Raw genomic sequence first — 219,054 nt, forward strand, 5'->3', positions numbered from 1 at the left:
GAACGCACCGGAGGGAAAGCACCATTAAATTCCCTGTGAGCTCCGAGCCAGTTTGCTGCACCAAGGTCACCAGGTGAAGGGGATGGGGAAGGAGGAAAGGATGGACAAAGGATGAGATCAGCTTGAAAGGCTAAGTTAATGGGACCAGTGTGAAACAGTAGCCATGTAGCCATTCATTTCATAAATGTTTATCAAGGTTCTAACGTTCACTGGGGGCACTGAGGTAGGCACCTAGGACACAAACAAAAATTAAACTTGTCTTTATGCTGAAGGACCCCTCAGACTGGTGGGAAGTTGGCTGACAGCTGGGTTATGTCTGCCGTGGTCAGGGATGGTGTTAGGGAAGAATAACCTCAGGGTTGACTGTTGTGGGGCAATGAGTTTTCCAGGCAGACAGTGGAGTAGGTGTGAGGGTGGAAAGCAATGTGGAGGACAATGCATGTGCACAAGGCGGAGGTCCAGAAATGAGATGTTGTCGTTAGGGCGTGTGCAGGGAGTGTGGATTTGGGCTATGAAGAAGAGGCTGGGAATGTAGGCAGAGTCCCACTGCCTGGGGATGGGACAGGGGATGGCAGAGGCAGGGAGAGAGTGATGCCCCTGCTACGGTCCAGCCACGAAGTGGGGAGAGAGGAAACCGAGGCAGCAGAGAGGGGAAATTCTCGAGAGGCTTCTGAGGTCGAATGGATGGGATCTGCTGACAAACTGGTTAGGGAAACAGTCGAGGATAGTTCCCTTGGGTTGGGAGGCAGATGGTGGTGTCATTAATCCTGAAAATACAGGGGAGGGTTGGGGGGAAAGGACCGGGAATTCCGATCTGGCGGTGTTGAATCTGGGCTGCCTCGAATTCCCCCGTGTGGATGTGCGTGCTGCAGACTGGGAAATGCTGGTCGTCAGCCCAGGGAAGAGGCTTTGGCTGGACGTCCAGATTTTAGTGTGGCAGGATTGTCTTTTTGGACATATGTTAGGGGGAACTAGCCTCAGGAGAGGGGTTCTTCTACTAGAGAGAAAGGGAGGGGGCTGCTTATCTGATTGGTCAGTTTGAGGAAGGAACCGAGCATGTGCAGGCAGGGATGGGGGATGGGGGATGGGGGGCACTCACCCCCTACTGATCTGTCCCACATGGGTGAGTGGCTTTCCCGGATTGCAGTGGGTTTGGTCTGTAGAGTAAACTAGTTGGAGCAGACTCAAAGCCCTGGTTTTCAATCAGCTTTGTCTGTAATAAAGTTAATGTTTTGACCTCCTTCTGTCTTCTACAAAGTCACAAGGGAGAAAGAGTTCATTAATGAAACCACTGCCAAACTCCCAATAATAGTAATGCATGTTTTGATCTTGTAATTTTCCCTCCTCTGCATTCCAAGCAGATGGTCAGGCCTGGAGAGGTTCCTTTCCTGAGCTGATTTTGCAAGGTGAAAAAGCAGTCAGCGTTGTCTGTGCACAGTGCGGGCGCCAGGGCTTTGAGAGATGCAAGAGGAAGAGAGAAGAGATTCGGCCCTGGGACTGAGAAGAGGGAACAGATAGATCAGCATGTCCTGGAGGACTACTGTCTGGGTGCTGCTCTATGTCAGCTTGCTGGGAAGGTGACATGTCCTCAAAGTGGTCAATTGATCAGGATACTTAGGAAGGCTGGACCCCAGGCACAGGAGCACTAACTTTGCCAAAGTCCTTTGCTCCAAGCAGCAAGGCCATTGGACCTGAGGGAATCATGTGGTCAGACCAGGGAACATCTCAGCGATTATTAGCCAGAACCAAAGACCAATGGCTTTGCCTAGAGGGGCCCCCCAGGAGGCGCTGACTTTGGCACACTCCTGGGTGGAAGTGGGGACATTCAACAGTTCCTGAGATTAATTTTCTGTCAGCTCAGTAAAGTGGGACCTCCTTGTTAGAATGAAGTTGATTTAAACAAGGTCACAAGGTCAAGAAATGTGTTACTTTCTTCACCTCAGATTTGGTGCCGGGAGTACTGAATATGGGGTTTCAGAGGCTGTGAAGCTGGGGGTGTGAGCAAAGTCTGGACAATCTCAGATTTAGGGGTGAGAAAAGAAAGAAGGGGCTGAAAACGTGAAGTCAGCAAGGCAAGAGACATTAAAGAGGAGAGCTAGCAGCATTAAATACTGCAGAGGTCAACTAAGGTAAGGAGAGAAAGGTAGCCATGTGATCTGGCATTTAGGATGACCTTAGCAGAGAAGTGGAGGTGGAAGTGAATGCAAGGAATAAAGGTCACATTCTCAAGAAGAGTAGCAGGGGAAGGAGGGAAAGATCAGGGGTCACAGATCAAGGTGGAGGGAAGGTTTATTTTTAACTTAGGAGATTTCTGAACATGCCTCAGAGTTGAGGGGAAGAAGCCAATGGAACAATGGTAGATACTTTAGAGTGCTGGGTCCAGAGGACAGGAACATTGGCACATGGTGAAGAACTAGCCCGAGCAAGGGGTAGGAATACCAGAAGCGGGGAGAGGTGTTGGGAGGCAGCTTTGAAGACGGCCCCAGGGATCTCTGCCTCCTGGTATTCAGGCCCTTGTGTAATGCCCTCCCCTTAGTGGGGGCTGGAATTGTTGATTCACTTCAGAATGCTGTAGAAGTGATGGTACACCACTTCTGATACTTGGTTACAAAAACACTGTGGCTTCCGTCTTGGGCACCCTTGTCTCCGCTCTCCCTTGGCTCATCGGCTCATCCCCCCTGCAGGGAATCAGCTGCCATGTTGTAAGGCAACCCTGCGTAAAGGCGCCCGTGAGTGACCTCAGAAGGGCATCCTTCCGCTTCAGTCAAGCCTTGAGACTCCTGCTGCCCCAGCCAAAAGCTTGACTGCAGCGTCGTGAGAGACCACGAAGGAGAGGCGCCCGACGAAACCACAGCCAGAGTCCACCGACTGTAAGATAACAAATGTTTGTTCATTTAAGCCACTAAAATTGAATGCAGCAATAGATAAGTAGTAAGAAGTAGATAAGTTTGCATGTGTGGAAGACAAACATTTGAGGAAGCATGTGCCTAAAAGCCTTTCGTTTTTCTGTGCTGAGAACAAGTTGAAAAGAGGAGCAAAGTTTTGGCCACAGTGGAAGTTAGCTGGCTAAGGGGATGCAAGGAAGAATGGACCAGTACTCTTAAGGGCCCAACTGAGACTGGTGACAACAAAATTGAAGCCACTGTGATATGAAGTTAGGAAATTGTTGTCCACTACCTCGACATCCTGACATAGAAGAGAAAGAGGTTATTGAAATAATTATAATTGGGAGATTATAATATGGAGTAGAAAACCAGAGGCAAGATGCTAGCAAGAGATAGGTTACAGGAAGGGAACAAGAGACCAGCCGGTGTGGTGCAGTGGTTGAGCATTGACCCATGCACCAAGAGGTTGCGGGTTCAGTTCCCAGTCGAGGGCACATGCCCAGGTTGTGGGCCTAATCCCGAGTGGGGCATGTAGGAGGCAGCCGATCGATGTGTCTCTCTCACATCGATGTTTCTATCTCTCTCTCTCCCCTCCTCTCTCTCTCTCCAATATATATATATATATATATATATGAACTGACCCCTCTATTTTATGTGTTCATACCCAATGATCCTATCAGCACTTCCTGGCAGCTCCACCATCAGAGGGTGTCTAAATGCAACCACTTTCCCCTGCTCCCAGTGCCCACTGGGAACCACCAGCACCTGGATTGTCACAAGCCTCTCACCATCTTCCTGCTTCCACACCTGCCCATCCAGCCTGTTCTCTTCAGAGCCGCAGGGAGGGTCTTTCGGATATAACTCTGATCATTTCTCTCTTCTGCTTGAAACCTCCCAGCAGTGCCCCACCTCAGAGTAAAAGCACAAATCCTGACCAAGACCTACCAGGCCCTGTGCAAGTCTCCTGTCGGTCACTGCTCTGATTTTTAAAAGCTTTTTCGGATAAAATTCACATACTGTACAGTTTACCTAAAGTGTGTAACTGTGCGGCTTTCAGCATCGTCAGCGTTGGGCCGCCATCGTCTCAGCAAGTTTGAGAACACTTTCATCGCTTCAGAAAGAATCCTGCGCTCCGCAGCCGCCCCTCTCCCGGCCCGAGGCCTCCCGCTCTCCATTGACTTGCCTGCTGTGGATACTTCCTTTAAACCGCTCTGATTCTGTCTCCTACTCCTGAAGCCCCTCCTCCAGCCCCCCTCCAGCTTCCTCCCCCACCACACCTTGGCCTCCTGGTACCCACAACACTCCCAGCACACTCCTTTCTCAGAGCCCTCGCTCTGCAGTTCCTTCCACCTGAAGCCCACTCTCCCCAGGTCTCTGCACAGCCGCACTTTCCCCTCTTCGTCTCTGCTCAAAGGCCACCGTCTCAGGGAAGCCTTCCCTGACCTTCACGCGAAACAGCACTCCTACCGTGCCCTTACCCCACACCCTGCCTAATTGTTTCCATGTCACTAATCACTACACATAAATATATCGCTCTGGCATATGTATTACCTACGAAATTATATAATATCATTGTCAGTGTCCCCCTGCCACCCACGGAATATAAGCTCCAGAGACTGGGGTGTTACCACTTTGGTACCCTCAGTGCCTTAACAGCACCTGAAATATACTCTATAAATATTGATCAACGGATGGCAGAAATCGGATTTGAACACGAGTCCCGGAGACTCCCAAACCTATATCCTTAAATCATTATACTCTGCAGATCTCGGAGAGCAGGAAGGATTTGAGCAGATGGCAAAAGGCAGAAAGGTTAGTGCCCATGCTCAGTGGGGTGGATGCTGAGGTACGTGCCCAGCTCTCCCTCAGGATGGGGAGCTCCTCACCCCGCTGCCGGAGTGTTGGCAGCCAGGGGCCTAAACAGAGCCGCCTCACCCACAGCCACTGGCCCCCTGCAGAGCAGCCTGCATCCAGTGGTCTACTGTGGGTATAAAGCCTGCCCAGGCTCCAGTTCAAAGGGCCATTCCAGACCCCTGTGACACCAGCTAAAGCCTTTGTTGTGACAGCATTGAAGTTCAACGTTTCCCTCAGTCTGTCCTGCTTCCTTCTCACCCCCTTCAGGTGTTGAACTTGAGAACACTCCCCAGTAAATTTGTGTACACAAATCTCTATTGCAGAGCTTGCTACCTAGGAGCTCAACCTGGTGCTCAGAATACATTATCCAATGGCTTTTAGAAAGGTCGAAGGATCTTTGGGTATTGGACACATAATAAGTTGGGCCTCTGAAAGCCATGCCAACAACATGATGAACCAACCAAACCTGTGCTGGAATGAGCCTGGCTCATCATACCCCTTTAAATAAAATGGAAAGGAAGAGGATGTGGTGTACATGGCCCATGATCACCTCCATGGCTCTGGGGCATCCCTTGTGTCAAAGCAGCTTCATTTCTTGGCCCAGCAGCCCTGAGCTTGGGCTCCCAGTCTGTGTTGTGACCTCACCGTGCAGAGCCAAATGTATAATGACTCATGAGTCACTGGCTCGATCAAAATTTCCTCTTAGCTGTGTGTCCTGCCCCCACTCCAAGAACAGTGGTTGGCGACACCTCCCCCTCTGGAGCATGGCTGCTGAGTGGAAGAGAAGAGGGAAAGGGAAAGCGAGTCAGTCAAGAAATGACAACCCCAAGGGGGCAGCAATATCCCTGCCTGAAGTCTAGGGAGGAACAGGCAAAAACTATTCAACTTATAATTGCCGGTCCAGCTCTCAGTTGAGTAGGAAAATAGAAGGGACGTCCTTCCCGGTATGGGAGCAGCTTGAGGGCAGGTGTCAGTTATAAGTAAGAGTGAGGGCCTAGGCTCAGAGAGCTCTGTTCTGAGCATCTCTACTTATATTGACTAGTGTGAGATACATACCATTATCATCACCCCCGTGTTGCAGATGAGGAGCCTGAGGCACAGCACGCTTAAGAAAGGGTGTAAAACTTACGAATACCACGCAGGTTACAAGTGATTTTTGCTGCTGTATTACACTGCCAGTGTGCGATTCAGGGCTGACGTCAGTGCCTGGCTTCCTGGGATACACTAACCACATGCCAAACCCTGCAGGAGCAAGCAGAGAAGAACTGCCCACCAGAGACCTGGGTTACAGAGAACGTGGGTTAAGAAGAACTGCAGGACCCTCTCTGAGGGCCCTTCTTCTTCCTGCCTTGTGTTCTGAGGGTCCCGTGCATCTCCCCCTGGCTTGATTCATGGTGTCTGCTTCCTCTTTGATACATTCATTCTTTCCAGATTTTTTACTTTCTTTCCATTTGCTCACAAGGGAAGGCTTCGTGGGGCGGAAACATCACGCATGAGTTAAAGGAGAACAATGGGTGCCGAGGTGCCGAGGAAGCCTTGAGTGTGGTGACTGTATTGTGGTTCCTGAGCTTCCTCCATGCAAGATCTGATCTGACATGACGCCCAGCAGGGCCAGTGGAGACACTCATCACTTCCTCCCTCAACACAAGGTGCCAGTTGGCCGCTGGTTGGTTGGAACAGGATCTCTGTTGACTCTAGTAATTTACTTGTCCTTTCCGAGTATGGTTGTGCTGCAAGCTCCCAACACACACCAAGAACTTAGTTGTTTTCCCGTGGGCATCTCTGCATAGTGTTGCTTATTCCCAAGATAACTCCCTTGACCGAAAAGCAAGGTGATCATCGTAGGTTCCCAGTTTTGGAACATGAGAACATCTAGGTTTAGCTAGACCAATGTTTCTCAAGCTGTTTTCATTATTAGCCCCCTAAGGAGACTTGTCACATACTCTTTTCCGAATTGCCCTTCTCCCCATGACATTACTGTATATCAGCGTATCTCAGGGCCACAAACCATTGTAATAGCTGAAATGTTTTTCACACACCCAGTGTCACCTGTTGAGAACACACAAGCTAGAATCAGCAACTGAGTTCCCCAGCCTGGCACTTTCTTCCTTTAGATGGTGCTTGCTGACACTGCATTTCTTGCTCTTGGTTGTATATAAACTTCCATCTACCTCTCACAGTCCAACCTAAATCCTGGAGCAATTCCACACCTTAGGTAATTACCCAAGAGAAATGAGTGCCTATGTCCACCAAAAGACCAGTACAAAGAATGTGCATAGCTGCTTCATTCATAATAGCCAAAACCTGGAAACAATCTAAATGACCTTCAGTAAGGGAACAGATCCATAAATTGGGCTGTATTCCTACAATGGAACCTCACCAGCAACAAAAAGGAACAAACTACCGCTCCACATAACAACATGGATAAGCTGCAAAAGCATAATGTGAGTAAAAGCAAGCAGACACAAAAGAACATTTTCTGTATGATTCCATGTCCATGAGCTTCAAGAATAGGCAAAACTATTCGTGGTGAGAGAATAGTAGTCACCTCTGGGAAGACTTCTTCTCCATCCTGATCTGAGTGATGATTATGCAGCAGCTTAATATATGTGTAATTATATAAAAAGTCTAACTATACACTTAAGATGTGTGCATTTAACTCTGTAAATTACATCTTAAAATTTAAAGGTTCTTGAAAGCTTTAAAAAAAAATCAGCTGGGTTGCCTGGTTAAGATGCAGATTTTAGGGTCCTGTCCAGAGACCTCCATGGGGCGGAGCCGAGAAACAATCCTGTCCAACGCCCTACATAATTCTGATACAGGTCGTCCTGGAACTATATTCTAAGACACACTGGCCAAGAGTCTCAGCAGAAGGTATTTACGGCTCCACTAGCTTCTTGATACATGTTCCTCTTCCATAAATCTAAAGAACTTGGGCTGAATGGAATAGAGCAAAACGTCCCTGAAAATATATGAGGAGTGCAACAGAAGTAAACCCTGGTGTCCCATCAGCTTAGATGGAATCAATGTGCAGACAAGCTGGCCCCAGGATGAAGCTTGTGAGGTTGGAGTCAAGGAAAAAGGCAAAGTCAGGGACCCTTTGACTAAACAGTGTTTAACTCTGGTCCAGCACAGCCTAAATCCCTGTGTAGGGGAAGGCACAGGATCACGACTGGACCCGATACTCTCCTGCTGGAGCTGTGTGCCTCTAACAGCTCTGGCCTGCAGTTCCTCCTCTGTACAATGGGAGTCATACTGTTCACTTCATGGGACTGTCATCAGGATTAAAGGAGACAGAATATGGCCCTGGCCGGTTTGGCTCAGCGGTTAGAGCGTCGGCCTGCGGTCCCGAGAGACCCGGGTTCGGTTCCCGCTAAGGGCATGTACCTCGGTTGCAGTTTGTCCCCGGCTCTGGTCAGTCGTGCGGGTGGCAGCCACTCGATGTGTCCCTTCACGTCGATGTTTCTCTCTCTCTCTGTTCCTCTCTCCCCCTCCTACTCTACCTGAACAAAAAATGGAAAAATGTCCTCGGGTGAGGATAAAAAAAAAAAAAGGAGACAGAATATGTATGGACATTGTTCCATAAATAGGGGAGGGAAAAATATTTTTCCTTCTACCCTCTGAGGTCCTATAACTGGGGCCCTATAAATTAGACTAACACAAGACGAATTAACAAGAGAAAAACAAACAAAATGTTATTATCATGTGTATGTATATACGCATGGGAGTACCCAGTGATGAGTAATTCAACGGGGTGGTTAAAACTTGGGCTTTTATAGCATCTTAACAAAAGAACAACACAATGTTAGAGAAGTGACAAGAAAAGGACTTCAAGTTTCCAGGGCAGCACACTGTGGGAAGGCACACATCTGGGGGCGCTAATGGGAGACAGGGCTAGTTGGTGAAGTTTCTTACGTAGTTTCCTCTGGTGCTGGCTCTGGGCTTATAAAGGGTCTAGAGCTGTCTCCAGCGATGGACTTCTGTCCTTCCTGGTACAGAGGGCAGAGGAAAACCTTTAGGAATTTCTGTCCTGCTTTTAGGCAAATAGGGGGAGACAGAGAGCTTTTCTTGTATCTGCTTCTTCTCAATTGCTATCAGCTCAAAATAATCCTTATGCCGAAGAGGCATATTTTGGGGTATTCTGCTACCCTTCATCCATATGTCTGGCATGCAGAAGGAGCTTGTTAAGTGTGGCTTTCTCCAATCTTCCCTGAAATGTAAATTCCTGTTTCCTTCAGCCCTTCATTCACACACTGAATATTTACTGGGCACCTATTTGGGGCCAAACATTGCATCAGGGGCTGGGGCTGGAGGGATAATTGAGATATAGACCCTCCGAGTAGATGGGGTGGGTAAAATAACCTGGGACAGGTACTAGGGATACTCTGTAAGGTGCAGACATACCCCCAGTCTCCAGGGATTAGGGACAGCTTCTCAGAGTTCCCCCAAGCGGAATTTAGCAGAATAAATAAAAATTGCCAGAAAGGCAAATCATAAGGATGACCAAAGGCCTGGGGTGAGGAGAGGATCTAACTGTGTAAACTTTCTGGGTTCTCTTTCATGGGGCTCATTAATTCAAAATCCTGCATTGAGTGAGAGATTGTCTGTGTGTCAGGCTCCGGGTCAGAGATCAGGAGAAATACGGTAACTAAGATAGTCCATGTTTGCAGGAGGCTTGTAATCTTAATTAAGCCCTCCCAAACCACTAGGGTGGTAAGAAGCAGGGGACTGGAATTATATACATAATTTGTACTTGTCTGTGGTGCTAACCAACTGCTAGTTCTCAGAAGGGAGGAAGGAGATCTTGGGTGTCTTCAGTATTTGTCCCTAGGACCTGGTAATAGTCTCTGACCATGGTGGGGTCAGCAAGCAGTGCTGGCAGGCCAAGTCCAACCACCCCCATCACCCTCGAATTACATCATTTAGGAGGTTCTGCTTCTTGAAAGTCGGTTGCCAGGAAACATTCATGAGCGACAGAAATCACACTCCATCTCAGGCAAATCAGCATCTTTTCCCTGCTCCCTCAGGATCCAAAGGCCAACATGTCAAAAAAATGTGTGACTCTCTGTGAAACTGGTTAACTTCTCTAGGGCAATGAGAGTTGGTTTATGCTAAGTGGCATGCAAGTAAATGTTTAAAATGGCTCAGTGGATTGAGCATCAGCCCATGGACAGAGAGGTCCTGGTTTGATTCCTGGTCAGAGCACATGACCCGGTTATGGCTCGATCACCAGTAGGGAGCATGCAGGAGGCAGCCAATCTATGTTTCTGTCTCACATTGATTTTTCTATCTCTCTCTCCCTTCCTCTCTCTCTCTAAAAAAGCAATAAAAACATTTTTTTAAAATAAACAAATAAAATGGTTTCAGCATAGCCTAAATCACTGTGCAGTGGACAGCAAAGAATCATATTTGGACCTAATACTATCCCCTTTGTTGTGAGCTGTGTGACACTCGAAGAAAAAAAAGAAAGAAAGAAAAAAAGCCCTGATTTGTTTGCCAATTTCTCTGGTGTAAATACTCTGTCTATGACCAATTTCAAGCTGTCAATGTGCTGTCACTGAATGTGGAACTGGGAAGAGATGTGCACAGTCAGCTCTTGCAAGTGGAAAGGAGACTGCTTCAACACGCCACTGAGTCATGCTCTACGTGGACCCTGAAACATGACTTGCCAGAATGATCAGCAAATGTTACCTTCGTGATGAATGGCAGCATATTCTGAAAAGCCAAAAAGCAGTGTTTGAAACACCTTGGGCACTAGAGTGACACGCACTCAGAGCTGAGCCCAGGCCACAGGAACTGGAGCTCTATTCTTCTCTGGACCAGTCTACCTTCCACACCAGGTTCCAGCCTCAATGCCCAGTCATCACCCTTCCATTCTCAGCTTGACTTATTTCCTCAAGGAAGTCTCCTCAACACCCCACTCCCAACCTAGGTCAAATCCTCCCATGAACTCTCCAAGTGTCTCCCATCCCTCCTTCCTGGGCTTATTGCAGTGTAATGTAAACTGTTGTTGGTGTGATTGTTTGATTTGCATTCCTCTCCTTCTAGACTAATTTACCAAGGGGCAGACAGAGTCTGGTCGCCACCAGTCCCTCCTGAGCACATGATAGGAGCTCAGCATATACTTGTGGGACAAAGAAGTACATGATGTGAAGTGACTAAACCCAAAGAGCAGGGACGCAGGGCAGAGCCAGCAACCCAAATACGTGCCCTTGACTGGGAATTGAACTTGTGACCCCTCAGTGTGTGAGACGATGCTCTAATCACTGAGCAACACTGGCCCCTTATTATATACAAGTATGGGGACCAGGTCCTCTTCCAGGTCATGTAGGACCTGAGCCAAATTATATTGTGAACCCTCCTTCCTCCTCCTTCCCCCCCAGATAAAGTCAGGTTACAATAAACTTCAAGGATGGCCTCAAAGTGGTGGTCATTTGTTATAGGACTCTGTCTCCTTTCCCTTCTCTTGAGATTGTTTTTTCCCTAGTTCAGTCACGTGATTTGAATGGGGGCTGTTCTCATCGACCTTGTTCCTGGCCACAGTCCTGAGGTAGAAACCTGACCCCAAGTTGTGTGGATGAAAAAGAAGGGCCGAGGCCTATGGAAAGTAACGTCACAGGGTGAGCTCGTGGTAAATGCCTAACTGGGCAGGTCATGGTGGTTGGTCACACCCCAGGCGCAGAACTTTTTAGTAAAGGTTTATCTTTGCCTTGAGCAAAGGCCCTGTCCCTTGTTTCTGCATTTAGGTTAACACACCTCTGAAAATTTCTCTTTTCAGAGCCCTCCTAAGACGTAACCATCTCAAAAGAATGAATAATCCTTTTTTTTAATCCTCACCCAAGGACATTTTTCAATATTTTGTTCAGATAGAGTGGGAGGGAGAGAGAGAGAGAAACATCAACATGAAAGTGACACATTGAATGGCTGCCACCCGCACGACCAACCAGGGCCGGGGACAAACTGCAACCGAGGTACGTACGTGCCCTTAGTGGGAACCAAACCTGGGTCTCTCCAGACCACAGACCAACGCTCTAACCAGCCAGGGCAAAAATGAATAATCTTAACTATCCTGTAATCTGATCTTCCCGCTTGCCTTCTCCCACCTTTGTGTAATCTATCTTCACTTGATTTTAGCCAAAAGATGGAGAAGCAATCATGTGATCTAGGTCCCCTCCTTAATTCCAAATGCAGAAAAGAAACTGCAAAATTGTTATTCTCTAGAGCATTTGAGATCTTGCTTCCTGCCATATGTTGTCAGTTTGGCTCAAGTAAACTTATAAAGATTATTTACAGGTTTAGACTTTTTTTTAATCCTAACCCGAGGACATTTTTTTTTTTTTGCATTTATCTTCAGATATAGCTGGAGGGAGAGAGGGAGGAAGAGAGAGATGGAAACCTACATGACCCCAACCAGGGCCGGGGACAAACTGCAACTGAGGTACGTGCCCTTAGCGGGAACCGAACCCGGGTCTCTCTGGTCTGCAGGCTGACCCTCTAACCGCTGAGCCAAACCGGCCAGGGCTAGACTTTCTTTCCTTTTTCTTTTTTTTTAACGTCAAAAGCTTGAAGCTAAACCAGTCACAATGTTTTCCTAGGATTTAAAAAAAATTTTTTTTTCCTTTATTTATTTTAGAGAGAGAGAAAGTGAGAGGAAAGACAGAGAAACATCGATGAGAAAGAACATTGAATGGCCGCCTCCTGCATGCCCCCCACTGGGGATCAGGCCCACGATCTGGACATGTGCCCTGTCTGGGAATCGAACTGGCAACCTCTTGGTGCATGGGTCAACGCTCAACCACTGAGCCACACTGACCGGACTGTTTTCCTAGGATTTTAAAAATGCGGACCAGAGCCCTGGCCGGTTTGGCGCAGCGGTTGGAGCGTTGGCCTGCGGTACTTAGAGACCCGGGTTCGATTCCCCCTAAGGGCACGTACCTCGGTTGCAGTTTGTCCCCGGCCCTGGTTGGTTGTGAGGGTGGCAGCCACTCGATGTGTCCCTTCACATCGATGTTTCTCTCTCTCTCTTCCTCTCTCTCCCTCCCGCTCTATCTGAACAAAAAATGGAAAAATGTCCTCGAGTGAGGATAAAAAAAAAAAAAAAAAATGCGGACCAGAGAGGCCCGAGTAACTTCTTTCTGGTTTATTAATTTAGTCAACATTTTTCTTTTTAGGAGTGAGCACTTATTGCAAACCTGTGCTTAGATAAAAAGGATACAATGGTACTAAATAAAAGGGCAGGGTGCCTGCCTCCATGGAGCTTACCACCTGGTAGGAGGGGCAGACTATAAACTTCCAATGGGGACAGTTACTACACAGGAGAGGCTGGTGGTGCTTGGAGAAGCTGTGACCGGGAATAGACCTGGTGAAGTAGGTCAAGAATAGCTTCCCTGAGGACCTGATGGCTTAGCTGAGACATGACTGGCAACACGTGTGAGACAAATAAGAGGCAGGAGAAGCTGGTGAGTCCAGGGAAAGAGGACAGGGTGCTAGAGAAGAGGGAGAAGGGTGGAGTGGGGTCTGGTTTCAGATGAGGACGGCGGTGTAGGAAGAGGCCATTATATCTGCTAGGAATTGTGTTTGGTTCTAGTTACAGAGACCTGAAATAGGGCTGGCTTCAGTAAGACAGAAATTGATCATTTCTCACCTAAAAATTGTCCATAGGTAGAAAGTAGGCATCTTTATCTCAAGCTCCTTCCAACACTCCTCTGTCATTTCTAGTGCTAGTGTCCGTCTTCAAGCTGTCCTCGTACTCTCGAGAAGACCACTGCAGCACCCACTACCACATCCACCTCCCAGGCAGAAGAAGAAGAAAGGTATAGGGCAAAAAGAGCAAAACGGCCCTGGGCAGTGTTGCTCAATGGTTGGAGCGTCAGCCCACGTACCAAAGGGCCGTGGGTTCAATCCCTGGCCCAATCAGAGTGTGTGCAGGAGGCATCCAATCAATATGTCTCTTTCACATCATTTTTTTTTTTTAATCCTCACCTGAGGACAATTTTGCATTTATCTTCAGATAGGAAGAAAGAGAAACATTAACATGAGAGAGACACTTTGACTGGTTGCCACTCGCACAACCCCAGCCGGGTACAAACTGCAACCAAGGTACGTGCCCTCAGCGGGAACTGAACCCGGGTCTCTCCGGTCCACAGGCCGATGCTCTAACTGCTGAGCCAAACCGGCCAGGGCTCACATCAATGTTTCTTTCTCTCTCTCTCTTTCTCCCCCTCTTTCCCTAAAAATCAATGGAAAAAGATATCCTCTATTGAGGATTGACAAAAAAATACATAAATAAATATTTTTTTTTACATAAATGGCATAATTTTTTAATACATAAATGGCAAAACTTCTAGCTGAGTCTGCCTTTCATGAAGAATTTTCCATAGAAGCTCATCTTAATTACTTCTGCGAACATCTCATTGTCCATCCCTGGCTGCAAGGAAAGCTGGAAAATGTATAATCTCTTCAGCTGGGTACATTGCCACTTCCAACACGGGGATTCATTGAGCGAGACAGAAGGGGCACATTTCGGATACCTTTGAGATAGATACCCAAGAGCAGATGCAAGGTAGGCATTTGGACACACAGGCCTAGAGCTTTGGAGAAAGTTCTGTACTGGAGAATAAATTTGTGAATCCTCTAAGTAGAGACTGTGATTGAAGCTGGGAGCATGAATGCGACCCTGAGGAAAGGAGTAAGAGGTCCTAGGATAGAGCCTTAAGAAACTCCAACATTTGATGGTCAGCAAGGGGCTGAGCTCACTATAGAGAGAAACAAAGGGTGGGACAGAAAAGGAAATGTGAGGCTGTGGCACCACCATCGTGGGGAGGACCCCAACCTGCTGGGAGAGAGCAGAAAACCCCTTGCAGAGAGTTAGCAACAGAGGGTTATGGGATGGGGAGAAGAGATAAGAGAAATGGATTCACTGGCTCCCTCATATCTGATGCTCCGCTCTTCCCGTAACTGAGTTGTTGAACCTTCTTTCTGTTATATGAGACTTCCAATCAACACCCTCTTTTGTCTAAGTCATTTTGATTCTGTTCCTTTATAGTTTATTAATATAGGCAAATTGAGGCCTAAGACGTGTGAAAACTCATCCACTGTATCATGTGAAAAGAGGGAGCAACTGCTGATTGTAAATGAGCCTTAAGTCTCTTTGGCACCTCTGCTGGGCCCATTTGGGGTGAGTCCTAAATGTGGGTTCTCCAGGTCAGATCTTGTGTCTTCCTAACGTGTGGCTCATAAACGGCTCCCATTTGTTTGAATGAATAAATCTTTGTGGAATGAGAACCACCACGGCATGCTCATTGTTTTAGCACGTTTGAAGCCTTTGGCTTGGTCAGAATTGGGTTTTAGTTTGTTTAGTTTGTTTAGACTTCTTATCCTCCCTTCAGTCACTCTCTTAACAGCCCCAAGGCAGAAGCACCACATCAGACATTTTCTAGTTACTGTGAGATGTAGGCCCAATGGCAACAAAGAAAAAAGATAAAGGCTCATTGCTAATGGTTATGTTCTGATCACAATATATGTACCTTAGAACAGGGGCAGCCTATATCCCAAAGAAAAAAAATGTTAATCATTATAGAAATGACATTCCTGAATTTTCAAGGTGAGAATCAACAAATTATCTGTACAATAATTCAACAAACAGAAGTTGTTAACCAAGCTCTCTCTTCCTGTGCCTGAGAGGAATAGCAAAATCAGACCTAGCCAAATGGAAGAAGAATTTTTAAGTTGTAGGGAAAGAGCAAATAAATCTTTTGTCCATTTTTTCTTTTGGTGGGGGATTGAGGAATGGTTTGAGTAGAGAGGAATAATTGATAAATCATATCCAATTTCCCTAGGTACTTTATAAACAAGGATGTGAAACACACATCCTGTCCGGCTGGTGCAGCTCAGTGGTTGAGCGCTAACCTGTGCACCAAGAGATTGCCATTTTGATTCCGGTCAGGGCACATGCCCAGGTTGTGGGCCCGATCCCCAGTGGGGGACATGCAGGAGGTGGCCAGTTGATATTCTCTCTCATCGATGTTTCTATCTCTCTTTCCTTCTCACTTCCTCTCTGTAAAATCAATAAAGGAAATCCTTTCTGCATTCACATTGGCCATCACTGGCCATAAGCTCTCCAAAGTTCCTTCTCTAATCTAGTTATACACACAGAAACCATCAACTTTACCACTGTTGGAAGTAAACATGAAAAATACCCCAGTCCTTACCCATTCACTACAGGAGGTCTTAGAGGCTGTCATTTTATCTCTAGCCAGTCTCAGCAGCTAAAAATCACCCATCCCTATCTACTCTCTGGAGAAGGAGCCAGGCAACTGGGGTGAAACAGGAAAAGGGAGCATTTAATTCAGGAAGGGCGATATGCAGTACTTTTCAAACCGAAATAGTTTTATCTGGAAAGAATTGGTCACGAACAAATGTTAGATTTCTCATTGGCGCAAGGTTTAATCTAACTGGTAGGTAACTGTCCATGAGAGATTATCTGGTCTTGAGAAATCTTATCACTATGTACCATGTTGGGGTGAAATGTCTACACACTTCACCACTTTGAAGTCTTTGATTGCAAAGTTTTGGCATTCAACCCTTTTTTATTTCCCCCTTAAAGGAGATAAAACTGCTATTTGTTCTAGATCAGTCACTGAATCAAACAAAACTTATCTGACTCTGAATAATCCTTGAGTCAATTTGAGTAATTTTCATTCATGTCATTAGTAATGGGAGGAGGGGGGGGGGAACTTTCTAATGTGCAACTTTCAAGAGCCTGTCATTCCCTGATAGAAAATTAAGAGTTTAGTGATTCATACTAACTCTTCTAGTTCAAAAAGATGCTTCTGATTATATGACTAGGTAGTCCCTTATATTCTGCCTACTTATTCCCCAGGGGGAGAGGAGGGCACAGCGGGGCCTCTGCCCTACAATGTCTCCCTCCATTCCACTTAGCTCGGGTCTTCAAAACTTGTCCCCTTCTCAGAAGAGCAATACTTTACCTTAATCTGATTTACAGAGGGGAGCAGGTAGGGAAGGGTAGGCTTTCTTTGGTCAATATCTCCATTCAGGCTCCCTACGAAGTAGGAAATCACTGCCTAATGGACTCTTTTCTTCTGGGGCCTCCAAACCTGTGTGAGGAAGGAGCTCAGAAAATTATCTCAAAGGCAGGATGGAAGACAGTATTGTGTCAGTGAAGAGCACAAATACTAGCTGGGTGACCCTGGGCAAGTTACTTTAACCTCTCTGTGCCTCGGTTCCCATGTCTACAAGATGGGGGTAAAAATGGCACCCACTTTATGTACCTAAGGTATCAGCTATGCCGGTGATGATGATCTGTCTCTAGTCCTCTCGTCTTCTCTGATCAGTTCCCTAAAACTCTCTCCTCTCCGTCTCTGTGTCTTGCTCTCCCTTGACACGAGCCTTTTATACTGTTATTTTCTCTTGGGGCAACACTTTCTCCCAAGTTCACTTTTACATCTTCACCTAGCACAGTCAGGTTTTACCTTAGACATTACTTTCTCCTGGAAACTGTCTTTGACCAGCCACCCGCCCCCCCCCCCAGTCTGGGGTGAGTGTCTGCGTGAATATTTCAACCACACCCTACATTTCTCTTATCCAGCACCTATCCCATGGAATTGCAAGTACCAGGTTAAACAACCCTCCCTAAGGGCTGGCACTGTGTCTATTTTATTCCCGGATTTAGCACGTTTTTAATAAATATTTGTTGAATGGTAGAGAAGCAAAATATACCACTCCAAAATGTGTTTCTGTGGCATGAGGATTATTTTATTTTTAAGAAACAAAAGGCTCAGGAAGAAGCCTTGACCTCCCCCATTGCTGACTAAAAGAATGTAGAGGAGCTGCTCAGGAAGAGTGTAATCACTGGAGGTAACTGTAGCGCAGTATGAAGTAGGTGTGGTGGGGGAGACTCAGCAGGGCCTGGAGATCGCGTCCACTCTGATGGTCTCAGCATGGCCCAGCAAATATTTGCTTACTGAACATTCGCTTTTCCACCTGCAAGTCTCAGCTCACTACCCCATTCTCCTTAGCTCAAGAAGGCATATAAGCCTCACCTGCCTACTTGCCGGGAGGCCCCATATTCTTATGGGACCCCCAACATACTATGTGCATAATTAAACATGGTTATTTTCTCCTGTTAATCTGTCTCATGTCAATTTAATTCTTGATCAGCCACAGGAACATAGAAGGATGAAGGAAAATTCTTCCTCCCCAACAGGTGGCACCCAGTGAGGGGCAATCGTAGCTGGTTGGTTGCTGCTCAGTAAGGGGCATCTGACAAGTACCAGCAGAAGGTCGAATTCTTACCAAGTCAGTCTCCTGAATCTGCCTGCAGGGTCTGTTGGAATTGAGAGTGGTAATTCCTAGACCAGCCAGAAGAACCTAGATGGGTAGAAAAAAATTTCTTTCTCCCTGACAGAATTAAGGAACAAACCAATAGATAGATAGATGGAAGAATGTTAGACAAAAGCTTACTAATACCGCCTGGCCGGTTGCTCAGTGGTTAGAGCATTGGCCCATGGACCAGAGTCCCAGGTTTGATTCCAGCCAAGGGCACGTACCTTGGTTGCAATTTGTCCCCGGCCCCAGTAGGGGTCATGCAGGTGGCAACCAATCAATGTGTCTCTCTCACATCGATGTCTCTGTCTCTGTCTCTGTCTCTGTCTCTCTATCTCTCTCCCCCTCCCACTCTGTCTGAAGATAAATGTAAAAATATCCTTGGATGAGGATTAAAAAACAAATAAAAAAAAGCTTACTAATACCAAGTTATGGAAATTCCGACAGACATGTCAGTGGAGAGGGTATGAAAATGGAATTACACAGAGGAGGGACCTTTGCCATCAAATATAGAGTTAGTGCTCAGATGTTGTTTACTTTCCTTTAAAAAACTGATGGCATTTGATGCTAACATCTCAAACAGCATTTCTTGTTTCATTTAACTTTATCTCTACATATATAACAGCTAAATACTGCCAGGGTAACAATACCAAGAAGTTTCTTTTAGGTATTTTTTATTTTATTTTAACACAGGACAAACAGGAAGGAAAAACAGGAATTGAATCCCCTAGCATGTAGTCATGTGTTTCTGTTTCTCAGAGCCTTGGTTACAGTGAAGATGTGAATGACATTTAGATATGAAGCTAGTGACTTTGACTCTCAGTCTCTGGTGAAATAGGGTATTTCCATTTGGTAATCACTGCTCTGAAAATGGCACTAGTATGTCGTCATTCTGCTGAACAGAACTCCAGCCCAAGAGAATTTCCCTGGGAGCCCTGCTTTAGCCGGCTCCCTGGCCCCTGGGAACTCTGTTTTCTGCCCAGTTCTAAATGTGAAGTCATCACCATCACCCTTGCTATTCACAGCATTGTCCCAGACACTGAGAAACAAAAGGGGAGGAGGTGGACATGGTGCCCATCCAGGAGGGAGCAGAGGGGACTCAAGACACAGAGCTAAGGAAGGGAGCAAGGCTTTGCTCATGGAGTAGGTGACCGGAGAGGCCAGGAGTGTATGAGGCAGAAAAGGCCAAACTGAGACACTTCCTTTTGAGAAGTTGCTAGTGAAGCGGAGGCAGATGAGTCAGGAGTGTGTTGGGAAGCAGAGAGGACCAAATGCATTTGTAGGGGAAGGAGGCAGTTAAGGGGGCACAGCTGAGCTATGTGAGAGAGGGAGGGGAAAGTTAATGGAGTGCAGTGCAATGGGAGACCAGAGGAAACCAAGATTAAGATGAAGGGAAAAAACTGGGTTGAAATAACTTTTCTTCCTCTAAGACCTGGGGATCAAGACAGAGACAGATTTTCAGGGAAGAGAGAAGCGTAGGGAGTTCATACTGGAGATGGGCCGTTCCGGGACCAAATGCCTGCATTGTGAATTGCAAGAAGTTAAAGGCATCTTTAAGCTCTGGTTTTGTCATCTGCAAAACATGGTTATTGATAGTTGCATTGCAGATGAAGAATATATGTTGCACCAGCCTCGTGCTTATGGCTGCTGCATAACTGATAGCAGCTATGATTGTTTTGTTACTCATCTTAGGAAAGCAGGAGCCCAGGGCATTTACAGAAGAGAAATCGGGAGAGAATGGTTTGGATCCTTGGGGAAAGTGAGCCACCATGGGAATGAGACGGATACACAATTAGAAGGCGACTAGAAGGAGGGCCAAGAGGCAGTGAAGGACGAACTGAGGTCAGAGGGCAGAACTTGGGACAGTCTATTGGTAACTCTGGGACTTGAACTAGTAGGGTTCAGCAGCCTGGGAATGGGATCTACATTTTCAAGGTGTGGACATTTCCATCGACATTGCATTGATATGCCCATTGTTGCAGGAAGTGGCAGATTTAATTTTACCGAAGCTGGTCTTTTCATCAGGATTTGCACAACAAAGTGCCACTTCAGTGCCTTCCGTTCTCCTGTTGAGGCCATTTCCAGCCCCCTCTCTGCCACTATAGGAGGGACTCCCTGATGCTCAAACATTAGCTTTAGAATCTGTTTTTCACCATTGTTTAGTTAGAGCCACTCTCTTTGCATGGGTGGGGAGGTGGGAGGGGAAGTTACTGAGGAAGAAAGAGCCAGATATGTGCCAAACAATAGCTATGGGGGAGATCAAACTGCAAAATGTCTTTAAGAAGTTACCTTATACTGTTTGCTCATTATTTTATTTTGACCACCTGAGTACCCAAGAACAGGATTTCTCAGCATCAGCCCTATTGATATTTGGGGCCAGATAATTCTTTGTTGGCGTGGGGCTGTCCAGTATATTGTAGGATATTTAGTAACATTCCTGGCCTCTACCTACTAGATGTCAGGAGCAGCTCTCCCCAACCCCACCCACTCTCGACACCAAAAATGTCTCCAGACATTGCCAAATGTTTGGAGAGGGGCAGGAGGGAGAGGGGAGGGTTTACCTGTGGTTGAGAATCACTACCCTAGAAGGACAATGATAATCCTTAAAATAAAACATCCTAATACCTACATCGCATCGCTTTCAACTCAGCTGTGATGACTTAACTCCCCTCCTAGGTTCTTCAGCGACCTTCTTCCCGATGTCAAATCCCCCAGCTGTTGCTTCGCCTTATCTGGCAAAGGCAGAGCTAAATGATTGTAAAAAGTAAACCTGAAAAGCAAGAGCTACAGAAAGAGGCATTTCAGCAGGAGCAGTTCCTATTTTACAGAGCCTAAACACTTCTACAGTTTGGGCAGCCCATTTGGGAATGCTGATGCAAAATTATAAGCACAAAATTGCTAGGGTCCCTCTAGGGGCTTTGGAAGAGGCTGAGTCTAAGGGAGGGGCCCTGGATCCCAGGCTTCACTAGTTTCGCCACGAACCTGCTTCTACACACCAGCAAACCTGATTCTTTGCTCAGTTTTCTTCTCTTGACTGAACTATTTTTTTTTTCTGGAACACTATGTCAGATGACTCCACGTATGACATTCAACTTATTTTTCTCTTGTAAACAGATACATAAGACACTATCCCTTTTGCTTCTTTGTTTTCCAGAAGTGATTGAAGGTGAAACTATACTCTTTTCTTCCCCAAGAGATGCAAAGTTGACCAGAAGCCATCTAAATCTTAATTTCCTAGGCTAAATGGAAAATGAAATTGTTCTACTTATTAAAATAGCCTTTCTTCAAATTCTTGTGACTTACTAAAAATGACCATTAATGTTTCCAGTTGGTTCCATTTTGGTTTTGGTCAGAGTTTCTTCTGAACTGAGTTTCACTCACAATTTTGGTGACATTTATCCTTCACTTCCTTTTTTCTTTTCTGATACCTCTGGGGCTGAGGCTAAGGGATGTGATCGTCTGGGACCCGATGCTCCAATAATGTCAATAAGTCATGTTTTCCTTTTCAAACACTCTCATTAATGTTACATGTAAGAACCTCTTGCGAATGCAACATAAACCAGGCGTACTTGGGAATCCAACAATAAACAAGGCCCTCCCCTCACCCCAAAGAGGCTTATAGTCTAGTAGGAATGACACATAAGTGTATATAAACAATGACAATAATAATGGTAATAGTAATAATAATAATTTGAGCATGTACTATGTTCCTATACTGTTCAAGCACTTTACAAACATTAACTCATAAAATATTGGCAACCTGCGATAAAAGCCATAATGACAAACAACCAATAATGTTATCTGAGGCCATATTAATTATAGCAGTGGTGGGGAGCGGCCAGGGGAGTTTCAAGGAGCAGGAGCGATTTCAACCCAGCCCTTGAAATCACTGTGCTTTATACAGGCAGAGATACTCCGAAGCATCACAGACACTTATTTCTTATCAACCTCTTGTCTTCTCACACTATATTGGAGGCTACTTACAATAAAAAACACAGCCACAGAAGAATTGTTAAAACAATTAAAACACAAAGATCACTCTAAGGAGAAGAAGGGAGACCTGTGCGAGAGAATCTAGACTAAGAATATTTCTTAGAATTGAAGTAAAAATCTAAGTGTCCTGGTAACTTGGGTATAATGCATTTCATATCGTCAAATTCTTTTTAAAAAACACACGCACTTGCTCTGAACTCTAGGAATGAATCTTTACCCGAGGGGCTGATGGGTGGCAACAGAAATTGTTTTCCACAGACACAGAAAGGTCTTCTATGCACCTGTTTCTTATGTTAAATCATTGTCTTGTGATGGCATTTCTGTGGAGAGCTGAGAAGCTGAGATCTCAGAATACACCTTGCTGGTGTTCTAATTCTAAAGGGATCACGGGAGAGGACCTAGAGCAATACTTTTCAAACTCTCGTGTACATCCCAATGACCTGGGGATTCTCACTCAGTTGGCCTGGGTTGGGGCCTGAGGTTCTGCATTTCTTAAAATTGAGAGGCTAGGGCTCACTGCAATACTTTTCAACTGTGAGCAGCATCAGACACACACACACACACACACACACACACACACGGATGGCTGGCCCCACCTCCTGCGTTCTGATGCAGCCGTTCTGGGGTGGGACCAACCCTTGGCATTTCTTTCTTTTTAAAACCACTTCATGGAGGTATGATTGACATACAAAAAGCTGTAGATATTGAATAGAGACAACTTGATGAATTTGGAGATAAGTAATTATAGGTGGGCCTGTCACCACTCTCTGCAATAAACATACCCATCACCTCCAAAAGTTTCCTCCTGCCCTCTTTATTAACTACAATTTTTTTTTTCTAATAGGAGTTTGCATTTCTAAAAACTTTCCAGGTGATACGCACACTGCTGACACCCACCACCACATTTTAAGAGCCATTGGCTTAGAACATTTCTCATGAATGTGAGTGGTCTCTTCTGGACTTTGCAGAAGAATTGGGGGGCAGGGGTAGAGAATTCGAGATGAAACCACCAAGATGGGCCTCCCGAGCAGATACTGTGTGGGCTTAAATGAAAAGGGATCCATTTGCTTCAGATGATGAAGATAAGGACAGCTGGAGTTTGTCGACATTTTCTCTGAGCGCCACCAAACTAAGGGTTTAGCTCACATTTTCTCTCTGGGTATCCGGCATGGGCAGCAGAGCTGGTGTGTGATGTGTAGCTAAGGAGGTGGCCCTCGGGCTGTGTGTGTGCCAGGAGGCAGTGTCCCATATCTGTGCATTGCTGTGGTCTGCAAAGGTACCTGCAAGCGAGGCCAAGGCGGCCCTCAGGAAACACCTTTAGATCTGGACAAGCAATCACTACTGAGTTCTGCTTCACAGGCTTGCAGAAAACAGCCAGAGAATTTGGAGGCAGGTGTTAACAATCATGTTTCAACCACAAAGTACCTGAATATAGAACAGAGTTTATCAGCCCTGGTGCACATCAGTAGCACCTGGGTGCCTAGGACCCATCTGGAGAGAGACACTTTTAAAAGCTCCCCAGACAAGGTTGAGAGCTACTACTCTAGGTTTGAGTTGGAGCAAGCTGGGATGGGGGCAAACTTATCAAACCAAACACCTAGGCCCAGAATGCCTCTCTTGAGGCTTTGCCAAATCGGCCAGATTGGCTTCGGTGCTATTCTTTAGAGCAGCGGCTTTCCAATTTCAGGGTGCGTCAGAATCACCTGAAGGGTTTGTTAGAGCAGATTCCGGGCCCCAACCCGAGCTTCTAATTCAGCAAGTCTGAGGTCAGCCCAAGAATTTGCATTTCTAACTCATTTCCAGGTGATGCTGATTCTACTAGTTCCAGAATGTTAGTTGCTTTGCTATTAAGACCTTAACTCCCCGTAGAGAAGGATGCCTGTAGATCCTATTTTCTACTTTGCCCCAGCTTTTACTTCTTTCCCTTAAACTGGAGCAAAAACATGCAAACAAAAATGAAAATATTGAAATCACCCATGCTCTAATGATAAACCGCAATAAGCAGCAGCTTTTCCCCTACATGAGATAGGCATGTCACAGGGCTTCTTTCAGAAGTTATGACGGTCACATGCAGAGCATGTTGCGTCTAGAAAGATATGTATGCATTCTGTCCCTTAGGTCTAAACCTATACCATACATTTTGCTTTGAGTTTAGAAGAGCTACAACAAAGTTTATTTCTTTTGATAACACCTTGAATATTTTTAATAGAAGTAGTTTTAGGAAAGCTATATCCAGCTATTGAAATAACAGTGAAAGAAGGTATTGTCTGGTTAAAGTGCTGTTCAGGTTGAATTCTAGAGGTGTTATTTTGATAAAGCCTCTGAAGAAATGTTAGAAGTAGGCTCCCTATCAATCTGTTGATAAACCCAGAGTAATGATCAAGAGATACTAAAGGCTTTCACTGTTTAAAACCTTGTTCTCAACTGAGTAAAGAAAAGTAAACAGCTCTGGGCGGGGGGATGGAGGAATTGAGCAAAAAAGAAAAAAATTCATGGACACGGACAAGTGTGGTGATTGTGGGGGGTGGGAGTTGGAGGAGAATATAGGGGCGATAAATGGTGATGGACAGTATAATTTTGTTAACCAGTGCCACCCCAATAAATTTTTTAAAAAAAGAGTTAGAAAACCAGCCCAGACCTCCTGGCAGGTGATGGTGCAGCCACTGGATGTGATGGCATCATCTGAGATGGGAACTAGGCAGCAGTTCTATTTTGTTTGTTTTAAAAAATACATAGTTTTAAAGTTTTTCAATTAGAGTTGAAGTACAATATTATATTAGTTTCAGGTGGTATACAACACAATGATTAGACATGTGTACAACTTATGAAGTAATCACCTAGATAAATCTAGTACTGTACCCATCTGACACCACACATGGAGTATTACAATATAACTGACTATATTCCCTATGCTGTACTTCACATCCCGGTGTCTATTCTATTACTACTAACTTGTACTTCTGAGTCCCTACACCTTTTGTTTTTTTTTAATCTTAATTTGTTATAATCAATCAAAATTAAAATAACTTAACAAGACTATGGATCCACCAGAGAATATTCCACCCAACTTCCAATGCTACTTCTCCAGTCCATAAAACAAAGCCCAGAGGCCATGATGGATGTGGGGTCCAACCAAAGTTTGGAAATCTGCCAGCTTCTTCAGTTGGATCATCAGATACTACCGCCAAGTGTAACAGAACATGGGTCTTGTCCCGTGTGAAGTGGATGTCCCAAGCATCCTCAGCTTTAGGCAGGCATGGCCACGCTTGGAGTTACTGGCAGTAAAAGGTGAGCATGTTTTCCTGGTTTGCTCAGATCAGGATGATAGGAGGTCTGAGGTCCTGGGACAGTGTCTCCAGCCAGGCCATGTACAGTGAGCTCAGGCATTTCCCCTTCTTCCCTATGGGCAAGGTGCTTGGGCTCCGGCAGAGGGAGGGCAGACTGGTTTGGAACTGTGTGGAGAGACTTGGGAGCTGGGAGAGCTGGGAGAGTTGGAGTAGCAGTGGGAATTTGTTTTTTGTTTTGTTTGTTTTTTTTGCTGAATCACTCCCTCATGGGATAGTAGCTATCTTGCTCAAAGAGCCCCTTCCCAGAGCCCCAGGGAGAAGCAACAGCCTCTCCCTCAGGAATTTAACACTACCCAGCCAGCTCCTTTCACCTTTTCACCCATCTCCCCAACCCCGCTCTTATCTGGCTGAACTGTCAAAATGTTCTCTGTATCTTTGAGTCTGTTTCTATTCTGCTTGTTTGTTTATTTTGTCTTTTAGATTCCACATATAAGTGAAATCATCTGGCATTTATTTTTCTGTCTGACTTATTTCACTTAGCATAATACCCTCTGTATCTATCAATGTTGTTGCAGATGGCACGATTTCATTCTTTTTTATAGCTGAGTCATATTCCATTGTACATATGCTCTATTTTTTCTTTATCCATTCATTCATTGATGGACACTTAGGTTGCTTCTATATCTTGACTATTGTAAATAATGTTGCAATAAACATATGGATGTATGTCTTTTCAATTTAGTGTTTTGGGTTTCTTCAGATATATACCCAGAAGTGAAATTGCTGCGTCCTTCCTTGTCGCTTGGTATAGCCTCTTTTAAAGTCTATTTAGTCTGATAAAGTATTGCTACCCCAGCTGTTTGTTTGTTTGTTTCCATTTTCATGAAATACCTTTTTCCATCCCTTTATTTTCTGTCTGTGTGTGTCTTTAGATCTGAAATGACTCTCTTGTAGCCAGTATATATAAGGGTCTTATTTTGTTATCTATTCAGCTACCATACGCCTGTAGATTGGAGTATTTAATCTATTTGTATTTAAAGTATTATTGATAAATATGTATTTATTGTCATTTTATTATTAATATTTTTAAACTTTTGTTCTTATTCTTAAAAAAACCCTTTAACATTTTTTGTAATACTAGTTTGTGATGATTAACTTTTTAAGCTTTTCTTGTCTGGGAAGGTCTTTATCTGACCCTCAATTCTAAATGATAGCTTTGCTGGATTGAATAATCTTCGAATAAACAATCCCATGGGATTGAATAAACAATCCCATTTACCATAGTAGCAAAAAAATTAAGATACCTAGGAATAAATTTAATCAAAGAAATAAAGGACCTATTCGCAGAAAACTATAGGTCATTGAAAAAAGAAATAGAGGAAGATATATAAAAGTGGAAGCACATACCTTGTTCATGGATTGGAAGAATTAACATCATTAAAATGTCCATACTACCACAGCAATCTATAGATTTAATGCAATCCCCATAAAAATACCAATAACATACTTCACAGAACTAGAACAAATACTTCAAAAGTTCATATGGAACCAAAAAAGACCCAGAATAGCCACACCAATCTTAAAAAAGAATAAAATTGGAGGGATCACATCAGATTTAAGGTTATACTACAAAGCCACTATAATCAAAACAGCCTGGTACTGGCACAAAAACAGGCCGCTAGATCAATGGAACGGAATAGAGAGCCCAGAAATGGACCCAAGACAATATGCTCAATTAATATTTGAAAAAGGTGGCAAGAGCATACAGTGGAGTAAAGACAGCCTCTTTAATAAATGATGTTGGGAAAATTGGACAGCTACATGCAAAAAAAAACACAAAAAATGAAACTAGACTATCAAATTACACCATACACAAGAATAAACTCAAAATGGATAAAAGACTTAAATGTGACTCATGAATCCATAAAAATCCTAGAAGAAAATGTAGGCAACAAAATTTCAGACATCATACGCAGGAAAATCTTCACTGATACATCACCTAAGGCAACAGAAACACAGGAGAAAATGAACACATGGGACTACATCAAACTCAAAAGCTTCTGCACAGCAAAAGAAACAACCACCAAAATGGAAAGGCAACCCACTCTATGGGAGAACATCATTGCCAATGACACATCAGAAAAGGGGTTAATTTCCAATGGATATATATATATATTTGGAAATATATATATAAAGAGAGAGAGAGAGAGAGAGAGAGAGTGCTCATACAGCTCAACAAAAGGAAGACACAGAACCCAATTAAAAAATGGGCAGAGGAACTAAATAGACACCTCTCCAAACAGGACATACAAATGGCTAAGGGACATGTGAAGAAATGCTCAACATCACTAATCTTCAGAGAGATGCAAATTAAAACAACAATGAGGTATCACCTCACACCTGTCAGAATGGCCACCATCAACAAATCATCAAACAACAAGTGCTGGGGAGGGTGTGGAGAAAAGGGGACTCTAGTACACTGCTGGTGGGAATGCAGACTGGTGCAGCCACTACGGAAAACAATATAGTGTTACCTCAAAAAATTAAAAATTGAACTTCCATTTGACCCAGTGATCCCACTTCTAGGAATATACCCTAAGAAGCCTGAAACACCAATTGGAAAGAATATATGTACCCCCATGTTCATGGCAGCACTATTTACAATAGCTAAGATCTGGAAACAGCCCAAGTGAAACAAGCCAAGCAGAGAAAGACAAATATCACATGATCTCACTTATTTGTGGAATATAATGAACATAACAGTCTGAAGAATGGGGTAGTCCCAGAGACATGGAAGTGGGGTATAGACTGACAATCCCCAGAAGAGGGGGTGGTGGGGGAGAGATAAAACACAGAACTTATATGCATGTTTGCATGAACAATGGACATGGACAAAAAAGCTGGGGACAGGGTAGGGAGGGAGAGGGAGGGGGATATCAGTGGGGGGGGGGGAGAAACATCTGTAACAAAAATAAATTCATTAAATAAATTAATTAATTTTAAAAACAAGAATAATCTTTGTTGTAGTTTACCTTAGTTTTCATTCCTTTGAATATTTCCTGTCAATCCCTTGTGGCCTGAAATTTTTCTGTTGAGAAAATCAGCTGACAGTCTTATGGGAACTCCATTTTAAGAAACAACTGCTTTTCTCTTACTGCTTTTAAGATTCTCTCTTTGTCTTTAACCTTTGGCATTTCAATTATGATGTGTCTTGGTGTGGACCTCTTTGGGTTCATCTTGTGTGAGGCTCTCTGTGCTTCCTAGACTTTTATGTCTATTTCTTTCACCAGGTTAAGGAAGTTTTCTGTCATTTTTTCAAATAGATTTTCAATTCCTTGCTCTTCCCCTTCTCTTTCTGGCACCCCCATGATGTTGTCCCAGAGGCCCCTTAAACTATCCTCATTTTTTGGATTCTTTTTTTCTTTTGCTGTTCTGATTGGGTATTTTATGCTTCTTTATCTTCCAAATCGCTGATTTGATCCTATGCTTCATTTACTCTACTGTTGATTCCCTATCATGTATTCTTAATTTCTGACTGGCTCTTTTTTTTGGTTTCTATCTTCATTTTTATGTTTCCTATCTCTTTGTTGAAGTTCTCACTGAGATCATTGAGCATCCTTACAACCAGTATTTTAAACTCTGCATCTGGTTGATTGTCTCCATTTTATTTAGTTCTTTTTCTAGAGTTTTGTTCTGTTCCTTCATTTGGAACATGTCTCTGTGTTTGTTTCAATAAATTTGGTGAAGCTGCTATGTCTCCCAGACTTGCTAGAGTGGCCTTATGTACTAAGAGTCCTGTAGGGCCAAGTGGCACAGCCTCCTAGGCCATTCAATCTGGATATTCAGGTATAACCCCATGTGGGCTATGTGCAGCCTCCTGTTGTAGTTGAGCCTTGATTGCAGTTGGCACATCAATGGGAGGAATTTACCCATAGGCCATCTGCTTGGAGGACTGGCTGTGACCACAGCAGAGGAGTTGCTGTGCAGGAGCTGACCCCACAGAGCACTTCAGTGGGGCTTTGGTGGCCAATGCATCTTTCTCTTGAGTGTGTTGCTGGTGGAGGTGGTTGGGTGGTGCTCTGGTGTGGTCTGAAGCTGGCCACCAGATGCACTGGCTCTGGGGCCTCCCAGGAGGGGCAGGCTTAGATCAGCTGCTGCTTGTGCCCTGCCTGGGGCCACCTGGCATGGGCTACAAAGAAATCTGCATATGGCTGCTATTTGTGCTGGGCTTGGAGGTGCCCAGGAGAAGCCAAGCTGTGAACCAAGGTCAGCTGCTACTAATGCTGGGACCACTTAGCAGGAGGTATGAGGCACACTGAGACTAGATGCTGCTTTTTAGGGGGTTGTGAACCTTTGGAAATTTTTAGAAAAGTTTGCAGCATGAGCCAAGACAGACTGTTTGTATGGAAAGCCACTGAATAAGGCTTGGGTGGGCCCACAAATTGGGTGGGTGGGGTTTCAAGGAATCATCAGGGTGAAGCAAACAGTGTTAGCCAGGTTGATGGAGACTCAGATAAGGCGCTGGCTCTTATCTGAGTGAGGGGAGGGCTCAGCAAAGGAACAATGGTTTCTGCCAGTACTTCTGTCTGGGAGAAAGCTGGCCCTTCAGTCTTCACTCCAAAGCCAGACAGTTCAGTTCCTCCCTATATATCCCTGACTCATCTTTCTGGCTCCTACCCCAGCACTGGAGCTCAGAGCCAGTGATTCTGAGTAAGTCCACATGCAGGTCCTATAAGAGGAACATCTGGGACTCCAGAAGCTTCTATCTATCTTACTCAGCCACAATCCCAGCTGGTTTCCATAGACAGAAGTTATGAGGACTTCTCTTCCTGGCTCTGGAACCCTGGGCTGGGGGTCCTGGTGTGGGGCAGGGATGCCTTGCTCCTCAGGGAGAATCTCCACAGCTGAGATACCCCCTTCTAATTTTTATCTGCCACAGGGGGGTGTGGGACCAGCTCATTTCATGTTGCCTTTCCTCCTAATAGTTCATCATGGCTTCTTTTTATCCTTCATTATAGGACTTCTGTTCAGCTAGATCTCAGGCAATTCCCAAAAATGGTTGCTCTGATGTTTAGTTGTCATTTGATGTGGTTGTAAGAGGTTCTGAGTACCATGTTTACCTACTCTCCAACTTGACTTGAACCCCCAACAGTTTTGTTTTTTAATTGAAGTAAACTGCATAGAAAAAAAGTGTGCAGTTCAGTGAACTATCCAAAATGTATATCTATTTTTTATTTGTATAACCATCATTGAAGTAAGCACATGCACACACACACACACACACACACACACACACACAATCATTACCAATAACCCAGAAACCTTCTTGTCCCCTCCCTATATCTACCCATTCCCTCCACTCCAAAGATAATTCTTGTCCTGGCTTCTAACACCATAAAGATTTTCCTAATTTTCTCTTATCTCATGTTTTGAGGAAAATTTTTTATATTTTCCTTTTACTGAACACTATATTTGTGAGATTCATTCATGTGGGTGAAGTCATAGTTTGCAAACTTTCAATCCTGTTCGGTATTCCATTATATGATAATACCACACTTTACTAATCTATTCTACTGTTGATGGGCATTTGAATTGTTGGTAGTTTGAGCCACGGCAAATAATACTAATGTAAGCATTCTTGTACTTGTCTCTTGGTGTACCAGTGCACACATTTCTCTTGGGTATAAACCCAGGAGTAGAATTGCTTGGTCACAGGGAGGTGTTGGTTCCACTTCAACAGATATTGCCAAACTACCTTCCAAGATGGATGCACCAATCTACTCCCCTGTTAGCAGTGTTTGTGAATTTTAGTTGCTCAACATCCTGGCAGGAAAGACGTATTTGAAAGGCTCCCTGTGGGATGGGGGCTCTACTGAGCATCAGGTTGAGAGCCACTGGTGCCATTGTATGTCACACACTTTGGAAATGGTTTATGGTTTCCCATATGGTTGTAGTACTGGGGGCCTGGGGATATAGTGAGATGTTTTCACAACCACTGAAGAAGCAGATGGGAGAGAGATTTTTATTCCCATTTTACTAATAAGGCCACTAACACTCAAAGGACTTGCCAGAAGTAATAGAACTATATAGTAACCATAAGGACTAAAAGCCAGCCTGTTGTATGTTCCAACATACAACACATTATTCATTAGGTGTCCAATGTATAGAGGTTTGGGGCAAACCAGATGCCAAGGCCCCCTTCTCCATTGCTCCTATTCCAGGGTTTAAGAAAGAAAAGACAGCAGAATGACTCTGAATGACTCAGACTTGGCTCACAACTGAAGTCTCTGGTCACGGTTGTGAAAAGCAAACACACTCTCTTCAGGCAGGGATGATGTAAAAAAGTAAGTGTACCCCTTCAGGAAGCTCTGCAACTAGAAGAGTGGTTGGTGTCACCTGGAGCAGTATGGCCTGAGCATCCCTCAAACAGACTGGGCTCTGACTCTCAGCTCTTCTTTATCCTCAGTGGATGACCTTGAACAGAACTCAATCTCTCTGAGTCTCAATTTCCTCATGGGTAAAATGAAAACAATACAAGTCTCCCTTGCATTTCCAAAGTAGAGCATTTCTATGAAACCTTTCCTAAACTGAAATGGTGTCAAGTGAAGAAGCAATTACCACTAATTTACACAGAAACATTTTTGAGCGTTCCCAGACCCAAAATTTGACGCACACCCAAGGTCTTTATTTTCTTCACCATGATTAAAACACTTAATCACATCCAGTTTTACACGGGGCTCTCTTAGGCTTTGCTGATACCTTAGGACACATCTTGGAAATGGATGCACAAAATAAATCAGGACAAAGCTCAGACGCTCACAGACACAGGTCAGAGCCATGGCAGCTGGATGCTGAGATGTGGAGTATGATTCCTGAAGAAGGAGGTTGGTGCTGCACCTCTTGCTGCTTGCAGTGCAGTCTTTCTCATAAAAGCGAAATGCTCTTCAGGTTTCTTTTGGTTAGGGGAAACAGGTACAGTACCAATACAGGTCTTTTGAAAAATCAAAATGGCAGAATGCAAACTTTAGAAAAAGGAGGGGATACTTATAATATACATTCATGTTTTAAACACTAAATAACATATATAAAAACACATAAGCATTCAATACTATGTAGATATTCTTGATGTTACCAGATAGAGCTCATTTGAATCTTCAACTTTTCTCTCTCTACTGGATCTTTTCCATCAGTGGACAAATGCGGTTTTCTCCTGTCTTTAAAAACTCTCTTAACCCTCTTTCCTCCTGTAGCTGGCTTGAGCCCTATTTCTCTCTTCCATATAAAACTAATGGCCTTCACAACCCAATTCTCCTCAACAGACGAGTGGATAAAAAAGCTGTGTACATACATACAATGGAATATTGCTCAGCCATAAAAAAGAATGAAAACTTACCATTTGTGACAACATGGATGGACCTAGAGGGTATTATACTCAGTGAAATAAGTTAGTCAGAGAAAGACAAATACCACATGATTTCACTTACACGTGGAATCTCAAAGACAAAATAAACAGCCCTGGCTGGATTGGGTCAGCGGTTAGAGCGTTGCCCCACGGACCAAAGAGCGGCGGGTTCGATTCCAGTCAAGGACACTTACCTCGGTTGTGGTTCGTCCCCAATCGGGTCGTGCAAGAGGCAACCACTCGATTTGTCTCTCTCACATCGATTTTTCTCTCTCTCCCTTTCTCTCCCTCCCATTCTATCTGATGATAAATGTAAAAATATCCTCGGGTGAGGATTAAAATAAATAAATAAATAAATGACAAAATAAACAGATAAAATTAAAACAGACTCATAGATACAGAGAGAAGACTGATGGTTGCCAGAGGGAAGGGGGGCTGAGAGATGGGTGAAAAAGGTGAAGGAATTAAGTATTAATTGGTAGTTACAGAAGAGTCATAGGCATGTAAAGTTCAGATAGAGAATATAGTCAATGATAGTGTAATAACTATGTACGATACCAGGTGTGTAACTGAAAATATCAAAAGGAACAATTTGTAAAGTATATAATAGTAACCACTATGCTGTACAACTAAAACTAATAATAATAGTGACAAAATAATAATATGAATTAACAAAATAATGTTGAATGTAAACTGTAATTGAGAATTTTAATTTTTTGTTAATCCTCACCCACAGATATTTTCCCACTGATTTTTAGATAGAGTGGAAGGGAGGGGAAAGATGGAGAGAGAGTAAAACATCAATGTGAGAGAGACACATCAATTGATTGCCTCCCACACAACCCCAACTGGAGCCGGGGATCAAACCTGCAACCCAGGTATGCTCCCTTGACCAGGAATCGAACCTGCAACCCTTCAGTCCTCGGGCCAGCACTCTAACTCTCCCAGACAGGGCAAAAATATTTTTTTAATTACAAAAAAAAAAAGGCCTTCAAAGCATTGTTTGTACTCACTCACTGTAATTCTTCTTCTTCATTTGTTCTTGAACCTTTCCAAGAAGACTTTCTTGCCCCCTCCACTGACATGACTCTTTTCAAGGTTACCAATGACTTTGACTTTGGAGGGTTCTCAGTTGCACCTTACTTGCTCTATCAGCAACTATGGGCACAGTCACTTTCTCCCACCTCTTTGACATATCTTTGTCACTTGCCTTCCTAGATAGGCACCACCCTCCTTTAGTCTCCTCCTATCTCATTGGCTGGCCCTTCTGTCTTTTTTGCTTATTTTCCCTATTACCCCCAGTCATAAACACTAGACTGTTCTAAGACTCATGTCTTAGGTTTCTCTTTTCTATCTACTATCAGTTCCTCAAAAATCTCTTCATCTCTTGGCTTTAAATGCCATCTATTCATTGATAATTCCCCAACGTTTATCTCCAGCCCTGACCTTTGCCTTGAATTCCAGACTCATCTATCTAAACTGTCTAACTGGACTCTCCACGTGGATGTCCAAAAGGAATATGGCCCTGGCCGGTTTGGCTCAGCGGTTAGAGCGTCTGCCTGCGGTCCGGAGAGACTCGGGTTCGGTTCCCGCTAAGGGCGTGTACCTGGGTTGCAGTTTGTCCCCGGCCCTGGTTGGTCGTGCAGGTGGCAGCCACTCGATGTGTCCCTTTCACATCGATGTTTTCCTCTCTCTCTCTTCCTCCCACTCTATCTGAACAAAACATGGAAAAATGTCCTCGGGTAAGGATAAAAAAAAAAAAAAGGAATCTGGAATGTAAATTGCCACAACCAAACTCCTGATTTTCTCCCCAACCTGCACCCCTGATGGCTTCGCTCTCAGTTCATAGTAATTCCCTTTTTCTAGTTGCTGAAGTAAAAAAAACCCTGCTTTTCTGCTTGGCTGCTTTCTTTCTCACATCCCACAAACAGTCCATTAGCAAATCTTTTTTACTCTATTTTATTTTATTTTTTATTCCTCACCTGAGGATATTTTTCCATTTATCATCAGACAGAGAGAGAGAGACAGAGAGAAACATTGATGTGCTAGAGCCACATCGACTAGTTTCCTCCTGCATGACCCAACCAGGGCCGGGGATGAACTGCAACCGAGGTACGTGCCCTTGAACCGGAATTGAACCCGCAACTCATTGGTCCACAGGCTGACGCTCTAACCGCTGAGCCAAACCAGCCAGGGTGTTTACCCTATTTTAAAAATATATCCAGGCCCTGGCTGGTTAGGTCAGCGGTTAGAGCGTTGGCCTGCGGTCCGGAGAGACCCGGATTCAGTTCCCGCTAAGGGCACGTACCTCGGTTGCAGTTTGTCCCTGGCCCTGGTTGGTCGTGCGGGTGGCAACTACTCGATGTGTCCCTTTCACTTCGATGTTTCTCTCTCTCTCTTCCTCTCTCTCCCTCCCACTCTATCTGAACAAAAAATGAAAAATGTCCTCGGGTGAGGATTAAAAAAAAAAAAAAAAAATTAAAAATATATCCAGAATCTCACCACTCCTCACTATCTCTAGTATTACTACTCTGATTTATGATACTTTCTTCTTTTCCTTAGATTATTTCAGTAGCTTCCTAATTGGTTTCACCTTTGTCCTTCACAGCTTATTTTCAACACAGCAAGTCAGATCATGTCTCTCCTAGGCTTAAACCAAACAGTGGTTTCTCATCTTGTTTGGAGAAAATCAAAGTGCTTGCAAAGGCCCTCCATGATCCCTCGCCCACACACCCATACCTTTATGACCTCATCTTCTTCTATTCTTCATGTGCTCACCCTGTTCTTGATTCAGACACACTGGCCTGCTTGTCGATCCCTAAACTTGCCAGTCATGCTCCTGCCTCCGGCCTTTGCATTTGCTCTTCTCTATGCCAAGAATGCGTCTACTTCAGACATCCTGTGCCTCTTCCCCACCTCCTTCCAGACTTTATTTACGTGTACCTTCTCAGTGAGGACTTCCCCAACAACCTTATACTGCACCCCTCTTTATTTTCTCCCTTGTACTTCTCACTACCAAACACAACACACACACACACACACACACACACACACCCATTGTTGTTATTGATCTTGTGTAATGCTTGGTTTCCCAGGTAGAGTGTACAGGGCACAAGGCAGGGTTTTTGACATTTCAGTTCACTCCACTTTCTCCAGCACCTGGAGTGGTGCTTGCTTATAATACAGTTTAGTAAATATTGGTTGAATGAATGAATTAGTCCCTACTCACAAAGACAAAACAAACAGCCTTGCTAAAAGAAATCCCAGTGGAAATCCCCATGAGTTGGTTGGCATGAAAGAAATACAACTTATTTGAAGGGGAAAATAGTTTTGGCTTTACCTTTTATTTCAAAAAGTTCTATTTAACAAAGACTAGCCATTGCTTGTCCCAGTAATCCCTATCTAATTTTTAATATGCCCCAATGAAAATGAGAACAGAGAAAAGAATAGAGAATGGGAGCCTGGGGGAGTGGGGAGGAAAGGGGGTGAGAGCAGAGGAAGACAAATGCAGGATAGAGGGCTCCATGGAATGCATGACCCGGATGACTGGACTTGCCCTGGGTCTTTTCTCCTCAAGCAGGTTCTAAAGCAGGTTTCCTGCCTGCCTCTCTGCTCTCTAGGCTCTCCCAGGTTCATCACTCCTCCTAACCAAAGAGTCCTTCTAGCTGCTTACATCACTAATGAAGCTTCTTGTAGGTTGTATCACAGCCTTCCCATTTAAAATTTCTATCATACAATGGCATGTGTGAAAAAAGAATGCAGAACTACTTACAGCCAGTGTAAATACCATTTCTCCCACTAGAGGTGGAGAGGGTGGTAGGGATGTTGTCTGCCTAATGCCTGATAAGGAGGGGGCGGTACATTTTCCTTCATTGCACACTTCATTGCAGCCCAAGAATGAGGGAAAGGAAAGTTAGGAAGGAATAAATGGGAAAGGAGGTGAGTGAAAATTGAAAAGACACTGAAAACAAACCTTTATAATTAACCTTGAGTTTATTTATGTAAGTTTGATGTATTTTTTATTGAACTATTAATCTTACTCTCAGTTCATGGTACATTATCATCATTATTATTATATTATTGGGTGATAAAAGATCACTCTTGTTTTATTCATGTATTTATTTCCTTTCCTTTCCATTTCCTACTGTCTTCCCAACACCAATGGCAATCATTCTAATATATTAAAGAATATTTTGTATGTAGAAAAGACCATCCTGGTCCATCTCTCTTCACCTCTGGGTGCAAATAGCCCTTTGTCTCAGCCAGGCCTGAACCAGGGGATCATTCTTCTTCATCTTCCTGTTATGTGTCTTTGAAGTGGCCACTGTCTTCTGTGTCTAGTACAAGACATAGCCAGCTCCCTCCAAGGCCTCAGAGGAAGAATAGAACCACATTAAAACTGCCAGGAGACTCTGTAACCCTAGAATAGATTTTTACAAAGGTCACTCCACTTTGCTCCTGGCCGGCTTGGCTCAGCGGGTAGAGCAGTGGACCAAGGAATCGCGGGTTCAGTTCCGGTCAAGGGCACGTACCTTGAGTGCGGTTCCTCCCCGGCTCTGGTCAGGGTTGTGTGGGAGGCAACCAGTGACGTGAACCAGCCCAAGTTCACCAGGGACCAGTGGGAGGACCGGATACAGGTGTGGCACGCAGAGCACTGCAGGATGTTCGAAGACTCTGCTATGTTGGAGCATCTGAAGATTACCCAAGACCTGGAAATGTGTGGAATCAACTATTTTGAGATAAAAAATAAGAAAGGAAAAGATCTTTGGCTTGGAATGGATGCCCTTGGATTTAATATTTACGAGAAAGATGAAAAGTTGATCCCAACGATTGGCTTCCCGTGGAGTGAAACCAGGAACATCTCTTTCAATGACAAAAAGTTTTTCATTAAACCCATCGGCAAGAAGGCACCTGACTTCGTGTTCTACACGCCCCCCGCCTGCGCATCAACACGCAGATCCCGCAGCTCTGCGTGGGGAACCATGAGCTGCACATGCACCGCAGGAAGCCCCACACCAGGCCTGGGAGGAGAAGCGCCAGGAGCAGCTGGAGCGGCAGCAGCTGGAAATCGAGAAGAAGAGGAGAGAAACCGCGGAGAAAGAGAAAGAGCAGATGTTATGGGAGAAGGAGCTGATGCTCGGGCTCAAGGACTACGAGCAGAAAACCAAGAAGGCTGAAAAGGAGCTCTCGGACCAGATTCAGAGGGCCCTGCAACTGGAGGAGGAGAGGAAGCGGGCGCAGGGGGAGGCTCAGCGCCTGGAGGCTGACCTCGTGGTGCAAAGGAGGAGCTGGAGAGGCCTACGGTGGATCAGACAAAGAGCCAGGAGCAAGCAGCTGGCTGCGGAGCTCGCTGAGTACACCGCCAAGATCCGCAGCTGGAGGAGGCACGCAGGCGCCAGGAGGACGAGGTCGAGGAGCGGCAGCACAGGGCCAAGGAAGCCCAGGATGACCTGGTGAAGACCCAGGAGGAGCTGCACCTAGTGATGACAGCCCCCGCCCCCACCGTTCCCGTGTATGAGCCAGTGAGCTACCGCGTCTGGGAGAACCTGCAGGAGGAGGGCACGGGGTACACGGGCTGCAGCGCGGAGGGACCCAGCGAGGGTGTCCTGGACCACCACGAGGAGAAGCGGGTCACTGAGGCCGAGAAGAACCTGCGCGTGCAGCAGCAGCTGATGACTCTGTCCAGTGAGCTGTCCCAGGCCAGAGACGAGAACAAGAGGACCCACAATGACATCATCCACGGTGAGAACATGAGGCAAGGCCAGGACAAGTACAAGACGCTGCGGCAGATCCCGCAGGACACCACCAAGCAGCGCATCAACGAGTTCGAGGCCATGTGAGGGCCTGGCCCGACTGGGCAAGGCAGGGTCTCAGGCCTAGGCTCCCCAGATGGTCACATGCAGACTCTGAAACCTGTATTTGTAGTTCTCTAAATCTAGACCCTTCCTGTACTCCAGTTCCTTTAAAAAGAGAGTAGCTATTTCATGGGACTATTCTGGGGCTGGGATCAGTGGAAACTTCCCTGGTTTATTCTTCCCACTTGTATCATAGTGCCAAACGGGCCTGATTTATTATTATTATTATTATTATTATTATTATATCACTTACTGCCTTGTGCTTTAAGCAGGAATGATTAAATTAAGAAAAGAGATGCCTGTAATGTCTGAGTAACAAACTCCATGCTGGCATGTGTGATAAGAGATTCAGTATAACAAAGAAAACCACATCGTGAAAAAAAATATTTGTTTGATAGGATTGGTGTGTATGTGTGTGTTTAAGAAAACAACTTACATATCTATATTATCTGGAGGCGAATTTAAAATACATTTTTAGCATCTGGCCAGTGTGGCTCAGTGGTTGAGCATTGACCCATGCACCAAGAGGTCGCTGGTTAGATTCCCCATCAGGGGACATGCCCAGGTTGTGGGCCTGATCCCCAGTGGGGGGCATGCAGAAGGCAGCCAATCGATGTTCTATCTCATCGATGTTTCTATCTCTCTCTCCCTCTCCCTTCCTCTCTCTCTAAAATCAATAAAGAAAAAATATATTTTTTTTAAATTTAAAATACATTTTTAGCATTAATCCTAATTTTTTCCTTCAATAACAGATTTAATTCTTAATATAAAGTAAACATACCTTTGTAGTAATCGGTTTCTATTTATGGAATTTGATTACTATTACATGAAAACACATTAAGGAGGAAAACTTGGGGAGGAGGGTGTAAATAGGGTAAAAAAGGAGAAACATCTGTAACAAAAATAAAATTAAAAAATAAAAATAAATAAAAATAAAAAAGAAGGAAAACAGGCCCTGGCCAGGTAGCTCAGTTGGTTTGAGCATCATTCCAATATGACAAAGTTGCAGGTTCGATCCCCAGTTGGGGCACATACAGGAATCAACCAATGAATGAACAAATAAGTGGAACAACAAATTGATCTCTCTCTCTCTTTCTCTTCCTCTCTCTCTAAAATCAATATAAAAAAAATTTTTTTTTTAAATAAAGAAGGAAGCCCAGCTGGTATGGCTCAGTGGTTAAGCATCGACCCATGCACCAAGAAGTCACCAGTTCAATTCCCAGTCAGGGTACATGCCCAGGTTGTGGGCCCAGTCCCCAGTGGGAGGCATGCAGGAGGCAGCCGGTCAATGTTCTTTCTTATCGATGTTTCTATCTCTTTCTCCCTCTCCCTTCCTCTCTCTCTAAAAACCAATAAGAAAAAAAAATTTTTTTTAATAAATAAAGAAGGGAAACAAATACTGAGAGACCTATAAGATCCTGAGAAAAATTACCAAACACACTCTTCCAAGTCCACTTATTTTGGTTTTCCAGATATAAGATCATATGATAAGTGGTTTAGGAAATTGAAAGACTGTGGTACTAGCAGGGGGAAGCTTAGTATTAAGAAGTCTCTGATGGTAATAGTTCTATGGTATCAGAGTTGGAAATGATTTAATCAAAAAAAGTAAGATACTGTGAATAAGGATTAAATCCATGGTTATAAACCCTGTGTCTAAAGATCAGCACTTATAAAACATGAGCTCTGAGACTAGTGATAGATGGTAGGGAGAGACCACCAGCTGGTCCCAGGAGACACTCACCCACCCTCAGAATCAGAGGCTGGTCTGTTTGTAGGCCTCCTCACCCTAAAGTGTGGGTCTCTAGGGAACTAAGGTGTTGTCACTAGGGGAGGGTTAGGACGATAATTTTTGGCAGGAACTGCCAGAAATATAGGCCAACTCTCAGTGAAGAGCCTTTGTCATTTCTGCCTTAAAGGGGATTTGAGGCTACCTCTGAACTTGAACCCAGAGCAGTCAGCCTTGGGTCCTGGCTTTGCAGGTGACTATATTACCTACTATCCTTCATTCCTCTTTTGGGTACCAGCATCCTCCCAAGCCGGGCTGCTGTTAGCTCACATTGTATCTTTGTGCAAATTGGGAAAAGGTGAGACAGACAGAGCCCTGCACCCAAGGCGTCTGGCCTGGACGGTGGGACACTGCCTCCTTGCCCTGCCACAATCTTGACAGACACATGCACCTGTCTTTCCCCATCAGTTTTCAGACAAGCTTTGTCCTCTTAAAAAACTTCCCCCCTGGGCCCTGGCCAGTTTGGCTCAGCGGTTAGAGCGTCGGCTTTCGGTCCGGAGAGACCCGGGTTCGGTTCCCGCTAAGGGCACGTACTTCGGTTGCAGTTTGTCCCTGGCCCTGGTTGGTCGTGTGGGTGGCAGCCACTCGATGTGTCCCTTCACGTCGATATTTCTCACTCTCTCTCCCTTCCTCTCTCTCCCTCCCACTCTATCTGTACAAAAAATGGAAAAATATCCTCGGGTGAGGATAAAAAAAAAAAAAAACTTCCCCCCTGGACACCCTCCAGTGACTACCCCAAACCTTGGTTTCCTTTCCCACCCTTCAGTAAGGTCACCAGAAGGTTCCAAGTGGCTAAATCTAGGGAACAGTTTTTGTTCCTTATTTTGCTGTTACCTTGGGGAAACTTTGACCCTGCTGATCACTCTCTCTATAAAATCTCTTTCCCTGGCCTGTGAGGCAACATACACTCCTGGTCCTCCTCCTCCTCTCTTTGGCCTCTCCTCTCAGTTTCTTTGGTTGGGGCTTCCCCCTTGAAACCACATTTAGATGTGAACCTGCCTCCAGCATCAGTCCTGACCTTCCGCTCTTCCCATTCTAGGTTCTTTTCAGCATGGTGCCAATGCCCATAGTCGTGGAAAACCTTACTCCTCCATCCTCACATCCACTCCAGGAAGAAAGGGTGCTGGAGCCCCTCTCCTGGCCATCTTGCCACAACTTACCACTCTTCACCAAAGACCAAGTAAATGAACTGAGTGGGAAGGTTGGAGAAAGACTGCCCTTAGCTGTGACAACTCGGCTAAGCCTGGCTCTGTCCCCAGCAGACCAGGAGGCCCGGCAGCTGGAGTGGGGAGGTTTAATTCAGGGAGAAGGTGTGAGGACACCCAATAATGGCAGCAGACTCCCAGCTGCATTTTCCAATTCAACTTTATCAGAATGAAGTTGATATATTGACCCCTCGCAGTGGCCTGACCCTACAGCTCAGTTGATTCTGGATTCAGAATAGTGGGGTTGATTTGTTTTCTCCCTACCCCCAACTCCATACATGGCCCACAAACCAGAAAAGTTTAAGAATCAGGCACAGAGATAGGGCTTTGGAGATTTAAGACGTATCCCAAGAGAAGGATGTTTCAGGTGTGGCTAGGACAGGAGGTGTCAGTACTTTAGTAAACACAGGACTTATGGGTCCTTTACTGCTTTAAGACAAAGCAGTTTAATGAGATTGGTGTCACAGGGCCTCGGCAAACCCAGGCCTTTGCAACCTCAGTGACCACAGGCTGTGCAGGTTTTTGCAACTTAAAGATCTAAGCAGGTGTGCCCAACATGGGGATTAGCTGTGTCTTTCCATCACTTAAAACATGCAGAGTCTCAGTGAACAAATTCTTTAGGCATTAGTGGTTGGGAAAATTTCTTGGTGCTCCTATCATATTTCTCAGGCAGGAACAACCCAAAGGAAGCTACGTTTCACATAAAACTTCCTGTAAAGGAAGCTGAGCTCCACCTGCGTGACAGCTGTGGTTCTCAAACTTGAACATTCATAAGAATCACCTCATGAGCTTATCATAATTTCCTGGGCTCCCACCCCCAGATTCAGTGGGTTTGGGTTAAGTCTACATTTTTAACAAGTTCCCAGGTGAAGACAAGGCTGATGGTCTGAGAACCACTCCAGCACCACTGGGTTACACTAGATTGGCTGTTGCAGTTCTAGCTTTAGGTGCATTAAATCAACTGCCTCCAACTCTCTTCCTCTTTATGTTATGTTGAACTGGATCCAGTTTTAGAGCCAAGGAGTGAACTGCGGTGGAATTACCCTCTTGATTTCTCATGACTTATCTACAGACTCCTACAGAATCACCTTCTAACCCTGCCACATGGATCAAAGTCCTCTCTGGATGTTACTTAAGCTTGGCCATGGCTTTGGTCAGAGTCTCATATTTGGAAGTTAAGCCACAGAGGGTGGCGGTTTTTCATCAATAGACAAAGAGAGGAAAGGAGGCTCTTATTTTGTAGGTGGCAGGCCATCCTTTTGGACAACAATGAAAATGTTAGTAAGCCAAAGGTTAGAAAGGAATAGTAAAAGGCCTGTGCCAGGAATGTACTGTCTCTGAGAATCAAAGAGGAGCTGGACTGGTTTAGAAACTAACAAAGGTGTTTTTGTTTTGTTTTTTTCCTTGACTCAATTCTAGTCAGATTCCTCTGAACTCTGTTCTCAACTAGGCCTGCTTTTGGGCTTCCATGTTCATCTCTGTCATTGTTTAGTTTTAGCAAGAATCCAGTTGTCATTTTAGCCAGAATCCCTCACGCTCGATATCCAATCACCTTTGATATCTGATCAGGTTCCTCATCCTCCACCCCCAGATGATGTCTGATCACCCTAGCCTACCTTCAGCAAGAATCTTGTTAGGAAGGTTTTTAGCCAGAATCCCTCCTTACCCCTGATGTTTCAATATATTCCATTCACTGACCCCACAGCCTGCTCCTTGGTTATAAACTCCCACTTTTTCCTGTTGTGTGTGGAGTTGAGCCCAATCTCTCCCTACTGTAAAACCCACCGCACCGGTCCCTACTGCTACCGCCATGGTCCTGAATAAAGTCTGCTTTACTGTGCTTTCGCAAGAGCTATGAATAATTTTTTTCTTTAACCAAACATTGATCTTAAAGTTGGGGAGACAGAAAGAGAAGTAGAGCAGTCAGGCAGATCCTGGAGGGCGGAGGCCAGCAGGGGAAGCCTGGGGTTCAGCCAGAGACACACCTTGATTGTTTGCAGCTGGTGTCCATCCTGACGCACCAGCACTGGGCCTACCTCCACCGCCATGTAGAGAGAAGGAGTTATTTAAGAGACAGGTTTTGATTGTGGAGACCAGGTCAGTTCAATATGAACGGAGAATGGAGATATGCTTGGACCTAACTGCTGTCAAGGGAGGTCTTAGAAACCCTTTTTGTTTGTTTTGGTTATTACTAACCAAAAAGGGTGACTGGGATCCAGAGAATTCAATAGAGGGAGATGATATTTCAGAGAACAGACTGAAATAATCTACACCCCACCACCTCCAGCTGGGGAGGGCAGTTCCAGGAAGCTTTTGAGAAGTGCCCTCTTAAAAGGTCAGATAAGGAGTCAACAATAAGTTTAATTGGGGAATCACCCTTTAGAGCCTGTGACTGTTATACCAGGCAGTCATGCAACTGTGGCCAGATTTGAGGGGAGAGGTCTGAGATGGTGACTATAAAATGCTTCTGGCATTACCAGTGATATTCAAGTGGCTCCACTATTATAGGACAGAATGCAGCCATGGGGTGTGCCCTGAGGGAACATACCTAGGAAACTTTTAGAAGGGGACTTTCAAGGAAGGCACAGGAAGATGAAATAAGCTGCTCACGAACTAGGCAGGATAGTGGTAGACAGAGTCCAGGCCTGGGTTAGGTATTGGTCCAGTAGGACAACAACATCCATGAAAGATCACCCACCGAGGAAGACAGACAAAAATCCAAAGACAGTCTCTGCTGCCATTAACACAGCTTTACTACCCAAGAGAAAGGCAGTGTTCTGTGGGCTAGCACATGGCAGAGGTGATTATCCTCCCCAGCTCCAGGAAAGAGACTCAGAACCACCACCACAAACAAATATGTACCGAGGACCTTCTATGTGCCAGGTACTGTTCTAGACACTTGGAGTACAGCAGTGAACAAAGACCTCTGCCCTCATGGAACATGCACTCAATAATAGCTTGAGTGATTCTCCAGGTTAAAGAAGAGAGAAAACTGCTTTAGGAGGAAGGTCTTACAGGCCCAAGAAATTCCAGGCAAGAGGTAATGGCTCTCGGGGTGGGAGGGAGAGGTTCAGAAACGCTGATAGTTAAATATTCAGGGATTTTCAGCCATAACTTTGGTTGCTTGAAATTTTCCACGGTGGGAATATTTACACCAAGGAAATTGGCAAATTCTTTAAATCGGGGCTTTTTGTTTGTTTGTTTGTTTTTGTTTTTTCCCAGAGAGACAGCACACTATTGCAATGACTACTCAGCAGAGGAAATGTGGGTGTACCCTTGGTTTGACAGGGACACTGGGGAAATAGAATTTAACGGGTTTTAAATATAAGAATGGGGAAGAAAGGAGCCTCCAGTAAATCTGGGAGAAACATTAAACATTTCTAAATTTTGCAAGAGGCTGGGAAGGTTTCAATTTCCAGATATAATATGGTAAACTTAAGCCATAATTAATCTCTGATGAAAGTCTTTTCCTAACACTGTAAAGTTCACAGGCCAAAAACTATAGAAAACTGACAAGATTGATATTGATAAGATTTTCTCTCTCATGTTTTCTTTTTTTTTTTTTATCTTCACCTGAGGACATTTTTTGTTCAGATAGAGCGGGAAGGAGAGAGAGAGAGAGAGAGAAACATTGACGTGAAAGGGGCACATCGAGTGGTTGCCAACCCCACAACCCAACCAGGGCCGGGGACAAACTGCAACCGAGTACATGCCCTTAGCGGGAACCGAACCCGGGTCTCTCTGGACCACAGGTCAAAGCTCTAACCGCTGAGCCAAACCAGCCAGGGCTCTTTCATATTTTCTTTGTCTTCCCTTCTTGCTCAGATACTGCTATGTCTCTGCCAAGGTCTTCAGCTGGTACCAAAACGATGTGTGTGTTCTCAAACTCTGAGAACTTTACTTTGATTGAAGTAGACATTTGTCACGACTTTTGGCTGTCCTTCATCTGAACCTCTTCCCCTCCTTTTATAAAAGCAGAAAATGTCACTTACTTCCCCAGCTTTCCTCAAAGCCTATGACAAGGGTGCCACCACGTGACCAAGGCTCAGTCTGTGAGACACACCCACCCTGAACTTTGAATCAGGAGCCAGAGATGCACAGACACAAGCACAGCAGAAAATTCCCCAAGACAATGGGTCCACAGCTCAGCTGCTAATGACAGTGTATTCACGGGGCCATTTTATAGGCCAGATTACTCAAAGTCATCTTTCCCAAACTTCCCTGCAATTCCCCCAACTGCCCAAAGGACTATCAATGCATTCCTTCTCTTCTTAAATTAGGCTGAGTTGGTTTCTACAGCTCACAAACTATAATTAGGACTGATACAACTGGTCTAAATGCCCAAGGGGCCAGCAGATTTGCTCTAGTTTTCTAAATTTTTTTAGGCATGGGGCAGGTGCTGGGTAATCTTCAATGTCCCATTAACTCTTTGGAGTCTTTTTTTTTTCCTCCTATGGCTGGTGATGGAAGTAATGGAAAAAATGAAGAAATGGAAGGAAATTGAGGGCTCTTACCAAAAGAAAACACTTTTTGAAATAACTTTAATCTTGCTCTCGTAGAATTATAAAGGGTGTGTTTTAAATTTTTTAATGATTTAATGAGGTGACATTGATTAATAAAATTACATAGGTTTCAGGTGTACAAGGCTATAACATATCATCTGTATATTGTATTGTGTATTCACCATCCCAAGTCAAATTTCCTTCCATCACCACGTATCCCTCTTTTACCCTTTTCTACCTCCTCCCACCTCCTTTCCCGCTGTTAATCCCCATACTGTTGTCTGTTCCTGTGAGTTGTTTTTCTTTGTTTAATCCCTTCACCTTAATCACCCAGCCACCCAACCCTCCTCCTCTCTGACAGCTTAGTCTGTTCTCTGTATCTATGAGTCTGTTTCTGTTAGTTTATCTTGTTCATTAGATTCCACATATAAGTGAAATCATATGGTACTTGTCTTTCTCTGATTGGCTTATTTCACTTAGCATAATAATCTTTAGGGCCATTCATGCTGTCACAAAAAGTAATATTTCCTTTTTTATAACCAAGTAGTATTCCATTGTGTAATTGTACCATAGCTTTTTTTTAACCATTCACCTACTACTGATGGGCACTTGAATATCTTCCAAATCTTGGCTGTTGTAAATAATGTTGCAATGAACATAGGGATGCATATATTCTTTAAAATTTCGGGTTTCTTTGGATATATTCCCAGAAGTGGAATCGCTGGGTCATATGGCAGTTCCATTTTTAATTTTTTGAGGAAACTCCATACTGTTTTCCACAGCATCAAAATACACTCTCACCAACTGTGCAGGAGGGTTCCCTTTTCTCCACGTCTTTGCCAACATTTATTGTTTGTTGATTTATTGATGATAGACATTCTGATAGGTGTGAGGTAGTATCTAATTGTGGTTTTAATTTGCATTTCTCTGATGATTAATGATGTTGAGCATCTTTTCATAAGTCTATTTACCATCTGTATGTCCTCTTTGGAGAAGTGTCAGTTCAAGTCCTTTATCCATTTTTAATTGGAGTGTTTGTTTTTTTGGTGTTGAATTTTATAAGTTCTTTATAAATTTTGAACATTAAGCCCTTATCAGATGTATCTTTGGTAAATATGTTAGTGGGTTGTCTTTTCATTTTGTTGATGGCTTCCTTTGCTGTGCAAAAACTTTTTAGTTTAATGTAGTCCCATTTGTTTATTTTTCCATTTATCTTCAGACAGAGTGGGAGGGAGGGAGGGAAGAAAGGAGAGAGAGAGAGAGAGAGAGAGAGAGAGAGAGAGAGAGAGAGAGAGAGAGAGAGAGAGAGAGAAACACTGATATGAGAGAGACACATCAATTGGTTGCTTCCTGCATGATCCTGACCAGGGCCAGGGACCAAACCGCAACCAAGGGCCAATGCTCTAATCACTAAGCCAAACCGGCCAGGGTGAGTTTATTCTTGAGTATGGTATAAGAAAATAGTTTCATTTTCTTGTATGTACCTGTACAATTTTCCCAACACCCAACATTTATTTAACAGACCATCTTTAGCCCATTTTATGTTCTTGCCTCCTTTGTCAAATATTAATTGACCATAAAAGTGTGAGTTTATTTCTGGGTGCTCTATTGTGTACCATTTATCTATACATCTATTTTTATGCCAGTACCATGTTGTTTTGATTACTATGGCCTTGTAGTATTTTGCTATCAAGTAGCATGTTTCCTCCAATTTTGTTCTTCTTTTTCAAGATTGCTGTGGCTATTCAGGGCCTTTTGTGGTTCCATATAAATTTTTGGAATATCTGTTCTAGTTTCATAAAATATACCATTGGTATCTTGATAGGAACTGCATTGTGTCTATAGATTGCTTTGGGTAGTACGGACATTTTAACCCTTTGGACTCTTAAGAGTGGAATATACAAGAGACTGTCACTGTACCTGCTGAGGTCCCACTCTTCCCAGGCACTGAGTAAGGCCCCTGGGATGAGCTGAACAGGATGAGAATGTATGTAGGAGATAACTGTAGACTTTAATGTTTGTGGTCTTCACCTTACAAGTGCAAGGAGATTGGTTTGGGAGCTTTTATTCTTCCTTTTCAGTGTAATGCTGTATTTCATAACATCTAACACATACCAAGAAAGAAGAAGAAACTGCCAACTAAACTCAGATAACAATGCTTGCCACTTCAAATGTTTATATTGTACTTAATTAACAAGTTCTGTTAGATTTAGACATAAATTTATATCGTATGTAGTTCTTGTGCATACAAAAAAAGGAAAACATGAGCAAAATAACTTCAAGTATTCTTAGAAGTTCTTTATATCCAGAATCTAAATATTCGAAATCATGTTTGTTTTCAAAGTTGGGAAAGAGTTTTTATTGAATATCATTTTACTTTTTTCCCCTGAGAGATAGTTCACAGAAGTCTATAACATAATCTGAATACAGATTTTTAAATATAAGACCTCAATTTTGGATGGTTAATCCAAAAGGTGTTTTTTTATTTTGAAATAATTTTGGACTCACAGTAACTTGTAAAAAAATAGTACAAAAAGTTCCCATACATCTATAACCTAACTTTCCTCAGTGTTCTGAACCACTTTTTAAAAATTGACATATCATTCACATACCATAAAACTCATTCTTTTAAAATATGCAAGTCAGCCTGGCTGGTGTGGCTCAGTGGTTGAGTGTCAACCCATGCACCCAGAAGTTGCCAGTTTGATTCCCGGTTGGGGCCCATGTCCAGGTTATGGGCCAAATCCTCAGTGGGGAGGCATGCAGGAGGCGGCCAATTGATGTTCTCTCTCATTGATGTTTCTCTCTCTCTCCCTTTCCTATCCTCTCTCTCTGAAATCAATAAAGAAAAAAATTTTTTAAATATACAAGTCAATGGTTTTCAGTATACAGTCGTCCCTCGTTTATCACAGTTAATCTGTTCTACACTCTAGCGGTTGCACCTGGTGTTGAAGGATTCCTGGGGTGCTCGAATACATAGGCCTACAGTCCATACGTACAGTAATTTTAATTTTGATTATAATACAGGGCTATATAATTGACTCAGACAACCGAGCACGCACTGTATCATTTTCACTGTTTCGATCAACTTTTTAATGAATATATTTGAAAAAACCACGATAGAGTAAAGCCGTGAATGTCGAAGCACGAAGTGCTGAGGGATGACTGTATTCACAAAATTGTGCAACCATCACCCCCACCTAATCCAGAATACTTGCATCATCACCCCCCACCCCCACACACACCAGATGAAAAACCCTGTATCCATTAGCAATCATTCCCCATTCTATTTCTTTCACTCTCCCAGCTCTTGCAACCAGGAATCTACCTTCTGTCTTGATGGCTAAACCACCTCTAACCTCAGAGTGGCCTGTGTGATAGCAGATGGTATCACTCTCTGGGTCATCAGGAGCATTGGTGATGGAATGTTTTATCACAGCACTCTCCTCTGGCTGCTGGGTTTTTGTCCAAGCTGCAGACACCCATTCTGCCAGTTTTTATGCACATATGACAGCCAATGACATCTCCATCCTAACAGCTGCCTGGCTGATGAGATTGTAATATCTTTCCCGATTTTAGAGAGGTTAAAATGTGGGGGGGAAATTCGCATCTGTGTGTGTGTGTGTGTGTGTGTGTGTGTGTGTGTGTGTGTGTTTAATCCTCACCCAAGGACATTTTTCTATTTATCTTCAGATAGAGTGGAAGAGAGAGAGAAACATCGATGTGAGAGAGACACATTGACTGGTTGCCTCTTGCACAACCCCAACCAGGGCCAGGGATGAACCGAAACCAAAATACTGTGCCCTTGGCCAGAATCGAACCTGCAACTCTTTGGTCCTTGGGAAGACACTCTAACCGCTGAGCCAAACAGGCCAGGGCAGAAAATTCACATCTTAAAACCAATGAAATACTGTAACAGAAGAAGGTTATTGGGGACATTTCAATTTTATTAACCTTGCATCATTGCCAAACATCATACTGTCATGTGTTTATATTGTCATTTGATCCATTGCATATCTTCTGGTAAACCAGTTGGACAATACAGCTGAGCAAATATGAGATAGGAAAAGGATAGTGATGTTTTCATCTTAGGATACAATGGGCATTGATAATTTAAAGAGCTGTTCTGCTCCCATTTTTGAACCTTCTTGGAGTAAAGGGACTCCAAGGAGCAGTGGATGGTGGGCACTGGGGTGTAGAAGTTAGCCTCATAAAGGTCGGAGGGGGACAGCAGACAGCTCCCCTCAGGGAAGTTCACTGCCAGGACAGGAAGGAGAGTGACCTCTTCCCCTCTCTCAGCCCTCACTAACCATGTGCTGGTCATTTTCTGATTGCCCATTCCCCACCCTCTTCTGCCCTGCTCTGTGCCCGAGCAGGCTACTGCTTCAGTCTGCATTCTCGGGTCATTCGAGTCCTCTGGGTTCCTGTGAGTTTGGTCCATGGGAAGGAGTTCAGAAGGTGGGAAGAGCAAATAAGCAGGATATCGCCCCACCTCCACAGACTCCCCCCACCTCTGGGGAGTGAAGGCCACAGTTTTGGCACTGGCTCCTTCCCTCAGCCACATTCCTGTTGGGCAGTCCCTCTGCCTGGAGCATCCTTCCCTTCTCCCTATTAGAACTTTGCTGTCTACAGTTCCTGGATGTTTGTACATCCCTTGCTGGTACCCTTAACCCTGCCCACGTCTCTGCAAATAATCTCTTTGCCATATTCCCTTTGATTACCTCTTTGAGTACACCATCTATACTCAATCTTTCTCCCAAGGGACTGACTTATGAATAGCTTGGGTGCCTCTCTCTCTCATCTCTTTCTTTCTGGAGCCATGCCTCTGTAGCAGTCTCCCAGTTCTCTCTCCTATGTGATGCAATCCTCCCAGGCCAGCTTCAGTTTCTGCAATAGGGAGGTTTGCGGTTGGAGGCCCAAAGATTGAATTCAGGGGGAAGATATTAAAGAACCCAGTTCTGTCTACAGATCAAAGCTGTATTCTTCAATCCAGTTTAACCAATAAAAAAAAGTTGAGATTTTGAGCCCTAAGATCTATTTCTCAGTTGTTTCTGAATTCAGAAGAAAGGGGGCATTATTCATTGGTCCCCTTAAATCCCAACACCACTCTCAAATTTATATCTTCAGTTGCAGACCTATATAGAAACTGTCTTATTGTCTCTCAAGTTGCTCAGATAAAACATTATCCACTCTAAACCTCTTCCAAAGTGCCCTATTTTGCTCTACTGTACCATTCTCCATCCAGTAACTCATGCCAGAAACCTGAAAGTTATTCTTTTTTTTTTTTAACAAAAAAAAAATGTTTTTAGAAAGAGAGAGTGAGGGAAACATTGATATGACAGAGAAACACTGATTGGTTGCTTCCCATACACACCCCAATCAGAGATCGAACTTGCAACCAGGCATGTGCCCTGATCAGGACTCGAACCAGCAACCTTTTCTGTGCACAGGACGATGCTCCAACCAACTGAGCCACACCTGCCAGGGCCTGAAAGTTATTCTTGATACTTCCTTCTTCAACCTTATACATGTACATGAATTTTCAAATATTGTAGAGCCTGTCTATGAACAAATCATTAATCCATTCATCAATTTCCACCGTCACTGCTACAACCTTGGTACAAGCCACCATCAATGCTTGCCTGGACCACAGTAACAGCTTTCTAAAAAGTTTTAAGGTGGAAACAAATGAAAGAAACAAAAATTAGCTAATTTTTTATAGTCTCAGATGTATCATGAAACTTCCGGTAAGTCCAAAATAGGTAAGAAGCATTCATTCTAGTTTAGAAGAGCTAGATTCTAGCTCTTTGTCTGAGAGAAAGTAACATTTTTAAATGAAAGCACCTAACTAAAATCTATGGGCCTTAAAACAAAACAAAACAAAACAAAATAAGTGTCCAAGTGTTTGGAGCCGTGGGAACCATACAGGGTGATGCTCTCTATTCCAGGTTTGCAAGTGCTCCCTAGGATGAAGACTGAGCTAAATCTGGGGGCCGTCAATAGCATCACTGCCCTAGCTTACTGTTGACCAGAAGCCTTACTGATAACATAATAAGGAGAATACTTTTGGCCCAAGGATCCTCCATGGCTCTCTGCCCAAGTTCATCATTGCTACAGTTTGAATTGTGTACCCCAAAAAGATGTGTTCAAGTCCCAACCCCCCAGATACCAATGAATATGATCTTATTTAGAAATAGGCTCATTACAAATGTATTTAGTTAAGACAAAGTCACACTAAATTAGGGTATGACTGGTGTCCTTATTAGAAGAGAAGAAGAAAAACAGACACACACTGAGGGAAGATAGCCATATGAAGACAGGCAGAGATCAGAGTTATACTGCCCCAAGTCAAGGAACACCTAGGGCTACCAAAAGTTATCCTTCCCGAGAGTCTTTAGAGGGAGCATGGCCTCTAGATTTCTGGCCCCTCGAACTGGGAGATAATAAATTTCTGTTTTAAGCTACCCAGTTTGTGGTACTTTGTTATGGAAGCCCTAGGACACTAATAAACCAACACTTAGGAATTTAGTCCTCTATAGCAGGGGTTGGAAAATTGGCCCATAGACCACATTCAGCCTGTTTTTATATGGCCCACAAACTAAGAACTTTTTTTTTTTTTTTTTTTCAGAAGAACATTTGAAATCAGTGTGAGGATACAGTACATTATCTTTGAAATTCAATTAAGTGAAATGTTGTCTCCCAAAAAAGAATTGCATTCTTCTCATTAGTAGACCTGTATTACAAAGAAATTATATTCCACTATTACTATATTTTAAATTTCATCATTTTAAAATGTGTAGAAATTTGTTCTTTCTTGTTATATGAGTACCTGTATAATATTGACAATTTCGCTGCTTTGCTTGCATAGCCTAAAATATTTTCTATCTGGCCTTTTACAGAAAAAGTTTGTTAAACTGTGCTATAGAGGCATCTCAGCATCATCTTCTCCTTTAGTCATGGGAACATCTAAGCATCAGTGAAAACATTTTAATTATGATAAACAGGCTTGATTTTATGTTTTCATTTTATATAAACTTCTTTCCCAAGTTACTTTTTTAAAATAACAGCTTTCTTATGATATAGTTCACGCACCACACAGTTTTCCCACCTAAAATGTATAACTCAATGGTTTTTTAGTATATTAAGAAGTTTACAATTATCACCACGATCAATTTTAGAACATTTTTAGCATCTCATAAAGAAATTTCATACTCACTCTACTCATTAGCAACCAGTGCCCATCTCCCTCCAGGCCCACAGCCTCCAGCCCCAGGCAACCATTAATCTACTTTCTCATTATAAAATTGTCTATTCTGGACATTTTCATATACAGTTTACCCTTGAACAACACGGGTTTTAGGGATGCAGTTGAAAATCCACGTATAACTTTTAATTCCCCCAAAACGTAACCACTAATAGCTTACTGTTGACCAGAAGCCTTACAGATAACATAAACCATCAATTAATATGTATTTTGTATATTGTATGTATTATACACTGTATCCTTCAATAAAGTAAGCTAAAGAACAGAAAATGTTAGAAAACCATAGGAGCTCTGGCTGAGGGTCTCAGTTGGTTGAAGCATCAGCCCTTACTCCAAAAGGTTGTGGGTTCAATTCCCGGTCTGGGCACATACCTAGGTTGTGGGTTTGATCCCTGATCGAGGCACTTAAGGAAGGCAATTAATCAATGTTTCTCTCTCACATTGATGTTTCTCTCTCTCACACTCTCTCCCTTCCTCTCTATCTAAAATTGATAAACACATACTTAGGTGAGGATAAAAAAGAAAATCATAAGGAAGGAAAAATACATGTATAGTTTCTATTGAAAAAAATCTACATATACGTGAACCTGTGCAGTTCAAACCCATGTTGTTCCAGGGTCAACTGTACATGTTCCATGTTATTTTTCTACATTTGGTTTCATTGATCTTCGTTTTTATTCATTTTCTTTCGATATTTTACAACAACAACAACAAAAATACCAGAAGTATGAGCCATAGGAGGCTTAGACTTCTCTGATATCCCTTTTCCCATCATGAAATTTAGCCTACAGATATGGCCTCACTAGTAATGTCTTACATCAACTAAAAATGTCCTGAACTCTCCCTTACAGAAATGTTACATCACCGACTGTTCTGAGTCCAAGAAACAGTCACCCAGTGCATAGGGACCCTAAACCTCCCAGCTTGTAGCTTTTTGAATTGTGACATGTCAGGAATCAGCCCAAATATCTATCATAGTTTGTTGGTAATCTGAATATCTGAAATAGGAAAAAAAAAAAAAGTGGTAAAATAAAAATTACTTATACAAATTGCCCTTGAGAAATATGGCATAATCATTAAATATTTCGTATTGACTAATGTGAAGTTCTTTCATAATCAAAACTTCTCAAAAATCTTGGGGGTGAAGGGAGGAACCCACTATATGGGAGACCATAATTGCCAATGATACATCAGATAAGGGGTTAATTTCCAAAATATATAGAGTGCTCATACAGCTCAACAAAAGTAAGACAACGAATCCAATTAAAAAATGGGCAGAGGACCTAAAGAGACACCTCTCCAAACAGGACATACAAATGGCCAAGAGACATAAAAAAATGCTCAATGTCACTAATCATCAGAGAGATGCAAATTAAAACAATGATGAGGTATCACCTCACACCTGTCAGAATGGCCACCATCAACAAATCATCAAACAACAAGTGCTGGGGAGAGTGTGGAGAAAAGGGGACTCTAGTACACTGCTGGTGGGAATGCAGACTGGTGCAGCCACTGTGGAAAACAATGTGGTGTTACCTTAAATACTGAAATGCCATTTGACCCAGTGATCCCACTTCTAGGAATATACCCTAAGAAGCCCGAAACACCAATCAGAAAGAATATATGTACCCCCATGTTCATAGCAGCACTATTTACAATAGCTAAGATCTGGAAACAGCCCAAGTGTCCATCGATAGATGAGTGGATAAAAAAAGCTGTGGTACATATACACAATGGAATACTATGCAGCTATAAGAAAGAAAGATCTCTTATCCTTTGAGACTACATGGAGGGATCTGGAGAGTATTATCCTAAGCGAAACAAGCCAGTCAGAGAAAGACAAATATCACATGATCTCACTTATTTGTGAAATATAATGAACTAAGCAAACTGATGAACAAAATAGACCCAGAGACATAGAAGTAGGGTACAGACTGACAAACCTCACAAGAGGGAGTCGGGGAGGGGAGGGAAGAAATAAACCACCGAACTTACATGCATTGTATGCATAACCATGGACATAGACAACAATGCTGGTGATGGGGTGGGGGTGGGGGACTGGGAGGAGGGTGTCAATGAGGGAAAACGGAGAAACAACTGTAACAAAAATAAATTAATAAAAAAATTAAAAATTAAAAAAATAGGACCATGACAAAATGTTTGTTTAGCATATAAAAATAGGATGTTACTGTATCATAATGCTTATAAAACTAACATAATGCTTACTGTCATAAAGATTAATCAAGTTCTTAATTAAAAATAGTTTACTTGTCTTCCTTGATTTTAGTGGAATTTTTATGCAACAACTTAAAGATTTCTGGTATCTTTAAAAGGCAAGCTGTCTAGAGAAGTTTGAACAGATGTCTTCTTCTTCTTTTTTTTTTTGGTACATGCCCCTAGTGGGAACCGAACCCAGGATTGTCTGGTCCGCAGGCCAATGCTCCAACCACTGAGCCAAACTGGCCAGGGCCAGATGTCCTCTTTTTTAAAAAATAAAAATCTTGGGGGTGAAGGGGATCTAATATATGATGATGGAAGGTGATCTGACTTTGGATGGTGGACACACAGTGCAATAACCAAATCTTGTAACATAGAAATCTATACCTGAAACCTATATGATCCTATTAACCAATGTCACCCCAATAAATTTAATTTAAAAAAAATCTTACTTGGCCTCACTAATTATTTGCTTTTATTATTGGTAATTGGTCCTCTGACTGGAAACCACCACTTCACCTTGTTTGTTGTAATAATTACACTTGTAATAGTAATTAACTATAATGACTTCTAATGGGTCTTTGGGCTTTTACCTTACTCATCAAAGAACCATAGCATTTAAATCACCTCATCTATTGTTCTCATTATCTATTACTTCATAACAAACCACACCCAAGCTCACTGGCTTAAAACAACAACAATCAATTTATTATCTTTTGTGATTTCTGTGGGTCAGGAATTCAGGAGGAGCTCCACTGGGTGGTTCTGCCTTAGCATTCCTCAAGCAGTTGCAATCAGTGGCAGGAGCTGGAAGAGTGAGCATTAGGAGAGCCTGAGGTGGATGGACATCAATCTTTCTCCAAGTCAGGGGGCCTTTCCATGTCGTCTGTCTCCATGCGTTAGCTTGTGCTTCCGCATAGCATGGTGGTCTCAAGGTGGTAATGCTTCTTACACAGTGGCCCGAGGCTCTAATTCAGGATCCAGCAAACCAGGTAGAATCTGTACCACCTTTTATGACCTAGCCCGGAAAGTCTCATAATGTCCCTTCTGTCATACCTTACTGGTCAACCAGTCACTAAGGTTTGGCCCGGCTTCAAAGAGAGGGGCCACAGAATTCACCTCTTGATAGAAAGTGGGTCAAGGAATTTGCAGAAAGGTTTTAAAACTGCCATTGTCTATGCAGAAGACATTCTTTGGTTTATGCAATAATTACTTCCTTGAGAGACATTATTTTTCTCTTCCTTTTACTTCCTCGCATTTTTTCCCTTTTTCCCGATCCCCTTAAAATGTTTACAAATTAAAGGTTTCAGCTCTAAATATTTTGCTTTGTACTTATGTGTTCTGTAAATAGATTAATTCTTGCGCCAAGCCCAAATATTTCTGGCTGTTCTGTTCTACTGTGCCTGCTTCCTGTTTGGTTGACTTTTATTTCCTGTACTCTTGTCAAAGGGTTTGTCAAAGTAGTAAACTTCCATTTTGGTTTAAGCACTGTGTTCTATTTCTGAATCTGCCAGAGGTCTTGAGCAACAGTATATGTAGAGTAACTGTAAGTATAATACAGGAAGTGAAAATTAAAATACTATGTCTTAACCCAATATTAATAGAACTAAATGCCTACTTTAAGGAAATACATTTTTTAAATATGTTTTTATTGATTTTTTTTAGACAAAGAGGAAAAGAGAGAGAGATAGAAACACTGATGTGAGAGAAGAGCAATTGATCGGCTGCCTCCTGCATGCCCCCCATGGGGGACCAAGCCTGAAACCCAGGCATGTGCCCCAGCCAGGAATTGAACCAGGACCTCTCAGTCCATAGGATGATGCTCAATCCTCTGAGCCACACCAGCTGGGCAAGAAATACATATTTTTAGTAGAGACCATTTTCCAGGAGCTCAGAGCTCAAAAAGTCAGTTCACCTTCTCAGTGGTGAACTGCTTTGGACCACTGGTTGTATCATTGAGGATATAGCCCCAAAGATCTTATTTCCACGTGATTACAAGACTAGCTAGAATTCTCTCTTTTAGGGACAGTCCTATATCTCTTAAATTGTTTTGGGCTGCAAACAACAGGAACCTCAACTCAACTGGCTTAAACTATAAGGGAATATTTATTATTTCTAATAACAAGAAGTCTGAGGTGAGATGGTTTCAACTCAGCAGCTAACTATGTCATCCCTGGTTGGTGTGGCTCAGTTGGTTGAAGCATCATCCTGGTACACCAAGAGGTCATGGGTTCAATTCCCGGTCAGGGCACATACCTAGGTTGTGGTTTTGATCCCCGGTCAGGGTGCATATGGTAGGCAACAGATTGATGTTTGATGTTTCTCTCTCTCCCTTCCCCTCTCTATAAAATTAATAAACATATCCTTGGGTGAGGATTAAATTAAAACAAAAACCCTCAGATTCCTTCTAAATCTTTTTGTGCTAATATCTTCAGCATGTTGTTTTTATTTTTAACCTATGATCTTAAAATGGCTTCTGTAGTTCTCTTGTCACATGCAGACACAGTAAAGTCTAGCGAATTCCTGGGTGTCTCTTTTTAAGAACAAATCAAAAAATGTATTCCAGAATTTCCCAAGCAAATTTCCACGCCTGTTACATTGGTGAGAAGTATATCATTTGCTCATTCCTAAACCACTTTCTGGCTCAAGAATGGGATTTCCATGATGACTTAAAGATACACTTGGTGCCCTGGCTGGTTTGGTTCAGCGGTTAGAGCGTCGGCCTGCAGTCCAGAGAGACCCGGGTTCAGTTCCCACTAAGGGCACGTACCTCGGTTGCAGTTTGTCCCTGGCCCTGGTTGTGCCCTGCGGGAGGCAGCCACTCGATGTGTCCCTTTCACATCGATGTTTCTCTCTTTCTCTTCCTCTCTCTTTCCCACTCTATCTGAACAAAAAATGGAAATGTCCTCGGGTGAGGATAAAAAAAAAAAAAGATACACTTGGCATTTGTATCAGGGTAGACTACCTAAACAAAACCAACATTTTATTGAAAAGGGGGAAGAGGAGGAAGAATGAGGGACAGGGGCCTTTTAATATTTGGATTTACTGTACTACAAGGGGATAATTTCCCCTCCCCTGGAATTTCTAGATCATTGATTAATATAGTTGCTCAAAGCAGAAACCTGGCAGTTCTCTTTACCTGTGTCTCCCAAATATCAATCCCTCCAACCCACTGTCTTAATTCAAGCACTTACCTTCTCTCCTCTCCATTATTACTTCCCTACTCATCACTGCCTCTAGCCTGGCACTTCCAGACCATCTTCCACATGGTGGAGAGAGTAAGCTTTCTCTCATGAGTTAACAGAGTGTTCTCACTGGAGCTCAAATGCTAAAAATGGAATTAGATGCCACTTTCACTGTCCACTTCCTCCAACATGTGAAATTTGTTTTGTGACTGCAGAACTATGAAAGAGTTCAGGTGCGAGGGGGTTCAAGAGACAGATGTGAAAGCAAGGACAGCTGCGGAGATGGCCAGGCCATCTATTGCTGTCATCAGCCTGACGACAGTAGAAAAAGAGGTTAGAGCCAAAAGATAAAGGAACCGTGTTCATAACAGATTCTGTGAGACTTTGGGCACAAGCAGTCGTTTTTGAAGCCTCGGTGACAAGGTGTGATACAGTGTTGTACAGAAGGGGAGGTGTTCTGGGCTCAGCAAAGGTCCTTGATGCTGGGACATAATTTCTCCTTTGTGTTGCTAGTACCTAACACAGTACTTGGCATGTGGCAAGTACTTAATCACTGACTAATTCAACATTTCTTAAGTTTAACTTTTATTTATAACTACTTAGAGAAGTGGTGTGGGTATGATGATATCAAAAGTCTAAGGCAAAAAAAGTATTAAAAATATAACCCAGGATTATGAAAGTATAATTTTATGATTTATAATATTGATCTATCATATGTTTACTATGAAAATGAAAAAGTTCCATCTGGAATATCCAAAATTAGGTTTAATGTATTTTGAACTTAGAGTTTTCCATAGTTTGCTGTAAATATTGGATGAAATATTTAGATTGGATTATTAGATAATGCTTGTCCTCAATCTCAGTTGATAAATAAAACAAGCCTTTCCTTCTTATGCAGTAATTTATAAAACACACCTTCTGCTCATAATTCCCTATTTTTCCAACTTTCTCATACCATGTTTACACAAAATCTGTTTTTTAACCTCATTAAGACCTACAAACCTTGGAACTATTCCCAGTTTCCTAGGACATCCATTTTCTAGTTAACTTCCTTCCTTAAAGAGCTTAGTATAAAAACTAAGTGGCAACATGGGAAAATGTGGACAGTATAAATACCAAGTGAAAAAAACAGGCTACCAAATATTATGTAAGTATAGTATTCATGCTTGTAGCTATATACAATATTCAATAAAAGTGATGAGAAGATAGACTCCAAACCAATACTCTTGGATCTCTTTTTTTTAATCCTCACCTGAGGATATTTTTCTATTTATCTTCTGATGGAATGGGAGGGAGAGAGAGAGAAATATCAGTGTGAGAGTGACACACCAACTGGCTGCCTCCGTACGACCCCAACCAGAGCCAGGGACGAACCGCAACAGAGGTATGTGCCCTCAGCTGAAATCGAACCCAAGACTCTTTAGTCCATGGACAGACGATCTACCACAGAGCCTAACCGGCCAGGGCACTCTTAAATATTTTTTACACAGGGTTGGGGATAATGTCATTTTAATTGACTCCCATTTTCTCTGCTTTAATTTTTTTTACCATGATCAAGTAATAGCTGAATGAATCAAAACCTACATATGAAAAAACTCTGGAAGGGAACATACACACACACACATGCACATAAGTGATATGTATATTAGTGAAGCAGAATTACAGGTCATTTTTCTATTTTTCTCCAATCTTTCTTTATATGTATGTTTTTTTTGTTTTTTTTTTTATCCTCACCCGAGGACATTTTTCCATTTTTTGTTCAGGTAGAGTGAAGAAGAGAGAGAGAGAGAGAGAAACATCGACGTGAAAGGAACACATCGAATGGCTGCCACCCGCACGACTGACCAGAGCCGGGGACAAACTGCAACCGAGGTACACGCCCTTAGCGGGAACCGAACCCGGGTCTCTCAGGACCGCAGGCCGACGCTCTAACCACTGGGCCAAACCGGCCAGGGCTATATGTATGTTTTTGATGTTGTGATTTTAAAATAAAAACTTTAACAAAAAAATTGAGGATTTTGAATATTATTATGGAACTGGTTAACTGGTTGGCTCAGCTTGCTTTTATGCTATAAAATTCATGACTTTGGTATTATGTCTCAACATAATCATATTATGTCTCTCTCCCAGCAGTTACTTACCTCTTTGAACGGGGGGGGGGGGGGTCTTAAACCTTGTGCCTCTTTCTATCTCTCTTTTTTTTATTTTAGTAGTAGTAGCATCTAATGGCCAGTGGTAATATATTGTCACTCATATCAATACTGGAGTGATTCAGTGTATAACAATTTATACATATGCGTTTTTTTAAAACATGCTTAGAGAGAGGAAGGGGGAGAGAGACAGAAAGAGAGAGAAACATTGATGTGAGAGAGAAACACGGATCTGTTGCCTTCCATATGCCCCCCTACTGGGAATCAAACCCACAATCCAGGCATGTGCCCTCACTGGGAATCGAACTGGCAACCTTTCAGTGCACAGGACAACACTCAACCAACTGAGCTACTCCAGCCGGGCAACAATTTACATTTCATTAGATACTTTCTAAGCATCCAGAATACTCAGGGCAGTGTACTAACCACTATAGGGAATAAATGATGAATAAGACATGGTCAATGCCTTTCATAAAGACATTTAATATTGCTATGAATGACAACATATTACCACTTTTTAATTTTAAAAAAGTTGAAGAACTGATCTTTACTTTTTCCAGAGATGTTGAATTGAGGATTTTGGAGAAAAGAGCTTAAGAGACACAGAGCCTGTGAATGCTAATCACTCCAGATGTTAGCATTTTTATTAGTAAGATTATGGCTGTTAGTTAGCTAACAAATATTTTTATATTGTTTTATGCCTTGGGTCACATTTGGAAATGCGTTGTGGTATAGAGGAAAAGAGATCTAAGAGTTTGGAGGTCTAGTTTCAAGTCCCAGCTCAGCAACTAGCCAGAGGCATGAATGTGGGCTATGTACTTACATTTTCTGTGCCTCCATTTCTTCATGTGTAAAATGCAGGCATGAACTAAATGATCTATGGGGTTCCTTCCAACCTTAAAAGTGACTAACCTCTGTTGAGTGAGACATATCAGAAACATCATATGACCTTAAGGTGATGAGTACTTTATTACCAGTTCTGAAAAATGCTAGTTCTAAACCTATACTAGTAATTATTGGATCTCATGTTTGTGAAACACCATGTATTACTGTTATAGAAACCAAGTTAGCACACTGTGTTATAGTTCCAAGCAGTGCTACATAGGCAAAGCTAGCTTATATAATACTATAGAACTTACACAATATAAACAAACATAAAGGTCCAAAAGAGGCATTTTAAAAATGAATGTATTAATGACTGTATTTTAGTTTTCACGTACTAAAAGATGTCATTTCTCTGGGTAGTCACACACATAATGTTTCAGTTCCTTAAATGAAAATAGGCGAGTAGGGCAGGTTTCCTCACAGCTACAGTTCTAACGTTAGGGACTGTCCCTTTCCCCTAAAGTTTGCTTTAAGAATGGGGGAACATGGACTGCTGTTAGATAGGAAGGAGAACAGACAAAACTGATGATGGCAAGACCTGGATCTGCTGCCACGCTCCAAACTCTTTATGCATTTTTATTTTTATTTTTAATCCTCACCTGAGGATATTTTTCCATTTTTGTTCAGAGAGGAAGAGAGGGAGGGAGGGAGGGAGGGAGACACATCGACATGAGAGGGACACATGGAATGGCTGCCTCTCGCACGACCCCAATCAGGGCCAGGGATGAATCACAACCAAGGTATGTGCCCTTGACCAGAATAGAACCTGAGATTCATTGGTCCATGGGCCAACGCTCTAACTGCTGAGCCAAACCGGCCAGAGCTATTTATGAATTTTTGAAGTTAATCTATGTATTTCCATTTTCCTGACAGCAATTCCTGCTGTATCAGCAGTTTTCCAAATTAAGAACCTGGGACTTTTCTTTGGCTCCTGGTTCTCCTTAATTCTCTATATCCAATTGCTCCCCAAGACCTTTAACTTCTCTTTGTAATGTCTCTTGATTGTTTCCCTTCTTCCTTTCCAGGCGTTTCAGGCTCCCATCTGTGTCCCTGCAATCCTCTCTTCATGCTTCCAGTCTGCTTGTCCTGAAACATGTGCCTCCGTCACAGCACTCTAACAACCTGCAGTGTTTCTCCACTGCCTATGAGGTGAATAAACGACTCCTCCCACCCATTACCAGGTTTTAACCTTATTTCTATTTCCTAGTATATACTCATACTAGTTCACACAATGCTACAACAAAGAGAATTAAAATGTGGTTTAATTCAACATCTTAGTTCCCTGCTGCTTCTGTCTTGTTTCTCAATCACAACCTCTAAGACACTCTTTTCAAAACTTGAGAGGAATACAGCCTCACAGGACTTTTTTTTTTTTTTTTTTTTAGCCCTAGGGAAGGTAAAAAAAGAAGCAGGCTCACTGTCTGAAAGTCTCTGCTTAGGATGGGTGGGCACTCAAGGGAAGCTGGGAGATACAGTGCAGTTGAACTACAATTAACACAGCAAAAGAAGTCAGCTAGCGCTGTCTGCCTGCCGCACATCCTCTGCTTCGATTGTCCTGGTCTCTCCACACTCAGTTTTTCTTTCTTTCTCTCCACTTAACCAAATGACATGCACCCTGCTTAAGTATCACTTCCTTCTGAGTCAATATTGCAGCCATTTTCTTTCCTTTTTTGTAAATCCTCACTCGAGGATATTTTTCCATTGATTTGCAGATAGAGTGGGAGGAAGAGAGAGAGAGTGAAACATCAATGTGAGAGAGCCACACCAATTGGTTGCCTTCGCACGACCCCAACTAGGGCCAGGGATCGAACCGAAACCCAGGTATGTGCCCTTGACTGGAATCGAACAAGAGACTCTTTGGTCTGTGGGCCAACGCTCCAACTGCTGAGCCAAACCCACCAAAGCGAATGCAGCCATTTTTAAAAAATGCTTCAGTATGCTATTTGAGTTGTCTTTCCCCTTATTTTAGTCTTTGATAGCCTCTCAGATCCATGGAAGCGGATTTCAGAGATCTCAAACAATACTCAGACAGTAAGTACATACCCAGTTTTATTGTGCTTCATTTTATTGCGCTTCACAGATACTGAGTTTAATTAAAGGTAAGATCCTCCACCAGCAAAAAGATTACAACTCACTGAAGGTCCAGATGATGATTAACATTTTTTAGCAACAAAGAATTTTTAACTAACGTATGTACTTTTTCTCTAGACATAATGCTATTGAGCACTTAATAGACTAGAGGATAGGAAAAACATAACTTTTATATGCACTGGGAAACCAAAAAACTGTGACTCACTTTATTGCAATATTTACTTTATTGTGAGGGTCTGGAATTGAACCCACAGTTATTTCCCAGGTGCCTATAAACGGGAGAGCAGCAGTGAGGGTGCAGATAAAATCCACTCCTAATGGTTAAGTCCAGCAATTGCAACTACTTGTCCTGCCTTGCAGCACTCTATTGGGTCTAGGCTATGGTCTCAATTATGCTTAATTTCTTGTAAAATAGCCTTGTGGCCTAAACTGGTGTAAAATATATGCATAAACTGTGTAATAGAGGGAAGGGGACGTAGATAAAAAGGTATACCAAAGAGAAGCAATTTGGCAATATTCATCTAGAATTCTCTGAGGGAGATAAACGGTGATTCTGATAAATGGGATTGTTCTGGGATAGAGAAGTGTAAAAATAATTGCTTATACATGTTGAGGTATTTAGGGACAAGTGTACCAGTGTCTGCAATTTATTTTGAAATACATTAAAAAATAAGAAATTAATGGATGGACAGAGGGATAAAAAATATGAGACAGGTGATAAGGCAAATGTAGTAAAATATATATATATATTTTTTAATCCTCACCCGAGGACATTTTTGCATTTATCTTCAGATAGAGCAGGACGGAGAGAGGGAGAAAGAGAGAGAGAGAGACAGCGATGTGAGAGAGACACATCGAGTGGTTGCCATCCACATGACCCAACCAGGGCAGGGACAAACTGCAACCAAGGTACGTGCCCTTAGCAGGAACTGAACCTGGGACTCTCCGGTCCACAGGTCAACGCTCTAACCACTGAGCCAAACTGGCCAGGGCAAATGTAATAAAATATTAATGGTAGACTCTAATTGGTGGATATATAAATGTTCCCTGCAAAATTCTTTCAACATTGCTGCATGTTTGAAAATTTTTTATAATAAAGGGGAGGGAACCTGCTAACATTTTTAATGCTGTCCATGTGTGAGACACTTTTTATTAATGACTTCATTTAGTCCTCACAGCAAGACTATGAGATAGTTACTATATTTTTATCCCCATTTTACAGATAAGCAAACAAGCACAGAGAAGTCAAGTGACTTGATAAGCAAACAAGCACAGAGAAGTCAAGTGACTTGCCTAATATCCCATGTGTATTTATTATTATTATTTAAATATGTTTTTATTGATTTTTTTTTTTTTAGTGAGAAGAGGGGAGAGATAGAAACATTGATTGGCTGCCTCCTGCACACCCCCTACTGGGGATCGAACCTGCAACTCGGGCATGTGCCATTACCAGGAATCAAACCGGGACCTCTCAGTCCATGGGCCCAAGCTCAATCCACTGAGCCACACTGGCTGTGCTCAATATCCTATGTTTAAAAAGTGGTTGACCTAACAGTCGAATCCAGGTTTGTGCTATTTGCAAAGCCAGATCTCTTAGTATGGCACAGGGACAATTCAACATACTTTCACAGCCTCCATTGAGGATTACTCAAGACTCTCTCACTGATGTTGCCTGATTCCTTACCCACAAAGCAGTCTTTCTAGTTCTTCCCAAAAACTGTACATGGGAAAGGAGTGCCCTGGACCTAGTGGAAGAACTACAAACTTTGCTTACAAGAATAACTTCTGATCAAGCTCCAGAGATGTACTGGCTTCTCAATTGGTGATGAAAAACAGATGCCATCTAGGCAAAATGTCAGGTTTTCATATTAATCACCAAATTGAACTCCACTCAGTTCTGATGTTCATCTAGAAGGGTAGGACGCCATTTCCTTTTGACCCTGTTGTTCATTTGGACTCCTGGGTAGGCTACCACTAACCTACAGCTCCCCCTACTCTGTCTAAGTGTCTTCCCTAACCTCACCTAACACTAGGCATTGTTTTTCTGGCCCTCCCCATCACGAGTTGAGTTTTCAAATATTTTTCTGTGTTAAATAATTAATAGAGTAGTAAGAATATACTCAACAGTATTATTACAATTTTTCACTGCTAACGGAATTTTTACTTTTGTTGGTGTCATAAAGTGAGAGCAATAAAATTTATTGTCAACAACACTACCATAATTTCTGTGCCCTTAAAACACAAATATACCAAATGTGTAGCTCTAAATAGAAAGGTTCTTGTGGGGTAAATTGGTCCCCTGCTGTGACTTAGATTCTTTAGTTGAACATGGTAAATTGAGTGTCATCCCTCTAGTCTAGAGCAAAGTTTGTCAAAGTGAGTTCTAAGTGACAGAAGTCTTGGGGTAGTCAATAAGAAATGTAGATTCCTTGCTTGGCCAGTGTGACTCAGTGGTTAAGCATCAACCCATGCACCAAGAGGTTCCCGGTAAGGGCACATGCCTTGGTTGTGGGCCAAATCTCCAGTGGGGGGCATGCAGGAGGTGGCCAATCGATGTTTTCTCTCATCGATATTTCTCCCTCTCCCTGCCCTTCTCTCTAAAAATCAATCATAAAAAGAAAAAAAAAATTTTTTAATTAAAAAAAAAAAAAGTAGATTCCAGGGCCCTCCCCTATCTATGGAATCACAGTTTCTGAGTGTGGAACCAAGGAATGTGAATTCCAAACAAGTTTCCCTGAATTCTGTTCTAGCAAATATTCAAATCCAAGGGGGAGGAGTTGATTCTTATGGCCACCAACTGGAGATATTTTGGAAATCTATGACCAAATTGTTGGTTGTCACAATGATTTAAGGTCACCACTGGCATTTACTGCAGGGTGGTTAGGGCTGCCAGATGCCCTGCAAAGGAGAGTCCCCAATCCTCATGACTTTCCAATGTCTCACCAGACATTCACATTCATGTACATGGAAAGTCTATTGTAATAATATAAGCCTAAACACAACTCCATAAACATGTTTTTTCCTGTGGTTTTAATATACACTGACTTTTCCAACTACAGTGTAGGGGAGATAGTCTTATTAGAAAACTTTTGAACTCACCACTCTGACAGCTCACTGATACAACACACCAGGATTGGGATCAGGCTGTACTTGGAGAGCTTGCAGTCTGTGGTTCTGTGGAGAGGCACAAACATCTGAAAACTTCATTATGCCTTTTAATGTAGCCATGCTCAAGTGTGTAAGGAAAAACTCAGTTCTCTTCCTGTGTTCCTCCTTTACTCTCACACTAACACTTCTGATACCAAATGTGTGGGTATTTGTTTGTTTTTTTGCACACCAAGCAATTCTTTGTGACATCAGCTGGGTCTTACAATTTAGCTCAATTCTGACATTATCCACCTGGAGACAGGATCAGTTCCCACAGATTAAAGGTTCAGTCCCACAAGACTGCCCCCCACACTTCAGGTGCCAGTCACAAGTGGTAGGTGCCCAGGTTACTCACAACTTCTGTCCAACTTGGCTACAGAGGTTCCCATGATCTCCTTCCCCTTGGATTTGAATATTTGCTAGAACAGAATTCAGGGAAACACTTACGTGTGCCCATTTATTATGTGATAAAGGACACAGATGGACAGCCAGATGAAGAGATATATAGGGCAAGGTATATGGGATGGGACCCAGAGATTCCATGCCCATTCCAGACAAGCCACTTCCCAGCACCGCCAGGTGTTTGCCAACCTATAAGCTCTTCAAGCCCCATAATAGTAAGATTTTTATGGAGGCTTCATTACATAGTCATGATGAATTAGCTCCATTTACAGCCTCTTTTCCCCTCTCTGGAGAATGGAAGGGAGAAAGAGAAACATTATTGGTTGCCTCCCATATGTGCCCCAATCAGGGATCAAACCAGCAACCTAGGTATAAGCAACTGAACTACCCCGTCAGGGCTACAGTCTTTTTTTGAAATTGAATTTATTGGGGTAACATTACTTAATAATATTATATAGGTTTCAGGTATACAATTCTACAATACATTATCTGTATATTGTATTGTGTGTTCACCCCAAGTCAAGTGCTTTCCACCACCATTTGTCCTCCTTTATCCTCTTCTATTTCCCCCAACCCCCTTCCCTCTAGCAATCACCATACTGTTTTTAATGATGCAGCAATGAGCAAGTTACAGCCTTCAAGAAACAAACAAATCTGGTTAGTAAATGGATGTGTGTTGGGTCTAAGACCCTAGAAGCATACAAAAGTGAGAGTGAGAGATAAAAAGTGACATTGCTCTGTAAGAGATTTGTTGCTGTTCTTGAATTAGACATCTGTCATCAAATTGAACAGACGTAGTTATAATAATGTTTCAGAATAAAATCATTGTGGTCCCCTACAGGCTTAGAAGAGCTATCCAAATGCAAGGTGTACAATATACCACACATTAAGACCAGACATGGTGGGACTACGTTCAATAACCCAACCAGGCCCAAGGAACAAAGTTCCTGATCTCTAGTCGGGATAATTCATTCAGCAAATACTAAACATTTGTTATGTGCCAGCCACAGGAATAAGAGAGTCCCAGTTTTCAAGGATTTTACAGTTTAGTAAGGGAGCCAGGCCATGACTAGTGTAATATAGTGTGGTAAACAGGATATTAGATAATATGCAGGTTTTTATGTTGCACTGATGTTGGAAGAGGTCACTGAGAGGATGTGACCACTGGTGGTCCTTCTAGCTGGGCAATAGGGAGCTTCTTGCCCCTTCCCTTGTCCTTGGAATATGTGATCAGCCCACCATTCCCACAACAGGAGCCATTTCAAGAATGGAGTCTTGAGAAAGTAAGGTGTTATTGAGACCATCTGGGCTGTATCTGTGACTGAACCCTGCTAAGGCCTCTATATATATACTTAAGATTCTGATGGTGGGTGCAGAGATCTACTCGTCTTGTAGCTACCCAAGACAAGCCTTGTAAGTAAATTCTCTTGCTTGTTAAATCTGCCATCTACCAATCTGGAGTGGTCTTTCTTGGTGAATGGGTCGACACCCATCCACTGAGCCACACCGGCAGAACGAGCTGCTTCTTTCTTAGGTCTCTCCTTGTGCTCTGTATACAGGGGCCAGTTGTGAATTTCACCCAGGACTCTGGATGTTGCTAACCAACAACAGAGAAGCAACAGCCTATCTGGCTAGGGGGAATCCATAAAGCCTTCCAGTAAGTTGAGTCTTGGAGAATGATGAGTAGGAATGAACCAAGTGAAGAAATGTGTTAGACTTTGGGGAGGAGGAAGCTGGTAAGGCTGTGCAGATTGTGTGGCCCTCATGGAGAAAGTTATTAAAAAATCTTTTCAAATATTTTTTTAAATTGAATTATACATGAAGAGCACGCGTCTTTATACACCAGTATAGCTCTATTTTAAAATATATGTAAGACATGTTGAAGATAAAGTCAGACATTAGTTAAAGTAGTAAAGACAGATTCTACTCAGTTATTATTGAAATAGGTAATAACCGTGGCTCAGCGGTTAGAGCATCAGCCTGCGGACCAGAGTCACGGGTTCAATTCCAGTCAAGGGCAAATAACTCAGGTTACAGTTTGGTTTCTGGCCCTGGTCGGGGTCATGTGGGGGCAACCAATTGATGTGTCTCTCTCACATCGATGTTTCTCTCTCTCTCCCACTCTGTCTGAAGAAAAATGGAAAAATATCCTCGGGTGAGGATTAAAAAAAGAAGAAGAACTACGGAAGAGAGCACAGTGTGAACTAAACTCAACTTCATTTTGTGCAAGGTGACTGAGTGTTCAAGGGAGAAGGAGGGAATAGAGAATGAGCAGTCGGGTAAGTGGAAATTTACAAAAAGTGGAAAGGGACACTCAAGTCAATGTAATTAGGCCTTCTGCATTTGTTAACTGGCATTTACTGAAGTTAGTCTCCTACCCTCCCACAGACACTGGGAGACAGGGGTCTGGTCTTTAGGTGTTGGCTACAACAAACAGTAAATTCTTTTGGCAGCCTGGAGCGTCCCCAAGCAACAGCCTCAAGAGGTTTGTTCACATCATCACCTTATAGATGTGACCTTCAGCTGTTAGGAACTTTGCCAGTGTTTGTTGTCTTTTGGGAGGTGGGGGGCAAAAATAATTTGTGCTGAGTCTGCAGTTGTTATATGCCAAGGTTGAAGAGCCTAATTAGAGTTTGGTCAAGGAGAAAGTTTTTGTTACCCACCACCCAGATCAAGATATAAAATGTTTTTAGCAACTCAGAAGGCTCTTTTGGGCCACTTCTCATCAATATCCATCCCCAAAGTTACCCAATATTCTGCCCTCCATCACAATTAGTTTTATCTGTTTTTTTAACTTGCTACAAATGGATTCATATAGTATGTACTCTTTTCTGTATGGCTTGTTTCACTTATGCTTATAAAATTTATTCATATTGTTGTGTGGCAACAGCACATTCTTTTCCATAGTTGGGGAGAAATCTATGGTATGAATGTAAAGCAGCTTATTTACCATTCTACTGTTGATGAACATTTGAGTTGTTTTCTTATTGTACCTTAAACAATCTTGTCCATCTTTGGGGGGATATAAGCATGTATTTCTGTTCAGTATATACCTAAGAGTACAGGCAGTCCCTGACTTATAATGATTCAACCTCTAATTTTTCAGTGTTACAATGGTTCAAAAGTGACACGAATTGAGTAGAAACTGTTCTTGGAATTCATGCTGCTAGTGATATGCAGTATGATATTCTTTTATCATATTCTTTTATCAATGCTGGGCGGCAGCAGCGAGATGATTTTGCCCAACTATAGGCTAATATAAGTGTTCCAACAACATTCAAGGTAAATTAGGCTGTTGTGATGTTCAGTAGGTTAGATGTAGTTTTTTTTTATCTTTCACACTTTACATTTTTTTATTTGAGTCCACAGTCTGCTAAATAAGAGCAGTAACAAGATAGTTCACAAACTATTATACAATTTAAATCTTAAGGATTTAATTTCATAAAAAAATTAGGTGCATATTCATACTGGGTAACCTAAAAATGCTATTTCATCTATGGTCTAAAATATTTTTCATAAGAGATTTAGTTCCAGCACTAATAATCCCATCACTGCTTTTTCTTTTTTACATGTTTTACAATAAAGTTTGAGTTCTTTTTTTTAATACTCACCTGAAGATATTTTCCTGTTTATCTTCAGATAGAGTGAGAGGGAGGGAGAGAGAGAGAAACATTGACTGGTTGCCTCCCACACAACCCCAACTAGGGCCGGGGTGTACTGCAACCAAGATACGTGCCCTTGACCGGAACTGAACCTGCGACTCTTTGGTCAAACCGGCCAGGGCAACAGTTTGTGTTCTTAATCAAAAAGATCCACAGACTAATTTAGCATTTAAAAAATAACTACAAAAAAAACCAAGACAACCTTTTAAATTCATTTTTAGTTTCTTCGTCTTCACCTACAGAACTTCTCCACATACCACATTTTTTGCACCTGTAAAGTCACTCCATGTCGGTCGGGTACCATTTTATCCCTAAAACTTTGCTGGCATCAAAATATGACAGTTGCACATCTGGGTGGCTCAGTGGCTTGGAGTGTTGTCCTGTACAGCAAAAGGATGCAGGTTCAATTGCCAGTCAGGGCACATACCTAGTTGTGAGTCCAATCCTGTCAGGGTCCATGTAGGTGGCAACCGATCAATGTTTCTCTCTTATATCAATGTTTCTCCCTCTCTCTCTCCCTTCCTCTCTCTCCCAAATCAATGAACATATCATTGGGTGAGTATTAATAACTATATATATATATATATATATATATATTTATAAAACCATCCACCAGTGTTAAATCTATAAAATATTTACATAGCACATTAAGCTGTAGACATTTGGCAAAATAGGATAAGACCCCCAAGCAGGTGTTCACAGTCCCCACCTAGTGACTGGACAATGGTTCCAAAGGCACAGAGGCAACAGGCAGTTACTTCAGAGGACAGTGAACACTATGATCGGGAAGTACATCACAATGTTACCCAGTGTTATGTACCACCCCACTTTTCTTTCAGGTGGTCTGGTAATTCGAGATGTCAGGTCCAGCTGATACAAAGCAAATACACAACATTTACTCTGTGGACATATTCTAACTCCTACTATGCACACATTGTGATTCTGAAGAAAACTCATCCTAAAAACTTGTCACAATCATCATAGTTTTTCAGGTTGGGTGATCCAACAATTTTGCACTTGACTTGTTACTTCTTTGGAGATATTGCTAGCACCAAAGCTGAGCTGGATAGCAACTAACAGCTATTGATAGATCACATGCAGTTTTTTCCCATAATATGGAAAATATTTTAAATCTGTATTTTCCTTGGGAGGATAAGCTGATTGAGTAGTTGTGTTTTCACCCTTAGGAATACTAGAGCATTCTATCCTTGGTTCTTCTTGAGGCCTTATTCCAATTTTTCTGATCATTTTCATAAGATTTACAAGGGTGTCCACTGGAGTAGCCAATGTCAGGATCATCCACCCCACTGCATGCTTGAAGTAAGGCAACGGGAAATTAACATGCATAAACTGAACCCTTCAATTCAAAGAATACTCCATCAGGACAGACGGAGATTATTCTAAAGCATATGACTTTAGAAACTTTTTAAGGTCTTCAATATTCCCTTTATAGGAGTCTGTATCAGACATACTAAATAAAAAATGCCAATACTGGTTTTGGAAAAATAGTAAGTCCTGGACTAGAAATCTGGTCACGATATTTTTGGAACCCCACTGTTCAGAGTCTGAAGCACAGCCCACATTGTGAATGTGAAGAATGCAGCTAGGAACCCATAAAACCCTTGGCAGAAAAGCAAGATCAAACCCCAGCTCTTGGAGGTGCACCCCAGGAACTCTTCAATGGTAGGGTTGTAGATCAAGAGCTTCCACTTGGCCAGGCTCTGGTTGCCCACTTAAAAAGTTGGGTTGTCTATCTTTTTCTTATTTATTTATAGAATACATATAACTGTACCCATTGAGTCCTCTGGGAAGCAGATGCCAATAAAAAATAAGCAATGTAAGAGATTTACTGGGGATAATACCTACAAAAGATAAAAGGGAGAGAAGCAAGGAATAGGCAGGGAAAGTCTTCAGATGCAGGTCTGACAGTTGTGAAATGAGAGGAGGTAAGAAGGAGAACTGAGTAGGAACAGGGTCAGATTGGGGTGCATCTCTGAGAAAGTATCAACCAGTCCCAGTGGGGAGCTCTGACACAAATATTGCCCATAGAGAAGTCCTGCACTGGCCACTGTGCTCATAATTGGCTAGGTGTTTCCAAGTCAACATGTGGCCTTGTCTCAAAAGCCAAGGTAGATCCTCTCTGAAACAGATCTGAGCAGAATACCTTCATGGGTGCCATAAACTTCTTTATCAGATGTATGTATTGCAAGTATCTTCTTCTAGTCTGTGGCTTGCCTTCTCATTCTCTTAGTGGCATTTTGTAGTTAATTGTAATTAAGTCCAACTTACCTTTTCTTTTCATTGCTTTTTATGTAATGTTGAAGAAGTCTTTGCCTATCCCAAGGTTATAAAGGTTTCTCCTAGGAGTTTTATTTTACTTTTAACATGTTTATCTATGATCTATTTTAAATAATATTTTGGGTATGGTGTAAGGTTATGTCAGGTTTCATGATTTGCCATTTAGATGACAAATTAATCACAGCACCAGTTAATGAAAAGACCCCCCCCCCCCCAGAGAATAGCAGTGGAGACTGTTATAGACAAATGACTGCTATAAAAAAGGATCTATTTCTGCAGTTTCTCATTCAGCCCATTGTTCTATTTGTCTAAATTTGTGCTAATATCACATTAACTTAATTTCTGTACTTTTATAATAAATTTGGATATCTGGTAATGTACATTCTCCAGCTTTGTTCTCCAATATTGGCTTGGCTATTCTAGGACCTTGGCATTTCTATATACATTTAAGAATCACCTCGTCAATTCCAACAACAAAAAATATGTTGGGTGTTTCAATTGGGATTCACTAAACATATAGATTAATCTGGGGAGAACTGATATTTTAACAATACTGAGTCTTGCAATCCAGGAACATGGCACGTCTCTGGGGAGAAGCATTCTACGCAAATGGGACAGTATGAACGAGGGCAGACAAGAAACAGAATGGCTTCTGGAATATGAGAAGATACAAAGCAGTTCAATGAGGTGTAAAATTCAAGGGATGGAGTGCAGAAGATGAGGCTGAAGAAAGAGGCAGGAACTTGTCTAAGAGCTTGGATTTAAGGCTGATGGATGGTTTTAAAGCATAAGAGTGTTATGTCTGATATGAATTTATACAGAGGACTCCGTCAGCAAAGGGTCTGAATAGGTCTGTATGGCTTCCAAAGGGGACAGAAGTGTAGAGAGGCATAATAGCAGACCATTCCAGTAGTTAAAGTGAAATATGATGATGATTTGAACAAGGACAGTGGCAGTCAAGATGGAAAAGAAATGGATTGATATTTAACAGGTAAAACCAGTAGGATTTGGTGATTGGATGTTGTGGGGTGGTGATGGTAAGAGAGAGTCAAAGATGGCTCCTAATTTTCTAACCTGTTTATGCGTAGATGGTGGCATAAGGGGTATGGGAGTAAGAGTACACTTGGGAGAGATGTTGAGTAGATTGAGTTTGGGATGCCTATGAGTTTCCCCACGGAGATGTCTCAAAGATAATGAGATATACAGGTCTGAAGCCCAGGGAAAGCTCGGGGCTGGACATATGGTCCTGTGACCATGGGCAAAATCATGAGAACAAATGAAATTACTCAAGGAGTGTGTGTGGGTTGAGAGGCATTATGCATTCTTCCTTCATATTCCCATTCAGATTTAAATTTTCCTAGTTCTTCGTCTTTTTTTCATAATATTAACCATTGATATCCCCTGGGTTAAAAACCATATAAGAAATACTGTTTAGTGGCCTAACATTACATTTATGACCACCGATTTCAAGTGGCTATTCAGTACAACCAGATATACCTTATAAAGTTCCACTCTCACAAACCACATTTTCAGCTTCTCTTCTTCCTCGAACCGTCCATTCCCTCGCCGCCCTCCCCTCAGATGAACCTTACATCATCATACTTCACTATATATAAAAAAAAGGCAATTTGACTGATTACCTCATTTTCATACCATCAAGTCTACCAGGTTCTCTGCATCTGTTCTGTCTTCCTTCTTGTTATGGTAGAAGTGTCCCCATTCCAATCTATAGCCAGCCCCATAACCTGTGTTCTAGATTTAATCTTTTCTCCCTTCCCTGCACATTACCCCCTGTGCTCTATCATCATCCATTTCTCCTTCACTACTGAGTCAGTCTCATTTTTATACAAATATGCCTTAACATCACTCTCTATAAACAAAACAAAACTTCAGTGCCAGGGACTGCTAATGCACACTGATATACACTTTCTTCTCTTCTACTTGGGCACACAGCTAAATTACATTTCTCAAATTATATTTTTCAGCTCCCTTGTGGATGCCATATGGAAAGTAGACTGTGACCGGAAGTAATGATTTCCACTTTCAGCTCTGGCCCATAAAAATCTCCCGTTTGTGATTCTCTACTCTCTTTCCTTTTTCAAGGTGACTTTGACGACTACATGTTGGCACTACAAGCTTGAAGGCGCCTGGGTCCCCGGGTTACTCCAGGAAGAAAGCCACTCAATTCACATTGGACTGTGACTCAGATGATAAATAAACTTTAATTATGTTAACCTGTTGCAAATGCAGTTGTCAGTGACAACCCTTAGCCTAACATAACTCCACATCCCCCTCCACCTATTTTCCCATTTCTGTTTCCTTTAACGCTCTTTGACGAGTTGTCTACACTCATGGTTTCCATCATTCTCTTCTCAGCCTCCTTTAATTCAGCTTTCATCCCTACCATTCCACTGATAATGGTTCTTATCAAGGTCATTAACGACCTTCATCTTGCCAAATCCAAGGTCATTTCTTTATTTTCATCTTTTCCCATTTCTCAGCATCATTTAACATAGCTGACCACTTCCACTCTTTTTGAAACACTCTCTGGGACACCACAGTCTATTGGTTTTCCTCCTACTTCATCAGAAGCTCCTTCTTCTCTACCATTTCCCTAAGACTTGGAGGATCCTAGGGCTCTTTTAAGTTTTTTTCTCTATCTGAACTCTTTCTTTAGGTGAAATGCTGCCTACTCCCAGATCTTTATTTCTAGCCCTGCCCTCTCCCATTAGCTTTAGTTCTGCGTATTCAACTGTCTACTGGGATAGCTAATAGGCATCTGTAATATAATATGTCCAAAAACACAACTCCTTATTTTCCCTCTCAAACCTTTTGTTCACCTTTCTTCTCCCTTTTTACTTGGTTGCTCAGATAAAAAAATAAGGGAGTTTCCAATTCCTTTTTTTCTCCTACCTACATCCAATCCAATGAGTCTGGGGTTTGATTCTGGTCAAGGGCATGTACCTCAGTTGCAGTTCATCTAGGCCCTGGTTGGGGTCCTTCAGGAGGCAACCAGTCTATGTGTCCTTCTCACATTGATGTTTCTCTCTCTCCCTCCCTCCCTCCCTCCTTCCCACTCTATCTGAAGATAAACAGAAAAACATCCTCAGGTGAGGATTTAAAAACAAAACACTTTTACTTCCCAAACTACTCCAACACCTCTTAACTGCTTTGCCTTCATCCTTGCCCCTAGTGTATGCTAACAGTTTAACACATCAGTTAGAGTAAACATCTCCAAATATAATCATAAGTATATCACACACTTTAAAACTCTCAATAGCTTTCTGTGTAAAGTTGGAATAAAATCTAACATCCTTACCAAGTGAGATTTCTTTTTTGTCTCCACAATCTCTTTAGTGCATCACAGTATGGTTTAATGCTTATTCAACAGTTGCATTCTTTTTTACATTGTGTGGAAAGGATATTTTGGGGTTGGTAGGAGATTGGAGATTTTGACACCCTCCCCCCAAACTGGGTCCTCCAGTTCCCGCACTTGTATGGCAGACTGATTATTCCCTCTTCCCCCTCCTTATTTTAGACAGAAAGGGACAGTGGAAAGAGCATGGAGCTTTGGAATCAGACAGCCCTGTGCTGAAACTGTACTTTCCTTTTTACCAGCATTCTGAAGTAGGAACTTAACTTCTCTTAAGTATTACTTAATTTCTCTGAACCTTGATTACCTAATCTATAAAATGAGGATAACAGTATGTTATAAATGGGGTAAATGAACGGACACATACAGGTTCTTAATACACAAAGGAAACAAAGTTAAAACATATAATACCTGACTAGTCAGGGGCACTGACCTCTCTTCCCTTAAATAGTCAAATAAAAAAAAAATGACAACAGACAATACAACACACAACAGCCGTCCAGTGTGAATGAATAAAAATTATACCTATTTTTTTGTAAGATGGGCAAAAACTCTATATTTGTGGGTGCCACAGAATTTTAGTAATTAGTTTCTATGCACCAGGAGATGGAAAAGGTTGAAAATCACTGCTCTAACACATTAAACGTTCTTTCCATTCACCCTGTCCTCATGGCATCTCTGTCAAATCCCAGGCTAATCTGGAGCACACTGCACAATGATGCAACCCACTCACAGAGTGATGAACCTTAAGAGTTTAAGAGTCTTTACTAGGTAAAGTAGTAAAGTTTACTGACGCTTCGCAATTTAGATATAAAGAGGGAAAATCAGACAGCGGAGGTCCCCATATGCAAATACATGAATTACAAGTGAATACTGGAGACAGCGCCTTCCGCACTTCCCCTCCACAGCACAGCTACGGTGGCGTGGCGCTGCGCTGCCCGCCGGCGCGGGGGCGGAGATTTGCATGTGCGAAATCGGGAAGAGGGGGGAACCACCCATCGAAAACCCCGGGCCTTAGTCCCCTCCCCCACCCCCGGCGACGAAGGCCGGTCCCCCCCGCGCCACCCGCCCCGCCCCCAAGTGCTCCCGGGGGCCGCCCTCTCGCCGTCACTGCGCCCTCCTACTCGCTGCTGAACTTTAAACCACGCTGCGTAGAACAACCTGGAGGAGGGGGATTTCTCAGGAGCCGGCGGCTTTCCTGTGGGGACCGTCACCCCCCAGCTCCCAGTGTTCCTGCACTCCCGGAGACCCAGTGCACCAGCTCCTCACACCTGGCCCTGAGCCCCCTGCAGCTCCAGGGGTGGGAGCGTGGGCGGGGCTCGGGCGGGGCGGAGCGTGGGCCGTGGAGCGCGGATGCGCGCGCGCTCGCCGCGAGGACGACCGGCTCTTCGCCCCCGGGAAGGCGGCGGCGAGGAGCCTACGTCAGCCGTGGGAAATCCCCCTACTGCCCGGTGCCTCTCACTTCGGCGGCCGGCGCTCGGCCCTTCTCGCCGCGCTCCGCCCCCTGGCTCCCGCACCCTGGACGGGCGACGCCGGGCGATCTGGAGCGCGAGAATTAAGGGGGTGGGAAGGTGTGAGCCGCAAACCAGAGGAGGGCGGGAAGGAGGAAGAAGCCCCAGAGGCGGTCTGGGGGACAGGGGGTCCCGCCGGCAGAGGACCGAGTGGCGGGCTGACTGACGGCGGCAGCCTCTGGTCGGGACGCGCGGAACAGAGAGGAGCCATGGCCTCCGGTAAGTGCTCCGCGGGCGGATCCGGGACGGGGGTGAAGGAGCTGGTCCGGGGCCTTGCTGCCGAGTCTCGGGGACTCGGTTCTGACTGTGGCGCATTCTGTCTTCAAAATCGCCTCATCTGGCAAATTGTCAACCTTGTTAAAAGGTGGTTCACGGTTTGCGTGCGAAATCAAAGCCTCGCTGTGTAATTTGATGCCCCATTATAATAGCCGGAACTTTAGAAATTCCCAGCGACTTGGTTTTAGTTAGGAAAGTAATCATCTAAATAAAAGGAGACGAAGAGTTCTATTGAAAAATTGATGTTGCCCTGGCCAGTTTGGCTCAGCGATTAGAGTGTCGGCCTGCGGTCCAGAGAGACCCGGTTCGGTTCCCGCTAAGGGCACGTACCGCGGTTGCAGTTTGTCCCCGGCCCTGGATGGTCGTGCGGGTGGCAGCCACTCGATGTGTCCCTTTCACGTCGATGTTTCTCTCTCTCTTCCTCCCACTCTATCTGAACAAAAAATGGAAGCATGTCCTCGGGTGAGGATAAAAAAAAAATTGATGTTTATTGAAATGGTGTTTTTATGTTTTAGACCAGAAATGAGGAACCTCAGACCTCAGGAGAGCTCTGCGTTTTTCTAGTTTAATTTCATCAAGTGCTAAGAGGTGATCGCTGTTGTGCTGACAGTTGTACAAAATGTGTGCCTTTAAAAGTCACCAATGGTCTTTTAACGGGGCTTAAGTGGAAATGTTGCTGCAACAAAATGGACAGTTTTTATGGTACAGTGCGCACATTCTAGTTTAGGGAGAGGTCGAGTTTTGTTTTTTTGTCTGTTTTTTCCTTTGTTGGAAAGAGGATTTTTAGAATACTCATACTTTAAAATACGGGTAGGAATGAAAACAGCTTTGTATCAATTATGTAAATACTCATTTTCAGGTAGTAAATGCGTGAATCTCTTTGCTTTTGCGGGGAAACGAGTTTACTAAGAAACAGCCTAGTGAGCAAGGGAGTCTCGTATTTATACCCGTGGTTTAGGTCAGCCGGTAACCAAAGGGAAGTACATCTAGACAGAGTTCTAGTCGGACCTTTTCAGGATCCTGGTGTGGTTCATTGGGGCACTTTCCCGGCAGAGCGGCTTAAAAGTTACTGGTCAACGCTTTACTAATGAAGAGGGGCGCTTGTTTATGCCTGACCCGCATCCTCCCAAGTCCCCGAGACAGTAACCCCCGGGAGAAGGCTGATGTCTAGCAGAGAAGAGGAAGTTGAAAGCTTAGAGGACTTTTTAAAGGGGTTGAGCAGAACAATGCCATAGGTACTGCTGTAGGCTGAAAAGGAAATTGGGGTAGTTCACATGACATTTGATTTCAGTTTGTGTGTGGTTTTCGTATGAGAACAAGTGGAGTTTAAAATATTTCAACTTTCTCTTTACTCACTTCACTGACCCCCAGACTTTCAGATAATCTTGTAAATTCATAAATTCAAAGCACGTTTAGATTAAAAGTGCAAAGATGACTTGAAATATTAGGTTAGTTTATTGGTTATGAGATCTTGTATGCAAGTAGTTGAGAATGGTGAGCAGTATAGTAAGTTAAAAAACAGGTCAGCCTGCTGGTAATTAAACCAGACTTGATTAATATTTGGCATAAATGTAATATTTCAAAAGAGAGAGAAAATAGTTAACACAGTATTGTAAAACCCACATCACTTAAAATGTGATACAATTTAAACTTGATTAATGCCATTATATTTTGTGCTATTGTGAGGGCTGATTCCCTAAATTGAAGGGGAAATGTTTTTAAGGAATGGAAAGTTTTAGAGTATCACAAGCTATTTAAATCATAACTCAGTTGTTTGAAAACTGCCAAACAAATTTTTAAAAAGAAGTCTGAGAGTACTTTCTTTCCTTAACCAGTTGTAAAGACCTTAAAAAGAGTCACTAAATTATAAATTTTCATTCTATTTTGAAACAGTAATTTAACCAAGTCACACAAAAAAGTGTGCTAAATTAGTTTATCATTGTTTAGTTTAGATTGTGTTTGTTGTAAGGTAGTATTAAACCTCAAAAGGTATTTTTATTGATTACCAAGTCTTTAAGACCATGTCTTCATATCTCCCCGGATGTCATATGTAAATTGGTATGTGTAGTTGAATATGTGATCCCTATAACGTAAAAAGTAACATCATAATCTTATAAGCAAATTACGTAAGTACCATGAGTAACTGGGGCTTTGATATATAGATATAGATAAGATAGACAGATAGATTTCTAAATTTGGTTCAGGTAAATTATCAGATTATTTAGAATTTCACAGTTTACATTCTGTTAAGTTGCCTTTTTAAATTACACCTTGATTCCAGTCTTTTGGCATGATTCATTACAATCGTCATAGTGAAGAAAAATATTCCCATACCCATTAGGCCATCATTATTGTATATTTAAATAAAATTAGCTATTTTAGGTCTGAATTTAAAGCTTCTCATTGTTCCAATAAAAAGTAAAATGTTCTTGTGTGCACATAGCAGCTCTGTTTACTAAAATAGTACTGCCTTTGGTAAAATAATGGTTTAAAATTTAGATTACTTTTATTACTTGTTTTCTTTAATATAGTTCTGCTGTGTCACATAGGAAGTACAGGAAGACATTATTTTTGTAAATCACACACTACTTCTCAACTTTGTCTGTAGAGTGAATTTCAAGAAAACGATTTCTCTTGAGTAAGGGGCGGAGAGATGTAAGTGTGGTGCAACTTAAATTTTTAATGGTAGAGCTGCAAGCTGGAATTGATAGCTAAAGCAGATGACCTCTTTTTTAAAATAAAAGATTACACATAATATGTAGGCTGTTTCAGAAATGCAACACATGAAAATATAGAGATAACAGTGGTATAAAGGAATAAAGGTGATGTATGGTAGACATAGAGGAAAGGGAATGAGTGAATGAAATGACTAGTGAGGAATCAGATCATGAATCAGTTGGGGGAACCTGTGGGTTGTGTGTTTGTGGTATCTCAAATACAATTTAAGGAATTTGGCATTCCTTTTGTTCCATCTTTTTCTCATCTGTTCTCTAGAGACAAATGGTTGGGATTGTAGGCATATGAATGGCATATACTTTTTTTTTTAATATACCAGAGGAAATGATTGTAAACAAGATAGAAAGTACAACAAAAGAAATATTGTGCAAATTGTAAACCACAAGGATTTTTTTATTATTAAAAGAAAGCTCTTTTTATTTTCCAAGGGTCCGAGTTTAGATGTTGGAAATCTAGACATGTTGTAGAGAAAAATGTTAAATGGGAAGATATAGGGACATTTTCTTAGTATATATTTTAAACAGTTTTTCTTTTGTTTTACCACTGTGTATATCATTCATTATACAACAGAACATAACAAATACTTTTAACAAAGTGAATGTTCTAATAATTTTTCTATCTACTTCATTCCCCAAAACCTCCTAAAAATTAGCAGGACAATATTTTTTCATTTGTGAATAATGATCATTAACATGGCATGGGGCCCAGGCCGGTGTGGTTCAGTGGTTGAGGGTTGACCCATGCACCAAGTGGTTGTCAGTTTGATTCCTGGCCAGGGCACATGCCCAGATTGTGGGCCTAAGTTACCCAGTGGGGGGCATGCAGGAGGTGGCCAATCGGTGTTTCTCTCTCTCTCTCTCCTCCTCTCCCTTTCACTCTCTAAAATCAATAAAGAAAAAAAAAACTAAAAAAAAAAAAAAATGCATGAGATATACCAAAATAAAATGTATTTGTTTAATTCCTATTTAAATGAGCATACTGTAATTTTTATTTTTAAATCACAATCTTAATTAAGACAGAAGTTTTGGCCCTGCCATCTAGTTTTAGTTTAGTTAAATACCTGAAAAATCTAGGACAGATTTTAAATATTTCTCTACTTTTTCACCCTGGAAGTTAAAATTTTTTTCAACATATTTTTTACCCCTTGGCAATGGAATCTCTAGCAGTAGACTCTCTGTTGCTAGAATCTTTTACATCTTTTATTTACCTAGTGATGCGTACATCAGTCAAAAACTCATCTGAAAATTCCCTTACTTATTCTTAAGATGCAATTGAGAATCAGCCTGGTATATTGGAATAAACCTGGACTTTAGCCCACGATGGACCTGAATTGGTTTTTATTCCACTTCTACCACTCTGTGATATAAAAATGGTAATAACTACTGCAGAGTCTTTTGAGGAATAAATGTGATCATGCATGCCCATAATGTTTGTTAGTTTTCTTCTGTACAGGAACAGTTTTGGGACTTAAACCTGTAGAAAACAGAAACTACTAAAAACCCTTGGCACTTACTATTTAAGTATCCCGGTGATCCTAGAATTTTGTGAAACTATAGAACCAATATTAATACACTAGATCAGATGCTAGTTAGAAAATATGTCTTTCAAGAATATATAAGGAAAGAATACTCATTTACTTTTTAAAAATTTGTAATGGTTTTGTGTATATTTAAACTAGGGGAGTAGAATTTGACAGTGATGTTTGGACTCAATTTTTTTCTCCTTTGTCCACTTAAATGACAGCGTTCTGGGGAATAAAAGTAAATCAGACATTGCTTAGTAGATAAACCATGTGTCCTTTTGCCAAGTTCACTGATAACATATCCTCTATTTGATTTCTTTTGCACCTTCCCTGTTAGTCTTTTTCCTTCCTAAGGGAATAGGCTTAAGTTTTCGTTGCCCCTTTGTTAATTGCGTGCAATTCTAGCTATATAAGAAGTGGTAACTAAATTTTGAACATAATAGGAAGAAACAAAAACTCACCTGTGTCTTAAGGTAAAGAAGATCATCACCATGATTCAGTTGGGTTGCTAGGTTGAAGGAAAGAATCGATGTTATTTTCTTTTTCTCCAAAGTGAGTTGAGGTGATATTTGGAAAAGTATATGTTAGCTCCATTTGCCCCTTTGGGTCTGTTATCCATTACTTCTGTGAGGGAGATGCAATCTGTAGTCCTCAATGGTGGTGTTGACACATTGTCTTGTTATGATAATTTATATGCTGTGTTTTAAGAAATGTTTTTGATGATAGTTAAACTACTAATTTTGTAAATGACTTACTTTTTAAATAAATCAGCATGATTAAAGGCTGTCTCTTTAACAATGCTTTCCCCCCTTGCTTGCATTTGGATAAGCTTTTTAGAGTGGGAAGGAGAGAAATCAGGGTTATAAGTAGTCAGAATTCCTCTGCCTACTTTATCTATCACCCAGCCCATACTTGTATGTGAATTTCTGGATTATTTTTCTAGATATGTGCATCATTATTTCCACTTCTTTATGTTTTAGGGCAATGATTCTTAATCAGGAATGTGTTAGAATTGCTTGGAAGGCTTTTTCAGAAACATGTCTGGGCTTTAGATGGATCTCTGTTTGTATTCAGCAGATCTCAGGTGAGGTCAGGGCATGTATGTTTTGAAATGCTACCTAGGTGATTCTGATATACAACCCCAGTATGAACTCTGTTCCAGGAATTTCATTGGATCTAAATACTCACTTGCCTATACCAAGATTTGTATCTTCTTAAACTAAGTTGCATTTACTTTAGGTTATTTACTGTATCAGTTATTGTGAATTTACCCCCAGCTGCTTTTATGCTTGTTGGATCTCATCTGTCATATTTGCTGCTAATGTCATTCATAGTTTCCTATAATTTTGAGCTTTAGTTTTATCATCTATAAAATGGGATGATAATTTCTATTCTGTTTTTATGAAGAATAAAGTTAAAAGGATCATATGAGAAATGATGAAGTGCTTTAAGACAGTGTTATAATTACTATAATTAATATTTTTTTCACTGTATAATTAATGCTGGTTGCCAATTCTAACTATGAGTTTTAGTTTATAATGCGTCTGTTTCTGACAATTGATGATCCATTTACAAATTTTATTTCCGTGTAATTTTTTTATCTTACAAGCTCATACTTGATTAGGTAGGCACTATGTTTTAAAATAGCACTGTTTTTGCATAAGTGCAGATAAAACCATAAATCTTATAAACATTTTGGCTATATTTCAAGTGTTATTCAGGTCTCCTTTGGCTTTTTACAATATTGTTCAAAATATAGGGGTCAATCCCAGCTTATTTGTTAAAGAAAAGTACAGTAATCAATTTATTTGGAACCAATTTTGAAGACTTTTCAGTGCTTTTCAAAACTTTAGTGATTTGAGATAGTATTAGTTAAGAATACTCATTTTCCCTACAATTCCCTGATTTATATTTTACCTTCTTCCACTCCACAGACGTCTACATTTCAGCACTTTTTATCTTCAGGAAGAATTGCATTTCAAAACATGGTATTGGGGAAGGAAGTAACTGGTACATTGTACTGATACATGATATAAATGATTTATAGCTGGAAAATTAAAAAAACAGATACATATAAAGAAATCAGAATATGAATATGTGTATGAGGAGTATGACAATGTAGCCATTCTAGTGCATACAAAGCACTATTTTTTTCCTTAGTTGTGAAATCTGTTGAAGCAAATCTGATTAATCATGAGTGCATTAACTTACACAAAAAGAGCTTTAGATTTATTCATTCATTCAACAGATATTTACTGAATATCTGTGTGCAAAGGACTGATGAGTAAGACACAATTCCTGCCTTCAAGTAGTGTGAAGAAATAAAACAAGTAGCTTTTTTTCAAGTAGAAATAGTAAGTCCTAAATTATAGTTATTTGGACTAAGTGCCCTAAGCAAAATACTATAGTAGTTTAGAGGAGGGGAACATTATTTCCAGCTGGAGGAATGTAGAATATTACAATCGGTAAGACTTTTTAGCAATAAAGAGCTTCTACAATAGGAAGAAGAGATTTCAAGGTGTTTTTTTTAAGTACTTGATGTTATATAACTAATATGTCATTTTTATAATTTAAAAATCTTTTTTTAAATGTATTTAATCTTTTAACAACTCTTTTTCTGTTCTCTCGTGTATTGACTTTTTCATAAACACTTTCTAGTTTAAGGAAGTATTGTGTGACCAGTGCAATTATTGGGATTCTCACTAGGAGCCTAGCACGTTTCTTCACACTCCTCTCCCAAAAGTTAGCCACTTACCCATAATGATGTCATTTTATATCAACTTCCTATCAAGACACCTTTAAATAAGTAGTGGACAGGGATTTAGTTCACCACCACAGAAATGATTTAAGATATCACTTAAAAAATGCGGTTGAGTATTTTGAGTTATTGCAAGGAAAATGTACTTTCTTTTCAATGTTCCTACAAGGATATATAAACGTGAAATATTTGAAACTGAAGCATGAATTTAAATTACTTGAAATGTACAAAAATATATAAGGGTGTGAAGTTATGAAATACTCATCTGCATGCCTTTTTTTTTTTTTCAGTAAAGTTGAAATAAGTGTTATGAACTTGATTAGGTTAAAGTCAGTTTTTTCTGGTGCTTTGTCTTTTGAATAAACAAATAGGTAGTACAAACACAAAGAGTCTGAACAAAGCAGAATACAATAAAAGGTAACAGAGTAGTACTTTACTCAGTAACTCAAAGTAGAAACTGTGGAGCCACCAGTGATTCTTTTTCTTAACCCTAATGCTCAGTCATTAAGTACTGTCAATTTTATCTTTTAAATAATCCTCCATTCCTATTATTACTACCATATTTCAGACACACCCTCATCATTGCTCATATTATTGTAACATCCCCTAAAACTGATTACCTTGCTTTTTCTTTTCAATTCATTGCCACCAGAATTCTTACTTGAAAATTCCAATCTGATCATGTGATTCCCCTGCGTAAGACCATTCACGGATTCTCTGATACTCATAGAATGAAGTCCAAATTCCCAAATGTACTCTGGCTTTTGATTCTCTTTCTAAGCATGGAAAATACAGCCCACTTCCATTGGGGCTATATTGGTGATTCTTAAAATCTTCTACACTGGTACAGCTTTGGACACACTGTTCCCTTTCTCTACATTACCTATCTGCTCCCCTTCACCTTCCTTCCTCTCCACCTTTTCGCTTCATTAACTTCTCCTTTATATTTATATAGATAGGCTTTCCTGACTCTTTTGCTCTTATTATCATTTTATACAGAATTTTGTTAGCATAAAGAAAATTTTGCTTTGTTCAACCTTTCTGTAGTCTAATAATTTGTGTTGTTTGCCTCACTGTTCTGTAAAATCCTTAAAAGTAGCAGTTGTGATACCATCATGGTATCTCTCTAAATAATCTGAAATAATCAACACTATTATTTGATATGTGTGAGAGACTTGGTAGGAACTTAACACATGATTTCTAATCCTCACAACAACCCAATGAGTTAGTACTGTTATTGTTATCTCCATTTTATAGAGTGGAAGATTTAAGAAGTTTAATAACATTTACAGGGTTTTCATTGTCAAGATTTGGCGGGGTAGGATTCAAAGACCTTTTCCCCATAATGCAGTGATAAGACCTACTGTGTTACCCTTCCTGCCTATTTGTCTGCATTCCAACACAGGATAAGCCTATAGTAAAAAAAAAAAAAAAAAAAAAAAGATACCCAATTTAGTATACAACTAAAGTTGTTTCATACTTTAGTATGTAGGCTGCTGAAGCAAGCACAAAAATAAATATCTAATTGTGGCAATTTAGAAATCACTAAACTGATTGAAGGAGGTTTTTTCCTGATGAAAGTTCCTTTCATGTTCCTGAAATAAAGGCACATCACTACATACTCTATTTGTAAGCACATTTGACTGTCTTTATTGAGCTTTTGTTTCCATGATTTGGATAAGAGGGGATAAAGTTATATATGTTTTAGCTTTGTTGACATACAATAAATTGCACATGTTTGAAGTGTGCATTTTGGTAAGTTTTGACATGTATACAACCTTGAAATCTGCTATAATCAGATACCCCTCATCCCCCAGTTTGCCCATCCACTCCAACCCCTGATCTGCTTTCTTACGTTATAGATTAGTTTACATATTCTAGGGTAGTATGTGTATGAAGTCAAACAGTATGTGCTCTTTTGGTCTGGGCTCCTTTTACTCAGCATAATTATTTTGAGATTCATCTCTTTGGTATTTATCAGCAGTTCATTCTAAAGTTGCGTATTTTGAATAGGATTTGTTATAGAAAGTAAATAAATTTTTTCTTTTCTTTTGTTGTATCATACTTTAGAAAAAGTTTAGATGAGACTGACTGAAAATTATATTGAGCCTAAGGTCCCTTTTGGAACTTGTTTTGATATACTGTGTATAAGTCCCCAGTGGGGATATAAACATTTTGCATATCCTTCCACAAGGATTTAAATTCATTTTCATTTTTAATGAGTAGTCTTTTAATCCACTATTAAGAATCTGATGGAAAATCAAGCTGTTAAACTCACTTGTGGAGTATAACACTGCTTCTGAAGATTTTCTTCTTGACTCTTCTGGGGGAATCTTGGAGGAAACCCTTCTGCTTGGTCTCATGTGAGAAGTGGGTTTCCTTGAAATTGCTGTGTCAGAACTTCACATTAGCATTAGCTATGAATATTAAACGATGAGGTGCCAATCAATGAATATGATTTGAATGACTTGTGTTAACACTATATAGAAACTCAATTTGAATGGAAGAAAAAGGTGTTGTTTTTAACCACCTAATCTTAAATAATTGCATTTTAACCTTGTAATTGAAAGGCTAATATTGGGAGGGAAAATATTTGTCTGCTGTTTAAAAAAAAAGAAATGATTAATATCTATGATTATTGCTATCCTAATCTCACCCCCCCCCCTTTTTTTTTTAATTTTAGGTGGGTATAACCCATATATAGAGATAATTGAACAACCGAGGCAGAGGGGAATGCGTTTTAGATACAAATGTGAAGGGCGATCAGCAGGCAGCATTCCAGGGGAGCACAGCACAGAGAACAACCGAACATACCCATCTATCCAGGTAATAGACCATTCTCCTGTATGTGTCTCACTCTTACTTGCTTCATATTTTAGCTACAGCAATGACATTAAAGGCTCCGTTTCTTTACAGTTATCTCTGTGGGCTTTTATTTCTTTTTATTATTCTACTTATTTTTTTCTTTCTTTTTTTGGTTAATCTTTACTGGAGGATATTTTTCCATTGATTTTTTAGAGAGAGGGGAGGGGAGGGAGGGAGAAAGAGAGAGAAACATCAGTGTGAGAGAGACACATCAATTGGTTGCCTCCCGCACCCGGACCAGAGCCGGGGATCAAATCTGAAACCCAGGTACATGCCCTTGACTGGAATTGAACCTGAAACCTTTTGGTCCGAGGGCCGGCTCTCTAACCGCTGAGCCAGGGCTTTTTTTTCCTTCTTTTTAATTGATTTGTACTAAATAGCCGTCTAGGATCATTTCTTAAATATAATATAGATTTTTCATTCCTGCAGATACTTATTCAATATTTGTGTGGTAATCTAAGTAGAGTGATTCACAGTGTCCATTGGCAGCTTTTGGGTGATGGTTTCTTTCATGAAACACAGAGCTAATGAGGAAAAAACATTCTCTCCTTCCAACAGTGAGCAGAATTATTCTGTAGATTAAAAACATAGATTTGGGGATTCAATTCGAATTCTTCCTACAATCACTTTGCCAAACTAGTGGCTGTGGAAAAGGAGAATGGACATTTCGCCTCCTTTTCCTTGCCTTTATTTTACCACCTATCTCTGATACTCTGGGTTTTATTGACTGATTTGAAATATGGTCATTTTTAAGATTTTTTTTGATGTTAGCATAAGTTTTGAAAGTAACCTTTTTTTTCTTTATCCTCACCCAAGGATATTTCTCCATTTTTTGTTCAGATAGAGTGGGAGGGAGAGAGAGAGAAATATTGACGTGAAAGGGACACATCGAGTGGTTGCCACCCACACGACCAATCCAGGGCCAGGGACTAACTGCAACCGAGGTACATACCCTTAGCAGGAACCGAACCCGGGTCTCTCTGGACCGCAGGCTGACGCTCTAACCGCTGAGCCAAACCGGCCAGGGCAAAAGTAACTTTTGATCCAAAATGACTTTGATAACATACTATATTTATAAAATATACTATATTTATGTACTATATTTTGTTTGAATTTTAATGAATTTTTATCCTTTATTTTTTATTTATTTATTTTTTTTTTTTTTATCCTTACCCGAGGACATTTTTCCATTTTTTGTACAGATAGAGTGGGAGGGAGAGAGAGGAACAGAGAGAGAGAGAAACATCGATGTGAAAGGAACACATCGAGTGGCTGCCACCCGCACAACCAACCAGGGCCGGGGACAAACTGCAACCGAGGTACGCGCCCTTAGCGGGAACCGAACCCGGGTCTCTCTGGACCGCAGGCCGACGCTCTAACCGCTGAACCAAACCGGTCAGGGCGAATTTTTATCCTTTAAATGCCACTTAAAAACTTAAGTGGCAGAGTGGATTTTGAAAGGTATTATTTAGTCTTTCATCAACAGATCTTTATTTCACTGTTTTATAACTAGATTATTTCCAAAGTTTATTCTGTTGAACTTGAAGGGAATGCTAAATTGTAGAATAAGGCAAAGGCAAAATTATTGAATCCTAAGTTTCTAATTTTTGTCACATTTTTTGGTAGCAATATAGATTTGAGTCATCTAAGTCCTTTTATTATGTTAAAATGAGAGAAATGCTAATAAAAAGGTAAATAAGTAAACACTGTCCTAATCTTTTAAGAGCAGTTGTTAACTCTTCTCCATAATTCAGCTTATTCTGTAAGTTCTCTAAAATATTTCTAAGATCTGTATCCTTACCATTCCAGTAGGTCCTAAACACTTTACATCTTGAGTTCTACATCAGCCTATATTACAGTTTTTTTGTTTTGTTTTGTTTTTTGATATGTGCCCCTAGCGGGAACCGAACCCGGGACTCTCTGGTCTGCAGGTCGATGCTCAATTGCTGAGCCAAACTGGCCAGGGCTATATTACAGTTTTAAGTGGTTACTCTCTCTTTTATTCGGAAAAGCAGTAAATACTTCTTATGTCCTCTTACCTGTAAAGCTACCCATTGTTACTTAACTGCCTTGCTTCCTTGTTGTGAGCTGGTTTTTGTGTTTGTTTTTTTTTCTTTTTTATCTTCACCCAAGGATATTTTTTCGTTTTTTTTTTTTGTTGTTGTTGTTATTGTTCAACTAGAGTAGGAGGGAGAGAGAGAGGGAAACATCAATATGAAAGGGACACATTGAGTGGTCGCCACCCGCATGACCCAACCAGGGCCGGGGACAAACTGCAACCGAAGTACATGCCTTTAGCAGGAACCAAACCCGGGTCTCTCTGGACTGCAGGCCGACACTCTAACCGCTGAGCCAAACCGGCCAGGCGTAAGCTGGTTTTTATATTCTCCGCTTTGTGTTTGCAAATTTGTTAGCTTCCAAACTAAATCTTATTTCCTCCCCATTCAGAACGTCCTCTTTCCATGCTTTACTCTCCTTTTTATTCTCAGTGTTCTAGATGTACTTACTGTGTGAAAACAATTTTGTGAAACTCAGTATGACACTTGGGATATGCTTACTGATGAACAAATATTTTTATGAGATGAAATGTCACATGTTAAGTAAAATGGCCCTATGTATTGGTGTGCTGTCATATCCATTGTGCCTTAAAAGTATACTTTAAAGGGATGTTTGTGATATGACAGTGAATCTAAGAGCATAGCATTCAGTGACTTAACAATTAAGTGTTTTCTCATGCTCTGTGATAATATTTTGGTATAATTTTACTTGTTTTTAAAAGGAAGATAAGCAAAACCAGATGATGTGACCAATTGAAATTAATATGCCAAGGAACTGAGAGGTAAATTCTTCCCTGCTGCTATTCTCTGGAAAGTTTCATCTGAACTGCAGTTGCCAGCCAGCTGGACTTTGTTTATCCAGTGCTAACTACACTGTATGAATTGAACTCTCATTGAGTAGATCACTTCTTAATGAGAAATATTTATGGATCATCTATTTCATTTCCCCCTTTTTCAGATTATGAACTATTACGGAAAAGGGAAAGTGAGAATTACATTAGTAACAAAGAATGAACCATTTAAACCTCATCCTCATGATTTAGTAGGAAAAGACTGCCGAGATGGCTACTATGAAGCAGAATTTGGACAAGAACGCAGGCCTTTATTGTAAGTATACAATCACAGACATCTGTAGGAATCAGATAAGCATAGGATACTCTGTTTCCTATCCACGTACATCTGATATTTTTTAGTAGAATAAACTAATTCCTCATTCTACTTCTACTTGCTGTAGTGTACATTTAAATTGTGTTACCATTTGCATTAGAAGCACCCTTTTCTGTATTAGTAGACATAGTTCATGATGGTAGCAGGAATTTATTGTCACCTAAAGTAAACATAGATTAGTTTATGCTGTAAACTAATTATTTTCTTAGTTTGAACAATTTAGTGAAAAGTTTTTGTCTCTTACCTTTTTACTCTTATCTTTTCATTAATAGTTAATATTAAAATTGCCAGATGTGAGAAAATCAGCTGGAAAACAGGAATTATTATTTAGAAAAGGGAAGGTTCTAAAATTAACATACAACAATAGTTCTAAGATTAAAAATTATGAATCACTGTGTTGGTGAGGCTGCCAGAATATGGGTCCATTCATTATGATGTTGAGAGAGTAAATTAATAAAACCTTTCTGGTAGGCAGTTTAACAACTGCAAAGCAAAAGTCTGAAAAATATGAATGTCTCTTGAACTAGCAATTCTACTTCTAGGAATTTATCCTCAGTAAACAATTAATTAAGCTTGTTCAAACACTTAGCTATGATGATGATCATTGCAACTCTGTTTGTAATGGCAAAAATTTAAAAACAATCCAAATAATAAACAAAGGTGGGTAAGTTAAATAAACAGGTACATCCATGGATTGTATCCCTGTGTAGCCTTAAAAATAACCTTGCAAAAATGTTTTTGTATAAGAAAGATATGCACAGTGTGCTAGGTAAATAAAATAGGTTTAAAACAATATGTAATTTTTAAAAATCTTCTTGTTTAAAATAAATGTGTGCATATCCATGGTAGTATATACATTAAAGTATTAATAGTACTTGTCTCTGGGTGGGTAGAATTGTGGGGTTTCATGTTTTTCTTTTTCTTTTGAAATATGTTTTTATTGATTTTTTAGAGAGAGAGGAAGGGGGAGAGAGATAGAAACATTGATCAGCTGCCTCCTGCACTTCTGCTATTGGGGATTGAGCCTGCAACCAGGGCATGTGCCCCGACTAGGAATGGAACCAGTCCACTCAGTCTATGGGACAACACTCAGTGCATTGAGCCACACTGTCTGGGTTCATGTTTTTCTTTTAACTTGTTTTTTTTTTTAATCCTCACCTGAGGACATTTTTGCATTTATCTTCAGATAGAGCAGACGGAGAGAGGGGGAGGAGAGAGAGAGAGAGAAACATCAATGTGAGAGAGAGACATCGACTGGTTGCCACCCACACAACCCCAGCCAGGGTGGGAACAAACTACAGCCAAAGTAGATGCCCTTAGAGGGAACTGAACCCAGGACCCTGGTCCGCAGACCAATGCTCTAACCACTGAGCCAAACTTGCCAGGGCATTTTTTTTTTTTTTTTAATAATTCGTTTTTTATAATGAACATGTATTGAGTTTGGGGAAAATGAAACTAATTACAACAGGAAAAAAATTAGTAGCCTCCTTATAATATTAGTAGTACATTTAGAAAATATACTTTACTATATTTTTCTTACAATAAGAATACAAAACATGAAATATCTAGTAATGCAAACTTGGCAAGAAATATTTCCTATTTTTATTATTTGACCTCCCAACAGCATTTATCCTATAGATCATTCCTTCCTAAATACTGTGATTCCTTGATTTCTGCGAGTACAAATTCTCCTGTTTTTCTACTTTTATGGCTGTTCCTCCTCAGTCTTACAGTTAGATTTTTGGACTACCTTAATTATATCCAATAATGTCCCAATAGTTCCCTTTATGTATGTCCTGCCTCTCCCCTCAATCCAGGATTCCTTTAAAGATCACACATGTTTAGTTGTCGTGCTTAGTCTCCTTTAATTAGGGCAATTTCTCAGCCTTTTTTTTGGTCTTTTATGACGTTAACATTCTTCAAGAGTCTAGGCTGTTTATTTTGAAGATTGTTGTTTAATATGGATTAGTCTGAATGATTGCTTATGATTATATCCATGTTACCATGAATAGCATGAATAATATTTTCATGTTAACATGAAACATTTTGGACAAGGAATCTACAGAGGTACTGCTGTATTGTTCTCAAAATATCTCTTCAGGAGATGTGATACTAGTTTTTTCCATTTGTGATTATTAATTGGCATTCTATTATAAAGAAAAACTTTCCCTTTTTACCCTTCCCCGTGTAAAAAAAATACCATTATAGACACGTGGATTTTTATATTCAGTGCACTGACATTATTATTTTGATTTTCAAATTGACCCAAATTTGACTAGTACAAGCCCCTGCAAATGTTTTCTGTTTCCTTTTTGACATGGCCCCATCTTTCTTTGAGCACTTCTTTACCTGCTCACACAACAAAGTGTTCAAGACTGACTTGTCCTTTTCTAGCCCCCGCCCCAAAATGAACACTTTTCTAAGTTGTTTCAGTGGGGAATGTACTTAGTCTGATTGTAGTTTTGACATACTCTCTTAAGTATCTCAAAAGAACCTCAAATAGAATATGTTCCAGACCGTGATCTTATATAATCATACCGCTTTCCTCTCAAAATTGGTCTTCTAATGTACCTTATCTTAGTGGTTGGTATAAAAGCCCCAAACTTAGATGCCACCCTTGACACCTCTCAGACAGATAATACACATTAAATTCACTAACAGGTCCCTCCTAAATAGTTCTTGAATCTATCCACTTATCTCAGTGACCTCTGTTACGACCACACTACTGTCGTTATAGTCTAAATGTGGACTACAAAGAACAGCCTTCTGACTGGTCTTCTCACATCAGCTCTTTTTGTGTCCTCCACTTTAGCCAAAGTGATCTTTTTTTAAACTTAAATTTGTTCAGTGTGATCTTTTCAGATATACATCTGATTGTCACATCTCTGCTTAAAACATGTTAATAGCTTTATGTGACCTTTGAAATTGGGACAACATTCCTTATAAAGTCCCCATGACCCACTTGTATTTCTCTAGCCTTCTATTATACTGTGTTCTCCTTGAACTCTCTACTCTAGTCACAAAGGACTTCCTTTAGTGTCCTGGGCCCACAGTGCTGTTCTGTAGGGTCCCTTGCATGTTCTTTTCCTTTCGCCTAATGTCTCTTGACTCTCCTTTTCCCCTAATTCATTTCTGTTCATAATAATTTTCACTTCCTACAAGAAGCCTGTCTGCCCTCCCTGAATTGATCAATTCTTTCCCATAATACGCTCTCATGACATTATGTACATCTCCTTTATAAAAATTTTCAGGGTTCCATTTTAGCTTTTTTTTTTTATCCTCACCCAAGGACTTTTTTTTTTTGCATTTATCTTTAGGTTGAGTGGGGGAGGGCGAGAGGGAGGAAGGAAGAGAGAGAGAGAAACATCAACGTGAGAGAGACACATTGACTGGTCGCCACCCGCACAACCCCAACAGGGGCCAGGGACGAACAGTAACCGAGGTACGTGCCCTTAGCAGGGACTGAACCCAGGACTCTGGTCCGTGGGCCAATGCTCTAACCGCTGAGCCAAACCGGCCAGGACCCATTTTAGCATTTTTGTATGTGATTAATTAATGTCTGTCTGCTTCACTAGACGAAAGGTGAGCACATTTTTCTGTAAAGGGCCAGAGAGTAAATATTTCAGGCTTTGCAGGCTGTGTGATCTCTGTTGCAGCTTCTCAGCTCTAATGGTGCAGCAGGAAAGCACCTGTAGATGGCACACAAACACATCTGTTGAGCTGTTTCAATAAAATTTTACTTAAAAAACAGCTGGTGGGCCAGATTTAGTTCATGGACTGTAGTTGGCCATCCCCTGCACTAGACGTGAACTCCATGAGGGGAAGGATTATATATCATCACTTTCCAGAGTTTTTGGCACATTGGTAGGAACCCCAAAACTTGTTGAATGACTATGATTGAATAATTGATTCAAGTAAAATCTCTTATGATCCGTGATTTCCTCATGTCAGAATTTCAGGAATCTCGACTACTTCTAATATTCTGTCAAATATGATGATTCAGATGAAATTAAATCAAGTAGTGTGTAAATGTATTAAAATGGAGGATTCTTTAAAATCTTTTATCAAAGAAAAAGAACCAAGCTAAGAATCTCTCAAAGAAGTGGAATACTTTTGAGGAAGAGGATTGTGGTTTTGGGGTTTCAAGGAAGGATCATGAATTCAAGATTCATTGTTTTAATAATTGGAGGCAGAGGAAGGCAATGTCAGGGATATTGTAGGTGCTAACGGGATCACAAGTGTGAGGCATGTGAAGGGCCTGGGCAGCATGAGCACAGTGAGGGCACACAAGCAGGCAGCCTCCTGTTGCAGTGCCATGTGAAATTTGAACAGATAGTAATGTTATTATAATCAGTTTTGCTTCCTTATTCACACCCACCCAACTTGAATGATGTCATGGTTTTTCCATGTGGGAACAAATATGACTAGTGGTGGTAGGGGAGTTCCCCCAACCATCATCTGTAGTACACATGCAAATTAGTAATATTTGTAGCTATTGAGAAGTTTTCCATAAATGACATTTTGAAACTTTTGTTAAATATTATTGTTAGTATCAAACATCTTTCTAATTAAAAAACACATTTCAGAATTTTCTTGTGATGACTGATATTATTATAAGTGCTTATAATATAGCATAAAGTATATTCCATTGCTACTAGCAGTGTAGTCAGGGCTCAATTTCAAATGTCTGTGGAATGGAGTGAGTCAAGTGTGAGAGGACTAGCAGGCACCATAGTAAACTGGAGAGCCCTGCATCAGCTCCAGCTAGGTGTTTCTGTACCAACCTACCATTGCCAGACCTTTAAAATGGTCAAGAAGCCCTGGCCGGCCAGTTTGGCTCAGTGGTTAGAGCATTGGCCTGCAGACCAGAGAGTCCTGGGTTCAGTTTCTACTAAGGGCACGAACCTCGGTTGCATTTTGTCCCCGGCCCCGGTTGATGTCATGTGGGTGGCAACCACTCGATGTGTCTCTCTCACATCGATGTTTCTCTCCGCTCTATCTGAAGATATGTGCAAAAATGTCCTCGGATGAAGATAAAAAAAATCAATGGAAAAATATCCTTGGGTGAGGATTAACAAAAAATAAAAATAAAATAAGCCGGGCCAGTGTGGCCCAATGGTTGAGCATCAAACCGTGCACCAGGAGGTCGCCAGTTCAATTCCTGGTCAGGGCACATGCCTAGGTTGTGGACCCGATCCCCCGTGGAGGGCTTGTAGTAGGCGGCCAGTCAGCGTTTTCTCCATCAATGCTTCTATCTCTCGCTCTCCTTTCCTTTCTCTCTAAAATAAATAGAGAGAAAAATAATATTTTAAAAAATAATAATAAAATAAAATTATCAAGAAGTCAGAAATGCAGACATTTATATGCAATTACCTAATTTTTAAATGTTGGTAGTCAATGAACAATTTTTTTTTATTTTTATCCTCACCCGAGGACATTTTTGCGTTTATCTTCAGATAGAGTGGGGTGAGGGAGGAAGAGGAAGAAAGAGAGAAACATTGATGTGAGAGAGACACATCGAGTAGTTGCCACCCACATGACCCCAAGACCCCAACTAGGGCTGAGGACAAACTGCAACCCAGGTACAGGCCCTTAGCAGGAACTGAACCCAGACCTCTCTGGTCTACGGGCCAACGCTCTAACAGCTGAGCCAAACTGGCCAGGGCTGAACTTTTTTTTTTAATGTCTTTTGTATTGATTTTTTTTTAGAGAGAGAGAGAGAGAGAAACATCAATGTCAGAGAGAAACATCAGTCGTCTGCCTCCTGCACGACCCCCCAGCGGGGATTGAGCCTGCAACCTTGGCATGTGCCCTGACCAGGAAATCAATCTGGGATCTCTCACTGCATGAGACCACACTCAATCCACTGAGCCAAATCTACCAGGCCCCCCCCCCCCTTTTTTTTTAGTGCAGACAACACTTTTATGGGCTCAGCAAAATATACCTGTGGGCTTCAGCCTGTGGGCATCTTTTTTTTCTTTATTGATTTTTTTTTTTTAAGAGAGAAAGGGAGGGAGAGGGAGGGAGAGAGAGACATTGATGAGAGAGAACATTGATTGGCTGCCTCCTGCATACCCCCCACTGGGGATTTGGTCCACAACCTGGGTATGTGCCCTGGCCAGGAATCCAACCAGCGACCTCTTGGTGCATACATGGGTTGACGCTCAACCACTGAGCCACACCGGCCGAGCTGTGGGCATCTTTTTTTTTTTCTTATCCTCACCCGAGGACATTTTTCCATTTTTTGTTCAGGTAGAGTGGGAGGGAGGGAGGGATGGAGAGAGAGAGAGAGAGAGAGATATCGATGCGAAAGGGACACATTGAGTGGCTGCCACCCGCATAGCCAACCAGGGCTGGGGACAAACTGCAACCAAGGTACGCGCCCTTAGCGGGAACCAAACCCAGGTCCCTCTGGACTGCAGGCTGATGTTCTAACTGCTGAGCAAAACCAGCCAGGGCTGTGGACATCTTTTTACAGGTTTTGCTTTACATTATCAAATATACAGATTTTATTGATTTGATAATGAATTTGTTTAGGGGGTGAATTTTAGCTTTTTGGTGTTACTTTCCTGTTAACATCTTTATCTACTTTGGTATATTTGACATAGGCATATTAGTAAGGTGTAATTGTAAAATACTATATGCAAAACTATATGGTATATATTATTTTTCTTTTAGCAGTTCTCTTAGGAATATAACCCCACATTTTTTTAACTTCACATCTTGGTCATAGCGATTGGAAACTTATAACATGCTTTACTGACTCCATCTGACATTATGATGACTCTTCAGTGTTGGATATAAGCTTGATACTTGCGGTGTTTTTTAGTACTTATGTGTTTAACTATAATGAAGTTTGAAATTTCTGTGTTTTCCTTCTAGCTTTCAAAATTTGGGTATTCGATGTGTAAAGAAAAAAGAAGTAAAAGAAGCTATTATTTCAAGAATAAGGGCGGGAATCAATCCTTTCAAAGGTAAGTATGTTTGATATAATCATTTCTATTATTTGGATATTGACTTATTTGAGTAAGTGATTTCTATTTGTATTTTAAACCTATGTTTTAAAAGCTATCTTAAGTTCTGTGTTCATTTTTCTACTTGTTGACTTATACCTGTGTCTGAGTAAAGAAGTATATTTAAAAGAAATGCCATTCTTCTATAAGAAAACTTCAGACATGTGCTTTTTTATTCTGGAATGTAAAGCTTTTTTTTTTTTTATCCTCACCCGAGGACATTTTTCCATTTTTTATTTAGATAGAGCGGGAAGGAGAGAGAGAAAGAGAGAGAAACATCGATGTGAAAGGGACACATTGAGTGGCCGCCACCCACACGACCCAACCAGGGCCAGGGTCAAACTGCAACCGAGGTACATGCCCTTAGCGGAAACCGAACCCGGGTCTCTGTGGACCGCAGGCCAACACTCTAACCGCTGAGCCAAACCGGCCAGGGCTAAAGCTCTTTTTAATTAAAGTATCATTGACATACATATTATATTAGTTTCGGGTGTACAGCATAATGATTTGACATAAATACCTTATGAAGTGATCACCACAAGAAGTCTAGTAACCGTCTGTCAACTGTACAAAGTCATTAAAATATTATTGACTATATTTTCTGTGCTGTACTTTACATCCACTTATATAATGACTGTAAGTTAGTACCTCTTAATCCCCTTCACCTTTTTGCCCATCCTCACACTGCCTAACCCTCTGTTAACCATCAGTTTGTTCTGTGTATCTACAAGTCTATTTGTTTTGTTTGTTCATTTAGTTTTTTTCATCCCACAGATAAGTGAAATGATGCCATATTTATCATTCTCTGACTTATTTTCCTTAGCATACCTCCTAGATCCATTTATTTGTCACAAATAACAAGATTTTATTCTTTTTTATGGCTGAGTAATAAGTCCATTGTATATGTATACCACATCTTCATTATCTATTCATCTATCAGTAGACACCTAGGCGGCTTCTATTATGTAAATAATGCTTCAGTGAACATAGGGGTGCATATATTTTTTTGAATTAGTGTTTTCATTTTCTTTGGATAAATTCCCAGAAGTAGAATTGCTCAGTCCTTCTTTGTCTCTTGTTATAATCTTTGTTTTAAAATCTATTTTGTCTCATATAATAACTATTGATACCCCAGCCTTTTTTGTTTGCTTGTTTCCATTTTCATGAAATACTTTTTCCATCCTTTAACTTTCATTCTGTGTGTGTCTTTTGATCTGAAGTGAGTCTCTTGTAGACAACATATGTAAGGGTCTTACTTTTTTATTCATTCAGACACCCTGTGTCTTTTGAATGAAACACTTAGTCCATTTACATTTAAAGTAATTATTAATAGGTATGTACTTATTGCCATTTTAGTTGTTTTCATACTAGCTTTATAAGTGGTTGGTCTAGTATCTTTACTATATGTTTGCCTTTACTAGTGAGATTTTTTTTTTCTTTCAGGTAGTTTCTTATTTCTAGTTTTGGCCTTTTCTTTTCCACTTAAAGAATTCCCTATAATCCCCTGGCCGGTTCGGCTAAGCGGTTAGAGTTCCCGCTAAGGGCACGTACCTCAGTTGCAGTTTGTCCCCAGCCCTGGTTGGGTTGTGCGGGAGGCAGCCACTCAATGTGTCCCTTTCACATCAGTGTTTCTCTCTCTTTCTCTCTTCCTCTCTCTCCCTCCCACTCTATCTGAACAAAAAATGGAAAAATGTCCTCGGGTGAGGATAAAAAAAAATAATTCCCTTTAACATTTCTTATAATGCTGGTTTAGTGGTGATGAACTCCTTTAGTTTTTGTTTGTCTGGGAACCTCTTTATATCTCCTTCAGTTGTGAATGATAACCTTGCTGGGTATTCTTGGTTGTAGGTTTTCCCTTTAATCATATGTATTCCTCTGGATATATCTTGCCATTCCTTATATGTATCTAGTTGTTTTTCTCTTGCTGCCTTTAAGATTTTTTTCTTTATATTTAACTTTTAACATTTTAAATATGATGTGTTTTGATGTGGGCGTCTTTAGGTTCATCTTGTTTGAGACTCTCTGTGCTTTCCTAGATTTGGATGTTTTCTTCTCTAGGTTAGGGAAGTTTTCAGCTATTATTTCTTCAAATAGGTTTCTTATCCTTTTCTCTTTCTCTTCTCCTTCTGGGACCCCTGTGATGTGAATGTTAGTATGCTTGATGTTGTCTCAGAGGTCCCTTATGCTATTCTCATTATTTTAAGTTTTTTTTTCTTTTTTCTTTTCCAGCTGGGTGATTTTCACTATCCTGTATTCCTGATCACTGATCCATTCTTCTGCGTCATGTGATCTGCTGTTGATTCCCTCTTGTATATTTTTTTTCATTTCAATTGTTATAGTCTTCAGTTCTGATAGGTTCTTTTTTTTTTTTTTTATCATTTTTATCTCTTTGTTGAAGTTCTCATCGAGTTTATCCACTAGTCTGCAGGATTTGATGAGCATCTTCACAACTATTCCTTTGAACTCTTTATCTAATAGACAGCTTACCTTCGTTTTATTTAGTTCTTTTTCTGGGGTTTTGTCTTGTTTTATTTTGTTTGTTTGTTTGGAACATATTCTTTTGTCTCCTCATTTTTCTTGTTTGTTTCTACATATTAGAGGTCAGCTTCGTCTCCTGGTCTTGAAAAAGTGGCCTTATTTAGAGGGTGTCCTGTAGGCCCAGTGGTGGAATTTCCCCTGGCCACCAGAGCCAGGTGTTCCAGAGGTGTTCCTTGTGTGAAATAGTGTGGCCTTCTGTTGTGGTTGGACCACAACTACTAAGGACACACTGGCAGGCGAGGCTAGTTCCTGGCCACCCTGGCTGTGAGGCTTCGCTACAGCTATTGTGGGCAGATTGGTGTGCAGGACAGGCCTTCGGTGTAGCTGCCTGCCAGGTCTAGCCTTGACTGTTACAGACACACTACTTTGTGCTGGTGACAACTGAGGCTGCCCAGCATGTGTAGCAGGAAAGGAGCTACTTTAGAGGGGTGCTAGCCTGGGTGGAAATTATAGGGTATGATGAATAATGTTAGCAAGTCCTGGCTGGTATGGACCAGTTGGTAGGGTGTCATCCTGTGAATCAAATGCTGGTTCGATCCCCAAACAGGGCACATGCCTGGGTTGTGAACTTGATCCCTGGTGGGGAGTGTGCAGGAGGCAGCTAACTGATGTTTCACTATCATCAATGTTTTTCTCTCCCTCACCCTCTCCCTCTCTCTAAAAATCAATAAAAATATATTTTTTAAATAGTGTTAGTGCTCTGGCAGTTTTGACTCAGCTGTTAAGAGCATCAGCCTGCAGACTGAAGAGTCATGGGTTCGATTCCCAGTCAAGGGCATGTACCTCAGTTGCAGGTTTGATCTCTGGTCCCTGTTGGAGTCGTGTGTGAGGCAACCAATCAATGTGTCTCTCTCACAACAATGTCTCTCTCTCTCACTCTCTCTCTCTTTCTCTCTCCCCCTCCCTCCCACTCTATCTAAAGATCAATGTAAAAATATCCTCTGGTGAGAATTAAAAAGAAATTACATTAGCAAGGTTAATGGAGAGTGTCAGAAACAGTACCTGCCAGTGTCAGACCAGCTAGGTAGAAGAGTAAAGAAAGGGAAAAACAGTTGGTGCCCACTAGCACTCTGACTCAGGAGAAAGTTCCAACAGATACCTGCCCCACCAACACACACCCTATAATTAGTCAATGTATCACTTTCATATATGACCCAGGTGCTTTTCAAACTGCTGCCTCTGCACTGAGACTCAGAAAGAACACAACCTTAGTTTCCTATAGCCCTCTGGCTCCCAGATGTAAGCCCTGTTGGTTTTCAAAGACACATGTTATGGGGGCTCCTCTTCCTCTTGCAGGTTCCCTAGGCAGGGGCTTGAACCCCTCACTCTTCAGGGGGGACCTCTGCTGTTGTGATATCCCTCTCACTTGTGGGTTACTGCATGGGAGTGGGAGTGGGGTAGGTCCTGACTAGACTGAGTCTCTACCCCTCCTACCTATCCCAGCGCTTTGTCTTTATATCTGTAGTTGTAGAAAATATGTTCTGCTAGTCTTTAGGTCGTTCTAAGAGACAGTTCTTCTCTGTGTAGTTGTAGTTTTGGTGTCAGTGAGAGGAGGTGAGCTTAGGATCTACCTTCTCCACCATCTTTAACCATAAGCCAGGAGCCTGGCTCCTGCGTGCCAGTTTAGCTTGTCCCTGAAATGACATTCCTTGCCGTTGGTGCACTGTCCACATATCAAGCATGTCTCCGGATCCTCTCAGAAATGTGTTGATTCTCTTTGGATGTGGCCTTTCTTTTGCTACTTTAGCAAACAGTATGCACTTCCCTTTTTGAATGTTGAACAGGCACTGTGAGAAGGTATCGGAGTGTATTTAACTAAAAGGTATATTTAACAGTGCAACTTAAATCTCAGTGTGGAAGAAGTATAGAAATAGTAGAAACTATACAAAATATTTTCACAGTGTTATTTGTGTATATGGCTAGATATTTACTGCTTAGTGGGTTTTAATCACTGTATATTATTTGAATAGATAAGTGATACCAAGTTAAATGCTAGCATCCTACTCTGTAGTAGTCTCCTTATAAACCCTCTGTGGCTACTTAAATATGTATAATTAAGAAATTGAGCATTTCAAAGTGTAAATTTCTTTGTCATATTTAAGACATCCTTACTTTGTTGGTTTGTGTTTTTCCTGGATGGATTAAAAAAAACTTAAGGGGATATAATAATAATTAAGAAATATGCTTGTAGACAAATATTACTTTTTTTTTTTTTTTTATCCTCACCCGAGGACATTTTTCCATTTTTTTGTTCAGATAGAGTGGGAGGGAGAGAGAGGAAGAGAGAGAGAGAGAAACATCGACGCGAAAGAGACACATCGAGCGGCTGCCACCCGCACGACCCATCCAGGGCCGGGGACAAACTGCAACCGAGGTACGTGCCCTTAGCGGGAACTGAACCCGGGTCTCTCCGGACCGCAGGCCGACGCTCTAACCGCTGAGCCAAACCGGCCAGGGCAACAAATATTACATTTTTATGAACCATAAGGTCTGTATCTGTTTTCTCTAGGTCTCTGTTTTTCATACACATTTTCTTTCAGTAAATTGTGAGACTCTGAGGAGCAGGGACTGTCTTTTATGCATCTCTGATACCTACCCTATGTCAGGCAAATGGTAGAGGCTTAATTAAATTTTTTTGTCCCTGGCTGGTTTGGCTCAGTGGTTAGAGCGTCAGCTGGTGTACCAGAGTCTCGGGTTCGATTCCTGGTCAAGGGCACGTATTTAGGTTGCAGTTCAATCACTGGCCCCGGTTGGGGTTGTGCTGGAGGCAACCAGTCATTGTGTCTCTGTTACATCAATGTTTCTCTTTTCCTCCCTCCCACTCTAAGAAAAAAATCAATGGAAAACTATCCTCTGGTGAGGTTTAAAAAAAATTTTTTGAGAGAATAAATGAACAAGTGAATGAATGAACATGCCTTGTCTACCAAAAATATTCAAGTTGTTTCCCTTACCTGAAATGTTCTAAAAACGTTTTTAGTACATTCAGCCCAGGATAATATTCTCCTAATTATATCATTCACTTGGCAATTAACATGAAAAGCTTCATGACATCTGTTGGATCATTTAATTCTGAAGCAGTTGTCTTCTGAGATTAATTTTATATTCATTGTCGACAGGGTCTGTGATGGAACTTGTTTATATTTCACTTTGGCATCTAAACAAGGCAGTTGTATTACTGTTATTGTAAATATCTGTCTTCACAACTAAGTGCCCTGTGATGAGTTTCCTGCCTATATATACAAATAGGTTACCCATCATAACTATTTACGTGTTCATTCATCACACTGTAGTGGAGATTGTAGCCAGTGCAGTGTGACCTGACTGAAAATGTGGAGACAAAGCTGTATTTATTGGAAGCTATTATTTACAGTAAAAATGCAAAAGGATATACAAAGAAATTATTAAAGTAATAAGTGTAAAAGAGTGAATGGATGTAAAATTAATATATAAAAGTCAGTTTTATGTTTATGCATTGGCAGCAAGTAAAGGGAATATTGCTAGAAAATATAAACTACATAGTAACAAATCTAAGAAATGATGATCAAGATATCTTTAGGGAAAATTATATTATGAGATAGTGGAGAACATCTAAGGAGATGGATAGGTATATCATATTTTCTATCAATATTATAAAGGTGGCATTTCCCCCAAAATAGATATATAGACTCAATGCAATTCCAAACAAACTCCTAACAAGATTTTTCATTAAATATGATAAAATGATTCTGAACAGGGAAAGGAGGATACTTTATAGATAAAGAGGAATACCGATGAGGAACTGACCTTAACAGATGGTAGGGTTTATTATGAAGAAAGTACTAATTACAGCAATGTAGCAGAGGTACCAACAGACAGATTGACCAGTGGAGTAGAATTGAGAGCCTCAAACTGATCTAAGAAAATATGAGACTTTAGTACATGACAGAGGTAGCATATCAGATGAAGTAAAAAAGAGGAAATGTTTGATTAATGAAACTGGAAAAATTTATTTATTTAGGTTGGATTCCCTACCTCTTGCCATGTGCAAAAATCCATTGAAAATGGATTGAAGACTTTAATGTAAATCATCACTTTTAATGTAGAAAATATTGGAAAGATAAGACACAACTGGGTTTTTTAAATTGATTTTAGAGAGAGAGGGAAGGAGAAAGAAAGAAACATTGATATGAGAGAGAAACATTGTTCAGTTGCCTCCCATATGCACCCCAACTGGGGGATCAAACCCACAGCCTAGATATGTGCCTTGACCGGGAATTGAACCTGCAATCTTTCAGTGCACAACAACACTCCAAGCAACTGAGCCATACCAGCCAGGGCAGACACACTGTTTTTTATAAAACAGTTGATAAATTTGATATTTTAAATTTCAGTTTATTGCATTTTTCAGTTCTAGAATTTGTTTGGTTCCTTTGCTAATAATTTCAAGTTCTTTATTAAACTCTTAATCTTATTATTTTAACTCCTTGCATATGTTAAGTATAGTTATTTTAAATTGTGACTAAAACTTCATTATTTGGATTCTTGGTAGTCTGTTGTTTTTCTTTTCTTTTAATTTTTTTTTTTAATTTTTCAATCACAGTTGACAGGTTTATACAGTACAATATTATATCAGTTTCAGGTGTACAACCCCATGATTAGACATTATAATATTTGTTTGGTGGTGAACTCCTTTAGCTTTTTCTTGTCTGGAAAACTCTTTATCTGTCCTTCAATTCTAAATTATAGCCTTTCTGGGTAGGGCAATCTTGGTTGTAGGTACTTGCCTTTTTTTTGATATTTTGTTCAGATGGAGTGGGAGAGAGAGAGAAACATCGACGTGAAAGGGACACATCGAGTGGTTGCCACCCTCACGACCCAACCAGGGCCGGGGACAAACTGCAACCGAGGTACGTGCCCTTAGCAGGAACCGAACCCAGGTCTCTCTGGACCGCAGGCCAATGCTCTAACCGCTGAGCCAAACCGGCCAGGGCAGGTCCTTGCCTTTTATCACTATTTCTTGTCAGTCTCTTCTGGCCTGCAAAGTTTCTGTTGAGAAATTAGCTGACAGTCTATGGGAGCTCCCTTGTGGGCATCTAACTACCTTTCTCTTGCTACTTTTAAGATTCTCTCTTTGTCTTTAACCTTTGGCATTTCAATTATGTGTCTTGGTGTGGACCTCTTTGGGTTCATCTTTTTTTTTTTTGCCTTTGGGTTCATCTTGATTGGGACTCCCTCTGCTTCCTGGGCCTGTATGTCTGTTTCCTTCACCAAGTTAGGAAACTTTTCCATCATTATTTCTTCAAATAGTTCTCAATCCCCTCCTCTCCTGGTATCCCAGTGATGCAGATATTGGTTTGTTTGATGTTCTCCCAGAAAGCCCTTAAATTTTTAAAAAATTTTTAAATTAAAAAAATTCATTTTTAAAATTCATTTTTCCTTTTTGCTGTTATGATTTCCTTTCTGCTTCTTTATCTCTGATTTGTTTTATCTTCCAAATCTCTAATTTAATCCTCTGCTTCATCTACTCTACTGTTGATTCCCTGTAATGTATTCTTCATTTCCGTTCATGTATTTGTTATTTCTGACTTGTTCTTTTTTGTTTTCTAGTTCCATTTTTTATGTTTCCTATCTCTTTGTTAATGTTCTCACTAAGTTTATCTACTGTTCCCCTAAGTTCATTGAGCATCCTTATAATCAGTGTTTTGAACTCTACATCTGGTAGATTGCTTATTTCCATTTTGTTTAGTTCTTTTTCCAGAGTTTTGTTCTCTTATTTTATTTGGGATATGTTTCTTTGTCTCCCCATTTTGGCAGCCTCCCTGTGTTTGTTTTTATATATTAGGTAGAGCTGCTACATCTCCTAGGCCTAATGTAGTAGGTATTCTGTAGGGTCCAGTGGCACAGCCTCCCTAATCTCCCAAACTGGGTATTCCAGGTGTGCCCCCTCATGTGGGCGGTGTACACACTCTTGTTGTAGTTGAGCCTTGATTGCTGTTGTCACTTCAATAGGAGGGATTTACCCCCAGGCCAAATAGCTGCAAGGACTGGCTATGGAGGATCAGCTCTGCAGGGGCCCACTCAACAGAGCAGGACTTATTTCAGTGGGGCTCTGGAACCACAAGTCTGCCCCTTTGAGTGTGTTGCTGTAGAGATAGTTGAGTGGTGCTTTGATGTGGTCCAGAATTATCCACATGGTGCATGGGCTCTGGGAGGTGCAGGTTAAGGTTAGCCACCACCTATACCCTGCCCAGGGCCACCGGCATGAGCTACAAAGTGATCTGCAAATAGCTGCTACTTGTGCTCGGCTTGAAGGTGCCCAGCAGAGGCCAATAGCGAACCAAGGCCAGCTGCCACTAGTACTGGGCCTGGGGCCACTTAGTGAGAGGTACCGGCACACCAAGGTCATATTCTGCTTGTTTAAGAGATTTTAGGAAAGTTGGAAGCATGAGCCAAGACAGAGCCTCAGGTAATCACCCAGGTGGGTCCAACAGTGTTAGCCAGGTTGATGGAGACTTAGGTCTGTTTCCCACCTGTCAGCTCTGTGGGGGGAGGGCCAAGAAAAGAAACAATAGCTTCTATTGGTGCTTCAGTCTGGGAGAAAGCTGCCCCTCCAGCTCTCGCCCTGTTGCCCAACAATTCAGGTCCTCCCCAGATGTCCCTAGTGTCTTTTGAGCTGCTGCCTCAGCGCTGGAGCTTAGAGCAAGTCTGAGTAAGTTCATGCATTGGCCCTTTAAGAGGAAACATCTGGGCCCTGGCCGGTTTGGCTCAGCAGTTAGAACGTCGGCCCGCACACCAATGAGTCGTGGGTTCAATTCTGGTCAAAGGTACATGCCTCGGCTGTGGTTTGTTCCTGGTCCTGTTTGGGTCGTACAGGACGCAACCAGTCAATGTGGCTTTATCACATTAATGTTTCTCTCTGTCTCTCTCTCTCCCCCTCCCTCCCACTCTATGTAATGATAAATGGAAAAATATCCTTGGGTGAGGAATAAAAAAAAAGAGGAAACATCTTGGACTTCAGCAGCTCTTCATTTCACTCAGAATTTATGGGGACTTCTCTTCCTGGCACTGGAACCCCTTGCTCCTCAGTGGGGACTTCCACAGCCAAGATATCCTCCTGGTTTTTATTCATTACACTTGGATGTGGGACCAGCCTATTCCGCGTCTCTGCCCCTCCAGTCTTAATATGGCTTCTTCTTTATATCCTTAGTTGTAGGACTTCTGTTCAGGTAGATTTCAGGTGGTTCTGAATGATGGTTGTTTTGTAGCTTACGTGTAATTTTGATATGCTTGTGGGAGGATGTGAGTACCACATTTACCTGCGCCACCATCTTGATCAGAACACTTTTTTAAAAATCACTTTATTTTGTCTCCTCATGTGCCTGATTATTTAAAATAGAATATCAGTAATTGTATATGGAAAATTATAGAGATTTTAGCCTAGGACATTTTTATCTCCTTTCACAAGCTTTTCTTGTGGTAGGTGGTGGTCATATCCGGAATCCTAGATCTCCTGTAGTCAGTGAATGAATTAGGATATTTGAAGCTAGGCTTTCATCCTGTGAGTCTCTGACATCTTTTCAGTTCACCCTTACTTCTAGGGTGTAGCTTCTCCATGGGCCCCAATCAAAGCATTGGATGTTTATCAGATTCTCCATCCTTGGCAGAGCCTTATCTCCTTTATTTTTTCCTTATTTTATTGAGAGTTTATCTCAACTTCTCATCCTCTTACCACCTCTTATAAAATCGGTAAGCTATATCTGAAAATAAGAGCTCTCTTGTTTTTTTTTTTATTATTGTGAAAGCATTCCTTCATTCATATATAAGTAGTTTCTCTTTTTTTTTGCTTTTTTATCTTTGTTGTTGGAAGTATTACAGATGCACCCCCTTTATGCCCATTGACCCTCTCCTCCCCAATCCACCCCCCTCCTGCCTTCCCCACACTATTGTCTGTGTCCATTGGTTAAGCTCTTTGGTTTATCTCTTCCTACCCTCACCCACCAACCCCCTTCCCTCTGAGGTTTGTCAGTCTGTTCCCTACTTCCATGTCTTTGGATCTATTTTGATCATTCTGAACTTACCTTTATGGACTTACCTTTATGGTAAGTTCAGAATACTGTGATTTTATGGTATTTATCCCCATTCCTGGCACAGAGCTCCTGAAATCCTTATACTTTGCTAAATAAGAGTAAAAAAGGTAAAAAAGAGTGTCTTGTTTTCATAACAAGCCCCTTTCAACGACTTCTGAGCTTATGTTAATCAGGTGATATGGAAACCACACACCCCCGGGGGGGGGGGGGCTCTGGTTGCCAGAGGAACCAATCGATCATGTTATTAAAGTTGGACCATTCATCCTCATTCCTTTACCCCCCGGAAGGGGAGGGGCTGGAAGTTGAATTAATCACCAGTGTCCAGTGATTTAATCAGTCATTTGTTCAAAATGAAACCTCCATGAAATTCCTGACTGAAGGGGCTCAGAGAACTTCTGGGCTAGTGAGCATGCAGAGGAGCTGGGAGGTGGCTCCCCAGGGAGGACATGTCACTTCTACACACCTTTCCTTATGCATCTTTTCTGCCTGGCTGTTCCTGAGTTGTTTTCTATTATAATAAACCGATAATCTAGTGTGTAATTTGTTTCCTGAGTTCTGTGAGCAATTCTAGCAAATTATCAAACCCAAGGAATGAGTTGTGGAACTCCCAGTTTGTAGCCAGTCAGAAGGATAGGTAACAAACTGGACTTGTGATTGGTGTCTTATGTGTGTGGGGAGGAGCAGTCCTGTGGGATTGAGCCCTTGCCTGTGGGATCTGTGCTAACCTCAGGTGGTTAGTATCAAAATTGAGTTAAATTGTAGGACACCCAGTTGGTGAGAGTTGGAAAATTGCTGTGTGTGAAAAAACACAGACTTCAGAAGTGTTGGTGAGTAGTGAGTAGAGAGAAACGAATGTTTTCCTTACAGTTCTTCCTGATCTTAGCCCCATGATTCTTCATGATCTTGTTCGCTTTTTTATGCCTTTAGCGAATTTTTTTTTCTTTATTGATTTTAGAGAGACATAGAAACATCTATGAGAGAGAACATCGATTGGCTGCCTCCTGCATGCCCCCACCAGGGATCTGGCCCACAACCTGGCCATGTACCCTGACTGGGAATTGAACCGGCAACCTCTTGGTGCATGGGTCGATGCTCAAACACTGAGCTATACTGGCTGGGCAATGCCTTTAGAGGATTTTTATTTCATATTTTGTCCACCTTTTTTAGTTCTCACAATAGACTTGGTCCCAGTTACATGTCACCTGCCATTACCAAAAGTTGAACCTCCCTTTGTTGATTTTTACTTTATAGTTTTCTTCAGCAACTTATAAAAATGTCTAAATGTTTGGTCATTTCACAGGCCTGTCTTTAATTTTTCAGTCACTCACTAAGAAAATGTTTACTGTTTATTATGTGTAAGCCACTGTGTTCGTGTTTAATGAAGATGCAGAGATGCATTGGACCCATTTTGCCTTAAGGGAACTTAGCCTAACTGAGTAGAAAAGTATAGAGGAGAATCATGCAAGATATAAAACAAAAAACAAAAAAAAACCCAAGTGTGTAAGAGAGGTTTATAGGTCAAGTGCTGCACCAACTTAGAGAGGGAGATACATTCCTTTCATTTCAAAGGTTGAAGTTAGGTATTGTAGAAAATAAAAAGCTTTGTACTGGGTTATCCCTTTTTTTTTTTTTTAAATAATGTGTTTTTATTGGTTTATTTTGGAGAGAGATGAAGGGAGAGAGAGAAAAACAGAAATGTCACTGTGAGAGAGAAACATCGATCAGCTGCCTCCTGCACTCCCTCAACTGGGGATCAAGCCCGCAACCCGGGCATGTGCCCTGTCTGGGAATCTAACCAGGACCTCTCAGTCCATGGGATGACCCTCAATCCACTGAGACAACCTGGCCAGCTGAGTTGTTATGTTTAAACTAAATCTTGTATTGGGTAAAAACAGATATTAGTCATGATTCCTGGTGGTCAGTGATTTTTAACCATGCTGTGGAGAGGTGAAGATAATTCTGATGCAGTGCTAACTATATTCCTACACATTGAGAAAATTTGAAATAAAATCCCATAAAAATTGATTTTTGGAGAACCAGGTAGAATTTTTTCTCTTTGATGGAACAATTTTATGACCAAGTATTTTTGAACTTTGGTTTGTTAACCAAACCAGTTCATTTTTCTTTTATGTGCCATTTTGAGGGATTTTAAGTAAATGTTTATTGAGATCTAATTTATATACAGTTAGATGTACCCAAATATATACTCCCATGGAACACCACCACAGTCAAGATAAGGATCATTGCCACTTCCACTACCACCACCCCAGAATTTCCTTGGTCTCCTTCCCATCAGTTCTCTCTCCCTGCTCTGGCCCCAGTCAGCTATTAATTTCCAGCCAACTATTACTTTGCATTTTGTCACCATCAATTAATGTTTTCTAGAATTTCATATAAATAGAAGCATAATGCCCTGACCGGTTTGACTCAGCAGTTAGAGTGTCGGCCTGAGGACTGGAGAATCCCGGGTTCCGTGTCCACTAAGGGCATGTACCTCGGTTGCAGTTTGTCCTCAGCCCTGGTTGGGGTCGTGTGGGTAGCAGCCACTCAATGTGTCTCTTTCACATCGATGTTTCTCTCTCTCTCTTCCTCCCTCTCTCCTTCCCACTCTCTCTGAAGATAAATGCAAAAGTATCCTCAGGTGAGGATTAAAAAATGAATGAATGGCCCTGGCCGGTTTGGTTCAGCGGTTAGAGCGTCGGCCTGCGGTCCTGAGAGACCGGGGTTCGGTTCCCGCTAAGGGCACGTACTTCGGTTGCAGTTTGTCCCCGGCCCTGGTCGGTTGTGCGGGTGGCAGCCACTCGATGTGTTCCTTTCACATCGATGTTTCTCTCTCTCTCTCTCTGTTCCTCTCTCTCCCTCCCTCCCACTCTACCTGAACAAAAAATGGAAAAATGTCCTCGGGTGAGGATAAAAAAAAAAAAAAAAAAAAAATGAATGAATGAATGAATGAATGGAAGCATAATATATATTTTATATCTGGTTTCTTTTGCTCCAAATGGTGTTGAGATACATTCGTGTTGGGGTCTGTATCCATAGTCGGTCCTTTTTTATATGTGTGGCTGTCACGGCTTGTTTAGATCATTCACGTAGGTTTGTTTTTAAACTTGTCAGGGTCACTTAGCTAATAATTTATATTTTTGTGTATTGATTACTCATCTTTGAAATTGAGAAACATGAATGTCTTGAATTCTAAATTTATAAAGCTATAAAAAATTTATTTTGAAGAGGCAGACCTCTCATTGCCTACACAATTGTGCCAGTACAGTACGCTGCTGTGATATAGGTGTTCCTTTTATATTCCACACTTTGACCTTTTAGTTGTGCGGATAGACTCCTTCACATGCAAGGCTTAAGAATGGTGATAATTGGATAATTTTAAGTCTTGTAATAACTACTGAGACTATGAATGTAGTTTAAATAAAAGTAGTAAAAATTATATTGTAGTTTTTATTGTCTGTAAGACTAAAGAATTTAGATTTTAACATTTTTAAATTTAATGTTTTAAATTTTAATACCTTTTAAAAAGAAACATTTTCATAAAATTTAATATGTATATTTCATGCTTTCTAAAAATATGACTTATGATTTATTGCTATAGTTTATGGTATACTTTGAAAAGGCAATAATATGTTTATTTGGAACTGGATTTCTTTTCCAATACCAATTTAACAAACTCATTGTCTTTCAGATAGAATGTGGGTTTTTTTTATGTTGTTTTTATTCCTCACCCGAGGACATTTTTGCATGTATCTTCAGATGGAGCAGGAGGGAGAGAGGGTGCAAGAGAGAGAGAGAATCATCAATGTGAAAAAGACACATCGAGTGGTTGCCACCCACACTACCCCATCCGGACCAGGGACAAACTACAGCCGAGATACATGTCCTTAGCAGGAACCGAAACCGGGATTCTCCGGTCCAGGGCCAATGCTCTAACCACTGAGCCAAACTGGCCAGGGCAAGAATGTGTTTTTATGTATTTTTTTAAACTATAACATGTTTCTGCTTTAAGGTTTGTTTGCCGTTTTTTAAAACAAACCAAATTTGCATGTAAAATTTCTTGTGCAAAACTAAGCTAGTATTTAATTCCTAAAATATTGATCTAAATTTTCTTATTGTCATTTAATGCAACACATATGTAAAATATTCTAATAGAGTTCAGTTTTTAAGAGCCTAGGCTCTGGATTCAGTTACTGAGTTTGAATTCCTATTCTTTCACTTCTTAGCTATGGGACTTGGAACAAGTAATTTCATTTCTTTAACATCAGTTCCTTATCTGTAAATGGGGATGATAGTCATTCTTGTCCAGGTTTAAAAGATAATTTATAGCCCTGGCCGGTTTTGCTCAGCGGTTGGCGCGTCGGCCTGCGGTACAGAGAGACCCGGGTTCGGTTCCCGCTGGGGGCATGTACCTTGGTTGCAGTTTGTCCCCGGCCCTGGTTGGTCGTGCGGATGGCAGCCACTCGATGTGTCCCTTCACATCGATGTTTCTCTCTCTCTCTCTTCCTCTCTCTCCCGCTCTATCTGAACAAAAAAAAATGGAAAAATGTCCTAGGGTGAGGATAAAAAAAAAAGATAATTTATAGAGTTCTTAACACAGTGACTGGACTAAATACATGCTTGTTGAATTAATGAATGCCTATTATTTTTTTATATTAATGTCCATTTGGGATTCTGCTATAAATTCCCAATGACTGGGATAGCTACTTCCTCACCATAGTCATAACTTCATGAATACTGTTAGATAGTGACTAATGATAAAAGGTATTCTTGAGATTGCGTACCATTCTATTTTAGTTAGTGCAGATTTGGATGCTATTCAAGATTATTGGATTTACTGGACAGGGAGGAGGACCTAGCAGGATTTTAGTTCTATGTGAATATTTCCTTTTTTTTAATGTTCCATTCAGTACCTGAACCACAGCTGCTTGATACTGAAGATTGCGACCTCAATGTGGTGAGATTATGTTTTCAAGTTTTCCTCTATGATGAACATGGTAATTTGACGACTACTCTACCTCCTGTTGTCTCTAATCCAATTTATGACAACCGTAAGTACTTTATATTCTTGTGTTTGTAGCCTTAGCTTGTTTTTTTATAGTTTAATTTTTGAAAGTATTTTGGTAAATTTTGTATTTTAGAAAAACAGTACACTTATTATAGGAAAAATTTAAACATTCCTGAAATAAATAACAAGTTATTCTCCTATGGTAAATCTCCTCTAATTTCATTCTCCAAAGATGATCACTGTCCTCAGGTACATAATTCACCAGTTTCTTCTTCATATATATACAGATACATCACCCATCATTCACACAATATATCTTTGGCAACTCTTTTTTAAAAATCATCACTGATCTTTTTTTAAATTTTTTTTTCTCTCAGCAATGTATCGTGAATCTCTTTTCCTTTCGGGTACTTTATTCTTTTTATTTTTTAATATGTTTTCATTGGTATTTTGAGAGAGAGAGAGACAGAAACATGGATGTGAGAGAGAAACACTGATGTGCTGCTTCCTGCACATCCCCCACTGGGGATCGAGCCCGAAACCTGGGCACATGCCCTGACTGGGAATTAAGCCAAGACCTGTCAGTCCGTGGGACGACTCTTAATCCACTGAGCCACACCAACCGGGCGTTAGGCACAGTATTCTTTTCAGTAGCTGCATATTGCTTTATATGGCTCTTTCATTATTTTATTAAATTATTACCTTATTACAAGACATTTGGTTTTGTTTTTTTCTCAATTTTTTCATTTTGCTCCAGCACTTTGTACTCCTGTATGTGCATATCTTGGGTAAATAGGTCTTCATTATAAATTTGCTGAAGTAGAATGTTGGTAAATGCTAGATCAAAGGATACAGATATTTATAGTTTCAAGAGATTATGGCCCAGCCGGTGTGGCTCACTGGTTGAGCATCGACCCATGCACTAAGAGGTCACCAGTTCAATTCCTGGTCAGGGCACATGCCCAGGTTGTGAGCCAAATCCTCAGTTGGGGGCATGCAGGAGGTGGCCAGTCCATGTTCTCTTTCATCTCTCTCTCTCTCTCTCTCTCTCTCTCTCTCTCTCTCCCTCCCTCCCTCCCTCTCTCCCCCTTCCTCTCTAAAAACAAAAAGAAAAAATATTTTTAAAAAAGATTATGAAGTTGCTCTCATATTGTGTGTGCGCTCTTATAAAAAATGATCACCAGTGGTATATGGCTGTGCCTGTTTTACATGTAGAAGGATAGTGGAACATAGGGCTGTAATGGCAGATCAGAGTATTCTTATCATGGAGAGCTTTGGCTGCCAGGGAGAGTACTAGAATATTGCCCAGGTAATAGGAAGAATTAAAATTATATTGCATTAGGGTTTTATGGTTATGATTTAAGAAGATTAATTTGGTGACAGTGTGTAGGATGGATCAAAAGAATCAGAGTTTAGAAACAGGAAGTTTTAGAGGACTGTCATTGCCTAGAAATGAATTCACTCTAAACCAGGTTAGACCATGTAAGTTAGAAACAAAAGAGACAGTTGTGGATGATTAATATACTTAGTGTTCTTAATTTATTTATAAAGTTGTTTATCTATTCTATAAATTGTTTTCCTAAAATTCTCTCCATCAAAAAGGAATAAAATATTAAGGTAACAACCCACTGAAAAAATCCTTTATATTTAGGTGCTCCTAATACTGCAGAATTAAGGATTTGTCGTGTAAACAAGAACTGTGGAAGTGTCAGAGGAGGAGATGAAATATTTCTACTCTGTGACAAAGTTCAGAAAGGTATTTATTTGTTTTTTGTATGTTTGTCCTTCATGGAATTCAGAATATATTTTAAATTAATAGATACATTTTACTTTGTTTTCTCATTGTTAGTTCTTTGTTTTCATATTCACTAGATGACATAGAAGTTCGGTTTGTATTGAATGATTGGGAAGCAAAAGGCATCTTTTCACAAGCTGATGTACACCGTCAAGTAGCCATTGTTTTCAAGACTCCACCATATTGCAAAGCTATAACGGACCCAGTAACAGTGAAAATGCAGTTGCGGAGACCTTCTGACCAGGAAGTTAGTGAATCTATGGATTTTAGATATCTGCCAGATGAAAAAGGTGTGATTTCTTGGTGGTAATGTTTTATATATTTCATAAAATTAGTCCTACTAATAACATTTTTTGTAAGATACGTTAAGATATAGTTTTGTTTTTTTTTCATAATTTGTATTTCTTTTCTTGGTAGTTTTCAGTTTATTTTTCAACTGATTAATCTGCATGCCCTTTGCAGCTCTTTCTTAGGAAAAGAATCTGGAATAGTTTCAAAGTATATAAACTGTTCATCAAAATTTATTGTATAGTTCAGGGGCTTTTTTGGTCCTTACTGTAGATTGCAAATTGATTGTGCCAATCAGAAAGTAGCCTCCTTTTTGGTCCTTTTCTGCCCTTATTGCATTAGTTGACATTGTTGACTTACAGGTGTTAGAAGAAAAGATGAACATTAAACTATTTTTTACTAAGAGAAAAATTGGCCTTTACCACTGGTTTAGGACACACTGTGCAACACTTACTAAATCCATATTACATACATTTATTTAAAGCATTTTCTCTATGGGAATAAAACACTATTTATTTATTTATTAAAGGAGAAGCATGATGATTTATTCACATGCTTTCCTGGTTTCTTTCTAACCAGATACTTATGGCAATAAAGCAAAGAAACAAAAAACAACTCTACTTTTCCAGAAACTATTGGAGAATTGTGGTAAGAATGTTTTCGATTGATTCATATTTAAATAGATTTTGTGGGGTTTTTTTTTTTTTGCTTTATTCAGTTTTGCCCATTTTAACTGATAAGTGTTATTATTCAAGTTACATTTAATAATGGAAAAACTTTATCACAGCAGTTAATTTTCCTGAAAGACCGATACCTGTTCCCCTAGGACCAACTGGAGAAGGAAGATTCATTAAAAAAGGTATTTTATTTCCTATAGAATATTCTTTGTGATCAGAAAGACCACTGCTTTTCACAATATAGAAGAATTTTGTTCTTTGATATTTTCCACTCCTACAAATTTTTTCATGCTTTGAATATTGAATGAATTGATCTTGGCCAAAGATCCTACTGGAAACTGTGGTTTGGGAGTTATTGTTTGAGAAATTACATTTTGTTCACATGGTGATAATTTTACTGGTTTACAATATGTCATGCAAGAAATGGTTTAGATCTGGCCAGTAGCCTGTCTTTATAAATAGAGTTTTGCTGGAACGTAGCCATGCTCATTTGATCACATGCTATCTGTGGCTGCTGTCTGTGGCAGTCAGGTAGTTCTAATAGAGGCTGCAAGGCCTAAAATATTTACTCTCTGGCCCTTTATAGAAGAAAAGTTGCCAAATTCTGGTTTAGACCATTCAACCAGAGTTAATTAGAAGTCTTTTTACCTTTACATTCTTAAACCAGTGCTTTTTCCATAGCTAGTATCTGTAACAGTTACTTAATGTGTAAATAAACACAGAATCCTTTATTTTTTTCTGACTGGGATTTTGTAGTACCTTAGTGTTATATCTTAATACATCTTAGAAAGTTATGTGGATTTTCAGTCATCCCTAATGTGTGTTTTGAACATCACTCCATTTTTTTTTTCTTAAAAGTGGAGAATATGAAATAATTTTTGGCTATTTAGAGTCCCATTAACTGAAATTCTAATATTCATCTTTCAGTTTTCAAAAATAATTTTATAGGGCCTCAGAAGCTAGATTTTCAGATTTGACTGCAGTGAAATTATCTATGCCAAAATAACAGCAAATTTTTTTATAGGTATTTGTAAAACAGTAAGTGTCACAGAATTCAGTTTTGGGTTCATGTAATAATTTTAGTGCTATTTAAAATTTTAATATGAAATGCTACATCAGTGTCCTTGAAATTTTTCTTTATTAGTGTGTTTGTGTAATTTTTAGAAATAGTACTTCTTATAATTTTGTTCATTTCAGTTTTGTAAAAATGTATTTCCCTCTCCCACTCCCATCCCCAACAGAATCAAACTTGTTTTCTCATGGTGCAGTTTTGACAGAAATGACCGGGCCTTCAGGAGTTTCGAGTCAAGCAGAACCCTACTATTCCCCACCTGTGTCCATCTCGAGAGCATTGTCACATCATGTTTCAGCCGTGCCCTCAATGGTGCCTTCGCCTTCTTCAAGCTGGTCCTCACTCAGTACAAATCTGAGTAATTTTTCCACAGGGACACTTCCCTCTAATTCACAGGGTATCTCATCATTCCTGGACATGTCTGCTGGGAGTGAAGTGAATGATTCTCCTGCTTGCATGTATAACAGTACTAATGACATAGGCAGAATGGAAACATCATCCATGTCACAAGCTGATTTATATGGCATTTCTGATGCCAACATGCTGCAGAATTGTTCTGTGACTATGATAACGCCCAGTAATGACAGCATGAGGGAGTGTGATAATTCAAGACTTGTGAGAATGAATATTGAAAGCCCCTCATGTAACTCATTGTTAGACCCAGGAGACTTGAGACAGCTCCATCAGAGGTCCTCTCCCAGCATGTCAGCAGGCAACAGTTCCAGCACTACTGCTTTTTGTTCACAATCAGATGCATTTGAGGGATCTGACTTCAGGTGTGCAGATAACAGCATGATAAATGAGTCAGGGCCTTCAAATGGTACTAATCCAAACAGTCATGGTTTTGTTCAAAGTCAGTATTCAGGTATTGGCACTATGCAGAATGAGCAATTGAGCGACTCATATGCATTTGAATTTTTTCAAGTTAACTAGTAAGATTTAAATAATGGTTCAAGCTTTAAATCCTTTTAAATGTTTGCAACCGTTTTGATATTTCCTACATAGATGCAGCCTTTTCTGTTTCCCTGACCATATGTTGGGGACTTCTTTAACCGGCCATTTTGGCTCTGGAGCTCCTCAGAGAATTGAAAGAGAGGGATGAACTCATTTCCCAACTTCAGGAAGAGCTTGGAAAAGTCCAGAAAACTTGTCCTGGCCAGTGTTGTTCAGTGTTTAGAGCATCAGCCTGAGCACCAAAGGGTCATGAGTTCAATACCCAGTCAGGGGCACGTACCTGGGTTGCAAGTTTGATCCCTGGCCCATTTGGAGCGTGTGTGGGAGACAACTAATCCATGTGTCTCCCTCACATCAATGTTTCTCTCTCTCTCTCTCCCCCCTTCCCCCTCCACTTCTCTAAAAGTCAATGGAAAGGCCCAGCCGGTGTGGCTCAGTGGTTGAGCGTTGCCCCATGCATCAAGAGGTCGTCAGTTCAGTACCTAGTCAGGGCACATGCCCAGGTTGTGGGCCTGATCCCCATTGGGGGGCATGCAGGAGGCAACCAATCGATATTCTCTCTCATCGATGTTTTTCTCTCTCTCTCTCTCTCTCCCTCTCTCTAAAAATCAATAAAGGGAAAAGAAAAACAATGGAAAAAATATTCTTAGTGAGGATTAACAAAACAAAAAAAATGTCCAGAAGACTTTTGCCTCAAGAGTAGACAAATCCACACAAAGTGAACTAGTGGAATCCTATGTGCACTGAAGGTTTGTTTAAACTAGTAACATATTTTAGCCCAGGTTCAATCATTATTTGACCATTAGAAATATATAGTGAATCCGTGACATGTTAAATATTAAATAAAATCAGTTTTTCCATATTAAAAAAAAACTTTGGATATGTAGAATACAAAGTTGGAAACTGCCAGAAAAGGAATGTTTCATAATAGAAATGTAAAAGGACTTTAGTGTGTCTTCTTTTGAAACATGTGACCTGATACTGTGTATGACGGTAATTTGGGCTTTAGAGTTCCACCACGTCTCCCCAGAACAAAGAGAACATGAGGACAAAGCTCTAGATTTTCCAAATATACTTTTTTATATATTTTTTGTAATATATTAATGTATTCTTAGTTAAATGAATTAACTGATATTTGCTTTTAAGCAAATTTAAGGTAAAAACTGTAATGGCTATGTCATTGAAAAAATAAATTCCTTATTATTTTTGAGGCGCATGGGCCAAGGTGACCCCTAAGGGGTTTTTCTGAGGCTTTTTGGAGTTTCTTAGATTTGTATGTAAATAATTTTTTTTTTAATGCTAAGCTGAACAGAGGGGCACTTTCAAGGTATGGGAGGTTCTCTACTTTTTGGACTATTTAAATCCATACCTTTAAAATTGCTAATGATTTTAGGTTTACACCCATGTTGTTAAGGGGAAGAAATTTCTTCAACCTCCTCTCTTTCTTATGTGTCCTTACTCACCGATTTCATCCGTTTTCATGCTGTCAACTCTGAAATTTTACCCCTAGCTTAGACCTGTCCCCTGAACTCCAGATTTGGAGTTCACCCATGTGTACAAAACTGCTTATTTGATACCTGTACCTAGAAATCTAATTAAAGATCAAAATCAACACATCCTTGATCTTTTCTCCCAAACTTGCTGTTCTTTCCGTCTTCCCCCAACTCAGTAAATGGCAATGCCATGCTTCTGGTTACTCAGGTCCAGACCCATGAATTCATCCTTTATTCTTTTTTTTTTTTTTGTCTCCCATATCCACATCTATCAACAAATCTGTTACGTCCTACCTTCAAAATATATCCAAAGCTGACCACCTCTTCTGACCTATTAACATCCTGTTCCAAGCCGCCATCTCTTGCCTGGATTAAAGCTATATCCTCCAAAACCCTCTTTATGTCCTTTTGCCCCTACGGTCTGTTCTACCTAACAGAGCCAGAATGATTATTTTTAAGCCAAGTCAAATCATATCATTTAACTGCCCAAAATTATCCAGTGGCTGCCCATCTCAGAGGAGACACCGAAGTGCTTGAGAGTAGCAGGCTCTCCTACCTCATCTACTGTTGTCCCCTCACCCTTTCGCTCCAGGTACTCTGGCCTCAGCCCTCCTCTTAGAAGCACCAAGTACACTCCTGCCTTCGAGTCTTTGTACTTGGTGTTCTGTCTGCCTGGGATAGTTTTCTCTCACGCATATGCCAAACTAAACTCTACTTTCTTTAGTCTGACTCACCTGTTACCTAATCAAGGCTTTGCTTGACATTCTAAATAGTTATGAGCACTCTACATTTCCCTTCCTTTGTATTTGTCCATTATACTTATCTAAGCATTTATTTGTTTACTGTTTGTTTTCTTAAACTGGAATACAAGCTCCTTGATGATAGAAATACTTGTTTTGTTGAATAAAGTTTGTAGAACAGTGTCTGTCTCATGTAAGCCATCAGTAAATATTTATTGACCACTCAAAGTACTACTGATACAACTTTGTGGGTTTTTTTTAAAAATAAAGAGTAGCTTTAATTATTAGATGTTCATGATTTCTATTTAATGTGACATTGGGTTTATATCAGAATCATGTACATTTAAGCCAAGGAGTAGTCATAGTAATCCAAATGGTGGAATAATGGTAGAATTTGGGCAAAATCTTAATTGTGATGCTAAGTAACTAACTTATTAAAGACCTAGTTTATTTTATAACTAGAACCTACCATAAATGTTGAGCATATTCCTAGCTAGAAGTATGTCATTTCATTAACAGTAGCATTAAACCAAACCATAAATTTACTGGAACAATTAAAACTAGTCAATTTGGTCAAAATAGAGAATGTGTGAATATCATATAAATAAAAATTCTGAGTTGAAAGGTACTGGGAAATGGGAAGGAGACCAAGATAAGACTTGGGGTCAGAATATTAAGTAAAAGCAAAAGATTAATGATTTAAAAAGATTAAAGCTAAGTACCATTAATGTTTCTTGAAATTATGATTTCAAAATGAAACATTTTTGTTATATACTTTTAAAAATCATAAGCACATAGTATACATCAGTAGGACTTACCAGGAAAAAGAAAAAAACCTGAAGCCATAATTTATCTGTCCAAAATATGAACCCAAGATATTTCCAGATAGTGGTTGATAGGTAGTGCACTTTTTAGAAAATACAGAATCCTATAATTTTGTATTAATGAGCATTGATCAGCTTCAACACTTAGAAAATCTAAATGGATTTTAAAAAATTAAGTAATTGACTTGCAGTTTTTCTGTGTAAGCCTAAGCCAAAGTAAGGTACTGCTATATCTGTGTTGAGATATATTTTTCATTTTTCATGTGCTACTTACTGATCATAGAATTTATTTTTTAATTTAAAAATCATTTTTATCTCTAAAAGTGTTTATACTTTCGCGTGTTCTTATAACATTCCATTCTTAGTTTCTGAGGAAAAGGTGACCGACCATATGCCTTTCTGAACTTTACTTATACACTGGATATCATGCCTTTTTTTTTTTTTTTTTTTTTTTTTTATAAACATGGTAAAAGCTATCCTGCTACCCTCATACTCCTTCCCTTCACATCCAGACGTACACCAGGCTTATACAATACTTCCAGTCTCCATTTCCTTGCTTCCCAGTCGTTTTTTTACCCTATCATCTCTCTTTACTTTCTACTATTTTCTTATGATATTCTGGGTAAAGTGACCTGAGACACTCTCCCTCGTTTGTTTTGTTTTTAATATATTACATGCTAATGATTAATATTTTTTAATTGATTTTAGAGAGAGGAACAGAGAGAGAGAGGGAGAGAGAGAAACATTAATCTGTTTTCCTCCTGAATGCACTCCGACTGGGAATCGAACCCACCACCTGGGTATGGGTCCTGACTGGCAGTCAGATCTGCCACCTTTTGGTGTATGGGACGATGCTCCATCCAACTGAGCCACACTGGCCAGGGTAAGACACCCTCCCTTGTTAAATCTAGTATCTTTTTATGCTTAAACTATCTGTAACCTTCAATCCCATTAACCCACTCCTTCCTTGGATACTCCAGGGTTTCTGTGATAGACAAGATTCTTCTTCGAGGTCGATTTTTTCCCCAGAGTCTCAACTCTGGCCCTCAGTTGGTGCTATGTTTTCCCCAGGGTGACCCTATCAGTGCCCACAATTTCAGCTTTCTCTCATGTGATGTAAATGCCTTTATAACTGGTTTGTACTTTCATTAATGGCATTACCATTTACTCTGCCACCTAAGCCATTTAAAAGAAACTTCACATTCATACCTAGTCATCAAGTCCTTTTGAGTCCGCCTCTCAAAAATCTCTTCCATTTGTCCCTCCATTGCTGCCTGGTCCTTAGTGTAGGCCATTATTATTTTCTCCCAACAAGAATCTCTTTTCCACATGCTCCCGTTAAAAATAACACCTCATTCCCCCTTATCCCCTATTATTACATAGTGGTCATTCCTTGAGAAAACCTTCTCAGGCCACTGGGCCTGCATGCCTTTCACATGTTACCTACCTGTGTTCTTCAACCACAACATGTAGCTTTCAGTCTGGGCTTCTCCTGTGAAACTTGGTCCTGCCTCCCGAGCTGAGGTGCGGCTTTGCACACGCCCCTATTGGAGGACTCCTTCCTGAACTGTGGTCATTTCAGGTTTGTGTCATTCATCTTTGTCTTGTTCATCCTTAGCGTAATCCCTGGCATAGTCGGTGCTGAATAAATGGTGGCTGTTATTAGAGAGTCAAGGGGGAAATTGACATGAGTGGTGATAAAAACAGGGACAAAGATCTGGTTTTTAAAGGGGAAGGTACTTAACCTGGCAGGAAAATCGGTGATGGCAAGACTATCAAGCTTGTAAAATACTTTACCCTATCTCCTGGGTTGTTAACTGAATTAGGTAGAAATTGTACCGTTATTAAGATTGTATCTTATGTCTGATTTTGCTGCTTCTCTCTGCTGTATGTAGCAGGTTGAACCTCACTTCTCCCTCCGTGCACTTCCTTGGCACCTTACCCTTGCAGACACTGGAGTATTCATGTAATTGAATCTCTCATATTTTTTAATGTCTAATGTGTAAAGCACCGTGTTTGGTGATGGAAATGATATAGAGATGAATTAGACAAAATTTTTTCTCAAGGAGGTCAGTCTTTTTCTTTTGAGGGATAACATATCTATGGCACAGTGCATAAAATGGATCAAGTGTACAGCTAAACAATCATTTCCAGCACCCCAGAAGTGTCTCATGCCCATTGCCAGTCTACCTACTCTTCAAAAGTACTCTTCTATCATCAGCACCTATCCTAATAGCCTTTAAAAGTGGTAACTGGGCTTCTCTACTCAAAACCTTACTGAACAGAAACAGCTGGATTATCCATTTTTAACCTAATACTTCAGGAAAACTATACTGTCCATGTTAAAGACTTGGAATTGCTGACCTAGGCTGCCTAGTAGCACCAAATAAAGTGTTATATCGTAAACTGATTTGTTGAGGAATTAAATTGTCATGGGTGTTTAAATAGCATGGAGAAATGGAAAGGGAAGGGAGTTTTTAGTCAGACATCTGATCCCTGTTTTAAAAGAATGTACTTAAAGTACTTCTGACCATGATGAATTCAAATCTCCCCGGAACGGCACTATTGTATTTTTTACTGTTCTAAGTATTTTTATATGCTTTTTAGTAACTAATCTATAGACACTGAAGAGATTTTTTAAAGTTCTCAGGTACTGTTCAGTTATTTAATTTTTTTGTAATTTATCTTTATTGTTGAAAGTATTATAGATGTTCCCACTTTTTTCCCCCATTGACCCCCTCCACCCTTGCTCCCCCCCCAAGGACTTCACAGCACTCTTGACAGTTTACACAGGTTATACACGTATGCAAATAAGTTTTTGGTTTATCTCTTCCCACCTCCCCCTTCCTCCCTTCCCTCTGAGATTGATCAGTCTGTTCCCTGCTTCCATGACTGGATCTATTTTGTTCATCAGTTTATTTTGCTCGTTAGTTTTCACATGTAAGTGAGATCATGTGATATTTGTCTTTCTCTTACTGGCTTATTTCACTTAGCATAATACTCAGCCCCTCATGCTATGTGGCATCAAAATACAATTATTTTAAAATTGGAAAAATGTCTTTTATTGTACAGAATATTGTCTTTGTAATACCTTTGTAAACAGTGATTTTTTTTTCTTGGTAATATAATAAATGGAAAAAATTCTAAAACCCTTACTGAAATTATTTTTTGGCTATTTGACTTTAAAAATATCAGTGAGATGTTCTTTGTATTTATAGTATCTTCCTCACAGAGAAAGCTAATTTTGGTTGCTTAGAAACACTAGGCATTTTAATGGAATGCTACAGCTGAATATACTTGCATATATAACTGTCCTTTGAAATGACAGATAATTTTATAGAGTACTGCAATGCCTCTTTAAAAAATTTTTTTATTGATTTCTTAGAGAGAGAGGAAGGGAGAGATAGAAACATCAATGTGAAAGAGAAACATCAATCGGCTGCCTCCCGCATGCCCTCCCAATGGGGATCGAGCCCGCAACCCAGGCATGTGCCCTGACTGGGAATCGAACCAGGACCTCTCAGTTCATGGGACAACGCTCAATCCACTGAGCCACTCCAGCTGGACTGAAATGCCTTTTTTTTTTATTTTAATTTTTAAATTTTGTGTGCCTCAAGCCTGAAACAACTCTGGCCACCAATACAGGCATCAAGCCAGGATGAACTAAGGACTGTGCATCTGCTTTGCCTCCGATATGAGAGCAACACCACCAATCAGGAGTCTCCTTGCCCAATGCCAGGGGGTTGAAATGCCTTTTAAAAGATTTTTATTTTCTGCCTTCCTGACTTACTCCTGCCTGTTTTTCTTCCTTCCTGAATAACAGGACAAAAGTTGTTTGCGTATTCTGAGCAAGGCACCAGGTAGGCATTATTACAACAGTGGGTGATAGTGTGGGATTACAGTGTGCAGGCCGGAGGAGAACTTGTGAGGGTGGTCGGGAGGGGAGTCTCAGTGATCTGAAGTAAGGATGCAGCGATAGGAGATTATTTATGAGGGGACTGATCTAATAAGTTAATAACACTAATGGGAGTCAGATTTCTCACTCAGAGAAAGAAATGACAAACATGGAAAGGGAGAGAAAACTAGAATGAGGTCTGCATCCCTAGTGCCTGGATTTTGGTTTCTAAATATCACTTTCTACTAAATGGAACCAGTTCCTCTGAGTGAAATAGCCCACTCCAGGTCTGGTGCAGGTGAAGTTACAAGATGAGCCTGGAGTGTCTTTTTGTATTAAAAAGTAATAACATTCTCCAAGAATGGTGGGGACATTTCAAAAGGATACAGGGTGGGAGCGGGAAGGAGGGGGTCAATGGGGGAAAAGTGGGAGACATCTGTAATATTTTCAACAATAAAATGAAATAATTGCTTTATAGTTTGAATTTTACATGCCTGCAATGTTTACAAGATTTGCTGTGTTAATGTATAAAACAAGTTAGAGTTGTGATTCTAATTTGAAATGTACAACATGTAATTGATTTAGAGCTACAATTTTGAATTAAATTTTACTATTATGATTACTCAGGTATATTTTTAACAACCTTAAGAATCACTGTATTTAAGCCTATTTGTTATAACTATAAGAAATAAAATCTATATTTTATTAATCCTCAAATAAATAAATTGGGGTTTTATTTGTAAAAAAAAAAAAAAAGAAGACTCAGCTTGGCAGGGCATCCACTGGCCAAATCGATACTTTCAAATAAAAATAAACATCAGTAGCAAATCACAACCCATCAAATAAAACAGGAAGCCATGAATTAACAAGAAAGAAAAGTTCTACCTAATACAGAACTTACCCAATGCCAACCAATAAATGTAAAAGGAATTAGAAAATGAGTATTTGACAATCATTGTAATAATAATTCAGTTGAAAATCTTCAATGATTGCTAATACTAGTAAATGAAAATTTGATGGTCTCTAGGAGATACTTATTTTTAATATATTTTTATTGATTTTTAGAGAGAGGGAGGAAGGGAGAAAGATAGAAACATCAAGGAGAGAGAAACGAATCAGCTATCTCCTAAACACCTTCCAGGGATCAAGTCCACAACCCAGGCATGTGCCCTGATCAGGAATCAAACTGGTGACCTCTTGGTGCATGGGACGACACCCAGCCTACTGAGCCACACCAGCTGGGCTGTAAGATATTTATTAAACAAAGGAAAAAAAAGAGTGGAAGAGCTTGGCAGACACTACCTTCATAAATTGGTCAAAGTGCCGTCATTGGAACAGCACAAGTCAAAATTGTATGACACTTGATAAGATGCAAGAAGATACTATCTCCTCTGTGGTAGTCTTGCTAGAAAGGTACATCCTGAATCTACTCATGAAACACCAGGCAAGCCTAAGTTAGGGAACAATCTACAAAATAACTGGCCTGAAATCTTCAGTGTTAAAGTAATGAAAGTCAAAGATGAACTGTTTCAGATTGGTGGAGACCAAAGAGACAACTAATGCAAAGTGTGATCCCCTGACTATGCAGTATCAGGTTAATGCCTGGTTTTGATAGTTACATTATAGTGAATGAAGCAGAACAATGTCCTTGTTTGGGAATTACACACCAATGGATTTGGGGTTGATAGGGCATCGCCGGCTCAACGGTTCAAGGAAAAAGTTTCTTTGCACTCTTCTTGCAACTTCCTTGTAAATTTGAAATTTTATTTCAAAATGAAAAAAAAGGGGTACCATTTTTAAAAATCAACTCAGAAAAGCTTACCCCAAAGCTTGTTCTCTTATGTGGACTTAAAAATCAAGGAATGAAGCTCCAAAAGAAAATACCCACCTTCAATGTTTTTCTCTTTGGAAATGGAAATTTAACTTCTAAGTTCATTTCACATAATTTACAAATGTAACTAGTTATCTTAGGAAATTTTGCATTTTACCAACTTTATTTACTTTTGCTTTTCCAGATATTTAGAGTTGATGCTTTTCCTAAACTAAACCACAGACTATGTTTGGGCAAAGAGATGCTAATAAGTACAACGGGCCCCTTCTCTGCATGTCATTTAAAATGACTTAATTTAGCTCAGCTGGTGTAGCTCACGGGTTGAGCATCAACCCATGCACCCCAAGAGGTCGCCTGTTCGATTCCAGTCAGGGCACATGCCCAGGTTGTAGGCCAAATCCTCAGTGGGGGGCATGCAGGAGGCAGCCAATTGATGTTCTCGCTCAGCGATGTTTCCATCTCTCTCTTCCTCTCCCTTCCTCTCTCTAGAATCAATAAAGAAAAAAAAATTTTTAATAAAATAAAATGACAATTTAAACAAAGCTATAAGAGATCATAAAACTAATTTAAAGATATTCTTACATAGGCAAAAGTAAAACTAAAATATTCTCATTACTTAATGTTTCCCGTTCTGCATAAACAAAAACCTACATTAATTTAACCTGTCTCATACTTATATGAACATTTGGAATAAGTATTTACAACTAAAGTTTACTCTTTGCTTGAAATTTTGTATAACCTCAGGAATAGACATTTAATAAATAGACGTCTTCTAATGCATGCTGGCTAAGAAGGTTCTTAATTCTTCCATTTTGCAGATCCACTGATTTCAAAGCCAAGCCAAAAAGAAACCTGCAAAAGACTAGCTTCCCAAATTATTTAAATCTCTTTTGTAGCAAAATTTCCCTCAGAAACAGAAACATTCACACAAAAGTTCTTACCTTTTTATCAAAAGTTTATTATCCAATTCTTATTTTCCGGCATTTAATAGTGAAAAAAATAATTTGCTATTATTCACATAATGAAATTTCATGTCAAACCATTTTCCTGATTGCTGAAGTGAATAATACATCTCACTCTCTATGAATTATGTTTACTGTGGAGACGGGAATCTGGGCAATCCAAGTCACACGTGCTCTGAAGCTCAGAGAGTTGAATCAGGGTGATGGAAATTACATTTCAGTGTGAAATTTTAACAAGACTACTTTCGGAAAGTTTCTTAATAATTCAGCTATTTTCTTTAGGTTTTGTTTGTTTAATTTTTTTTTTTTTCCTTTTCATAGTACCATAGTAACAAATGGTAATCATAGGAGATCCTATGAAATATAATTGGGCTATTTGGGGGTAAGCTCCTTGATTTGGCATCTAAATTCCAAAAGTCAATTCTCATGGTTATGTGCATTGAAATGACATCCTCAACTGCCTCCTTCACACAGTAGGTGCTCAGTAATAAGGCTTATTAGAAAAAACTTACAGACCAGGAGACTTAGGTTCTGGTCTTAGATATGGAAGTAACTAACAATTTTAGATGAATCATTTAACTTCTATTCTTTGGTTTTCATATTTATAAAACAAAGATAATAATATCCTATTTGCCTGATGAGGATGTTTGAGGTTAGATAATATATTGAAGCACTCTGGAATAATACCAGCCCACCTTTGTTTGGCAATCTCAATTTTTCAAAATCTTAATCCCTGGCATTGAAGTTATTGAAGGCACTCGTGTCTCTGTATGTAAAAGATGTATTCAAGTCTCTTACCATGGTATGCCTCGACTCCTACGGTTTTACTTTCCCTCCCCAGGAAAGGTATTGACAATTTTAGACTGTCAAAATAGTAACTTGGAGCTCATTAGCATTTGTGACAAATCACACCAAAAGTACTTCTATTGGTAATAGCTTGCTAGAAGCTTACTGGGAAAAACGTAAATGGTGTTAGATTTGCATTTGATATCTTATAAGATATATTTATGTGCTGCATAAATATAGGTATAACTTATCAACATCATTTTAAAATTGAGAACATGATTTTAAAGATGGTATTTCTCTTGTGAAAGGAAGTTTTGCTTGTGAAAGGAAGTACAGCTTCTTAAGATTATCAGAGAATGTATCTTGTTTGTGTACCTCTCTAAATGAAAGAATCAAGATAGGGAATGGTTTCATTATTCAGTTTGGCTTGTTGGGCTGGCGAGGCAACAAGAAAAATCATAAGACATCCTTAGAATAATATAACAACACACATGAGACACATACTGTATATGGATCCTGAGATGTTACAAGTTTAAAAACAAATAGATCAACATGATCCAAATAGTTTCCAAGACACCGTTATGGTGGGTAAACAGCCATTTTACAGTGTATGCTGAATGGACGTCCACATCGGGCCACGAAAACCCTACTCTGTTTCCAAATTTGAAAGTTAGTCATCCAGAGCAGGAGGCCAGTCAACATCTACAGACTAGAAGGAAGAAACGGAGTCATTAAAACATATTACTGTTCTAGGATGCATTTGCTGGCAATGCTGTGTAAAGTTAATACTTCTAATATACTACAACAAAAGAAACTGTATTTGAAAAAAGAGCCAATGAATATACTCTAAAACTCATTCTGCGACTTGGGATTCTTGGACCTGTGGTCTGTTGCTGAATTTATTGAGTATTCAGTTACTCAGCTGGTTATTAATTGTGCCTTTTGACTGAAAAGAGACTAGAATACATTTAAAATTGTTTAATGTTAATTACGGGTAAATTCAGGTGGCAACACCAACTTTCCCTCAGAAGTCTCAGCAACTTTTATTCTTCGGATTATTTTCATTTTCCCATATTACGACTTGCTCTGGTCTGGCTCTTCTAAAACAAGACCTTGAGCTTCAAGTCATAATGCAATTACAGTGCCAGACTGTTTTGTGCCACGCTCCAAGCCATGACCTCACCTTAACCACCCTGGAGGGCCTCATTTACAGGAAAGTTGTTTTGGTCTTGTTTTCAATCCACTGTACTCGTGTTGTTTGAGAGTTAAAGTTTAAAACTTGTACTGATTTGCTAAAAATGATTTTTTAATTAATCTATGAGTCACTTCACATACCAGATTCAGAAAAATTTTATTAGAAAAACCCAAATAACTATTGCGTATGTGTGTCTGTATCTTTTATAAATCTCAAGGAAATTTTTTGGTTCTGTTTCAGAACATAGTCATATCCCCAACACCCATATATGAGTTAATGGTTGGTTTCTCAAGCCTGAAAACTAAACATCACTGATCACAATCTTGTATGTGTTGAGGGTAGGCGTGGGTAGGCATGTTGTAATGTTAAAAAGCTCTACAGGTGATTCTAGTGGACAATCAGGGCTGAGAAACACTGGCCTGTGGCTGTTTGACACTCCTAAGCTGTTCTGAGAAGGTAAAGAAGACAATACAACTGGGATTTTATTTAACAGAAGGTTGTCTTCATTAAAATGACAGTGTCTCACTGAGGAGGCTACCTGCAACCTTGAAGATGCTGTCACTGGCTGAGCTGTATAAGATCTGACCTGAACTCACTCAAGAGAACTCTGGTAAGGCAATAATGTCCCAGTGATCGCTTGATTGCCGTAGCTGCTTTTACGCTAGGCAACTATACCCACTTCTTTTTATAACAGGTATAATTCCCAGGTACAAAATGTTAGGCTCTCCTAAAATTTTGTTGTGGGTGTGGGGAGGAACTCTGTTCCTAATGGGATATTTTTCAAGAAGCACAACTTGTGACTCACTACCGACTGATGCTCAAATTAGAAAAATACTAATGGAAAACTTCTTGAAGGCTCTGTTCCATCCATTCTTCTAATTACTTACAATTTCAGATCGTACAAGTGGAGAACTTGGACCACATCATAGGTGCCCCTTATAGAACTGCTTTTATTAATAACCATTGGCTCATCCCATTGTCTACCCCTGTCCTAAATACACATTTCTGAGTAGACTGTCTCAAATTCTTTATAAAGCAAATTGGTATGGGAATGAATTATAGAGTCCAAAGGGCACTTACAACTTTATTTCTTTGTATGGTTTAAGGGTTTACATCTCATGCCATATGTAAAGGACTTATAATAAATAAATTAGCTATATATTTGCAAGGGTCATGAGACTTTGTATTTTTTTTTAAAGATATAAAAATTCCAAGATAGACCCTCTCTACATATAATGCTACTGCGTGATTTTGGCCATTTTCAAACACCTCTTAAGGTATGTAGTACTATTTCCCTTAATGCCAAAAAAACATAACTTTGAATCCAAGGTGCATATGGGCATTTCCACAATAAAATGGTTTACCTCAACGTCCAGCTCAAGGATGTCTGCAGTCACATTCATCAGAGTGCCAATGTTCGGCTTGGTTCTCCCAAAGTCTCCATGTACAAACTCTTTAATGTAGCTGGGGTTTGTTTAAGGAAAAAATTTGGTAGCTATGCAGTACCAATTGTTTGGTGAGATTTGATAGGTGAAAGAGATATAACAAAAGTAGAAATGTTACAAAAGAGAGGTTATTTCTGAGCTGTGATTTGCAATGTTTGTCTTAGAAAAGAAGCTATGCAAATTAATTCCTATCAGCCTGGCGGCCAACATTAGGACCTAGTTCTTGTGTTTACATCAAACTCATCAAGAGTCAATATTTTCTTTTTTCTTTAGCTCATCTCCAAGTGCCAACATTTGGGTATGGGTTTTCAAAATCAGCTGTAGCTAAATGCTATATTTACTTTTAAATCTCGCTTATATTTTCTTTGCCACAACTTCTGTTTTGATATCTCTCTTATTTCACTTTTCAATAATGGCAGTCAGTATCTGCCACATGATAAGTTTCCACAGTCTAAAGAGTGACTTCAGTGAGGGCTCTCCTTGTAACGTGACCCAGTGACATACAGCAGTAGGATGGAGGGACAATAAAACACTCGAGTCTTGATGAAGGCCCTTCAAAAGGATGATCAGAGGACCTACATCCTAGTTGTTTTGCAAACATGGTTAGCAAGATAATTAAGTAAATTCTCTTTTTTTAAAGGGGCAACTTTGTGTTTCACTCATAGGTCTTCAAATTTTGAAGTCAATGACTAATCTAAGAATCCATTATTAATAAGATTATATTAACGTTCCTTACTCAGGACTCTACTACAACCTTGACAATCTTTATCTGAAAGATAGGTTTTTGACAGCATTCAGTGAAAATTCATCTGCCATTATGTTGTGGTCTATAAACCAGCACTTAGTATACGGATTTAATATAATTTGAATAGGGAAAATAAGTTTGTTCTCGGATGATGAACAGAAAAAACCCACCATAATATGCTGATATATCCTCCCAACTTTCTGAAAGTTTATTCATTCAACTTTCACCATATGTTCTAACTCAAGCATAAGACAAGTAACTGTCTTCTTTGCTAAACTCATAATTACTTAACAACTGTCATTCTTTTTCTCTCACTTTCTTTAGAGAATGTCACTTCTGAGTAGCAATGATGAGGGGAGAAATTCCAAAAGCCCCAGAATATTCAATTATACGGTCCAGAATGGTTCTTAATCACACCCAGAGGGACAAGGTTTAAGTCAAATGAACTAGTTCAGTGCACTGAGCAATATAGTTGGCCCTCGTTTATTGCAGTTAATCAGTTTCAGATTCTACCGCGATAAATGAATTTCCGCAAAGAAGGATTCTTTATTTATATGCAGTCGTCCCTCTCCACTTCGCGCTTCGACTTTTCGGGCTTCACTCTGTCGTGGTTATTTGAAAAAACCACGATAGAGTGAAGCCTGAAAAGTCAAAGCGCGAAGTGGAGAGGAATGACTGTATATGTGAAAAATTCACATACTTCTGTGTACAACCACATGGTAACTGAGGCTTTACCAGTCTGTCCTGGCTAATGCCTTAAGTTACATGCACATGGCTGGTTCTAAAAATATTTAATGAGATTGAAAAGATATTAGTTTCCCCAAAATACCATTGCATTTCTTCCTAACACATCAAAACTAAAGCTGGGATTCAGTAAAAATGATTTTTTTAAAAAAAGAATGTGTGATTTCTTTGAAATCCCATCCACATTCCATCTATAATAAGCAGATGTGCTCCAAACAACAAAGACACAAAGATCTGCCCACGAAATAGACCATCCCTTGCTCCAAATGGTAAAAACTTAGATTTTAGAAGTAACCTATACCTGAGTGCAAGGGGGAAATCCTGGTCACTCCTGGAGCAGGAGAGGGGAGACAGAGAAGCAAGGAGGTTGGTGGGGAAGGAGAGGCAGACTAATTATAGCAGTATAGTGGGAATGCTATTTGGTGATTTCCCCCCCTTATATCCATAAGTATATCATTAGTTTTATGCTAGTTAGAAGGCATTTTGTCACTCATGCTATTGGATCACAAAATAATATAAAACCAAGAAACAAACAAAAACTAGGAGCACCTTTGAAAAGTAAACTAAAACTAAGACTTCAGCAGCTCCCTAATAGTTTAACCAGCAACTCAGCTCTGAAACAAAAGCATGCCAGGCAAGGTCAGTTATGAACAAGTGATTCGCCTCGGACTATTCTCTTGTTCTGGGCCAGAGGCCAAATATAGTAAAAGATCATTAAGTAAAGTGGGGCCACTCCCATCTGCTCTCAGTGTTTAATCATCTGGGGCAAATACTCAGAAGTGCTGCAAGAACCCAATGTGGTCTTGAATATGTGACTGGTGAAATGTGTCAAGACAGCAAAGGAATCCATCCAAAGTGTTTCCTGAGTACTTACTATGTGCTCAGCATTGTGTAAGACACTAAATATTTTAACGATCACACTGAACTGGCTGCTGCCTCATGGTTTAAAATGTCATTTTGACAAATACGAATTTAATGGAAAAACAAACAAACATCTTCTCCAACCTACTCCTCTCCCTACCCTACTAGATCAAGTTGAACCTCTTTCCTGGGGCAGCATGACCTCTTCCACTGGGGTTCGGGTCAGGTTACCGCTGTGCAGAGGGTGAAAGGATACGTCCCAGCTTGAGTCCTCAGACAGAGGCGGAAATGATGCTCATCCACGTAGCATGTCTCCATGGAGTGAATGGTCCGAGTTCTTACAGCCAGGGGCCTCCGGTGAAGGACCCGCAGAGGTGTTTTCTGGTCGATTGTCAAGTCCTGAGGAGAACATGATACACAACTCCGGAGTGAGCTTTGCTGCTCACTAACGCTCACCTCAGACCTTCTCTGTCGTCCATGGCTCACCACAGATGTTTTCTTTAGAGGACCCCATCTATCACTGTCGGGGTAGAAACTAATACTGTAATAAATTGTGTAGCCTAAGGTTCACACTCTGTGGGATTCTCATCACCTAGTCCATAATTACTCATTTTCTGGGCCCTTGGGCGCCATTTTAAAAAAAGGCTTTGAAGTAAATGTTCCCCAAAGTCTCTTTTGCTCTAGTATTTAACAAATTGATTAGGACCCTGGAGTTCTGTCCTGCCCTTTACTTTAACAGCTCTTCTAGAAGACATAAACTTACTGTTTTTTGTTTTTTGTTTTTCCTAACCCAATAAAATAACCTTATAGTGGGGATTTCAAACTGAGGTGAGAAATGGCTGTTTTAGAAGGTGGGGCATCAGCATCCCTTGTGTGTACAGACAGTGTGCATGTTTTAGGGAGAACCATATACCTACTCACAGTGTTATTCTTTAGTTGCATGAAGGGATATATCTGGAAAATTAGCAGTTGCATCACTGTTTTTAGGGTGGTGTTTCAGTATGATAATTACATGTAAGTATATGCAATAAACCAGGACCTCTCAGCCCTGGCCAGTTTGGATCAGCAGTTAGAGTGTCGGCCCGCGGACCAGAGAGACCCGGGTTCAGTTCCCGCTAAGGGCATGTACCTCGGTTGCAGTTTGTCCCCGCCCCAGTTGGGGTTGTGCTGGTGGCAACCAGTGGATGTGTGTCTCTCACATCGATCTTTGCTTCTCTCTTCCTCCCTCTCTCCCTCCTGCTCTATCTGAAGATGAATGCAAAAATGTCCTCAGGTGAGGATAAAAAAAAAAAAAAGTTAAAAAAACCAGGACCTCTCAATATGAGTTAGCCCAGTTCAAGTTACGTGAGGATAATACTGCATATCTTTTTTACAATTCAGATTTTTTTTAAGGACACGGGTTTGTTTTTCTCACAATTAAAGATTTTCTTTTGTGTCACAAGATATAAATTAAGAAACACGTTAGTAGGACTTCCGGTCAAGAAGGCGGCATAGGTAAATGCAGAATCACGTCCTCCCACAACCACTTCAAAGTTACACTTAAACTATAGAACAACCATCAAGCAAAATCACCTGAAATCCAGCTGAATGGAAGTCCTACAACTACAGAATTAAAGAAGAAGCCACATGGAGACTGTTAGGAGGGGCGGAGGCGTGACAGGCGGGTCCTACACCCACGTGTGGCGGATAAAAATCAGGAGGACACCTCGGCTAGGAAGGTCCTCCCTGAGGGCTGAGGGGTCCCTGTACCATACCAGGCACCCAGCTCAGGGTTCCAGTGCCAGGAAGAGAAGTCCCCATAACTTCTGGCTGGAAAAACCAGCAGGAACTGAGGCTCAGGGAGGCTGAGGCGGCTGGAGCCCCAGGCAGCTCCTCTTAAAGGGCCCGCACATGGACTTACTCAGACTCACACCCACCAGGCTCCAGCGTGGGGGAAGCAGCTTGAAAGGCACCAGAGTCATTTGGGGAAGAACTGAGTTTGGCACTGGAGCGAGGGCTGGAGAGGCAGCTTTCTCTTGGACAGATGTGCTGTCAGAGGCCTTTGTTCCTTTGGTGAGCCCTTCCCTGGGGCAGCAGACACTGGCCATATCTGGGACTCCAGCAACCTGGCTCACACTGGTAGCCCCGCCCTGGTGATTCCCTGAGGCCCCACCCCACCCAAATTTGAGGCCCACCCAAGTGGTTGCCAGTTGCTTTACCATAGGATTGGCCTGTCTTGGATCCTGCTTCAGGTTTTCCTAAATTCTTTCAAACAAGAATCTGGTCTCAGCGAGCCCCATACCTCTCGTTAAGTTAAACATAGAAACAAACACAGGGAGGCAGCCAAAATGAGGAGACAAAGAAACAGGTCCCAAATGAAAGAACAGAACAAAACCCTATGAAAAGAACTAAGCGAAATGGAGATAAGTAACCTAACAGATACTGAGTTTAAAACACTGCTTATAAGGATGCTCAATGGACTTAGTGAGAACCTCAGTGAACTTAGTGAGGGCCTCAAGAGCATAAAAAAGAAGCAGACAGAAATGATGGATGTACAGTCAGAAATGAAAGAGGCACTAACTGAAATAAAGAATAATTTACACAGATTCAATAGTAGAGTAGGTAAAGCCAAGAAGCAAACCATCAATTTGGAATATAAGGAGGCAAAAAACACCTAATCAGAATAGCAAAAAGAAAAAAGAATCCAAAAAAATGAGGATAGTGTAAGGAGCCTCTGGGACAACTTCAAGCGTGTCAACATTCGCATCTTGGGGATGCCAGAAGGAGAAGAGAGAGAACAAGAAATTGAAAACCTATTTGAAACAATAACGACAGAAAACTTTCCTAACTTGGTAAAGGAAACAGACATACAAGTCCAGGAAGCACAGAGAGTCCCAAACAAGATGAACCCCAAGAGGCCCACACCAAGACACATCATCATCAAAATGCAAAAGTTTCAAGACAAAGAGAGAACTTTAAAAGCAGCAAGAGAAAAGCAGTTAGTTACCTACAAGGGAGTTCCCATAAGACTGTCAGCTGATTTCTTTTTTTTTTTTATCCTCACCTGAGGACATTTTTTTTGTTTTTTGTTCAGATAGAGTGAGAGAGAGACAGAGGAAGAGAGAGAAAGAGAAACATCGATGTGAAAGGGACACATTGAGTGGTTGCCACACGCACAACCCAACCAGGGCTGGGGACAAACCGCAACCGTGGTACATGCCGTTAACGGGAACCAAACCCGGGTCTCTCTGGACTGTGGGCCAACACTCTAACCGCTGAGCCAAACGGGCCAGGGCTCAGCTGATTTCTTAAAAGAAACTTTGCAGGCCAGAAAGGAGTGGCAAGAAATATTCAGAATGATGAAAAGCAAGAACCTACAACCAAGATTACTCTATCCTGCAAAGCTGTCATTTAGAATTGATGGCCATATAAAGAGTTTCCCAGACAAGGAAAAGCTAAAGGAGTTCATCACCACCAAACCATTATTATATGAAATGTTGAAGGGTCTTTTTGAAGACAAAGATAAAAAATATGAACAAACAAAATGGCAATGAATACATATCTATCGACAATTGAATCTACAAACAAAATGAACAAGCAAAACAGAAACATTCTCATAGATATAGAGAAATTTTGTTGGTTGCCAGATGGGAGGGGGATTGGGGGAACGGGTGAAAAATGTGAAGGGATTAAGAAGTACAAATTGGTTGTTAGACTGACAAACCTCAAAGGGAAGGAATTTTGAGGGGTGGGAAGAAATAAACCAAAGAACTTTTATGTATATATGCATAACCAATGGACACAGACAACAGTGTGGGGAAAGGTAGGAGGGGGGTGGAAATGGGGAGGAGGGGGGTCAATGGGGAAAAATAAGGAAAATCAGTAATACATTCAACAATAAAGATAAGTTAAAAAATAAAAATAAAATTATAAGACTAAAAAAAAAAAAGAAACAAGTTAGTACTGTAAAAGGCAAACTAATTCCAAGTTTTAAAAATAGATGTTGAGCATAACCAGAAATGTAGGTTCATAAGAACTTTGAATCCTCTGCCAGTTCTTGTTGAAACAACTCCTTTCTAATTTACATGATTGGTGAGCACCTGAAGCCATACTAAAAAATATTTCTGTCTGGTCTCCCCATATCAAGTCTTCCACCAAGAGAGAAAGAACAAGTTTTGACAACAGCTATACTTGAAATGGGATGACTGCTTTTATCAGATCAGTGAGTCAGCGACCCCTCCTAATTCATAGGGGTTTTTCCATTTTAATTTTTTCAATTACAGTTGACATTCAATCTTATATTAGTGTCAGCTGTACAGCCTAGTGGTTAGACATTTATATAACATATGATGTGATTCTAGTACCCACCTGGCACTACACATAGTTATTACAATATTACTGACTCTATTCCCTATGCTGTACTTGACATCCCCGTGACTAGCTCATGGGCTTTATGATTCTATAATTCTTTGATTTTAATTGCACTTTGTTGTGACAAGATAAGCCATCTTCATGAGACTTGATATTTCTCTGGCCAGTAAGATCAAAAGAAGAACAAGGCTGAACTTCTGAGGAATCTGTAAAGATGTGACCTCTACAGTACAGAAACATTCTGCTGGCCTTTAAATGAGCGACTAACTAAGGAACACTTGTCTCCCTGTTTCCCTTGCCTCTCAGGACTTCCCCTTACTCTCAGTCACTCCCAGGACTTTGACCCATGAGCCAGTCAATGGAAATACTGAGCTAGCAGACCCACCACTGCTTCTATAATAATACTCAGATCAACACACACTCGTGTGTCTTTTTTGGTCTGACTGTTTTTTGCAGCAATCTGGCCACATCAGAGTGCAATGTTAGAGTAGATGATGTGTTTCCTTTGGCCTGCAAAAAACACATAAATAATGCCTCCCCACCCCCCGCTCCTTGGAAGTAGGTTGCCCTTAAAAAAAGAGTAATAAATCTGAAGTGACCTTTTCTCAGAATGGGGCAGTGCCTCAGTTTTTATATCCTTTACACCAATAGGAATATTTGAAAACTATTTTAACACTAACACTTAAAAAATGATCAGAAGTCGCCCTGGCCAGTTTGGCTCAGGGGTTAAAGCGTCGGCCCACGTACCAGAGAGACCCAGGTTTGGTTCCTGCTAAGGGCATGTACCTCGGTTGCAGTTTGTCCCCCACCCTGGTTGGGGTCATGTGGGTGGCAAACAGTCGATGTGTCTCTCTCACATCGATGTTTATCTCTCTCTCCTCCTCCCCCTCTCCCTCCAGCTCTATCTGAAGATAAATGCAAAAATATCCTCAGGTGAGGATAAGAAATATGATCAGAAGTCAAGGAGTCTCTAGTCTCAACAGTCACCTTGGGCTGTGGACCATTCACACAGACCCTTTTACTACTTAGGCTGCACCTATAAAAACCATCTTGCAGCACTATTTCTGAATTAGCTCTATAGCTACCCCTAAACTCTGAATCTATTTTTCAAATGAGCTTATTTTCCCCACTGCATTCTGAATGACTTGTACATGTGATTCAATTAAGGTTTAAAATTTTGTTCTGCGATCTTAAGGATATCAATCAATAGTCTAACTATCATCCTAAAGTCCCTAGATAATAGGGCCCAAAGTCAAAAGGCCTTAGATACAAATCACAGAACCTGAGAACTGCAGGGCCACTGGGGATGATCTAGTCCACCCTCACGGTACAGATGAGCTTCTGTAGGCAGCTGTATGTTTTCACCGAAACACTCTGCACTTCACTATTTTTTTCATGTCCTGGGTATTCCTGCAAGCCATAGATGTAGAACTACCTTCATATTTTTTCTATTTTAGTTTTTTAAAAATAGTTGTATCATATTCCAACTCGTTCTACCTTTCCTTATTAAAGGGAATTCATTTTGTTTCCAGGTTTGTTATTGTTGATTTTGCCACTTTGAACAAAGTCAATAAACATCCTTGTGCACATATCCCTACGCACTGGGTTTATTTCTTCAGGACAGACTTCCAGTAGGAGAAGTGTGGGTAGGAGACTAGTGTATTTTTTAATTTTTATGGTTGTTGCCACATTGTTTTCCCAAAAGGCTGAAATACTTTACATTTCTGCTGAATGTATGCAACTAGCCTTCTCCTCTGCTCCAACCAATAGGTGGTATTAGTCTCAGAGGAATAAAGTGATGGCCTTATTGTTACTTCAGTCTGGAGGTGGAACATCTTTTCGAATGATTCTTAGCCATCTGGAGTTGTTCTTTTTTTAGCTGCTTGTTCAAATCCTTTGTCTATTTTTCTCTATTGGGTGTTTGTATTCTTCATAAGTATAAATCCTATTTATGGTATCTTTTACCAATTTGTTTTCTACATAGTCATACATGTGTGTTTAAATCACAATGTATCATCCTCTATGTACGCTTACAGCTTGCTCTTTTCTGGAACATTTTTCAACTTTGTCAACAAATATGCATATACCACATCATTTCTAACAGCTGGCTAGTAATAGTCTGACATACAAATAAGCCATAAGATTAAACCAATCCCCTCTAGCAGGTCATCTAAATTATTACAAACTATAGCCCATTCAAACAATGTTCTGATAACTGTATATGAACAACTTTGTGTTCATTTATGCTCATTCCTTTCATTTGAAAGTAAAGTATATGGGAAGAGGTGGGAGCAGATGGAAAGAAACATTCAAACGAACAGGCAGACCCTCTATAATGACATGCTCATGTGAAGGAAAACCGAGCATGTGTCAAAACAACTGTGCTCTACACATTACCTTGTTTTATTTATATATAATATGTTTTATGTATAGACTTAATCTTGGCATCAATTCTATTGTGTAGGTCCTATTTTATATTTCTTTTGTACAATAGTAGCATTGCTGAATGTTATCTATGTGTCAGATATGTTCTAGTGATTTCTGTAACTAAACTCATTGAATTCTTCTAATTTTATAGATGGAGAAATTGAAGAGGCAAAGTAACTTGTCCAAGTCACACAATTAAGAAATACAGATACAGGATGTATGCCCAGGCAATCTGTCCTCAGACGCAGGCTCTTCATCACTAGTAAGACTTCCTCTCAGATGGGTTACATGAATGCCCAGTCATTCAACTAGAAAATGGCAGAGCCAGGATTTGACTCCAGGTCTCACAGTCCCCCATACCCCTGCTTGATGATTTGCTGATAATAAACTAGGAGACATGGACTCTTTTACAGATGGTAGAAATACAAAATAAAAATAATTAGGGCACTTAACTACCTTTATGTCATTTAGGAATTCAATGTCTTCCTTCTGTATTGCTTTATTTGTCCATATTAAGGCACTATAGGTCTTGGTCTTTTCTTCTTCACCTTCTTTCATATGTCCTATTGCCTCTCTAAACGAAAACAATAAAGCAAAGTTTGTCTGAATATATACAATACACACAAGCTTTGCCCCAAACTTTCCTTTCTTTAAAATAGCTTTATTGAGATACAGTTCACATACAAGGCCCCTCCCCGTTTTAACTGTACAATTCAGTGACTTTCAGTATATTTACCGAATTGTGCAGCTGTCACCACAATCTAACTGCAGAACTCTTTCATCACCCCCAAAAGAAACTCCATATCTGTGCAGTCATTTCCCACTGCCCATTTCCCCAGGCTTCAGCAACCATTTACTTACTTTCTAGTTCTATAGATTTCCCTACTCTGAGCATTTCCTATAAAATGAATCATACAATATGTGCTGTTTGGTGTATGGCTTCTTTCACTTCATAATGTATTCGAGGTTCACCACCATGAACACTCATGCAGATTACTTTTGTGGCTGTACATTTTCATTTCTCTAGAGTATATATCTACAAGTAGAATTTCTGAGTCTTATATTAACCTTTGGAGAAACTGCCAAACTGTTTTCCCAACTGGCTGCACTTACAATCCCATAGCAATGAATGAGAGCTCCAATTTCTCCACATTCTTGCCAACACTTGTTATCTTCCATCTTTTTTCTTATAGCCATCCTAGTGAGTGTGAAGTTGGATCACGTGGTTTTGATTTGCTTTCCCTAACGATTAATGATATTGAGCATTTAGTGTGTTCATTGGTTTATTCATATATCTTCTTTGGAGAAATGTCCACTTAATCATCTTCCTATCATTAATTGGGTTGTTTTCTTATTATTGAGTTGTAAGAGTTCTTTATATATTCTGGACATAATTCCCTTATCAGATGTATGATCTACCACTGAAACTTCCCTTTTAAAACTATCTCCAGTGAGCCTACCCTTACCTTGTGACAAGCTGCAAGTCACGTACTTGAATTTTGTCAGACGAGCTATTAATTTTCTGTAGTAGCAGAAAAAGAAAAACAATTAGCAACTCTAGGTCAGTTGCAGAGGGGCAGAAACATGGCGATTTCATGTCATGAAGTGGTTTACCTGCTGAAGTTCCTTAATTTCTTGTGAAGTGAAATGTACTCTATGAGGATTCACCAGCTCAATTGCAAAGGGCCTTCCTGGCAGCACACACCCCGCCATGAAACAGAAACGTGTTGATGGAGTTAACATTCAGGCTAATGCAAGAGGGTTAGGAGGTGTGAAACGACGAGCTGAGCTCTAGAGGACTGAAAGTTTAGCTATACCGGGGGGAGGGAAGAATGTGTGAAAAGAAATCAAGGGGCTTTTGGGGGCTGCTAAACCCCAGCACAGGCCATATGTGAGAGTGACTGCTTTCCCGAAGGTCTGCGGACAAGCCTGTGCTCGTTATGAAATGACATCTAAACTGCTAATTGACTCGGTTACACTACTGCCATGTTGTCACATGCAGGGATGTGCAGGTAATCCAAGCTGAAATCCATCCTCCTGGCCTAATCCTGTAGTGAAACAGGAAGGCTGTGATTCTATGAGAAGAAGGGACTATACATCTCAAACAGCGCAGGATTAACTCTCTCATTTACCTTGTAGTAAATGCAACAATATAAAATGAGAAGTGAAGGCTAAGAGAGCAGAAATCACTTTTTCAATGAAGATGTGCATTTTAAAAACTGTACTTGTCCTGCTGAAATGTTATTAAATGGAACAATTAATATTCAAACTTTTGGGGGGGGGGATCCAGCACCTCCTTGTTAATGTACACAAAAGTCCCTTGTAACCTAGAGATATGCAATAGAAACGGCCTCTGAAGAAAGGATTCCTCTTAAAACATAACAGTCATATAACTTAAAAAGGTAGCTAGCTCCATTATCCACAAAGCTTTCTCACTTGGAGAGAAGCTCTGGGCTCTGCCCACTTTGGTTCTGAATAAGTGACTACAGTAAACCTGCTGCTGAAAAGGGTGATAATCTGAAAATTAGTTCTAGTCGACTGATGCTGTTGCAGTCTTACCATTTCCTAATGTTCGCACATCCACATCTTCTCTTCCAGAGGATGAAAAATTAAAACCTGTGGAAAGCAGATAGGAAAACAAATCAGAGAAATAATAGTCCTAAGACTTTTATCCCCACCCTTTAGTAGAAAACCATTTTGTCTTGAACAATTTACAGGAGAATCCCAAAGGATAGTCATCATCCCACCTCTGATTCTAATCTCTCCTAAAAATACCAATAATAATAATAAACACCATTTATTGAGCACTTACTATATGCCAAGCACAGAGCTAAAATTTTTGCTTACATTATTTCATTTAATTCTACCTGGTAAGGTAGGTATTGAAAAAGCAAACAAACAAAAAAAACAACAACAAGCTTCTGAAAGGTTAAATACGTTTCTCAAAGTCACAAGATTAAATGGCAGAGCTACGTGTTTCTAATGTCAAGGCCAGACCTTAACCGTCATCCCACACCACCATCCCACAGGAAGGCCAAAAGCAAAACCATTTGGAGGAAGGCCCTACCACCACCCTGGCTACAAGCTTATGGTGAAAAATCTACCATCTACTTTCTTCTTTTCCTTACATCAAAACAAAAACATTTATTTGGGAATTAAACTTTATGAAATGAAAAGGAGGGGGTAAATGTCTGACTCTAAAAGCAAATTCATTATATAAGCAAACCTAAGCTGGAACCATGACAAAACTAGTGTTCATCCTAAGATAGATGGGTCATCACAGACTAAAAGCTGCAAATATCGGAATAGAAAGTGATTAAAAGGGGGGGGGGTCAGGGGTCACATGACAACTTTTTAGATACAGAACTGACTGGTGATTCCATCATCATGACCACAGCCCACATTAACATGAGAGACATTATTCTCAATGCTTCATATATGTGAACACTATGAGATAGGTACTATCATCATCTCCACTTTACTTATAAGGAAGTGAGACAGAGACAGGCTAAGTAACTTATCTAAGATCACACTGCACTGCCATGAAGACAGCCAAAAACACTCAGACTTGTGCCCACAGGGAAAGCAAGACCAGCTTTCTTGGACAATTGGGAAAGGCTGGGATGCTGTGGAAAGCCTGCTCAGTCATTAGAGTGGTAGAGTTTAAGGTCTCTGAACATAGAGCTTGAGGGCTAGAACTCAGGCTCATACCGATTTTTCATTCAGGAACAGATCTGTCCAGGATGTGTGTGCAAGGCCCTGTGCTAGATGATAGGAGGACACAGGCAAACTAGATGGACATGGTTCATATCCACACAGCACTTACTACTTATGCAGGGATGTGGACCATACATGGTGGGGAGGGCTGGGCAGGAAAAGCACAGGAACACCCTGCTCTTGGAGCACAGCTGCAACATGAGCCAGGGGGTGTGTTTACTCACTAGTCCAGCCACTTTGGAAAGCACGAAAGAAGGACGAACAAGACTGCTGGGAAGATCAGACGGGAAAAGTAGAAGCAGGGTGAATTCCATTTTGACAGCCATTTTTCTCCCAGCAAAGTTCTCGTGGAGATTTTAGAAAAAAGGAAGGCTAAAAAGCTTTCAAATCCTGTGAAAACTACACTCAAGATTAGCCCTCCTTTCAACCTTCCTTCATCTTTAGAAATCACTCTATCGAGCCGGGGCCAACACTGGCTGAGCTGCAGTGTGTCGCACACTGCCATGGCGAAGTGGGCTCCTCTCTGCCCCACGGGGCCCAAAGCTATTGGTCTCACAGAGAGAAGCAATCCAGGACTGGCTAGGTAAGAGCTAGATATCCAAGGCAGGTCTAGAATTCAAGCTGCTAGTTAGGCTCGTGAGTCTGGGTAACCTGTGCTGCTTTATTCTGAAGGACTAGCCAAGTGGGCAGCCATGGGAGGCACAAGGGCAGGTTCTTCTCCAGGTGAAGAACCTAGGCCAGGCAGGGAGTAAGACTCTACAGACCAGTAAGTCCCAAAGAACCCTCCATCCCATGTTTACACTCTACTGTCAAGCTGTTACTAAACCCACAGCAACATTAGTAGCTTTCCGTCAGCAGTCCACACACTCAAGAGTCGCAATAATTAGGGATGGAGAGCTAAATGGAGAGTTCAAAATGGCATCTGGGAAGCGGAAAAATACTGACTCCCTGTCTTATACTGTGAAGGGGGTGATCAGGTCTACCAGAGACTGCTAAATCTGACTAGAAACCTCAAATTCATGCATTAGCACATATATTGTCCCACAAATTCCAACCCATCAACAAGAAAAAGAGGCAGAAAGCTAGGCTCTTGAGAAGTCCAGAAAAACATTATAGTCAATCCAGACAAAGGGAAAGGGGGTATTTACTCTATCTTTGAGGGGAAAAAAATATTTCAGATTTGGACCCTACATTGAGAAACACTTTTGAGGGCAAATTTCAAAACTTGATTCCTATGCAATTATGAATAGCAGCCGACAAAAAGAGGAAAAGGAGCCATTGCCATTTTAGGAAACACATGTTTAAAACTTAGTTGCATTTTCTTAAGTCCTGTGAGTTCTTTGAACCTTCTGCTCAAAGGAACAGATGTTTCAAAAACAAGGATAAGGAGGATCAGGAACTATATGCGTGGTTCAGCTAGTCTCCAGTGGCCCTCACACCCAGGGGCAAACAACGGGGATGAAAGCTAGGCAGAGGCCAGATGATGGCCTCAGGATGTCAAGTTAAATTGTTGGGGCTTTTTTCTGTAGCGAGTCACTGACCAGTTTTCAGCAGGGAACTGACATGACAAATACCTATTTACTTGAGTGATGTAATAAATGTATTAGGGGAAAATTTTCTTAGACACATTGATTCTGAGAGTGTGTCAAGTTAATTACTCATTAACTAGGGAAGTAGCGAGTACATACCATGATGTGCCAGTATGAAGTGACTGAGAAACAAGTCTGTATCTCCCATTTAGGGGAAGGAACCTTTCTGTAAATAGCTAGGCTGCTTTGTGCAATACCAGTTCATTTTCATAGAGCTGTAAAACTTAGAGGTTCACTAGTCAGAACCATCTTCCCTGAGTTGTCAGATGTGAACCACAGAAATAACAAGCAATTTATCTGAGAAGCATGGGTATAGCAAATGTACTACTAATCAGGCATTTCAAACAACAAGGTTTTATCCTTACAAGAAGCCAAGGAGCACAGAGGCCCAAAGGTCTGCTTTCTCTCAAGAGCTCTCAATAAACTTCCTCAGCACACAACTACATATGCTAAACACACCGTTTTATTTATTTTCCGCTTGAGGAAAATAATGTTCCCCCTCACATGGAAGATGACAATGAACATGAAAGACTGAAGTGTGAAACATGCCGCTGTCGCAGAGCCCCCAGCAGCCCTGTTCATAGTGGGGGCTCTGGGACCCAAAAATCAGAACTGAACATTTCTTTAATCTTCTTACAGAAAGGGAGTAAGGTGGCCCCAAATTGAGTCTGAAAGAGATTTTTTGTGTGTGTGCCAAAGCTTTATTTTCACTTCTTCATAACCTGGATAGTCTTATAAGATAACCAGTGTGTAAATATCAGATCAAGTAGATAAAAGCTCCGGGCCATACCCCAGAGGCTTTCCTGCTAAGGTTTTGGAAAATACTAGGTTGCTAGGTTACTTTCTTCTTCATTCAGTCAAGAACACTTAAAGACCCTTAAAAAGAGGGCCGCTCTGCCCTGGCCGGTTTGGCTCAGCGGTTAGAGCTTCGGCCTGCGGTCCGGAGAGACCCGGGTTCGGTTCCGCTAAGGGCAAGTACTTCGGTTGCAGTTTGTCCCCAGCCCTGGTTGGTCGTGCGGGTGGCAGCCACTCGATGTGTCCCTTCAAGTCTATGTTTCTCTCTCTCTCTCCCTTCCTCTCTCTCCCTCCCACTCTATCTGTACAAAAAATGGAAAAAAAAAATCCTCGGGTGAGGATAAAAAAAAAAGAGGGCCGCTCTACCTGATAACAACTTATAAGAGGGATGTGGCTTGAAGCACTTTCCTTTCCCCTTGAGAAGTCAGGGAGCTGGGAGGGACAGCCATGTCTCCGCACGGTCATTTGCTTGCCATTCCTAAAGCAAATGTGTCTTAAGGAGGTTCAAGGAGAAGGATGGATGTCTAACTTACCCCTCAAAAAAGATGTTCTAATTATTTTAGGGAACCCACTTCAAGAGTGCTTTACTTACTGCCTACAGCTTTTCCTGATGTACATGATTTTCTGTGGTTGAAATCTCAGCCTCTTTTCTCTAGACTGCTCCTAGGTGAAATTGAGGCTTTGTGCTGCCTTTGGCCTAACAGGCTATTGAGACAAAGAAAACATAAACCTGATGGGATCTGACTCATCCCACAAACCTGAGCTCATTAATACTTATGAAATTAAAACACAACACAACTCCCATTAAGTCTTTGTAAAATGGTTGTTGGTTCGTTTGCTCTGGGCTTCGGCTTTATCTCAGGACATTCCAGCGGTTAGAATGCAAGTGGTATTGTAACTTCCTCATATTCCCCAAACAAGGTCAAGGCTGAGGCATCCCAAGGTCAGAGCTTAGGTACATTCATTTAAAGTAGTTTCCATTGCTTTGAATTTCCCCAGGAAAGAGCAATCATTTTTAAAAAAGTAAAGAAATCCTTGGGCACTTTGGCTCACATTCAGCCCAAGTCAGAGAAGCTAAGGACATAGCAATCCCTGTTCGCGGGAGGCTGCCAGGCAAGGGGCCCAGACCTGGTGGTAATAGACAAAACACAGAAATCTTCCCTGCCACCTCCAAGGAGTCTGTTCATGAATGACAATGAATTTAAAATAGGAATAATTTAACACTTACTCTCTGCTTTGAACACTGTCAAAAGAGGATCTGAAATCAATTCTTCCACTGAAGATTCCAACTTCCTTTCTCCATCAATTATCCAAGGAGTCTGTGGTAGACTCCTGGAGTATTTATTATATCTCCCTGACAGAGAAATATAAGGTAGGAGAGATGGAATGGTGTGATTAATACAATCAGATAAAAAGAAAAGCAACAACTATATACTGAGTGCCAATCCTAAGATACAAAACAAGGCTTAGCCTTCAATTAATTTACAATATAATTTGGGAAGCCAACACACAGACAGATAAGTAAGTGATAATATTTAAGGTAACAATAGAAGAGATGGCTAAAGGCATAATATGAATCATTAAATGAGTTCTAAAAGGATGCTCAATATATTTATTAATATGACTGTCTGACTGAACAAGTTACATTACAGAACACACCAAGGATCTTTTTTTTTTTTTTAGCAACTACTGCTTTTACAAATGATTAATAATACTTTTGATGTAAGAGTCATTGGTGATGATATATTCCAAAGAGCTCAAATACAGAAAATTTTGAAGTTTTTATAATTTTCTAAAAAACCCTAACAGAATACGACTCATTGCTTTATGAATAAAGCTACCCTAAGGCAAGTAGCTTTCGTTATTACCCTATTTCATTCAATAGTCAAAACTAAAAGTGAATTTCATTTCAGCTATTACTACAAAACAGTTGTAGCTTTGAAAACAAAAACTGTCTGCTAGATTACCCCTTGGGAAAGTCAGTGCAACAAATTTATTTTCAGGCAGAAGCCAAGAGCTTAGTCATTTTGCAGATACTAACATTATTTTTCAAGTTTTTTTTCATAAACAAAAAAATCCTCTCCACAGCTGTATTTCTCCTAACCAGTTTTGGGTCTCGATATCTACCCATATTTCCACTTGGCCTTCTCTGATTTCAAAACCTGGGGAGTGTCATTTCCCTTTGGTATGACATTTTAAATAACAGATGTCTCGAGTGACCTTAAGAATGCTTATACAACCTAAAATGAGGTTGGCTATCAGTTCTAGTTCTCAAAGGGTTAACTAATCAGAACCTAATAACAAAAAGAAGAAGGAAAGAGAAGAGGAATCAGTTGAGTTTTTCAGAAAGGAGAGTAAGTTGATAATGTAAGTATATTCTAGACTAAAAATGTTACCAGCCACAAAGACAGCACCATGAGTACATTCGGTTTCAAGAACAGTGCACAGAGCCTTCGGTGAGTTTGGAGGACAAGGAAACTGCCTGCAAAACAAAACACATTTTACAGCTACTATATCCCAGACATGATATCGAACCACATAGCTACAATGAATCAGCACTGTCCCAGACACACACAGCCTGAGTCTCTCAAGGACTCAGCCTCTCCCTAACTTTAAGTTCAGGAACCGTATGGGTCTGCTAGGCCTCTGGAGTACCACTTTTAATACAGGAGAATGGCACTAAGTAAGTCAGGGCTCTGGTTTACTGCTACGTTCATGCCCAGGAGGCCTCATGTTCCCAGATGATAATGTCCAATGGCCTTGAGGTTTGGGAGAAAAGTCCATATATATGAAGTAGACGCCTTTCCGGTTCTTTAGCCATTTTGCTCTCCATGAATACTTGCTGCTTGCTGCTGGCTTACAAACCCCCGATCCTTTGGGTACAGCTGGTGTGCAGTGAGATCGCCCACATATGTCCCACCTGTGGGGAGAGTCCTCCGCCATTTCTCTCTTTTTTTCCTTCTCATTCTAGCTATGACCTTGGGAATCAGACCAGAGCCAGAAAGGGTGGAATGTGGCAGACTCTGCCCTTTCAGCTGGGAAAACTCCACTGAGGACAGGCAGGGAAGAGCAATGTGCGGCTTTATTCACTGTCCACCTGCTGGGAACTTCCACAGCCACGGACTAATGACCAGATGTGGACTCAACGCAAAAGGCTTGGCTTGAAAATGTCATAGTTTCCCACGATGTCTCAACAAAGAAATCACTTAGGAACTCAAGAACTATTGCTTATAGGACGTAACTGCTTTTACTTTCTAAAATGTAATAACTGGGGAAAGCAGGAGGGGGGTGGGAGCGGGAAGGAGGGGGTCAATGGGGAAAAGAGAGGGACATCTGTAATACTTTCAACAATAAAGAAAAATAAAATAAAATTTAATAAAATATTGCCATTCTGAGACACTTTTAGTCAGTAAAATATACAAAACCTTCCCCATAACTTCACTGTTTGAAATTTATTCAAGAATATTCTAGAAGGATAACTATGATAATCTTGTATTAAATAAAACAAACACTGTGAAAAAAATAGAAGGCTTATTGTATTTCAGCATATTTTAACAAGTGAGGAAACTGCTGAACATTTTCTCCCGCTTCTGGAGATGGCTAATACTACAAAGTTCAGGGTTTGGACTGGAGAGACAGGAAACCTGGCTCTAAATTCACTCCTGCTACCCAGCTGAAATCGTAAGCAAGTCAACTCCCTCTCTGAACCGCAATATCCTCTTCCATAAGATCAAGAAGTTGGTCTTGATTCATAAATTCAAATTTACTTGACAACCATTTATTGAACACCACTGCATGCCAGGTACTGAGCCAGGGAGTGGGGATATAATGAGGATGAAGGCACAGTCCTGGTCCCTGAAATACATCCAATCTTAACTTAGAGAGAGATAATTCAGACTTCTGCTACCATCCCCTTTCTTCTAAAATTCCATGACGCTTCCTCGTTTCTATACTTCTACTTACTTGCGGAAATCCTCTTCTTTTATCTTATTCAAAGCTTTCATAACTGCCATTCTAGTGAATACTGACTATATAGGGTAAAATGAAAAGAAAAGACATTTTAGCGGCTAGACGAGAAAACATCAGAGGTGAAATTATACCATTTTAAACAATACTTAAAAGGGAGAAATACTTAATAGCTTCAAAAAAAACAAGCGAAACAAAAGTGTTCATATTGTCTGTTCTACAATCGGTATACTCCTCCAACCCTTCCCTTCAATCTAGTCTATGTCTCTAATACCCGGCAGGCCCAGCAGAGCACGTCCTCCTCACTGCACTGTGCATCCCCTCGAAATGTGGCATCCTTCAAATAAAAAAATGGTGACATTGCAGGAAGTGTGCTTTGAATATCTTTTCCCAGACCTCAAGAGGAATTTAAATCAATTCATCTACCTTTTCTTCCCTACATCCGCTCCGGGGCCACAGTATATAATTTAAGAGTTAGCTGCCCGGGTAAGGGGCAAAACAGAGCCTACCAGCCTGCCCTGATAGCTAGCAACTCAACCTCTCTCACCAGCCACAAAGTAAAGAAATCCACTATACCAAATAGAAGGGCATCTACAACAAATGTCCCACTTAGGGGTTTTCAAAATAAGAAAAGCCAACTCACATGGTAGACATACTAGAACTAATTACTTCATTTATGATTTACTATGATAAATCACAATTCTGTTTTTTGTTATGAGAAATTACACTTGACTGAAAAGGGGCACAGCGTAGACATCTCAACAATTTATCATCAAGGCAATGATTTTCTAAAACACATCCTGGGGAATCTCAAGGTATTGTAGGGTTAGAACTGAAAATTAAGTGCCTATTTGTTCAGATAGGAAATTTAGGCCTGAAAGAATCTCAGAAGGTCATTCAATTTACTCCCAGCCAAAAGGAAGGAAAACTACAATTAAGACGATCCAATAGTCACTGGGCAAATGGTGTGGTGTCTATGATGCTTTGACAAAAATTTCCTGATCCTATTATCTGATACTGGTACTTGTATATTTCCTCAAAGATAAAAAAAATAAACCTAGATCTTCAATATAAATATGGCTTAAAGGTCTTTAGGACAGTTTCCCAATTGGTATAGCAAAGCAGTGAGCTACAATTATGCCAAGATATCAATCCCTGTAGTTCATAGGAGCTGAGGAACAGGGCCTGGAACAGTGGGAACCCCCAGGCCTATTGCTTCCAACTTAAAGTAACTTTACCTATTAACTTCAGGGTGCTGCACACACATGGTAATGTTCTAGGTGGACCATGAGGTGAGAAAAGCAGGAAGGCACTGCTTCAGGCTTGGTCTGCGTTTTCAATTACTTCTGCACAGGGCGTTCAGCAAATGTTACTACCCTTCCCCCACAACCTGTTCTAAAAGGCCCAGCAATTAGTCAAAGCAAGAGGAAGACCAAATTAAGTATCTTTGACAATAAACTCACATTCTTTTTAACAACCAGATCAGCAAAGTGGATGTCTGTAATTTAGGAATGCCTGGGTCTGCACAAAACCAGCTAAGTAACTGGGATGTGAAAGCTTGCCAATATCATGCCATGCCATTCTATCCTGGCATAATAGAAACGAAAAGTAAATGCCAACTAAGTTGCTCATTAACATGAACACCAGCTCACATCAGACAGTAAAGGGGAGTTTGAATAATATGCCCTTTTTGCAAGTGTAGCTTGAAATAGGCTTTATTAATTCAGGACAAAAAAATAATTTACTTTGAATTACATTTTTAAAACGCCAGTTGCTTGAAAATGGATCTTAGGCAAAAGTTTGGAATGCTGTTGAATTCACCACAGATTTTCCCAGACAATGTAATTCTGGGAATTAATATCTGTAAGTCAAATTTTCCCAAATGGGTAACAGAAATATCATTGAAACTCCGGTTCTAGATTCAACATCAGGGAACAGCCCAGACAGTGACACAAGCACATGAGAATGATTGCGTTAAGACTTTCTAGCCAGAGGCAAAGGTGTTGAGAGTTGGAAAAAAATAAAAATAAGCATAGCAAGTGAAAAGATTTAAAGACTGATTCTTAGGAAACTAGATTGCCACATTACTAATGCATACCTTTTCTGTTGTTAATTTGAATATTCAGCTCAGACAAAACTCACTAAAGAATAAGAACCAGGAATCCTTACCTGTTTGTTTTTGGCTGGCTTGAAACAATCTGGACATGTTGCACGTCTAAGTAAAATTCAAGTTAATATAAAAGGTTAATGAGTTTATTTTGGGGTGGATATAATGCAAACAGATTTTATACAACATGGTTGCTAAACTCAGGGTATCAGGAGCAGACAAAATAAATCCCTATATGAGCTGCATTGGTTTGCCTAAACCCTTATGTTAGAGAGCACATTTTAAACCTACTAAGACAGGACAAGTTCTGATATACTCATTAGAAAGAGGAGCAATACTATTTTCATGAAAACCAAAAAGCATTAACAATGTTACACCACTGACGTTGTTTATGTAGCAACTTACAGGAAGTGACAATCCTCAACTGTTTCTGGGTGAGCAAAGACCACACTCACTTCAAACAAGCTCTAAAAATTATAAAAGACAGTTTTAAAATGAGCAAAAGGAAACCAACATCTAACAACTTATGAATGAAAATAGAAATTAACTCTCAAAGATTGGCTCAGAAAAAGAATGACAAGGAAAATGGGAACTACTACTATTTTCAAAGTGGCTTGTTCACAGAGCAGCTGAACTTTCTTTAACTTCTAAAGTTCAATTACTGGTGATCCTACCAAAAAACAAGTTTGAAACAAATTTTTTAATAAATTTGTATCATTTTGTACATGTTTATAAATTAGGTGTGAAGATGAATGAGAATTCAGGGAGTTGGAAAGAGATTAAGTGAAAGAAATGAAGAATTGTTCCAGTCAATACTATGATTAGAATTATCAGCAACAGCCCAGCTGGTATCGCTCAGTGGTTGAGCATTAACCCATGTACCAAGAGGTTGCTGGTTTGATTCCCAGTCAGGGCATGTGCCCAGGTTGTGGGCCAAATCCCCAGTGTGGGGCATGCAGTAGGTGGCCAACTGATGTTCGCTCTCATGGATGTTTCTCTCTCTCTCTCTCTCTCCCTAAAAACCAATAAAGAAAAAAAAATTTTTTAATTATTTTTATTTACATGCTTAACTCTGTATGAGGCTTTTAAAGTGCTCAACTTTCTTAATAAATTTGAATTTTAAAAGAGATCTTAATTTTTTGTCTTATAAAAGTGATACATATAATTTGTAAAATAATCAAATTGTGTTTCCTTCAAGCCATGTTTATGAATAGAAACATAAATGTACAGTATATACTTCTTGGGATAGTAAACATACTTTTGGATAATTGCTTTATTCAATGAATATTAGATCATGGACATCTTTTGAATTCTAGGGACTATTGAACATTTTAGTTGTAGTTTTTTTATTGTTAAAAAATGCTCAAATAAACATCCTACTACACAAACAAGCATAATCTCATACTCTGTGTACATTGACCTCCATGAAGAAGATATAAAGTTCCACATTCTGAAAAAGACACGAATGGTATGCAATGTAAGAATCTTACCTTTTTTATTGAGCACTAACACTTAAGATTGCATTGGGTTGTCAGCAGGTCTATTAGCTACTCTAGAATCACAGTAAAGAAAAGTGGGTTTTTTGTTCTCTAGTCTAATCTACAAAATAAAGATTGCAACACATTCTTTTTACTCAAGAAGACTTCAGTCCTTCTGAATCTGTTAGAACACCACTACATCTTTTGTTTTCTAGTTTCTGTTCTGGTTCAACGGGCAAGAAATCGTCTGTGTTTCAAAAGTAAAACTTGAGGTAAAAACATTTTGCGTCAATGACTTCTCTAATTTCCAAAGTACTTTCATTACCTCATTTCCTCTTCCTACTATCTGTGGTGGTTTTATTTTCTGTTCTCTCAGTATTCAGTGTAAAGGACAGTCACAGTTTATTTGAACAGAGAGAAACTGAGCTACAGTTGTCCCCCGCCACTTCGCGCTTCGACTTTCGCGGCTTCACTCTATTGCGTTTTTTTCAAATACGTTCATTAAAAAGTTGATCGAGACACTGAAAATGATACAGAGCACGCTCGGTTGTCTGAGTCAATTATACACCCCTGTATTACAATTAAAATTAAAATTACTGTACGTATAGACTGTAGGCCTATGTATTCGAGCACCCCAGGACTCCTTCAACGCCAGGTGCAACCGCTAGCATCTGGAACTGATTAACCACGATAAACGAGGGACGACTGTATGTAATTCAGAAGAGTGAAAATATTTTGAACTATTTAGCTTTGAAAAATGGTTTTATGATTTTACTTGCATAGGGGTGTGTCTGATATTCAGAGAATTTCCTTCAAGCAAAATGACAAAACAATGAGGCCATACTATTAAAATCTAACTTGAGCTGGAAATATGTCCTGTTTCCACATCTGGAAACTTGTTCGGCTCTTTCCTAAAATTCAACCCAGTCCAGATTTGCTCTGGAATAGAGGGGGTGGCTCAAAGACAGTCTGGCTTCAAAGACAGTCTCTGCATAAAATCAGAGAGGCTTGAAATACCAACAAGGTGAGATAGACTGAGCCCCTGATCAGTATAGTTGAGTAGATTCTGTCTGCATATTTGAAAACAAGATTAGCCACAGATAACAAAATTTAAATAGTTTAGAGTTGACTCTACACTTGCTCAGTTATTTATGTATTGCTTTGTGTATCAGTAAATCAGGCTCTACAATTAAAATGTAAATATATTACATTTCTAACCTCTGAAGGTCAATTAGGGTACACTGCACCTGTTACACTCATAAGTGTCTTGGATCCCAAAGAAGTCTTTAAAAATAAAAAAAAGAAAGAAAAACTTTAACCTCAATTTAAGAGTGTTAGAAATTGACATTTTAAAAGCTTAACAATCTTTCATTGGATTATTTAAAGAGAAGATTTTTTTGGGTAACCAAAACTGTACCATATAATGAATTAAAACTGGTAAAACTAGAGAACAAAATTAACAATGCTGATGACCCAATACCTTTCCATCAATGGGAACACCCAGTTCCTCTGAAAACAGGGGGTGAGTTATCCATTTGTAGGCTTCTTTTAGCTGAACTATGTCATTTCTTCCCAGTGACAGACTCTGTTTTCTGAATAACATAAAAATTAATTCACTGACATAAAAAATTTCACTTTTTCTACTAAAGGCAAGAGTTTATGCAATTATTTTAAAAATACGTATTAAGTGCCTATGTCCTAGGCACTATTGTACACATTAGATAAAAAGTAGAGAACAAAGCAGACAAAAATTCATAAGCTCATGGACCTTATATTCCAGTAAAATCAAGAAACTGCTTTTTTTAATGGCATACAGTTTATAAAGTTTCAAAGACAAAGGAGTACTAATGCATTTTTCTGAGCTAGAATTGCCAGATTCCAGAATGTATATATCAGAAGACAGAACAGTGGAACAGAGAGGATTGTTTATTGCTCAGAAACTACAAAACTGCACATTACAATCATTTTATCCAGACTCAAAATGTTTGCAACTCCTCTCCTCCTAATAATGGGGTTTACTTTTGGAACACTGATGTAAAAGCTATATTTTACTGCTGAAGAAGAAATATTAAATCCTAAAGTATCAATGTCTGAAATGCTCATCAACTTAATATCAGATAAATGTCTGAATAAAATAAATATCTGACATTCCCCCAAAATCTACTCATGAGCCAACAAATAGGTTTGGGGAAGTCCCTATTATGATTTCTAGCTTTTAGTTTGTAACCTAAAATTGTGATAGAAAGGAACCTAGGTAAGAGGAAAGGAAAAACATGGTATGATATTATTAAAACTGCTCTACTCTGCTGAGAACACTGCGGTATCACTAATAAACTAACAAGTCCACACCATTCATATAATTAAAACTTCAAATCAGACTGATGGCTATTCACAGGGCAACTTTTAACCAAAGAGATATTAAGGGCCAATTTGTGACTTATTTATTTAAATGTCTAATTTTTACTGATATAACCTGCCTCAGTAGCTCAGTTGGGTAGAGTGTCGTCCCGATACACCAAGGTTGTGGGTTCAATCCCCAGTCAGTACACATATAAGAATCAACCAATAAATGCATAAGTGGAAAAACAAATCAAATCAATGTTTCCCTCTCTCTCTCTCTCTCGAAAAATCAATTAAAAATTTTTTTATATCCTCACCCGAGGACATTTTTCTATTTTTTGTTCAGATAGAGGGGTAGAGAGAGAGAGGGAGGAAGAGAGAGAGAGAGACAGACAGACAGACAGAGAGACAGACAGAGAGAGAGAGAAACATCAATGTGAAAGGGACACATCAAGTGGTTGCCACCCACACGACCCAAGCAGGGCAGAAACAAACTGCAACCGAGGTACGTGCCCTGAGCAGGAATTGACCCTGGATCTCTCCGGACTGCAGGCCGATGCTCTAACCACTGAGCAAAACCGGCCAGGGCCAATTTAAAATATTTTTAATTAAAAAAATTAATTTTCACTAATAGAAATGACTACTTATAGTCAATATTTATTATAATTTAATTTTTCAAGACCAAAAGACACTACTAACCGAACGAAGGTAGAAAACAAGAAAGTAATTTAGCTAATGGCTAAATTTAATTGATTGTTAAAAAACAAATATACATTCAAGAACTTATTAAAATACTAAGTGTTTGAGCTTCATAAACTGTTTCTAATTTTCAGAAACATTTTTGGTATTTTAAAAGACTATCTTGATATTGTATCAATAGTTTAATGATATTTGCATTAAAAAGCATTACAGTTCAAAGGTAAATAATAAATGAGAATATATTTTAAAGGATAAAAAGTTGAAACAGAGAACACAAGAATGAAAAATTACTTAAAAATTGTACAAAGGGGGGCAGCAAAAGTCAATATTAAAAATGGGTTAAAACATTACTTAATATGTAGTTTAAAAAACTGGTATTTAATTTTTTTTATTAGAAAACTGGTATTTTAAATCCTTCATAGTCTTTAGAGCTTCTCAGTCCAGTTAGAAAATTTCAACTACATGCATTTTTTTCCCTTCAAGATTAAAGAGCTAGGGGAAAGGGTTAACAGATATCTTGGAAATCTTAAACTTATATATAAGGCAAAAATACAATACTTAAAATGCCAGGTTTTCAATCCTGTAACTTGAATGTGGCTAATAACTTTTCTAATATAATTTAGGGCAAATGTTTTCACAGAGGTCCCTAGCATATCCCTGATGGTTCTTCAGAGGAATTGGTATAAATACTAAATTCAGTCCCAATTTAGTACTTAGTAACTGCATTTCCCTCCTGTCATTTAACTACTGATGAGGAGGTCAATTTCAATCACTTTTGCTATAGATATAACATGACAACCAACTAGATCAAAGAGTCCAACACAATTAATTTTTTTCTAAATTCCCTGAATCAATTCTTTAATAGCAATTCTTCTATAATCTTTTGAACATAAAATGACCTAGGAACACTGAGGATAAAGATTAGGAATATTTCGCCCTGGCCGGTTTGGCTCAGCGGTTAGAGCGTGGGCCTGCGGTCCCGAGAGACCCGGGTTTGGTTCCCTCTAAGGGCATGTACCTCGGTTGCAGTTTGTCCCCGGCCCTGGTCGGTTGTGCGGGCGGCAGCCACTCGATGTGTCCCTTTCACATGGATGTTTCTCTCTCTCTCTCTCTGTTCCTCTCTCTCCCTCCCACTCTACCTGAACAGAAAGTGGAAAATGTCCTTGGGTGAGGATAGAAAAAAAAAAAAAAAAAAGATTAGGAATATTTCTATATTTTTTCTGTTCCAGTATCCCTACACTGAACGAGATCTTTTGGAAGAACTAATAAACTTAGTTTAAAATCCTTCAATAAGGAGTAACAACAGCAACTAATAAGCAATATGGATGGAAATTGAAAAATTTAGAAAATAGCATGCTCTGACTACATTAAAAACTTTCTCGCCTTGGCCAGTTTGGCTCAGCAGTTAGAGCTTTGGCCTACAGTCTGGAGAGGCCCCGGTTCGGTTCCCGCTAAGGGCATGTACTTCAGTTGCAGTTTGTCCCCGGCCCTGGTTGGTCATGTGGGTGGCAACCACTTGATGTGTCCCTTTCATGTCGATGTCTCTCTCTCTCTCTCCCTCCCACTCTATCTGAACAAAATATCAAAAAATGTCCTTGGCCCTGGCCAGTTTTGCTCAGTGGTTATAACGTCGGCCTGCAGTCCAGAGAGACCCAGGTTCGGCTCCCGCTGGGGGCATGTACCTCGGCTGCAGTTTGTCCCCGGCCCTGGTTGGGTCCTGTGGGTGGCAGCCATTCGATGTGTCCCTTTAGTGTCGATATTTCTCTCTCTCTCTCCCCCGCTCTATCTGAATTTAAAAAAAAAAAAAAAAAGTCCTTGGGTGAGGATAAAAAAAAAAGAAAAAACTTTCTCAAATATAGTATCAAATTTTATTATGCCAGAATCACAAGCATTTGAGACTAATCTAACATAACCTAGCTAAACTCCAAAACCTTTGATAAATATTTGTTTATTGCCCACTGAAAAGTGTAGATGTGAAATATAAAACAAACAAAGACAAATCAATTACTTCTTAAATAAATCACTTAATCAAATATAAGATTTTAACACAGAAATCTATACTTCTGTCTGAACTTTTCTCTCCGGAGTACACAGGAACCTCCAGCAGTTACATGGCCCTTTTTATTAAAAATTTTAGTTTTAAAATCCAAAAAGCTCCAAAAAATTTAAAAAATTTTTTTCTTAGCTCAGTTGGCAATCAAACCCTGACTTGAACATGTGAGAATGTTTAGAGATTTTGTTCATCAAACTTAGTATGAATATTCACACATTTCACTGTAGAAATATTAATGTGTTTAATTATATAGTAGCACCCCAGACCCTGGAGGGGAAGGGTATGCTATATATGGTATTTAACACCATATTACATTTCCAAAATCTAAAAATTTCTCAATTCCACAACACATTGGCCTTGAAGAGTTTCAGATAGAGGGCTGTGGACTTCTGTTTTCTGTCTTATCTATATATAAACTCATTACTGTTCTGCCTTAACTAAAATTTTACTTTGTATCTTTTGTAGCATAATTTGTTTCATAAATTAGTTTATAAAATTTATTATTTTAAAATAACTTGCCAAACTACATTATATAAGTGACCAATGAATATAAAGTATGTATTTACATTCATGTTAAATCTACAAAAAAGGCGAATCTGCTTTCATAGACTACTAATACGCTATGCAAATAAACCAATTAAATAAGGTTGACACCTAAATTTATAAAATAAAAATTTTCTTTGTGCCAATTTCCCTAGCAGCTAGTGAACTTGCTCTAAAAAAAGAGATAGTTGTAGTAAAAGTACTTTAAGAATCAGGTAGCTTATGTTTAAATAGCGGTGAAAATTCCCTACCTAAATTACTTACCCCATTTCCTGTTTTACCAGCAACCATGCAGCATGCTGTAGGCAATTTAGTCACACCCAGAAAGAAAAGGGAAAAAATGTTTATTGAAATTAAGTTCCAATATCATTACTAAAGGCTTAACTAATTTGCTAATCAAACTCCCCTTTTTGGGAGAGAAGCTGATGTTCAGAAATGTGACAATGACCTCAATCTCATTTAAAATCACAAATGAGGTTAAGATGCCACTTTGTAACACTGGCTTGCTGTGGCCTAGGAATTCAACAGGGGTATCCCCCACCCCCTACAGATTTCTATTTCTCATTAATGAGGTACAAGTGTTTTTTGTTTTTTTTAACATGGCTTAAAATATCTTACTATTGCAAAGGGAAAGGCCCAAAGTGACTGAGTACATACTATGTCCCTAAAACATAGAATTGAAAGCTCAGTTTTGTTTTTGTTTTTTAATAGGGCTAACACAGTTTTAATTCTATCTGATTAATGATATAAGTGTTTAGGAGTAAAAGGAACTAATGTCTGTAACTCACTCCAGAATACAACAAAACTAGGTGGTAGATAAATTGATGGCTAGATATATAATAAAGTAAATATAGAAAAATAGTACAATTGTAGGATCTAGGTGGGTATATATGGGTGTTCATTCTTTCAACTTTACTACATGTTTGAACATTCTCATAATAAAATGTTTGAGAGAATGTTCTGAGAAGGATTAATAGAAAACTGAAAAAATTGCTAAAATGAGGAAATAACATTCACAATCATGGTCATTATAAAGATTAAATGAAATTTATGTAAAATGCTTTGCACAGTAAGTGTGTGACACTAAGATTTCACAGTTTGTCATTCGACTACCATAGCTCTCACCTTAAAGAAAAGTAATTACATGTGCTGCCTCAGTGTACAGCATTTTGTGAAGATGACAGAAGCATGTAAGTCGATAAAATACAATACATAGTCTCTATCACTGGCCAGTGATTCACTCACATCACTTCAAGACCTAGTCATATCTATAGATCTATCTATCTATCTATCCACATACACCACTCACACACATACACACACTGTGGTTCATATGTAGAACCCCATTCTTTTAAACTTCAAATGGCCAGTGCCCTAGCCAGTTTAGCTCAGCAGTTAGAGCATCAGCCCGTGGACTAAAGAGTCAGGGGTTCGATTTGGTCAAGGGCACATACCTCGCTTATGGTTCAGTTCTTGGCCCTGGTCGGGGTTGTGTGGGAGGCAACCAATTGATGTGTCTCTTTCACATCGATGTTTCTCTCTCGTCCTCTCCCCCTCCCACTCTATCTGAAAATCAATAGAAAAATACCCTCAGGTGAAGATTAAAAAATAAACAAACAAACTTCAAATAGCCAGCAGGGCACCAGATACTTCTAAATACTTATGATCATTTGGAAACATCAGGTGCATTGCATTACTGCCTTTCAGACATAAATCAGAGTAAAATAATCACTGTCAAGGTAAGAACTAGAACAGTTTCCAATGCCTAACTCTCTCATCAGCACCTTCTGATTTATTTGTTTACTTTGTTAGCTCAACCTTTGAGAGTACTACAGAACCCTTCCATCTCTCTGTCCACTTACTCAAGCCCTCTTTGAAAGCATATGAGCATGGTATAATATACAAATTATTAGCAGTCAGAAGACTCTCAGATCCCAAACTGCTCTACTATAGGTAGTTCTGGAATCTCCCTCATCAGTGGAATCCTCTTGGGTTTCTGAACTATAGAAAACTATTTTATCTGTCCCCTCTTTAAGGGGGCTCAGACTCATCTGTTCTTTTTCAATAACGTTTTTCTCTCCTCTTTTGAGGCAAACTCTGTTCCCAACAGTCACTTCCAGGTGATGCCATCAAGTCTGCAATGTTTCCTGTTATCCATCCTCTGATTATAAAGTAGGTTGCCAAGGGAAACCAGATGACCAGGTTTTGAGTAGCATGTAAAATTAAATCAAATCTCTTCAGTACGTGAGATCTGCTAAAAAGATTTTCCCTTCCTAATCATCTGTGGGCTCCCTGCTCAAGCACGCTAGCAGGTTGTGCAAAACTAATCGCACAGCAGGGGCTAGAAAGCTGAATCTCAAAGTCCATGGTGCTCAATTCTACAATTCTTACCAAGGGCTAATCATGCCCTGAACCTGCTTCTGCTGAGGAAAAAGAAGTACATTTCCCCCTTTTAGGTCACCGAGATCACTTTACATTTCCGTAGTCAATGGGAAAAATTCATTCGCTAGAGCAAGCAATTTAGTTCTTCTTTCCCAAAAGAATCGAAAGGCATTCGAGTTTAATCAGATTTGATGCCAAAGACAGTATATTGTCTCCTGAAAATTCGGGAACCATACAATTTAATCCTGGACTCTACTTTAACTTTATTAGAGAATTCTACGCAAGTTCTAAATGAGGCAGTGGAATAACATGCTTGCTGAAGTGCTATGTACTCTGGACATATATACACACACACCATGGGAAGTCTGTGCCTTTTGAACTTAGAGTTCTGAGGTGGGGTTTATCTAGCACCTAACAATGAGAGTGGGTGATGTAGGGCCAGGGACTGAGGCTGAGTCAAGCAGAGGTGGCAGGAAGGAAAGACAGAGAGTAAGAGGAACATTATAAAAGTGGCACGTTGAAAAATTACAATGTAGTAAAGTAGTAGCTTAGGGTATGTATATATGTACATAAATGTGAGTAGGGAGGTCAACAACTAGAAATGAAACTGGAAAGGTCAGCAGGTTTTTAGTGCAAAGCTAGGGCATGAATCCAAAGTCTGAAACTACAACATGAGAAATGCCACATTTATGTATCTACAAAGACCCATAGCAGCACAAAGAAGAAACAACATTGATCTGTAATTCATCAAGTCACAATGTAACCTCACAATCATCTTCACACTATTGCTTTTCTTATGAGGTAGCTTAAGAGGAAAATAAAATATTTCTTGTACCAAAATATTTCTTTGTCATGAAAATGTAGTGTAAAAAACAGGCATATGTTCCAGAAAAATGACAGAATGATTATTGAAAAAGACAGGCCACTTTTCTCAGATATGTTGCCTATCTGGCCCTTACAGAACCTGAGTCTGTAATTCCTGAGAGAGGAAAACAAACACTAGACTAAAAGGCAGGCTCTGCCTCTAAATATTGTGTGATCACTGTCAAGGTGGCTGGCTTATCCTCTGCATGTTGGTTTCTCAACAATAACATGAAAGGGCTCTACACTGCATTATTTTGGGGGTACCACCTATGTGGTGAGATCTTTACTAAGAATACAGAGATGAAAGACCAGTCTCTGCCCATATGGAACCCATGATCTAGAAGAGAATAAAGGGAGTAAAATGATAATAAAATGTAATAATAATAATAATAAATAATATTGATAAAAATACAGAATGGTGGTGGCTATGACAGGGACATATTTAGGGGGAACATGTGAGGCATTCTCAGCTCAGTCTTGTAGGAGAAGTGACACCTAATCTGAACTGTGAAGGATCAATTACTTAGAATTAACTGGGCAAAGAATGGGGAAAGTATGTTCCAAACATAGAAACTCTATGGTGCAAAAACCAGACAGCATCAGGAAAGTTCTGGGAACTGTAAGTCAGTGGTCCCTGGAGAGCTGAGGACATGTGGCTGGAGAGTGCAAAGGAGGAAGCATGCCTTAGATCACAGAACTATTGTACTTATGCTAAGGGGTTTAGGTTTTACTCTTAAAGCAACATGGTACCACAGCAGGATTTTAAGCAATGGAATGGCATGACCATATCTGTCTTCAGGAACGCTCACTCTGGTTGCACTGTGAATTAGCAGAGGAAGATGGGAACTAAGGGAAATGAAGACATGTAGTAAACTAAAGCAGTGATTCAAGCAAGAAAGAGTATATTATGGCAGTGCTGGTGCAGATGGAGAAGAGTAGGCAGCTGTAAGAGGTAGAAAGACACAAATCAAGAAAACTTGATTAGCAGGGATGTTGGGGTTTCAAATGACCACGAATGCCCTTAAACTCTTTGAATCCTATACATCTGTTGGACTCATTTAAAATAACAAAGATGTGCCCTGGCCGGTTTGGCTCAGCGGTTAGAGCATCGGCCTGCGGTCCGGAGAGACCTGGGTTCGGTTCCTGCTAAGGGCATGTACCTCGGTTGCAGTTTGTCCCCGGCCCTGGTTGGTCGTGCGGGTGGCAGCCACTCGATGTGTCCCTTTCACATCGATGTTTCCCTCTCTCTCTCCCTCCCACTCTATCTGTGCAAAAAATGGAAAAATGTCCTCGGGTGAGGATAAAAAAAATAAATAAATAAAATAAAATAAAATAACAAAGATGCCCCGCCCGGTTTGGCTCAGCAGTTGGAGCGACAACGGCCTGAGGTCCAGAGAGACCCGGGTTCGGTTCCCGCTAAGGGCACATACCCCGGTTGCAGTTTGTCCCCAGCCCTGGTTGGTCGTGCAGTTGGCAGCCACTCGATGTGTCCCTTCACGTCGATGTTTCTCTCTCTCTCTCTCTTCCTCTCTCTCCCTCCCACTCTATCGGAACAAAAAAAAAGATAATACAAATATAGACTTGTACCAACAGGGAAATGACAATAGTTGTTTGGGCAGCTAGCGGTATTACCCTCTGCTCCCACTTCTTCTTCCAATACATACACATGCATATGTATACACATTTATGTATTTTTATTGCACACAAATAGCCAGTGGGAACTAGGCTCAATGATGAGTTTAGTAACAATAGAAACCCTTCTTCCCTCTTCTCACCCAGCACAACTGCCTAAAATTTCCTCCTCCTTTTCTTCTTTCCCCTCCTCCCCCTTCCTCTCCCCCACCCCCCACCTTCCTCTCCCCATCCTCCTCCTCCCTACTCTCCAGTCTGCTACAACCCAAACCTCACAAAGGCCCCACTCCTGACCTTGTGGCAGGTGTGGTGTCAAGTGTGGGGGCAGAAAGAGGAAGGTAAGGAAGAAGGGAGAACATGCTTCTATGACCCTGCTGGACTACCACACAGCTGAGGTAAAGGCCCCTCCCCCACGTCTCCTCACCCCTAGTCTCCTCACCCCACATCTCCTCACATCCACCATCTCCCTGCCTCAGTCTCACTCTTCTTTTCCCCAGATATCAGACCTGTAATATAATGACCAACAGTCTGAATCTGGGTATCCATTTTGATGGATAAAACTTATGTCAGCTTTGTATAAAAACTTCTACAAATCCTCGATATTATCTTACCCAGTGTTGAGAAAAAAAGAAAATAAAATGAACATAAGACCTTCTCACTCCAGCTTTTCTTACTACTGTTGGCAGTAAAATCCTCTAGATAGCATTAAAAAGGTTGAACGTTTTATTTTTGACAGGCAAGAGGGGAGAAGCAAGGACAAATCAGCCAAGATGGAACAACTCTGCAGGTCCAAATTAGGTTGTACAGCTCTACTGACCCAATTTCAGGAGAATTACTCTTCTATGTGGTGAGTTTTAAGGAGAACTTCTGTCGCACTATCCAATACTCTAGGTGCTGATGTTTGCCTACCTCTGAAGGATGTGATTGGAAATAATCACAAGAAAATTCTATAGGGGTGGGAAGGAAGGGTTGGAGTGGAGACGGGGGGGGGGAAAAAACCAACAGAACAGCTACAATGAACGAAAGGCTCTGAGATAGACATAAAGATAGCTATGGTTCAGTCTTGTCCGTTAGTGTCCTGTGCTAATGAGGGGATAACTTGGCAACTGAATTTCATGTAACTCTAGAGTTAATAACATCAGTAAAGCAAAGACATCTCAACAAAAACTGCTAGCAACTGGGTGTGGCTGAGAGGGTGCAGACGTATCCTCCTAGAATTTGACTTTTGAGAACTAGCATCTTCGGTAAAATACCAGTAAAGGGAACATGCCGATTCAAGAGACATCAATGTATCAACTGGCTCAATTTCAATAGTCATAAATACAAGTTCACTTCAAAATTACTACCAAGAAAAACAGCTCTTAAAAGTAAATTTTAAGTTTTGAAATACCGAGACAAATTAATTGTTAATTGCTGAGAATCAATTCATTGTTGAAAAAATTCTCTTCAATAAATAACTCAAGAACTATATGAAAAGAACTATTCAAAAATTATTCCAAGTTATCACAGGAAAATTACAAGACTGGAAACATTCTATATGTTGAACTTGATTTACACGGACTATATCTTAGGGAAAAGGATTTATTTATTGAATTGATTGGAGTGACATTGATTTATTAAATTTAAAAAAAATTTTAGATATTACTTTTAATATATTAAAGGAATTTATTATTATAAAATCATCAGACTTCTAGCTTCGAGATGGTCAAAAAAAGACCTTTCTGCCCATCTCTCCTCTGGAAAATCATCTCAAAATAAGATGGAGAATGAGAAACAGAAAAGAGAAACTCTATCTAACAATGAAACAAGAAAACAATTCATCACCCCAACTCTCAATATGAAGACAGAAAGGGGATGTGGGAGCACAAAGCAGAGCCCAGAAAGCTGATCCCTAAGTGTTGGCAAAGGGAGGTACCTGCTCCTCCAAACCCCAGCAAAGTTGAGGACTAGAGGCATAAAACAACAGAAGGTGAAACGTGGGTTTAAATAAAGAGAGGGGTTGAAGGCCTGCAGAAGAAATGAACTAACCCCAAGGCCCCCTCCCTGACACCAAGCAAGAACAGACTTATACTCTGGGAAACTGAACTAGTGGCATCTACACTCAGGAGCCCCTGACAAGAGGATGGCTGGAGTGAAGCCCTTCCTACAAGGAAAACAGTAGGGTTCAGTGAAAATATGAAAGCGTATTATAATTCGTAGTTGGGCAAGGGTACAAGGTTGCAATACACTGTTGCAAACTGGTACCATCTTTTAGGAGGGCAATTTGTAAAAACATATCAAAATTTTAATCAGTTCAAAAAGAACAGTTGTCTGTATCTTTGGATGCAAATCTCATTCCCTATAAACACAATAGCTAGCTTTAGAGGTGTTGTGATAATAGAATGTTTAGTAAACTGTAAAATGTACACCCACACACCCCCCAAAGATCATGATCTTGTTTTGTTGTTGTTGTTTTTAACATTTTTTTCCCCTTCTTTATTGATTTTTAGAGAGAGAGGAAGGGACAGGGAGAGAGAGATAGAAACATTGATGAGAGAGAAGATCGATTGGCCCTGACCGGGAATCAAATCGGCGACCTTTTGGTGCATAGGTCGACGCTCAACCACTGAGCCACACCGGCCAGGCCATGATCTTGTTTTTAAAGAAAATTTTTTCTCCAACTTAAGAAATTGTATTATACTTTGAGAAACAGGTTATGTATCAAGCTATTTATATTTGAGGCTTTCTAAATTTATCAAAACCATGCACTGAAAACTTCTAACAAAATCTTTCCAAATAAACAATAAACTCCTCTGATCTGTGAAGGTGTAATGTGCCTGCCACCTCCTTTTCATTCCAGGAACTTGCAATAAGTAGTCAGAACCAGGATGGCAAGGAGATCATAAAGTATCCTAGAGAAAACATGAAATTTTGAGCTAAAAAGAACTGAGTTCAAGTTCTCTTCCTACTTAGCAGCAAGTGATTTGGGGCAATTAAGTGCCTTTTGGTGCTCAATTCCTCATCTGTAAAACAGGAAAAATGCTGTTTCTTATGTAATTAAAAGTTTCAATGAAATAGTCTACAAAAAAAATATTAACTGTTGTCTTTATAATGCTAACTCATTGTATAATTCAAAAGATATACTAAACTTCTTCTTGAAGCACATTTGTAAACAGGGGGCTTTCCTCAAGTCTTACCCCTTCCAAACTTTCAGTTCTAGTTTTAATCTACAAGTTTAAGGAAGGTGATAAGTTAAAATTTTTGTTGTGAATCTGAGTATGGAACAGCATCTGCATTGGGCCGGTTTCTAGCTATGAATGCTGGTTAACAGGTATGCAAAACATAAAGGCAAATGATCAAGACAGGTCAGACCCACACGCCCAACAACAAAATGCAGTAAGACACTGGGGAAAGGAGAAAGGCAGGGGTCCTGGACCTTAAATCCTGTCCAGTTTAAATCCTGCCAATATCTTTACTAAAATACCATGATATAGTATTAGGAAGGAAAGGAGGGAGGCAGAGAGGGAGAGGAAAATGGGGGAAGGGGGAGGTGAAAGAGAAAGAGGCAGACAGCAATAGGGTAGAGATAGTGAGAGAGAAAGAAGAAAAAAGAAACCACAGATTCCTAAGAATACTTTGGTGAAGGCCTGTCTAAAGGGAAAGCTCTGATGTGTGGGGAATTTCAAGCACATTTCTAGAGAATGGCAGTGTAGTGAGTTATTCATATTCTACCACTAATTTGTACAATATGATATAAAAATAACTAAACAAATTTAAAAAGGCCTAAGTTCATGAGATGTCAAAAGTGATTATTAAATGCCTCATGAATCTTCCCTTCTCTTCCATCTACCACTCCTCTATTCCATAACCTTAAAATCTGCAAACACTGTAAGGATCGTAAGTCAGTGGTCCCTAAAGAGCTGAGAACATGTGGCTGGGGATTATAAAGGAGAAAGCAGGCTTTCTGAGTGTAAATCCTATTAAATGCCAAAAAAAATATAAACCCTACCGTACATTTTTCTTCACATATTGCCTCTTCATATTCTTCTGTATAACTAATTTATAAAATAAAAACTAAATTGGTAGATTTCCATTAGGGTTGTTATTGTATAAAAAAGTATTTCTAACCTCACAGATAAAAACAAAAACAAACAAACAAAAAACAAGACAGTATAGCTTGTTTTTGGTACTTTGTTTAATGTAGTAAATGAAAATAATGTAACTATAATAAAAATTTGAGACAAATGCACAAATTATATCTTATAAGTAAACAAATATATTTGGACTTCTGGGTAAAGAAAGAAGATCAAATGCAGGGATGAATTTTTGCTAATCTTCTAAACCAATAGTAAAGAGATTTGTTAAAAGTGCATAAAATCTACCAGGATGGAGGCAGGGAGAAGGTAGGACATAACAACTTGGAAGATGGAAAGCCAATAAAAGAGTGGTAAAGGACTTAACAGACCCCCCAAAAAAGCTGAATCCTAAGCTGGCAGCAGGGCAAACTGATACACAATCAGCAAAAGTATAAGGAATAAATAGCACGAAAGAATCTGGAAATAGAGGTAGGAGGAGCAAAAAAAGGAAAATTGATTGAAATGTTTGAAAAAGAGGTAGATCCTTAAACTCCCCTCCCCCACTCCATGCAGCCAGTGAATGCCCCTCCCTAACTCCTATAAAAGCCTTTTTCCTGGAGATGGTAAAATGGGGTCTTTAGATTGGGAATCATGAGTCACATTTACTTCACTGAGTAAACACAGGCACTAAGATCACGACATACACTCACTACTACTGCCCCCACCTCAGTCCCTAGACCTTGGCAGTTCTCTAGATAGGAGACTGCATCTTCTGTGAGGAACGTGCCCTGCTCAAGAGGAAAGACTCAAAGATAATGACAATGGAGACAATAAAACACTCAGTCAACCATCCCTCCTTCCTCATGACTCAACTTACAATTGCTTCTCATTCTGTACTTCATTTTTTTAAAATAGGTTTTTATTGATTTTTTTAGAGAGAGAGAGGGAAAGGAAGAGAGAGATGGAAACATCAATGTGAGAGAGAGACAGCTGCCTCCCGCAGGACCCAACCAGTGCCAGGAATCCAACCTGCAACCCAAGTACTTGCCCTTGACCAGGAATCGAACCTGAGACTCTTTTATCTTAGGGCCGCCATTCTAACCACTGAGTCAAATCGGCCAGGGCTGAATAGCTTTTAAATTAATATATAACAAGAATAATATGACCCTTTAATTTGTCACATAGATATATATACAGGAGTGGACAAAAGTAGGTTTACAGTTGTTTTTATAGAAAATACAGTCATTAATAAAGGGCGGATAAATGGGGATAGAAAGAGACTTTGCTTTGGGCAATGGGGGCATGGTGCTGTGTACAGATGATGTTTTATTGAATTGTACACTTAAACTTGTATGGGTTTTGTGAACCAATGTCACCCCAATAAATTTAATTAAAAAACTTTTTTTTAGAAAAGACATTCCATCACACACAAAAAGTTTGTGGTTAGAGCGTCAGCCCATGGACCTAAGAGTTGCAGGTTCGATTCCGGTCAAGGCTGCATACTTCGGTTGTGGTTCGATCCCTGGCCCTGGGTAAAGGTTGTGTGGGAGTCAACCAATCGATGTTTCTCTGTTTCTCTCCCTTCCTCTCCCAACTCTGTCTGAAAGAGATGGAAAAATATCCTTGGGTGAGAATTTAAAAAAAAAAGTTTTGTTACCATGTGTAGTTGATGGGTGTTAACTAGACTTATTGTGGTGATCATTTTGCAGTATAGACATATATTGAATCATTATGTTATATATCTAAAATTAATATGTTATAATCAATTGTATCTAATTTTTAAAATAATTAAATATATAACTATGTAATAAGATATTGAAAAAAAGATGTGAAGAGTGAAAGAGATTTAGAACAACTATTTCACAGAAATACTTAAACTCAATAAACATTTAAATAAATGAATGAATGTAACATTGATACCTGATTAAATTCAATAAACAGTAAAACTCTAAATAAATAAATAAATAAATAAATAAATAAATAAATAAAGTGTTTTATACAACCAAAGTAACATTTAAGAGACATATATAAAGTCAATAGAGTAAGCAAACTCCTCACTACCCCTGAGGAGGGACCAATAAGCCAAACTAATAGTACCATATTGCCCTCTACTGGACTCCACCAGTAAAGATAAACCTAAAAGAATTAAAAGGACTTTAAAATGTTTACTTTTTAAAGGACTTAATGAAATTCTCCTTAATCTTAATTACACCCACAAAATCCCTTTTTAGAACAGAAACAAACTCATAGATACAGAGAACTTTATGTTGCTTGCCAGATGAGAGGGGGTTTGGGGAATTGGACGAAAAAGGTGAAGGGATTAAGAAGTATAATTTGGTTGTTAGATTTAGGAACCTCGAAGGGAAGGAGGAGGGGGCAAGAAGAGATAAACCAAAGAATTTACATGCATATATGCGTAACCAATGAACACAGACAATAGTGTGGGGGTGGGAGGGAGGAGGGGGATCAATGGGGGAAAAATAGGGGGACATCTGTAATGCATTTAACACTAAAGATAAGTTTAAAACTAAAGAAAGAAAGAAATCCCTTTTTATTTTTCACATACAACAACATTTACAAATTTGGGGGATTAGAATGTGGGCTACCACAAAATGCCTTCCCATTTGTCCTTGTTCCTCTGACAGTAGAATGTTCCATCTGAATATGGCATTCCGGGAACAGCCAGCACTGAGCCAAACAGGACTGCCACCTTCATCTTTCCAGATATTACACTTCTAATATCTGGACTAAAATCACACCTCTAATTCTTTATTTTTTAAATCCTCACCCGAGGATATTTTTTTGTTTATCATCAGATAGAGTGGGAGGGAGGGAGAGAGAGGGAGAAAGAAACATCATGTGAGAGAGACACATAGACTGGTTGCCTTCTGGATTAACCACACCCGAGATACATGCCCTTGACTGGAATCAAACCTATGACTCATTGGTCCACAGCCTACACTCTAACAGCTGAACCAAACAGGCCAGGGCACACTTCTAATTCTTTTTTTTTATTTTTATCCTCACCGGAGGACATTTTTCGATATTTTGTTCAGATAGAGTGGGAGGGAGGGAGAGAGAAACATCGACGTGAAAGGGACACATCAAGTGGAACCAGGGCCGGAGACAAACTGCAACCGAGGTACATGCCCTTAGCGGGAACCAAACCCAGGTCTCTTCAGACTGCCAGCCAACGCTCTAACCGCTGAGCCTAACTGGCCAGGGCGCACCTCTAATTCTTATCAGGCCATTCACTAAAACCCCTCAACCTTGTCTATAAACAGTTTCTAAACCACTCCTGCCCATCCTTTAATTGGCAGTTTTCTAAACCCAAGTGGAAGAACTTATGTTTATTTCTGTTAAATTTCATTTTGTTAGATTTTCCCTATTATTATTATTATTTTTTTTTATCCTCACCCAAGGACATTTTTGCATTTATCTTCAGATAGAGTGGGAGGGAGAGAGGAAGGAAGAGAGCGAGAGAAACATCAACGTGAGAGAGACATGTCGACTAGTTGCCACCCACATGACCCCAACCAGGGCCGGGGACAAACTGCAACTGAGGTACATGCCCTTAGTGGGAACCGAACCTGGGTCTCTCTGGTCCATGGGCTGATGCTCTAACCGCTGAGCCACACCGGCCAGGGCCAATTTTCCCTATTCTTGAGATCTTTTTGGATCTCAGTTCTAACACTCAACCTATTTGCTATACACTCAACTCTTGTCATGCACACTTGAAGTGAGTGTTTCCATTATATCATCAATGATAGAAATCATGAACAGGACAAGGTATGAAAAGAGTCCTGCAGCACTTCAGAAATCTGTCCAAAGTTCCACGATTCTTAAATATCAATGTGTACGTGAACTGTCAAGGGGCTTTCTATGCCCCATCTCTGGAGATTCCAATTTAGGAGGTCTGAGACAAGGCTCAGAAATCAAAACCTTTCCCCAGGTTTCAGGTGGTTGATCTTCAGACCACATCTGGAGAAACACTGTCCAGTTCCATATCCATCAGCTGCTTCTGGGTACAGCCAGTCAGGCACAGTCCACCCACCTATCTTCACACCCTGCTCATGTTCCTGTCCCTTTCAGGAAGTTATCATAAGAAACCTAGTCGATGACTAGCTGAATTCCAATCACACCAGTGCTACTGTATTCCCCTGCTCTACCAGTCCTGCTACTTGTGAAAGGAAGAAATGTTGCAGACATGATTTGTTCTTAGCAAACCAAGTGTGTTGACAACCAAGTTTGCCTTATTTTCAGTGCTCACAGTTTATTCTTTAGTTCCTGATCTAGAATCTTTCCTGGGTTTTAGTGTCAAGCTCACCAGCTGGTATTTAATAGAACCAACTGTCTTCACCTTTGGAAAATAGGAACTGACCTTATCTGTCTCCAGTCATTTGGAAAATCTGCTACCTTTTTTTAGGGAGAGAGGAAGAAAGAGGCAGAGAGAGAGAAACATTGATGAGAGAGAACATTGATTGGCTGCCTCCTGCATGCTGCATGCCCCCCAACCCCCGACTGGGGATTTGGCCCACAACCTGGGTATGTGTCCTGACCAGGAATCAAACCGACAACCTCTTGCTGCATGGGTGACTGCTCAACCACTGAACCATACCAGCTGGGCGAAAATCTGTTATCTTTTACAAGCTCTCAAAGATCATGGACAGCTTCAAGTTCTTTCTGAATCTACCTTGGAATATAATTCATCCAGTCCCAACCACCTGAACCCATTTAGAGAAGCTTCACCATGTGGAGTTTTCATTCTTCCCTACCAATGATTATTCTACCCTTTTCAGATGAAGATGATTTTTCCTGACAGAAAGAACAGAAGCAAAATAGGATTTTCTGAGTTCTGCTTTCTCTGTATCGTCCATCAGCAAGATACTATCAGTTCCAAATAGCAGATCAATCCCCCTTTTCATCTTTTTCTTGCTCTAAACATAACTTCAAGTACCCCAAGTCTTCCTTAGCAATTCTTGCAAGTCTCTACTTATGGAAATTGTCTCTGCTAGTTGCAACTCTTACAGATCTAAACCTCCTTACATTTGCATTAATTTGACTTCAGCTTTCCTCTCTTTTTTTTTTTTGAAAATGATCTCAGGTAGGGGTTCATTAGACTAGTCTTACTATTTTTGAAATTTTCCAAAATAAAAAGTCAAATAAATATATCTAAATATATAAATACAAATGTTTATGTAACTAAGGAAGGAAGAGGAGGAGGAGAGAGAGAGGAAATTATTCCCCATTTCTTCCTCATTGGGATATATTTTTATCCCTAAACTTTCTTTTATTGGTTGGGATAATTTTGTTTTAATTAAAGTCTCAATTGCACTTTCTCTGTACCTCCAAATCCTTTTCATTTATCTTCCATCCCAGATTCCTATGCTATTTTTCTTCAACCGTTTTTCCTTTGGACTGCTTGAAATCCATCTACCAAAAGTCTAGGACAAGGACTTCCAGTGAAGATGGCAGCGTAGGTAAACGTGGTCTTGCCTCCTCCCACAGGCACAACAAAATTACAACTAAACCACAGATTCCGGTCAAGGGCATGTACCTCGGTTGCAGTTCAGTCACCAGCCCTGGTCAGGGTCATGTAGGAGGCAACCAGTGGATGTTTCTTTCTCTCTCTCTCTCTCTCCCTCCCTCCCTCCCTCCCTCTCTATCTGAAAATAAATAGAAAAATATCCTCAGGTGAGAATTAAAAAAAAAGAGAGAGAGAGAAAACCTAATGAAATGTAATGGACACAAAACTAGAGAAATTTGGCAATTTAAGTGGCATAGCTTTAGTCAAGGTACACAGCTGGCAATGCCAGAATAAAGTCTGTAAATACCTGCTGCAGCCATCCCCTCATTTTAAATGCTACCCTAATAATCAATGCAGTTAACAAGTATACTGGCTAAGAGTCGTGACATTTCTCTTGTCCAGATGGGAATTTTAGTTTACTATATGGTTTGTGAGGATTAATAGAAAAATGAATGCCCCAAATAAACAAGTCTTAGGAATCTTTCATTTTTATGGTAAATAATAGTATCACTAGGTCATTTTAGTACAACTGGGTCATTTTATTTGAGATTTAAGAGTCAAATGGAAAAATCCCCTAATATATCTATCTCACTAACTTGTCTTTCTATTAACTGGGTTTTGATTTTTTTTTTTTTAAGTCAGGTTATTTAATGTTGAGGTAATATTCAAATTTGTTAAGTGCAAGATGTAGCAAACCAAGAAACAAAAAAGTCTTTTGCTGTTACCTCAGTTCTTACTATAGTGGCCTCTTTGGTGCAACCATAGGTAAGAATCATGGTTCCTCCCTCCATTTTCAGGTGTTCATGACTTGCAATATTTAAAAAATAATAATAATTTTAAAAAACATAATGATAAAAGAAAGTCACAAAGTGAAACATAAACAAAATTTGCTGAAGAAATCTGGGTTGTGAAAATAGTAAGCTGCATATAAAACTGCATACTTTTGAATAATTATTATTCTTAAGAAATGAATGGGTAAAAATATACTACTCATTAACAAAAAGGAAAACAATGTGAGTCACAACACACTAACCTGGAGAAAGTAATAATTTCCCAATAATAGGAACAGTCACACATTTCTACTAAATAGTTCAGAGGTTAAAATCAGTTACAAAAGTAAGTAGAGTTTAAGCAGAATAATTTTATTTTTTAAAACAGCATCTTCTATTTCTGACATGGAATGTAAATACTTCATAAGTAGTCAATAAGTATTAAACCAATATTGTTAAAATCATCACATAAATATGATAAAATGTAGCATTAGCTGGAGAAGCATGGATAGCACTAGTCTGTGAAATTATGGGACCTGAGTTTGACTGAACCTAGCCAGTAAAATGAAGAATTAAATGAGGTAAAAAATAAAATAAAATAAAAAAACAAAAAAATCATCACATAAGTATAAAACTATAAACTTTCAGAGGAGTTTAGTGGTAAGATATATAACTTAAAAAATATACAGTTGACACTTGAACAAAGTGAGGGGTTAAAGGGGGTGCACCCCCCATTCTAACCCCTGCCTCCCCAGCAGTTAAAAATCTATGGATAACTGCCCAGTCTGGTTACTCAGTTGGTTGGAGCATCATCCCCTACACCAAAAAGGCTGCAGGTTCAAAACCCCGTCAGGGCACATACCTAGGTTGTGAGTTGGTCCCCTGTCAGGTCACATATGGGTGGTAACTGATGGGTGTTTATCTCTCATATCAATGTTTCTCTCTCTCTCTCCCTCTCCCTTTCTCTCTCTCTCTAAAATCAAACATATCCTCAAGTGAAGATTTTAAAAAATTTGTCGATATCTTTTGACTTCCCAAAAACATAACTACTAATAACCTACTGTTGACCAGAAGCCTTGCCAATAACATAAACACACACATTTTGTATGTTACATGTATTATATACTGTATTTTTACAATGAAGCTAAAGAAATTAAGAAAATCATAAAGAAAATAAATTTACAGTATTTATTTAAAAACAAAAACAAAAAACTGTATAAGTAGACCCATGAAGTTCAAACCTTTGTTGTTCAAGGGTCAACTATACTTCTTATTCCTATTTTTGTTACTTAAACACTGCAACTTTTTGTGAGTCACTTAGCTTTTGGAAGTCTGTTTCTCTCTACCAAAACTGGACCCTGAAGATGACCTACCAGTGAGAAATGCTTTGATGACTGACTAGAAAATAACTTTGTGTTTATAAACCTCAGTATATTATCATCATCACCTTTACCTTTTCATTTGCTCAGTTATCTTGTCATCAACAGAGGTACTACTTAAAATCATCTACTTTTTTTCACTTCTCAGCTATTGTCTATCATTTAATAAGTTTTAAATCAATTTTCAACTTTTTAGGGGCCAAATAAACATTCTAAACCAAAGAAAGTAACAGTATAAGATGCAATATTCTGGTGATGCTTTGGGATTCTTAACAAAAAGACTATATATATGTTTAGAACTCATTGTTGTAATTTGAGATTACAGAGGTTCATGTAATAGTATTAACAAAAATAGTTTTATGTTTTCATGTCAGTTTTGACACACAAGAATGTTATAGTAATGACTATTATTGTGTTTTTCACTAACAATGGAAAAAAGTTAAAATAAAAATAAGGCCATTTCCCTTTTTACCACTGACTCAAAGAGGCGCTACCATTTTGTATCAGAAAATAAGAAGATTCGTCATAATTGAAATGACCCTATCCTAGGGTCATTATAAAATGCACACTTCTGCCCCCACCACACACATACTCAAGTCTCTGGATTCCTGGTCAATTCTTTATCTCTGACCACACAGATCTAATCCTCAATGAATGTCTTCTACTGAATGAGGACCTCTTAAAAAGATGGCAGTCCTGTGATGAATACACTAAATTGAACCAATAATTCAACATTATTCAACATTATTAAGCAGCTATAACAATATAATGCTTTCAATCATTCAATAAATACACAAAATGTAAAAAATGTAATGTGGTAAGAAATATTTGTGTATTTGTATTTTTTGAGAAACTTCTAGCATACATTTCACATGTAATTTTGTATGTGTAAATGGCCTTACCTCTCTTACAGATTGCTGTGGTGGGAAAGAGACTGAAAACACTAAGTTGGTGAATTCAAATCCAGAGGCCTCAACCTTTTGGCATACCTACAAAAGTATTACATAAAAATTATTTTTATTACATAAAAGAGTATTATATAAATTCCCAGGAATTGCTTAAAATGTTATACTAATCTTTATAACGTAGATTTTTGGTCCAGATGACTCTGCAAAACTTCCAAACTTTCACCTTTGAGTAGGGAACACTCATAAACATCCTGAAATCAAATATTTGCTAACTATGATCCTGAAAACTGACATCACCAAAACAGCCAGGACTTACCCACAGAACAATCTGCTGAATGTCAAAATAGTTTTCTATTAGGTTACCCCATAATCTAAAAAAGATTTTAAACAAAGTAAGGCTAAATATGGCACACTTGACAGCTGGAAACAAAAGATAATCCTACATTCAAACATGTACCTCCCACAAGGCTATAACATTTATCTTTTCTAGACACTAATAGATAATGACTAAGAAAGAACTTTTCTCTAACTTCTTATGGCAAGAAGGGAACATTGCCATTTTTTGTTTTAATTGAATAGCACTCATGACTGAAATACATAAATGGATACATATTTCATTACTTTTCAGTTATCATGTTGATAAAAAGGTAATTTGAGATTTAAAAAAAGTTTTCATTTTTTGAAATAAATTAAGAAAATATTTTAATAAGTCACTGATGTGAAACAAATTGGAATAAATGGCATTGTTCCTGTAGATATGAGAATTCTAGGTCTGCCTTGGATGGGTGTCTCAGTTTGTTGGAGTGTCGACCTGTACACCGAAAAAAAGTTTGCAGGTTTGATTCCCAGTCAAGGCACATACCTAGGTTGTGGGTTACATCCCCAGCTGGGACACATATAGGAGGCAACCAATCGATGTTTCTCTCTTTCTCTCTCACTCTCCTCTCTATCTAAAATCAAACATATCCTTGGGTGAGGATAAATTTTAAAAAAGAATTCTAGGTCTTAAAACTGAAAATCTCTACATAATTGCACTTATAACAACAAAAGACAGATTCTTTACCTTTTTAATGAACTCTTTTTCACAGAATTCTTGAAGAATTCCTAGGCATACATTGCATACATTTAGATTTGAGTTCTTGGAAGCAATGCTTCCATCTTCAATAATGGAGACCCTTCCCTCTCCATTTTGACTTAGATTATCAATCTCATCAATCCCATCTTCTAGTTCATCAAGTCGAATTTTCTTGGGAGGTGGGTTTGTAACTTCCAAAATTAATTCACCTTTTTCAGTTTCCAGAAATTTCTGTAGTTCACTGAGCAACTCCTAGAAAGTTAATTAAAAAAAAAAAAAGTAATAACCCTAAGGGTAAGATCAAGCATGAAAACATAGTAAATATTGTGATATATCACAGACTTACCCAATGTTGATTTATATTAATTCCAGAGCAATGAATTAGTTTTATTAGCCAGCATTGGCTTTCTGGGAAATTTAAAAGAGAATTACCTAACTTCTATAATGAATGTATAAATGTTTTTTCAAAAGAGTTTCATATATCAGTGAAGCTAAAGTCCTAAATCTGAGGCAGAAAGGCTCCATTAAGAAATTTATCAATTGGGCTTGTAGTTCTGTTGTGGAGTCATTCATTCATTCACTCACATGCTAATTTCAGAAAGAAAAAGAAATAAACCATCTTTCAATTCTAAGTATTAACAAATAGAAATACAGACTGACTTCTCATTATTGCTTGGTTATTTAATAATCTCACAATCACTAAAACCTCATAAGTACAATATTTATTTAATGTGAAATCTGAAAAATTAGACAGATTAGAAGTCTACTAAGTAAAAAATAATTTCAAGACAATTTACTAAACAAAAGTAAACAGATGCTGGAAATGCTGAAATTTGGCACCATAATTATAAGCATTAATTGAAAGAAGCCCTCTACTACATTCTGGTTGGCTTAATATTTGTCACCCTTTGTATTAGAATGTTAAAAGTGGCATTCTTTTGAAACCATTCTCATATTTCAGACATTTTACTCATTCAAATACTCAAAGGACTTTTCTTCTATTTTGTCTAAATTAACAGGCTTTATTATTCAGTTGTTGAATATATATCTTTTTAAATTCACTCAGATCACAATTTACTGACTGTAAAGTAAAAGTCTTTCACTCAGACAAATTTCATTCATTTTATTAAGACATTAGCTCTCCTATTTTATCTTTAACAGAGAAATACTCATACATACATACACATACAGGTATATTATGACTCACACAAATATGTTTATTATTACCTAAGATCTATAATGTAGGTAAAACATAGTACATATATATGTATGTGCACATATATAGTTATATGAATAGAACAGGTCAAAATTTAAGTACATTTTCCAAAAAAGTCTTCAAATATTTTCATGTTTATTTACACAAAATGATACAAACAAAAGTTGGTAGGTAATACTAAGTCTCTTTATATAATATATATTTTAAATCTTACAACATATGCATAGAATAGATTATAGTGTGTCTTTAAAAATGTGTACAAGAAGTTACACAAAACCAGTCTTGTTACTTTATAGTGTGTATAAATAAATATACACATATTAATCATCATAGCATATGTACCATTTCCAGTTTTCAAAATGTTTTCACATACTTTATTAGATAATGTCCCTTAAAATCCTGTGAGATGGATGTTATCATCATTCGCATTTACAGAGGAGAAAACTGAAGATGGAAAGTGGTGGAACTGGGATTCAAATCCATGTCTTTCAGCTCCAAATTCTAGGCTTTGGATTCAGACAGACAGTTCATATCCTAGCTTGCTCACTTAATAGCTGTGTAACTTTGGGCAGGTTGCTTAACCTCTCTGTGCCTCAGTTTCTTCATCTGAAAATAGAGACAATCATAGTATGTACTTACCTAATAGGTTACTATGAGGGTTACATGAGAGCTTGACATATAATAATGCTATATGAATATCAGATATAATTATTATTTCAAATAATAGAAGCAACTAATATATAGAAAAAATGACTGCTACTGCTAACTCCCAGGCAATTTTTTAAAATTATAAGAAACTGCCCAGTTGGTGTGGCTCAGTGGTTGAGTGTTGTTGACCCATGCACCAAGAGGTTGTGGGCCCAATCCCCAGTGGGAGGCATGCAGGAGGCGGCCAATCAGTGTTCTCTCTCATCAGTGTTTCTATCTCTCTCTCCCTCTCCCTTCTTCTCTCTCTAAAAAAAAAAAAAAAATCATAAGAAACTGAGTATGCATGTGTGTGTTTGTACTGTTTATATAGCTATATATTTACATATATATAATTACTCTCTGCCTCTGAAAAAAACATTACGATTAGAATGAAATATATTTCACAAAATGTTATGTATTTTATGTTAAAGTATTCTATTAAATGTCAAAGATCTCTGTATATTACTTTTGTTGTTTTTAATAGCAGTACATAATTAAATGGCATTTGTTTCTAGTGAGTTGCAAATACTATTTGTAAATAAAATGGTAATATAGAAAAAAAGAACAAAGAAAAAAAAATGCACCTGAATCCACAATGCTTTCACTTAGTAGAGCTAAGGTCTATCAACCCTCCTGTTACAATTTTCTAGCCCTGGCTGATTTGGCCCAGCAGTTAGAGCATCGGCCTGAGGACCTAAGGGTCTCTGGTTCAATTTCCAGTCAAGGGCTTGTACCTGGGTTGCAGGTTCCATCCCTGGCCACAGCTGGGGTCATTCAGGAGGCAACCAATCAATGTGTGTCTCTCTCACATTGATGTTTCTCTCTCTCTCTCTCTCTCTCTCTCTCTCTCTCTCTCTCTCTTTCTTTCTCTCTCTCTCTCCTCCCCCTCCCTCCCTCCATTCCTCCCTTCTACTCTATCTAAAAATCAATGGAAAAAACACCATCAGGTGAGGATCAACAAAATCAAAAAACAACTTAGTAATATCTAGTGAGAAGCACTACTTTGTGATATTCTGCCTAGATACTCTTTAGAAAAGGTCTATATAGTACAAACATTAAATGCACCAGGGAATTGCTCTACAAAGATCCCACTATATTAAATGTTAGATATAATCATTTAAGAAGAAACTTACATTTTTTGGTAATATAAATTCCAAAACTAGCATTATTGGTAATTATTTCATAGTGTTTTAAAATTGAATGTAGAGTTATGGATAGATACTTGCCTTTAAATGTACAGGTATTCATTTAAAACTAGAGAAAGTTCTTAATCTAAAAAAATGAAATGAAAATACCTCATAGGAAAGTTTGTAAGGTGCATGAAAATCCACACCACAGAATCTGAAGATACATCTTGGACATGTACCAGTACTGAACAACAACTGGGCCACATACTTGTTTTCCTCAGTCAATGGAAACATATTGAATAATTATAACTAGAAAGAAATAAAAAGTAAAACTAATGAGCATCTTGTGTTCTACTTTCACAGACAAATATATCATCACCTATAAGGATAAAAAACTTTTATTTGAAAAACACTATTTTGCATTCTCCATTAATGACCCTTTCATTATATGTATACTGAAACATAAACTTGAAAATTTTATTAGATGAATCAGATGAATCAAGGGATTAGTTTAGCATTCTGGATCATGATAAAGTACATCGATATAATTAAATCAATCAAAAGAAATAAAAATAATAAAGAACAGTTGTCTCTGAGAAGGGTAATAATGAAAACAAGAGTAGAGAGTAAAAATTTGCTTTTATTTTGTACCATTTAGTATTGTTTGAGAACACAGAGTAGTAAATTCAATAAACTTTTCCAATTAGAAGTTAAAAATCAGTCTGCTAGAAAAATATCAGATAAGTTTATATCATATAATACTTGACTAGCCTTAATGATAGTTAGGCAGTCAAGTATTTAAAACAAATTGATCAGTGGATCCAAAAACATCAATTTTACTTTGATGATATAACTAAATGACAACTATTAGTGAAATAAGAAAAAACTGCTTCTTTCATGCACAAGTAAACCTCCAACAAAAACAAATTAAATGCAAAATATTTTAGAGCAATTACTGTCTCAAACAATCTGCTACCTTTTGTAATCTGAATAAATTCATTTAGAAACAAATATTAGCCCTGGCCGGTTTGGCTCAGCGGTTAGAGCGTCGGCCTGCGGTCCAGAGAGACCCGGGTTCGGTTCCCGCTAAGGGCATATACCTCGGTTGCAGTTTGTCCCCGGCCCTGGTTGGTCGAGCGGGTGGCAGCCACTCGATGTGTCCCTTTCACATCGATGTTTCTCTCTCTCTCTCTCTTCCTCTCTCTCCCTCCCACTCTATCTGAACAAAAAAATGGAAAAATGTCCTCGGGTGAGGATAAAAAAAAAAAAAAAAAAAAAAGAAACAAATATTAGAGGATGGGGGAAATCCAATATAATTCTCTTCTTGCCAGGAAGGAGGGGCACTAAATTACCTAATCATTCTGTTTGGCAAAAATAGATGAATGAATCAGTCCACATTACTTTAAAACGAGGAACCAGCAAAGTGATTGCATGTCAGTAATTGTGGTATTTAACTGTGGTCACATGGATAAAAGACAGTGGCACCTTTTAATTTGTGTAGTTTCATAATTCAAATGAACTTGTTTAAAATTTGTGGGAGAGTGAAGCTCTTACTAACTGCTTACTGTTAAGATGGGCTTCTTAAAATAAGTTTGTGTTTTTCAACCCTTTAAATGCACTACTTACTTCCAAGTTTCTAAATGTTTGTGGCTACTTATCAAGAATAGAGCCTTGACACAAAATAATTACTGCACTCCTCTCACAGAGAAACTGTTTGTCTCACCCTTTATTTTATGTTATCTTTTCTCCTCCTCTCCATTAGTTAAGGTCAATGATTTCATTTAATTCAGAATTAACCTTTATTTCAGAGAAACAACCCTTCTTCCCCAATAAATAAAATCCAGGAGTAAATGCTTAAACGAGACACTTTGTATCGAAGATTGGGGGAGGGCAGGGACTTGTTAAACAGTTTCAATAAAATGTTTACTTTCTTTCCTTCGACTTAAAAATTATGTTTATTATTCCAATAGGTTCACTAGAAATAAAGGTATCATGCAAGGTCAATAAAAGATACATTATAGTATCTTCGCTCTGATAAGTTCCCAAACCTGTTGAGAATTAGGACACCTGTCCTGAGTAATTTGAAGAGGTCTTAAACAAAACAAAACCCTCTTGAGTGTTAATTTTATGGACTTAACAAACCTCTCAAATCATTTTCACCTAGCAAAAAAAAAAATCTAGTGACTTCTTAATTAAGCACGTTAACATTAAGAGGAGGAAATACGTTACGCCTTAAATTTGGTTGTTTCATCTTAATATACAGCACTGAAATGATAGGATTTCATAAGACATCAGAAATCAGCTGTCCCATATGAGGTTTATCTCTGAAAGCGAGCCACTAGAAATGTATCCTACACAGAAAGGTTTTCATTGTTGGTTACCATTGTTAAGATTTTCGCGTTTCGTTTACGTGTTTAGTTTACAGAAAGAACTGAAACAAATCATTGCAACAGAACCTCTTCCCACGTGTCAGGATCCATAAGGGACAGAGAGTCCCTTCTCCACAAAACAAGGATAACCAGCCCAGTCACGGTTTTACTGGAGGAGAGAATGTACTTTCTTTTCACCTCTCGGAATATTGCAGAAACCATTCATTGCAAATAGGGAAGGAGAGGGCATGTGAAAAAGCACCAAAATGACCAGGCTGTCTCACATCCCTTGATTTTTTTTTTTGTTTTTTGTTTTTTTATCCTCACCCGAGGACATTTTTTTTCGATATTTTGTTCAGATAGAGTGAGTGGGAGAGAGAGAGAGAGAAACATCGACGTGAAAGCGACACATAGAGTGGTTGCCACCCACACGACCCAACCAGGGCCGGGGACAAACTGCAACCAAGGTACGTGCCCTTAGCGGGAACCGAACCCGGGTCTCTCCGGACCGCAGGCCGACGCTCTAACCGCTGAGCCAAACCGGCCAGGGCCATCCCTTGATTTTTTAAAAAACTCACTCCATACTGTAGGTGTCATTTGCCTCGTGGGGGTGGGGTGGGGGGGGGTGTGGATTTCTAAAGGAGGTGCTCACAACTGCATTTCATTACCGATACACTCAGCTGTGGAATCTCCCCTACATCCAAGATCTATCTAACCTTGAGTCTCTCTCTCTCTCTCTCTCTCTCTCTCTCTCTCTCTCTCTCTCTCTCTCTCTCTTTGGCCAAGCAAGACCTTCCCCCCTCTTGGGTCAAGTCCGAGAAACTTCCCACTCACCCCTCCTTGCCAGCAAAGCCGCTCCAGCAGGAAGGAAATGATCCCCTCCATTCACACCTCTCCAGCACCCAGTCGTCACACCCCACCTAAGACCTCGCTGCCTCACCTTCTCCCACGGAGCCGGAGCCTGAGATTTAACCCCTTCTGGCCCTCAGAGGGGACGGGGAAGACTAAAGACAACGCACCGATTGCGTCTAGCAATTCTGTTCCCCGAGGAAACGAGAACTTTAGAACGAAGGTACCAGCCCCCCCTTGGGGGGACCGAGTGAACTGTCCCCTGCTTATTAGCAGAAAAATCAGTACAACTGCCTGGCCTGCCGCCACACACCCCGCCTCTCCCGCGGGTTGTAGGAGTGAGTGGGTCAGAGGTCCCCGCCTGAGCGGACCAGTCCCAGAAAAGCTTCCGAGGGACTCCGTCATCTAAGACTTGGTAGCCGCTGTCAGAAATGTCGATGAGCCTGTACCTGATCTAGGCGGTTGAGAATGGAAAATCTTTCTGCGGCAAATAAAAAGAGCACCTCTCTCTCGTGGATCAGTGGCACCCTCCTCTCCTCTGGTCCGGGCCGGCAAAGCGCCACAGGCCACGTCGCGCCGGCAGGGGTGGGCGGCGCCGAGGGCTCGGCGTTCTGCCCGTCGCGCCTGGCGCGCGAGCGGCGGTGCGCTGGCCCGGAGAGTCCCAGCGCTCGGCCGCAGCGGAACGGAGGCGGAGGAGATGGCGTCCCAGCCGCAGCCCCCTCCGAAACCCTGGGAGACCCGCCGGATTCCGGGGGCCGGGCCGGGGCCAGGACCCGGCCCCGCTTTTCAGTGAGTGTGGGATATCTAGCCGCGAGCCTAGTGGGCTGGAGCAGGGACTTGTCCAGGGGCGGTTGAGGCGGTTGTTGAGGCGAGGTTCCCCTCCCCCTCTCAACCAGCCCCCAGCATCGAGGGGGTTGAGGTGGGCCCGGGGGTAGGGGCGTACCACCACAGTTTCTGACCCGTGGGCGCTCGGTGCGAAGTTCCCCAGGAAGCTCCTGGGTGCCTCCCCCGGTTCCGGGGCTTGAGATACAGGGGGCGGTCCCCTGCCCCTTCTGTTCGCGGGACACCTTGACAGTGCCGCTTGACCCCCTTTAAAGAGAAAGACTTTTGATATGTAGCAGAGTGTCGTTTGCCCAGCCCGGGCTCGTTGGGGAGCAGTCTCTAAAGCTTTTCACAGCCACTCGAGGAGCTAGTGAAAGCCCAAAGGTCACTTTTACGCAACTGGCACCTAAACCTGTTAGACACATGGGGTTGTTTTCCAGCATAACTCAGCCATAGTTCGTGCAAAGATTTGGAGTAGCAACCTTAAAGCGGGAGTTCTAAATCTAAGGCCCATGAATGGCCTTTGCGTGCAAAATATTGTGTGATTTTTGTAAGGCCTGTGAGTTTCTCTCTTTTTTTTTTTGGTACGTGCCCCTAGCGGGAACCGAACCCCAGACTCTCTGGTCCGCAGGCCAATGCTCCAACCGCTGAGCCAAACCGGCCGGGGCAGGCTTGTAAGTCTTTTAAAAAATCAGAATTGAGTGGATTTACAACTCAAAAAACGGCTAAAATAGAATAAAAGAGTTTCACAGCCTTGTGTGTTTTGTGTTGGGTGAATCTGTACATCTTAATTCAGATGATGAAGCTGGAATGTCACATAACCTTAAACATAAAAATCCCCAACATACTGCAATATATTTCTCCTATGCTCTAAAATCTTGTAATTTTTTATTTAAACGCTAAGATGCTTGAACACAACAGCTACTTAATAATGATAGATACTTAACAAGTAATAAGGTTTAATTGTGCTGTTAAACTGAGGCGACACTTTCTACTGCCTTTTTTATGAGTGATTTGACTTATTAAAAATTTGGACTGCTGTTTGGAAGAGAGAAGTTTTGTTCTTGCATCTGTTAAAGTTCTGTATATGTAAAGTTAACCATTTCCCACTCTTTTTTCATTGCAAATTATTTTAAACGCGTAGAGACTGGTGGAGAGGAAGATAATGAACACTTGTGTATGCATTCACTCCCAGCTTTAAGAACTAGTATGTTGCCAGATTTGCCTCAGATTTATTTAAATGAGAAGCAGATAAATCCTCCCATTCTGTTTTGTGCAGTAACTATGGTTTCTATTTGGTATTTAGTGTACCCAATAGCTTTTAAACTTTATTTTATATTTTAGTACTTAAGTTTGTGTGTATGTGTATATATATTCAAACTGTATCATTTTGCAAAATGTTTTTCTACTAACTTATTTATTTTGAGGTTTATAGTGTTCATACATATAGCTGTAGCTCATTTTAATTGCTATATGGATAATCTATTACATAAAAAACAACTGTTTATTTGTCCTGTTGTAGGTATTAGAATATTAGTTGTTATATATTAAAAACCGCTGCAATGAACATTCTTGTGCCTTTCTCCTTATCCACACTTCCAAGGGGTTTTCTAAGTGGAATTGTTGTTGGAAGGATATGTTTATCTTCAAGCACTGACTATTGCCAAGTTGTTCCCCAAAGTGGTTGTATATTAATTTTTACTTTCACTAGCAAGGTATTTTGTTTTTCTTCATTCTTTCCAGCACTTGATACTGTGGGGGTGTAAAAAATAACTTTCCTCCAACCTTTTTAAGTTCTGGCTGAGCTAATGATCCAGTTAATAGACAGATTAACAGCAGAAAACGTACAGAATTTATTACAGATGTACATGTGAGGCTACCATAAGAATATGAGACCCAAAGACACACTGGGCAGTTGAAGTTTATATGCCATTTTGGACTAAGAAGTGGTGGTGAGGAGTGTGGTTTGTTTGAGACTTTAAAGGTCAAGAAGGAGATAGGAAAGCAAATGTTTGGTAAATAAATGTTTACTGGGCCATCTTTAACAATCGGATACTGAGAGGACTTTGAACAAATGAGCCTTGCTAGGTTTTTTCCTATTACACACTAGTTTATATTAAACTATAATTATCTATGATGATATCTCCCTTCCTGGAGCAGATCTCTATCAAAATTCCTTTTAGGCAATTAGGGAGAAGGACAAAGTTTCTTTCTGAGTCTTTTGTTCCTTAATCACCAACTTAAAATCCATATCCTAAAGGCTTATTTTAGGGTAGCAAAATTTTGATCCCTCTTAATGATGTTATTTTTTTTTAGGACTGTATTTGTCAATCTAATGGGTCTGAAATGATATTTCATCTTTAATTCAACACTTCTCTGATTAGTAGTAAGATTGAGCATCTTTTTGAATGTTTATTAGCCATTTGAGTTTTTTCTGTTGACTTTATTTTTTGCTCACTTTTCTATTGGCTTTATCTTTGTTTATCAATTCTTAGCAGTACTTTATTGTTCATACTAATCCTGTTTTCTTTGTATTTTTTTTTTTAATCCTCACCTGAGGATATTTTTTTTTTCCCATTTATTTTCAAATAGAGTGGGAGGTAGGGGAAGAGAGACAGAGAGAGATATCGATGTGAGAGAGAAATCCATTGGTTGCCTCCTGCATGACCCCCGACCAGGGCTGGGGACTGAACCTCAACTGATGTATGTGCCCTTGACCTGAATCCAACCCAGGATTCTTTGGTCCCCCAGCTGACACTGTTACCGCTGAGCCAAACCAGCCAGGGCTCTTTTGTATGTTTTTAATATCCTTCAGTCTATAGCTTATCTTCTTTATATTGATGTTCACTTTTGTTGTACAGATACTTTCAATTTTAATATAGCAAAATATTCAGATTCTTTGTGCTTTTTGTGTCTTGGTTAAGAAATCCTTTCTCCTCAAATAAGGAAAAATTTTCTCTTAAATGTTCTGCTTTTCACATGTCTTTAATCCACATGGAACTGACTTTGTTGTACAAAATCAATGTGAAATAGGGAATCTAATATCTTTTCATGTGGATAACTAATTGTCCAGCATCATTTATTCATCTATTCCATACAAGTTTATAATGTCATCTATATTGTATCAAGTTGTTCCTAAATGTGTGGTTCTGTTTGGGGTACTTTCTGATATATTCTATTGGTCTGTTTAATCTTATGCTAGCACCATACTGTCTTTATAAGTTTTGATATTTGGTATGTCAAGAGCCTTCACACATTGCCGCTATTCTTCGAAATCACCTTAGTTACATTTAGCCTTTATTGAAACACTTATTGGGATTTTTATGGGAACTTATATTTTATTAGAACTTTTGATGATCAAGTAAGTCTTCTCATTTGTGAATATTGTATGAAGTGCAGTTGGTGAGAATTTTGACCTATTTGTCTTAAATAATGTTTTGTTTTGTTTTTTATCCTCACCCAAGGACATTTTTCCATATTTTGTTCAGATAGAGTGGGAGGGGGAGAGAGGGAGAGGGAGGGAGAGAGAGAGAGAAACAGAGACAGAGACAGACAGAGACATCGACGTGAAAGGGACACATCAAGTGTCTGCCACCCGCACGACCAACCAGGGCCAGGAACAAACTGCAACCGAGGTACGTGCCCTTACCAGGAACCGAACCCGGGTCTCTCAGGACCGCAGGCCGATGCTCTAACCACTTAGAAAACTGGCCAGGGCTTAAATAATGTTTTTAATTGTCCCCATGAAGTCTTTTCCCATCTTTTTGTTAGACTAAGATATTATATCCAGCATAATTCAGGCTTAATTTGTTACGATGATTTGGTTATAATTCTCTTGTGTTCCATTTGACAATCTTATCATGTACAAATAAGCCAGTATAGTTAGTCAACATTTTTGTATTGGTCCTTTCATTGGAATGCTTCTCAAGTTTCACAATTAAGTATAACTTTTGCTTTTTTGTTTTTGATAGTTTTCCTATTAAACTTGCTCAGATTTTCATTATGAAGAAGTATTAAATTTTATGAATGACTTCTCTGCATCTGTTGAGATCATCATATGTCTTTTTATTTTAATGTGAAAATGTGGTTTTTATAGTATCAGTTAACTTTCTAATGTTGAATTAACATTGCATTTCTGAATGAACTCTGGTTAGTTGTGATTATTTTATAAAATACAGTGCTGAATTCTGTTCCGATATTTTAAGATCCTTCCATATATGTTCCTAGGTGAAGTTGGCCTACAACTTTATTTCTTTGTATTATTGTACTTTTCTGGTTTTGTATCAGAGTTGTCTAACTTACAGAAATTTTTCTGTTGAGTCTAATTTTTATTTCTTTATAGGTAGACTGTCTTTTCCTTAGTAGCCTTTAAGATTTTACCTGATACCTTGGTCCTCCGCAGCTTTATTACACTTTGTCAAGGTGTGACTGTGCAGACACATGTACATACATTTATATTTTTTTCTCCTATTCAGTAGCTACAGTGTTTATGCTCAGTATCCATTGTTCAGTCTGAGGATACATATCTTTCTGGAAAATTCTTACCAGTTATATCTTTAAATATTGTTTGAGCACATTCCCATCTTTTTTCTGGAACTCCTGTTAAACATTGTATCAGGAATAGTTTCTGCTACAAGTAACAACATCTGGCTTACTGTGCTTTGGACTGTGAAGACATTTATTGTTAACAGGACGTGTAGAGATCTATTAATTCAACATTTTCATCAAAGAATCTACATTTTTCCTGGCTTTCTCCTCCTCCTCCCTCCTTTTTCTTCTGTTAGCTTTCTAACAGTTTTGGTCATCTTTGTCTTATTCTTTTTGTTATTGCTGTTAATCCTCACCCAAGGATATTTTTTCATTGATTTTTAGATAGTGTGGAAGGGAGGGAAGGAAGAACGGAGGGAGGGAGACAGACAGACCTGAGACCCTTTGGTCCTCGTGCCAACCTATCTGCTGAGGCAAACCAGTCAGGGCTTATTCTTACTCTGTCTAAAGGAATCTCTTTCCTCTGACTGCTTTCAAGATTTTCTCTTTCTTTTTGGTTTTTAGCAGTTTTACTTTGCTGAGCCTCACTATGGTTTTCTTTGTGTTATTTTTGGATGGGATTCATAGAGCTGCTTGAATCTAACTTGTTGTCTTTCATTAATTTCAGAGAAGTCTCAGTCGTTATCTCTTTATATATTGCTTCTGTCCATCATCTTTTCACTCCTTGGACTCCAATTACATATATACTCTTCCACTCTTGTTGCATGTATCCTTTTGTTACTCATGCTTCGTTCTGGGTGTTCTGAACTCTCTGCTAGTTCACTGATATTTTTTTTCAGGGTGTCTAATCTGGTATTAAGCCAGTCATTGAGTTAATGGTTTCAGGTATTTTTCTTTTAGTTTTAGAACTTCCATTTGGTTTTGCTTTATAGTTTCTATTTTCTGCTGAAAAATCTCAATCTTATTTTTTTTTTCCTTGAATATTTTTATCACAGTCGTTTAAAGTCTCTGCTTAATAACTCCAATAGCAATATCCCCTATGGATCTCTTTGTATTGCCTGATGTTGCTCTTTTTTTTAAAACGTAATTTTGTCATCATAAAAGCCTAATTGTTTTTTAATGAAAGCTGGGCATTGTATATAGACAATTTAAAATGATAGTATTTTCCTCTAGTGAGTTTTAGTTTTGACAGGCACCTTGGGCCACTAGCCCAAGGATCATTTGAATCCAACCCAAAATTGAGCTTATTTGAAACTGGTTTCAATTCCTCCCAGGACTAGTCTATTTTCTGTAAACCTTCTTACTCTTACTGCTAGCATATGGCCTTTAAGGTCCCTGTTTAAAGTGTGGGGGTTGACATTGGCCCTCTTCTTGAGGGTTCTGAACTCCAGTCTCCTTAGCCCAAGGAATCTATTAAACCACTGTTCAGCTTCTCATCCTGTCAGCCATCCCTTCTGGTCCTTGTCCCTTGAGAAATTTCTCAAAATAGGCTATCTGGGTTTTGGCTCCATAATTTCTCAGTGCCTTGTTCTCTCATGCATTAAACAGATAATTTTATACTTTTTCAGTGTAGGGTTAGTCTGATTACCTAGAATGTCATTACATGAAGTGGAATTCCCCAAGTTCATCTTTTTTTTTTCTTTGCCTCGTGGTTGCAAGATAACCCCTGTGGCTATAGGCATCATGTCTAAGATTTGTACTAAATTTTTTTCATGTTTACATGTTTTATTTCATTTCCATTTTTATTTTAAAGATGTTATTGCTTCATTATCTCTTTGACCATTTTATTTTATTTTTATTTATTTTTTTCTTTATCGATTTTAGAGAGAGTAGAAGGAAGAGGGAAAGAGATAGAAACATTAATTAGAGAGAATATTGATGGGCTACCCCCTGCATGCCCCCCACTGAAGATCTGGCCCACAACCTGGGCATGTGCCCTGACCAGGAATCGAACCGGCAACCTCCTGGTGCATGGGTCGATGCTCAACCAGTGAGCCACACCAGCCAGGCAGTCTTTGACCATTTTAAACATATTTAGAATCTTTGCTGATGTGTTATATAAAACTAGTTTTTTCTTAATTGAGTTTTCATTCTTATTTTTTATTTTTGTTAGCTTGATTTCTTAGTGTTTTTCTTTCATGTGTGTGGCACTTTTGACATGTTCGCTTCCAATAGAAATTTTTGAGTTCTGTTTTCTCTCCTTTCCATTCTACAGCCAGTATACCTGAAGACCAAAACACTAATCCAAAAAGATATACACACCCCTATGTTTTTTGCAGCATTGTTTACAGTAGCCAAGATATGGAAGCAATCCAAGTGCCCATTATAGATGAGTGGATAAAGAAGTTGTAGTGTACACACACACACACACAATGGAATATTACTTGGCCATAAAAAAGAATGAAATCTTATCTTTTGCAACAACATTGATGAACCTAGAGGTTATTATGCTGAGTGAAATAAGTCAGACAGAGAAAGACAAGTGCCATGTGATTTCACTTATTTGTGAGATCTAAAGAACAAAATAAAACAGAAACAAACTCATAGATGCAGAAAACAAATCTGATGGTTGCCAGATGGGAAGGGGGTTGGGGAGTTGGGTTAAAAGGGTAAAGGGATTAAGAAGTACAAATTGAAGTACCGGGCCAGTGTCGCAATGGATAATGCGTCTGACTACAGATCAGAAGAAGTACAAATTAATAGTTACAAAATAGTCACAGGGATATAATGTACTTACTGCATAAGGAATATAGTCAGTGCGCAGCCAGTGTGGCTCAGTGGTTGAGCGTCCACCCATGCACCAAGAGGTCGCTGGTTCGATTCCCAGACAGGGCACTTGCCCAGGTTGTGGGCCTGATCCCCCGTGGGGGGCATGCCGGAGGTGGCCAATCAATGTTCTCTCTCATCGATGTTTCTCTCTCTCTCTCTCCCTCTCCCTTCCCCTCTCTAAAAATCAAGAAAGAAAAAAACAATTTAAAAAAAGGAATATAGTCAGTAATATTGTACTATGTATGGGGCCAGGAAGTACTTGAATTATCAGGGGGATTACTTCATAAATTATGTAATTGTCTAACCACTGTGCTGTACACCTGAGACTAATATAAAATAATATCGAATGTCAACCTTAATTGAAAAGAAATTTTTTAAAAGATACTCAACCTCATCAACCATCAGGAAAATGCAAATCAAAACCAAAGTGAGGGACCAGTTCACGTCTATTAAAATGAATATACCAAAGAGACAGGTAATAAGTGTTGGCAAGGATGTAGAGAAATATGGGACCTTCATGCACTGCTGGTAGGAATGTCAAATGGAACAGTTACTTTGGAAAACAAGCAGTTCTACAGAAGGTTAAACATGCAGTTACCATATGACCCAGCAATTCCATGTATGGATTTATATACTCAAGAGATATGAAAGCATTTGTCCACACAAAAACATGTACATAAATTTTCAGAACAGCATTAGTCATAATAGTCAAAAAGTGGAAACAATTCAGATTTTCATCAAATGATTCATGGATAAATATAATTGAATAATAAAGGCAAATGAAGTGTTGATGCATACTCCAATATGGATAAACTTTCAAAACATTATGCTAAGTGAAAGAAGCCAGTCAAAAAATACTACATATTGTATAATTCCATTTACAGTAGAGCTTCAGTATTTGCGGGTTCTGTATTTGCAAATTCACCTACTCACTAAAATTTACTAGTAACCTCAAAACCATTACTCATTGCACTTCCATGATTATTTGCAGACATGCTTAGAGTAGCAAAAGATCGGAGTCATTTCTCAGCTGAGGTTGACAAAGCAGCACTCTGATTGCTTGTTTTAGCTCTTGTAATGTAAACAGGGGTCCTTTTCACAATCTACTTAGTGGCACATTTTCCACATTTTTGCTGGTGATTTCACTGTTTTAAAATGGCCCCCTAGCCCTGGCCGGTTTGGCTCAGCGGTTATAGCGTCGGCCTGCAGTCCAGAGAGACCTGGGTTCGGTTCCCGCTAAGGGCGCATACCTTGGTTGCAGTTTGTCCCCAGCCCTGGTTGGTCCTGTGGGTGGCAGCCACTCGATGTGTTCCTTTCACGTCGATGTTTCTCTCTCTCTCTCTCTCCCTTCCTCCCTCTCTCCCTCCCACTCTAACAAAAAAAGTGGAAAAATGTCCTCGGGTGAGGATAAAAAAAGAAAATGGCCCCCTAGTTCCCAGCTGGTGTGGCTCAGTGGATTGACTGTCAGTCTCTTAGACTGAGAGGTCGTGGTTCGATTCCCAGCCAGGGCACATGCCCAGACTGTGGGCCTGATCCCCAGTGGGGGCCATTCAGGAGGCAGCTGATCGATGTTTCTCTCTCTCTTTCCCTTCCTCTCTCTCTCTAAAAAAATCAATTAAAACATTTTTTAATGGCCCCCTAGTCCGACCAGTGTGGCTCAGTGGTTGAGCTTTGACCCATGTACCAAGAGGTCGCCAGTTCGATTCCTTGTCAGGGCACATGCCCAGGTTGTGGGCCTAATCCCTGGTGGGGTCATGCAGGAGGCGGCCAATCAGTGTTTCTATCTATCTTTCCTTCTCCCTTCATCTCTCTTTAAAATCAAGAAAGAAAAAAATTTTTTCAAAATAAAAATGGCCCCTAAGCATAGTGCTGAAGTGCTGTCTAGTGTTCCTAAAGAGCGTTGTTTTCCCCAGAAACAGTGATTCTATATGTGCTAATTCAATGTTTGCAGCAACTTTATAGAATATAACTATAGGAAATAACAAAAATCGACTATATCAAATATCCAGAATTGATAAAGTAGATTAGTGGTTTCTTAGGACTGGGGATAGAGCAGGAAATGGAGAGTGACTGATAATTAATATGGTATTTCTTTTTGGGATGATGAAGAATTACATATGGTGATAGTTGAATACCTCTGTGCATATACAAAAACTAAAACATTACCAAGAGTCAATAGTTACTTTTTAAAACCATATTTGAGAAAAATACTTAAAAGGCCTAAATAAATGAAACATATATTGTATTTGTGAGTTGACACTCTCAATATAATAAAGATGTTGACTACCTCAAATTAACCTGCACATTCAATGTAATTCCCAAACAGAATCTCAATATGGTTTTGGGAGGGAGAGTAGGTTATAAAACTTCAAGCTCTGATTCTAAAATGTGTATGGAAATTCAAAGGGTCAAATAGCCAACACTCTTAAAGATGAAGAATAATGTGGGAGGGTTTGTTTTATTGGATATTAAGATCTGTTATAAAACTAGTAATTATTATAGTGTCATTTAGTTGCAAGTATGGACTATATCTAGTGACCAGCCCTGAGAAAACGGACAAGCGTCTTAAAAAGAAACTACAGCCCTGGCCGGTTTGGTTCAGCGGTGAGAGCGTCGGCCTGCGGTCCTGAGAGACCCGGGTTCGGTTCCCGCTAGGGGCGCGTACCTCGGTTGCAGTTTGTCCCCGGCCCTGGTCGGTTGTGCGGGTGGCAGCCACTCGATGTGTTCCTTTCGCATCGATGTTTCTCTCTCTCTCTCTCTTCTTCTCTCTCCCTCCCACTCTACCTGAACAAAAAATGGAAAAATGTCCTCGGGTGAGGATAAAAAAAAAAGAAACTACAGATTGAAGATAGTACTAATAATGCCAGCATAAATAAACTAGAAAATAGAGTTCATTCATCTATTTTATCTTATGTATTTATCTTAACACTGAGATTCTACGCAACTGGATATTAGAGACTATTTCCTTTTTTTTTTTTCCAATTACAATTGCTGTACAATATTATATTAGTTTCAGGTGTACAACCCTGTGGTTAGACATTTATATAGCTTATGAAGTGATGACCCCAGTAAATCTAGTACCCTTCTGACACTATACATAGTTATTACGATATTGTTGACTACATTTTCTATGCTGTGCTTTACATCTCCAGGACTGTTCTGTAACTACCAATTTGTACTTTTTAATCCCTTCATCTTCCTCACCCAATGCCCCAACCCCCCTCCCCTCTGGCAATTGTCAAAATAGTCTATCCCTGAGCCTGTTTCGCATTCCAGGGTTTTTGTGTGTGTGTTTTGTTTGTTTGTTTGTTTTAATTTATCTTTATTGTTGAAAGTATAACAGATGTCCCTCCTCTTTCCTCCATTGACACCCTCCTTCCCGTGGCCACCCTCCCTCCCCGCACTGTTGTCTGTGTCCATTGGTTATGCATATATGCATATCAGTTCTTTGGTTTATAGAGACTATTGGTTTATAGAGACTATTTCTTACTTCTTACATATCTTCAGTAGACTCTCATAATGCTAGATATAGGAGGTATTTAATAGTAAATTTGACTTGACTCTATTGTGTTTAAGTTACTGTTTTGAATCTTTTTTGGTTTTAGATCTGCTGATTTGGGTCCTACTTTATTGACAAGACCTGGACAACCAACACTTACCAGAGTGCCCCCGCCTATTCTTCCAAGGCCATCACAGCAGACAGGAAGTAGCAGTGTGAACACTTTCAGACCTGCTTACAGCTCATTTTCTTCAGGATATGGTGCCTATGGAAATTCATTTTATGGAAGCTATAGCCCTTATAGTTTTGGATATAATGGGTTAAACTATAATCGCCTCCGTGTAGATGATCTTCCGCCTAGTAGATTTGTTCAGCAAGCTGAAGAAAGCAGCAGAGGTGCATTTCAGTCCATTGAAAGTATCGTGCATGCATTTGCCTCTGTCAGTATGATGATGGATGCTACCTTTTCAGCTGTGTATAACAGTTTTAGGGCTGTATTGGATGTAGCGAATCATTTTTCCCGATTAAAAATACACTTCACAAAGGTTTTATCAGCTTTTGCATTAGTTCGGACTATAAGGTATCTTTACAGACGGTTACAGTGGATGATTGGTTTAAGAAGAGGCTCTGAGAATGAAGACCTATGGGCAGAAAGTGAAGGAACTGTGGCTTGCCTTGGTGCTGATGACAGAGCAGCTAACTCAGCAAAATCTTGGCCAATATTCTTATTCTTTGCTGTTATCCTTGGTGGTCCTTACCTCATCTGGAAACTGCTGTCTACCCAGAGTGATGAAGTAACGGGTAAGAGTAAGAGGTTGGATTTAGAAATCACATAATAATCTTAAATTTCAAGAATAGATTTGTTAAATTATCATTCTTTATATTTATTTGTGTTTAATATTTTGATCCAGTTATATTTTTAGTTAAGAACTGCAAAACTGGAAGAGAAATATATAGCAAAAATAGGTTTGTAGATTTATTCATTGTTCATTCAGTATAACAGTGCATATTACTTAACTACTGTTTATAAGGTATAAAACTTGATGCTATGGAATATATAAAGATACATAGGACATAATCTCCCTATTTTTCTAAAACATATTGGCATGGATGTGGGCATGACACATATACAGATAATTACAATGAGTCAGAAAGAGTGTGATGAGGAACATGACAGTTGGGGAAAGACAAGGTTTATTGAGGCTTTTTTATATGCAAGACACTGCTAGGTGTTTTGTGTATTTCATCTCATTTAATTTTTACAATAACCCTAAGAGATAAGAATTATCTTCATTTTAGAAGTGACAAAACTAAGGTTCAGAGAAGTCAGTTGCCCAAGGTCACATCTATAATAAGGTAGAACTAGAAACAAAACCAGGCCTGTTTGACTGTTAAGTTCCTACTCCACCGTTACAGAGTGCTATATTAATTCAGAAAAGTAAAGCTGATTTTTATTTATTTATTTATTTAGCTATTGCTATCCAAGAAGTGGCATTTAAGTTAGGTTTTTGAAGGACAGCTAACATTTCATCAATTAGGTAGAGAAAAACAGACTGTTTAGCAGATGAAACAGATTGAAAAAAAGTACATAGGAAATATGATGTTGAGCAGCTGTCCTATAGCATAGAATAAAAGGATAATAAGTAAGACTGAGAAATAAGGTTGAAGGCTAATAATGGAAGATCTTAATCTTCATTTAGTAAGGAAAGGGTATTCTTTTGTGTATGGTGTTTTTTTAAGCAGACTTGCAACATACAGTGTTCTAAAGAGAGCAGACTGTCTCAAGGATTTGAACTTTAGAGTCCACTTATATACTAATTTTTTCCAATAAATACTATCAGCCGTTTGCTTCTATGGGATTCAAATCCAAAGATTCAACCAACCATGGATGAAAAATACTGCTTTTCATTCATTATTAGTCAAATTCACAGATAAGAAGGGTGACTATAGAGTCAAATGACATATGTGGACTTTGGACACAGCCCTTGGTACTCCTAACCGCTGCATTGTGCAAGGGTTACCTGTAGAAGTCAGAAGGGAATAAGTGCTACAGAAAACAAATAAATCAGGGAAGAATGTTGCAGAACCAGGGTTAGGAAATGGGATTACAATGTTCCACTAATCAGGGAAGGCCTCCCTAAAGGAGGTAAAAGATTAAGCCCTGCAGCTATTTTTTTTTTTTATCCTCACCCAAGGACATTTTTCCATTTTTTGTTCAGATAGAGTGGGAGGGGGAGAGAGAGAGTGAGAGAGACAGAGAAAGAAACATTGATGTGAAAAGGACACATCGAGTGGTTGCCACTTGCACGACCCAACCAGGACCAGAGACAAACTGCAATCGAGCTACATGCCCTTAGCGGGAACCGAACCCGAGTCTCTCTGGACCACAGGCCGACGCTCTAACCGCTGAACCAAACGGGCCAGGGCGACCTGCAACTATTTGAGGGAAGTATTTGAGGCACAGGGAACAGCAAAAGTGCAAAGGTATGTAAGTAGGGTGCCTGGTATGTTATGTGAACAGCAAAGAGACCAGTGGGAAAGGAACAAAGTCTGTGTAGCAGGAGATAGAGGAGGGAAGAATACAATGTTTTGGGATCTCCAAGCAAGTGCACAGGAAATTTCTATATTTCAAAGTCCATTGAACTATGCAATTGAGAAGTTTCCACTAACTGTTCATTTGGAAGTGATTAAATTCTAATATAATGGCATGGCATAAGTTAATACAAAAGAAAATTTAACAGAATTCTACTGTATTTGTCTTCTTATGGATGAATATGCTCAATCAAAACTGCAAATTCAGAGGATTAATATCAGGATTTGTCAGTACCTATCTGTGTGAAAAAACATTTTCAAAGATGAAATACCTCAAATCTTATGAATGAGCATTAACAGGTGAACATTTGCACTTGATATGATGATAGGAAACGCTACCTTTGAACCCCAAAATATTATCCTATCCTCAAAATCCCATTCTTCTCAGAGGTAGACCTGTATCATTTAAAAAAACAAACAAACAAAGAAACAAAAAACAACAATTTTTATTACATTTTGAGTTTTGTCAAAAAATTTATGGAAGAGTTTTTCTTCTCTTGTTATATAAGTACAGTATCTTCAATTTGCCTCATGACCTGCAAAGCCGAAAATATTTACTAGAAAAAATATTTGCTAACCCTTGGCTTAAAGTAAGGAAGCTAGAATTTTGAGCTTGAAGAAGAGGGAAAAGTTCATAATAGATACCCTAGTGAACGTACTGTTGACTTTACATCATGTTATTTATAGAATTTACTTTAGGGGGTGACTTTTCTTGGCAAATAAATTTATGTAGTTTGCAAACCACAACCAGTAAAATAACTTCATTTTTCTTTTGTAAATTATACTAACTTAATCTTAATTCTTTATTTGATTTATAGACAACACCAACTGGGCCAGTGGTGAGGATGACCACGTAGTTGCTAGAGCAGAATATGATTTTGCTGCTCTATCTGAAGAAGAAATTTCTTTCCGTGCTGGTGATATGCTAAACTTAGCTCTCAAAGGTAACAACACGTGAATAAATTGAAATTATCTGTGAATTTTTAGAATATGTAAATGTATTAAAAACTGCAACAAAAGATATTGGTTATTGTCAGTTAACTCAGAAGTACTTACTAGGATTTCTCTTTCATGTCTATTTGGAACTTTAAAATGTGGGTAGTGGGGGGAAAATGCCCCAACAAAGTTGTTCCAATAATATTTCACTGAGCTAAGGAAAGAGTTTGTTAATCTCTTCTAAAACCAAAACACTTGAATTCCAAACTGTTAATCCCCACACATAAACATGAAGTAAACACTAAATATAACAAATCTAACAAACCAAAGAATTTATCTAGCACCATTTAAGTATTCCTTTCTTTGTATTGCTGCTTTCTGTTTTACTTGAACAGTGTTTACTTCAGAAACTTCAACATGAATGTTTTAGGAATTACAGTTGGACTAGGTCACCAACAGTTTTTAATGGCTCCAGGGAAAATGGCCTTTTTCTTCAGCTAGCCCCAGTAGTGATGATCAGAATTTTTGTTGATTTACAAAAAAAAAAGATCTTTTGTGTGTTTGTGAGGATTCAGGTTTGCTATGAAAAGGCACATTGTTGGTAAAGATACTAGTAATAATCATAAGCACCAGCATTTATAGAATACTGCTTACTATGTACAAGGCACTATACTTGACATATTTTGTTTAACCCTTATAATAATAATGCTGTGGAGTTTGAACATTATTATCTTGTTCCTGTTTTATACATGAGAAAACTACGACTCAGAGTTCTGAGTAAATTTTCCAGTATTACAAAACTAAGATGTAGTGGAGCTGGATTATGAACCTAAGTTTATCTGACTTCTGAACCACTTTGGCTTTTTCCTGTGTGATCTGTTAATGGAAGCTTTAGTCTGTAATTGCTTAGTCACTTTTTACATAAGGAAAAAATAACCTCACCATTCAAATCATTAGTTTAATGTGTAAATAATTTAAATTTTGTATCAAGTTTGCTAAATCTCAGTATATTCCCTCATACACAAAATCTCAGCTTCTAGGCATTACATTCATGTTTTTCATCTAGTAAAAATTGCTTCTTATTATTTTGGATTTCAAAAGAATGATTACTTTATAAAATTTATTGTTAAAGATAGGTCCAATACAGATAATTAGTATTAATTAATCTTATAAATAAACAATATAGGTTTCTTTTAATTACATCATAATAATTTAGAAAAATGTTATATCTTAGATTATTCTTCTATTAATATTGCCTTTTAACACTGTGGCTTTGCTTCTTTGCTTTCTTCCAAAGCTCAAGTAAAGCATGTTTGTGCATTTAGAACAAAATCAGTCACAGACGACGTGGTTAATTTGTTTTCTTTTTTATAGCACATTAAATATTAAAATGTCATATCATGTCTAAACTATAATGTTGAACTAAAACTCTGGCATTAAACAGCTTTTTAAAGACATGAATAAAATAGGTGAGAGAATACCAAAATACAAAACTGAATATATTAAATCTCTCCTACTTTAAGCTTTGGTTATTGCCTTTAAATTTTTGTCATAAAGACAGAGATAACAGAGGTGTTCACTTTTGCCCACATTTTTGCCCATCTTGTATTATAATTAACATTCACTGTCTTCAGGATTGTTCATTACAATCACATAGTATGACTTTTATATTTTGGCCAAAGTATGTAAAGAAAGCTGGCTTACATGAAGGTATATATTTGTTTTCTATACTTATCCCTGACTTATCCTATTGAGAAGGATTGATAAATCTTCATTTCTCAAATTCCAGTCTAAAATATGAAAGACATTGCCCAGCCGGTGTGGCTCAGTGGTTGAGCATCAACCCATGCACCAAGAGGTTGCCCGTTCGATTCCTGGTCAGGACACATGCCCTGGTTGTGGGCCCAATCCCCATTGTGGGGTATGCAGCAGGTGGCCAGTCGGTGTTCTCTCTCATCATTGTTTCTGTCTGTCTCTCTCTCTCCCTTTCTCTTCTAAAATCAATAAAGAAAGAAAAAAATTAAAATAAAATAAAATATGAAAGACATTGATATTAGTTTTCAGTTTTGGAGATAGCTGAATCTCCTTATTCTATGTATGGACCAACTGATACAAACTTTATGTTCTTCAAGGTTGAAAAAAATATTTAGTAGGTATAAAATGTATAAATTATAAGAAGGGATCCTAGAACTGTTAAGCCTATCATTTGATATTGAATATGTGTATATGCTATTTGCTTATATATTTTATTATATAAGTATAACACCGTTTTTACTTAATATTTTACAGTTAATATTCTTTTGGACCTCCAAAGTTTGTCATAATTACAAGGCTGTCTTTTTTTTTCATCAGAACAACAACCCAGAGTGCGTGGTTGGCTTCTGGCTAGTCTTGATGGTCAAACAACAGGACTTATACCTGCTAATTATGTCAAAATTCTTGGTAAAAGAAGAGGTAGAAAAACACTGGAATCCATTAAAATTTCCAAGCAGCAACAATCTATGACCAACACAACACTAATTAAAGGGGCCACAGCGGCTGATTCTTTGGATGAACAGGAAGCTGCCTTTGAATCTGTTTTTGTTGAAACTAGTAAGGTTCCAGTTATACCTGATTCCACTGGGAAAAGTGGAGATAAACAAGATCTTTGATATCTTTCATGTATGCCTGCAGTTGAACTATAGAATACTTTTAAAAAATTACTTCTTGTAAAGAAATTATTCTACAATCCAACGAAAACATTTATTGCTATTCCAGGTGTTTTGCTGCTAGAAATTGTTAAAGTTGTACACTAGTATGTTGGTCTAGTGACCTGGTTACATTTATAAGTTATTGGACTACAAAGATGTTTGTTTCACCTGATTTTAAGATTATGGAAACTGTATCATTTTCATCTTATTTTAAACCCCATGTTTATTGCCTAGCCTGATGGTTCAATTGGTTGGAGCACAGTCCCGTACACACCAAAAAGGTTTCGTGTTCAATTTCCTGGTCAGGGCACATATTGAGGTTGCAGCTTTGATCCCTATTTGGGCCACGTATGGGAGGCAACTGATTGATGTTTCTCTCTCTCTCTCTCTCTCTCTCACTCTCACTCTTTCTCTTCTAAAATCAATAAACATATCCTCAGGTGAGGATTAAAAAAAAGAAGTCAAACCCTATGTTTACTGAAGGAGTAAGAATGATGAACTACAGAATATACTGTTTGCTACAGTAGGGATTATTAATGTTTTTAAAAATTCTTCATTAATTGTCTTGGGATCCTCAGAAGTTGAGTGCTAACATATGAGAACAAGAAGAAAGGCTAATTTTTTTTTTTTTTACAACTTTAATTATATTGAATAATAAACATTTTCTGATCTGTATTACACTCAGTCTTGGGTTTGTTTTAGGCAGTAATATGTTTTTGCCCACTAACAATTGATACTATTATCTTTTATTGTATATTTAAGAATTTATCTTGAAAAGGTTGCTAGAAGCATTCTGAAGGAGATGGTTCTGGAGTATATTTAGCCCTAATAGTTTTCCCTGCTACTAAAAAGGTCGACATTGATCTTTCTTACAGTTTATTTCCATTTCTTCTGAGGAACAAAACATTTTTTCCTTTACGATATGATTAGTTTTCATCCTGAATGAATCAGGATATAGGAGAGATTTACTTTCTTTTTCTCCGACCAAGACTCAAGTTCTTGGAGTTTGTGCATAATGATATAATCAATTCTAGCAGTAATGATTTAAAATCTTTTCATAGATTCTCTGCTTCTAACTAATATAATTACTTTTTAAGAGTCCATATTCAAGCTGTTCATTGAAAATACACATTTTTTTAGGTTTAGTTTTTACTACTTGAGACTATAAATGAAATTCTGAATTGCCATTTAGCATATGATAATGCTATTTGACTTTTTTGTTTAATAATGACATTAACTACAGTTAAATTTCAGTACACTGAATATTTACACACAAAATTGGAAAATTTGTATACTTGCTGTGATCATACTACAAAATAATACTGTCAGAAATCCAGGTGTACAAGAATATATTCACAAGTATTGTTGAAAACCTGCAATTTTTTTGGTAAAGATTTTTATTTGGTATTTTTATCTTTTTATAGACTCTATGTTAACCAAATAAGTAATTCTAGAACATTTCAGACTGAAAAACATATAGGAACCAAATATATACTCAGCATAGAACTTTACGAAAGACTATTTAGGAACCTCTCTTTTGATATGACAGTATAAGTAGCATATAATTTAAAATACAAATATTGACCCTGTGCAGAAAAAAGTAATGAGATAGCAAAATGTAATCTTAAATCTGTATTTCTAATACCCAGGTATTACATAGTCTTCAAAGTTTCTTGTATATTATTTTCCATTTTTGTTCTACAATTTGAGTTCTGTTTTGTTTTGTTGTAGTGTCATTTTTAGAAATTTTTTTCTTGAAACAAATTTTTGATGAAACAAATTATTAAATTTGGTGTTGAGACATCTGAATTGAATGCTATAAGTGAAGTATAGAGGTGAAATGTTGAGTCAGTCTATATTTAGGTTAGAAAAGGTGAGTTAGACTTTGTGACTGGTATTAAAGATGTATAGGGAGAAGAATATAGCAAACAAGAATAATTTCACTTAGGGTGTTTACTTTTTAGTTAAGTATGCTAAATTGTGATATATGTTATCTGACTGGTAACTATTTGTGTCTGAAAATTCCTTTTCTATTAAAATTCTAGAAAAGGAATTTAGGGATAGAATAAGAAATTTTGTAATATTTTTATGACAGTTTTAGTATACTTTTTTTAGATGATATTAAATGTAATGTTCAAGACTTCAATATTGTTATTTTGAGGAACTTATTTAAGGAATACTGCTTTGCAGAAATTACTAAAACCAAAACATTTTCAATTAAATAGCATAATAAATCACAAGTTACAGTAAGAAAACAGGTTTTATTTACAAGTTTTCTCTTATTTTGTCAGTTTAGAAAGGAATAGGTAAGAAGGTGGTAAATTTTCATGTTTTAACATTTTATTTATGTACTTGATTTAGTCTTTCAATGTCATAATTTTTCATTTACTTGACTATAGCCATCCTTCATCTTGTGCTTTCTTTAATGGAAAAAACAAAAATTGAATGCAGGTAAAATTTTATTTTTAATAGATTGTGAGGTTACTTTTACTGGACAAATAAAACTACATTAAACTTGATTGACATTTTTTTTAAGATAAACTGTTAACTCTTTTTGCAGGATTGGAGTTGATATAAAAAAGTCTCTATTTTTCTTCATATCATTGTGTATATTAACTACTGCAAACCAGTCTGTCTGTTCTATTTCCTTGTGAGTTAAAGGAAAAAATACACATTCTATATAAAAATTATCTAGAACGTGAGTGAAATAAAAAGACTATAGCCCTGGCCAGCACTGCTCACTGGTTAGAGCATCAAACCCTTCAACGAAGGGTCGCAGGTTTGATTCCCATTCAAGGGCACGTACCTGGGTTGCAGGTTCGATCCCTGGGCCTGGTTGGCAATCAGTCAGTGTATCTCCCTCACATCAATGTCTCTCTGTCTGTCTCTCTCTCTCTCCCCCTCACTCCTCCTCCCCCTCCCCCTCTCCCTCTCTTCCTCTCTCCCTCCCTCCCTCTCTTCCCCTTCCTCCATCCCTTCTACTCTCTCTAAAAATCAATGGAAAAAATACCCTCTCGTGAGGATTAACCAAAAATAAAAAATAAGACTATAGCATTGGCCAGTGTGACTCAGTTGTTTGTGGGTTGTCCCATGCACTGAAAGGTTGCCTGTTTGATTCCTGATCAGGTCACATTCCTGGGTTGCAGGCTTGATCCCCAGTGGAGGACATAAAGGAGGCAGCCAATTATGTCCCCCACCCACCCTTCCTCTCTCTCTGAAAATCAATATTAAAATTTTAAAAATAAAACTATAAATCTGGGTTTTGGATTCTAATCTGGATACCACTACTACTTATTATAAGACTTAACTCACATTATTTTTTAGTTTCCTTGTTGATGATGTTGGGCATAGCTGCTACATCTGCCTCATATGAGAGTGCTTTTTTTTCCCCCTCCCCACAAATAAGATTATTTTAAACAGCTTCTTGACTGGGGGCTCATATCCATCAGCTTATTCACCTTTTTTAACACCTGTCTCATCCCCAGTAGCTTTTCCAGAACTACTAACTTCACCATGAAGGTCCATGAGTTTTCCCTTTTCAAATTTGGGCGTCTTTAGCATTTTGACTTTTCTAACAAAGACATAATGGAGCAGATAGATTGGCAGGCCTTTTCTGTCTTCCATTGCTATCTGTAATCAGTTTATTGACCACTTCTTTTACATCATTTGCATCTCTTGGGCCATGATTTCCATCTTTTTCCAGATTTTGCAGACCTGTTGATGCTAAGCATAAGAGGCCTTCAGAATCTGATTGTTAACGTTTTTTTAGTAAAACCAACACAGAATTGATGAAGCAAATAACCATCAACAAGAGCTTCAATCATGATCTGCCATTTTTTCTTTACCATGAAGCACATTTTGTCACAGGTAAGATCTACGCAATGGAAAGCAGGCAGTTTTTGCTCTGAATGTCCTTAGTAATTAGCTTGGATTTTCTAAATGCAGCTTCATCATTCTGTAGATCAGCGAGGCTTACTTCAAAAACACAACCTCTGAGACCATCAGGTGCAATTTTGGTTTCTTGAGTTCTTTTTTTTTAAATTTTAATCCTCACCCAAGGATATTTTTTCAAATATCTTCAGGTAGAGCATGTGTGTGTGGTGGGGGAGGAACATCAATGTGAGAGAAACACATCGATTGGCTGCCTCCCGCAGGACTCTGACCAGGGCCAGAGACAAACCGCAACTGAGGTACATGCCCTTGGCCAGAACCTAACTCACGACTCTGGTCCACAGGCCAACGCTCTAACTGCTGAGCCAAACCGGCCAGGACAATTTTCTTGAGTTCTTATGACTAGTGTTTTCCAATATTTCTTACATTGAACATAGCTAGTGCTTTCACATCATACTGATCTATTTTTTGTTGTTGTTAATGACGACAGCTAATGTTTATTGAGCACTTGATGTGTGTCTGGCATAACATACCGATCATTCTTAGAAAATTAATTGACTGCTTGCTTCTTGGCTCCCTTTTTGCCGCTGTTCATAAGGTGCTTGTTCTTGCTGACCACCATGGTGCTGCTCAGAGAGCACAAAGGGAGGAAGTTGAGAGTGCTTTTTAGAAATATAAAGCATAGCCCTGGCCCTGTGGCTCAGTTTGTTGGAGTACACCAGAAGGTTTTGGGTTCAGTTCCCAGCAGGGCACACACCTAAGTGGTGGGTTTGATCCCTGGTCAGGGCACATACAGGAGGCAACTGATTGATGTTATTCTCTCACATCAGTGTTTCTTTCTCACTTTCCTTTCCTCTGTCTCTGAAAATCAATAAAAATGTATCCTTTCCCTGGCCGGTTTGGCTCAGCAGTTAGAGCGTCAGCCCATGGACCAAACAGTCACAGGTTCAATTCCAGTCAAGGGCACGTACCTCAGTTGCGGTTCATTCCCAGCTCTGGACAGGGTGGTGCAGGAGGCAACCAGTCGATGCATCTCTCTCACATCAATGTTTCTCTCTCCCTCTCCTTCCCTCCCTCCCACTCTGTCTGAAGATAAATGGAAAAATATCCTTGGGTGAGGATTAAATATATATATATGTACACACACACACACACACACACATACCCAGCTGGTGTGGTTCAGTGGATGAGCGTTGACCCACGTACCAAGAGGTCACTGGTTCCATTCCCAGTCATTGCACATGCCCAGGTTGTGGGCCCCATCCCTAGTATGGGGGTGGGAGGGCATGCAGGAGGTGGCCAATCGATGTTCTCTCTTATTGATGTTTCTATCTCCCCCCCACTAAAAAAAATCAATGAAAACATTTTATATAGAGATATATCACAATAAAAAATAAGATGTTACAGAAGTTATATGTTATGTATATTTAAACTTCTTAAAAATGTCACAAAGTATTATCAGTGTAGGATTTCAGCTTCATACATAATTAAAAATTAAAATTAATTTCCTTGTAGTTATGACTGCCAAAATGCAATTTTAAATTACTTTGCTGAATACCTTAATTTAGGAAAACTGGAATATTTATTCAGCACAAGAAGTTTTGTTTTTTCAGCATTGCCTTGAAATGTCCTTTTATATTATGTAGTTTTTTATAGTTAGCTCATCTTCTTTGGGAGAATGAACTATTTCTTTTAAAGTCAACTAACACAAATCCTGTGGGGTACTTACAATATAATGTCCCATGAATAGTTTTCCACACTTACAAGTACTTCCATGTGGAAACATGGAGTAGAAATTACATTAGATTGAATAAAATGTTAGATTAAATTTGTATTTTAAATTTGTCTTTATATTTGCTTATTTTTTGTCTGTTGTTTCTAAAAGGAATATATGTAAAATGTCCAGTTGGTAGCTTCTCACAGTTTTTATCAGTTATTTCATATTTTATGCCACCTTATTATAAGTTTTCTATTTATGCTTTCTGTTTTTTTATAGATCAAATTTTCTTCTGCAAGTTTGAAAGCTGTTTATGCTATTTTTTTTTCTTGTTGTGGTTACTTCTAACCCCTAGTTATGTTCATTTTTCTCTACCAGTGTTTAAAGTTATCAATATTGAAATCTTATAACAACACAAGAATATTGGGATGGTATCATCCTCCCAGTTTTCTCCTCCAGACACTGCATCCCCCGCTATCCCTATTCCTTTACCAATGTTGGTATCACTTGAAGTTTTTATTTTAGATTGTTATGGTTAATGTTTTATGTTTTTGATTTATTTATTTTTTTATCCTCACCAGAGGACATTTTTTGATATTTTGTTCAGATAGAGTGGGAGGGAGAGAGAGAGAGAGGAACATCGACGTGAAAGGGACACATGGAGTGGTTGCCAACCACACGACCCAACCAGGGCCGGGGACAAACTGCAACTGAGGTACGCGCCCTTAGCGGGAACTGAACCTAGGTCTCTCCGGACCACAGGCCGACGCTCTAACCGCTGAGCCAAACTGGCCAGGCAAATGTTTTATTTTTAATATTTGCCTAGTTGAACAAATAACTTGTCTGAAGTTCCTATATATGTTTTATCTATTCATTTGCATTTGTATCCTCACCCGAGGATATGTTTTTTTTATTTTATTTATTTATTTATTTATTTTTTATCCTCATCCGAGGACATTTTTCCATTTTTTGTTCAGGTAGAGTGGGAGGGAGAGAGAGGAACAGAGAGAGAGAGAGAAACATCGATGTGAAAGGAACACATCGAGTGGCTGCCACCCGCACAACCGACCAGGGCCGGGGACAAACTGCAACCGAGGTATGCGCCCTTAGCGGGAACGAACCCGGGTCTCTCTGGACCGCAGGCCGACGCTCTAACTGCTGAGCCAAACCGGCCAGGGCTGGTTTTTGATTTTAGAGAAGAGGAAAGAGAGAAACATCAATGTGAGAGAGAAACCAATCGGTTTCCAGGGATCAAACACAACCTAGGTATGTGCCCTAATCAAGAATTGAACCTGCAACATTTTGTTTTTTTCTTTGTTTGTTTTGTTTTTAATCCTCACCTGCTGACATGCTTGTTGATTTTAGAGAGAGGGTAAGGGAGAGAAAGCAAGCTACAGAATGTGAGAGAGAAACATCGATCAGTTGCCTTCCTGTACACACCCTGACCAGAGATCGAATCCAAAACTTGGGTATGTGTCCTAACTGGGAATCAAACCCACAACCTTTTGGTGTACGGGCTGACATTCCAACCAACTGAGCCACCAACTAGGGCCATTCATTTACATTTTTAACTATCAAACTAGTACAATCACATGGTATAAAAATATCAAATTGCGATTTTGAAAAATAAGGAAGTAAAGTAGTCTCCTGCCTCACTCCAGAGTCCTAAACCCAAAAGCAACTGCATTAAACTATGGCTATTCTGTTTTTACCTTCTTGTTTCTAAGTAATGTGCTCATTCTGCTATTTCTTGACTTACTAATTTTAGAGGGTATCTATTAACCGCTCTCCTTCCCTCCATCTCCATAGAGGGTCTGACTGCCTTACATTACTATCCCACATTTCCTCTTACTCCATCTTCCCAATATAAAAACATTTTAACTCTTAAGTCAATGAAAATGTTTGCATTATTGCGGCTATGTAAATATTTTTTCTTTTCTCCTTATTGTTCCTTTCTTATATAACTTTGTTTTCTTGGCAATGACTTTGCCTTGCTTTTTCATTAGCCTAGTTTCTAGGTACTATACCTCGCTACAGGGAATGGTGCCTGATGTTTTCAAATGCTGGACTTTCAAGAGTTCTACAGTGTAAACAGTCTCAGTCTTAATTTTATTTGATCTGTGGTGGCATAGTTGATCACTCCCTCATGCTTGAAAATCGTTTTTTTCTCTTGGCTTTCAGGATGCCATACTGTCCTAGTTTCCCTACAATATCGTTGACTCCCTTCTTTTCTATCTTCATTGCTAATTTCTCCTCATATCCTTACTTGTAAATGTGGGAGGACCCCAGAGTCCTCTACTCTATATTCACTTCCTTTATGATCTCATCCAGTCTGGTGGCTTACAAGACCATATGTTCTTGACTCCAAAATTTATCATCTTCAGGCCTTATCTTTTATCTCAATTCCAAAGTCATATATCCACCTACCACATTTATATCTTCACTTGGTATCTGAAGTTTAGTATGCTTAAAAATCCTGACCTTCACTTTAGAATCTGTTTCTCCACCATTCCCTTCCCTGTTCTAGTCTTTCCCTTTGTTTGGAAGGGAACTTTGGAACCCTTTTTTATCGCATTCACACTCCACTTACATTATTGTAATAGCCTATGACTGTTGCTCTGCTTCTGCCTTTACCTCACCAGACCTGTAGCTAGTTGTTGAAACAGGAACAGAGTATTCTTTTTTAAAAAAAATCTAAGTCATATTACAACTCTCCTTTGCTAAATTCCCACAAAAGGCTTTCCATGTGTCTCAGTAAAAACTCAAAGTCCTTACAGTGGGCTACAAGTGGCTATCCATTTGACCCCCTCCAACTCTTCACCTTCTGCTTTCCTCACAGGTGTCACATTGGCCTCCCGGCACTCACTTTAATATTCTAGGCATGCTTTCACCTTAAGACCTTTGCACATAGTTTTTTATATGTCTGGACACTCTGTCCCAGAGATCCTCATGGCCCTCATCTGCAACTTTCTGGTCATTGGCCAAGAGTCATCTCAATGAGCCCATCCATGTCACCCTATTTTAAACTGCAATCCCTACTTCTCCCTCTGCATTCCTTTCTCCTTCTCTGCCTTTTTTTTTTTTTTTTTTTTTTTTTTTTTTTTTTTTTTTTTTACTTTGTAGTATATATTGCTTCATGTATTCCTGCATCCCACACATGAAACAATACCTAGCATATTTAGGCACTCATATATTGAAAGAATGAGCAGATAAATCATAGTATGTTTTCCTAGTACTCTAACTCAGAAAGTTTCACTCTAGAAAGAGCATATGAAATTAACCCTAACATAATAATTAATGATAAGAGTACAGGGTAAGTTAATAGCTTGAATTCATAACTACTGCCTATAGTATGCAGTATTTCCCTAGATATGCATAATGCATCAATGTTCTGTTGCTTACACTGTTAATAGATTTAATAAAATTTGTTAAGATTAAAATACGTAGAAGGATGTCCCTCTTTTTTTCCCCCCATTGACATTGACCCCCTGCCCCCCCTACCCTCACCACACTGTTGTCTGTGTCCATTGAGTTATATATGCATATCAGTTCTTTGGTTTATCTCTTCTCCACCCCTCCCCCCGCAACACCCCCTTCTCTCTGAGGTTTGTCAGTCTGTTCCCTACTTCCATGTCTCTGAATCTCTTTTGTTCGTCAGCTCATTTTGTTCATTATATTCCACAAATAAAAGGAGAGACATCTGTAATACTTTCAACAATAAAGACAAATTTTAAGAAATAATAAAATATGTAGAAGGAGTATCAAACTATATGCCTTTGATCATTTAATTTTTGTGCAGTTTAAACTTGGTTGATTTTTTTTTTTTTAATCCTCACCCGAGGACATTTTTTCCATATTTTGTTCAGATAGAGTGGGAGGGAGGGAGGAAAAGAGGGAAGGAGAGAGAGAGAGCGAGAGAGAGAGAAACATCGACATGAAAGGGACACATCAAGTGGTTGCCACCCACACGACCCAACCAGGGCTGGGGACAAACTCCAACCGAGGTACGTGCCCTTAGCGGGAACTGAACCCAGGTCTCTCTGGACCGCAGGCCAATGCTCTAACCACTGAGCAAACCGGCCACAGCCAAACTTGGTTGATTTTTTAAAATTTCAGTAATATATAACCCAGTACACTAAAGAAGTTTTAGGTTTTTTTTGTTTGTTTTTTATCCTCACCCAAGGACATTTTTCCATTTTTTATTCAGATAGAGCAGGAAGGAGAGAGAGGAAGAGAGAGAAACATTGATATGAAAGGGACACATCAAGTGGCTGCCACCCACACGACCCAACCAGGGACGGGGACAAACTGCAGCCAAGGTACATGCCCTTAGCGGGAACCAAACCTGGGTCTCTGTGGACCGCAGGCTGACGCTCTAACTGCTGAGCCAAACTGGCCAGGGCAAAGAAGTTTTAGTTTTAAGCCAGTACAGTACATTTCAATTGGAAAGTAAGCCCCAAAGAAAAGACCACAAGTCATTTAGGTAGCATATCTTTTAGATGGCAAATTAGAATTGATACTTTAATTTCCCTCAGCAATACAAATGTTTTTGTAATTCATTTGCTTTCATGATCTGTGGACCTTTGGATTCATCTTTTTAATCAATTCTAGAAATTTTACAACATTAATCTGCATTGTTTGTTCTCTTTGGGATTCAAATTAGATATATGTTGAACCTCCTTCTGCCCTCCATAGCTTTGTCTTTTGTATTTTCCATCTGTCTCTGTGTGCTGCAGTCTGGATAATTTTTCATAGATATTTGCATGTTCACTCTTCACCTATTTCTAACTTATCATTTAACTCATTTACTGTGGTTTCTTTACATTTTCAGAATTGTATTTTAATTAAATAATTAATATATTTATTATTTAATTAAATAATTAATATATTTATAATTATATAATTATAATTATATTTTAATAATTGTATCTAAGCCTTGGCCAGTTTGGTTCAGCAGTTAGAGTGTTGGCCCGTGAAACAGCGTCCTGGGTTCGATTCTGGCCAAGGGCACATACCTCAGTTACAGTTCATCTCGGCCCTGATTGTGGTTGTGTGGGAGGCAACCAATCGATGTGTCTCTTTCACATTGATGTTTCTCTCTCTCTTTCTTCCTCCCTCTCTCCCTCCTGTTCTATCTGAAGATAAATGGAAAAATATCCTCAGGTGAGGATTTAAAAAAAAAAATTGTATCTAAGAGTTATATCTTTTTTAAATCTGCTTGTTCATTATTGATCATTTATTGTGCCTTTTATTTAAGTATGCCATGTTAATGTCTACAAGAACTCCAGTATCTGCAATCCTTAGAAGTTCAAATGTTTATTGTTTGTACTGATGTTCACACTTAGTATCTGGCCTGTTCATGTTTATGGTGACCTTTCTGGGTTTATTGCTTGTTAATCTGTTAGTTCTGCAGGCCAAAACTAGGAAGGCTTGACTCCACAGAGGATTCACTTCTGCCCCTGCTGGTAGTATGGAGGCATTCTTTATTCTGGAACCAAGTCCTCCCTTGAAAGTCTTGAGTAAGAGTAGGAGACCAGGATCAGCTTCCCCTCACCCTCTACTTATTGGCCCAAAGCTCAGAATCCTTGGACCTCTACCCTCAGGGCACCCATACCCCTCCCTTCTGCCTGCAGTTTCCCAGCTCACTGGTTTTGATAGATTTTTGCCTGCCCCTCAACCCCCTGTGAGACTCCCAGTGATTTAATATGTGTATCCTAGACAAGGTCTTCTTACTTGTTCAGCAGGAGAGCCTCACATCTAGCCCACTACAATGCCAAAAATTAGAATTTCCCTCCAATTTCCAGACACTCATAGCCAATTATTGCAATTTTTACATTGTGAAATATCAATAAATGTGTTTTTGTTTCTTTGAGATGTTTTGTTTAATATTTACTTTTTTTTTTTCAATCCTCACCTAAGGATATTTTTTTCTATTTATCATTAGACAGAGTGGGAGGGAGGGAGAGAGAGAGAAAGAGAAACATCGACATGAGAGAGACACATCGACTGGTTGCCTCCGGCACAACCCAACCAGGGCTGGGGATGAACCACAACTGAGGTACATGCCCTTGACCCGAATCAAACCTGGGACTCATTGGTCTGCAGGTCGATGCTCTAACTGCTCAGCCAAACCAGCCAGGGCATAATATTTACTTTTTAAAAACTAATCCTTAGTTTGAAATTAACTGGGAAACTCAAAATCTTCAATGAGATGTGAGGAGAAACCAGGAATGAAGAAAGGATATTAACACCAGAAAGTAGAAAAGGCATAATTTCTACTAATAAAATTAATAAATCAGCATGCATGTACATTTCTTTTTTTTTTCCCCCCATTTGCCACAGATCCTCACAGGTCTTTAAACTAAGACAGACATTTGGGAACTATTGCTTTAAGGTTTAGGAAGGTTCCTAAGTGCCTTCTGACCCAGAGAAGAAAAGCAGATACATTTATAACAGTGTAGTTTTATGAGTGTGCATGTGTGTGTGTGTTTTTTAGTCCATGGCAATATTGTTTGAAAATTTTCATCCATATATGGTACATGGCAACTAAACTCATAAATTGATTGGAAAAGTCCACTCCTCAACCAATGTATTAATGATTAAACATATACTACTTTACTGTTTTTCAACTTGTATGTGAAAACACAAATTTTAAAGGCCAACCAAAATGAATTTATTAGTATAGTTAACACATTTTCCATTTGAAATTTGTTAATATCTATTTATTAGAGTTGTTGAGAGGATACTGTGTTGAACACCTAACATATAGTAAGGGTTCTTGTTAAAGGTGATAAGCACTTGTTAATAGCCAGGTTATCAAGATAGTTTTGAATCAGGAGCTGTCTTTAAGGACTAGAGACCTGTTACGGGGATCAGGTGGGACACTGTCCTTTAGGAATAGAGATATTCTCTTCTAGCAGCCTATTAGAAGAGTGGGAAATTCTCTACCTGTTGCTAGCACGAGTATGAGGGACAAGAGGAAAATGTTGTTCAGGAGTAAGCAGTCAAAATTCTACAATGTTGGGCACAGAACTGCCACACACACACAAACATGTGGTGACACCATGTGGGACTTGGAGTCTGAACATAAGGCATATCAATTTAAGTGGCTTTTGTGAACAGGGGCCTCCACTTTGGGACAGTAAAAAGAACTCCACACTGGGATATAATAACTATCAGAGACTTTTTTGGGAAGTGAACATGGCCTCCAACACACCTAGCTGATAATTCTTGAAGACCCGGAAGCAGATGAAGGAAATGTGCTTATTGATACATCTTTTATTTTTCCACATTATACTTGTTTTGTTTTATACAACTCTTTGCCTTATCATAAAGAAAGTTCATTTAGTTTTAAATCATGCTCTACAGTAATGTTTGGTAGCAACTGGGGTCCAAAAGGCATTGCATTTATTTTTATTGCCTTTTATCCATAAACATTTTTCTGTGTGAATATATATATATTTGCAGTACTAACGATTTTCCCTTTTAGTTTCACATTCCACTAGTTAAAAATGTTTCAAAAGTAAGTTACTGTAATGAAGTCAATAATAGAGGTCTGAGTAGTATATAATCCTTGAAACTAGACTGCTCTGCAGAGATTGCTAATTGACCACCAATATTCACTCTCCCATAATTTAAAACTCCCACCTTTTAGTTGGGTGCACAGCTGCTCAAAAGGAGCCTACATTATCTGTCCTCCTTTATGGTTAAATTTTAGCCAATGGGATATCAGTGGAAGTGACACATGTGACTTCTGGATCATGCCTTTAAAAGTCCTGGAGCATGATACAGATGATGTATTATAGAATTGTACTCCTGAAACTTATATAATTTTATTAACTAATGTCACCCCATAAATTCAGTTTTAAAAGTTCTGGGGCATGGAATTATTGCCCCGTCTCCCATTTCTTCTGTGGGGTGTGGAAGTAAGAGTGAGTGCTTTGCAGCCATTTCAGATGCTGTGATGGAAGTTGAGTGTCAAGGATGGCAAAGAAGCCGTGTCAGCCCTGGATTACCACCTCTGCTGTAATTTGAGAGAAAAATAAACTTGTATCATGTTTAAGCCACTGTATTTTGGATGTCTTTGTTATAGCAACTTGGTAGATGGATAGATGGATTTATGAACACAAAAGAGTTCGACTTGATGAGGAAGGGAAAGTGGATGGAAGAGTTGGGTAAAATTGCCCATTCTGCATAAAAGGCCTCAGGAAGGAACATCTGTAGAATACCAAAGATTCTTCTTTCAAAGGTCATTGAACCTAATGAGCTGGCTATTTGACCGTGGACAAGTCACTTAAGCTTTCTCTGACCTTAAAATGAAAAGATTGAAGTTGATTTTTCAAAGATCTTTTCTAGCGTTGTTGTTCTGTAAATGAATATTGTTCTAGAAAAGACTGGTGAGAGATGAGGATAAACTTCAAACATTAAGTACCTGAATTGATTCCCCAGAGATGCATAGTAATAATACATGGTGTACTGGCCTGCTCCTATCACGTTGTCCTGATTAAATAAAAGGCCAACTATGAAGCTTTCAGAGGCAAACTGAGGAAGTACCAGCTGGCCTGGGACTTCTCTAAATGAATTTGTTCTCTAAGTGAAATTGTTAGTTTTTAGAACTTAGAAAATAGAATGAATAGCAGGATAGATATGTGATGACCCAGTTCACCCAGTTCTCTTTCGCCTCGGCTCCCACCTCCGTTCCCTCCTGCTTATCTCCCTCCCACTTATCACTAACTGCCTCCGCTCCTGTACTTGTTTGCTTGCTCTTCCCAAGGCCAGCAAGAAATGCCAGTTGCAGACGTTTGTAACAAACCCCCTATAAAATAAAAAATCAGCTGAAAGTCGGGGCTAATCTCCGAGAACTGGGGATCAGTCACCGGCTGACTTTGCTCTCTATCTGGCTTTAATTTGGCTCTGGTGGTCTCTCAGTTCTCATGTACCACAACATTGGATCAACAGCTGGAGCAGATGTTATGGGTGGGGCCCAGTAATAGAGCTCTATTCTCTGATGCATCTGATTGCAAACTGGTTAATTCTTAACTGATTTAATTTCTTTTTGTTAAACCTTGCTAAAAGCAAGGAGTGGCAGCCAACAAAAACTCATATTCTGAGTTTTTTCAACTACTTCCCTCAGAGCTATAGGCTTGACAGTCTGCCTTCTAAGTTAACAAAAGTGACACTTTCCCCAATACATTTGGAAAGAACAGCCTTCCAGCCTGCAATATATTTCCACCTGCCAATGCCATGTAGATCTTAGATCACTGTTATTGTAGCACACCACTTTCACAACCAACTTTCCCTGTTAGGGACTTCACTAAGCTTTTATAACAAATAGGTAAAAAAATACAGTAGCGCCCTGGCCGGTTTGGCTCAGCGGTTAGAGCGTCAGCCTGCGGTCCAGAGAGACCCGGGTTCGGTTCCCGCTAAGGGCATGTACCTCGGTTGCGGTTTGTCCTCGGCCCTGGTTGGGTCGTGCGGGTGGCAGCCACTCGATGTGTCCCTTTCACGTCGATGTTTCTCTCTCTGTCTCTCTCTCCCTCTCACTCTAACTGAACAAAAACAAAAAACAAAAAAAAAAATGTCCTCAGGTGAGGATTAAAAAAAAAAAAAAAAATGCAGTAGCTAAAGCAAGATAAAACACTTTTTCCCCACATAATAATCCAGAGGTAGAAAGGCAGTCTAGGGCCTGTTGGGCAGCTTTCCTTCACAAGGTAATTCATGGCCCAGGTTCCTTCTGTGTTATTTCTCTGGAATTCCTTAAAGGTCCTTGTGGTTTAAGCTGGCTCACCATCATCACAACTGGGTTCCAGCCTATGTGAAAGGAAAAAAAGAAAGTAGCCTCTCATGAATTTACCTAACTAGCCTGACTTCAGTGGCTTTATGAAACAAAAATTGTAAAATATTTGCAGAAAGTCACAGGTGATTGGGAAAAAAACGGACTTTCTGTACATTTAGCCACTTTGTCATCAGATCTCATAATAGTAATTATTCATTTGGATAGGGCTTTACTTTTTCTGTCCTTTCTGATTCTAACATTTAGTTTTTTGTTCTCAGAACAGACAAATTCCAAGTGGAAGTTTAAAATATGACGTGTAGTATTTACCGTACAAGACGGGGCCTTATACAGGTTCCCAGG

General features: G+C 39.7%; 3 protein-coding genes and 2 pseudogenes across 7 annotated transcripts; 3 read left to right on the forward strand and 2 right to left on the reverse strand.

The window, feature by feature from the left end:
* Positions 1–37,411: 37,411 nt before the first annotated feature.
* Positions 37,412–38,605, forward strand: LOC118630893 (annotated as a pseudogene).
* Positions 38,606–72,039: 33,434 nt separating this feature from the next.
* Positions 72,040–75,851, reverse strand: LOC118630528 (annotated as a pseudogene).
* A 2,445-nt stretch (positions 75,852–78,296) lies between these two features.
* Positions 78,297–119,369, forward strand: REL (REL proto-oncogene, NF-kB subunit). Of its 5 annotated transcripts, none has more exons than XM_036262899.1 (10): positions 78,297–78,517; positions 88,274–88,416; positions 91,471–91,619; positions 98,562–98,653; positions 114,207–114,347; positions 115,956–116,060; positions 116,177–116,389; positions 116,967–117,035; positions 117,175–117,246; positions 118,306–119,369. In XM_036262899.1, the coding sequence occupies exons 1-10, from the start codon at positions 78,508–78,510 to the stop codon at positions 119,067–119,069; spliced, it is 1,758 nt and encodes a 585-aa protein (XP_036118792.1). In that variant the 5' UTR covers positions 78,297–78,507; the 3' UTR covers positions 119,070–119,369. The 5 variants fall into 5 exon arrangements, with proteins under 5 accessions (XP_036118792.1, XP_036118794.1, XP_036118793.1 ...); XM_036262901.1 differs by having other exon boundaries at positions 118,333–119,369; XM_036262900.1 differs by having other exon boundaries at positions 117,178–117,246.
* A 10,481-nt stretch (positions 119,370–129,850) lies between these two features.
* On the reverse strand, positions 129,851–185,853 carry PUS10 (pseudouridine synthase 10). The gene is made up of 18 exons (XM_036262466.1): positions 185,607–185,853; positions 182,466–182,606; positions 179,256–179,519; positions 178,187–178,273; positions 160,940–160,974; positions 156,521–156,632; positions 153,968–154,029; positions 153,625–153,670; positions 151,453–151,517; positions 149,886–149,971; positions 148,718–148,843; positions 143,948–144,004; positions 143,003–143,079; positions 142,855–142,910; positions 141,845–141,962; positions 134,868–135,010; positions 132,181–132,280; positions 129,851–130,330 (listed from the first exon to the last, which is right to left on the reverse strand). Exons 2-18 carry the CDS (start codon positions 182,589–182,591, stop codon positions 130,292–130,294), a joined length of 1,599 nt encoding a protein of 532 aa, XP_036118359.1. The 5' UTR covers positions 182,592–182,606; positions 185,607–185,853; the 3' UTR covers positions 129,851–130,291.
* A 333-nt stretch (positions 185,854–186,186) lies between these two features.
* On the forward strand, positions 186,187–205,757 carry PEX13 (peroxisomal biogenesis factor 13). Its single transcript, XM_036262467.1, has 4 exons — positions 186,187–186,304; positions 197,200–197,894; positions 200,504–200,629; positions 202,974–205,757. The coding sequence occupies exons 1-4, from the start codon at positions 186,213–186,215 to the stop codon at positions 203,270–203,272; spliced, it is 1,212 nt and encodes a 403-aa protein (XP_036118360.1). The 5' UTR covers positions 186,187–186,212; the 3' UTR covers positions 203,273–205,757.
* The last annotated feature ends 13,297 nt before the right edge of the window (positions 205,758–219,054 follow it).

This window comes from Molossus molossus, unplaced genomic scaffold (genome assembly GCF_014108415.1).
Source record: "Molossus molossus isolate mMolMol1 unplaced genomic scaffold, mMolMol1.p scaffold_m16_p_15, whole genome shotgun sequence".
NCBI lineage: Eukaryota > Metazoa > Chordata > Mammalia > Chiroptera > Molossidae > Molossus > Molossus molossus.

Excerpts from the sequence above, each read along its gene's own strand:
- PUS10 (XM_036262466.1), bottom strand. The coding sequence starts at position 182,591 with ATGTTTCCATTGACTGAGGAAAACAAGTATGTGGCCCAGTTGTTGTTC. Across the intron at positions 153,671-153,967 it reads GTTGAGGATTGTCACTTCCT|ACGTGCAACATGTCCAGATT; the intron begins GTAAGTTGCTAC and ends AATTTTACTTAG. Across the intron at positions 130,331-132,180 it reads TCCTTGAGCTGGACGTTGAG|TCTGTAGATGTTGACTGGCC; the intron begins GTAAACCATTTT and ends TCTTCCTTCTAG.
- PEX13 (XM_036262467.1), top strand. The coding sequence starts at position 186,213 with ATGGCGTCCCAGCCGCAGCCCCCTCCGAAACCCTGGGAGACCCGCCGG. Across the intron at positions 186,305-197,199 it reads GGACCCGGCCCCGCTTTTCA|ATCTGCTGATTTGGGTCCTA; the intron begins GTGAGTGTGGGA and ends TTTTGGTTTTAG. Across the intron at positions 200,630-202,973 it reads GCTAAACTTAGCTCTCAAAG|AACAACAACCCAGAGTGCGT; the intron begins GTAACAACACGT and ends TTTTTTCATCAG.
- REL (XM_036262899.1), top strand. Across the intron at positions 88,417-91,470 it reads GAACATACCCATCTATCCAG|ATTATGAACTATTACGGAAA; the intron begins GTAATAGACCAT and ends CCCCTTTTTCAG. Across the intron at positions 116,061-116,176 it reads CTGTGACAAAGTTCAGAAAG|ATGACATAGAAGTTCGGTTT; the intron begins GTATTTATTTGT and ends CATATTCACTAG.